At 41.5% G+C, this 237,500-nt stretch overlaps 2 protein-coding genes, 1 non-coding gene and 1 pseudogene across 6 annotated transcripts; 2 read left to right on the top strand and 2 right to left on the bottom strand.

Moving 5' to 3' along the window:
* Positions 1-19,709: 19,709 nt before the first annotated feature.
* Positions 19,710-19,782, top strand: TRNAA-GGC (transfer RNA alanine (anticodon GGC)). The gene has a single exon. It is a non-coding gene; the product is annotated as a tRNA-Ala (tRNA).
* Positions 19,783-56,712: 36,930 nt separating this feature from the next.
* On the bottom strand, positions 56,713-186,470 carry TERT (telomerase reverse transcriptase). 3 transcript variants are annotated; one of them, XM_087696518.1, is made up of 15 exons: positions 186,077-186,470; positions 138,165-138,242; positions 137,945-138,064; positions 88,164-88,338; positions 63,901-64,260; positions 63,696-63,814; positions 62,041-62,281; positions 61,399-61,492; positions 60,807-60,969; positions 60,516-60,588; positions 60,095-60,397; positions 58,957-59,936; positions 58,126-58,817; positions 57,748-58,020; positions 56,713-57,515 (listed from the first exon to the last, which is right to left on the bottom strand). In XM_087696518.1, the coding sequence occupies exons 1-15, from the start codon at positions 186,359-186,361 to the stop codon at positions 57,239-57,241; spliced, it is 4,233 nt and encodes a 1,410-aa protein (XP_087552644.1). In that variant the 5' UTR covers positions 186,362-186,470; the 3' UTR covers positions 56,713-57,238. The 3 variants fall into 3 exon arrangements, with proteins under 3 accessions (XP_087552644.1, XP_087552645.1, XP_087552646.1); XM_087696519.1 differs by lacking the exons at positions 138,165-138,242; positions 186,077-186,470 and having other exon boundaries at positions 56,714-57,515; positions 88,164-88,253; positions 137,945-138,066; XM_087696520.1 differs by lacking the exons at positions 88,164-88,338; positions 138,165-138,242; positions 186,077-186,470 and having other exon boundaries at positions 56,714-57,515; positions 137,945-138,061.
* Positions 65,834-66,664, bottom strand: LOC148023539 (uncharacterized; annotated as a pseudogene).
* A 33,466-nt stretch (positions 186,471-219,936) lies between the features above and the next one.
* LOC148023537 (BTB/POZ domain-containing protein At4g01160-like) lies at positions 219,937-236,729 on the top strand. 2 transcript variants are annotated; one of them, XM_087696516.1, is made up of 3 exons: positions 219,937-220,285; positions 233,910-234,106; positions 234,266-236,729. In XM_087696516.1, exons 1-3 carry the CDS (start codon positions 220,071-220,073, stop codon positions 235,471-235,473), a joined length of 1,620 nt encoding a protein of 539 aa, XP_087552642.1. In that variant the 5' UTR covers positions 219,937-220,070; the 3' UTR covers positions 235,474-236,729. The 2 variants fall into 2 exon arrangements, with proteins under 2 accessions (XP_087552642.1, XP_087552643.1); XM_087696517.1 differs by having other exon boundaries at positions 220,039-220,285; positions 233,929-234,106.
* The last annotated feature ends 771 nt before the right edge of the window (positions 236,730-237,500 follow it).

Raw genomic sequence — 237,500 nt, 5'->3', positions numbered from 1 at the left:
CTTGGGGTTTTACCCCCCTTTCGGAGCCAATGGAACCATCAGATTTATGATCTGAGCATCAGATCATTGATCTTTCCAAGATCCCCCTCCACAAAGAGCTCCACTTCTCAACCACAAGCCCTCTTATCTAATTCACTATAAATATGAGGCATGGGAGAGGCATAAGAAGCATAGGGAGACCTCGAGAGGCTGCGAGAGAGAGGTAGAGAGAAGGATACCCCTCCAAGAGATTGTGAGGAAGAGCTAGAAAGAGAGCTTGAGAGAGAGAGAGAGAGAGAGAGAGAGAGAGAGAGAGAGAGAGAGAGAGAGAGAGAGAGAGAGAGAGAGAGAGAGAGAGAGAGAGAGAGAGAGAGAGAGAAAGAGAAGAGTCACCTCGAGAGGCTGTAAGGAAGAGAATTAGCTCAATTCCCTCTATCTCGACCCTCGACTTAACCATCTTCTCTTATGCTCTCCCATCTCGAATCTATTCTACCTTCTTAATCTCTTGAGTCTACCTGCAGTCGATGGCCTCCAAGCGAAGAATGTCGCGTGCGGATGACAATCCTGCAACTAGCAACAAGGCTTCGAGCAAAGGCATCACTGTCTATCCAACTGCGGTTTCGGTCATAAGTAATGTATTTTCAAATTGATAGATGCTTGCTTTGATTTTCGTATGAGATACGTTAGGCCCCATACTATTGTACGAGTATAGGTCATGGGAAAGGATAAATTTCATCTTACCTACTCGAAAGATGGAGTTTGTGAAGTGCATATATCAAGGGAAGATAATTGCACCTAGTTACATATGATTTATTTACTAGTAGAGTAATTACAAGGAAGAATTAGTCAAGCGTTATGAATGGCATAGCCGTCAAAAGAACGACATTAAAAGATTGTGCATACAAGTGCTAGATTAAAGTATAGTCAAGGGTTACAAATAGCATAATTACTAAAAGAATATGACATTGAGAATCATGAATAGAAAGTACTAGTTTAAAGTTTAGATACTTCAAAAGTACTTAGGCTAAGAGCCCAAATATTAAGAAAAACTAGATTCTAGCTCAATGCAAGGCCTATTAGAGTCTAATTACTTGAGATCACCTCGCACTTATCTTATCAAGTATTTACACGTTATGCCTATAACGTGTTTGATATATGAGGATAATTTTCTAGTTGCCTCATGACTTGACTAAGAGCTAGTACAAGAAATTAATCATAAGGGCTAAAACTAAGATATCTTGAGATCCGCCGGATAACAATGACTTTTGCCAATCCAAACTCAGGGTTAGGTTATCAATCAAGGTAAGTGACCTACAGAACTTACATCATGAATAGTGTTTGAACCCTTAACATATGCCCTAGCCGAAGGGAGGAAGTGTTAAGAACATTTTTGCATAATATTGCTCTTAGATCCCAAGGGGGAGAGCAAATATGCAATGGGTAATATTATATCATCTACTCTTGCATTGTTTTGGAAAGAATGCAATTGGTTTTGTTGATTGATCGAACAACATCCTAAATGTTTTTACATTCAACTGGTTGTTAGTTGTTGTTTGGGATGATTATTCCAAGTGCTTGTGATTTATGGTAAATGCATGGCAAGGGTCTATGATGACAAGTCGCCATGGGAATAAAGGAATGTTTTCTTGGAAAATGATATTAGGCTAAATGCCTTGTTTGTGCTTAATTCTTAAAGGATTTAATTAAGGAAGGATATATTGTACGGGTGGATCACCTCCATGATCGCACCGCGTATTAACCTGAGAGGGCACTGCTCGATTCATGGGCCGAAGGTCGAGTGGTGAAAAGGCCAACCACGGGAATGATGTTTCGCTCCTAAACAGCTTGCGGGTCAGTTGGAGCTTTGGACACCCCTTGCTAGGTCTAGAATGGAGTTGAAGACCTCCGTGGCCCCCAACATCTGGGCATGTTTGGAGATCCTATTCTAGATAAAGGATTGAGTTTGTGGTGCTATGTGAATTGGACCAGTTACTTCTGTAGGGCAGAAGGGATACTTCTATTGGACAGAAGCGAAACATAATTTCTCCTGTATGGACGGGAGACAAAGATTAACTTGAAGATAAGTTAAGGGACTTGTTTGAACTTGTTTATCAATAGATTGCTTTGCTCTGTTTTTGTGTCTATGCTATAAGTTATGCGAACGAACCCTGTTCCCTAAAAGGCTTAATTAATGAAGCTGACTTTAAGTGTCACACATAAATGTGGTAGGACCTAATTAGAAAACTAAAGCTATTAAGGGAAGCAGGTGGGCGAAACCCCCGACGGGTATGTCCTACGGCAGGGTGGTCCCAGAGAACTGGGAGGCTTCTCACAAGTTTTTATCGTTATTCGATCTTTAGGTATTGTTAGGTTAGAACCTGATTCATGCCGTTTTAGGGGACCAGAATGGGACTATGCCCTATGGACAGAGAGGTTAAGCAGTGCATCCCTCTCGTTTCCCATTCTCTTTGAACCAAGTGCGGCATGGGTCTGCTTCGGGTTGGGTATCTCTGCGTAAAGTAGGATGTCCAAAACCCGACGCTAGAATGCTAACAGGAGACCTTGACAACTAGGAACCCGAATTTCAGGTCGATCCTAGTTGGTTCGGTCGTGAACGTTCCGTTGCGAGGCGGATTCGGGAAATCCTAGGCGACAAAACTCGGAACATTCCCTGGCAGTGCCGGGCAGCGATGCTTAGATTTGTTTCTCGATAGACCGCTAAAAGAGTGCCTGGGAAGCCGATGGGCGGGCACCTCACAGTTGGTATCAGAGCGAAATTTTATAATGATACGTGATTGATTAATATATGGTTTGTAGACATATCCTAAACAAAATAATCTAAGCAGTATGGCTTGATTATTAGGCACCTTCTGCACCCACGAATGTTGACATGCAAGAGAAGAAATTCCTTCTCAAGCAAATTAAGGCACTCGAGTTTGATGGAGAAGGGATAGACATTGCAGCAGAGGCAGAGATATGGATTGAGTCGTTGGATGACTATTTCTTTGCTTCAGGAACTGCCTCTACCAATCAAGAAACGATAGCCAAACTTAAGTTAGTTGGCCAGGCTCGATTATGGTGGAAGCAATGGTGCAAAGATCAAGGTATTTCTGAAGCCACTGTTACTTGGGTTCAGCTAAAAGATGCTGTATGCGGACGATACCTTCCGCCAACCTACCAGACTTTGAAGATGAATGAATTCTTCAAGCTAAAGCAACTAGAATTAACTTTGGAAACTTACTACTCAAAGTTTGTAACCCTACTAAAATACGCACCACTTATGGATATTGCACAGCAAATATCCAAGTTTTGCCATGGCCTAAACACTCCTTTGAACCATTGTCTTGAAGCAATGCGTCCAACAAACTTGCAAGACGCATTACTCCGAGCGAATCCAATCGTCCTAGAATTTAAATTGGAAAATTGTAGTAAAGATGTTTCCCGAGATTTGGGTAAGAGATGCCATACATGTGGAGAGATAGGGCACATCCGTAGGAGATGTCCCTACCGCCAATGTTTCCATTGCAATGAACTAGGACATGTCCAATCAGATTGCCCTGACTTAAGTCCAGAAGATACGGAGCCTCCAGGAAAACAAAGCTACACAAGTGTAGTCTTCGTTTAAACATCCACTTAACAATTAAAAACAAACAACCAAACAAACACCAACCAACCTTCCCCCCTCCCCCTTTCTCCATTTTCTCTCTCCTCACCTCCTCTCTCCCCTTCCCTCCTTCATTGCCTTCCCCTTCCTCCCCCTCCTCCACCTCTTCTCCCTCCACTTCTCCTCCTCTCCTCCTTCTCCCCTCCCCCTCCCCCTCCCCCTCCCCCTCCCCCTCCCCCTCTTCCTCCTTCCTCCCCTTTCCCTCTTCCTCCTGCCTCTTTCCTTCTTCCCCCTCCTTCGCCCCATTGCAGAACCCACCATCGACCACCATGACAGTCGCCCTACGCCCAATAACCCGCCGCCGCCTATGGACTTGCTCGACGCTGCTGCCGCTTGAGGAGCACCCTGCCTCGCCGAGGAGCCGCTCTGTACCGCTCCATGTGCACTTGTCGCTGTACTTGTGGACTTGCCCGATGCTATCACCACTCGAGGAGCCTTGTCGATCCCTCCCCCGCTCCCAAAGAAAAAAAAAACTACAACACAAAAGAAAAATGTGCTTTGAATTTTCATTTAACAATTACACCCACCTTTAAAAATGACAATTTAACCCCCAAAAAAAACAAAAAAAATTAATAATACAACCCTCGTACCCTCATAAATATACCAATATATCTATAGATTTTTTTTTAAAACTTTCTTTCATAAAACACAAAAGAAAAGAAAAACATAGAAGGAAAACTATACAACTCTAAGGCCCTCACACCCCCACCTTTATATATATATACTGTCTCACTTTCATTTAAAAAACAAACAAACAAACCAAACCAATACACCACACAACACACCAATTCATACCAGCACCCATAACCATTTTCTCATTCCCCTATTTTTTCTTTTCCTCCTTTTGCACGTGACCGTCCCCTTTTTCGTTGTCTTTGTGCGTGTTGATATTTCTTAAGGTCTTGTTCGCATGCGAGGTTTTGAACCTCGTGAGCACATTCATGATCGCTCGTGGTCGTTCACGCACGAGCATGCACGTGTGGTTTTTTCAATGGGGTGGAGAGCTTGTTGTTGTTCACACGCAGTTGATACGCAACCCATTTTCAGGTACAATTTTCTTGAATTTTTACTTATCAAAATTGAAAAACCCTAAAAATACGTAAAAATTTATATAAACACCCATAAAAAACTATAAAATATGCATAAAAAGTTTAAATAAATATGGAAAATTTCTTAAAAAATTCATGATACAAAGTAACACTTTTTAAAAATTTAAGATTTTTTCTCAGTTTGCCAACAAAAAATAAAAGAAAGTTAAAAACCTTTAATTTCATGAAAATTTACTTAATTTTCTTAAATAATTATTAAAAAATCAAGAAAACTCCCAAAAATTCCAAAAAATCATACTAACTTTCTTTTATATTTTTTGGATCATTTCAATATACTGAAATTGTCAAAATTAATTGGGAACCAATTTTTTGAATGACAAAATCTTATTAAATGTGTAAATTCTTAAAAAAATTCTTTTTCAAATCCAAAAAATGACTTTTTTTTTTTGAAAAAAGTTGAAAAATCTATGGGACCTTTGTGCTTAGCTTTCAATCTACATTTTGCTGTAGAAACAAAAGAGAAAGATACTAATCACACATCCATATCAAAATCGATAAGAAGAAAGACAAAAACTCACAGAAAAATCCCAAATTGACAAACAAACCAAAACACACATAGTAAAACCAAATTCAATATATCTCATGGACATAATTGAATGAAAACATGGTAGAGAAAAACACATCAAAATTTATTGAAAAATATTCACTATGGTGTTTGGTTTATTTAGCTTATATTGGCAAAAAAATTTCTAGCTTGTTGGATTTTCTTTTTGGATTCCCTTGTGGCTGCATCACATTAGTTATTACTGATTGCACATTTAGACTTGCTTGCATACACACCCTCCTCTAAGTACTTCGTTACTTTCCTTATTTTCTTGTTTTGTACCAAACATCACAAATAATTATTAAAAAAAACTAGTTGACTACATTTTCCACATGCATTCGTGTTAAACACACATTCTAATTAATTGAAAAGAACCACTCATTCACGTAAGCATGCACTTCGTGCGCCAAACACACATTATTAATTTGTAATAAAATAAACCTACTGTCAGAAGCGCACGCACTAAAGAAAAAAGTGCACACACACATTAATATGTAAAAAGGAACTTGCATTTAGAGACCCAAATTCGGGAGTAGTCCGAGAATGTTAAAAAGCACCGTCAACTTAATAGGTTTTTAATGGATAAAATAAACTGTCATTTTCTTATTAAGGTTTATCACCTAATAAAAATACACCCTTTGATAATTAATTTGTAAAATGAACGTATAACTAAATCCCCCTTTCCTTCACATTGCACATTCCCTTTTTTTAATAAAGCATTACGTGGGGTGGGTGACATTGAAGTCAATTCAAGTTCTTATCGGTCATCTTGGTCAAGTGCAGTAGTTTGTTCAATAGTCAATTTTGGATTTTGGTTTGATACTTTTATTGGTTATTTGATTGGAGTCGGGGATACAAAGTGTATTTCTTTTTCTTTTCTGTATGATACCAGGATATTGGATGCTTGTATATATGCATCGCATGAAGATTTTGGTCGCATAAGTGTAGAGGTGATGCCGAAATTTTTCTAGGATATGGATTGCTTGGGGTGGTCAATGAGTCGATCAAGTGTGTGTGAGTTTTTGTGGTTGATATCTTATCTCTTGTTATTTTGATTGTTTTGCAGGCATTCCTTGTGATTGGTTTGTGTTTGAGTGTGGTGTGTGTAAACTATCTGAATGGTGCCTCGTACTCCTCCCCAAGTCCAGTATATTCTTTTAGTGTCTCATGACTAAAGTTGAAAAGTGAATGAGAAGCTCATTCTTGTGTGTGGCCAAAAGTAGCTCTCTTCTTCTTCTTCTTGCTTGCTTGCTTGAGCTTGTGCTTGAAAGAGGGAGTGTGAGAGGGTGAGAGAGTGAGTGTGTGAGGGTGAGGGACAGTGGTGGAGAAGCTCTCCATCTTCTCCTCTCTTCTTTTCTTCTCTTCTCTTTTCTTGTCTTGCTTGTGGCAATGGAGCTTGGAGTGTGGAGCTTGAGGATGGAGCTCACTTGAAGCTTGCAGTTGGATCGTGGAGCTACCTTAGTGCTCGGGAGAGGAGGCAACTCAATCGGGCATGGAGGTAAGCTCACTACACTCGTAGAGATGGATAGCGTGTTGGCTATGTGAGAGGTAGCCATTAGTGCTCGGCTTGGAATGCTTGAACAATAAGTGGTCCGTGGGACTTGGTGGTTGAGCTTGAGCTCGCCCCTACACGAAGTTATTGTAGAAGCAGACCCATGATGTTTTGGATCCTAAGAGGGTTATTACCACTTCAGGCATTAGTGTTTCCATGATCTCCAATCCTATCTAGAAGCAATTGTGCAAATTCCTTCAAGATAGGTTTATGCCTTGCCAAAACACCTTCTGACTACCTTTCAAAGGAGTTATTTATAGCTTCCTAAATGGTACTAAAAGGAAATACTATTAATTGGAGTTCCTATCTCTTGGAAAAGATGGATCAACATTTTGTTAGAGCCACAAGGGGTAATGTGACCAATGTCACATTTGGTTCCTATCTTTCTGTTTTCTTGGTGTATATTGCCCTTGTAAAGGAAGTTCCTACATTACCAGTTGATCCTCCAAAGGTTCCTCCTACTCCTATTGAAAGCACTGATATTTTCATTGAGGATATTGATCCCCTCTCTCCCGTGGTGGTTCAGAGAAAGTGACTTAAACGACTGGTTGAATCAGCCCCAGCTCCTCCTCCTCTAATTTGCATTTCTGTTCAATCTAGTAGTCAACTACTTGCTTTTCTCACAATGCCGAATCTTTTCAGAGCACATCGAGATGGTACTCTAGAGATTTCCATTCCCTCTATGCAATGCTTCGTGACAAGAGGCAAAATTCCTTTCTTATGCAAAGACATCTAGAGTTCTATTGAACTCTCGATACTGCATGTATCTAGTAGCTTTATTCTTCTTGTTATATGAAGAAGTTCAATAGCCTAAAGAGAGTTGAATAAAGCAAATAATGAGCTAGCTTCTTGTTAAGAAATATTATTTGACCTTTCTACACCTAGATAGAGTAGTAGACTAAGATCATTGATGCTCAGAAAGTGGAGACTTCCAGTTTGCAAACTCAGTTGGCTAAATTTAAATCCCAAGTGGTTACTATGACCGAGGAGAGAGAAAGATTATTGAAGGAGTCTCAAGAGCTCAAAGCTTTGATAGTTGGCTAGAAAGAAGAGCTTAAATAAGCTAATACCATTTTAGAATAGAGCAACACTCAGATTCAACAGCTTAAGGAACAACTAGCTCAGTCTCATTCTACTTTATAGAGTCCTATCGTGCAGCCAGTTCCATCCTTATCCCCTATGGATTTAGCAATCCTCCAAAGGAATGCTACCTTATGCCCCTTATTTCAAGCTAACGTGAAAAGGCTTTAGTCCTCTAGAATGGATTTATTGTGGTCTTCATTGAGAAGTTTTAGGAGTTTGTTCCTTTAGACCACTCTTTCTTTGTTCATTATCAGCAACACAAGCTGGCATTCTATATCAAGCTTTCAACGATGGATTTGCCTCTTCTAGAGGATGGTTGGAGTGGATCTTGGTCTGTCGATTTGTTGTGAGACACTGAAGTTGCTAGAGTGGTTTTTGAAGGCTTTGTGACTATAGACACTATGCTGATATCTTATATATACTTGCGAGGTGATTTGTAAATCCCAGATGATGAAGACTTGGCTTGGTATGTGGGAGATGTGGTATTATAAGCTACATTGTATGTCAGATATTTGAAGTTGCAGATAGATCAAATGTTCGAGGCCTAATCCTCCAAAGTGGCTGATTTCCCTAAAACTTCTTGCCATACAATGATTGACTCTATGATCGTGAATCAATGTCAAAACAAAGCCTTTGTTCATGTGTAGAGCACTAATCAACTGAGGGTGGATTTCTTAGCTCACCTTTCAAAACAACCCCCTCTTGATTCATCTTTCTTTGATGCCTACCATCGTCGATCCATCTTAGGTCCATCAATCCCTGATTTAACCTATTATCAGTAGATGGCCCATAGATACGATGCTTATCTTTCCCTTTATAAGTCTAACTCACTAGTTCTTTTACCTCTTTTATTTCAACCCCAAGGTGCTCCTCAAATTTCTATTTTCACTCAATGTTCTTTTATTGAGGATCAAGTATTTTCCCCTCCTCAGTTTTGTCCATCCCCATCCATAACTATTCCTTCCACTTTTTCAGCCTATTTATTAACACTTTTTTTAACTAATTCTCCTAAGTTCTCAGCTAATTCCTCTTTAGCTCATTCTTCCTTTTATGATTTTGCTTATCCATCCCTTCATCCTCTTTCACTTGTTTCTCTTCCCTCTCCTACCACTTCTATCCCTCTCCCCCTCAATTGGTTAGTGGCTTTCAGGTTTTGATTAGAAGATTCCTAGACAACGAGGATGGAGTTCAAGAGATTCACTTACAGGAACATAGATCAATTGGCTGTTGATTCAAGGAGAATGGACGACTAGTAGCCAAGCTTTTTAGAACTATCTTTATTTTGCACAGCAACATTCATAGTCTTCGGATCCTTCAGTGAGATTGATTGCTCACTATCTGGCGTATATGCACCGACATTCACATAATTATCAGAAGTCGATACCAAAGCTGTGCATGAATGTGAATGTGACTATTGATCCCTAACAACTAGATATCTTGTACTTTAATGCCCTTTTTTTGCCTAGTAGATATCTTGTCTAGGTGGAGAGGATTTTTTTTTTTTGCAAATTTTCCAAAACCCTCCAAGACTTTTGTAGATGAATCTTTATCTATGGATCACTTTCGTAATTGCCAAGCCTTCAAGAGGGATCATCTTCATTGATACCCATGAATGTAATTTTTGATGATTCATAATGATATCTCTCTTTTGGAGGTGCCATTTAGATGGTTGTTTTGTGTTAAGTGTGTGAATGATGGGGTTGTGGTGGTTGGAGATTCAACATTGTCTTAGAAGATATCTTTTTGAATATTCATGGTGGTCATAAAGCTAGATGGATAGCTGAAGATGCAAACTATGTAGAACCTCTTATATCCTTTAAAAGTTTGTCATGCTTATATATTTCAAAGTTGTGATAATGGATAAATGTATTTTCCTTTCATTGCAATTACTTATTAGATACAAGTTATAAGTTGAGGTCGTGTTTGGATGGTATTTCTTACAGATGTTGAAGAAGATCATGTTGAGCTATATTTTGAACTTCTTTTCTCTTTTTCCACGATCATGAGGACACTCCCTAATTAAGTGTGGGGATATGTTAAGGGTTGAAATGACTTGATTTTTGGCTAATTTTTGCTATTTTTGTGAACTAAATGGTTGTTTTTAAATGGATTTTGTATGATTATTAGTTATTTTGGAAGTGTTTTGGATGAGGTTGAATAGGTCTAAGAAGCTCATGATGTTTTATAGTGGAGATATGATGTTCTGACATGTTCTGTTGATGATTTGTTAGTGTCTAATTGGTTCTGATGATTGAGTTTGTTGAGCTTCTGTTTTGCTCTGTTTTCCTTCTACATGAGAGATTGGAATAATGATTGATGGAGTTTGAGAGTTTTTGGAAGCTTATTGATTGATTATTGGTTTTTGAATGATTCAAATTGAGCTCAAGGCTTTCTAATAACCTTCTGTATGGTACCGTAGACCCTCTATTGAGCTTTTGTAGAGCATTTGTCTATGTTCTGTTCTATTATGTATGCCTCTGTAAGTGTGATATGGATGAATGTGAAGCTTGGGGAAGTTTTTCAACATTGATAAGAGATGAATACAAGTTCAAAATAGCTCGAAGAAGTGGAAGAAGTAGTTGCTAAAGACTCAAAGTAAAGGCTGAAGTGGCAGTGACATTAGTGAGCTCTCAAGGGACATTGTAGTGGCTCTAGTGACCTTTCATATCAAACATACCTCTTGGGAGGGGTATCCACAAACAAAGAGGGGTTATAAATGATTATTCTTGATTATTCCACTGTACTATTAAGAGAAAGCATGTATGAGAGAGAGAGAGAGAGAGAGAGAGAGAGAGAGAGAGAGAGAGAGAGAGAGAGAGAGAGAGAGAGAGAGAGAGAGAGAGAGAGAGAGAGAGAGAGAGAGAGAGTGTGTGTGTGTGTGTGTGCGTGCGCGCGTGTGTGTGATAGCAAAATCTATGCAAAACAATATATCTATGTGTGAGAGATTGTGAGAGAAAGATATGGAAACTTTAAAGAAGAATACTATGTGATGATTTTCATTCAAAGTGGTATATTCTCTTGTGTTTTTTGGTCTCTTGATGAATTCTATGAAGAATATGAAGAGTATAATCAATTTTGTTCAAGTTAAAGCCATGGGAGAATTGTTTCTATGAAGTTGCATAAAGATTGAGAAGATTGGTGTTCTTTTCCTTATTGTGGTCACATAAAATATGAAAAAGATGTTTGTTGATGATACAAGATAGATTTTCTTGTAGTAGATTCCTCGTTTTCTTAATGTTCCCCTTGGGGCTCCGCTTAGTAACACCATTCTAGGGTAGATTATAAGGAGCAAGCAATTAATGCTTAATACCCCAATTATCACAAAACTACTTGAAAGCACATGATAGATACTCACCCATTATTTGATCTTATGGATTTCAGTCCATGCCTAGGCTGGTCCTCAATCAAAGCAACAAAGTGCTAAAAAGTAGCTAAAACATCTAATTTTTTCTTTATGGGATAGGCCTAGACTTTATGTGAAAAATCATTAATGAATGTAACAAAATACAACACCACCCAAAGATTGATAGGGCATGAGATCAAAAATATCAAAATGAACAATAGTCAATGGCTCACCTATGCACATAGAGCAACTGACTCCTTATGAGCATTATGAGTCTACCTGCCATATAAGCAATGATCATTAGAGTCAAGAAAGCATAAGAGATAATGCAAATGAGTCAAAACTTTCATTCCTTTAAGTAACATGTAACCAAGGTGATGATGCCACAAAGATACATGAGGAAGATAAGTAACAACCAATACATGATCCGTAGATCCATAAATAAGCAAGGGACAAAGACTGTCAAGCTTGGTACCTCTACCAAAAATAAGGTTTTCATGAGTAATCTTCTAAGTAGAATCCAAAAACAAGCAAGGGACAAAGACTACCAAGCTTGGTACCTCTACCAAAAATGAGGATTTCACGAGTAATCTTCCAGGAAAAATCACCAAAAAGAGACATGATAATCAATGATAAGACTCTTTTTCAAAGTCAAGATATAATGGAGATCATGCAAAATAAAGAAGTACATGTAAGAAATTACAAATGAACATCATTGATACCGATAATATCACATACACAATCACGTTCTAGTTATAGGAACATGAAATGGTATGGTAGATATAAAACCAACTGCCATGTAATATCACATACACAATCACCTTCCAGTCATAAAGAACATGAAATGGTATGGTAGATATAAAACCAACTACCATGTAGGGTCACATGAAAGGAAGCCCCTAAATCAAGTAGCCAACATTAAGAGAATGAGGATTGACCATCAGTTAACTATGTGGCACCAAGTAAAGAAGCAACCAATGTGTAAACATTTGAACTATACTCCAATGCATTCATCTCTTCAATCTTGACAATGGATTTAGTGATGTGCTAATCATATGATGCTTTAGCATTATCCTACATTTTCCATTTCTTTTGTCACACCTATCCTAGCATATCTTGTGGCATTGGGACTATATATGTCCTTACTGCCCACAATAATGACATGTAAGGGAAGACTTAGGAATGAGGCTTTACTACAAGCCTACCTATAAGATCTAGACTTAGATCTATTCTGGTGTGGATCATAACTACCTCTAGAATCATTATTGCCTAAAACTATGAGAGAATGAGAGGCACGTGCTACATCAACATTCTTTCTATTAGGGCTACATCAACATTATTTATATTAGCCTCTTCGATGAGTAATGCTCCTTCTACATCTCAGTATGTAAAACCATTGTTAGGAGCATTATTGTTAATGGTAGTACAAAATCCCATGACTCCAAGAGAGTGACAAACAAGAACATAGACTTAACATTGTCATCAAAGACAATATTTTGCGATATAAGTAGGCTACAAATAGAATGGAACTTATCCAAATGAGTAGACATAAGAGTGCCTTCCTTCGTACGAAGGTCCACAAGATTCTTAATTTTTGTACAACTACAAAGCTAGGATTTTCTTATCATAAAGAGCACATATATTTTCCTATGACTATCATGCACCATTAGTAGTCGCAATGACAGTAAAATACTTAGATAAAGACAAAATAATCATGGATTTGTATAGCTCATGAAGCTCCTCCCAAGTGTCAATATTAGGTCTTTTGGCTTTATCTCTTTGTATTTCAATGGCTTAGCTTGCTTCTTTTGGACCAAGACTTGCCAAATCTGTGTGTCTAGTAGTTAAAATTGTTGCCATCCAACTTGTCAATGTTAAAGATCACTATCCGTAGAAGCACTAAGAGCATCTACCATATTGTATAGAATAAAGAGAATATGGGATATTGTCATTTTAGTAAAACAATCCCAAAACTAAGCCAAAATTGTATACAAAGGAGAAGTATTAAGTAATATGCTACTGTCCACAAAATAGAAGCATTGAAGTGCTCGAAACAAGTGTTTGTCCCCTCAATAAAATAGCTCAAAGATGAAGTACGATAGTATTATACATAAAACTACAATAAATGAGAAAACCAATTAGTAGTAGCAATGATGAGCATATAACTCCAAGTTTTGAATATGTTAGAGAACCAAAGAGTGTCAATTACATAGATGCATTCGGAACCAAGGGGTAACCAAGTTTATAAGGTAATTGTGCATAGGAGATCTTCAAGAAATAGTGAGATCTACCAAGTGACAACCAACTCACTCTTCATGAATAGTGAAGCTTAGTACATAACAAAGGCACCTATCCAAAATTGACAAGTCACTTGATACGACAAAGTACTAGATATTCCAAAACCAAATCAAGATTAGCCCACAATGATTAATAATTACAAAGACAATGTTTGCATAAACCAATGGGCATAGATGAGAGACTCATTTAGTTTCTAGAAGCCAAGTTTTGCAACAAAAGATGAAAGTACTCCTGGTGGAAGCAAGCAAACTAGAGTATCCAAGAGCAAAGCAAGCTTAATACATGTATGTTATAACATCCAAAAGCCCAAATATACTAAATAATACATATAGGAGCATGTAAATAGAATAAGCATCCAAGCTCATAAATAGGAGATCATTGAACCATGAAGCACTGCAAATATAGATGTAAGAGAGCTTAGAATCAAAGCTCAAGGCTCAAAAGAGAGGATATCCATACATGACCAACAGTGTCAAGCATACATATGATCAAAGAGCATTTCTAAATGGCATGCAAGTGTAGTTTGCTATGATATTCAAAGATATGCTTGTACTGCTTATGATAACAAAGATCCTTTTAATGGTGGTTGAGAAAAATGAGCTCTAATAAATCTATAGACTACCCCCAAGCATCAATACATCATTATAACATTAAAACATTAGTGAATAAGCATTAACAAAGCATAAATATTCAAATGCTTGCTGTTCGAAATTGTGAACAATACATCTATCCACAAATAACAATCAATGGTTGATAATCTCTCCCCTGAATGATGCTCAAGATGGAGTCAAGAGTGCTAGGAGAAGTACTTGATGTCAGATCAAGAAGCAAGAGAAGTGCTAGAGTCAAATGCCTGAAGAAGACTAAGTAGAGCAACCCCCTAAAAATATACCACAAATTATGTGAGTTTTTATCTTGGGGCTTCTCCTACTATACCTTCCCCTCTGGGGTCACTTGGCAATGATTAAAGGTTCTCCTAGAGCTAGGAAACAAGCTAGGGAAGTTGATGAGTGAATGCTTATATCAAATGGTTGAAGATAGGGTTGTCGTGGAAGCTGGGTTGAAGCTCTCTTTCTTGGGTTGAAGCAAAATGACTGAAGCTCCTCGAATGCCCACTCTAATACCAATTGAGAGAGAGAGAGAGAGAGAGAGAGAGAGAGAGAGAGAGAGAGAGAGAGAGAGAGAGAGAGAGAGAGAGAGAGAGAGAGAGAGAGAGAGAGAGAGAGAGAGAGAGAGAGAGAGAGAGAGAGAGAGAGAGAGAGAGAGAGAGAGAGAGAGAGAGAGAGAGAGAGAGAGAGAGAGAGAGAGAGAGAGAGAGAGAGAGAGAGAGAGAGAGAGAGAGAATAGCATATGCAGAAGCAAGAGAAATGGCTATGGAGGTTTGAACTCAAGAGAGCAAGACTAGTGTGCGGAAACTCCAATAGTCACAATATGTGACCTGCCTTCTCTTTATTATTCGATCGTAGTAAAGAATAAGAAATAAGGAGGACATGATAGGTGACCATGACTTGTAATGTACACATGTGTGGGCAGTGAGCATAAGGTAAATATAGGTAGCTAGGCATAGGTGGTCTTTAGTCTCCAATATTCAATAATTAGTTTTTTATTAGACTTGTAGAAAAAACTTTGCTTTTGTGATTGTGTATTGTTGTGGAAGACCCTCGATTACATTTTTGTTTGCATATCAAATAAATTTCTAAAATTGTTCCAATCTTTTCATGTTTCAAATGAACAATATTTTGCATGTGAAAGGAGGCAATGTGATTATAGTAGAATTTGAGTGAGAAAATCTTCAAGTTCCAATGCGATAAGGCTGAAACTATAAAGTGTAAACCAAGTTTGTAATTCTAAAAGAGAGGACATGAAAAGATAAACTAGGATAACATGTACGCCCATACATAAATTACCTAAGATAGAATGTCTAGAACACAAAGCAATATGAATGCATGTGAACTACATCATCTCCCATTTATTGCCCAACCTTCATTCATAGGTCAAGGGTATCGCATGAGGAATTACTCCATGAATCTTGTCATTTGTTCCAATGCCCTCTGCAAATCTTGGACTTGCTCCCTAGTGGTCTCACTGAAGCATCCTTGCACGATAATGAGCTCTCGCATCCATACTCAACTGAACTTGGGACCGCTTTGCTATGATATCCTTGATCAATGGACTTGATGATCTCATGGAAGTCCTTTGTCAAGTTAGTCCTAGTCTCCTGGTAAGCCCTTTTCTTTGTGATGGAATTCACATCCTTCAATGCACTGCCATTAACAACATTTACATTTGAATTGGCCAGTAGTGAAGCTTCCTTTTCCTTTCCATTACCATTGAGGGTGTCTGCAAACGAACACATAATACTCACATCTATAAGATCAACTATACAAAAATGATAGTGTCAAATAATCCGAAATAAAATATCATTAGAAAAAAATACCAATCTTTGATGAAGAAGAATCTAAGACTATTGGACCAAGGTCTACTAAGACATCCTTAGCAAACCCTTTGTGGATGATATTGAAGAGGTCCTTGCTGGATGTCTTTGGAAGACTTCTCCTTCCTTTCCTACAGTGTCCATTTGAGCCCATTTAGTACACCTAGATGGTACCCGCTTGTCCTAATTGTGGATCTTCTTATACTTTGAGAAGTCGTTTTTTTTCACTTATCATGGCATTGTAATGCAGTCTTTCAGATGCCACCTTCCTTGCACCAATCCACAATTCACTTCCACTTACCCTTAAGTGAGAGAATTTTTTTCATCCCTTCATAGCCACCATCTCATCATCTAGCCTTCTCTTTGCATAAGCAAGCACAATAGACTACTCTACCATCCAAAGATCCCTACTCCCATTGGAAGATTCTAATCTTACCTACTTCTTTGATCTTGCTTTGCTAGTCACTTGCTTTTTGAGTGTGGTTAGTATTAGGGAAAGTGGAGACTTTGATGCTTGCACTATGCATAGTTGAAGGAGTAACGATGGGTAGTATCACCTATAAAGCATCAACGAGAGGGGGTGCAAGATCTGTGGGGGGTGGTGCATGCTATGGTTGTCATTGTGGGGTGATTGACCTAGTTGGTGGTGCTTGCAATTGTTCATGAATGGGGCCATGCCTACAAGGAGAGGACACGAAAAATGATGGATACATAGTAGGAATCAACAGAGGCAAAGGAACCATGACAAAAGATCTAGAAGGTGGGGATATAAAGGATGGCGTGACACCAAATTGCATTGAAGCATGCAACAAAATAATGGTCTAAAGGAGGAGTGGGTGCAATATGTTATAGGCAATTTGTGAGGAGGTGTCTACTTCTTCATGTTGGTCCTAGTCCTTGTTAATTGAGTTAGTGAGCAGATCATAGTACAAATATATTATGACCTACAAGAAATCATAACATATCTCAAATAGCATCCATATCACAAGGATTATGACCCTCAAAACTAGAAGTAGAAGTAAAGCAATATCTAATGACTTAAATTATAACCTAAATACCAATTTCACAAATTAATATTAAATAGGAAAAAAATATGATGAAGGTAGTGGAGAAATTCCAAACAAAAGAAAGGAAAGGAAAGGAAAAAGCTTTAATAAGTATGCTTTTCTGCAAATGAAAGAGTAGTTAATCATCTAGCAAAGACATTCCTATCTATGAGACCTTCCACAATGATAAAACACCATATGATTGTGAATAATGCTTATCAAATAATATAGCATTTAATGCAAAAGAGGGATATGCGACATAATAGCAGAGAACCCAAGGGATTTGCAAAGTAAAGAATACAAGTTTTACAAACACACACAACAATGGTGTGGAAAGAAGAACCTTTACCAAACATCTATGAGAGACTACTAAAAGATGTGAGAGATGATGGTGCATGTGTCTCCTAATTGTCACTTGTTTGCAAAAGACTAAGTCCACCAAATTCCAAGCAAATAACTTCAAGGAGAGTACATTACCATGCACAATGCAAAGACGTCATTTAGCGGAGACATCTTACTACTATATTATTTTCGCTACAGGTTCAAAAATCCCCCAACCTCTAGAGGGCTTCCCGAACCTACCCCTTTTCCAAACTTCCATTTTTCAATCAAAACCCCCTCCCCTCCCCTCTTTCTCACGTGTAATCTCTCATTTTCTCTTCCCCTCCCTTTTTTCATTAAAGCCTCCCCCTCCTCCCATTTTAAAACCCCCTCCCTTCTCTCTCGCATATAATCTCTCTCTTTATTTTCCCCACTCCCCTTTTCAATTAAATTCCTCCCCCCTCCCCTCCCCCCTCTCTCTCATGTGTAGAGCCTAGGTTCTCTCTCTCTCTCAGATTGAACTTTTTAATTTAAACAGTTTAAAAGATTTTTTTAATTTAAAGTTTTTGGAACATAGTTTTTCATGCACTTTGAGAGAGAGAGAGAGAGAGAGAGAGAGAGAGAGAGAGAGAGAGAGAGAGAGAGAGAGAGAGAGAGAGAGAGAGAGAGAGAGAGAGAAGAAGAAGAAGAAGAAGAAGAAGAGGAGGGGGGAAAGAGAAAATAGAATAGTCTTTTTTAAAAAAAATTAAACATTTTTCTTCTCCCCATCCCCCCTCTCTCTCATGTGTAGGGCCTAGGTTCTCTCTCTCTCTCTCTCTCTCTCAGTTAGATTAAACTTTTTAATTTATTTTTTTAAATTAAAAAAAATATATATACAAAGAGCAGAAAAGAAAGAAGAGGAGAGGGAGGGAGGGAGAGGGGGAACACAAAGAAAGAGAATTATAGAGAGAGAAAATATAAAATTTAAGAGAGAGAGATGAAAAGAAAAAAGAAAAAGAAAGGAGAGAGGGGGGAGAGAGAGAGAAAAGAAAAAATTTAAAAAGAGAATGAAGAGAGAGAGAGAGAGAGAGAGAATAAGAATAACAAAAAGAAAAAAGAGAGGAAGAGAGAAGGAAAAGAGAGGAGAGACGGCAGAGAATAAAAAGAGAGAAAGAGAGAGAGAAGAGAAAAGCGGGGAGAGAAAAAAAGGAGAGAGAGAGAACTAGGAGCGGAGAAAAAATAAACTAAAATAGACGGCAAAGAGAGAGAGAGAGAGAGAGAGAGAGAGAGAGAGAGAGAGAGAGAGAGAGAGAGAGAGAGAGAGAGAGAGAGAGGGAATTTGGGGGGGGAGAGAGAGATAGAGAGTAAATTAAAAAATTAAAAATAGAGAGAAAAAAGAGGAGAGAGAAAGATGAGAAATTGATTGTTGAGAGAAGTTGTATCGCACGCTAGCATTCTGTGTGCGCGGAACGCTAGTTGCTATTATGCAAAATGCCTTGAATGACAAAACTCATTATGATTATGAGTAACATTGTCAAATAAAAATAAGTGTAAACTTCAAAATTGTATGAGTGAGAAAAAGCTATTTCCATTAATTCCAATGATTAAAATACAATAACAAAAAGACATTACATCACTAAGATTTTTGATCTAATAGGAGAAGAGGTCGTGATCTCCATCAAACCTAAAGAGGGAGGTTGAAATGGATGGTCTATGGAACCCACAAAAACAAACAAACTAAACAAATGCATCCAACAAAGACAACACCCATTATGATTATGATTAATGCATATCACATAAAAGTAACTCTAATCTTTAAAGTCATATGAACGAGGAAAAACAAATTTCAATAAATTCAATGATTGAAAGACAATAACAAAAGGCATAACATCACTAAATCTTTTGATGTAACAGAAGAAGAGGTTGTAATCTCCATCAGACCTAAAGAGGGCAGTTGAAATGGACATGTATACGCACCAAAAGAAGAGACGTAAAGCGAATGCATCCAATGAATACATCTTCTAGGATTAGTCTATCATCTAGCAAAGACATTGTTGTATTAAAGGCTTTGGTAAATGATAGAACTCCTTATGATTGTGGAGATAAATTTCAGAGTGCTACATATACATTGATTGACCCATAGATACATGTGATGAGTAGTAGTATCGCAGGTCTTAAAGGACATTTAATCTTCATTTCTGGTGCTCTATCTAAAAGTCACTTTTGAAGAGCAATGTGTTTAATAAACACCTTTTGTCTAGCAGATTAGCCAATCAACTGGCTAATAAATTAAATAGGCAGTTACACATAAAATACTATTTAAATGTTTATGAGCATTCGACTGTAGCGTAAGTGGCGGGGGTGTGGCTCATTCGGTAGAGCACTTGCATGGCATGCAAGAGGTACGGGGTTCGAAACCCCGCATCTCCAGTTATGCGCCGCGCGTCAGATTTGGAACTCAAGTTTCTGTAATGCGGTTCATAAGCCATCCATTCCTTGTGGAAGCTCTATTGCTCCTTATCTTTTGCAATGGCCGTGTATACCTTTGAAGGTCGCTAAGATTGCAAAGCTCACTGGGCTACTCGAAGCTATGACAAATTCTTAAATACTAAATGTAGGCTTCATGAAACATTCGAACTATCTACCCTTTGGTGTTATTCTATTGCCGTCTCGTTCTGTCAAGTAAGCTTTGTGCAAAAATGTGCCATTGCAAAGCTGATGATGTGCCTTGGCAACTTCACTTTTTTTAAGTAGTATGGATTCTTGACATGAAGGGAGATTACACCTTGTATCATAGTCTCATGCATACTTAAGTTGGATGTATAAAGATTCTTACACTCCTATCATGTGGAATAATAGGAGGCTTTTTTGCTTTAGTGTTTGGATGGGATCGATCATCCACATTCATGACTTGCATACTCTAAAACACATGTGGCTTGTTTAGGAAGGCCGAATCGGAAGGAGCTAGTTCCTTAGATTGAGATTGGAAATATTGGAATTTGTTAGAGTAGGAGAAAGCACAAAACTCAAGATCAATGACATAATAAAAATTGATAAAAGTAACACAAAGACACAAAATTCAAAACTCAAAACTCAAAACTCAAACTCTTCTTGCTTAAACAAGCCATGTGACATTATTGTGGATTAAGTATATACCATGCTTGTTTGGTTGTCTGTGCATTGAAGCAAAAACAACACAAAAATGCAAAACTCAAAATTAACTATTCTTACTACTTGAAAAAGTTATGCATCGATATTGTAGATGTATCTTGCCCATTATGAGTGATTGATTGTGTGTGCATTGAAAGAAGAAAATTGACAAACTAAAAGAATGCAAAATTAAAAATGCAAAGATACAAAACTTAAAACTTAAACTCATCTTACTTGAACAATTTGTGTGCCACTATTGGCGATTGAAAACGTTAACTCATCTTACTTGAACAATTTGCGTGACACTATTTCGGATTGAAAATATATCGTGCTTGTCATAGTTATTTCATTGTACATGCATTGAAGGAAGGAAAGTGATCAAAACTCAAAAAACACAAAACTCAACATGCAAGAATCAAATGAACGGCCATTGTTTTCATTGTTTGGTTGGTTGTCACTTTTGCCATATCTTGAGTCAATTGATAGCTTTTGGCTCTCATTATTTGCTTTGATCTTGATTGACACCCCTCTTATAGCACTCTTGTACACACCTTAGTAGTCTTGCACATGTACCCACTTCCACACACACACACACATCACTTCCACACATGTACCAATATCTATACACACACTTTGTTGTCATTGCACAAAATTAGAGATTTCCCATTGCACTCCCACACTACCCCTACTCCCATGCTTGCACTCTAACACTATACCTATTCCCACACTAAACTGCCATACTAACACTACTCCCACACTCTACTCACACACACACACAAACACTACTTCCATACTCTACTCTGACACAACCCTTACTCCACAATTGTTACAGACATATTATGGACCATCCAGCCCAAAAAGAGGTAGAGGAAGACCAAGTCAAAAAGTGAATAGAGAAGCTCATTCTGCCCAGGCGAGAAAAGTGGAGGAGAAGGCAAGCTCAGAAAAAACATGAGAGAGCACCGAATATTCTAGCAAGGTGCTCGGAAAAAACGTGGGAGAGCATTGAATATTCTAGCAAGGTGCTCCAAACATCCTAGCAAGGAAAGCGTAGGGCGCAATATAATTCATTTTATAAAAGAGTGCCAAGCTCCCTCCTGTGCAAATTGTAAAGTCTAAACGAGCATAGGTGAAGGGATAAGGCATCTAGAGAGGGTAGGGGAAGATGACCTTGGTAAGATACCCGATTATGTAAAAAAGGAGGATGGATGCCCAAGGGATTGAAGGCTTGCATATAAACTCAAAAAGTGAATGAGAAGTTGATTCTTTTGGTGTGTGGCAAAAGTGGTCTCTTCTTCTTCTCTTCTTCTCTCCTTCTTGCTTGCTTGTGTGTGCTTGAGAGAGGGAGTGTGAAAGTGTGAGGGAGTGAGTGTGTGTGTGAGGGTAAGGGATCTTGGAGAAGAAGCTCTCCATCATCTCCTCTCTTCTTCTTCTATTCTCTTCTCTTCTCTTGTCTCGCACACGATTATGGAGGATGGAGCTTAGAGGTGGAGGCTTGAGGTTGCTTGAGCTCGTATCTCGAATCATATGGAGCTATTGGTTTGCTTGAGGGAGAAGGCTACTCATTTGGGCATCAAGGTAAGCTCACTACACCCTCATAGGATCGAAGGTGCATCGGCTAGGTGAGAGATGGCCATTTGTGCTCACTTGAAATGCTTGAAGTAATAAGCAGTTCGTGGGTCTTGGCAGATGAGCGTGAGCTCCCATTACATTTTGGTTCTGTTGCCAGGACCAATGGATTCAGGCTTGAGTACTTGCGTGCCTCAAATTGAGCGTCAAAGTAGGGTTTCATCCCCGAATCAATGCTTGATATAGGTAGGAGACTGGAGGTTTTTAGTCTTCAAATATGTAAGTATTTTGGGTTTTTGATGAGTAGGCAAGTATGATAAATCATTTAGTATTTGGGTTTTGATTTTTGTTGCATTTAGAGTAGGATAGGATGGAGAGATCGAAGTGAAAAGCTTTAGGGTTTTCATTGTAAAACATGGCCAAACAAGGGAGAAATGGGAAAAAAGAGCGCTTAAACGTGTTAATACCATAAGAGGAGCGATCGGAGAGGTCAAGGCTAAGCGGAACAAGTGTTTAAGACCCTAGAGAGCAAGGGGGAAGCTCATTTTCACCTTCAGTACAGTGAGAGAGAGAGCTTGAGAGAGAGAGAGAGAGAGAGAGAGAGAGAGAGAGAGAGAGAGAGAGAGAGAGAGAGAGAGAGAGAGAGAGAGAGAGAGAGAGAGAGAGAGAGAGAGAGAGAGAGAGAGAGAGCTTTGGGTGAATCGATTAGTGTCCACGGGAAATTTTTGAGCATAACAGGTAATCGTTACCTCGAGCCGATTTTTCTTCTTCACTATTTTTGTGCCGCTAGAATCGGACAGGGCTTGCAGGGCCGGATTCCTAGAATTGGACACTCAAACGTCCAATTTCGGGAAATTAGACGCTCGGACTACCTTGACCTATCTAATCAAATGCTACTTGATCAATCCAAAAAATCACACCACCCCTTGTCTATCCGATCAGATATTCGCCCTATCCAATTTGGATGATTGGACGGCCCACAATCAGACACCTCCAAAATTAAACTCAAACTCTCGGCCATCGGCCACTTGGACAAGCGGACCATCAAAATCGGATGCATCACAATCAGACTCCAGAATCGAGCAAATTTGAATTGGACGCACTGAAATCGAACGATTGAAAATCAGATGTCCGATTTTGGGGATTTGACATTGAAGAATTGGGCCAAAAATCAAACAAGAGAAATCAACAAATTTAGCGCTAGGAAAAAGTAGAATACCTCCCACAATCGGGGAAGGCTCTGAAAGCCTTACAGGCGCAATTGATCGTAGAAATCGCATCCGAATAGCTAGGCATGACTGTTGACAATCACGTTAGCTTTTAGCCCCTTTTAGAGCTGTAAACTGACCTATAGACCCCAATTGATCTTGATCGAGCTGAATAACATAGCATAGACACTAGAGACCAATGAGAGAGGCCAGTGATGATTGAGCCTAAAGCCCTATTTGTCTAAGAATATAGATAGGAGTGCGGAAGCGTATTCATTATCTCATGTTCGCACCCACATTATTTTCAACACTTGAAATGCACTTGAAAAAATTGAAAGTCTGATTTCGTACAGTGCACGGAAAAGAGCACCAGGCACACACTAAGTGAACGTTAATTGAGGATTGTTTGTAAATAAGAATGAATATTATTAGCCTCAATGAATAGAATGAACCCACCAACAGGAGATGACCCTCAAACCTAAACGGGTGATTAAGAACCCCAATTGGTAAAACCAAGTGAGAGACGTGACACGAAAAGCTAGATACAAAGAAGGATTGGCACCATTGGGAGCGCAACACTGCCCGACTTGATCAACCTCATTGATAACTTGGTGGAGTAAAAGACCGCAGATATGGCAGAAACCAGTACAAACTGCACAAATGCAGAGCTTGACCTCGGGGATTTCCCAGTCGAAATCCAATAGATGGTGAATGAATACAATGCACAAACTAGCCTAGACCACCATGGCAGACTATTAGAAGACATCATAGTGGACCTCGAGGAGGAAATAAAGCTAGCGTGGAAAGCTTTGCAAAGCATAGCGGCATACAAGGAGCAACAAAAAACTAGGAGATTGTGGCATAAGCCATAGAAATGCAAGAAGTCGTGTGTGCTAGCCCTAGCAAATAGAAATCGAACACGATCAAACGCAGAGAGGGAAAGAGTACTAGAGGCAGATTTAATGGTGAGCGAGCTTCTCACAAAGCGAGGACTTGAAGTCTTGCTAAACATCTAGACAAGTACCAACTGAGCAACAACCTGTATAGTTTTGTTGAGCAATTCAAGCACGTTTGTGAGGTTAATGGCCACACCGATCTCGTTCAGTGCTCACGAGATTTTGGCCTATGCTTGGGTGATAAAGGTAGGACGTGGTACACAAGCTTAGATGCTATAGAGCACAACAATTTCAATGACCTCAAGAGTCTCTTCATTAAGAGATTCTCGGAGGCTGGGTACTCAGATAATCTTATAGTGCGGCTGATGAATGTCAAGCAAGGGGACAAAGAGGAGCAAGGGGACCAACTCAAGGAGAGAAGCTCCAAGAGCTCGAATCAAGATGAAGCCAACTCTAGAACCTCAAAGAGGGCAACAACTTCTAGCAAACGATCAGGCCCAAGCAACCAAGAAAAAGGGAAGGGCATTGACCCAAGCCAGGATCTAGCAGAAATGAAAATGGAGCTAGCAAGTCTACAAGAGATGATGATGAGAAGACCTATGCACCCACATGTCCAATGTGTGCATTGTGGTAGAAACCACCTTCTAGCTGAGTGTCAGGACCCGAGGTCCCGACTACAGTAGGTTCAGTCATGATGCCATGCGCTGCGAATTGCTGAGGAGACTCCCATACTCACATCCTTACAACTAGCCTTACCTAGGGAATAGGCCTATGAATGTCTTTGGGAGAGGAGCCCAATTAGCCCTTCCAGAACCTAACAATCCAAAGCTAGTCCTAAGCTAGTCCTTAGGATGGAGATCAATCCCACAAGCAAACCTAGGCCATCTGGACCTTACATAACCCATCACTCGAGTCCACTACGTGGAGGAGCCAAACGATGAGGAGCCTTATGTGAACCCTTACGTCTCGTACGAGATGAAGAGGGTAATCCAGTTCTCATGGACTATCAACCAGTGCTGGTGATGGTGTTAGGAAGAGGGAGAGATAGAGGCTTAGGAGGGAAGACCCAAGAGCCGATTTCTTGTTGGCGGTCACCCAGGACACATCTCTTCGCGCTGCCCCGAGAGGGAGCAAGCCAATCGAGATAAGGTTGATCTCAGATGTGTTGAGTGTGGAATCACCCACCTCTTTGCCAATTGCCCTAGGCAAAAACCATCCTTTAGTTTGGCAACTGTACCATCAGTTCCATTGGGGTTTTTCGGTGTCGAGACACTTGACGGGGAGGCCACGCCAATCCCGCTGCATGTTATGACCTGCGCACAGACGAAGCATGCCGACATATCATTACCAGGGCCTAGTAACTTGGACGTAGCCTCAATTGAAAATAAAAGTTGTAGGTGAAGAAAGAAGAAAAGTGAGGCAAAGGTCACGTTGAAGACCGAGAGTGCAATGATACTACCTGTTGGAAAGAAAGTCATGAATGTTGAGGTAGAGACATCCGCTCCAAAGACTATTGAGAGAAAGGGAGTGCTAAGGTAAGGGAGTACCCCAATCCGAAGCACCAACTTGAAGCCATAGAAAAGGTCAAGAAGTGGGTGAAAGGAGCCCAAGAACACCTAAAGGACACAGAGCCCATATTAGAAGACGAGATTGATGATCTCTCTAGTGTAAGCACGCTAGTCTCACCCATACAACCGAGGGACACATCTGCACCACACATTGTGTCACCTAGATGGAGCTTGAAAACTACGGGCCAACAAACTAGTCGAAGCCATTGGCTAAGGAGCACATAATTAGGAGAAAAGAAAGTGACTAGACAATCTTCTCACAATGCTAGTGACCACCCCTGTAAGTTTGAGCTTAGGAGACCTACTTAGACATCATCCGATGCTATGGTAGGAGCTAAAGCAATGTGTGGAAGGATCGATAGAGTAAGCTACCATTGACTTGCAAGACCACAACGTAGTGACACAAATATTGAGCCTAACTTTGCACTCAATGCCCAAGTCCTTACATGTTAATGATTTCTGGGAAGGCACGGAGATGTACGGAGTGCCAGTCCTAGATCTAGGTGATACCACGAGAGGAAAGAGATTGTAGACATGGGAGTAGGAGTCAGTGTGCTTAGCCATGTAGTACTCTAGGCTTGGGGTAAACCACTTGTCAGGATGATAGGCTCAACATCACATTGGCTAACAGAATGAAAGTAAAGCCATCCAGAGTGTTGAAAATTTGGCCATTGAAGATCTTCATAGTCATAAAAAGAGTGGACTACGATATCCTGTTAGGTTGACCCTAGATGCACAATGCATGAGTCATAGAAGACTGGGGGAATGGTCTAATCCTTTTAGGCAATCGGAAAAAAGTGGTAAGAGTGGAGATGGATACTTGGAAGACTACCCCAATTGACCTAGACACCAGCTCAGCTATACTGAAGGGCGATGCTTAGATTAGGAAATCTTATAGGCCGCTGACCAAGTATATTCCTTGCCCCGAGAATGAGGGAGATTGGATGCATGTGCTAGCCACAATCAATCTGCCATTCTCGGATAATGAGGTATACAAGCAAGCTGCTAAGGCAGTTGGTGAGCCCATAGACATGCCCTCAGTAATAGTCTATATGCTAGCTAGAGCTCACATGGGCAGCCCACCTTTGTCACATTCCGCGTCCCGTGAACAACAAATGAGACCTCCATGAGATCTTAGAGCACGTAATGGGCAAATTAGTTGGTAACCCAGCCGTAAATCTTAAACCACTCAAGGATCTCTTGGATGAACCCAAATGGCAATGGACCAAGGTGCATGACCTAAACTTGATGTACAATTGGGCCTTAGTCATTGATGACAAGGAAACACAGTATCAAGACTTAGAAGATGACAAGCAATCGGATGAGGACGGTTTAGATGATGAGTACAAAAGCTAATGTTCCTCCAGTGACAAGAGTGAAGAAGAGATCAACATGATAGAGTACGACACTGAGAGGCATGTGATTAAACAAATATGGGCAGACTCCAAAATACAGAAGAAGAACATCTTTAGAATCAAGAAAGGAGTCATGCGAATGGATTGCGATCGCACTTGATTGGAGCACGTAGGAGCGATTGATTATGAACAAGAGGGTCTTGCCCAACCAAGTGCCGCACCAGTACTCAAAATGGAATCACCATCAGAGCTACGACCTCCAGGAGAGACCCCCCCTCTTCTAGCAAAGACTGAGAGTTTGATTCCGAGTCGGAAGTAAGCTCAGACAATGATCCTGAGAGATACTTTGACCACCTAAGACCAAATGCACCAAAGGAGACCTACCAGTCCACCTAAGGCATCAAAGTTTGAAGGAGGAAAGAAGGAAACAACCTAGGGATCCACAAGCTTAGGAGCAGAGGACGCCGAAAGACCTACTGAAATGATTCACAAGATTTAAGAAAGGTGATAGAGTGGTAGTCTGGCTAGGAGCCAAGAGACAAGGGGAAGTGAGTGAGCCCATAGAAGGACCCGCCAAAGTCAAGGAGGTAAATCTACCTAAGGAAGGGGAGACATCCCGACTTGTTTTCATGGTCAACCACTTGACTGAGGAAGAGGAGGAAACTCTTATTGCACTCTTGCGAGAGCACATAGATGTATTCACTTGGTCCCTCGATAAGTTAAAAGGGGTAGATCCAAGTGTAGTGACTCATAACATCGTGATGACACTCGATGCAACGTTGGTCAAGGAATGACTATGTTCGATGAATCTCAAACATGCTACATTGTCAAAGAGGAAATTGATAAGCTGTTAAGAGCAAGATTCATTTGTGAAATCGAGCATACGGATTGGGTTTCGCCCATCATGATCATACTAAAGAAGAATGGAAAGATCAGACTGTGGGTCAATTATAAGAAGGTGAACACTGCTATGAAGAGAGACAATTATCCGCTGCTGTACACTGAGCATATGCTCGAGAGGGTGGTGGGTAAAGAGGCCTAAAATTTCTTGGATGACTTCTTGAGATACAATTAGGTGCAACTGTATCCGGATGATAGGCACAAGATTGCATTCACTACCAAGTGGGGCATCTTTGCCTACATAGTCATGCCCTTTGGGTTGACAAACACACCAGCCACATTCTAGAGGCTTATGCATGCCATTTTCAAAGACATGCTTAAGCGAGAGTTAGAGGTATTTGTTGACGATTTATGTGTCTAATCTAATTGGAAGGAACACCTAGACAAGCTTCGAGCAGTCTTTGAAAGATGTAGAATGTATAAACCCCTTGAAGTGCTAGTTCTGGGTAAAGCATGGATGCATCCTAATGCACGTTGTGTCAAAGAATGGCATTGCCATTGACTTCTTGAAAGTTAGGGTTATCGTTGATCTTCCACCATCGATAGATTACAAAGGAGTTCAGTGCTTCCTAGGCCATACATGGTACTATCGATGATTTGTATTGAACTATGCATTAATTGCTAGATCTCTATACAAATTGTTGGTGATATTTGAAGGAACACCTAGACAAGCTCCAAGCAGTCTTTGAAAGATGTAGAATGTATAAACCCCTTGAAGTGCTAGTTCTGGGTAAAGCATGGATGCATCCTAATGCACGTTGTGTCAAAGAATGGCATTGCCATTGACTTCTTGAAAGTTAGGGTTATCGTTGATCTTCCACCATCGATAGATTACAAAGGAGTTCAGTGCTTCCTAGGCCATACAGGGTACTATCGATGATTTGTATTGAACTATGCATTAATTGCTAGATCTCTATACAAATTGCTGGTGATATTTGAATGGACCGAGGAATGCCAATGCACATACAAAGAGTTGAATAAGGCTCTAACCACAACACCAATCCTAAGAGCCCCAGATTGGACCATAACCTTCCATGTTCACATTGATGCCTCAAAGTTTACTGTGGGAGTTGTGTTGTGCCAGCTTGGTGAACACAATTTGGACTATCCAGTGAGCTCTGCTAGTAGACAACTCACGCATATTTAAATGAACTACTCCACTATGGAGAGGGAAGGGTTAACCATGGTGTTTGCTATAAGGAAATTTGGGCATTACCTTTTGGCTACACCTTTCATCTTCTTTGTTGACCAACAAGCCTTGCTTTATCTTGTTAACAAACCACGTGCTACGGGATGCATTGCTCAATGGTTACTTTTACTTCTAGAGTTCGACTTCTCTATGGTTGTACACAAAGGGAAGCATCACTACATGGCCAACCATATGTTTCGCATACCCACAGGAGAAGCCATTGGATAGGGCATCATCGACGACTTGCCTGATGCACATATGTTTAACATGTCTAGCAAAAGGGACTTGTTTAGAGCTGACTTGATGCCGTACTGGGGTAAACGACATAGTCCAAGTGCTTGAGCACGAACTACCTAAAAGACCCATCGAGAAGGCCCAACTTAGGCGACTCAACCATAGCATGACAACTCTATATTTTAGGGCAAGACGTCTTGCTACGTAGATGCATGTGCGAACATGAGATGCATGACATACTTGCAGAAGCACATAATGGAATTATAGGAGGGCACTTTAGCGGAGACATGATCTCCTGTATAGTAAGAAGGTGCTAAAGTCTCAATTGTGGTGGCCTACTCTTTTTCGAGATGCAACACAATTTGTAAAGCATTGTGATGAGTGCCAACAGACCAAGAAACCCATTCGCAAGGGAAAAATGGAGGTGAGTCTAATTGCAAGACAACCATTCGAGAAATGGGGAATTGACTTCATTAGGCCGATTAGCCCTATGGCATAGTATTCACAGGCCAAGTACATCATCATTGCTACAAACTATCTCACAAAATGGGGAAAAGCATGAGCCACGAGGAAAAATGATGCTAGAACTGCTGCTAAGTTCCTTTGGAAGTAGGCGATCTCACACTTTCACTGCCCCATTGAGCTAGTTAGTGATCAAGGCACACACTTCATTAATGAAGTGATCGCTCACCTCATGTCAACCTTTCTGATCATCCATCGAAAATCCTCACCCTACTACCCTCAAGCAAATGGCCAGGTTGAGTCTACTAATAAGGTCTTAGTGAACATCTTGACCAAAGTCGTCTCTGCCTTGTGCAGTGACTAGGACAACAAACTGATGGCAGCCTTATGGGCCTATCTAATAGCCTATAAAATAGTGTTAGGAAAAACTCCCTTCAAGTTAACCTATACGGGACTGAAGCCATTCTACTTGTAGAGTTCTTTGTCCCGAGCTTGAGAGTGGCCATCCAAGAGAGATGGGATGGAAAGGAGGCATGGACAAAGCACCTAATCAAGCTAGAATACTTATCATAGACTCGACTTCTAGTTACCCATGCACTGATTTGCAAAAAGGTATGCCAGAAAAAATGGTTTGACAAGCATGTCAAGCAGCAAGAATTCAAACAGGGTGACTTACTGTTGTTGTACTCAATAAAAGGCCATAAAAAGAAGATGAAGTTCAATGGATTAGGGCCATTCTGAGTCCATACTATCAGTCGAACCGACAATGTAGAGCTCGAGGCCCTAGATGGAGAGGGCATATGCTTCTTCAATAGTAGCCACCTAAAGAAGTACCACCCTCCCACACATCCATTGCACGAACCTCCCATGCTAGAGTCCCTTGTGAAGGTCAGAGTTGCCACAATAATGGAAATTGATGAGGAGGAGGAAGAGGCAGTAATAGTTGCTTACCTGCGCGTAATGGTCACTGCCCAACAAACACACACTTTCCATGTATTGATAAATGAGGGAGTTGATTTTAATATCTTAATTCACGATCATTGGACTTAAATTGGCAGACCACAACTACAATCCACCAATGCCAAACTTAGCCCATTTGGAGGCCAATCGTATGCCCTTTTAGGAAGGTGCAAAGTCATAGCCTCTATCAAGTCTCAAAGTATACCCATAATCTTTTATGTGCTGCTGTCGAACACAAAAGATGTCGGTAAGGAATCACTGTTAGGACACTCACTTAAAAAGCAAGCACATTGTAACGTCGACTATGAGTCATAGTGTATTCACCTTGCTATCGACAATGCATGAATAGTCATGGATTTCAGCAACAAGGGCAACGCGGCTCCATCAAAGCTCGTAAGGCCACTGATAGAGAAACCCACCACCAAGTCTAAGGAGGGGGGTCGATACTTGTCACAACCCACCATGCCACACCATCAGCACACCACTAAGGTCAAAGCTAAGGCCCCCAAACCATAGTTCAAGTGGGTGCCTAAACATCAGGGACTGCCACCTAGGAGCATGCAACCATGACCTCGCAAGCCTAGGAACTCATACTCAAAACCTAGGAGGCAACGGAGAAACTATAGACTCCAATGAACGGTCAAGCCAAGACGGGTCCCCAAAACCTTATTGCAAGCACAGGGCTATTAAGAGGGCAATGCCTAGATATGGGTGCCGAAAACCAAGAGCACCATCGACACTATTCAAATGCCACCCTTAGACTCGACCATATAAAGACACACGATAGATCAGGCACTAAAGCCACAAAAAGCTCAAGCTAGGAATCCCATAGAGCCCAATACCGTTCAGCTTGCACAACCTCAACGAGTCCATTGACTGAAATTGTAGCTTGTTGACTCGAAACCGATCCAACCCAGTACTGCTAGTGCTACTCAAGCCTCACAAACATCTGACATCACAATATTAGAATCTCACACCATGCTTAGCGTATGAGAAGGTAAACCACATACTCAAGAGTAGCCACAACCGCAGATGTCAACCACTGCTAAGATGTCGAGTCTAGTCAAAACCCCAGGCTCTAGCAGGTCTTAAACCCTCTTACAAACAACGATCGATCCTTACCTTAGCCACCACAGACTTAGCTGAAAATACAGGGGATGACTTGTTGGTTGCCTTCGGCATTTGGATGCCACCTTTACCACACTTGCTAAAAGCTATGACCAATTAGGCCTAGGTCTTTTAGACGAGCCTTTAGCAACGTAGGTACGCACACTGCCTTGCTCATGGGAAGAATCGGAATTTGTATTCATTAAGGCTCCCCAGGCAGCTAAGGAACTCATTGTCATCGAGATTTCCTACGAACAAGCATGCAAGAAGCAACGCCTCATTATGTCTTATGACAAGGGCACGGTCCTTGCCACCGACCAAGAAATTGCAAAGATGAAACAATTGACTACCAATGATTCCTCTTTCTTGCGACAATGGTATGCTTTCCGACTTCAATGGGAGCAAGAGGGCTACCAAATCATGAGACCTAGCGACGTGCAATTAAGACCTCGGAATATGGTCCAACTTACGTAGCCCCAACCTCCTATAGGGTATTGACCATCATTCACATCCGGCCCCTTGAAGAGCACATCATGACTCACCCTTGCATGGATCGCATTTTGACAGAGGAGGAGTTACACATTGCCAACAGAATAGGCTCTGGTGATTTCCTAATGGATGTCCTCACCTACATCGCTAATGTAAGCATTCGACCTGTCGACATGGACCACTACGCTAAGATGGAGTACAACCCAAACTTCTATGCTTGGCTCATGAAAAATTGAAACACCATGAGCATGCAATGAATGGTCTTAACCCTTCAACCTCTAATCCTAGGAAGGATTTTTCTCATTTCTAAAGGGGGAGGGGGTAAGGTGGAAAAACATACTTTAAGGAAAAACATACTTTAAGAAAATTCTCATGGACCTTCATTGGATTGTGAAAATCATTTTACGGAATTGTGTGAATTGTGAAGAAAAATTCCCTTTCTGCAATTAAGCTTTTCATTTTCTATAAGCACACAATCACTCTCTACTCGTTATCTTAAGAAAACTAATGGTGAGTTGTGGTATTATGATAGGAACCCACAATGGCAAGAGAGGAGAAGAGCAACAAACTTATGTTCTCGAAAGAGGAATAAGCTAAATATGGCCTCTTAGTGGAGACGAGGGCTTTCAACCAGTTTAGGTTTAGGCATGTCCTGAACTTGAAGGATGTGGCCATGGAGGAACATGCCATAAAATAGATTGTGAAGCAATGCAATCTATAGAAGTACTTGGAGAAAGTCAGCCAAGCTGTGGACTATGAGAAGTGTGCAAAATTCCTTTGAGCTTTCAATAGGAACTGTAGCATCGTAACGATGCATCAAGAAAATGAAACTGACCAGGTGGAGATTGAGATGAGCCCCGAGCCCAACAAGGTCGAGAGATGACCCAAAAGAGACGTATGGGATATGCTAGGGATGGAAAATATCCTAGTCCACACCAATGATGGCATCACTTGCCGACATCTTGGATCTAGAAGTCCAGCTGCAAGTGAAGATGGTCCATAGGTATAATGCACTGATGAGCCGGATCAACATGTCTATGTTGGAGAGCATTGCAACCAAATCCCTGGACAAAGTAAACCTGAATAGCTTCGTGCAGAAGACAATAGAAACTTCAGCAAAAGCACTAGCCACATATGGAAGACCCACGAATGGAGAATCCTTGGCCTCCAAAGCAAGGAAGAAGTCATTGTCTAAGGCCTCAATCATTGGGTTTGGAGGGGTATTGACAGCTGTCATCAGAGAGGCATTGGGGCAAGCACAAGAAGACGAAGGAGTTGGTGAGAAACCAAACATGTCCCCTCCCCACCAAGAACAGGAACAATCCAGTGAGAGGACGGAGAGCCACGAACAAGAGAGCACGAAGAAAGAGAAAATAGACCTACAATGAGCTCGAAGAGATTCCAAAAATGCCAAAGATAAAAGAAAGAAAAAAGAAAAGGAGGCAAAAATGATAAAAGAGGAATCCAAGAGGGATAAAGAGGAGAGGAGGAGACAAGCAGAGAAAGAAGCCTAGGAGTTAAGGAGGAAAGAAGAAGAAGACATAGCCCTAGCCATCTGCCTATCATTGGAGCAGCCCTCAAAGAAAAAAGAGTTGCCTGCCATGAGCCCACCTAGATACAAAGGCCGCAGTTCTAGCACCCAAGTGCTAGAAGCTACAACACCGCTAGAGTTACAGAGGATAAGGGTAAAGGCCTCATGCACCCACTTCGAGCCATCCTAGCGCCGAGAGACCACCCTAACAACCACGACCACCCAGGATTGTACACCTAAAGTCGGTTGAAAAGGAGACTATGGTAGCCTTGCAACTAGAAAGAACCCACCAAGTGGCCATGTGCCAAAGAGAAATAAATGAGGCAAAGGAGGAGCTCAAGGCCAAGGAATGAGGAGAAGAAAGGTGGCAAGCAAAGCTCACTGAAGAAACACAGGCTCTCATGAGCATGGAACGACTGACTGAAGAGCTAGTAAGAGAGGAGAAAGCACGAAGGTATCAAAAAGATATAGAGATTTTGAAAAAGAAGGTCGCGTTAGAGCTAGAGGAGCAGAAGAGATTGAAGAGGGAGATTGAGGCACAAGAGTAGAGGCTGATGATCCTATCTCAAAGGCAGGGAGAAAGCTTCAAAGAAATGAAAAAGAAGGCAGAAGAATGGACAACCATAAGTGAAAGATGAGTACAAGACTTAGCGCACTGTATTACTTGTGTAGAAGGGGACAAGGTGCTCGCAAAGAGTAGAGGCTGCACAATTGAGCTTAGAGACCCAACAACGCACATTCCTCATCAACACTAACATGGACATCACCCAAATGGAAGAAGGGGAGGCCATTGATTCATTGAAAAGAAAACTAGGGATTGTCCACATGGCCTTGAGATAGGGGATGCTGCATATGCCACCACAACCAATGGGAATCAGCCTAAGCCTACAAAAACCAGAGGAACTATCTGTTGAGGACAAGCTTGGCAATGCAAGAAGTGGATGCCTTGGGATTCACTAAAGGAGCACCATAGGAACACAAGGAGGAGGAAGAGGCAAAACACTTTGAAATGGGACAACAAGAGGAGGAGCTAGTTCCACAACCTCCTTCCCCATGATCTGAAGAGCAATAGCAAATGGTGGACACCCCTATTTCCAAGAAAGCTGAGCTAAAAAAAAAGAGGAAGCAAATGCTAGAGCGAGCATGAAGAAGGCTGAATGCTTAATCGGCAGTAATGCCAGCAACGCCCACCTCGTCATCGAGAGGAGACTGCTTCCTAGTAAACTATAACACTAAATTCATTTTGGGAGCAGAGAGAGAATAATCGTGAATCATTCGACTTTGATTTCTGATTTCCCACCACATTGAGCATGGTATGATCAACCAAAGTGGTGGAAGAGGTGATCAATGTGAGAAGGAGGTTGGGAGATAGGTGGACCTCTAAGAGAGAGAGAAATCCTACCCAATGGGGAATAGAGGCTCCAAACTACTGGGAGAACAAAGTTTATGAAAAGTGCCAACCAAAGTGGGGGAGGCGAATCTGGAAAGGCAACATGGATGCCTGGATGTCATTTTGTAACACCCTACCCTTTGAAAGAAATAACCCTACTTTTATGCCATATCCAAGAAGGATAGGGGTAGATTACAATCTAGGTATCCACGGTCGATATGACTTCCCCAGAATATACAATGTGAATGCCACCAAGCATGAGGAAGCCCTCGCTTTCACACTACAAGATCTAAACAACTCAATAACCCACTTCCTTAATGAATTTACTTCATGCCCATACCCAGCCTTCCTAACTACATGTAATTATCTTAGATTACTTAGGGCACTATTAATGTAAGAGCCTACATCACAAGAGTATTGCCTACTGCCACTGTTTTTTAATCCAAATGGCATAGACACCCGCGGTATGACTAGGTCAATGATGCGGGCTACCCTCCTTCCCTCTTTTGGCTTAGCTCTCTTAGAAGATATAAATGATAGCTGCTTCACTCGCTGTAATCATCCATTTCTTTCCACTACTACTCTTCAGGCACGAATGAACATCAAAGAATACATACAAAGCTCGAGATTCCTTAACAAATCCCTTAAGCCCCCAACTCCTCCCTCTCATGAATTCGATGACGAAGACTAGATTTTTGTCTATTAAGAAAAAAAGAAAAGAAAAGAAGAGAAGAGGAAAGACAAAGAAAAGAGAAAATAAAATGAAAGAATAAGATATCACGAGAAGAAAATCACAAGAGAAAGCAACTGAATCATCTCACTACATGTAGGCCACGTTCACTGCACCTAGGGGTCCTCAAGCTAGGTGCGTCCGGTGGCTTTGGCCGGCCAACTCCATCCCTAAACCCCTAGCCCATTTTGATTCCCCACATCACGCTTAGGGCACGCCAAGGAGGGGAGGACATACGTAGGGAGGTCACCCTCGCCTATGGTTAGACCTATCTCCCTAAGTCACACTCACCGTACTCCCTTAGGCAAGAATTGGGTCCTCAAGTGTGGGACAACACCCAACCCAGCTCCTAGTTCCACTAGCACGAGCACAATGCACCACACAGTAAGATAGACACACCACTAGGTAGTGCACCTTTTTTATTTATAGGTAAATACAAATAATGCAAACCACAAACTTTAGAGGCCCCATCATCCACTTGATCCCCTCTCCGCCTCCACCACCTTAATCATGTGATCAACTTTTCCCTGGGACCAATCCCCATGAGGTCCCATCATCATCGACTCACATAACCACCCTTCAAATCACCAAACCCTCATCATCTCAAACCTACAAGTGCCATGGGACTCGCACTCGTTAAGGAGGGGGGTAATGTTACAGACATGTTACGGACCATGCAGCCCAAAAACAAGCAGAGGAAGACCAAGGAAGCCCAAGTCAAAAAGTGAATAGAGAAGCTCATTCTGACCAGGTAATAAAAGTGGAGGAGAAAGCAAGCTCAGAAAAAATGTGAGAGAGCACTGAATATCCTAGCAAGTGCTCAGAAAAAACGTGGGAGAGCACTGAATATTCTAGCTAGGTGCTCCAAACATCTTAGCAAGGAAAGCATAGGGTGCAATATAATTCATTTTATAAAAGAGAGGCTCCCTCTTGTGCAAATTGTGATGTCTAAACAGGCATAGGTGAAGGGATAAGGAAACTAGAAGGGAGTAGGGAAAGAGGACCTTGGAAAGATGCCGAGTCATGTAAAAAAGGGGATGGGTGCCCAAGGGATTGAGGGCTTGCATATAAACTCAAAAAGTGAATGAGAATTTGATTCTTTTGGTGTGTGGCAAAAGTAATCTCTTCTTCTTCTTATCTTCTTCTCTCCTTCTTGCTTGCTTGTGTGTGCTTGAGAGAGGGAGTGTGAGAGTGTGAGTGCAAGGGATCTTGGAGAAGAAGCTCTCCATCATCTCCTCTCTTCTTCTTCTCTTCTCTTCTCTTCTCTTCTCTTCTCTTCTCTTGTCTCGTACACGGTTATGGAGGATGGAGCTTGGAGGTGGACGCTTGAGGTTGCTTGAGCTTGCATCTCGAATCATGGAGCTTGAGGGAGGAGACTACTCATTTGGGCATCAAGGTAAGCTCGCTACAACCCTATAGGATCGAAGGTGTGTCAGTTAGGTGAGAGATGGCCATTTGTGCTCACTTAAAACACTTCAAGCATTAAGCAGTCTGTGGGTCTTGGTGGATGAGCGTGAGCTCCCACTACAACAATAGATATTGTGTGCACCATTTCTAGTATTTGGACATGGCTAACAAGGTATGAGATGACCACCAGAACATATATAGTAAAAAAATCCTTTGTGGTATAAGAGAACCCCCATATATTGAAGCAAAGAACAAGAATATATTCAACAAAAAAAAACTTTGAAAAATATCCAAGTAGTGATGCACTAATAGATGTGTACCCGTTCCCTTCTCTACAATAGGCAACAATTGCTTTCATATATGCACAAATAGGGCTTAGAGGAGATGTGGGGTTGGATCTCACCATGTCCAAGGACTCCCCAAAGGCCTCCTTTTCTCATTTTTCCCTCTTGACTTGCTTTTGGACACTTTTTCCTTCACCACTCCTTCAACTTGCCCTTGCACTACTCATTGTAGCTCTGACCTCACTAGGTATACATAGGCAAGATCATCCACCAATGGATACAATACTAGGTATTTGATGCCCTCTTGTTCCTATCTCAATGGCCAATACTTGATCAAAGTGCTAGCGCTTGTAGTCCCTCCCATGGATGCTTAGACTCTATCAAAGAGGCTCCACTTTACCTTGATCAACGAAAAAAGCACCAATGCACTTGAGTTTATAGTAGGTGCTCTACTTTTGTACTTGAGCTTTGAATCAAATATCTAAAGCCTAAAATTTCTCTCTTTTAGGAGTGATGCCTCTGTTCGAGTCCTCTCTCTAAGTTTTGAGTCAAAGGAGTTAACGGTAACAGAGAAGGAGCTCTAGGAATATTTTCAGCTTACTGATAGAAGCTTGTCTTTACAATCCACTGTGAAAGATTGTCTAGATTCTGATAAGAAAATGGTGATTTTTCATTTGCCTCTTCCATGCAAAGGTACTATATTCTCTCCATCCCTACTAACAACACACTAAGCATAGACCTAGATAACATTGTAGCTAACTCGCCCTTAATAACTATATCCACCTTTTGACTTTCATTTGTAAAATCTTCCATACAATCCACTATGAAGGGAAAGAAAAATAGTATCCTTGGTCTCCTCTCATCAGAAGGTTTCCTTTGAATGACTATTTGCTTGTTGCACAGAATGAATGCCTCCACTATTATCCAAGTTGATGAATTTCCTTCTCAATATGATGGAGACATTGTATTTGAGCTAAGTGCATCTACAAAGGGCAAGAAATGGAGCAAAGGCATGATGGTCATGTTTGGGTTGAGTACAAAACTTGCACCAAAGATAATTTTGAAAGCATGGTTAAATGTAGCCCTTGTGCAAGACACTTGAGATGTTTTAATTTAGAGTGCATGTATTATGGATGCACCAAGTAATACAATCAAATACAATGGGAAGGTAAGTTATGCCAAGTGCCCTTTATCGGTACTTTGACACAAGAAAACATGACATTTGTATGATGTCACTATTCCACCACCCCAAAGTGTTTGGCTATTTGTGAGTGCTGCATATACTACTACTATCCTTCCAATAGAGTCAATACCACTAGATGTGCCATACACCTAGGGTATCGTAATCACCCCATCTCTCATGGGGTCTGCAAGAAGAATATAGCAACTATAGAAGCCTTGCTGAAGGGAAAAGCTATTCGAGATCTTAATGCAAAGGAAAAAAAGGTGGAAATGAGTGTTGTAAGGGAATTGATGATGGATTTTTTTTTTGGGGGGGGGGGGGGGGGGGAGACAAGGATGCCAAGAGTGAGCATAATGTTGAGATTCTATTGTAGAGAGTCACTCCTCTTTCCAACATAAAAGGTGAGGATTTTTTGCAGGCATTGTCATTCATCACGGAATTGAATGTTGGGATAACCTTTTGTTTTTTCATAGGATTCAAAGGACCATGGATATTGCCAGGTAGAATATAAAAGGCTCATCATTAGGCTTTGAGGCACTGTTAGAGTTGAAGGATAGAACAAACAAGTAGAACCCTTGCTTTCACAACATCTTGTTTGCAAATCAATTGGCCCATGTATTGAAGCCACATGTTTTTAAAATGTCTACTATTGGTCTTGGAAGTGGAGTAGGCCTTGTTAATCAAACGAGACTTGGAGACCCATTAGAATTGGGATTTGTGCATTCCGATAATGTCCACCGCACTTATGGAGGGACCACAATGATTGCTCATGTGTATCACCTATGTGTTAGAGAGTTGCTTCATATTGCTATTGGCGAGTTCAAGGTGGAAAACACAAAAGCTCAAGTGGTATTTTTCGGGACTTTGCTGAATGAATGAATGGTTGAATGTGGGTTTCTAGGAGCATAGTTTGCTGGGTTCATGGCCAATGAGGCTTAGGAAAATTGGTTGGTAGTAGTGCATTTGTTTTCAACAAAGGAAAGAGGAATGTGATGCACTAGAAGGAGAGGTCTTTCTCATTGGTAAAATAGCATGTTGGAGCATACAAGAAAACGGTATCAACCACAATTCCAAGAGGAACACAAGGAGCTATGCTATCAACGAAGGGATTCCCCAAGTGAGGTGTGTGCTAAGGCAACAAAGGACAAAATCCTTGGACACTTGGCTTTCTCGGTGGGGTGAGAGGGTTCCACTCGGGAAGGTGGATTCTAAAATAGGGGGATGGAGGTGATTTTCTACCTAGATCTAGTCTTTCCAAATGCAAGCATATGTCGATGAGGGCAGCTCTTAGATATGCTTAGCAAGTTAGCTTGTACTCTGCTTGTGCTATAGACCTTGCTATGTCATCACTTCAAAGCACTCATTTAAAGCTTATTTGGTAGAAAGCTATGAGGGCTATGGGCCAAGCCTTAGAAAAATGCATAATAGATTTGTGGTGGGGAACAAAGGAGCACTAGAAAGAAAGAATTTGGTGGATCTAACACCAATTGTGTTGGAGGAGTAGCAAATAACAACCGATCTAGGAGAGTGGTATTTAGAAGCAAAATTTTGTTGGAGAGAGGAGAAATATGCATGCATGCATTGTATTGGACACCAATAGTCATAAGCTAGAGTATGAGAATGTCACTATTCATCGTCCAAGAATAAGGGAAGGGCCAACACTCACTAGAGGTATCCCTAAAGAGATTGATGTGGATGCAAAAGAGTAGGCAATTCATTGAACACCAACAAGTTGTTAGCCCACATGTTAGGGAGTGTTGCAGGGAAAAGTAAAGCAATGTGTAGCCTTTGTTCATTATGATAGAGGTGGAGGAATCAAGGGCATCCTTGCACCATGCTTCAAGGGCTAGAGATAATAAGGAGAGTTTGTAAATGTCCTTATTATCCTTGCATTATGCTTTAAGGGCTAGAGACACTAAGGAGAGTTTGTAAATGTCCTGGCACCATGCCCTGATAAGCAAGTTCAAAGTTTTTATGCAGTAGCACCATCAGTGTGGAAGATAGCCAATGGGACATGTTTAACTACACATGAGACGTCTAAATTGGTTTCCATAGGATTTCTTTTGGAGGGTATGGAGCATGGGGTGCCAAATGTGCAAATAACTCCGAGCAATGTGTGCCCTTGAGTAGAGAAGATGATTGTATTATTAGATGGAGAGAAAATTTAGGCAAGGCTAATAATGAGTGCATTGACCATACTCGTCTATTGCAAGAGAAATTTATTCACAAGAATGCCATTGTCCTCAGTGAGTCCCACATTTTTTAGGTTTCAATAGTGGAATCAAAGAAGACATGGATTGCCTATGTAGAGAACCTATGTTAGTTTTCAAGGTGCTCATGCCCTAATTTTGATGTATGAGAATCAAAGGAGCCCTATATGCCTTGTGTTCATCTATATTTTGCGTTCATTAGGCTTCTTGGATTGGAGCCCTTGATTCACAAATTTATGCATCAAGTATCTCTAACTAAGTTGGAGATTACCGAAGTGCTATTAGGGCATCATAGTGTTCCTTCTATGGGTAGTGTGTAGGAAATCGTTTGTATTTGAAAGTGAAACTTGGATTTGATGGTAAGCATGCAATGTATTCCACATTTTGGTCTAGTTGGGCCTATATATGTTCTCTTAATTTTGGCCTATATATGTGTTATCATAGGTTGACAAGCTTGGTTATGTAAAGTTAGAAATGCATTGCTCTTAATGAAAGTACCTAGAACTATAAATATTCTTACGTCATACATATATGCTTCTTGGATTAGATCCCTTGATTCACAAATTTATTTATCAAGAAGCTATGATAAAGTTGGAGATCACCCAATCGATATCAGGGTGTCATAATGTTCCTTATGTGGATAGTGTGTAGGCAATGGTTTGTATTTGAAAGTGAAACTTGGGTTTGGTGGTAAGCATGCAATGTATTCCACATTTTGGTCTAGTTGAACTTGTTGATGGATGTTGAAGGGAATGCGTACACTAAACTTTTTTGTGTCCTCCTAATTCTGGCCTATATATGTATTGGTCATCATAGGTTGACATATTTGGTTATGTAAGGTTAAGAATGCATTGCTCTTAATGAAACTATGTAGAACTATAAATATTCTTCTAGCATACATGTATGCTTTTGGTATGTATAGAAGAGTAAATGTGCTATTCTTAAATAAGTATGGTGTAAGGATATCTATTTTGCATCAATTCATGTGCATGATTGCTCAATTCATGCTCAGTTTCTTAAGTTGCTCACTCTAGGTTTGCTCAATTTACAATAATCCTCACTACAATGAGACATAGCTTTTGACTTGTATACTTGTTACCCAAAAAGTTATTTTGAAGGTATAATAGTGTTGCAATTATAGTGGCTCACCTCCATGAAGCTTCTTTCAATGATAATCCTCCCCATTTGACATGATAGAATAAGATCTAAGCTTCTTTTTCCATTGACCAATAATACCTTCTAATAGGTATTGACTTAAGCCTTTTTCATCAATAACTAGAAGCTCATCTAAATAATCAACATGAGAAACAAAAGGCTTTAATTAACTCACATGCCAAAGGTGTTCATTAATCGAAAAGGAACCACCAAGAAATTATAAAGGCCTTAAAGGTTGTTTTAACTTCATCACCCTCTCATTCTTATTTGATGGTAGCCCACCTTAAATCAATCTTTGTAAATTACTTTACTCCCTTAAGCTCATCAAGTAAGTCATCAACTCTTGGTATGGTATATCAAATTTTTATGGTGATTCTATTGAGATCACAATAATCAATGCACATGCAAAAAGTATCATCTTTATTCTTCATGAGTTAGACTAGTGAAGCATAGGGTTAAGAGCTAGAATCAATGAATCCCATATCCAATAATTCTCTAATTTGATTTGCAACTTATTCTCGTCCACACTTGGAAAGACAATAGGGATGCTTATTGATCAATTTAGAGTGAGATTTTCAACTCTATAGGGTGATCAACTACTCTTTTGGAAAGTTATGGTGTAGGTACTTGGAAAGTATCAATGCACTCTTCAAATAGAGCTTTGAAGGTTGAATCCTTTGTTGAACTAGTAGGCTATTATAAAGTTTTCTTGTTCATATGTAATGCAAACAATTAAGACCTCTTTTTGAACTCTTTTTTAAATTGCTTCATAGTAGTAAGTCGAAGATTTTTCCTCTTTTGTATTCCATCAAGATGTATAAGAGTTTCATTCCAAAAAAACTCAGGTTAAGAAAAGTCCATCATAGTCTTACCAAATTTCCTTAATTGATCACATCCCAATACTATATCAATGGGACCCATATTCCAAAGTCATCAGATTAGCCAAAGTGGTATAAGCTTCATGCAATTAAAAAGGTGCATTTAAGCAAACTTGGCTATTGATTTATTCATCTTCATTGGCTACTTGAGCCTTATTGGCTAAGATAACTTAATAGGATGCATTGAATTCAACATGTTTATTCTTTGTTTTGGAACCATTTTAAGGTCTGAAATTTGCTCCTCGTATGGTATTATAGGGAGGGTATGTAGGGATCCTTGGAGCACTTGTATATCCCCCTAAAGAACCATAAATTTGCTCATAGTTTATAGGAATTATTTACTATCCAAAACCTTGTTGAGTGGCAAGTTTCCCTCTTGCACTCCCTCACATACCACTTTTCTAGCTCAATGGCTTTAAAAAGAGTGGTAGAGAATTACAACACGACATGAACTAAAAGGTTCGATACTTGTGGAGCTTGGTATCATCACTTATGCTTTTCACATACATGGTTAGATTGACAAATTGAATTGTGTACTCATGCATACACATTCTTTCCTACCAAAATCCCTCATTAGATGTCCTAGAGCCTCTTGCTAGTAGCAACACCATACCTTTGGCATAAGTACTATGCGAATAGCACTCATCTAGAGGGGGGGGGGGGGTAAATGGTAATTGCAAAGAGAAAAGAGACCCACAAATTTTTGAAAAATAAACCATTTTGTGACAAATTATACTATTATTTTAATGAGAGTTGGGCTCCTACCCATACAAGTTGTAACAATCAATGATACTTTGAAGTTGTCAATTGTCTTAGTTAATTTCTAGTGAAGGACTTAGGTCTAGAAGCATGAAGAGAAACCATGACCACTCACAAATTCCACTAAAGGGGAAAGATGCCGAAGGGACATGGGGAAACCCTAACCCTAAATTTCTTGTATAAAGGGATGAGATCTAATTGAAAAGACTATTTATGCGTCTGCGAAAATTGTGTACTTGCTTCCTTGCTTTCCATTGCGAGAGAGAGTGAGGGAGAGAGTGAGAGATTGAGAGATTGTGTGTGCGAGAGTGAGGGACAAAGTGATTGAAGCTCTTTCATCTTCTCTCCAAGTTGTCTCTTCCCATTTCTATGCTTTCTCTTAGGCATGTGGAGGTTGTAGAGGGTTGAGAACAAAAGGTCACTTATCTTTCCATGTGCATCTATCATGCTTGATAGAATGCCTAGCAAGCTCACTACAAGTGAATCATCATATTCATAGCTCGTGCAAGTGGTTAGTTGAGAGCTAGCCGAAGTACTTTATAGGTCGAAACTTTTGAAATAATAGGACTGTGTCCATTGGTCACAAACATTGAGCTCATGTTACACAACACTTATGTTCAATCTCGTGTAAGGTTGGGAGCATGAATGCATCCATAGCGTTCTTTGCTTAGATTGAGGAATCTATTGACATATCTTCATTTTAGACCATGAAAAAAGATTTATACAATGTCTACATGTGGTAAAGTGTGATTTTTGAGGTGTGCAACAAGTTAGTTGAGGATAAATTGCATTTTTTCCTCATCGCGTCTATTGCTACATCACAACACCTTGGCAACTAAATTTTCACTAAAAATTATTTAATTTTTAGGCTCAATTTTTATTAATATCGTGGACAACATTTAGGGAGAACACGATATGAACCATCGATTGTTGACCCCAAATATTATTCTTAGTCCATATATTGGGAGAATTTTCATAGCACCACCTCAACTATTACCACCTTGACTATTGATATTCTCAACATCGTAATTTTCACCTAGGAAGTCCATTGTATGCACCATTGTTTTTCCCATTATTAAACATTGTTTTTAGACTACCTCCAAAAGTGCCCACATTGTAACCTTGACCAGAGCTTCCATCGCTTTGTTGGAAGTTTCCAGGGTTGGAAAAATTTATGCTTGAGCACCTTCTAGGTAGCAAAAATATCAACAAGCATCGCTAAGTTGTAAACTAGATGTTGGATGCACTACGAATCACTAGTTGAGAGGTTTGACCAAATGTAAAGATCACTCAACTAAAGGTAGTACCTTGACTGTTGTATTTAAAGGGAAGAGGGTTGCTTGAATTCAGCATTATTTACATTCTCTATACAAGATACCTTTGAGGAAATATATTATTAAATGCCTCTCAAATGAGAGTCTTTTGGGGCAAACCAAACATGTCTAGGTGTAAACTGATCATCTTGATTGACTTTCAACATCATCTTGATTTTCCATCAACTTAACAAACTCACCCCCTTGATAGAGATTCATCACTTCTAGTAGACCACCTCCATACACCACAAGGACTATTCGTATACTACACTCAAGGTGATCCTTCACATTGATTGGCATAAAACCACTCAAGATGTTTTTCACCTTGATTAAAACTTATCACCTTGAGCAAGATGGTCACCTCCTCTATTGATTCTTCAAAATGACAAAAGCTAATCCTTCCCCTTGACGAAAGCATTCCACTCAACGTGATCTTCACCTTGTTTACATAGCACCCATCACCTCCACTAAAGGTGGTCATCACCTCAAGTGACTTTCACCTCCATCGCCCATACAATAACTTGAATCCTTTTCTTTCTATCAAGAAAGAGCATTTAATATTATCACTTTTCGGGAAAGTGTCAAGTTAATGTCTACTTGGAACTACTAGTCAACGATCTCAAAGAAGCTTCAAGGTATAGAGATTTGTCATCTTCTCAATCCTATGCACATGCTCAAGAACGTTGGTGAGTATCTATGGAAAAACCTAGTTGGATTAAAGGATACAGAGGTAACAAGAGATGACCTAAAGGAGCAAAATTACAAGCGAAAACTATGGTCTCAAGTGTATACAGAGAAAGGGAAAAAATTGTGTGCACCTACTCCATGTGTACTCATGCAAAGATAGGTCAGAACATTGAATCATAGGATACAATCTATACGTACACCTAAAGGATATGTGTCATTGTTGATATGGATGAGTCAAGCTTCTCTAGAAAACACATGATTGTTGTCCCCAAAGTGATGGCCTAGTAGTAAAGCTTGTGCTTCATCACCTAGAGATTGTGGATTCATGCCCCATAAGGTGCATCATGGACATACGTGTTCTTGTGAGATCAAGGCTCTTGTCCCTTGAATGCTTGGGTGGGCCCTTGTTGGCGGGATGGTGGCTCAAGAGGAGGATCTTATTATTTTTGTCAAGCTCAATCATTCATTTGGCTTGGAAATCATCATTGGTGTCCATAAGAGATGCTTATGTTGTTTCATGGCTATTTTAGAGAAGAAGGCATCCCCCCTTCTAGGCATCTAGGTGTGTGGGTCTAACAAAAAAAGAAACACAGCATTGGCATAAGGTTATCAAGGTAAGATACTTCTTAACCCCATAATCACATTATTGTTCTCTCACATTCTTTATAGATAACAAAATATTGATGTGATTTTTGTAGCATGTTCTACCACTTATCTATCAATATTTGACAAATGACGTTAGAGATATTCTTTACCATCTACGATCACTCACAACCTAATTTCCTAGTGCTTATTTATCAGATCTAAGTGATTCAATATGTTTTTTGTGTATATTGTTTGTTTTACAAGTGGATCACTTCCAAGGAAATAGACCCTTGTCAATACCACAAAAGAAGCTTAAGTGTATCAAGCTTATTACTTGATGGAATGAGCTATTGAGATCTTTTTGACATTCTACTTCTTATCCTTATCCATTTAGTAGAGGAGATAGAGCTAGCAAGGATAATAAGTACTAAATCCATGTTTTTGGTTGACAAATTCTTAGGAACCACTACAAGGGATTAGGCTTATAGATGGCCAAATTGATGTATTTGACAAATTTTTAAAAAACCATTGATATGTCTATAGACAAGCTTATGTGCATGTCAAGTGACCCACATCTAAATTAGTGTGTATTTATGATTAGTAAGCATGATTTTATGTGCTTTTACATGCAATTAGATTATCGTTTTCACACAATATTGAAGGCAAGTTTAAACGTGCTTCAATTGTAATTTTTGTAATTTTAATGCACTAATAAATATAAATATAAACATGCAAATAGACAAACGGTATGTAAGTAAGAAAAAGCAAGGAGCTACTGCTTGGCTCAATTGTGGCTAGAGCCATAAATTAACAATAAAAAATGCAGTGGTTATCTTTTGCCTCCTTATGTGCTTGTTGGCCTTTTAAATGTAAATCAAACCCTGATATTATTAAAATGGCATGCAATAATATAGCTTGGCACAAAAAAAATTCAATGCTAATATAAAATAAGAATGAGAATGACATTGCATTCTAATATGTACATAGTGTAGATAAAGCTTTTGGAAGCCAAACTTGGGTTTACATGCAATATAGGAATTAAAGCTCAAATTTTCAACTTCAACTACAAAGTACAAGTACTACAATATAAATGTGTCTCATCCCTCATGAAAAACCATTAAACTTATTGGTTCTTGCTTCCTTCTCCCCCTCTTCATTGCCTTGTGCCTACAAAATGAGATATCTTAGATATTCGCAATAAGAAAAAGACTACAATGCTTAAAATTAGAAGAGCACAAGCTTGATGGATCACTTTCCAACTTAACTAAAATAATTCAACACTCGAATTAAAATCTAGATTACCACTCAAAAGAAAGCTCTTATATACCAATCAAAAGAATTAAAAATCACATTACACTAGAACTAAGAGCATCATTATATATATATCTTTCTAGATTTGTCCAAACCATGGCCAATGTTCTAGCTCTACGAAGAATAATGTTATCTTATATAGCACTAATCTATTGGTACTCTTCATCAGATAGAGACTAGTCACTTGTCAATATATTCTTGTATCTTGATATCCAAGGGGGCAAGGACTTAACAATGTAGATGAATATTGAAGGTGAGATGCAACATTGACTTAAACCTATATAATGGTAGGCCTCAATAAAGTAAAGCAAACTTGAGTCACCATGTCCAAGCATTTGAAAATGTGCTAAATCATCTAATATGTTGACACAACTAAATTATAGGAGCTCACAAGATCATTATTTGAAACTCGACTAAGAATATTAGTTTTTAAAAAGGTAGTAAGCTTGCATACACCTTTCAACCTATACCTCATAAGGCATAGCATGGTATATTGACTCATGGATTGACAAGGATAAGCAATAGACCTTAGAGACAACATCCACCAAAGGCATATTAAACTTGATTGCACCAATAAGGTGGAAGTACACATGGTTGACATATTCTCAAGCAGGATATAGTGTTGGGGAGTCCTTAGATTCAACTTTGATTGTGTTACAACCTTGGATTGTAGGTGAGGAATACTCCAAAACCACACAAGGGGCTAAACATATCCTATGGTGCTATCTTCATTTTGTTCATAATCGTACCTTCTAGCCACATAAGTTCCTCTTGCAAGTTTTCCCCTAATATTGATTACCTACCACGTATATGTAAAGTTGTCTAATGAATGGCCTCATTTTTAAAAGAAGCTTCATAAATTCACTAGCAATTAAATGCTAAATTGACATATTTTGTTTCCTAATTTTACCATTTTTTAAATTCAAACTTAAACATCTTTAAACACTTGACTACACTTTTTTCAATTTTCTCCTATTGCTCATATTGATAAATATGAAATACTTTGTACACATTTGTCACATTGGTCCATAAGATATTCATACCTATGAAACAGTAAATCCTGTTACTTTGCACATATACAACTCCCAAGGTTTTGTTATCCTAGATAATTACTACTTTGAAGCCACACACTTGCTATTCATAGTAATTATTTGCAAATGTTACAAAGCATGAGCCCATGAAAACCAATAGTATTATAATGAGGTGATTGCATACATCCTTCAAGGACAACATTCATAGATAGTATACACAACATGTGTTCAGATGTTTTAGCTTTCTTATAAACCATGGTTTGAGCTTGTTAAGAAGCAACATTCATATATAGCATACACAATACAAGTTTTGATATTTAGCTTCCTTATAAACCACAACTCGAACTTCTCAATATCATTACCTAGTCTATGCATTTGGTTCTCTTTGAACTCGAGGACAGACTCCTATCAATAGGGAAAAATCATTAGAACCTCAAAATAAGTAGTTGTGTAGGACACAAACCTATGAAGGCCTTGTATGCCACATAGTGGTAGCCAATAGCATAAATTTTGTACAATGACAAAGCATTGCTTCTACTATGCACCTAATATAGGACATTGTAGAAACAAATTATAAAACCTCATTTCAATGTTACACAAAGGCAAGCAAGCAATAGCACATTTCATTACATAGCACACAATAGCAATATCCTCATCCATGCCACATAGCCTAAGGTAGCACTTGATAGCAAGATGCAAGTGCTATACAATTGCCATTAGTATCTTCATGCCTATATTGCACACACCAACCACCAATGGCAAACAACATATAGCATAGATGCTCATCTAATAGATACCAAAGAATAATAACCAATAGTATAGCTACAACTACTATAAAAATCTCTAGATTGCTATAGTCTACAATATCAATAAGTAATACACATGAGAATGCACTCCATTACATAGTATACAATAGTGGACAATAGGATATATGCTAATTGATGCTATATCACATAAAATAGCACTTCATAACACACATCCAAATACTATACAATTACTAAAATTATTTTACCTCATATATCATTCCATTGCACACAATAGTAGACCAAGGAAACCATGCTGTATGTAACATGCAAGGAATCTATAATAGAAAGTTACATAGCACACAATAACAAGTATTTAACCCATGTTAAAGAAATGTGAGATATAGTATACTGGAGGACCACTGTAATGATAATAAGGCTATACATTATTCCACACAAACCATTTAGACAATAGCAAACAAAAGTCTATTGTTACTAACCACAAATGCTTACAGGTTTGCATGCAATAGTTGTGATGCGATTGGGATACATTGTATCATACATACTAACTAAAAATAGTTGCTTCTCAGACAACTTTATCTGAGTGAAAAAATAGCTCAATATGGCTGAGGATTTTAACGACAAAATATGAATCTAGTAGGTAGTGCTTCCACACAGGAGGAGCCTTCAAATCAGTGTGCCTAAGATTTGCACATCTTTCCAACCAGTGAAGTATATCATCCATCCTTGGAATAGGAAAACAATTCTTGATTGTAATCTTGCTCAAGGTACAATAATCAACGCAAGTGTCATGAACCATCTTTCTGGACCAAGAGAAACGGAACATTCGCGGTCGAACCCACTAGGATCGACCTGAAATCAGGGTTCCTAGGGCCAAGGTCTCCTAATAGCACTCTAGCGTTGGGTTTTGGATATCCTACTTTATGCAGAGATACCCAATCCAAAGTAGATCCATACCGCACTTGGTTCATAGAGAATGGAAAACGATAGGGATGCGCGCTCAACCTCTCTGCCCATAGGGCATAGTCCCCTTCCGGTCCCCTAAAACGGCATGAATTGAGTTCTAACTTAACAACACCTAAAGTCAAACGACGATAAATCCTTGTGGGAAGCCTCCCAGTTCTCTGGGACTACCCTGCCGTAGAACGACCCGTCAGGGATTTTGTCCACCCGCTTCCCTTGATAGCTTTAGTTTCCTAATTAGGTTCTGCCACATTTATGTGCGACATTTAAAATCAACTTCATTAATCAAGCCTTTTAGGAAACATGGTTCATTCCGTAATTTATAGCACAGAAACGAAAACAAAACAAGCAATCCTTTTGACAAACAAGTTCCTTAACTTATCTTCAAGTTAATCTTTGTCTCCTGCCCATACAGGAGAATTATGTATCCCTTCTGTCCAATAGAAGCACTTGGTGCAAATCACATGGCACCAAAATTTCCATCCTTTATCTAGAATAGGATCTTCCAACGCCACAAACGTTGGGCTCACGGTAGTCTACAACTCCGTTCCGGATTGACAAGGGGTGTCCAGAGCTCCATTGACCCTAAGCGACTTAAGAGTGAGACACACTTTTCGTAGTTGGCCTTTTCACCACTCAACCATTGATATGTGAATCGACCAATGCACTCTCGGGGTAATCCACGGTGCGATCTTGGAGATGATACACGCATGCAAAATATCCTTCCTTATTAATCCAATTAAGAATCAAGCACAATCAAGGCAACCGGTCTAATATCATCTTCTAGTGAAACATTACTTTATTTCCCATGGCTATTTGTCATTTCTGACCCTTGCCATGCTTTTACCATCAAACACAAGCACTTGGAATATTTATCCAAATCACAATGCAATAATTAATTGATTGAAAGAAAAACATTTAGAGTGTTGTTCAATCAACCAACAAAACTAATTATATTTTTCCCAAACAATACAAGAATAGACGCGATAATAATTTTATCGTATATTCGCTCTCCCCCTTGAGACCAAAGAGTGAAATTTACTTAACATTTTCTCCTTTCGACTAAGGCATAAGCTAAAGGTTCAAATACTATACACGATGTAAGTCCTATCATTCCAATGCGAATTAATCAATCTAGCAAGAGCATTTATACCTCTTCTCTAAGTGACATTTATCTTTTAGCCTTTCTCTACTATGCAGCATTTTATCTTGGCTTTATCTTCCTTTCTCATGAGGCAAGGAGTCACATGTCATTGATGTAAAGTTCACATAATCTCTCCCATGTATGTATCGTCTATATGCATTTGCGACCCTTAAACAATATTTTTCTTGGTAAAGATTAATCAAAGACTCATCGATGCTCAATACTTTAGAGTTTCATATGCTCCTTATGTTATGCATGGATTCATCGCATAGCAAATAGGCGCAATTTAACTCCCCCTGACACAAGCAAATCAAAAACTTCATATTTGAATATTTAAGATGCAATTTATCATTTTCAATTACCTATTCTAGCACAACAAAGTACGGAGTCTAACGTATCGCATGTGAGAATCAAAGCAAGCATCTATCAATTTAAAAATACATTACTTACGATCGGAACTGTAGTTGTATTAACAGTTATGCCTTCACCTGAAGCTTCGTTGCGGGTTGTAAGATTGCCATCCGCACGAAACATTCTTCGCTTGGAGGCCATCATCCACAAATAGACTCAAGAGGTTAAGAAGACGGAATAGATTCGAGATGGGAGAGCGTAAGAGAAGATGACTAAGTCGAGGATCGAGATAGAGGGAATTGTGCAGCCTCTCGAGATAACTTCTCTCTCTCTCTCTCTCTCTCTCTCTCTCTCTCTCTCTCTCTCTCTCTCTCTCTCTCTCTCTCTCTCTCTCTCTCTCTCTCTCTCTCAAGCTCTCTCTTACAATCTCTTAGAGGGATATCCTTCTCTCTACCTCTTTCTCGCAATCTCTCAGGGTCTTTTTATGCCCCCTTGTGCCTCCCCATGCCTCATATTTATAATAAATTAGAGAGGAGGGGATAAGGCTGAGAACAAGAGTAGAGGAACTCTTGGAAGACTCAGTGATCTAATGCTCAGATTGCAAATCTGACGATTGCATTGACTCCAAAAGAGTAGAAAAACCTCAAGACACTTTATTAGAAAGCTCTCAGTTCACTCCTTTTCTCTGTTTGAAGTGTTGTCTACTGCTTGTAGACTGCAATTGCGATGCGCGCGATTTCGCCAATTACTTTTCTTTATTTTTTTCATTTTTATAAAATATCCAAAACTAACTAAAACATCACTTGTCTTTTCTTTTAAATGACTTTCAATTCTATCTTTTTAAGATAATACCTAAAATATACTAGTTTTTTTTTTGCCCAAAAATCTAATATTTTTGGACCATCCAAACTATACACATTAATACTAGTGATTAATATAGCTCATAAGTCTCGTTCACTTTGCAACTTCTGTGAAGGGTAGCTACGATCCTTGTCACTCCAAGAAAAATATCGGATTTATAACTCTCGATTTTTTAAACATATATTTTTAATTAGATAAAAATCCTTAATTATTAACGTTAATTTTTTTCTTAGTTAGTAATCTTACTAACTTATTGACTAACTAACTTTCAAACTAACCAACTAACTTTTATTATGTGGAAATATTACATTCTCCTCTCCTTAGAGAAGTCGAGATATTCTCATCTCGAGAGAAACTAGGGGTATCATTTTGGAACCTGTGGGTTATAGGCCCACCATACTTTCGCTGCGCTACTTTGATAACTCATAAGCATTCAATCTTTTGAAACAAAGAACATATTGTATTTTATATATCCGAGTCTGGTCAACTAACTTAAGTTTGGCTATTATTACTTGATTCGTAGAGCCAGTTCTCGAAACAGAGAAATAGTCAACTAACTTAAGTTTGACTATTATTACTTGATTCGTGGAGGCAGTTCCCGAAGCAAAGAAATAGTCATCCATCAACTCAATTCATATCTCCGCTTCTGCTGCGACATCTATCCATTTTCCATCAAACTCAGGTGCCTTGAAATTTCTTCTCTTGCATGTCAGCATTCGTAGGTGCAAAAGGTGCATGGCAGTCAAACCATACCACTCAGGTTATTTTTGTTTAAGATATATCTATGAACCAAATATTAATCAATCATGCATGATCATGAAGTTTTGTTGTGATACCAACTGTAACTTGCTCGCCTATTAGCTATCCTGGCACGCTTTTAGTGGTCCATCAGAAGACGAGTCTAAGCGATGCCGCCCGGCACTCCTATGAAATGCCATAGGGTTTGTTGCCTAGGGTTTTCCAAGTCCGCTTCGCAACGGAACGTCCGTGGCCGAACCCACTAGGATCGACCTGAAATCTGGGTTCTTAGGGCCAAGGTCTCCTAAGAGCATTCTAGTGTCAGGTTTTGGACATCCTACTTTATACAGAGATAACCAATTCGAAGTAGATCCATACCGCACTTGGTTTAAAAAGAATGCGAAACAAGGATGCGCGCTCAACCTCTCTACCCGTAGGGCATAGTCCCCTTCCGGTCTCCTTAAAAGGCATGAATCGGGTTCTAACTTAACACCTGAAGTCGAATGGCGATAAATTCTTGTGGAAAGCCTCCCAATTCTTTGGGACCACCCTGTCGTAGGACGAACCCGTCGAGATTCCGTCCACCTGCTTCCCTTGATAGCTTAAGTTTCCTTATTAGGTCCTATCACATTTATGTGCGACATTTAAAATCACCTTCATTAATTAAGCCTTTTAGGAAACATATTTCGTTCATGTAATTTACATCACAGACACAAAAACAAAACAAGTAGTCATTTTGATAAATAAGTTCCTTAACTTATCTTCAAGTTAATCTTTGTCTCTTGCCCATACAAGAGAATTCTGTATCCCTTCTGTCCAACAAAAGTACATGGTCCAAATCACATGGCACTAAAATTTTCATTCTTTATTTAGAATAGGATTTTCCAATGCCACAAACGTTGGGCTTATGGCAGTCTACAACTCTGTTCCGGAGTCGGCAAGGGGTGTCCATAGCTCCATTGACCCAAGCGACCTAGGAGTGAGACATACTTTCCGTGGTTGGCGTTTTTACCACTCAACCATCGACCTGTGAATCAAGCAATGCACTCTCGCGGTAATCCGCGGTGCGATCTTGGAGATGATCCATGTATGCAAAATATCATTTTTTATTAATCTAATTAAAAATCAAGCACAATCAAGGCCATCATCCTAAAATCATCTTTCAATGAAACATTCATTTATTCTCCATGAATGCTTGTCATTTTTAACCCTTGCCATGCTTTTGCCAATCAAACACAAGCACTTAAAATATTTATCCAAATCACAATGCAACAATCAATTGATTGAAAGAAAAATATTTAGAGTGTTGTTCAATCAACCAACAAAACTAATTATATTTTTCCCAAACAATACAAGAATAGACGCGATAAATATTTTATCGTATATTCGCTCTCCCCCTTGGTATCAAAGAGTGAAATTTACTTAACATTCCCTCCTTTCGACTAAGACATATGCTAAAGGTTCAAATACTATACGCGATGTAAGTCCTATCATTCCAATGAGAATTAATCAATCTAGCAAGAGCATTTATGCCTATTTTCTAAGTGACATTTATCTTTTAGTCTTTCTCTACTATGCAACATTTTATCTTGGCTTTATCTGCCTTTCTCCTGAGGCAAGGAGTCGCATGTCATTGATGTAAAGTTCACATAATCTCTCCTATATATGTACCATCTATATGCATTTGCGACCCTTAAAACAATATTTTCCTTGGTAAAGATTAATCAAAGACTCATCCATGCTCAATACTTTAGAGTTTCATATGCTCCTTATGCTATGCATGGATTCATCGCATAGTAACTAGGTGTAATTTAGCTCTCCTTGATACAAACACTTCACAAACTTCATATTTGAATATTTGAGATGTGATTTATCATTTTCAATGATCTATTCTAACACAATAAAGTACAAAGTCTAACATATTTTATGCGAGAATCAAAGCAAGCATCTATCAATTTAAAAATACATCACTTTCAATCGGAACCGCAGTTGGATTGATAGTGATGCCTTCGCTTGAAGCTTCGTTGCCGGTTGTAGGATTGTCATTCATACGCGACATTCTTTGCTTGGAGACCATCATTTACAAATAAACTCAAAAGATTAAGAAGACGGAATAGATTTGAGATAAAAGAGCGTAAGAGAAGATGACTAAGTCGAGGATCAAGATAGAGGAAATTAAGCAGCCACTCGAGATAACTCTTCTCTCTCACTCTCACTCACTCTCACTCACTCACTCACTCACTCACACACACTCTCTCTCAAGCTCTCTCTCACAATCTCTTGGAGGGGTATCCTTCTCTCTACCTCTCTCTCGCAACCTCTCGAGGTCTCCTTATGCCCCCTTGTGTCTCCCATGCCTCATATTTATAATAAATTAGAGAGGAAGGGACAAGGCTGAGAATAAGAGTGGAGGGACTCTTGGAAGACTCAGTGATTTGATGCTTAGATCATAAATCTGATGATTGCATTTGCTCCAAAAGGGGAGTAAAATCCCAAGATACTTACTTAGAAAGCTCTCAGTTTACTCATTTTCTCTGTTCGAAGTGTTGTCTACTGCATGTAGACTGCGATCGCAGCACGCACAATTATACCAATCACTTTTCTTTATTTTTTTCATTTTTATAAAATCTCCAAAACTAACTAAAACATCACTTGTCTTTTCTTTTAAATGACTTTCAGTTCTATCTTTTTAGGATAATATCTAAAATATACTAGTTTTTTTTTTTTGCCCAAAAATCTAATATTTTTGGACCATCCAAACTATACACATTAATACTAGTGATTGATATAGCTCATAAGTCTCGTTTACGTTGCAACTTCCGTGAAGGGTGGCTACGGTCCTTGTCACTCCGAGAAAAATATCAGATTTACAACTCTTGATTTTTTAACATATATTTTTAATTAAATACAAATCCTTAATTATTAACGTTAGTTAGAATTTTCCTTAGTAATCTTACTAACTTATTAATTGACTAACTAACTTTCAAACTAACCAACTAACTTTTATTGTGTGGAAATATTACACTTCCAGTTGCTTAACCAGCATTCCCAATTGTAGGTGCTGACTTTACATCGCACACTGGTACAAGATAGTGAATGGGTCATATACCAGCCTGAAACCTGGCTGAGTGTCCACATTCCTATATAAAACATTGGGAATATTAGCTCGCATACCCACAAACACATTCCCTGCAAATCTGGTGGTACACCATAACGAAGGCCTTGACTAGCTTTAACGTTGGCCACCATAGCCTGAAACACTTATAAGGAAAAAGGGCGTAAAACAATTTTTGAATCTTGAATTTTCATCATTCAAAGGGGAGTTAATTATCTGAAGAGTCTATCTAATCACGTTAAAAGCATGTGAGCTCTTGTGGTAATGAAGGAATCAAAGTCTCCTGGTTACAATGTATAGTCATCACATATCTATTTCACTTTACTGCTATGAAATCATTTACCTTGTCCTATGATGTCCAAAGATTTCTTGTGTATTCCGCATCACCAGGTCTGAATTTCACCTCTAGCTAGTATATGATGTGTTTGAACATAGAAGAGCGCAGGTCATCCATAGCAGATATCAAAATGGGTGAGGTGCTAAGACCACAATACCTCTGAGATTGGAGCTCAATTTTGATGAGATTTATAAGTTTTGCATATCTTGATTGCTTCCTCAATAGTACTTTATAAAATGCACATAAAGCAAGCCATTCCATTTGATTTACATGCAGTGACAGTAATGGTTTGACCTGGGATGTTCTCCATAATTTATTTGCTCTGTGAGCTAACAGAGAGTGCATGTACCTGTAATGATGTGATAGTCAGCCTATAGATCCCAGCTGAAAAAAGAAGTGAATACTCTTCAAACCAAGACAAAAATAGACGGGATTGAATGCATCAATAGCCTTGCTTATATTAGCTGATTTATTTTTCTCCTCCCTCTTATGATCTGTCCCAAAAATACAAATCACAGACATGACAAGCTTACACAGAACATGGCTCCTATGTCCTTTCAAAGGAGAACTTTTGAGAATACCTTGCAGTTTTTTGGATAGACTTCAAACAAAAATGTGGATCACTGCTGCCATCAGAACAAAGTGATCGATTGTACGCATGAAACTTCATAGCACACAACAGAAACGCTTGGTATGCATTAAGAAATGCTGTCGCTGGTGAGTTGATATTCAAATCATAGAAGATAGGATGACACTTTGGTCGAACAAAGTGTGCAAGTTTTATCACCAAATAGTTTTTTTCCTTGTTTTCTCTGTGAACTGTCAGAGTTGAGCATATATCCAACCCACAGTACCTATGTTTCACATGCATGCATCAGTGAACTGGAATCACAGCAAAAGACGAGGTTCTAGTATAAGGATTAAAATACATACTTAGAATACTTATGACTGAGAATCACCTGGTATAATCTGCTTGGATCTCAAGAGTACTGCAGTTGATAAGAAGGCCACTCCACCTCATGTAATAAGCACCATCTTCTGTGCGGTATACATTCATTCTTTTGAAAGATCCACAAACATTAGCATCGAAGCTTAGAGCTGTTTTAGATTTGTTTGCAACAGAATTATAATCCACAAATCCTCTGTGCATTTGGCTGGCAAATTCTGACGCCTTCTCCTGAGAGGTAGAGATGAACAACCAGTCATCCACCAGCCTCAGCAAGATGTTTTTTGGCTCTGAGGTGTTCATTGGGAGAGCATAATTTTTTGGGGTTTCTCTGGAAGTCACATCACTAGCCAATTCTTCAGTACCTGAACCTTGGAAAGAGTGCATCCATCTATAATTGTTCTTGTTACCATAGCTGACTGTCGGCTGTGTAAGAGAAGCTGTATATGATTGATTTGTGCTGTGCGTGTTATTGCCAAATGTTCTTCGAGCCTCAACCACATTACCCATTCCAAAATTTGATAACAGCCTGTGTTTTTCAAGATGGCCAAAATATAGAGAGCACAACAGAGAGGAAAGAATGCTTCCTTGTGGAATACCAACCACCTGGAGGTAGAAATGTGGACCAATTTGCAAGATATTTCTTGTGATATGCTCTTCAAGTAGTTTAATGACATCATCTCGTTTTAATCTCGTTGCATAAGCCTGAAAGATCATAAAGCAAGTGACCCTTGGATTATGTGTAGCACATGATGTACTGATTGACAAAACTTTTATTTCTACTATCTGGCCAAATCAAGAAACAATATAAAAATAGTGCCATCAAGATACTGGTTATATGCACCTGATCAATGCAAACCGTGTTTATCCGTTTCTCAGATAAATGTGTTAAAAATTTCTTCAGGTTGGTATCTTCATTCCAATGCTCAGGTACAGTGCTATCCATAGCTGCTGCAAATCTATCATGTATGACTTTGAGAGACTTTGCAGTCACTGCAACATAGCTATAGCGTTTCACTAAATACTCTCTTTCATGTATAAAATCTTGTAGAACTTCCATTAGCTTTTCTTGTTTGATGGTGTCAAAAGCTTGCGAAACATCACAGACAACCAAATGAGGGATAGCTTTTAGATTCCCTTTAAAATCAGTGATAAATGGCAGCAACTTGATATATATATCATTGTAATCAAATACTGAACATCCCAGATCCTCGCTGTGGCTTTCCTGTTCAAGCTTGAGGCAATAGTGTAGATCACGCAGAGTATTATTGATTGGCTTAAATTTTGTAATACAGTTATCCACCATCCTGCCCAAGTTAACAGTTCCTTTTCTAAAACATGGTTTCATCCATCTCCTGCTACTGTTATGGTTGCCTTTTTTGGCAGTTCCAATCTCTGTTTCAGAACACTTTGTATGTTTGTTATTTTGGATAAGTTTCCTACTAGGTAAAGAGGAAGAACACCCTAAATTTGCTATCAGCCTCATTCCTGTTTTCTTTTTTAGCAGTCGGATATGAGAAAATCCTAGTGTTCCTTGCTTGAGCAAATGAACAGCAGACGATGTACCCAACTTTTGAAAGTTGGACTCAATTATGTGCCTCATAGCATCAGCTTTCATCTTAGCCCATACAGGCTTCCTAAAATAGAGAACATCTTGCCTCTGATTCTCACTTTCAGAAACGTAGAAATTGCCTTCAATCAATGGCACAACCAAGTTCGTAAAAAACCAGTAAATCCACCTTTCCAGTATGTCAATGCTAATCTTGTCCTTTGTGTGGGTAATTTTAGAGCTGGGCATTTTCAGTACCTTGATTGCCTGAGCTCCTGTGGAAAATAAACATTGCAATTTATAACTAGGAGCTTCTGAAGTTCACGTCCTCTTCTTAGGTCTTACAAGAACTTAAATCTAAGCACTTACAGGTAAATCATCCAAATTCATTACAGATCATAAATTCATCAGCTAAACTAATTTATCTCCTAACCTGAATGACAGTGAGACACAGTCTTCTCTTGACACCAAGAATATCCTGAAAGTTGCAAATTGTGCATGCACTGGTACAAACTGAAGTGTTCATTCCTGCGAAGACTGACAAAAGAATGTATATTTTTCCGTAAGGCCCTCCAGTTACACCTGGTGCCCAGTAACTCCACAGGCACAATTCTACGACATGCAGACCAAATGAATGCAACAACTTGACTGTGACTGGAATTCCTAATGTGATCTCCAGCTTTGTCATGTCCTGCTTTAGATCCTTCATTCTTTTCTTCCTTAGAAATAAGTTCATCTGTAACAAAGCACTAGCCAAATTTCACTTCCTTGTCACATAGTATGCCTACAATAATCCACCATATATACTCTTATTTCATTTACACAGCTATTAAACACAATTCAATTGAGACTACCTTGCATCCAAGTGGTGTCACTTGAAGACGTTTCACTCCTTACATTGAACTCAAAAGCCTTCATTAAATTATCCTGTTGACACAGCATTCTCAAATCATTGCATTTCTAGACACATGTGAAGGAGGATAAAACCGTTACAACACAGCCACAAAGATGTCAAATTAGTGCTGGAGAAACAAGAATAATCAGAGTTCAAACACAAGATTAAGAAGTAAAATCTAAGCAGGAGAATACAAGAATAATCAATACAAAATTATGGCGTAAAATGTAAGCATAATGACACACAATACCTGCACATGAAGCTTTGATTTCTTTATTGATCCACCAACTGGCATTGCCATTGAAAGCTCTTCATTTGAACAAGGGCAATGCCGCTTCAGCAGGCGAGCAAACTGGCAGCGTTTTGCATTTAAGATCAGCCTTTTGAGGAGACGACATACACAGATTGAGCATCTGAAATACATTGATTGGATAGTTAAATGCTAAAAGCTTCTTATCTAGTGCACCAAGGAAGCATGTTAAGCTCACAAAAGGTAATACTGTCGGCACCATGTAAACTCAACAAAAGTGTTGCCTATTTCAGCATGACATACAGTTCCATGCAAGTGAGATTATATTTTTCAGATCATTTGTTCCAAACATCTTGATAGGCACTTGGTCAAGAGTTTAAATCCTAGGGTTGTACTATAGAGTGTGCTAATCATAACACACTTTACATAGCAGCTGTGATATCTAATACAGTTCAGGTAAGAGAACAATGCAGTTGCTAAATTAGCTATGAGAAATTATCACCCTCAAAGATGGTATTAAGAGGATAAAGATGTTTACAAAATAACTAAAGAATGGTAATAGCTGATTAAGCCAGCAAATGCCATGACTTACTTTTTTGCACAATGAAGACTTCTTTGGTTGCCAAAAATTGCTTTGTGAAGGAAAGCAGAATCACTATCTACAGGTCTCAGCTTCTGCAGTATATCTGCCTTCTGTTTAAGGAAAGATAAGGCTTCCCACACTAATGCACATTAATCACTTTCCCAGTAAGACAGACATGCAGGCATGATTGCAAAGAGACATACAAAAAGAATGCAAGTGCTGGATCTGTAATCTTACTTGCAATCCAAGTTAATGCATTTAGAAACACTTCCTTTATTGGGAAAAGCAAATATCAAATTGCCCTCTTTTTAACAGTCCTTGTATTTATGAGATCCTGAATGGGCCCCCTGTATTAGTAAACCTCCTAAATGAATGCTAAATCTGCCCGCTAAAAACTTGAAGAAATCCAGATTCCTCATGTTTGTGCCAGTCATTATGCAGCTTGCCTGAACAAATGCAGGGATTATTTAAACATGGGGATCATTATAGTAAGCTGTGAAAATGGCAGTTCAATTGATAAATTCAGAGGTACAAATAAAGATGGTTTGGGAACTTCAGAGGTAAAAATGAAGATGGTCAAGGAACTTTCAAAATCTGGGGTCAGTTTGAAGATTTTAAAGCACTTAATGATTATTGATTGCAGAAGGATACGATTTTTGGGAAGCCCAGCATGTCTAGAAAACTGGCTTCTATAAAATAATATTCTTCGATTGATAAATCTGTTCGGCATTTTGTGGCCACCATCACAACCATCGGCTAACATTTTCTGAGGATTCGTTTCTTGCACATTGATTGTAGATGCCTTAGAGGACAACTTGCAAGGAGTTGGGACTGTGGTTGAAATTTTATGAAAATTCTCATTCGAAATGCAAATAGTTCCTGGTGTTCTCATCTATAAAATGACAGCCGAACAGCATATGGAGGCAAACATGAGCATCATGTTTCGTCATTCAGTTTCTAAACTCTAAGTGCCTAAATTTGTAGTTTTCTCAAAATTTATTCAGATTGAATCTAGATGTTTGTTTTCTTAGAACAAAAGGCATTTTCAAATCAAGAAAAATACAATATCCAACCTCATCTTTGTTTCCCAGGCATTTTTAATACTGAAATTTCAAATAATATCTCCAAAAACAAAAGCAACCCAGCACAGATGCAAATTAACCTAACCGTTTGACAGAAGCTTGTGGTTATTCCAAGCAAAAAGAATATGGCAGACAGCCTAATTTCTGATACAAAAGTAATTCAACTGTGTGATAGGTACTAGTGGCTATTCCAAGCAAAACAAGTATTTGATGGCAGACAACCTAATGTTTCCAACCAAGCCAGAACACATTTCGAAATATGGTTTACCTTTTATTAAGAGAACTTGGGGGACTCTGGCAATAGTCCAGGAGGCAGCTTTGAGTCGCAACAAAAGATTGCCCTTCAGTTTATAGAGTAGTGTCTACCTGTTGATGCAACGAGTGGTCATCCCACTGGATCTAGCCCTTAACTAACAAAGGACCTGGCAGGACCTCCTCAGATGAGCATGACTATAGACATGCAGTTGGAAAATTGATTTGGCTCACCAATATTAGCCTGACCTTGCCTATGCTACATCTATTTTGTCACAATGTTTTAATGCCCTAGGGCATCCCAATAGAACGCTGGTAGGAGAACCCTAAGGTACCTTTTTGAAACTGATAAGTTTGGTACTGGGATGGCGATTTGGATACCCAAAGATTACAGTGGATATACGTTGTTGCTTTGTTCGAGTCCTCCCTGGTGGTCCAACAGGAAGCAGAAGAATGTGATTGCCTCCACAAAAGAGGCAGAGTATAGGGCTTTTCATCTTATGCTACCGCAGAGGCAGTATATCTTCACAAGTTCCCTAGTCAACATGAACTTTTCCCATGAGTTCCCCAATAACTTCACATCAACAACCCAAGTGCCATTACATTGACTGCTTTGCCAAGAATGGGGGAGCACTGGAGGATTGAAACCTGGCCAAGGTTCTTTCCTTTTATTTGAAGTAGACAGCATTACAGGCCACCTATGTGGCTCTTCTACACTTCCCCAAATGATGTGAAAACAGAATTATGAGACAATGCCCTATGTCAGCTTCAAGCTAACGAAAAAGTCTAATGATCCAGGAACTCAACCTACAATGTGGAGTGTCCAAGCTGAAGCTCACCTATGTAAAGGAAGAACTCTCAGCTGTTAAACAATTGTTTTGCAACTTAAAACTAATTAAATTCTCTGGTAACGGCCTCCGTGCAAATTACATGGATGAATGCATGATTTTGAAACATCATCCAGTACAACACCTGCATGCCGGGCTCTTGCTGAGTTCCATAAGCTCGCTCCATCATTTGGAGGCTATCTCCTAGAACTGATGGTCGAATGGCTGTGAAGTGATTGCAATGATCAACTGGTAGCATGCTAACTGCAAAACATAATACAGTATCTGTAAGCAGGATGTCAATTGTGACAGCCTAAGGCGTCATTCCTCTGGGAAACAATACATTTTACCTTTGAAAGCACTGTTGCTCTCATGAACTTCATATTGAATGGAAGTATTTGTCTGTGTGACTGGCATGTTTTCGGTTGATTTATGACTAACTGCAGTAGTGGTCGCCCTGAAGGAGTTCCACTCCTTTACTGAACTCGCATCGTTATTGTTCATCTCCAATTCACCTAATTTACTGCTAAGTCTCTGAGCCTTGCGCCGTTGCCAACTAAAAGGTCTCTTGCGCTTGTTGGTTTTATCACACACATTCACGGACATTTTCATATTGCTTGTAACCTCTGTACAAACATCTTTCAGTTCCCTGATTTGCTCATCATCCAAGGCACCATCACTTTCAAAAACATGTTTTGTGTCAAAGATTCCTGTACTCACGGACATTTTACAATATGTTAGGCATGCATGCCCATTGAGTTTTGGAAAATTTGAAACTTGATAAGACACCCAAAGAAAGCCTAAAACATACAAAGCAAAACAAGGCAATGTGTCATGTCAATACAAAGGTGATGATATATATATGTATCATGCGTTCATCTAGCAAGTGCCAGTATTCTTTGTGCATGTGCATCAAATCAGTTCCTAAACCTTGCTGAGTAGTTCATTCATATGGTGATTAATGCTGCCAATGCTGGTGAAGAAAACAAAAACATGTTTTGTGTCAAAGATTTCTGTACTCACATACGTTTTACAATATGTTAGCCATGCATGCCAATTGAGTTTTGGAAAACTTGAAACTCGTTAAGACACCCATACAAAGCAAGACAAGGCTACATGTCATGTCAATGCAAAGGTGATGATATATATGTACCATGCGTCCATCTGGCAAGCACCAGTATTCTTTGTGCATATGCATCAAATCAATTCCTAAACCTTGCTGACCAGTTCATTCATATGGTCATTAATGATGCCAATGCTGGTGAAGAAAAGTGTATATTATGCACAGTTCACTCATATGGCCATAAATGCTGACAATGCTGGTCAGAAAATGTGCATAATATACTAAGCTTTGAAGGAAATCTTCAGTTCCGAAGCAGAACCAGAGCAGATGAAATCCATATACGACATTGGCTCATTGTACATGAGTACAGTCTCATCATATAAATGGAGGCAGTATCTGTCACTCTTAGCATGCACATCTAAACGAAGGCCATGGCACTGATTTTTTCCGTTTCAAAAACTTAGAACATCTTGAAGAAAAAGCATCAAATGCTATGCAGCTTCTTCATAGCAATAGAGAATGGAAGGAAGAGGGCATTGGAATGGGAGAACGGCGTTTCAAGGTAGGCCGAACATGGACCATCATTCAGAGCAAGTAAAATGTTAGTCCCTATTCTTGACAGTCATTCCAATTTTGGAACATCCTACTCCATTGTCTCCCTACTCTAGAGCAGGATGATCAAAGGCAGATTGACAACAAGCAAGTTTTGACATGAATTTATTAAGCCATTGTGATCATGCAAACAGCCATCCCGAGAGAGAGAGAGAGAGAGAGAGAAGAAATGAAATGAAATGATATATTAATGTCTACAAAAGGCCAAAATGACCTATGAGACCATAAGTTACAATCATGTGTATGATGGTACAACTGTTTGTGCAAAATATGTAGCACTAAGCAAAATAAGAAAGGAAACTAACTATGGCTATGTGTAAAACATAGAGCTCTATCTAGTAACAATGAGCTCCAAATGGTACAATCTCATGTGGGTATGGAGGGCTAGCAATAATCCCTTGTATCCGCCCATGAAGGTGTCATTGGTGTCTATGTCGAGGCCTAAGACGTCTGGATCGGCTAAGCTGAACGGCTCGATCAATCAGTACTCCTTGTCTGTGTGTGGACTGTGGCGGTGAGAGAGGCTCTCGTGTGGACTGTGGCTGTAACTGTATTGAAATCTTCTAAGTCTCCTTTGCAAAGAAGTTTGTGAGCTGCCTCTGTGGAGGGTCTCAGTGTCCTGGAGCAGCTGGACTCTTGAGGCGCATGCCATTAAGCCGTCGTATCTCAAGAAGAAAGAGGCCAAGGCATCGCTGATCGGTAAAATCCATGATTCTAGATAGTGGTTCAAATCCGTCTCTAAAGAGACAATGGAAACGACAACGGACCTCATAATACACTGGGCAGCAGCAGATATAATGCTCCTCTGTCTCTGGCTCTAATTGGCATATCTGGCATATGCGCTTCTCTGATGGGATGGATCTATATCTACCAGTCTCAATCTCTAGTTGATGTGAGGAGGTGCGCAATTGGCCAATAGTACATCTAATCCCATGGGAAAGGTGGGTGTCCATGTATCTCAGGCAAGCAATAAATCCATCATCTGTAGTATGAAGGAAATGCTCACGGTAGAAAGCCATCTTTGTCCCTAGCTCCAGCCCTGGCATCAACCATGTCTGCCCGATATCCAACTCAGTAAGATCCATTCTGATGATCTTCTAAATCTCTAACCTACTCAAATCAAGAGATGGTGCATCAAGGGAGTACTGGAAGGGGGGTAACTTGTCCATGCTAAAGCCATGCAGCTCAAACCAGGCCGACATCTGTGCATACCAACATGAAGTATCACCCTCTTTGGCAAGCTGCCTGGAGGACTCAAGGGCCAACCGTGCATACCTGTGTCTGGGTAAGTCCCATAGGCTATGTATGTATGTAACTGATCGGGTGAGGGCCTCTACCACAATCGATGTAGCTGCTAGCTGGGCTCTGATGATCTCATGTGGCATTGAGGCCTTACATCTGATCATCCTCAATATCATGGACACTAGGGGTTTCTCCATCAACCTCCATCCGTCATAAGTGCGCTCTGATCTGCTACGGTGGTCAAGACTGGGGCCCCATGGAGGGGGGGGGGGGAGGGGGGGGGGGGGGTTCTTCTTCTATTGCAGATGCCACTTTGATGAGCCGTGGGGTCCTGATGTCTTTCCGTATGGCAAGGAGACTTTTCCGGATTCCTCATGGATACAACAACTTATGGGGCCAGATTGAAAAGTTGATGCAGCCTAGAACTTAACTCGGATTGCCCTTGGCAAGATTGGGATCTTGCTAGTCATCTTTGTCGGCTTTCACTAACCAAGTGTATCATCCCTTGCTTAAGGACAAGGATTGGGTGGTTACTAAAGCCATTGCAATCTGGGGCATGCATAAATCCAAGGCTTGGTGGAAAATGACAATGATGGAAGGATGGTTGAACAAGACCCCATTCAACTGCAAGGCCTTTCTTTGGAGTGTGATCATTGGTGGGCTTCCCCTTGCTTCGGCCCTCTCTAAGCACCAAATCTCAAATGGCAACTACTTTTTTTGTACAACTAGCGTGGAATCTTCGCATCATAGATTTATTTCTTGCCCTTCGGCTAGGAAAATTTGGACTCTTCTAACAAATATTTGGCAAGCAATTATTGGTCTATCACTACATCCTTTTGATTGGGTTTTTGCTAGGGCCAAATATCCCATCCCAATGCAACCACATATGAAGGTCTTGTTCCATTTTTCCACATTTTGGGGCTGTTGGCATAACTGGATCACCCAAGATGCTTTTGTGTTTGACTCTGCCATGGGCATCTAGGGGCACATAGCCAAACTCAAGGGTCTTCTATACTAGCAGTTAGATCTTGTGCAACATGCTGATCTTCTACACTAGGGAGGATATAGCTCCTTGGCATACAGCAATCTCTGTTGCTTCTTTGTCATGGCTCTTGTACTCCTTTAGTTTTGATCTTTTGTAAAGCGAGTTCATAATTGGATCACCCGGAATGCTTTCTTCTTTGACGATGCCATGGGCATACAAGGACACATAGCAAAACCCAAGAGTCTTCTACACAAGCAGTTAGATCTTATGCAACATGCTGATCTTCTCCATAGGGAGGATTTAGCTCCTTGGCATACAACAATCTATGTTGCTTCTTTGTCGTGACTCTTGTACTCCTTTAGTTTTGATCTTCTGTAAAGCGAGTTCATAATTGGATCACCCGGAATGCTTTGGTCTTTGACTGTGCCATGAGCATACAAGGACACATAGCCAAACCCAAGAGTCTTCTACACTGGCAATTAGATCTTGTGCAACATGTTGATCTTCTCCATAGGGAGGATTTAGCTCCTTGGCAAATGGCAATCTATGTTGCTTCTTTGTCGTGGCTCTTGTAATCCTTTAGTTTTCATCTTCTGTAAAGCGAGAAAAAAAGAGAGGAAGGGCCATTATTCTTTTCATTGGTAAGATTCTTGTGCTTTCCTGGATCCAACCACCAATGGTTGTATGTCATTTTGCAAGGGGATTGAGTGGAAGAAATGTTTGTTGGCACACGCAGCTTCTATGGAGGTAATGCTCAAATTGACAAGCACTCAAGGTGATCTTTTGGCCAGAGTTCAGCTGTTTTTCAATAGACAATTGGTTCACAAGACAAAATCAGCCTCAACATTGAACCCTTTTGTCATGATACATGAGGCTTGGAACTTAGAATGTGCATGGTATTTGTTCACGCAATAAGCAGCATGACATGTGATGCGTCTTGCATAATAATCGATGGGATATGTTGTGTGCTCCTGAGCATAAAAGTCATGGTGAAGTAAGTAAAATTGTGGGTTTCCATGGGTTCCATTTGTTCTATTCAAGGGGCTCAGCATGACACTATTCAAATATGCTTATGGTCATGCATGAGAAATCTCAGCCGGTTCTTGTCAAGAATAACACCCATGGCCACTTTCTAGTTATTCCAATTCTATTTGAAGGGGAGGTTCTATGGCTCATAGGTCTCTATGCACAAATAATCCTTCATCTAAGTGAGATCTATAGGGCCCTCTCGAACCTTGTTGGTCACTCGGCAACCTAGGAGTGCCAACGGGAGATTTCAATATGTGTATTTATCATTCCTAACCTACCTTTGAGCACTCCGTGATGGATGCACATAAGAGCCGTGCATGGCATAATTTTGAGTTGCCTATTTTGAACCAGGATATTTGGTCTTAGCTCCGTCCATCAAATTCAAGCTTTACTTTTCAGTCACCACAATATTCTACTGCATGGTCTCGCTTGGACCACATGTATGCTATGCAAGATGATGCCTTTCTACTAGAGGTTTTGGACGTGCAAGTGTTGCAACAATATGCCTAGTCCGATCATTTCGCTTTGTAGCTTAACATGGTTGCACACCCCGATGCCCCTGTTGCGCAATTTTTGGGACAGCTCCCCTTGCATTTCAATTCATCTTATCTGAGGCATCCACTTTTTAATGGTTATATGGGGCAGCTAGTTGATAGGTCTTTACTTGATTTTACCTTTGGGAGCAATGACTCTTTTGAGCAATTGCTCCATAACATGCAACAACTTGCCAAGTATTATGGTATTTTCCCTGAATGATCCGTTTCTGCTACCATTAGCTACAAGACTGGTAAATCTCATTCAACAATTCCGGTTGAGATCCTATCACCAAGCCAAATTGCAAAGCTTGTGTTGACTGAGAGCTTGCAAGATGCTTCATGTCGGTCTCATAAAATTTTTTGAGGATTACATACCTCTCCTTACGGATCAACAGCCCATTGTGCATATGTGTAGAGATTACTTTCTCAACCTTCTTGGCTCTTTGTCTCCTTCTACTCAGCAAACCAACCAAGCCCGCTTAGCTTTCTAGGCTTTGGTCAAGGATCAGTTGTCGCCATATATTCATGACAATTTGGGGAAAGATCTATGTGAGGAAGAGATCATGGATCTTTTGTTGCATTTACCCAAGGACAAAAATCCAGGATGGGATGGCTTGACTACTAAATTCTTTGGGGCTTATACTACTAGTTTGGTGAACCGCTTAAAGGCCATGTGTCAATAGGTTTTGGAGATTGAGATCATGTCTGCTACCTCATGGAAGGTGGAAGTTATTAAGCTCATTCTGAAAGTACAGTCAACCTCAATGTTGAAACTTTGGCGATCCATTTCTTTGATCACATCTATGTATAAAATTTTCTCTAAAGTGATGGCTAATGGCCTCCATAAGCCTCCATATTTAGCAAGGGATTGCAATAATAGATTTCCCAGAAATCAGAGATCGAGTTTTTTTTAAAAAAACTAGAAATTGCAAGCTTGGTCTTTCCATGCCCGCCTTAAAGTGGCACAATCCATGATGCTCCCTACACTCACTCATTTTTTTCCACCCTTGCCTTGGACTGTCTCTACCTTGAATATTCTTACGAGACACATTCATTTTATGCTATGGAAAAAGGATACTTTGCATGCTAATATCTTGTGGATCTCTTGGAGCCATGTTTGCACTCCTAAAAGTATAGGTGGTGCAGCTATTCTAGATGCACACACTCACATGGTTGCTCTTCGATGGTCTCCCTTTCATGCCATATACACTTATCGACACCCTTGGTTTTTTGTTTGACCATTTCTATTTGGAACAACGGGTTCTGGTTCATGATAATACAATCATTCGGAGTTCTTGTACACTTATCGACACCCTTGGTTCTTTGTTTGACCATTTCTTTTTGGAACAACGGGTTCTGGTTCATGATAATACAATCATTCGGAGTTCTTGGTGGCATGTCTTAATGTTGATGGCCCTTACTCTTCATCTTCCACTTTCTTGGTGACTCAGCTAGTCTACTCGAGGAACTTGGTCACTAATTATTTTCAGATTTAATTGTTAACAATGTCCAAGATGTTTTTGTGCGATGGGAAACAAGAGAACCATCCTAAATTTAATTGTATGGGACGCTTGGTCTTATCTTTTACTTCTAATGCCACTTTGGTGAGTCGCAAGGAGGTAATGTCTTTCCATACTACCAAGGCTTTTTCGGATCCCTCCAAGACTTGTGGGACTAGCTTTTGATGGCACTACAGCCTAGGGAGTCCTTCCCTGCCCTTGATTTTGATCATCCATGGCAGGATCAGGATCTTGCAAGTGGACTCCATCTTGAAAAGGTCTTGACTAATTAAGTGCATCACCTTATGATTAAAAGCCACCATTGGTTGGCCACCAATGCCAATATTATTTGGGGCTTGCATAAATCTCATGCTTAGTGAAAAATGACTATCATGGAGAGTTGGTTTAACATGACACAACATAAAGATATGTAAAGTCTTCCTTTGGGCATGTGATGGTTGGTGGGCTTCTCCTTGCCACGATACTTACAAAACGCCGAATTTTCGATGGTATGATTGATATGATATTGATGATGGTGCTATATCGTGCCCCCGCCATCCGTCATATTCTCCGCAGACGTTGAACTGTCGGATTTCATATCGTCGAAGGAGCCCAACATTGCATAGATGCCTAGCCCAACACTGCACAGGTGTTGGTTGAAGGGGGGGGAAGCGCTGGTGGGAGGGGACGACGGAGTGCATTCCAGCTAATAGTTAAGGAAGAAGTAAAGGATGAAGAAGAAGGAGAAGAAGGTGGAGCTACGCAAGGACTTTCAAGTTTCACTGCAGGAAACAAGACATGCAATGATCATATGATGATGATGATAAGTGATGATATTGTCTCACTATTGCAAAATCTTCTCACCATTGTTTTCTTTCTTGCCCTTTGGCTAAAAAAATCTTGACCCTTTTGTCTAATATTTAGAGGGCTGTAGTTGGCATGTCGTTGTGCCCCTTTGATTAGGTCTTTGCATTGCCCAAATACCCCACTTAGGCACACCCATATATGAAGTTTCTCGTTTCTTTTCTCCATTTCCAGGGCTGCTGGAATAATTGGAATACTCAAAATGATTTTGTTTTTGATTTCGCACCTGGTGTTCAGAGACACCTTGCTAAGCTAAAAGATCTTCTACATTGACAATTGGATCTTATTTACCAGACTGATCTTCTGACTTGGTCCCTTGGCATACGGTAATTTCTGTTGCTCCTTTGCCATGACGTTTGTACTCTTTTAGTTATGTGACTTTCTATAATCTTGTAAATGGTCATGTTGAATGCTAGGGTCACTGACCCATTCATTCTTGCATACTCAATCAAACAGGGCTGCCCTTTGAGCCCCTTGATTTTTGCCTTGGAGAGGTATTTGTTTCTCTTTATGCTATCTCATTTGGTGGACACAACACAACTGGTTGGTCTTTCTCTTCCTTTTCGTCAACATTATGTTGGCCAATCATTAGCCAATGACACTTTCATGATTCTCAAAGCGGAAGTAGATAGCCTCCAGAAGGCATAGGATGTTGGAAATCTTTTCAGTCATGCTTCTCGTCTCCATATTAATGTTGCCAAATCTTCCCTAATTAGCTATACTAAATCGGATTTGAGTCTTAACAATGGCAAGATACAGTGATGCCCTATGGTAATGTTGAAAGGTATTTGGGTTATCCTTTGGGAGTTGGCCTTTCCATATGCATCTTAAAGTGGCATAGTCCATCATGTTAATTTTGAAAGAAATAATTTTGTTTCTTCTTGTATCTTTTTCTTTTAAATTTAAGACAATCATTAGTTATTGCTATGCATTAAAAACTCCTTTAATTATTGAACTATCCGAGTGAATATCATATCTATGTAAAAACTCATAACTTTCAATTTTCAACTTAACTTTTTAAAAACTATTCATCATCAATATTTTCTTTTGTAGCCAGAATATCTTTATTTTTATAAAGTGTATCATGTTTTTTTACAAAGTGATATAAATTACGAAGAAAATTACCAACATTATTATAAGTATCAACAAATCAATTAATATTATCTTTTGATACGAGAGAAAATTTCTTGGTAACCTTTACTCATGGACACTTGTAATGAGACTTTTTAAGGCATAATCTCTATGTTTTTAATTAAGAATGTCTTTTTGTCAAATTTTAAATTCTCTTTAGAATACCAAGTAAACATAAGTCTAAGGACACATATATGATAAGCTAAACTAGCTTTTAAAATTTTGTAAGGGAGCAAGACTTATAAATCGAACTCAAGATCTAGCTTTAAAAGCAATAGAAAAAGTTATATTAAGACTTAGAAAATGACCCTCTTACCTATTTTTAATTAGAAGACTCAATTTAAAGATTAAGTCTCGTAGTATATAATCCTTTACTTGCTCTCTTATTAGGATACTTAATTTCAAAATTAGATCTCCATAATGAGGTATTCTTAGACAAAAAGTTTGAAGTGAGCATGTTAGACGTCTCCTCTTTTATTAAGATTCTCAATTTTGAAACTTCATGATACGCGATTCTCCATTTTCTCTATTCTTAGTATAGCATATTCCTTCGTATTAGGAGTATTGATTCTAAAATTGGGTCTCCTACATTACGAAACTTGATCTCTTTTTATATTAGAAGATCGAGTTTTCACATTAAGATTTCAAATTCTCTCCTAGTATTTAATTTTTAAGTTTTAACACAACTTTTCTATTGCTTTTAGAGCTAGATTTTTAAAGTTCTACTTTTTTGTAAAGGTTTAAAGTTTATTTAGATATATGACTTTAAGACTTATGTTTACTCGATACTCTAGAGAGAATGTGAAAAGTAAAAATAAGATGTTCTCGATTAAAAACATTAAGTTTAGGTTCAAAAAGTCTCATTATAATCGTCCATGGATGAAGATCATAAATGGATTTTCTTTTACATCAAAAGATGATATTAATGGATTTGTTGATACTCGTAACAATGCCAATGATTTTTTCAGTGATTCATATCTCTTTGTGAAAGAAAAAGATACATTTTACAGAGACATAGATGATGTTTTGGGTGCAAAACAAGATGCTAATAAATTTTTAACACCTTGTATCTGATATACATTTTTGTCTAATAATGAAGACAAAAATAATACATGTACGATACCACTATTGTTTGATCATTAGCAAATTTAGGATATGATATATAACTAAAAGAAAAATGAGATCGTGTACTTTTACCTAATGATGAAATAATAATAATGCATGGACAATGTTACTATTGTTTGATCATTGGCAAGTGTATGATATGATAAGTAGCAAAGAGAAAAAAAAAGGAATAGTTTTAGAGAAGTTCGATTAAAATTTGAAAACTAAAAGTCCTTACAAAGATATGGTATTCACTCATGCAATCAAATAGTTAAGGGAGTTTCTGACACAAAGTAATAACTAATGATTGTCTCAAATCTAAAAGCAAAAGATCTTATTTAATATACAAAAAGGCAAGGAAAAACAAAATTGTTTACTTCAAAATCAAAAAGAAAAGCACTCCTATTACTCAAGGAGATGAACAACTCCTAGAGTCTCATGTGGATGAGCAACCATATAAACAAAGAAGTATAAAATAATTTCTAAAAAAAGTAATGATGCATGTAAAACAAGCACAAAGAAACAAATGATAACAAGGAGGACAATGTACAACAAGATATATCAATGGCTGAAGCTAACACGTTTGAGGACCTTTCCCTAATAGCTAATAAGGCTTCTTAACAATTGGCTATTGCAGTCAAGGAAGATGAAGATACAAATGTGTATAAGTGGTTTCAAATAATGATCAAAGGTCTAGCAAAGCTAATGAATCCTTTGGAAAGAAATGTAGATGAGACATTTAGTATTAAAGTTACTAAATGCTTTTTGACACTAAGTATGTATGTATATAAGCTATTTAATAAAGAATGGGTAAGCCATTTCCCAAGTGATTATATTGAATAGTCAATTGTGAAGCAGATCATGAGTATTTTGATGCTAATCTGAATATAAACTTACCATGAGATCTACTCGTACAGATATGCATAGTGCAAACTATCGAATAATTTTCAATGGGCATTTAATTAGTGTTACAAAGCATTTGCAATTATCTTACCTTTCAAAAGCGGTTACATAAAAGCAAGCATACAAGTATTCAAGGAAAAAAATAATTGTTAATTATCCCTCAATCACAACTAAAGAAACATCAAGGGATACAAATCTTACCCTCACCAAATCTGATAGGAATTGTTAATTTTTTTAACAATGCCCAATGTAGTTTGTGTAGTGTGGAGACTTATTAAAGTGTCAAATCTGTTAGAATTTGCCAATTCTGAACAATATCCAATGTAATTTATGTAGTATGGACACTTATTAAAGTGTCAAAGTATGGTGTGTCTAGGACTTAAAATGTACTGATACTAGACTCTAGAGTTAAGTTAATCCAACTCTAATTAGGCTGCAAGAGTGTAGTTAGGCTAATCTTAGACGTTTGTTCTACTTTGTACTTTCATTGTGTCGTGTAATCTTGAGCTAATATAGCCTCTTAAGCTCACATTATCTATTATTCATTGTCTTTCATTTCTCTTTTCTCCGTAGACAATTGATGGTTCATACTGCCACTAGCTCGACTCATCCCTCACAGAGAAGAAGACTAGCTATTAAAGTTCGAGGAGCTCTTGCCAAATGGCTCCACCTGCTACGCACTTCCCCAACCTAGTCCGTCTACATTGTACAGTAGCAACATCACCCTCATCAGCAAGAGTGCCACCCTTGCCAATATCTACGTTCCTAGCAACAGCCAATTACTCCCACACCGTACTACGCACCTCTATTGCCAATGCCACCCTCGTCCAATCTAGTGCCGCTAGCACTCCCTTAGTCTCTAGCGCTAGCAGCAACATCGACTTACTACTCCAACTCTGCCTAGTCCACCTTTTGCTCAACAAAAGTGCCGACCCAGCCGTCCTCTGCCACCACAATACCACCACTATTTGCTTCGCCACCTATGCTAGCACTTTGTAGCTCTTGGATCGACCAATACACTTCCCGAGAAGATCAAGACACCCGAAAGGACTTTTGTCCAATTTGAAGTTCTGTATACATATCTCTACGAATTTACTAACATTGAGCAAATCTTCAACATTTGTGCGAGATATTTTAGGCTTTTACAAATTTAGTTCGCCACACATTTTGAGAAGCAATGCAATTACTAATTACTCTGAAGGTGCATCTCAAGGAAACATTTCATCAAATCCTAAGACCATAAGTATAAAATTTATTCAATTTATTGAAATTTCTTCGAGGAAATTTGAGACTTTTGCATTTCATGCATCCCAAAGCAGCAAACAAGTACATCTACAACATTTAGTTGTTGTTTGATATACATTTGGCACACAAATAGGTGAAAATTTGGAGATTTACAACATTGAATTGCTAAGCTTGACTTTTTTTGGGCACGCATTTCAACGCACAACAGTTTTGAACCATTTTGGCATGCTTTTCAAGGCATTTACAAGCAAATCTTTCTTTGAGAAAATTTTCGACATTTTGTGATTACACAATTAATCCCATCTTCAAATTTCGGAACTTGTGTGAATACTTTTTGTACTTCAGGTTGAAAGCATGTGGTTGCAATTTGTGCACTTCATTGCAACAATGGCTCAGCAAGGTCACAGTGACCATAGCAACAATTTGAGTGTCCCCATTTACGGGAAAAAATTGAATAGCATTGACTAGTCCTATGGATTTTCATGGTGTGCAATCTCCTTGCTGCCAAGGGTCTTTGGGATTTTGTGACCAATGATTTAGGTAGACAAGGATGGTTGCACCTTAGATGCCGCAAAGAGGGGCTAGAGGACATGAAGTTTCCCCTACAATTGCCCACATTGCTCCAATAGAAGAACAAAGGAAATGGGACTCTAAAGAAAAACAAGTCTTATCTTTAATTGCTCTTTTGATTAAGAGGGCAATAATACCTCATATTCGGTCTTGTAAGACCTCAAAAGCAGCTTGGGATATCTCTTACTTGAGAAGAGAATTGAGAAGACAACAGATGTTTGTAGTGTGAAATGAGGCTAGAATCTCTTGCTTGACAAGAGAATTAGCAAAAGCACACATAAATGAGGATGATGCTATGACATACTACCTATCTCTTACTTGAGAAGAGAATTGAGAAGACAACAGATGTTTGTAGTGTGAAATGAGGCTAGAATCTCTTGCTTGACAAGAGAATTAGCAAAAGCACACATAAATGAGGATGATGCTATGACATTCAGGATTTGAGAGAGCAATTGTTGAATATTGATGAGGTGATTACTGATGAGGAGATGGTTAACATCACCCTGAACTCTCTTCCATAGTATTATCTTGATATTAACACTCCATTGAATTTGTCTTTCAGGGGGCACAACAGCCCCTCACATTCTGAGTTAACCGGCCTCTTGTTGCAAGAGGGATAGACTCCAAAGAACGTGGCTATGACATGAAGTGACATAGCTATGCTTCCTAAGTGAAAAAGCAAGGGCAAAGGCACTATGCAGATGAGAGCACTTAATAGTCATTTGTATTTAGTTACATTTATAGATGACTATTCTCATTACACATGGGTATATGGTCTCAAAGCAAAGTCAGATGTATTTATGCACTTCAAACACAAATTTGAAGGTGCAAACCCTATGCACGGATCAAGGGGAGAATATATATCTTGTGCATTTGAGACATTCTTGCTTACATTGGCATTACACATCATGCCACTGTGAGGATGACATTTCAACATAATGGAGTGGCTGAAGGAAAAAATTGCACACTCATGGAGATGACCAAATGAATACTCAAAAGCAAAGGGCTGCCACATAAGTATTGGTTTGAGGGCCTACAATTTCTAAATTATGTACTTAATAGGACTTTGGCAAACGCACTTAAGACAATCACTTCTTTTGAGACATGGCATGATCGGAAACCAAAGGTTGTTTACTTTCAAGTATTTGGATGTATAGCATATGATCACATGCCTAACAAGCTTCGTGGGAAGCTAGATAATATGGCTCTTAAATGTATTTTTGTTGGATATAGTGTAGAGAGCAAAGGCTATCATTTGTATGATCCTCGCACTTGAAAGGTTCTTGTCAGCAAATGTCATTTTTGCTGAAAATGCAGCCTATTTTCATGATCAATTTGAAATGCCATCCACCTATCAGAATGGTGATGTCTTTGACGGCGGTCTTTTGCCACTTGCATTGGGATCTGTGCTTGATGAATTGCAGAAGCACATGTATTGCAATATGTTGTTGCTACTCCACCCGCCCTTGGTCGATGATCCTGTCTTGCCTCCAATAGTGAAACAAGCAGTTGAGCAAGAAAGGGCTGCTATAAATGCAGCAAAAATAGTCCCTAGATCATAGAAACATGGAACGCCCGTTCTAGGCCTTCGGAATGGATTAACGGGTTCCAGCATGTGTCTACCAGCGAAATGCCCATGGAACGTTCCTGCCCGTTCACAGCCCTGTTCCTGCCCGTTCTGGGCCGTTCCAACAGCCGTTCCTTGGAATCAAACTGTCCCGCCTCTGTCGCCTGCTCCCGCCTACCTCGCCTGGGCCCTACCTACTCCCACCTCTCCTGCCCGCCTCGCCTATAGCCCCCCACCTGAGTGAGTGAGTGGGTGAGACACACACACACTAGATAGATACACATACACACACAAATATACAAACATGTGTGCATGTGTGGGTGTGTGTGACATATGATTACTAATCATGTTGCTACTAATTGTGTTGTTGGTCCCCCCTTGAAAAGCGTGATCCATTAGGTCACTAAATTGGCACGTCAAACATGACCTTTTCAATGACTACCATACTACTACCCATAATCTAGTTGTCCCATATTGTACCTAGCATATCGTGCCACCCTTCTCACTTCCACCATGCTACTAGATAAACCAATTTGCAATCTTCCAACTAACTTAATCTCTCTCTCTCTCTCTCTCTCTCTCTCTCTCTCTCTTTATATATATATATATATATGAAGTTCCCTCCCTTCCCGTTCCCTAACTTTAGGCGTTCCCCCCATTCCGAGGGGATCCCATTCCCCGTTCCTGGTAACTATGCCCTAGATGGCTGTTACACACTCTCTAGGAGAGTAAAATCGATGCTTCTTTGCCTCAACGCACTAGAAAGACTACTAGATAGGCTAAGGCTAAGTAATATGGCAGCCTTCACAACAACAATTGAATGTGTATGGTTGCATAGATTGCTAGTTGATCTACAAGTTTTATTGGAGGATCCTACACCCATTCTCTCAAACGGTCAAAGTGCTATTGCAATAGCACGAAATCTTGTGTTTTATGAGACACATTGAGATTCACTACCACTATGTTAGGACAGAGGTTACTCTCCCACATACTGCAAGGACTTGGTTGGCACCTACAAAGAATTTGGAGACAAAGATAGCTTTCTATAATTCAAGAGAGTATATTAGCTCAAGATTGCACGACACAATGAAAGTATGGAGTACAACTAAGGTCTAAGGTTGACCTAACCACACTCCCACATTCTAACTAGTGTTAGATTAACTTAACTCTAGAGTCTAGTAGCACTAGATTTAAAGTCCTAGGCACACCACACTTTGACACTTTAATAAGTTTCCACACCACATAAATTACATTGGACACTGCCGAGAATTAGCAAATTCTAACACCCCCTGTAGTGCCAATGTGTTGAAGTACAAGGATCATCAATCACCAAGGGTAATAAGTTCAAGGACTTATGGAAAGCCTCAAACTTCTCACATGGCAAAGCGTTGGTAAAAATGTTTGCAACATTTTCTTGTGTAGAACATGCATCAAGCTCATCTCTCGTGCATAAGATCTCTCTTTGATAAAAACCACTATCTCGAAGAGGACATCTACCACAATAGATGGTGCTCCCATCTCTACTCTAACTATCTCATGTCGCACTCAGAACTTACTCTCACTCATCCGAGAGATGATCATCACTAGGAGCCTCTCTACTCTGCTCCCATCCATCATAAGCCTGCCCTCCATCTAGTAGTGACTACCCTGTTATAGTTCTCCTATGATAGAGGCTCAATCCCCAAATAGAAGCTCCAGATATGAGTGTTAGTGTAATCAATGTGTAGAAGAGCTAGAGCTTTGTCCGGGGTGCTTGGAATCCAAGAACTGTATATGTGTGCATTGGTTCTTCATGGTTCCTAATGCCACATTACTCTCATAGTGAGTCTCAGCCCTATGAAACTTATCCCCATGTAGACATATTTCTAAACCTACTCCATCGTCTCCCCACCATATTTAAATTGATGCATCTGATCCACTAGGTGGAGGTGTTAAACACTATAATCTTGGTTTTTCCAAGGCTCACTATGAGGTCTTCATGTCTCCAGGTGGTGCATCTCCTCCCAATCTTTCAATGTAGTTTGATATCTCATCAATGTATAGCCCGAAGAGAGTGGGTGAAAGGGAAGAACCTTGCTTTACTCCAATAGTGGTGACAATCTTCTCCAACATCTCTACTAGAGTTCGGATCTATCCGGTGATTGACTCATACAATGCCAAGACACCCCATTGCACCTCAGCAAGGACCTCCAACTCTTGTAGTCTTTGCATGAGCTTGACTCATGGCACTATATCAAAAGCTTTGTGAAAGTCCACAAAGCAACAATAGATCCATCTCCCTTGTGCTCTACCTTGTTAGAGGTTTTTGCCTTGCCCAATCGCTAACCACATATAATAGATTTTTGGAAAATCCAAATTTACAAGTCTTGCGCAACCACATGTGATGGTAACTTTCCACTTTCTATGCTTTTGGGGATCTTGGCATAATTGAACCATCCATAATGCTTACATTTCTGATTCCTATTCCAACGTGCATGGCCATATCCATCGCTTGCAAGGCCTCCTTTGGTGGCGGCTTAGCCCCATTGAGTATGCAGGTCTTCTTATTAGGGATGATTTGGCTCCCTTATTTGGAATGATCTAGCTCCCTTGCATTCTAACATCTCATTAGTCACTTTATGTGATACTTACTAGTCATATGATTCTTGTGTATTCTTTGTAATTAATATAATTACCCACTATCGAGAGAGAGAGAGAGAGAGAGAGAGAGAGAGAGAGAGAGAGAGAGAGAGAGTAGGAAAGGAAGGGAAGGAGGCTCTGATACATCCTTGGATAACCAAGTGGGAACTAGTAGCATTCGTCATAGTGGCCATGAAGTGCCCTTAGTGCGATTCACACTAAGTCACTTGATGGCGTGTGTTATAGGATAGGGACAAAGGATATCTTCACTGCTTCAGTGAGAGGTCAACTGCTTTGGGACCTTATCTCCCTTTTGGAGCTATTAGCATTGTTAGAATTGCCATCAAAGGAGTTACAAATTGAGAGGCCAATCACAAGGGTAGCCTTTTTGGAGCGGTATCTAGGGTGGGTTACAAGTTAAGTCAAATAGTCTACTTAAAAGCATAAATTCAGTGGTAGTAATATGGAGTTTCTCAACTAGCACATTGATGCTAGTATAGAGAAAGACTGTGGATTTAGATATGAAATCTCAAGCTGAGAATTTTTAGGGTGATGCAAAAGGAGAAATACGCAAGTGCCATACGCATTCAACTATGGTAGTGAAAGCTGCCTTGTATTCAGCTTCACATGACAATATGGCAACAATGGATTGTTTCGTGCTAAGCCAAGATATGCAAGATGAGCCAAGAAAGAAACAATTGCCACTAGTGGAGTGACGTGAATCATAATCGCCAGCCCAACAAAATCATTGTAAGCATGTAACTACAGTGGTCCCCCCTTAGCATAAAGCAATCCAAGAGATCTAGTACCCTACAGGTAACGAAAGACACTCTTAACAACTTGCCAATGTGACATGCGTGGCTGATACATATATCTGCTCAGGGCCGAAACTGCAAACTGTATGTCTGACCTAGTGTTGCATAGGTAAATACGGCATCCAAATGCTTGAGCATATGTGTGTATATCAAACAAATCACTGTCATCATGTAATGACACCTTTAGTCCCGGTTCCATTGGTGTACAGACTAGCTTGCAATCCTATAAGTCAAACTTCTCAAGAAGTTTACGAATGTATCTTAATTGTGATAAACCAATACCTCTAGCATCATGTATGGGGCTGCCTGCCTACATCACGAAAAACAAGTCCTGGCCTCCCCAAGTGCGCACGAAATGACATCGGAGCTCCTGACGAGCCGTGGATTCGCCTTGCACCTGATCCCATCGGCCGCGGAGGGAGTGGATGGTGGAAGTCCAAAGCTCTGCTAAAGTCGTCTATATTGAAAGTCTCTCTCCACCGAAAACCTCTTGACACCGCGCCTTCTAGATATACCAACCAGTAAGACTCCCTATGATCTCCCATACCTCAAAGCGGTCTGCTGTGGGCTCCAGTACCTAGCGGATCCTCATACAGAAGGTGGTGGCCCTAGCTAACTACCTGCCAGCAGAAAGCTCCCCATGAGATACATCCAAGGCTGGGTGCTATACGGCGAAGGATGTGGCATGCACCTCTCCACACGAGCTGCGCCGCCTCACACGACCAAAGGCTGTGCTTTGGTGTTTCTAGAGGCTGCTATGTGCAACGCATACAACCTCCCTCCTGCATCTGGACAAGCTAACTTCCCACCGCCAAGCCTCCATGTGCCATCAACCATAAGAAATACGATACCCTCCTCGGCCTCCAACTATCCCATAGGCGGCATCAGAAGGTCCGTCGGAAAGGCTCCGTGATGCCATACTCCACCCAGTGCCTGCTACGTGACAACGCTCAATCCATATCCTCCAGCATCAATACGTGTCTACCAATCCTGACAGTGTACTCCAGGAACCTCGGTGGCTTCTTCACGGCCGTTGTGGCCGGCCATAGCCACTCTCCCGGGTTCCACTCTAGCTCATCAAGTGGCTTGCCCTCCCAAATCCAAAGGCGCCACTCCCTGAGCTCCTGCCAAAAGACAAAAGAGTCCAACCGCCATGTCTTCCCCTGAAGGCCAATCACCCGAATTCTCCTCCATGAGAGAGCAGCTAACCCCTCATTCTGTTGCCCTCTCTCAAGGGCCAGACGCCCTTCCTCATGTACAGTGAAGAGAGTCCCAGGTGAAGCGCCGCCCACTCTACCTACCACCTGTAGGGAGATGCCTGTTGGTGAGAACCTAGAGGCCCATACCTCCCCGGGCTCTATCGGCTCTCATCTCGGGGTAGCAAGCCACTCCTGAGGTATTGTTGCGTCTATCTCCCTTCTCCTCAGCTCCACTCCTCTCTAGCAGCCTAATACTCGTTGCAGCACCTCCTCGCCCACCATCCTATACACCTCCCTACATATCTTGATGGTACAGGCCGGGCCGGCCTCCCAGCTATGGCCCACTGGATGTGGCGGCACTCGGAAAGCCGTGCTCCTTCCCAATCTTTGACTTGGGGGTTCCAGATTACCAGCTAACGATCTATCTCCTCCTCGCAACCTAGGGGACTATGGATTAGGGCCTTACGGAGGCCATGCCACACGCAGATAAAGCTGCGCAAGAAAGGTAATTTGGGCGGGGTGATCTGAGCTAACGTGAAGATCCATCTCAGGGACGGCCTCCACTCACCGCCAAGCCTCGGTCTACACACCTGAAGACCCTTCTGCAATAGGACATTCCATGTCTGCCTTCCTGGTGTGAGGCCGCGGACAACTAGCTTGCCCAGTCCACTACATGCTACTATTACAAATGCTACCATTGTATCAGCTCCAACAAACTATCCACGAGGCAGAGGGGTCACAGCCAACCAAGCAGCCACAATCCGTAGGGCACGATGCCCACCGCCCCATCGCCATGACCAACATCTTATCTCTGGCAGATTCGAGCCATCATCACTCACCATCAGAGATAAGTACCTCCCATTTTAGGACTCAATATCTTGGACCACCCCATGATAGATATTCTTGCCTCAAGGAGGGTACATTGTTTCTAAAGAGTCCTATTGATTAGGGTATGATCCTAAAGATTAGCTGAAGGATCATCGTAATATCATTCTGTACATGATGGTAGCCTATACAATTAATCATTTTTATTTTCATTGTTGTTCTCCAAACAAAAAACACGGACATTTCTTTGTCTCATAGGCCGTTTTGGCCTTCTAGAGACAAACACCTCTCTCTCTCTCTCTCTCTCTCTCTCTCTCTCTCTCTCTCTCTCTCTCTCTCTCTCTCTCTCTCTCTCTCTCTCTCTCTCTTCGTGAAGATAATTGAATTAAGTAGTAAATATTTACATCAGACCATCAGGTCAGCAATCTCGCTGTATCTTTTACTTTCTATTACATCAGAACATCAGGTCATCCGAGAATCTCTCTCTCTCTCTCTCTCTCTCTCTCTCTCTCTCTCTCTCTCTCTCTCTCTCTCTCTCTCTCTCTCTCTCTCTCTCTCTCTCTCTCTCTCTCTCTCTCTCTCTCTCTCTCTCTCTCTCTCTCTCTCTCTCTCTCTCTCTCTCTCTCTCTCTCTCTCTCTCTCTCTCTCTCTCTCTCTCTCTCTCTCTCTCTCTCTCTCTCTCTCTCTCTCTCTCTCTCTCTCTCTCTCTCTCTCTCTCTCTCTCTCTCTCTCTCTCTCTCTCTCTCTCTCTCTCTCTCTCTCTCTCTCTCTCTCTCTCTCTCTCTCTCTCTCTCTGTTAATATGCCATAATTTATTCACCTTTGTAGTGACCCATCTCTTGGCCTCCACCATCTGATGGTATATCTGGTTAGTAGACCTCTTCTCAAAATCATCTAGAATCACAAATTTGCAGTCACGCCATGGATACAATGGCTGTAGCACTGGTAAAGGAGAGAACCTCTGAAGTGTGACCTGTATGGATGACCAGATATCACAATATCCACGGGGTAACCGAAAGTGTTGACGAATACACCGAAAAGAGTAAAGACGGGACTCCCCAGGAATAACACCATCATAAACTGTCTGCAATCCCAAACGAGCCATCCGATTAAACTTGAGTCTATGCAAATCTTTGTCCGGCCAATCCAACAACCTGAAGGAGGCTAAGACCTCTCCTTGCAGTGAATTCGCCTCCTTGCGAGCCTCAGGAGGGCGCCAAACTGAAAAACGTAAGATCTCCTACCAGGATGCAATCAAATGAGAAAGGAGAAAAGACTGGGTGGTCTTAATTGCTCTCGAGGAGTTGACCATTTGCCACCACGAGGCACAAATAACTGTATTACCATGAGAGATACCAATCTTTTCAATGAAAAATTTTGCAATGTCCGACCAAGGATGACTCTGTACACATAACGCCTGCAAAAGGGCCAACCTCAAGGCTTTCATATGCAAATTAACATCCAACAGGGCTGCTCCCCAAATTGGTTTAGGCGTAGTCACATGCTGCCACGAAATCCAAACCTGACCCAACCGATTCCCCTTCTTTTTCCACAACATAAACCTAATAGGCTGAACAAGATCCAAAAGGGACTTCTTAGTCCAGGGAAGGAGTGGCAAGAAGTACGATATCATACTGATCATAATACTTTGAGCAACTTTCAGTCTGACATGTAAAGGCCAGCCTTGAGATTTCCAGTACATGAACCTGTTTGAGATTTCCAGTACATGAACCTGTCATGAATCCAAGAGGCCATCCAATCCAGTAAGGCCCGGGGTGCTACCTCCATCCCAATAGGATATCCCAAGTTTCTGGTTATATTTCCCTTTGGGATCACAATTCCATGCCAGCCCAAGGCCTGCAGATCAGTCTCCGTACAGGAGAGAAGTGTAGATTTCTGCGTATTAATATGAAGACCAGATGCCAAAGCAAAAAGATTTCATGCCACCATTTCCCGATTAACATTAATGCAATCAGCCTTAAGGAACATGAAAGAATCATCTGCCAAAGATTGACCCACAAGTTGAGTACCATTGGGAAGAGTCAAGCCAACTATCTCGCCTTGATCAACCAACTTGTCCAACAATGAGAGCATAGGGTGAGTGACCAAAGCAAACAACAAAGGGCTGAGGGGGCAGCCTTGCCTAAGAGATCGAGATAAGGCAATTTCTTCTGTGATCCCTCCATTAAGAGCAATACGAGCTACAGCTCCTTGACCAATAGTGTCAACAAGAGAAACCATGCAAGGGCCAAATCCCATTGTGGACAATAACTGCCGCAAAAAAGGCCAGCTAACATGATCAAATGCCTCCTCAATATCGAGCTGAAGCATTACCACTTGCTGTCTTGAAGCTTTAGCATAGTCAATTCCCACTTTAACATTCAAGATGTTATGTATGATATTCCGACCTTTAATGAAACCATATTGACGTGGATGAACCAGGTGCGGAAAAAAAATTTGCAATCTGTTCGCAATGATTTTGGAGAAGATTTTATATAACGAACCCATAACGAAAATAGGACTCCATTGTTTCAAAGAGATAGGGGAGGGAACTTTGGGCAACAACCGAATGACAGCAATCTTCCAATCGAATGGCATGGTACCAGAGTTCCACACTTGCTGGCACAGGCGAGACAATGGGTCTTTAAGCTACTACACATTAGCTGAAAACAGCTCATTAGGAAGACCATCCCAGCCAGGGCTTTTCCTATGGGATAGATAGGATAGCACTTCTTCCACTTCATCTTTTGAAATATCTGCCTCCATTAAGTCCACCCATTAGTTGAACATTCAAGATGTTATGTATGATATTCCGACCTTTAATGAAACCATATTGACGTGGATGAACCAGGTGCGGAAAAAAATTTTGCAATCTGTTCGCAATGATTTTGGAGAAGATTTTATATAACGAATCCATAACAAAAATAGGTCTCCATTGTTTCAAAGAGATAGGGGAGGGAACTTTGGGCAACAACCGAATGACAGCAATCTTCCAATCGAATGGCATGGTACCAGAGTTCCACACTTGCTGGCACACGCGAGACAATGGGTCTTTAAGCTACTGCACATTAGCTGAAAACAACTCATTAGGAAGCCCATCCCAGCCAGGGCTTTTCCTATGGGATAGATGGGATAGCACTTCTTCGACTTCATCTTTTGAAATATCTGCCTCCATTAAGTCCATCCATTCTGGTTTGACCTGGTTGCTTACCAACTCACAAATATAGCGGCAAGCGGAGAGGACAGCATCAGAAGAATTCTCTTGCGGTCCCAACAAGGACTTATAAAAGTCGACACATATACGAATGATGGCGGCCAAATCTGTCATCATAAAACCCTGTTCATCCATTAAGCGCACAATATTTTCCCTAGCATATTTCTAGTGCACGCGAGCAAAGAATTGATGGGATTGGCAATTATTATCGTATAAAGCTTCTGCTCTGGCCAATAGTTTGTATTTTGCATATTCCTGTTCTTGAAGAGAATGAACCTTGCCTTTCAACCATTCAATGCATGTGATCAATTCATCATTAGAATCCCCTAATTGACTTAAAGACAAGGAGTGGGCCAATAAAGATTGGGCATTCCGCAATTCAGCTCGTAAAGAGAAAGCCTGTTGAATACCATACTGACGGGATAATTGTTGGGCATTGTCCCTAAAAACGGCCCATGCATCCCTCCCTCCAGATACTCTCTCTCTCTCTCTCTCTCTCTCTCTCTCTCTCTCTCTCTCTCTCTCACACACACACACACTATATATATATATATATATGTATGTATGTATGTATGTATGGATGGATGGTGCTCCCCCACTACAACTTAGACATATGCTCATAGCATAGTTTCAATCATGAATTTAACCATGATGTATATGCAAAGCCCATACTATTGAGCCTCTCTTGAGACTAAGAAGGATGGATTTTTTCTATAGCTCTCTGTGCCAAATGACCCAAGAAGTAAGAGGAGTTGAAATATCTCCTTGCAAAGAGTTTGCAATCTGTATAGCAGAAATGATAATGAGCGGAAGCTATGAGGAGCGTGCCTTCAAACTTTGTTTGATGATTGCACTAGTGATTCATCCTATTTCTCTACTTTGTCACATGGGATGTCCCTTGGCAAAGAGTTTGCAACATATCAAGCTGAAATAACGAAGAGGGAAAGCAATGAGAAATTTGCTTGCAAACTTTGTCTATGATTGCACCTGTCATTCATCCTAGTCCTCTACTTTCTCACATGGGGCTCAAAGATTTTGAAGGCCCAGCAGCATGAAATCTGAAAATATGACTGTCACGTTCAGATTCAGTTTACATGACTTCAGCAACCCCTTAAGAGCTACAGATCAATTGCAGATATTTTTGCATGCTGGATTTGGTCAATCTAACAATGAATCCAAAATGCCTCAAAACCGTATAAAGGACTCCATCTGCTGAATTCTAAGTTTGGACAAGAGAGCAAGGAGAATTTGTGGATGCAGTTTCTCCACTCTTGTGCATATGAGAAGCTGCACATATGCATGCTCATACAGAGGATTGTAATGCATGTATGAATGAAGCAACACTAATATATTTGGTAAGGGAGCACATAAACACAAGTCTTCATGAGTACTAATCAACAAATCAAGAACATCCTGGCCAATGCTTCATGATGCCTGCTAGGTTTAAGCTATATCACATCATAACCTCCCAAGACTATGTTTCAATGCCCTGCTAACACATTTCTGAATCAGTTAGAAAACAAAAAAAGGACTTTTGAAAAACTATGGTAGTCACATATACATAACATTTCTATTGGTGGGACATGCTTTACCATCAGTTCTTGTGATTTCCAGACGATTCTGTTGTCCTACAAAGCATGAAACTTTGTTTGGGTTGAGAGCAAATGCAAGGACTGAACTGCCTGAAATTTGGACAAAGCATTCATTTGGAAGAGGGTGGAAAATCTCGGCATACATTAGAAGATAGAGCATTAGGTGATCACCAACCTGCAGACAGTGAACATTGAATCCACATTTTGCTAGTCTTTCAACTCACAAAGATTGGTTTACAGTTACATTGGAGTGCAAATTGGAAAGTTAATCAGTCCTTGATGCTGCTATTCTGAAATTTGACTTCCACACTTTACCAAGCCATGGAAACAGTCCAACCACAGTCAACCTATTTGAGATGAACCAAGACTACGAGTTTCATACAAGAACATGCCCGTCCCCCCCTTCCCCCACAGCCCCCCTCCGTTTTCCTCCACCTCCTCCCTCCCCCTAGTACTTCATGTCCATGAAAGAGTGGGAATGACGGAAGGGCATGTATTGAGCAAGTAAAATTAAAGATCTCAATTACTAGAAAATTACCGTGCATTTCAACCTAATTTAATTCCACAAAAAAAGGTCCCAAAAAGAATTGTTTCCAAAAAATGATATTTTCTTTGATAGTAGGACAAATGCCCGAAAGTCTCCTATAAAAGGATACGTCGTGGGCATTCCTCGAATCCCTTATCATTATCATCTTATGCCCTTTCCATCATTCATGGTGGACTGCTGCTGCTGCATTTTGAGGACCCTCTCAGATTTGACATTCTCAGAGTTGTTTCACTGTCTCCCATACCTCTCTCAGCTCACCTCTGCCCCTTTCCCTATGACAGGGAGGTTTGAGGCTGCCTTGTACAATTCACCATTTCTATACACCATCTTCAATGAGCATTCAGATTTTCTGTTTCTCTTGATTTGCCCTAGCATTTCCTTACAGCATGTGGGGATAACAGGTTGGAGGAGGGGTAGAGAGACAACCGAGATTGTAACATCCTATGTTTACTTCAACATAACTTTTACTAGTCCATGCTTCAAAGATAACCCATGCAACACACACCACGAGGATGAAAAATAAAGCAGCATTAGCTTTTCTAGAGGAACGCTATTAGTTATTATTCGTCTCCTTGTGTGTGCACACATTATTGTGCGTAGAAGTGTGCGTTTAGGTGTGAACACCTTTTACACCACTTAGCATTAAATAAGGGTCAAAGGGTTAGGTGCACACCTTCGCCTATATATTCAAGACCTATTAGTTGTATTTTCATCCGACTTATTATCATAACATACATGCAGTCGAGGTGGGACCATGTGGTAGAGTACTGTGCTGATTGAAAAGTAAAACACAAATCCGATGGGTGGAGCCATATCCTACTTTAAAGCAACCATCTCAAAATCATGCCATGCACGGCTCTCCAGTGCATCCATCATCGAGTGCTGCAAGGTAGACTGTGAATGATGAACACAAACATTGAAATCTCCCATCAATATTCCCGGTCTACCAAGAGACAAGCAAGCTGCCAGCCAATCCCACAGATCTCATCGATACAAAGAGTCGTTTGGAGAATAGAGACCTACAAGCCATAGTACCTCCCCTTCAAATAGAATTTCAACAACCAAAAAGCAGCCATGGACGTCATTCTTGACAAGGACCAGCCAAAACTTACCATTCACAACCATAAGCACACCTGAATAGCATTGAGCTGAGCCCCCTGCATAGAACAACCAGAACTCATGGCAATCCACACTTTTGCCAACTTCACTATGATTTTATGCTCAACATCACATAACACATCCCATTGATTGTCATGCAAAACACGCCACATAGCATGATGCTTGCTACATGAACAAATGCCATGGACATTCCAAGTGTTGAGCCTCATATGTCATGACAAAAGGGTGTTAGTGTCGAGGCTGATTTTGCCTAAACTACACTTTCGCAACCAAATATCAAGAGTACCCTCATCCAAAAAGTTAGCCAATATTGCAAATAAGTTTAAGTCCCTACACTCCACTTTGGAAGTGAAGGGATCACATCCTTGTTTTGAAGTGGCCCTTAAGTATCAAGGATTCCAAGGGGTGATCACTTTACCACGGGGATCAAAAGCAAGCCATGCAAGGGGGTCCTGCAAATGGTCAATAAAGGGGCTTTGGAGTAGAGGATTTTCAAGGGCATATCAAGACTAAGGCATTAGCAGTAGATACGGACGATGTCTTACCTTTGCGACACACGTAAGTGCGCAAGGGGTCTTGTGAAGTGCTGAACATAGCTACTGCCAAGTGCACATCAAACTTTTTTCCTGTTTTGGCATGGACATCCACCCAATCCTAGTCAGGGGAATCCAAAGGCTGCATAGGTTGTTTCCCTTTATCCACAACAAGGTGCACTCGGCCTCATTTGCTTCAAGGCCATCGACCATAGGAGCATCATGAACTAGTGAAGCCAAAAACCCCTCAATAGCAATGGTCTTTTCCGTACATTTGACCATGAAATACTCCAATTGTCCACATGAAAAACAATGCCTTACAAAGGTTCCTGCTTCAAACAATAGTGCAACAAAGGCATTCCAAGACAATTCAAGTGCAGCCAGCTAGGCCTTATACACATGGTATCCCATAGCATGCACAGATGGTTGTGATTGGCAGCCCATAAGCTAGGGGGACCAATGCCAATCGCTCTCATAGCATCCTTAAGGAACGGCCAGTAGAATGCGGGACAACATTCAACTTCAACCCATACCAAACATTCCTGCTGTGACAAGCATTGGAAGTTTGCAAACGGTCCAAGCCACTACATGCACCACATGTTTGTCAAAGAACAATGGGACTCTTGCTAGAAGATCATCCCAAGCACTTTCCTCCACACAATCACCCTGCAAAATGGAGTTTAACCATAGGCAAAAAAAGAAAAGCATTGCAATCCCCACAATGAAAAAGAGGATGATCCCTCTTTCACAGAAGGCCGAAAAAGAGCACAATATAGTCTTGGTATCCACACTAGCATCCAAAACATCCTCTTTATCCTAGACTCGAAAGGATACACGGTTGTTTTGAATATATTCACCCAACAGCGTATTGGCAAACTCCAAGAGATGTTCCCACTCCAAGTCCTGGGACTCCTCAACCACGGAAATCACCTATGCGCAAGAACGAGTACCATGCTCGCATTGTGGAGGGGCTTGAGAATCAACCATAACATCATCAAGGGTATGCTCGCTGCATCGGAGACGTGTTTATTCGATTTACAGGGAGTAACACATCCACACCAGGTTGGACATTGGAACAGGGGGCGAGTCGCAACCATCTTCATAAAAGGAACCATTTCTTCCCATGCTTCATCGTCCAAATCAAGTGTCAAGGCATCCACCCCCTAATCTATGAAGACCGTGTTGAGCTCTAGCATGGTGTGAGGCCTCGATGTTCAGCTACTATCCACCGTACCTCTTTAACCTACTAGAACTCTTTGTCTATCTCTTTCTCTCTCTACCACAAGTTGCCTTCTTTAAGTCATGTTGTCTTGTGGTTCAATGCACACTAGTCCAAGCTTCCACTAAGGACAACAACCTCAGGGGCAGCACGTCAAATGGGGGGCGCTAGACAGGGCAGCATCTTAGCTTTGTTCCCTTCCCTTCCCTTCCCTTCCCTTCTCTCTCTCTCTCTCTCTCTCTCTTTCTGTGTGGAGTTCTATACATGAGATCATTCAATGCTGTTGGGGGACTATGTGGATGAGATTTTTGTGCAACCATGTGGCTTTTATGAGCTGATGCTAAAATCAGCAATGTATCATGATCGGCAAATTCTGAACACTCGGTGTTGGATGCACCTAAGAGTTGTACTTTGCATGATTTTTCTTTGGATGCTCTTAAACAAGACCTTTGGTCTCAACTATGTCCATCAGCCTCGGGATTTACATTTCATTTAGCACAACATACAGCTACATGATCTTGATTGGATCGTATGCTTGACCATCTAAGCACAATCACCTATCAAGATGAGATCGTCGACATTGAGCACAAACACCACGCGACCTCAAGCTGGCGTGTGGATGTACAAATTCACACTGGATGTAGACCTGTGATACCCCAATTTTTCTCAAAGAAATGAGTCTATCTTCTCATTCCAAGCACGAGGAGCCTATTTGAGGGCATAGAGGACCTTCTTTAACCTATATACCTTGCCATCTGAGAAAGAAAAGCCAAGAGGCTACTTAACATAGATCTCCTCCTTTGAGTTACATGGCTTTAGCACGAACACATTACCTCCCTTTCAATATTCCCTTGATGCACCATTCCTTCCTTTGAGCAAATCAAAGGTTCACAAGGTCCTAAGGATGGATCTCACCAAGTTGAATACCAAACGGAAATGATTGGCACAAGTCCACAAGCTCGGGTCAAAGATGACTTTCTACCAATAGTATTTTCTCCATACTACAAAGGATGGATTTATTGTCCGTCCCAGAGATATGGATACCCACCTCTCACATGGGATCAGATGTACTATTCGTTAGCTATACACCTCTTCACATCAGCCAGAGATTGAGATTAGCAAATATAGATCCATTCCACTAGAGGAGTACATATGCCAAATATGTCAACTAAAGCTAGAGATAAAAGAGCACTACATTTGCCGTTGTCCAACATACTATGAGATCTAGGGCCAATTCCACTATCTATTTAGAGAGGGATTTGGACCATTGTCTAGAGGCATGGATTTCACTCATCAACAATGTCTTGGCCTCCTTCTCCTTGAGATACGATGGCTCAGTGACAATACTCCTTAGGAATACAACTACTCTAGTACACTGTGGCCCCAATTAGAGGCAGCTCACAAACTTCTTTGTGGAGACCCAAGAGGCCTCAATGCAACCATAGCCCTAGTCCACACAAGAGACCCTAACACAATCCACACTAAGACAGGGGGTATTGATTGGTAGAGTTGTCCAACTTGGTCCATCCAAGTCGCAATTGTTTCTTTCTTGGCTCATCCTGTATTTCTTAGCTTAGCAAGAAACAATCCACTATTGCCACATTATCATCTGAAGCTGAATACAAGGCAGCTTTCACTACCACAGTTAAATGCGTATGGCTTAGGCGCTTGTTAGCCGATTTGGATATGTCTATCACCGAGCCTACTTCTTTGTTCACTGACAATCAGAGTGTCATTGCAATGGCATGGAACCCAATGTTTCACGCATGAAACACATTGAGGTCCATTATCACTTTGTCAGAGAGAGGCCACATGCAGGTGGAATGAGCCTTGTCTATTGTCCTACCACCAATAATGTCACAGACATCTTCGCCAAAGCTCTTCCTCATGACAAATTTGAAGCATTTTGCAATGCTTTAAATTTGATCTCCTTTCATGAATGACCCATGTATCTTGATGACTCTTCACTCCAAGGGGATTTGTTGGGTTGGACCCACACCTACGCTCACAAAGAAGTGTTGGTGATCTTCAGTAGGACACTAGGGCATTTATACTCTCCGTACGATAGGTGTTTTCCCCTAGATTTATTTCTTTTATTTTATGTGATTATATTACACAATTTTAGACACTTATCAGTTTCACACTCTTTGAGTGTGAACACCCTCTTACAACCCTAAAGTTTAAGATTTGTACTTTGTACTTGCATCTTACACTTCAAATTATTGCATTGGGTATTGTGCTCTTACACTCTACATTGTCTACTATACTCTCAACTAAGCTTCGATCTTTTCTACCTCTCATAATAACCGAGCACCCAAGCATTTCTTTGTGGCATAACCGATTAGGACACATGAGACAAACTGGAATGAAACTACTTTCTTGCTTGGATTAATTGCCGTCTTTGAGGTATGCCAATTTTGAACAGTGTGATCATTGTATTTATGGTAAGCATGCTCAAATGTCACATAAAAAATCTCTTTCTCTAAAGTCTTCACCCTTCGAGTTGGTACATTCAAATGTATGACAAATGCCAAGGTTATCTCTAGGGGAAAAGAAGTATTTCATTACCTTTGTTGATGATGTCACACGCAAAGTGTGGGTTTATCCAATCCGTTGTAAAGATGAGACCTTGGATAAATTTATAAAATTCCAAACAATTGCTGAAAATCAAACCAAGAAGACATTAAAGTGTCTTCCCTTTGACAATGGTGGAAAATATGTGTCCAAAGCCTTTCAGGACTTTTGTGACAGCAAAGGGATTAAAAGGGAGCTCACCGCCCCTCACAATCCACCCCAAAATGGTATTGCAAAGCATATAAATAGGACCATTCAAGACAAGTTTCGTACAATACTGTCACATGCTACTTTACCTCATGGATTTTGGGCAGAGGCTGTTATGATAGCCGTACACTTGATTAATTGATCACCAAATAGGTCTTTAGGGGGAGGAGTGGCTGGCCACCTTCATATGCTCACTTGAGAGTGTTTGGCTACGAGGCATTTGTGCCCATTCGCAAGGAAGGACACAGCAAACTTGAGCCAAAGTCCTGTAAATGTATTTTCCTAGGATATGGTGATGAAGGTGAAATGGGATATCAATTATGGAATCCCGAGAAAAGAATAGTACACAGCAATAATGCTATCTTTCGGGAAGATTGCATACACAAACAGCCCAAAAAGAGAGAGGAGGTGAAGAAGGATGTACTAATTGGACAGCTGCTAGACAATAGCTAATACCCGTTGTAAATGTCCTTGAAAACGCAAGGAATAATGCTGAAAATGATCAGCACAATATTACCCATGATGTACCATAAATTCAGCAAGAATAGATGCATTTGAAACAACCTTGGATGAATAGATTGAATTCCTTTGAGAGGGCCAAGCTTTCACCCAAGCTCAAGATTCTATCTTGGAATGTGAGGGGAATGGATTCCAACCTCAGAAAACAAATCTGCTAGTTGACCAACAAGTATAAAATCCATGTCATTTCTCTACAAGAACTGAAGCTCAATTGGGTAGCTTGTGACAATTGCCATCCCAAACTATATATTTTAACATGATGTGATTAGTAGAGGATGACGTGGCACCCTACTACTGACCCAAGAATCACCCAAGCCCTTTGGAGAGTGGGATAGAAATTACATTGCAGCCTTGATTCAAGTGGGAGATAAAGAACTTGTTGTGACCTCAATCTATGCCTCCAATGTTTTAGTAACAAGGAAAAGGCAATGGGAAGCTTGACCATTGGGTCCGTAGGTCAACCAAAGCGCAAAGACAGCCAGACAAATTTGTTACTAGTGTCAATTATGTGGTTGATTATGTCATATTGACCGATTATGATGAGTTGTCATGCCTCCACGAAACAATGGACAGAAAAGACAACAAAAAATGACATAAGGCTATGCTGTCAGAGATGGAATCTCTTATGAAAAATGACACTTGGGATTTGGTGCATTTGCCTAAAGGAAAGAAAGTGCTACCATGCAAATGGGTTTACAAAATGAAAGTCATTTCTAGTTCTTTGCCAAAGTACAAGGCACAACTAGTTGCTAAAGGATACAAGCAAGAACATGGAATTGATTTTGATGAAATCTTTTCTCCTGTGGTCAAAATGACTACTTTGTGACCCATCTTGGGCTTGGCTGCATCTAAAGATATGGAACTCAAACAAATGGATGTCAAGACAACCTTCTTACATGGTGATCTGCATGAGGAGATCTATATGCAGCAGCCTCAAGGTTTTGTTGCAAAGGGGAAAGAGCACATGGGCGCAAGTCGATGAGTGGCAAGGTCCATTTACTGGCACCATTGGATGGACCAAACTACGCCTTCTTCCTTCAGATCTCTCACACAGGAGACTCGACGACGACACAGATAGAGGAGGAGGTGAAGAGCCAAGTGGCAAACCACATCTCCCAATGGAAGGGAGAAGATGGACTGGTATTTTTCTCCCAACAGCGGCCAGGCTGCATGATGGACATTAATTGGTGGGTTGGGGCTGAGGTCCCATATATGAGCATTATCTTTCGAGCGCCTCCGAAGTGGAGAGCTCCGATTGATATGATCAAGTGGCCCCTAGCTCAAGCGGCCTGCTTCTACTAATGTACAGAGTCTAGCCTCTCAGCCTGGCTGACAGATGCCTTGGTGGTACCACCAGGTGCATCAATCACCCCCATGGTCTGCCCGAGGGCTACTATGGGGGAATGGAGTTCACCGTCCAAGCCGGCAGCGAAGCGTATCCACATGCCTCATAGCTCCTCTCCTTCGTTAGCAACTTCCACACTGAACAGATGTTTGTCCGGTCAGTCACAGGTTTCCCCATGAGTCTACATCTTGCATCCTCGAATGTGAATAGTCTCCACTATAGTGGAGCACGTGGTTCCACGAAGTTGATTGTTCGGCAAGAGTTGCAGCCTACCCTTGCCGAACGGATCGACATCTGACTTCTACAGGAGCATAAGCTCACTCCCACATAGGCCCAGCGGGTAGGGAAGGTACTCTCGAGCAATTGACACACTTACTGGGAGCACACCATCGGTGCCCACGGCAAGAGTAGAGGCGTATGTACCTCGATTGGCTCGAGCCTTACCGCTTGTGTACAAGACCACGGAACAATCGTGGCATGGAGGGTTCTATGGATTAGATTGGATATTGGGGACTCGTGCCTTGCAGTCCTGAATATCTATGCCCCTACTTAGGTTAGAACACGCAGCACGTTCTGGGTGGAGATCGCAGCAGGACTCTCAGAGGTGGACTCCTCGATTGATAGAGGAGACTTCAACAACCTAGAGACCTTAGAGGACCTGCAAGGCAGAGGCAGAAACTACAGAGCATGGCGGGGGAGGAGCAGGAGGCATGGGAGGACTTTATAATTGCAGTAAAAGTAAACAATGCTTGGAGAGACCTAGCTTTCCACAGGAGGGAGAGGTCGCTGGATTTTTCTTAGGGATACAGGCGGCTAGGCGGAGTTTTGCTGGAGTGTCTGGACAAGTTCTATGTGGGAGAGTGGGAATGCTCTCGCGGAGGCCAAGTAGGGCAGTAGGAAGGCACCACTTTGTCCGATCACTGCTCGATTCTCTTGTCACTCGACCCCCCAGCATCTGCATGTGACCTTCCATGACAAACTATTCCCTTTATCTTCAAAAGCTACAAAGACTTGAATCTTGGTGTTAGATTGTTTAGGAGAAAACTGAAGAATCAAAATCAAAAGATGGTAGATTTGGCTTTTGTTGAAGAGTTTCTCGACAATATCAAATGGGAAATAGTGCAAAACCTTCAAAAGTCCTAGTCAATGGAAATCCACCACAACAAGAAGAAAAAAAGTGTACTAACAACCTTATGTATGTTCCATTAGCAACCCACTAGAAGTTGGTGGATCATGACTTCCTCACCACATACACCATAGCTAATACTATCAAAATAATGCCACTGAAACCAGCCTTCCTTCTATGGATAGGTGGTAAATCCCTGATTACAACTTAATTCCAGCAGCAAAACAATGAATGCAAATCTGAAAAATACAAAATTTACCTATTGATCTTGGATAATGCACACCCAATTGGCCCCAAAATTCGCGCCCCTTTCGGTATTTTAAAAGATTTATTGAAAAAGTTAATTTACAATTGGATTCTCCCGATCCCCTTCGCAATCCAAACTCCCCTTGCTATGCAAAGTGACCAACAAGTCTTCAATCTGATTTGCCCCTTGATTCAGCCACTTAATTGGCCTTCACCCACTTCATAGACGATGGAAATGCCCCAAATTCAATGGTTGGCTAGTCCTCCACCTGAATTTAGCTGAAATTTACCTTCAGACCTGAAAAGTCCAACACTTGGAGCTTCCAATTTCTGGCGCGCTTCCCGAGGTTGCTGCTAAACCCCAATTTTTGCTGTCAATTAGAGTTTACAGCAAAGAAATTTGCAATTTCTCAACCTCCAAGGGTCCAAATGCTGAGATCTTCGGAGCAAGGCTATGAAATGGCTGGGAGATGAGAGAGAAAGTTATAGAGAGAGAAAATTCAGAGTTTTGTTGCGAAGAGAGAAAGCTCTCACCTTGTGCCTGGATGCAATCCGCCAGCTGTAAAGGGTCCAAATCTGCAATCACCTCCTCAAAACTCACTCGTGGCTAGCTGCAATGGCTGAGAATAGGTTGGCCATAGCTGCTCACAGCTCTCCTACATTTGTTACCACATGAATGATCTCGTTTTTCCTCCTCTTCAGCCTTTTACCAGCCTGGATGGGCAACTTTGCCAAGTGGCCACCTTCCCAAATGGTTTTTTCAACATTATCCATCATTAAATATTAATTTTCAGCCTTTAATTACTGAAAATAAATCTAATAATTATTTCGGTGCCCATAAAAATAATCTGACTCGCCAATAATTAAATAGGCTAGGCATCTTCCACTCCCCAATCTCTCTATGCCATCTTTGACCATTAGATCGGCGTTAGGTACCATTAAATGCCACATCTCTAGTGTCACCAACTGACACTTATGGCCAAATGAATGACCTAGGACAACAATTGACACCAAGTACCACCAAGTACTTGTGCAACATAACTTATAGCAACTTTTGCCTTTGACATCTCATGAATTTCTTGGGTTTCAAGCTCGTAAATTTACTCTAAACCCAGTTGCACCTCACATGTGCAACATTTACTTAATCACGTGATTAAAAATTAATCCACATGTTAAGTGAGGTTCCAAAAATACATGCCCTCATGACAACCCTCCCCTTGAAATCCTTGCAATCGTCCTCGATTGCACTGCCAAATGCATCAAAAGCAAAGTACTACACTAGAATTTTCATAGGGTATCATAGTCAACACAAAATTGCGCACTGTTGTGTAACAATTCCATATGCCCTACACATGCTGAAAATTACCAGTCAACATAACATAACATAAGACTCACAAAGAGTCTCAAAAACATTGCCAAATTATCATTGACATGTCCATTTCTCATGGGCTCAACTCGTCTGGCAAAACCAAACCATTGTATAGCGAAAACCAAGTATAAACCATGGCTGAAACATCAATGGCATCATAAGACATGTTGTTGTCTACAAAACTAGCTGAATACCACTGAATATTAATGACCATACGCTGAAAACCAACATTCGATAATCAGCCCTTGGTGATCATTAACCTACACCATGCATAACTAATACCCTAAATGTATGCTGAATACATTCGAGATCCACTACTTCTAGAGCTGTCCATTATTGAGGAGCAAAGGTACTAGCTCCTATAAAGAAATACCCTAACACAGAAACACAAATAACAATCGTACGACAAAGCACAAACTGATAAAAGAACACAGTTAGGGTTTGGGTGACTCAGAGATAATGAACACAGTGAATAAATGAAATGATATGACTATTGAATATACAATGCTCATGCAATAAACACACTATGCAATGAATGAATACCGAACCTCAAACTCCTGTATCTCAAGGATCAGGGCAGGGATAATGAGTTGGAGAGTGTGTCATACTCCGAACGGATCCCGAATCGTAGCAAGGCAGCCTCTGAATGTCAAACACCAACAAATGCAACCACGGAAGGCTGGATCTGATGCAAACACTGTAGAAGAGAGAAATACTAAAAACGCAGGTCAGGAGAGAGAAAGACTAAAAACGCAGGCTGCAGGAGAGAGAAAATACCAAACGCAAACAGTGAAGAGAGAAAATCTGTTGCAACAGACTGAGAAGAGAGAAAACTGTCAAATGTAGCTATGAGGAGAGAAAATGATGGCGACATGAGACAGAAGAGAGAAAACTGTAGCGACAGCAGTCAGGAGAGAGAAAACTGTGCAACAGCACAAGGCCTGCAAACGCAGCAATATGCTGGCATGGCAGGCTATACCACAACCATGCAAGTGGTCAACAGCAGTCACCTGGCTGGAAACAACAGCAAACGGGAGGTGGAGGGCTGGAAACAGGTGCCAGACTGTAGATAACAAAAGGGACAGTTGAGACCACCATGTCCTCTGTGAGAGGGGTATGGGCAACAAGCTAAAAACACTTGAAACCTGCAAAAATGACATTGAGGGCTGAATGGAGGGCAACATACTTATTTATAGAAAGTTTGGGCCCTCCCAAGTGGGTTTGTGCTTATGGGACACAAACACCCTCTACGAACATATTTCTTTTAAATAAACAAGGTTTCTTCATTAATTAGACATCTTTTGGGGCTGTTTTAGTAAAGCTAATGCATTTTTAACTCAACACCCCCTCTCAAGCCCAACAACGGTGCCACGAGAAGGAAGGCCAGCCAAGCCCTTTTTCGTTATATTTTACCCCAAGGCGTCCCACCCCAAAGCAGCCAGAGCATCAGACAAAGGGTGCACGTCGGCTACCCAGTGGCCTACTAAGAGTACAGAGGCGATGGTTATCTTACCAAGCGAGCCCAAGTGATCACCCCAGAGAGGACAAGGCATTGGACAAAGGGTGCTGTCAGCTGCCCAGGGCCTACCAAGCCTTATAGAGGCGGATGGAATCAGCTATGGAACTTTTTTTTAAAGGGCTTTTTAGATTTGATAGATTTAGCATTAAATGAGGGTTGCAAATTAGTTTTCGTCCTATTGAGTATTCGTGCCCCAATACGTGGTTAAACCCAAGACCTTCACAAAACAAGCATACTATCTATATCATTACTAGGTATCAGTGAAGAAGGAAAATGGCTAAGGTGTGGATATAGCAAATATGTGAAGCAAGCAAAACAAGCTAGGGAAAAACTGCCTTGGAGACTGCCATGTGCTATGCCACGAATATGATGGATCCAAAGTCAACCACTCCAAAAGACCGAAAAGGGATAAATACGCACAGATGCATATTTACATAAACAGAATACCAATGCATGGGGTAATGCAAAGGGAGATGCAAGATGTCATGCTCACGCAAAATGCAATGCAACTATGCCACTTGCACAATGCCCTCGTAGGGGAATTATTCACTTGCCCAAGTGCCCTTTTACAATCATATCATCTTGACAGTGCGGATGAAGTTACAAATGTTCATAATACAATACAAAAGAATAAATGAATGTCTAAAAAATTTGTAAGCATCATCACTATCATTATCAAGAGAAGAAGCCACCCCCTCTTAAACTTGAAGGAAAAGCAAGAGGGAAGCACCCTGTCCCCATCAATCTAAAGAAGTATGGAAGGGTGTATCCAAGCTGATCTTTGGTAGCAGGTACTGAAGAACCAGCCGGTTCACCGCTTTCATCAAGATATCTATAAAATTATCTGATGAAAGGCAAAAACTCTATGCGGATAGTGTCTAGCTCAACCTGCTCTCTAGAAAAGTGGAAGTGGACTTCCACATGCCGCGTTCGTGGGGTGATGATCCGATTGCGCGCAAAAGCAATAGCACTCTAGTTGTCGCAGTAGACAACAGTGGGAGAGTCACAAGAAAAATGAAGTGCCGCCAGTAAGCTCCTCAAGTAGATGGCCTCAGTGGTGCCATCGAAGAGATCCCTATACTCAGCCTCGGCCATGGAAGCCACCATCATCTCTTGCTTACGGCTAGACCACGAAATCGAAGCCGTGTCGAAGGTAAAGAAGTAGCTATCATATGGGAACGCGGAGTGTCAAGATTGTTAAGCTAAAATATGCATTACTTGCTGGTTAGTCTCTTAAACAGCCCCAAAACACACTAAAAATGCTCTTTTAGAGTAAAACCCTAAAACGGGGAGCGGTTTGAGAGAGTTCAGTGGAAACCCTAAAACGGGGAGCGGTTCGAGAAAGTTTAGTGGAAACCCTAATTTTTGGGGCACCCTTCCACATCTATAAATAGATAGGCTGCCCCCATTCAGCAATCATCCTTGTTTGCAAGTTACACCAGCCCACACACCCTCTACTGCTATTGGCGCCCAGTTTCCAGCCTGCTGCCCGCCTCCATCTGCTGTCCAGCCATCATCAACTGCAGCCACATCATCTTCAGCCTGTCTATTGCTGTAGGCGACAGCTCTCAGCTGCTGGCGACTACTCCAAACTGTCCCAGACTGCTGTTCAGCCTGCTGTCCATCATCTCCACGGTCAGCCAGCCTGCGTTTTCAGCATTGCAGGCCCTGACACTCTCAGACACTGTTTCAGACTGCTGTTTACAGCAGACTGTGCACAGTTTCCAACCCCCGATCGGTGGTACATTGCTGCGTTTACCAGTTTCCAGCCTCCAGACTGCTGCGTTTTGGTGACCAGCCTGCTGCCATTCACTATTCAGCACTCCTACACTCCAACTGGTGGTCACAGACTTGGGATCCATCTTCGGTGGACGTCACACTCCGACATTGCTCTGCCCTTGAGCACACTGTACACTCTTACATTCATTTACAGCATTCATTCACTTCAGAGTTATGTTCTCTCTCTCCCTTCTTCTGTTTGTGTTTGAGTTTTTGTGTTTGAGTTTTGAGTTTTTCCCTCTGTGTCTGTGTCTGTGTCTTTGTGTTTTTGTCGTGGTCGTACACTCTGTGTGTCCTCAATGCAAACCCTAGCAGTCTCCTTAACAAAGATCTACTGCCCAATTAGAATCAATGTACCCCTGCAAACATAAAACAAAAACCATATGTCAAGCCATAAGAATAAATACACCGTAAATAATGCAACACACAAAGACATGCAATCCAATGTGGCATCCTAGGTGCTGTGAAATACTGACTGAGTATGCTAACTGAGTAAGATAAACTGGCCTAGTGTTAATTAACCAAAGAAGTTTCCCTACAACAGATCGATAGGTATGTGCATCAAAGGGCAAACCTAGGGTATCCTTCGACAAGTGGACAGTAGGATTAAGAGACGTGGCCACTGCCCGTGTCTGATCCGAAGTGTGTTGTTCCACGAGCTAAAGTGTGTACTTCTGCTGTGACACAAAAATATAACCCCCAGATCAAACTACCTCCATCCCCAAGAAATAAGACAACAAACCAAGGTCTATCATCTCGAAGGTAGCACTAAGCTTAGCCTTAATTTCTGCTATGGCAACAGAATCTGAGCCTGTGATAAGTAGGTCATCAACGTATATCAGGATATAGCTAAACCCCTCTGCAGTTGATCAAACATATAAGTTCGGATCATAAGGGGTAGAATGGTATCCGTGAGTCTATAAGAACTCATCCATCCTGTGGAACCAAGACCGCGGAGCTTGCTTCAGCCCATAAAGAGCTTTTTGCAAGTGGAATACCTTATCCCTCGGGTTCCCTAAAGGAAAACCTGGTGGTTGCTCCACATAGACTTTCTCCTCCAAATAACCATTCAAGAAGGCACTCTTGACATCCATCTAATATATCAGCCAACCGTGGTGAGCGGCTAGCACGAGAAGCAACCAAAAAGATGTCAACCGCGCAGTAGGGGCAAAGGTCTCTTCATAATCAATGCCATGCTTCTGTTGAAACCCTTGCACTACAAGGCGAGCCTTCCACTTGTCTAAAGTCCCATTAGCTTTTAGCTTGGTCCTAAAAATCCACTTTGTCCCGATGACTTTCTTATGGCTCGGACAATCGACCATTGTCCAAGTCTCATTACGGTCAATACTCTCTAGCTCCTTGTCCATGGCCTCTCGCCATTGGGGGTGCTCAAGAGCCTCTTGCCATGTATCCCGCTCAAAATGCACTATGTAATCAGCTGTAAAAAACAACGCAAATCATGCCTAAGGAGCAAAACGGGCAGATTTTCTGGGTCCCTCCGGAGTGGAATCCAGTGACAAGATCCCCAAATCCTACATGGTCTGCTGGTACCAATGAGATAGCGGGTCTCGCAGAGGGGGCCTAGGAGCTGAAGAATCTACAAGAATGTAAGGAGAGGAAGTAGACCGGGCTCAATAGGCACGATCTCTGATGATGTGGAAAGAGAAATCGGATCAGAATCCGATACAAAGCACTGCACGATATCCCTTTCGTAAAAAACGACGTCTCTCCAAATAATCACCTTATTTGTCCGAGCATCAAACAAACAATAGGCTTTCGCTTCAAAGGAATATCCGACAAAAAAATAAGATCAACTCGGAGAGTGAGCTTTCCTATCTTACTATCAGGCATATGTGTGTATGTAGACATAACCCCCGAAGACTCTGGCGTGGAAATAACAAGCTCAGAGCCAAAGAATGCCTCATACGAGGTCTTCTGAGGAACAACCGCGGTCAAGCACCGGTTGAGGATGTACACTGCAATGTTAATAGCCTTGACTCAAAGGCACTTAGGGAGCTTTGCTGCGAATAGCATAGAGCGTGCCATTTCCATGACTATCTGCTTTCTACGCTCTACAACTCCATTCTGAGAGGGGGAGTTAGTAGAGGTGAGTTAGCGAGTGATGCCATGTTGATGTAGAAACTTGGAAAACTCGTGGGAGATAAACTCACCGTCGCTATCACTCCCCATGCAACCAACACGACGTCCAATCTAGTTATAAACCAGCAGCACCCAAGCAAAAAAATGTGAAAGCATCTGACTTATGCTTGAGAAAGTACACCCATATGTATCTGGAATGATCATCCACTATCAAAAAGAAGTACAACGCATCGTTTAAGGCAGGAGTAGATGTCGGCCCGCAAAGATCAACATGAATCAATCTAAGAGGCACCTCAGCACAATGTGTGGACTACTGAGGAAATGAGATACGGTGTTGCTTCCCGAGCTGACATGCTGTACTGACATCTTGAGCTAGCTTCAGGCATGGAAGGCCCTCAACCAGCACACGGCGTGACAATTCATAAAGAGACTTATAACCAAGATACCGTAAGCGAAAATGCCAAAGACTCTCATTGTTTGTAGCCTCCCAAGATGTGGCTAATGCCTGAAAGCTATAGAACACGAAGCCCTCGGTTGTTGGCTCAATCAAAGAGAGTGTCATGTGGTATAGGCCATTAGGCTGTGCCTCACTGCAAGCAATCACTAAACCAATCTGAGAGTCAAGGACCTCGACAGTGGTCGCTGTAAAGAAAACTGCTCTCCCCGACCGGCAAAGCTGCTGAACAGATAACAAGTTCACCCCAAGTTGAGGAACATCGTATACATTGTCTAGCAAAGCCAGATTCAAACCCTTCTCAATGGCAAAACTAATGCTACCTTGAGCCTGAATCTTGACCAAGGAGTTGTTTTCTATGCAGACCCGCCCGCCTGCAGGGGCTCGAGTACGGCAAATATCCTCTATAGGAGTTATGTGATGGGTAGCTCCACTATCCACAATCCAAACAAGAGCTGAAGTGCTCAGCTATGACGAGTGCGTCTCTGCCATAACCTCAACGGGAGGCAACTCACAAATATAAACCAGACTCGCAGAACATTGTCGACTGAGACGGCTAAGCGGTGGCAGTATGAGTCTGACCTTTAAACTGCCCCTTGCCATCACCATGCCTCCCCTGCTGGGGGGTTGCCCGACTGAGGGGCGGCGGTCCGAGACTTAGATTTGGGTGTTGTGCCTCTTGTCTTTGATCGATACTCGTGGTCAAAATGACCAGCCTTTTGACAATGTTGACAATACCTATTTCTTTTAGGTACATTCTATCACCGTAGTTTGAGTTGTGACTAGGAGTTTCCTTGTGGTTTCCCAATTTGATTTTGTCTAATTTTGTTTGCCCTTCCTGTGTTGCCCCTTCTGAGAATGAGCAACAAGAGCCCCTTGTGAGGTAGTATTCATATGAAATTGATCGAACCACCATGCATAACACAACAATTGACATTCAAATTCATAGAAAGTAGGCATGGTGAGCTTGGAAACTATACTTTCCACAAAATTGAAGAATTTCTTGGAGAGTTTGTTCAGAAACAGTGTAACCTAATCGTCAAAGAACTTGTAAGCCCCTGTAGTGGAGAATTCGGCAAGAAGACGCCGATACTCAGCCAACTTGACTTTTGAGTCATCTCGATCAGAGATTTTGAAACTTTGAAACTCATGGTCAAGATTTATACGACGAGTCCTATCCTAAGCCACATAGCAATCAGTAAAGTGTACCCATCGCTCTGACGCTAGGTCAAAATGTTGAAGCTGGGAATGAAACTCAGGCAATAAGCCCTGTATCAGCTCGATAATAGTGGAGGCATTCCTAGACTTCCATGAGCACACGACCTCATATGGAACAAATGCGAGATCGGGTTGGGGTTCCAACCCCTATACAAGATCCCATAGGCTCTGTGAGTCAATAACATGTCTCATCAGATTTGACCAAGTGGTAAAGTTTGACCCGTTGAAACAAGTCTTGTCATTGAATGCATACTTGGTTGAAGATGAGATAGAAACGTGAGATGTCGAGAAAGTTGGGTAAGATGGATGGGGAGGATAAGAGAGTGGTAGTGGAGTTGGCTGATAGGAAGAAGGAAGAAAAAGAGGTGAATAGGCAGAAGCAAGCTGTGAGTGTCCAATGAGTGCCGATTGAGACAGAGACACTGGAACATGAATGTTTCCATAAGGTGCCGATGGAGGTGGAGGCACTGGGACATGGAAACCCCAACTGGGACACAGCAGAATGACCAAAAGGTCCACTAGATAATGTCATAGAGGCAAGCTGTGGTACCAACAGATCCACACTTAGGAGAGACTGGGGGGGATACCGAGGCTGCAATGATCCCAAAAGTGTGTGAGAAGAAGGTGAAACACCACCCGACTGAGGAAAGGATGAGGTTCTAAAGGCGGTGCCTATGTTTCCATAATCCCTCGATGTGATGTACGGTGCAACATAAGGTGTTTAAAAAGGGAATGTAAATAGTGTAAATGGAAATGCAGAACCAGCGGAAGAATGTGGTGGGATGGGTGGGTTTTGAATTTGTGGTGTGAAAGGTGCACATGCATTTTGTTCATTTTTACCATTTAATGATTGAATATGAAATGATGATGATGATAATGATGATGATGATGATGATGATGATGATGATGATGATGATGATGCACCATGCAATGTAGAAATAGGAACACCAAATTCATTCTGATTTTGAGAAGTAAACTGAAAAGAAGGAAGGATAGAAGAAGAAGTACCTGGCTTTTTCTTATAATCCCCACAACGTGTGTTAACATTCAAGAATTGGTCCTCAAGAGAACCTTTTCCGTAGTCAACGCACTGTACTCTATTCTCCTCATGACTTCTACCAGTATATTGCAAAGCAAAAGAAGTAAAAGAAGAAGAAACAAAGTACCTTGCACTGGGCTTCGATGGAGCTCCTCAATCTTCTTTCGTCTAAAAGCCATGATCACATGATATTCTTCAATGGACAGCTTGTATAGCTTTTATTCTGTGTGGTCCTCAGAAGTGTCTTCCATCGTGTCGAAACTTTATGGAGCAAGCTGATCTTCCCACTCTCGCTCAGTTTTCGGCATGGTTGGTTCTGGACACTGAATTGGTATTGTTGTATTCGAAGTCATTTGAACCAACCTACTGTTGTTATTGCTTCTGCAAAGAGCTTTCAGATCAAAGGCCTAGGTTTCTCAAAGAGTACCAGGCTCTGATACCATGTAAAGAAATACCCTAACATAAAAACACAAATAGCAATCGTATGACAAAGCACAAACTGATAAAAGAACACAGTTAGGGTTTGGGTGACTCAAAGACAATGAACACGGTGAATAAATGAAATGATATGACTATTAAATATACAATGCTCATGCAGTAAACACGCTATGCAGTGAATGAATACTGAATCTCAAACTCCTGTATCTCAAGGATCAGGGAAGGGGTAATGAGCTGGAGAGTGTGCTGTACTCCGAACGGATCTCAATCGAAGCAAGGCAACCTCCGAATGTTGAACACCAACAAAGGCAACCAAGGAAGGCTGGATCTGATGCAGACAAAAGTGCAATTTTAAAAAAAACCAAAAAAGTGCAATGGAGAAGCAATTTCAACAAAGTTCCGTACATACTTCTTATAGTACGAACATAGATCCATAAAGCTACGGATCTCATGAACATTTCAAAGATGTGGCCATGAGCAAATTGCCTCAACTTCAGTAGGATCCATACAAATGCCATCAGCTCATACAATGTGGCCCAAAAAGTGAATTTCATACAAAAAGAATTCACTTTTCTTGTCATTAATCAACAACTAATGCCTATGCATCTCATTGAATACTATGGCCAAATACTTGCGATCCTTGGCCTCATTCTTCGAAAAGACAACCATGTCATCAAAGAAAGTGTCCGCAAATTCCCTATGCTGCCGAAAGATGCAATCCATCATTCTATTAAACGTAGCAAGAGCATTCATAAGTCCAAATGGCATGACAAGAAACTCATACAAACCAAAAGATGTTCACAAGGCTATCTTGGATACATTCTCGGGCCTAATCCAAATTTTATGGTAACCACTTTTCAAATCTATACAGCTGAAAATGGCTGCCCCCTGCAATCTATCCAAAATATCATCAATCCTAAGGATAGGAAATCTATTCTTTATCGTGATTTTGTTCAAAACATGATAGTCAATGCACATACACCATGGCCCATCCTTCTTCTTCACTAGAAGCACTGGAGAGCAAAACCGAGATGAACTAGGCTGAATCAGCCCCTTTCTCTAACAGCTCATTTACTTGGCTCATAATCTCCTCTTGTTAGGCTGCACTAACCCTGTAAGGTGGCTTATTAGGTGGGCTATTGCCAAGGATCAAATCTATGTTATGATCCTTAGGCCTTTCAGGTGGCAAGTGTCCCGGAAGTGACTGAGAAAAGCAATCATCATACATTTGCAAAAATGACATGCGATCTTTATTCAAAGTAGTCACATTCCCAACATTTCCATTATCACTTTTATCCTTAGTGAAAACTAACTAAGCTGAAATATGATTTTTCATTACTTTGGAAATAGCAGAAGCAGATGCAACAGGGACAGATTCCCCTTTCAATTTTACATCTAAAGTATGAACTTTGCCTCTATGGAAGAGGGTCACAATCTTATCATGAGTATCATTCACTACATGCACACAATGACCCCAAGGCATACCAAGCAAGACATCATATCTTTCCAATGGAGCAATAAAGAACTCTTCGCTGTCCACATAACTTTTAATGTGCAAACAAAGCTTTCCAATGATAGAAGTGACCAGCTTTGCATGTCCCTTGCATGTCATACCAATCTCACCCACGGACCCCATCTCATCCTCTCTGATGCCTAAACAGGCTGCCATATCAAGACTCAACAGAGATGAAATTTGACCCTGCCCCTAGATCAGGAAAAATCAATGCATGCTAATCTCTGATTTTGCCCCATGTCCTGCAAAGTTCAATACTATCTTGATTAGCCTGATATGCCACTACATCAAGCACTAAACCAGTAGTGGTTTTACCTTACTTTCCCTTATTATCATCCTTATTATCATTCTTTTCAGCTTGCTATTTATTAGGAGAGCTACGCACCATGTGCCCTTCCTGTTCACAAATATAGCATTTGTTTGCAGCCATCAGCTCCTTACATCGTGGATCACTTTTCCCACTCTTTCTCTGCGATCTGTTCCTCTTTCCAGCCTTGTTCTCAGATCTGCCCTGATTTTCAGCTTTATTTTCAGATTTACCCTTTTTCTCAGCCATTGCCTCTTTGACATGTGACTTGGCATCATCATCGTGAAATCCTGCATCCTTTCCATGCAGCAATGTGTCAGTTGCAGTAGCAATTTCTATAAGTTGAGACATGCTAGAAACAGTGGACTTAATGCAAAAATCCCGAATACCCTTTGGCAAACCACAAAAATATACTTCTCCACCTGCTCATGGAGGGGTACTATGCGATAAGAAGTAATTGGCAGCAATGCATCCCAAAACTTCTTATTATACTGATCCAAATTCTTGTAGTCTTTGGAATTCAACTGATTCCAAGCTATCATAATGTCTACTTCAAAGGTACTTGTCAACCAATTTGAAGCAAACATTTGCTTGAACTCGACCCAAGTGGTAGATGACTTCCCTTGAATAAGAAGTATAGACCACCACTGCAATGCATTTCCCTTCAAAAATGTGTTTGCCGTACGTATCTTAGATGCCTCTGTGAAGTTGCCTTCAGAATAGGCTGCATCAAACTATTGAATAAAAACAAGTGCTTTCAGCCTATCTTGTGCACCACTGAAAGGCTCAAAAAGCTCAAAACTTCACGCTTTTGCCACCTTTATCATAGTCCTTCGGCGGACCTATAAAAGTCAAGTTATCATAAATGGGCCGCTGCAAAAAGGGTGCATTGGCTGTATTTGCATAAAAACCAGCACTATCTGAAGCACCTACATAACCAGCGCCAAATCCTTGTGCTCCAACACTCCCTGGGGGTGCCAATACATATCCATATGGCCCGCTTTGTGCCCCATGCATCATGCATGTGCTGCCATACATGGGGTTAGGCATTCCACTTGCATCACCCGAATACATTGGGTGTTGTCATCCATGCATCGATTGTTGCATACCATAGGGATTTGTGCCATATATTCCCATATGCGGTGCCTGTCCAACCATAGCATGAAAAATGGTACCACCACTAAAGTATCCTTGTTGTTCCATGCTTGCATGTGCATAATTGCCTTGATGCCCATGATCCCATGGATTGGCACTACCAAGTTGGCTATGCATTTGCACTTGTTGCCCCATGGATACCAACTATTTGTGCTCATCAAGAATTTTGGGCTCTTCTAAAGAAGGCTTAGGCATTTCCTTCAGTTCTTGTGGCTGTCCCGAAGTTGTAGAAGGTGTCTTCTTCTCTTTGCCTTTGTTGTCCTTCTTTGGGGCATTCAAGAATCAAGTAAACTGGGAATCCTTTGCCAATTTAGCAAAAAGGTTTGCTGCTATACGCATTCCATCCTTGAAGCTATCATCAAATTCTTCAGCCCCATGCTGGTCATCAGCCTCTTTATGCATTGAAGTGCCAACATTTGGGTCATTTCCGATATTTTCAGCATGCTAAGAACCATGCCCAACATCAGTCATTGCATTTCCCCCTTCACCACGTGATTATACAAGGAGTAATGCATCCTCTCCACTTGATCCCGTATCACCATGTGAAGACATGCTTGCTGTAATTCACTACTGAGAACAATTTCAGCAATAATGCAATAGTCCCAAGTTGCAATCAAGTACCACAGGATTTGATGGTATCCCGGCAATGGAACCATGAAACCAGCCTTCCTTCCATGGATGGGGGTAAATTGTTAGCAGTCATGTTTGTCATGCCTTGTCATCTCCTGCCTGTGAGCCTCAGTCTGAGTCAGACGAGGACATTAGGAGCTCTGACACGTCTGTCATGTGTTATGATGGGGGAGGCTAGTCACTCTTGATTGGCTGTCTTAGGATGTGTATTTCTTTTTGGCCTCTTTTAGTGGGCAGCCACTGGCTGCCCGGCCACCTTTTTGGTCACTGTTGTGGGGCACCCATTTTAGGGCACTTTTAGGGTTTGCACCCATTTTAGGGTTTGCGCCCATTTTAGGTTAGGGTTAGGGTTTGTCCGTTGCCTATATATTGCCAGCCCCCCTCCCCACTTGGTCAGTTGTCTTCTTGCAGATTCCGACACTCCTTCTCCCCCGTGGTGGTGCTGCCATCGTCATCAGCCTGATCTGGTGCCCTCACTGACGCTGTGGGCTGCGTGCAGGGACTGATCAGTCCATTTCAGTGTATTCAGCATTCATTTCAGTCAGTGCAGATTTCTCTTCCTTATTTTCTGCTTTCTCTCTCTCTCTCCCTCCGTGTTCGTATTTCCTCTTCCGTTGCGCACTCTCACATGGTATCATCGCCAAACTGAGAGTACACGGAGCTGAGTTTTTACGCGGGAGAACACCCACAACTCTGCGTTTGCTGGTCAAGACGTCTCCAACAGCTGAGACGTCATCCTCTGCACCATCTCCTTGATCAGGGCGGCCTGTTTTGGTATCAACAAATTTGCGTTTGCTGCTGGCGCCTTCTCCAGTGGCTGCCACGTCATCACCACCCTCTTCCTGCCTGCGTTTTCAGCCTCGGCGGCCTTCCTCCACCTGGGCGACACCCTTCCAGCCTGCGCCTTGCTGTTCTGGCTGTTGTTCCATCGTCTGGCGGCTCTTTTCTTGCTGGTGACTTCTTCCCAGGCTGCGTTTTCAGGCAGGCGGCTGTTTTTCTGTGGTGATTGCATCATCAGCATTTGCGTTTGACATCATCCTTGCGTTCTGTGCAAGGCGGCCAGCTCAGGAGCTTCTGGTGTTTGTGTTTCGGCACCAGCAACCTTCCCTTGTTGTGTTTTGGTGTTTGCAGATTGGAAGATGTCTTCTCATCAGTTTACAGGTTTTGATGACTCAGATGATGAGCTTTTGTCTCAACATTCATCTGAACGGAGGCGTGATTTCTATCGCGCGGATCGTCATATGGAGTCTATTCCTCGTTCTTGTCCCCCTTCTATTCATGTATCTCGGCGAGCTCCTTCCAGAGGGCCGAAGATGCAGCCTTTGGTACCCCCTGTACAGGTACCCGTACTTCCTCAGCTGCCCAAAGAGGACCGGTTGGATGGCTCCAACTTTTCTCTATGGTCCTGCAAGGTGGAGTGTATCTTGGACTCCTTCGATCTTTGGGAGCTTGTTTCTGTTCCTATTCCCCGGCCTCAGGTGGATCCCGCGGATGGGACATCTATGGATCGTGCAGCCTTATGGGATCGGCTCAATTCTAGAGCCAGATCTTTCCTCTTTCTGAGTTTGCAGGATTCTGTCCTTGTTCATGTTCACAGGTTGAAGACTGGAGCCGACGTGTGGCAGAAGCTAGCGTCTCTCTATCAGCAGAAGACGTTTGCCCACCGGATATCTCTCGAAAAGAAGTTGCGGATGCTCGCTATTGATGATAGTCCTTCCATGAAGGACCACATCAACAGATTACAGGATATGAGGGATGAGCTTGCATCTCTCGGTCGGACGATATCTTCTGAAGACATGGCTATGATTCTCTTGACTCAGCTGCCATCGCCTCGGTTTGATGTCTTCTACACCAGCCTTCTTACATCGAGGACCCGTGAGAAGCTTCTATGGGAGGAGCTATCCCCGCTTGTCTTGGAGCATGATGAGCGACTCAGAGAGGTCAGTGCTAGTGGATCCGACTCCACTAGAGCCTTTGTTGCAGGTTCGGGAGGATAGAAGAAGAAGGAGAAGTCAAAGGCTAAGAAGAAGGACAGTTCTTCAGGCTCTGACTCAGATTCAGAGAGACCGAAGTGCCCACACTGTGGGAAAGGGACACATCCCGAGGAGAAATGCTGGAAGAAGTACCCTCACCTTCGTCCGGGAGCGAAGGGTGGATCTACATCGGAGCCTTCTTCTACCTCTACACCAGCTGTTACCCATGAGTCAGTGTTCCTTCATATCCATGCTTTGGAGGAGGATCCTTCTTCTTTCGTGGCTGCAGTGTCTTCTGCGCAGCCTTGGTTAGTGGACAGTGGTGCTTCGAGTCATATGACTCCCCGAGGTGATTTGTTACAGGATCTCCATCCATCAGAGGGTTCAGTCACTGTTGGTGACATTTTATCGGTGCCTATTAGTGGTGTTGGCACATTGCCTTTGTTTACCGACCGACCTTTGAGCTCCTTTTCACAGGCCCTACATGTTCCGGATTTGGGCCTTCCCCTCCTCTCAGTTTATGGTCTTACGAGGCTTGGCACACGAGTGATCTTCACCGAGCATGCCGTTGTTATTGAGGATTCTTTTACAGGAGCTGTCTTATCTACAGGTTGGCAGGAGAGCGGGCTTTACAGGCTCCATTCCCCTTCTTTGATGCAGGGTCCTCCGAGGCAGTCTATTGCTACACCCGTTCCCGCTTGTGCACCTTCTATTCCACAGGTTCCTTCCCATCCCCCACCTTCTCCTCCGGTGGTTCCCTCGTACCCCCCATCCCTTTCAGAGGGGGACGATCTCGGTGATGCGGCTGTGGATTCCCTGGCCCCTAGTGTTTTAGAGGGGGCTTTCCAGGATCGTGAGGAGCTCCTTCAGCGGCAGTCTACATCGACGGACTTCATCGACATTGGCATTCCTCTTGCCACCCCAGGATCTATTTCCTCTTCGGCCTTCAGCCACATCCAGGATTTGAGAGGGGGTGTTAGCAGTCATGTTTGTCATGCCTTGTCATCTCCTGCCTGTGAGCCTCAGTCTGAGTCAGACGAGGACATTAGGAGCTCTGACATGTCTGTCATGTGTTATGATGGGGGAGGCTAGTCACTCTTGATTGGCTGTCTTAGGATGTGTATTTCTTTTTGGCCTCTTTTAGTGGGCAGCCACTGGCTGCCCGGCCACCTTTTTGGTCACTGTTGTGGGGCACCCATTTTAGGGCACTTTTAGGGTTTGCGCCCATTTTAGGGTTAGGGTTAGGGTTTGTCCGTTGCCTATATATTGGCAGCCCCCCTCCCCACTTGGTCAGTTGTCTTCTTGCAGATTCCGACACTCCTTCTCCCCCGTGGTGGTACTGCCATCGTCATCAGCCTGATCTGGTGCCCTCACTGACGCTGTGGGCTGCGTGCAGGGACTGATCAGTCCATTTCAGTGTATTCAGCATTCATTTCAGTCAGTGCAGATTTCTCTTCCTTATTTTCTGCTTTCTCTCTCTCTCTCTCCCTCCGTGTTCGTATTTCCTCTTCCGTTGCGCACTCTCACATAAATCCCTAATTACAACTCAATTACAGCAGCAAACAAAAAATGCAAATCTGAAAAACTACAAATTTACCTACCGATCTTGATCAATGCATACCCGATTGGCCCCAAAATTGGCGCCCCTTTCAGTATTTCTTTAGTTTTATTGAAGAAGAAGTTGATTTACAATGGGATTCTCCCGATCCCCTTCGCAATGCAAACTCCCCTTGCTGTCCAAAGTGACTAGCAAGTCTTCAATCTAATTCGCCCCTTAATTCGGCCACTTAATTGGCCTTCACCCACTTCATAGACGATGGAAATGCCCCAAATTCAATGGCTGGCTAGCCCTCCACCTGAATTTAGCTGAAATTCACCTTCAGCCCTGAAAAATTCAAGTCTTGGAGCTTCAAGTTTCTAGCACACTTCTCGAGGCTGCTACTGCTAAACCCTGCTTTCTGCTGTAAATTAGGGTTTACAGCAGAGAAATTTCAAAGAAATTTCTCTGCCTCCAAGGGTCCAAATGTTGAGTTCTTCGGAGCAAGGCTGTGAAATGGTTGGGAGATGAGAGAGAAAGCTATAGAGAGAGAAAATTCAAAGTTTTGTTACGAAGAATGACTGAAAATCAGTCAAATGCAGCTGCTGCCCTACCACAGCAGCATTAAATGTTGTTGCCTACAGCTGAGACATCCAAATCAGTTATCACCTTGTACCTAGATGCAATCGCCCAGCTGTCGAGGGTCCGAATCTGCAATCGCCTCCTCGAAACTCACTCGTAGCTGACTGCAATGGCTGAAAATAGGCTGGCCATGGCTGCTCACAGCTCTCCCACATTTGCTACTGTAAGAATGATCTTGCTTTTCCTCTTCTTCAGCCTTTTACCAGCCTATATGGGCAACTTTGCCAAGTGGCCGCCTTCCCAAGTGGTTTTTCCAACATTATCCATCATTAAATATTAATTTTCAGCCTTTAATTACTGAAAATTAATCTAATAATTATTTCGGTGCCCATAAAAATAAATTGATTGGCCAATAATTAAATAGACTAGGCATCTTCCACTCCCCAGTCTCTCTATGCCATCTTTGACCATTAGATCGGCATTAGGTACCATTAAACGCCACATCTCTAGTGTCACCAACTGACACTTATGGCCAAATGAATGACCTAGGACAACAATTGACACCAGATACCACCAAGTACCTGTGCAACATAACTTATAGCAACTTTTGCCTCTGACATCTCGTGATTTTCTCGGGTCTTAGGCTCGTAAATTTACTCTAACCCGAGTTGCGCCTCACATGTGTAACATTTACTTAATCATGTGATTAAAAATTAATCCACATGTTAAGTGAGGTTTCTAAAATACATATCCTCATAACATGCACCATGGTTATCCTTAGACGAATAAACTTGAGACCTTCACAACCAAATTCCTTCCCCTCTACAGTGGCATGAAAGCAATATTCAAAGATTGTGAGAAAGAAGAAGAGAAAGAAATGCTAGCCAAAGAGTCTTCAAAATACTAAAACAAACAAAATGCACTCTATTCCCCTCTATGAAGCACTAGAAGCTTGGTATAGCTGCTAACTCTCTAATGAATGGATCAATAAAAAGACAAGTATTGGAGCGTGTCCAGAGATATATAACAAGGCAAAAAGTGAAGACTGATCGAAGAACGACAAAGCTGAAGAAGAATCCTTAGATGCCCTTGCGGCACTCTTTACAAAAATTCTGAAAATAAGGCCAAAACAACAAAGAAAAGCACTCACACTTAATGTAAGGTTTAAAGGTGAATCTTTCCTTGTTATATCTGCAGCTACCATTTCTAAAGTAATGAAAAATCATCTTTCAGCGTACTTGGTTTTTACCAAGGATAAGATCCGTTATGTGGAAAACTTGAATACAGTCTATGCAAAGATAAAGTACGCACTTTAGAGATCACACGAAAAGCAAAAGAGGGTAGTTGATCATTACAAACGTGCTTTGCAATTTGCAGAGGGCAATTATATATTGCTGCGTTCTGAAAAGGCAAGGCTGAAAAAGATGAAAGAAAGTGAAAGGCTATATCGGAAGTTGAGCATGAGATACTGTGCAACCTTCATAGTGTTGGAGAAGATCAGCAATGTGGCATATCGGCTGAAATTACTCCACAATGGCAGATACACAATGCCTTTTATGACATAGTGATGTACCAAAGGATATGAAATTCAGCCTGAGGTTGAGGAGCTAGATGAGATTTTGGTACCCGAGCAGATTTTGGCACATAAGAAAAGAAAGGTCAAAGGTAAAGTTTCCAAGAGATACTCGGTGAAATTTTGGAATTATTCACCAATGGATGCCAAATGGATGCAAGAGGATGACTTGGCAGACCATCCTCACTTGTTGCAGCCTTACCTAGATGCCTTTCAATTAGAGCTGAATTTAGTTTGGGCTTTGTCAAGTTCAACAAAGCAGGGGTCCAAAGTATTGCCTAATGCTCAAGGGGGAGGTAGCACTTCCACTCCTCCAATTGTGGACAGCTCTTATATGTACTGAATCTCGGATGTACTCAGCATGCATCCAAGAGACTATGCTGACAGTATGTCTGCCATGAGATTACTACTCAATGTATTAGTCACTGTGAGATGTATGCAAATGAGTATGAGTTTCACCTGGACACTCGAACTATACTTTTGCATCAGTTTATGATCAGTTTGGTATGAGTTTTTGCATTAGTTTTGAGACAAAATTCTGATCGCTTTCAGCTTAGTTGATCATCACTTCGAGAACCGTTTATGGTCACTTTTGAGATCAATTTTTGCATTAGTTACTAATCAGTTTTTACAATCAATTTGTGATCAAGATTCAATTCTTAGATCAAAAAGTGATGAGTTTATGATCAGTTAATAGTCTACTTTCAATGGTTTACATTTGGTTCCATGGACAGCAACATGTTAGTAAATGTCATTGACAGTTTCAACCATGGTTTATGCTGAAAATATGTTTTATTATGGTTCTAAAGTCAGAACAGTTGAGAAACATGAGTTATGGATGCATCCAATGGGTTTTTAGCAGTAGTTCTAGGCTAATTCTCACCATAATCTAATGTGTATGCTGAATTGATGCTTTTCTATGGTTGATAGTTAGAACAATTGAGAAACATGAGTTCTGAATGCATCCAACGAGTTTCTGGCAACAGTTCTAGACTGATTTTCAGTTTTATGTTATGTATATGCTGGCTGAAAATAGTCAACAGGTTTGGGGCATCTAGCATGGTTGGACAACATTGCACAATGTTGTGACTATGATGCCTTATGGAAATTCCAGTGCAGTATGATGTTCCTTTGGCACAATGCAATGTAATCAAGAACCATTGCAGGGATTTCAAGGGGGAGGTCTATCATAAGGACGTGAAATTTTGAGATGATTTAATCTTGCTCATAACATTTGATTAAGTTATTAATCGAACATGCAATGTTATTTAGCACATGTGATGCACATGGCAGTTATTCCATAGTAACAAGTCAAGGACCCTAAGGATGTAGTGGGTGTCAAAGATAAAAGTTGTGATAAGTTATGTCGGCTGAGCTTTCGGGGTCATTTGGTATTAGTTTTGACCCTAGGACAATTATTTGGCCAATAAGTACTAGTGGTCACCTTAGGGACTTGCATTAATTAATAATTAATGCCAGTCTAAGAATCAACAGAGGTTGGGAACCAATCTAGGTTGTAAATGGCCTAGCCAATTTAATTATGGATAGCCACATTTAATTTTGGGTAGGGTCATAAGGGCTGAAATTAATTTTTAGGATTATTTAATTCTGAAAATTAATTAAATGGTTGGATAATGCTGAAAAATCGGTTTAGAAGGCTACCAATGCCCATGCAAACTGAGAAAACGTTTTGGGGGCTGGGTCTTAGCCATTCAATTAGTCTGCAGCTTTTTGGGGGGGGGGGGGGGGGGGGGGGAGAGAGAGAGAGAGAGAGAGCTGCTGGTCCATTTTCTAATCAGAGAGAGAGCAATTTGATGTAGAAGATAGCCATCTAGGAACCTCAGTAGGCAAGGGACAGCAAGGAGTCACCTTCCAAGGGCTGGCAATAGCATTGCTGATCAGATGACAACATTTTGACGATGTCTAGCAGTAGGTAACAACGAGCATGTAGCAAGCAAAATTTAGGATTTTCTTGCAAAGAAAATCAGACTTCTCTCTCATCTTGGCTTTCTCTCACCTTCTCCAATCCATTCTCAGGCGATCTCAACATTTTTGAACCATTTTGAGCAAATCTCAATCAAATTTGGTGGACAGCAAAGAGAGATCCGTTGTAAACCCTAAATCTCTAAAGAAAGTAGGATTTCACAGCAACCCCGGGACCCATGCCGATTGGTGAAGGCATTGTATATTGAATTCACCACCTAAAATTTGTGTAATTGTTAGATATTTCAAATGCCAGCCAATTCATTGTAATTAGGGGCAACATTTGGCTAGTTGGAGGTTCCATTCGTGCAAGTCCTAGGTGAAAAATCAAGGGGCAATTGGCCCAAATAAATTGCTGATTGTTGTTACAGCAAAGAGGCTTTTGGAACAGCAAAGGAGATTGTAAATCTCAGCTTGTACTCATTCCATTCACAATCAAGTTAAAGAAATAATAACAGGGACGCCAATTTTTGGGTGTCCAATGTCTGAGATCATTAAGGTAATTTGTGCATTTTAAGTTATGTTCATTTGCTTATTGCTGTAATTAAGTGCTTGATCAAGGAATTACCACCCTTTCCAAGAGAAAGGCTAGTTTCATGGTTCCATTGCCAAGATACCACTCAATCCCTTGATTTGGTGGGCCTGAGAAAATAATACTTCTTCTAGAACTGTGAAATTAAAGCTCTCAACAAAACCCCAAAGCAATACAATATAGAAAAGTATAGTATGAAGCATGCCAAAGCCACTCGAGGAAACAGAGATAATCCATGAAGCAGAACCAAAGGTCCAAGGGACAAAAGAGATGGATGTACCTCGAGTGGGAGAGGAAGGTGTAATGCAACCACTTCTTGAAAAAAGAGGGAAATATCAAAGTGAGTGTTGCCACATTCTCTGGTTGGTTGGAGAAGCCAGTGGACCCCATAAAAGAGTATGATTTGGTCAAGGACCTTGATACCTTTCGTCCTAATCTAACATTCTGACTACAACTAATATTGTCTCCCAACTGCCACAAAAGATTCAAAGGCATACCGACACGAAGATGTAGTCTAAGAAATGTCAACCTAGGCTTTGTACCAAAGACCAACAAAGCTCCAAAGCTTGTGAAAGAAGTGGATGTGGCCAATGCCTTCCTAGATCCTGGCACTCCAGAGACTAGCATATGAATAAAACGCTACTTTATAGCAAATGCATTGATAGATGGAGGTTCCTCAGTAAATATAATGGCTGATGTGATGATGAAAAACCTGGGAGTACAAGATATACAGCCTACTCAATGGCTCATCAAGCTAGCATATCAAAGTAGAATCAAGCCTCTAGGCATTCTTCCCTATGTCAAGACTACCGTGGCTAGAAGAGATTACCGGTTAACTTATTGGTGGTGAAGACAAACTCTTATTGGACCTCCTACCCCTTGCTATTGGGAAGACCATGGCTATTTGAAGCAAGAGCAAGGATAAACTGGTTCAAAGGAGCCCTAACCAGGCAAAGGACCCAACAAAGTGATGTTAAAGCTATATAGTTTGCAAAAAGGAAATGGATCCACTTCCATTGAGGCCTCGCCTAACTCAACATCGGTGGACGAAGATGCCATTGAATAATTTTTTCCAAAGACAAAGGCACAGTCCCTTACAATACGCATTGTAAGCCACCTCTCGAAGGAAGCACAATCACTAAAAATGGGTGAATACCTCTTGCCTACACCCGAGATAACTTCTGAAATCAATTCTAACATTGAGATAGAGGCATGGATGTGCTACTCTCCTTCATATATGGCCACACTAGAGCCGAAAACAAAGCAAAGCAAAGAGTCTATTCTTTTTACACAAAGCCCCTCCAAAAGCCAAAACTAAGTCTGAAGAGAAAGATGATAAAAGTAAAGAGCAAGATTATGAAACTACACATGAAGAATCTCTCCCCATAGTTGTCTCCATACATCGTATGGCAAGGTTCATACTATACAATCCGTATGGTACCGTACAGTACGTATCTGTACAGATTTGCATGAAAATTAGCAATCACACTCGAGGTGCTTACATGTGGTTGTTGCTCGAGCACCTTTATGAGGTGAATTCTGCCCTAGACAATGGTGTCCACTCTATGGAATGAGTGGGGTGAGCGTGAAACAGAGAAGGCCAAAGCCATATAACACTTGTGCCAGTTCCTCAACTAAGCTCTCTTGCCCGTCACATCGCGTGAGCTAACCCACCCTCCCCGTCTAATCGTCGTGCCCCACCAAAACAGCGCCATCGCCAGCGTTACCCCCCCTCGCCATTGACAGGACCATCACCACTCCTCTCGTCATCGCCTATGCCCCACCCCCCTCGACTTCGCCAAGGCCCCCATCACTAGCTCCCTACGCCACCGCCTGTGCCCTTGCGCCACCTGCGCTTGCCCGCCTTGCCCCCCCCTTGCACTTGTCCCGCCCGTCCCAACCCCCCCCCCCCCCCCCCCCGCCTATCTTTTCCTCCCCTCCAACCCCCCGCGTATTGTCCTGTCGAGAGGCCTGGCCCGACTGTCACACCACCGCCATCGAAAACAGAAATCTCCCCCTTCGCCATCAACACCCCCCCCCCCTCCAGTTGCTCCCTCCCCCTGCAGCAACTCCCCATCTAGTAGCACAGCAGCGTGATAGATAGGTTCTCCCAGAAGGGACGCACAATGGAAACCTATGGTTAGGCGCCGGCGCACTCAGCGAGTGCCCCCAAGTCAAACACCTTGCACCTAGTCCTCTCTGAGGAGCAGCTCTTAGCCGTCCAAGCTAAAGAGCTGGAGCTAATGGAAACACCGATTTATGGTCAGGTAGTAGGACATTCCCCAGCCAAGGCCCAGCTTCGAGACTGGCTTCACTCCACACTACGCATCGGCACAGAGCAGATCATGGAGGCGGCCCTATTGGGCCAAGGGATCTTCATGGTCCGGCTCAGCTCGGCAGACGCAGCTCGTGAGCTACTCGCCAGTTCACCATATGCATCCACGAAGGGGGTCATATACATGGTCCCTTGGTACAGTGGCTTTACTGTGGAGGCGTTTGCACTCCACAAAAGGTTTCTTCGGCACCCGGTCACCCTTCTTTTCCCCGGCCTGGCAATTGAGTATCGCCAGTTGGTGGAAGACTTTGGACGGCTCTTCGGCACTATCCTTCCCGCGTCTTTCATGGATGCAGTGACAACAAGCAGGAGTCCCAAAGGTACGGGTAGCAGTGAAAGAGGTCAAGAATATCCCACAGTTCCTAGAGATCGAGGCAGGCGGGCACTCCTTTAAGCAGCAGGTCATTGTGACTGGGCAACCAGGGCAGTGGCTGTGCTGCCACGACTTTGGCATCACGCAACAGTTTGTACGCGTTTCGGAGCCAAGGCGGCTCCGCCCACAGGTCCGCAGGTGGACGATGACGGTTTCAAACGGATCTAAAGACAACAGAGAGGGAGACGGCAAGGGGGAGCGCAGCTAGATCCTCGGACCCAGCCTTGTCAGCAGGGTGTTGGCGGGCGAGCGACCCCCTCTCGGCAGAGCACTCCACAACCCCCCCTATCCGCCCTACTCGACAGGACCACAGCCCCCCACATTCTCCACCCGCGCCACAGACTGCCTCACCTAAGTTCCCACAGGCCCCTCACCCCCCCCCCCCCCCCAACATTCCATGCCCCCTCCTCCCCCCACTGACCTTGGCCCACAGCCCCCCCTTGCCAGGGCCACAACCCCTCCCCCACATCCGCCATGCATCTCCAACCATCCCACCATCCCTCGATCCTCTTCCCCCCCATCACCCCCCCCTACCGAGCACCCCCCCTGATCTGCACTCTAGTCAGGTAAGCCCCCCCCCCAGACCCACCCCCCCTCCTCCCACAGAAGGTGATGAGCCACACACACCTACCTCCTCCGTGCACCTGCACTCTTCCCCCTCCCACACAACCACCAACTCATTCGCCCCTGGCACCCGCCACACCTTCCCGAGACATGCACAGCTGTTTCCATAAGAGTTCTTCTACAGTGGCCCATGGTCCTACTTGCGAGTTGCGGAGTGCGGAGAGTTCCCACTACCTCTAGAGGTGGGGATCTTCGTGGTTCGTAAGTCAAGGAGGGGTAAGGTCCACCTACTAGCACCACCAAATGGACCAAACTACGCCTTTTTTTCTTCAGTCATCTTACTTAGAGGAGTGGACGACTACACAGATTGAGGAGGAGTTGAAGAGTCAGGTGGCAAATCACATCTCCCAGTGGATGGGAGATGAAGGATTAGCATTGTTTGCACAACAATGGCCAGGTTGCATGATGGACATCAACCGGTGGGCTCGCGCCGAGGTCACACACTTGAGCATTATCTTTCGAGCCCCTCCACAGGAGAGCTCCGAGTGACGTGATCGAGTGGCCCCCGGCACAAGCGGCCCGCTTCTACCAATGTACAGAGTCGTGATTTTCAGCATGGCTAATAGATGCATTGATAGTACCACCTGGAGCATCTATCACCCCTATGGTCCGGCTGAGGGCCACCATGGGGGACTGGAGTTCACCATCCAGACCGGTGGCAAAGCGCACTTGCATGCCTCACAATCTTTCCTCCTCATCTGCAGCATCCACACCAAACTGATGCATGTTTGGTCAGTCACAGGTTTCCCCATGAGCTTACATCTTGCATCCTGGAATGTGAACAGTCTCCACTACAGTGGGGCATGTGGCTCCAAGAAGTTGATTGTTCGGCAGGAGTTGCAGCCTGCCCTTGTCGGACGGATCGACAAATTGCTTCTGTAGGAGCACAAGCTCACCTCCCCCCCAGGCTCAGCGGGTTGGGAAGGTACTTCCGAGCAGCTCGCACACTTACTGGGAGCACGCCATAGGTGCCCACGGCAGGAGTGGAGGCGTATGCACCTCTATTGACTCGAGTCTCACCACTTGTGTACGAGACCACGGGACGATAGTGGCAGGAAGGGTTCTATGGATCAGACTGGATATTTGGGACTCGTGTATTGGAGTCCTCAATGTCTATGCCCCAATGGAGGTTAGGGCACGCAGCAGGTTCTGGGTGGAGATTGCAACTGGACTCCCAGAGGTGGACTCTTGGATTGTTGGAGGAGACTTCAACAACTTGGAGGCTTTGGAGGACCAGCAAGGCAGAGGAAGAAACTACCAGGGCATGGCTGGGAAGGAGTAGGAGGCATGGGAGGTCTTTTTGCTTGCAGTCGGAGCACATGATGCCTGGAAAGACCCTGCCTTCCACAGGAGGGAGAGGTCGTTGGACTTTTCCTAGGGATACAGGCAGCTAGGTGAAGCCCTGCTGGAGCGGTTGGATAGGTTTTATGTGGGAGAGTGGAGAGGCTCTCGTGGAGGCCAGATTGAGCAGTTGGTAGGCACCACGTTATCCAATCATTGCCTGGTTCTCCTAACACTTGACCCCCGAGCATCCGCCCTAGATACACAATCCTGTTGGATCCCTGACTCAATCTATAGGGGGGAGGAGGTGTCGAGATAGATAGAGCAGATTTGGACCAGAGAGTGGGACAGGAGGGACCAGATAGCAGAGGAAGTTGCAGAGGTCCTAGCTGAGTCAAGCAGAATCTGCCAAGAGGCAGCCATACAAGCCAGGCAACAATGTTGGGAGGAGGAGAGAGTACTCCGGCGGGACCTTGCAGCAACGCAGAGATTATTCCAGGAGGCACCAGGGGATCCCACCCTCCACGCACAGGAGGTGCGCGTGCGTGCAGCTGGCCTAGAGGACACACGCTCGGAGTTCTCCTTCCGCACCTTAGCAGCCTTTTGGGCGTGGAAGGGGGACACGATGTGCAGGGAATTCTTCCAGGTGCACCAACCTCGCACCACGGGAGAGCAAATACGCAGCCTTCAGGATCAGTAATGGGAGGACCCGTTCTAGCCCAGATGAGGTGATGGAGATTGCCACCGACTACTACAAGCAGCTTTTCCAGTAGGAGACAGCTTCAGCTAGAGGACAGAGATGCAAACAGCGGGTATGGAATCACATCCCGTCCCTCGTCACAAAGGAGATGGAACACTCCCTCCTAGCCCCCTTCACAGAGAAGGAACCAAAGGAGGCTTTCCATACACAGAATGGGCAGAAATGCTCGGGGGAGGATGGCCTCTCTAAGGCCTTCTTCACTACCTACTGGGAAGTGGTGAAGGATCCCCTACTGAGGGCTTTCCAGGAGATCTTCACCTCAGGACAGATGCCAGGGAGTCTCTCAGCAGGCCTTATCAGTCTTCTCCCCAAAGGGGGAGACCGGTTGGAGCTATCCCAGTGGAGACCGATCGCCTTACTGTCAGTGGCCTATAAGGCACTGGCAAAGATGATTGGTAGGCGACTACGCCCCGTGCTTCCAGATATCATTCATGACACACAGACAAGCTTTGTCTAGGATAGGAGCATCCTAGACAATGTATTTACCTTCTTTGAGGTGACAGAGTGGGCTCAGCACAGTGGGCAGAAACTGGCATTGCTACTCTTGGATTTCGAGAAAGCTTATGACAAGGTGGACTGGGATTTCCTAAAGGGCACCATGGTGAAATTGGGATTCCCCCACGCTTGGATTCGTGGGGTCTCCGGCCTGTACAGATCGGCCACCAGCAGGATTCTCATAGGCAGAAGGCGAGGAGAGGAGTTTCAGCTAGAGAGATCGGTTCGACACGGTTGCCCCCTGTCCCCATACTTGTTCTTACTCTTCGCAGAGGTGATGTCTTACTTCCTCAGGTCACGTGTGAGCGGATTACGCGGCCTCCAACTTCCAGTGAGAGAGGAGACAGAGTTGTTAGACTCAGATTACGCAAATGATACAGGCCTCTATATAGAGGACGATCAGTTGATGCTGGAAAGAGTGAGGCTGGCTCTTGACGTTTTTTGCTTTGCAACGGGAGCGAAAATCAATTGGCAAACGTCAGTTGGTTTCCTCACAGACCCAGACTCCAGCACGGAGTGGGGCGTCCACCTGGGATTTAGATGGGTGAGCAGAGGACAGACCGTCCGATACCTAGGGTTCAAGGTGGGACTCGACACCACTCCTGCCCAGCAATTCCTTCATGTCCTTGATTCTATTCGGAGGAAATTGACCTACTAGAGCACGGTTCGCCTCTCACTAGCCAGTCGAGCCCTGGTGGTTAACCAGGTCCTCCTGGCGACGGCCTGGTACATCGCCTCGTGTTGGTGCTTCTCCTCATCATGCGTAGGGCAACTTCGCCACCTAGTGCGGAATTTCCTTTGGTCTGGGTCTGAAAGCTCCGAGGACTCCAGGGCCAAGGTGGTGTGGGCGACCATCATACGACATCGATCAAAGGGAGGGCTTGGGATCATAGACCCGGAGTATCAGAGTATGGCCCTGAGGCTTGGCGGTAAGTGGGGGCCGTCCCTAAGATGGATCTTCACGTCAGCCCAGATCACCCCCCTCCCACCAGATCATCTTTCCTTCGCAGCCTACTCCGCGTGTGGCAGGGCCTTCGTAAGGCCCTAATCTAGAGCCCTGCAGGTTGCCAGGAGGAAATAGACTGTCAGCCGGTGATCTAGAACCTCCAGGTCAAAGATCAGGAAGGGCCACAAATAGGTGAGCGCCCCCACATCCAGTGGGCTGGGTGGGAGGCCGGCCCGGCTCGTTCCATCAAGACATGGCGAGAGGTGTACAGGATGGCGGACGAGGTGTTGCAGCGAGTATCAGGTTGCCCGAGAGGAGTGGAGTTGAGAAGAAGAGAGATAGACGCAGTAATACCTCGAGAGTGGCTTGCCCCCCCAATACGAGAGCCGATAGAGCCCGCGGAGGTATGGGCAGCTAGGTTCTCACCAGCAGGTATCGCTCTTCAGGTGGCAGGTAGAGTGGGTGGCGCCCCACAGGGAACCTTCTTCGCCGTTCAGGAGGGGGGGCGTCTGGCCCTTGACAGAGGGCATCAGGATGAGGGGATTGCCACCCTTTCGTGGAGAAGGATTCGGGTGGTAGGTCTTCAAGGGAAGACTTGGCAATTGGACCCCTATGTTTTCTGGAAGGAGCTCAAGGAGTGGCGCCTTTGGATCTGGGAGGGCATACCACTTGATGAGCTGGAGTGGGATCTAGGAGAGTGGCTATGGCCGGCCTCTGCGGTCACCAAAAAGCCACCCAGGTTCCTAGAGTACACTGCCAGGATTGGCAAACATGTACTGATGCAGGAGGATATGGACTGGGCGCCGTCACGCAGCAGGCACTGGGCGGAGCACAGCATCATAGAGCCCTTCCGACGGACCTTCTGGCGCCGCCTATGGGATAGCTGGAGGCCGAGGAGGGTGTCGTATTTTTTATGGCTAGTGGCACATGGAGGCTTAGCGGTGGGAAGCTAGCTTGCCCAGATGCACGAGGAGGGAGGTTGTAAGCGCTGCACACAACAGCCTCTGGAAACCCCAAAGCACTACCTTTGGTCTTGTGAGGAGGCGCAGCTCGTGTGGAAAGGAGCATGCCGTATCCTTCGACGTATAGCGCCCAGCCTTGGGTGTATCTCATGGGGAGCTTTCTGTTGGCAGGCAGTCAACCAGGGCCGTCACCTTTTATATGAGGCCAAGATGCAGGACACGATATTCATGATCAAGGCAGGGTCATACGCAGTGGTCGGTTTGGAGGCTCTACCCATTCGCCAGGTACTGGAGCCCACAGCAGACCGCTCGGAGGTATAGGGAGTCTTACTGGATGGCATATTTGGAAGGCGTGATACCAGGTGGCCTTCGGCAGAGAGAGACTTTCAGCACATGCGACCTCCATCATCCATTCCCTCCGCGGCCGATGGGATCAGGTGCAAGGCGAGTCCAGGGCTCGTCGAGAGCTCCGTAGTCACTTCATGTATACCTAGGGGGGCCAGGGTCTATTCTTTGTGATATACGCAAGCAGCCCCATTTGACGATATATCCCCCCCCCCCAATGGCTTCTTGCCCCTATCCCCCCTAGACCGCCTTGAGAGGCTTGTATACATGATGTACTAGTGACTTTGCTTCAGCTCCAGCTAGTCTATTGAGCATGAGCACTTTGTTGTAATCAGCTTTTTGAGTAATATAATCAGCCACATTTTACTTGCAAAAAAAAAATACAGCACTTGTGCCTCTGAGCAATTTTGGTAAAAAGTATGTGGCATTGTCATTGTCATGGCTCCCTTTTATAGGATGTTACATTGAGCCTTCTTGTTTACCTCTTGAGAGTAGCATTGGTAGAGGCATGTGCATACACAATGATTAAAAAGACAGTGTACCATGTTCTAGAGATAGCAAAGAGGAGATAGGCATGGATGCATAAGCCCATCCATGGTTTTGTAGCATTGTTACATCCGGCCTAGAAGTCACCTATGATCATGGACGATAGAGACCTCTATTCGAACCAGCTTGCATATTTGACTCGTGTGGTCCCTTGGATGGCTACAATGCAATGCTAGAGGAGCTAGGATGCCATACAAATTAAAGAGAGCATGTGGCTTTTGCTTCTCCCACTTGTTGGAGAAAACAGTCACTTGCAAAGCCTCTATTTTGGTGGCAAAACTTTGGATACCTAGTGTTTTTCAGGGAGAAATTTCAGCATTACCTTTTGTCAACATATTTCGAGTTATATATAGACAATGAGGCTCTGTCCTTCCTAATGAACAAAGCCGATGTGAAAGGAAAAATGATTAGGTGGCTACTCCTATTCTAGGAGTTTAACTTTGAAGCGGTAACAAAGCCCACTTGCTCTGATGTATTGGTCGATAATCTATTGCAGTTCCCTCAATGCAAAGAGGAGAAGCAAGATGATCCTGATCTCCTTAATGCTTCTTTGTTTCTAGTGGAGACTATAACCCCATGGTATTCAGACATTGCCAATCTCTTAACTACACAACAATACCCTCCTGACATCTCTAGCAGAGAAAAGAATAAGCTTCTATTAGAATCACCCCCTACACCCTACTAGGTGGTGCACTATACCAAGAAAGGCAAGGATGAAATGTTACAAAGATGTGTTGCAAGAGACAAAATCGGGATCGTCCATAAATCTTGCCATAACAAGCCATGTAGCAAACACTTCGCAAGAGAAACAACAGTCAAGAAAGCTCTACTTGCAAGATACTAGTGGCCGACCTTACATAAGGATGCCTATGACTATTGCAAGCACTGTGACACATCTCAATGAATGGAAAAGCCTACCAAAACCAATGACATGCCGTGTTACAACCGATCCTTTCTTTTAAGCCGTTTGAGAAATGGGATATCAACATCATTAAATCTATCGACCCTCCCACCAGAAGGAAACAAAACTGCTACATCCTAGTCTATGCGGACTATGTGACATAGTGGTACGAAGCCAAAGCCTGAAGCGAGATGGTAGAAATAGTGTGGCCCGGTTCCTATATGATAATATCATTACTCGCTTTGGTAGTCCCTTGGAGCTAGTAAGTGATCGAGACATCCACTTCCTAAATAAGATCATGAAAGAGCTGACAGAGATCAACAAGATCAGGCATTGCAAGTCCACACCTTACTACCCTAGAGCCAATGGCCAATTAAAAACGATATTTGAGGGAAATGGGGAAACGGAAACAAAAACGAAAACGGCAATTTTCGAGGAGGGGGAAACGGAAACACCACATCATTAGGGGAGAGAGAGAGAATGATCTTAGAGCCCGGGTGCTTAGATGTTATAGCATAGATTACAAGTTTCATACTCAAAATCAAGGCTTTCTAATTTTCAAGTTTTGAAAGAGTTCTACAAAGGCATAAGCTCAAACATAATTCATATGCTAATTGCAAAGAAGAAACAATTCTGAATACCAATAATGCAAACAAGAAGTGATTGATCGAGTTGTAGACATCTTCCAATCTGATCTCACCGTGTGAAGTTTGGTCGTGCCATGCAGCCCACGAAGTCCCATGGAAAGTTTAAACACAACACTATTTAAAATGGAACATTTAAAATGTTTCTCTATTAAAAACAAAACATAAAAAATGGTTACTATTCAAAACATCTAGACAAGTTGAGAGACACTTAAACAAAACATTTAGATGAAACATAAAAACAATCACATTTAGGACCGCAAAAAATGGAAAACATCACATTAACAAGACCTTTAAATGTTTAATAAAAACATTTCAGCTATGTTGCGAAATCAGTCAGCCTGAAATGTTTCCCTCGGGAAAATGCCACATGGCAACAATTTCCCCAGAGGGGAAACCTTTCACTAGCGGAAACGCCTTTCCGGCTTGTCTCCTCACGTTTCGGGTCCTCCCAAGGGGCGTTTCGGGGAATTCCCTGCTTCTATGACGCAAACTCCCTCCCTCCCTCCCTCTTTTTTTTTTCGTAAAAGGTAATTGTATTAATTACGAAAAAAATGTACAAGTTTACTTGATTACAAGATACACGATGACACTAAGCCATCATGTGTAAAGGCCCAGTACTAAACTACAAAAGAGTTACAAAAGTCATGGCAAAGACGCAGAGGAAATTGCCATATGCCAGGGAAGTAAGTCCTCCCGAGGGAGTAAGCCAGAGTGCCGAATCAGATCTATCTGCCAATGCAAGAGACCTTTAAGCCTCACAATATGTGCCGGGACATTAGAGGCCGAATCAAAAAGAAAGGCATTCCGAGTGGTCCAATTGCTTCACCGTGACTCTTGTGCTCAACAGCACACAAGACATCCCACTGATTCTCATGCAATACAGTCCACGTGGCATGTTGCTTATGGCGAGAACAAATGCCTCGCACATTCCACGTGGCTATCTTCATGTGTATTCAAAAGAAAATCAGGAACGAGGCACAGCTTACCTCGATTTACCCTTTTGTGCTAGAATGTCAAGGACTCCCTCATCCAAAAAATCAGCTATCACGGCAAAAGAGTTTTGACAGCCGGCTTTAGAGGTAGACAGAATATCCACTGTCTTGGGGGTGGAGCGGGGATAACAACGATTCCATGGGGTAATCACATTACCTCTAGTATCAAAAGCCAACTTAGCAGGTGGGCCCTTTGGACCGTCCGAATATACTTTCCTAGTAGATTGATTACGAGGTGCAGAAGAAACCATAGGATGAGCAAGATGCTCTGAAGACAACATCTCTTTCCAGCGCATATAAGTGCGCATGGAATCTTATGAAGCATTAGGCCCAGTATCCGCCAGGCCAGCATCAAACCTTTTACCTTTTTTTGCACGTACATCCACCCAGCCATTGCCACGGCAATCCAAACCCGAAACATGTTGTTTACCTTTATCCAAAACTTTAGGTGGCTGGGTGACATCCTACGACGGAGCATCACACACCATATCTTCCATGGCAATGCAACATGCTCAACATCTGAAGTCTGTTGCTTCTCTGGGCATTCGGCCATAAAATGCCCCAATTTTCCACACGAAAAGCAATGTCCTGCAAAGTTGCCCCATTTCAAACGAAAGTGCAAAGGATGCATGCCAGAGCAATTAAGGCATAACCAAGCAAGCCTTTTCCTAGCAGTGTCCCATAACATACACAAACGGTTACGATTCATGGCCCTTAGGCTCGGGGGGACCAGAATAGTGCCCACAGCGGCCATGGCATCCTTTAACAATGGCCAATAGACAGCCAGACAATTTTCCACTTCAACCCACACAAGGCATTCACGTTGAAGCAGGCGCTGAAAATCTGCCATTGAGCACCATGGCACAACATGGACCAAACGGCGATCAAAGAACAATGGCAGTTTAGACAAGAGATCAGCACGGTGCTTCTCAAATTTCAACAGCACCTCATAGAAGCCTTGGGGCCCAACAAAAATCTCCTCAACACACTCCCCTTGTAGTAGATTGTGTAGCCACTGGCGAATATCGAAAAGCACAGGGATCCTGCCAGTGAAGAAGAGCATACCAGCAAGGTCATAAAACACCGAAAATAAGCACAATACATTTTTCGGGTCCACCGTGGCTTCCAGCACATCTTCAATTCCAGAGTTAGAAAAAGCTTCATGATTATGTTGGACATAATCGCCAAGCAGAGTGTTGGCAAATTCCAGCAAATGCTCCCAATCAACATCCTGAGAATCCACAGAATCAGAGGCAACCTAAGCATAAGAACGTTCCTGATGATCCATTGTCACTTCCGAAGTATGCTTTGTGCATTTGCCCGCAAGCTGGAAATCAGGACCAAGGGGCATCTCCTCTGTGCAATGAACCATATCCTCTGGTTCCTCTGTATCAGAATCCGAACCAAGGGCTGCCACCGTTTGGTCGATAAAAGCCATATCCAGACCAGCCATGTTGAATCACCACTTGTGCAGGTCAGAGGCAGAACCAGGAGCTCAGGCGGCAGGCAGCTGAGATGCAAACGGGTGGCTCACAGATCGCAGTCCCACAGGAGCACAGCGTTACGCACGCAGGCCTTCATCACACGAGCAGCACACGCGCAGGCGCAAACTCGCACTCTCTCTCTCTCGCTCGCGAACCAAGGCAACCCCAGAAGGAAGGTCGCAACCAGTAAGCAGTAGGGGTCGACGCGTAGTCACAGGACGACCAGCGCGTGGAAAATGGACAGAACGGGACCCGGCAGACGCCTGAGGGGAGAACTCAGGCAGGGCGCAGCTCTCTCTGACAGGCGACGGCAGGGTTAGGGGGATTAACAGGCGACAGCAGGGTTAGGGTTAACAGGCGATGCAAGGCGGACAGGCGACGGCCCACAGGGCCCAGATCTGACGGCGGCAGGGACCCTGACACACAGGGCTGACGAGCGACGACCACATGCAGGACGCGCAGGTCAGACGACCGGCGGAATCCACCATCGTGTGCTCTCTCTCCATCACACTTCTCTCTCTCTCTCTCTCTCTCTCTCTCTCTCTCTCTCTCTCTCTCTCTCTCTCTCTCTCTCTCTCTCTCTCTCTCTCTCTCTCTCTCTCTCTCTCTCTCTCTCTCTCTATATATATATATATATATATATATATATATATATATATATATATATATATATATATATATATATATATATATATATATATATATATATATATATATATATAAAACAAGTAATTTATATTATATCAAATGACCAAAAGAGTACAAAGCCACGTGACTAAAAAAGTACAAAAGTCATGACAATGAAGCAACTGAGATTGCCATATGCCAAGGAACCAAGTCCTCCCTGGAAAGAAGATCGGTCTGTTGAATAAGATCCAATCACCAATGTAGGAGACCCTTCAACCTAGCAAGATGCCTCTAAACGCCAACAGCAAAATCAAAAAAAAAAAAGCATTCCAAGTGACACAATTGTGCCAACGGCCCCAAAATCAAAGAAAAGAAAAGAAAATCTTCATATGTGGTTGTGCCAAAATGAGACATTTGGGCCTTGCAAAGACCCAATCAAAAGGGCACAATAGCGTGTCGACCACAACCCTCCAAATATTAGACAAAAGGATCCAAATTTTCCAAGTCAAAGGGCAGGAAAGAAATTGGTGGCAAGAAGATTCCATACTGGTGAGACAAAAGAAGTAATTGCCATTGGAGATTCAGCATTTTGAAAGCACTGAAGCAACGGGAAGCCCACCAACCACCACACCCCAATGGAAAACTTTATCTATGTGCGCATTGTTAAGGACAGTTTAGACAAAACACACCTATTGATCATAGATGCAGCTTGTGCCTTTGGCTTGCCATCTTTGAGTATTACTAAGGCCTTGCCAATTGGGCATTGGCTCTTTCATGATATAAGACCTTTACTTTAAGCTTCCCATATTTTTGGCTCTTGAGACATTACCCTTTAGAATTTTTTGGGAGTAAATACTTATTTTTGCAGTATCAGCTCTGCTCTTACTATATAATGCACCTAGGAAGTGGGGCAGCAAGGACCAGATCGTAGAGGAAGTGGCACAGGTCCTAGTTGAGTCGAGCAGTATCTGCCAAGAGGCAGCCCTATAGGCCAGACAGCAAGGCTGGGAGGAGGAGAGAGCACTCCCGCGGGACGTAGTTGCCACGCAGAGATTACTACAGGAGGCACCAGGTGACCCCATCCTCCACGCACAGGAGGTGGCACAGGTCCTAGCTGAGTCGAGCAGTATCTGCCAAGAGGCAGCCCTATAGGCCAGACAGCAAGGCTGGGAGGAGGAGAGAGCACTCCCGCGGGACGTAGTAGCCACGCAGAGATTACTACAAGAGGCACCAGGTGACCCCATCCTCCACGCACAGGAGGTGTGTACACGAGGTGACCCCATCCTCCACGCACAGGAGGTGTGTACACGAGCAGCCATCGCCGGCCTAGACAGCAGGCACTCGGAGTTCTCATTCTACACCTTAACAGCCTTTTGGGCGTGGAAGGAGGACACAATGTGCAAGGAGTTTTTCTAGGTACATCAGTCCTGCACCTCACGAGAGCAAATACGCATCCTTCAAGATCAGTATGGGAGGATTCACTCTAGCGCAGACAAGGTGATGGAGATTGCCACTAACTACTACAGATGCCTTTTCCAGTAGGAGATAGCCTCAGCCAGAGGACAACGATGCAGACAGCACGTCTGGGATCACATCCCGTCCCTCGTCACAGAGGAGTAGGACACTCCCTCCTAGACCCCTTCATAGAGAAGGAATTAGAGGAGGCTTTCCACACAGGATGGGCAGAAATGCCCGCGAGAGGATGGCCTCTCTAAGGCCTTCTTCACCACCTACTGGGAGGTAGTGAAGAACCTCTTATTGCTAGCTTTCTAGGAGATTTTCAGCTCAGGACAGATGCCAGGGAGTCTATCGGCAGGTCTTATCACTCTCCTCCCCAAAGGGGGAGACCGGTAGGAGCTATCCCAATGGAGACCAATCACCCTGTTGTCAGTAGCCTATAAGGCACTGGCAAAGATGATTGGTAGGCGACTCCGACCCATGCTTCCAAACATCATTCATGACACACATACAAGCTTTATCTGGGATAGGAGCATCCTAGACAATGTTTTTATACCTTCTTTGAGGCAACAGAGTGGGCCCAACACAATGGTCAGGGATTGACTGTACTACTCCTGGACTTCGAGCAAGCCTATGATAGGGTGGACTGGGACTTCTTGGACAGCACCATGGTGAGGTTGGGCTTCCCCCAAGCATGGATCCGCGAGGTCTCCACACTTTACAAATCGGCTACCAGCAAGGTTCTCATAGGTGGCAAGCGAGGGGAGGAGTTTCGACTAGAGAGATTAGTACAGCAGGGCTGCCCACTGGCCCCATATCTATTCCTACTCTTTGCAGAGGCAATGTCTCACTTCCTCAGATCACGTGTGAGCGGGTTATGCAGCCTCCGACTACCGGTGAGAGAGGAGACAGAGCTATTAAACTCAGAGTATGCAGATGATACAGCACTTAACATAGAGGACGATGAGTTGATACTAGAGAGAGAGAGACTAGCTCTCGAGGTATTCTGTACTGCAGCGGGAGCGAAAATCAACTAGCGAAATTGGTTTCCTTTCAGACCCGGACTCTAGCAGGGAGTGGGGCGTCCATTTGGGATTTAGATTGGTGAGCAGAGGACAAACCATATGTTACCTAGGGTTCCAAGTGGGACTCGACATCACTCCCACCTAGCAATTTCTTCCAGTCCTCGACTCTATTCAAAGGAAACTAACCTACTAGAGTACTACTCGCCTTTCCCTAGCGAGCCAAGCCCTGGTGGTTAACCAAGTCCTCCTAGCGACAGCTTGGTACATCGCCTCATGTTGATGCTTTTCCTCATCCTGTGTAGTTCAGCTTCGTCGCCTAGTGTGGAATTTCCTCTGGGCTAGATCAAATAATTCCAGGGACTCTCGGGCCAAGGTGGCATGGCGACCATCATCCGGCATCGGTCAAAGGGAGGGCTTGGGATCATAGACCCAGAGTATCAGAGTCTGGCCCTTTTGGGCAAGCTAGTACTCTGCGATCTCACACCAAGAGGGAAAACCTGGAAGGTCCTACTACAAGAGGGTCTCCGGGAGTGTAAACCAAGGATTGGCGACAATTGGAGACCAACCTTGAGATGGATCTTCACGACGGCCCAGATCACGCCCCCCAGATCCCCCTTCCCGCAGCTTACTTCATGTGTGGCAGGGTCTCCATAAGGCCCTAGTTCAGAGTCCCCCGGGCTGCTAGGAGGAGATAGACCGCCAGCCGGTGATTTGGAACCCCCAGGTCAAAGATCAAGAGGGGGTACTGATTGGCGAGCGCCCCCACATCTAGTGGGCTGGTTGGGAGGCCGGCCTGGCTCGCACCATCAAGACCTGGCGGGAGGTGTACACGATGATGGACACAAAGGTGTTGCAGCGGGTATCAAGTTGCCAGAGAGGAGTTGAGTTGAGAAGAAGAGAGATTGACGTAGCAATACCTCAAGAGTGGCTTGGCCACCCGATACAAGAGCCGGTAGAGCCCGCGGAGGTATGGGCTACTAAGTTTTCACCAATAGGTATCCCCCTACAGCTGGCAGGTAGAGTGGGCGGCGCCCCACATGGGACCTTCACTATACAGGAGGGGGGGGGCATCTGGCCCTTGACAGAGGGCAACAAGATGAGGGGATAGTTGTCCTTTCGTGGAGGAGGATTTGGGTGCTTGGCCTTCAGGGGAAGACATGGCGGCTGGACCCCTATGTTTTCAACTTTTCTGGGAGGAGCTCTGAGAGTGACACTTCTAGATTTGGGAGGACAAGTCACTTGATGAGCTGGAGTGGGATCCAGGAGAGTGGCTATGGCCGGCCACTGCGGTCGCCAAGAAGCCACCGAGGTTCCTGGAGTACACTGCCAGGATTGGCAGACACGTACTCATGAAGGAGGACATGGACTAGGCGCCGCCGCGTCGCAGGTATTGGGCAGAGCACAGCATCCCAGATGCTTTCCGACGGACTTTCTAGCACCGCCTATGGGACAACTAGAGGTCAAGGAGGGTATCGTATTTCTTATGGCTAGTGACACATGGAGGCCTGGTGGTGGGGAGTTGGTTAGCCTAGATGCAGCAGGATGGAGGGTGTAAACGCTGAACATAACAACTTCTAGAAACTCCAAAGCACTGCCTTTAGTCGTGTGAGGCGGCGCAACTTGTGTGAAGAGGAGCATGCCACATCCTTCATCGTATAGCACCCAGCCTTGGATGTATCTCATGGGGAGCTTTCTGCTCGTAGGTAATCACGCAGGACAGTCACCTTCTATATGAGGTTGGGATGCAGGACACGATATTCTTTATTGAGGCGTGCGCAATGGTTGTCTTAGAAGCCCTACCCATCCGCCAAGTACTAGAGCCCACAGTAGACCACTCTGAGGTACGGGAGATCGCAGGGAGCCTCACTGGATGGTATATTAGGAAGGCGCAATGTCAGGAGGTTTTTGGCAAGGAGAGACTTTGTGTACAGGCAACTTTAGCAAAGCTCTGGACCTCCACCATCCACTCCCTTCGCGACTAATGGGACTGATGAAATGAAAACGGAGCTCCTGACAAGCTCGAGACTCACCCTACACCTGGTCCCATCGGTTGCGAGCTCATCAGGAGCTCCGTTTTCATTTCATGCGCAGTTGGGGCGGCCAGGACCTGTTTTTCGTGATGCAGGTAGGCAGCCCAAATGGCGATTACCCCCCCCCCCCCCTCCATGGCTACTTGCCCCCTTCCCCCCTAGACCACCCTGAAAGGCTTGTATACTTGATATATCTGTGACTCTGCATCAGGTCCCGCTATCTGTTGAGCATGATCACTTCTTTGTATTCATGGGTTTTTTCTTAAGTAATATAATTAGCCACACTTTATTTGCAAAAAATATATATAATGCACCATTCATTTTGTTTTTAATAGTGCAATATAATGTTTAGAGTGCGCATGTAGAGTGTCATCAAATAATTGGGAAGTTGTTATTTGGAAAATTCCTAAATTTACCTATTTTGAAATGTCCCCTTTCCTCACCATTCCCAAGATGAGGCCTCCCATTCCTAGTAGCTATGGTCATCTGTCATTTCTCCTTGAGGTGTTGCCTCCTAGTCTGGAATTACTACTGCATTCATCTTAGTCTGGCATCTAGTCTCTGCTCCCAAAGTTGAAGTTTCATCCATCCCTGTATGCATAGTATAGTGCCCTCCCCTTTTTTGTCTTCATTCAAACAACAGTGTTGTCACTTCTTATCCCTCAACATCCATTTCCAAATTTGAGGATTAAGGTATGCTTTCAAAATCTAAATCCTGTCTGAAACCTTGTACTGTTCTGACAAAGAAAATGGGAACAGCATAGACAGTCTGTGTAAACAGAGAGCTCTGAGCAAATGATTTAATAGTGCGTACCCTAGAGTGAAATATTTTCCATGGTTGCAGATTTAATAATGCAACAGCTGTGTTGTCAAAGGCACAATCTAAGCCTGTAGGTCCAGTCCTCCCAGTCTCCATAGCAGACCTTGGTCGGGGCTACACCACTTACAAGTAATAAAAATTAGAAGTTCCCTGATCCAAGACCAGATAGAGCTTTACATTATGATAGTTTCTTACATAGAACTGAGAAGTGCACCTGCTGAAAGCCGAAGCACAGCACGCTTGAACCATTCCTTTCTTGACGGAATTGAAGTTGTATAACCCTCTCAATAACCTGCAGAAATAAATGTAATTTCTCATAACCTTCCCAATACCTTGTATACAAACAAATACTATCAATAGAAGTCCACCAAAAGGTTGTTAACTCACATCTTGAAAATAAATACCAAGAATTGGCACATTCAAGTGAAATATAATGAACAAATAAGAGCTTGAGATCTAGAACATCCAGTACTCTCTGTGCTAATTGTTGACAATGCGCGCACACAGATCAAAGAGAATTGTCGAGATGGCCTCGCACAAGATCCAATTACACCTTCCTCACTTGTCCCTCAAACAGTCCGCAGGCACTCATTAGATTGCCTACTTGAGCATCAGGCAACAGTACTCTTGACAATCTGTTCTGTCAAGCCTGATTGAGACCAATCCAATGTCAGCTCAAACTAAAATGCATCCAGGTAAAGCAATAACACTGGAGGATAATCTGCCATGTCACCTTCCATCCATTTCGCATCTATAAATGAGTAATTCTGAGACTTCACCAAGTAGCATCTGGAAACTTTACCTCTCACTTTCCTTTCCTTATGTGCCAATATTTGCACTAGAACCAAGACTTCATCATGTTCCACAACCTCAGGTTGAACCTCATCAAATACATCCTTTGGCACATCCCCATGGGAAGGTCTTGACAGCTTGACATGAAAGGTATTATGTATCTTCCAATATTCAAGCAATTTCAGCCTACAAGCCAAATCATTGATCTTTTTCAACATTTGAAATGGCCCATGATAGAAATATTCAGCTTGTGATACAAATGCTCCTTGCCTTTCATCTTTTTCAGCCTTGCTTTTCTCAAAGTGTAGAAGCATCCGATCACCCTCTACAAATTCATGTCTATGGTGATCAGCCACCCTCTTTTTGCTTACCTTGAGATCTTTGAAGTGCCTATTTCACCTTCTAATAAGTACCATCCATGCTTCACACATATCAGCCTCACAGATATTATGCTTAGTCTAGAAGCTAGTTCAAACCTTCTACCACCTTCCACAATCTCAAGCAAAGCTTTGCCAATAGAGTTATAAACTGCACTGTTGTATGCAAATTTATCGCAAATTCTGTTCCCATTGTGCTTTATGCTCCAGTACATAATATCTCAAAAGATCCAAGATTGTGGAATCTACTTCGTCTGACTATCCATCTATCTACGGATGGAAAGAAGATGAGAATTTTCTATAGTGCCAATATTCTCAAACAAGCCCTTCCAACACAAAGTTGACATGCATGGATTCATGTCACTTACTATGGACTCTAGTATACCCTAATACTTGAATATCTACTGCATAAATACACATACTAGATTATCAACCTTGATTTTCTTTCAAACAAGGATAAAATACGCATGTTTGCTAAACATGCAAATGAAAGTCCGAAGCATCATGTCAATAGGTGTCCTCAGAGATCAAAGATGAGAATCCATAGCAATACTATGCCAAGACCTATCGAGAATAAGCAAAGAATGGTAACTATCACAAAGACGTGAAATTTGAATGCTTTGCTTAGCGTTTGATTAATTTAATAATCAAATGTGCAAATGTGAGATGCACATGTGATGTGTGAGCAAGTTATTTCACAGTAGTGGGCCAATAAAATACGCATGTTTGCTAAACATGCAAATGAAAGCCCGAATGCATCATGTCAATAGGTGTCCTTAGAGATCAAAGATGAGAATCCATAGCAATACTATGCCAAGACCTATCGAGAATAAGCAAAGAATGGTAACTATCACAAAGACGTGAAATTTGAATGCTTTGCTTAGCGTTTGATTAATTTAATAATCAAATGTGCAAATGTGAGATGCACATGTGATGTGCAAGCAACTTATTTCACGGTAGTTGGCCAAGGACCCCAAAATATAAGCCACTGCCAAAGGCAAAAGTTGTAACAAGTTATGTTTCGTAGGTCCTAGGTGGTTTTTGGTGTCAGATATTGACCTAGAATACTTTAATTAGCCATAAGTGTCCGTTGGCAACACTAGAGACTTGGCATCAATTAACTAATTCGTGCCAATCTAAGGTTAATCAGTGCTCCGAGATACTAGGGGGGAAATTCGTAGCCAGTTTAATTGTTGGCTAGTTAGATTATTTTTCTTTGCACAGAAATAATTATTAAATTAATTTTCAAAATTTATGTTTTAAAAATTAATTCAATGGGCCAGATAATGCCCGAAATTTTGTTTAGAAGGCTGCCACTTAGCAAAACTTGGCCATGCAAGTTTGGAAAAGCTACATTGGGACTGAAGACAAAAGAAAGTCTCATTTTTTCATTTTGCAGCTGTTGGGAAGAGTTGTTGGACTGTTGTTGCTTGCTTTTGGGGCCATTTCCCTGCCATTGGAGACCATTTTGGTAAAGGCGATTGCATATTCTTGGCTAAAGGAAGCTAGCGATTGTGGCTAATGCATCTCCCCCAAAGACTACAACGTCTGATGCTCCCTTCCCTATAGGTGAATCCATTTGGGGCTTGAAAAACGGGTTAACAACTCAATTTCACCGAATTCTCAAAATCTCTGATTTTTCTCTCTTTACAGCATTCTCCAACCATTTTCCAGCTTACAACAATCCAACCGACCATTGGGGGTAGAGATTTTGGTGAATCTTTGCTGTAAACCCTAATTTAGAGTGAAAATTTAGGATTTGACAACTACCTCGAGAAGTGTACCCAAATTTGAAGGCTTTGGATATGAATTTTCAGAGCTGAAATCAATGTATTTCAGGAGGATTTAAGAGGCCAACCAATTAGCATTGAATTAGGGGCTAATTTATTTCCAAGGAGCATGAGTAAAAGCCAATCCCCTACCAAATCAAGGGGCAATTTGATTTCAAGGCTTGCTCATCATTTATGACAATAAGAGACACTTGGATTAGTGGAGGTTGAAGAATCCCAATTGTACTCCATCCATTTGTAATGAAAGTTAAAGAAATACCACAAGGGACACCAAGGTTTGGGGCAATCAAGTGTCGATTGTCCAACATTAAGTGGTAAAGTGTGTATTTTCATTTTATGTGATTTTGCTTCTTGCTGTAATTAAGTGTTAATCAGGTCATTGCCACCCTTTCGAAGAAGGAAGGCTGATTTCAAGGTTCCATTGCCAAGATATCATCAAATCCTTTGAACTGGTGGGTCCAAGGCACCTGGTTGAAAGTCAAAAGCTTTACTCAACTGTTGAAATTGTTCTCAGCTAGCTACTGAGCATTTACAACAAGATGTCTTCATACAATGAAATGGGATCAAGCAGTGATAATGTCTATGTCTCTCGGTCTCTTAGAGGACCTATCTTAGAGGCTCTTAAGATCCAATTTTGAAATTGAGTCTCTCGGTCTTTTAAAGGCTCAACTTTAAAATATATGCCAAGAAAGAGAGTCAAGACCCATCCTAAGGACCAATTTTAAAATTAAGCCTCCTGGTCTCTTAGAGGTTCAATTTCAAAATGGATCCTAAGAAAAGGGACGTAAGAGACATCTTAAAGTCCACCTTTGAAATTGAACCACCCAATCTCTTAGAGACTCTATGTTAAAATAATTTTGAAGAAAAGAGGGGCAAGAGCCATCTTAAGGCCCAATTTTGAAATCGAATCTCTCAGTCTCTTAAAGGCTCAATGTTTGAAATTGAGTCTCTCAATCACTTAAAGGCTCTTTATTAAAATGAATCCTAAAAAAAGAGGGAAAAGGGCCATCTTAAGGTCCAATCTTAAAATTTAGCCTCCCTATCTCTTAGAGGCTCAATATTAAAATGGACCCTACGAAAAGTGAGATAAGAGCCATCTTAAAGCTCAATTTTAAAATTGAGCCTCCTAGTCTCTTAGAGGATCAATTTTAAAGTGGATCCTAAGAAAGAAGTGGTAAGACTAAGAAAAGAGAAGAAGAGCCATCTTAAGACCCAATTTTGAAATAAACTCTCTTGGTCTGTTAAAGGCTCAATTTTAAAATAGACCCTACGAAAAGTGAGATAAGAGGCATGTTAAAGCTCAATTTTGAAATTGAACCTCCCCGTCTCTTAGAGGATGGGTAGACCCTATAAACGTGCTCCACATCGTAAGAAACTCATAGCGGCAAATAAATGTTTAATTTGTGAGCAAAAGGAACACATGGCAAGGAGCTGTCGGATGTCCTAATAAACGACAAGTAGATAGGGCTAAAAACAAGGAAGATACAAAAGGGAAGAGACCCATAACTTCAACAAAATAGGGTGCTTAATGTGGTCAGTGATCAGCCCAATGATGATGCTACACTCGCAAGGTTATTACTAAAGCTTGGGCAAGAAAGAAAGTCTCACATACACTAATGACAATGGAAGTGGCTAACATTGTATTGGGAGCAAGATTTTTGGAATGATCCCAAGATTATTCTAAGGATTTGCACACCCATACTTAAGATCCTTTGTCTTGTTGATAGAGAAGGAGCCATGTTGGGGCTTTGATGTGAGATGACAAATAGAATGATTGACAAAAACGAATTCCACAGAAAGAGGGGATGCTACTAGGTTGCAAGAGATTGAAGGTCTTTATGTAGACAAATGGGATACGATGCATTCACACTTACATGTTGCAACCTTAGTGTTGCATCCTATATGGAGATATATGGAGAGCAAAGAATCTCAATGATGACTGTCATGAGGACATGAAGCTTTATCGCTTTGCTTAGCACTTGACTAAAAGTTAATCAAATGTGCAAATGTGACTTGAACCAAAGAGACGCAAGTTAATAATTTCACAATGTGGAACCCAAGACCTCGAAATATCAATTGATACCTAAGGCAAAAGTTGTAACAGGTTACGTCTAAGAGGTACTAGGTGGTACCTCGTGTCAGATTTTAGCCTAGACCAATTTATTAGCCACTAATATCAATAGCGACATTAGAAACTAGGCCTTAACTAATTAATTAATACTGGTCTAAGGGCTAATAACTACTTAGGGATCCTCGAAAGACAAATTGCCCTAGCCAATTTACTTATTGACTGGTGAAATAAATTTTCCAAACACTAGAAATTTAATAAAGATTTGCAACCACCAGGGGCCGTCCCTAAAGCAAGTGACAACAGTTTGGGGCCCTTCAAGAGCAGGTGAAAGCAACCCAAGGTCCTTCTAGTGCATGTAACAACATGCAAGAGGGCGCAACAGTCTTTCTTGTGGTCATAAGCTATAGATGACAATTTCAATGGCTGTTTAAGCAAGGCACCACCAATTTTTCAACATTTCTCACGATAAAACTCTCAAATTTCTCTCTCTATACATTCTCCCTCATCCCCCAACCATCTCTCAAGTTATCTCAACAAAATCCAGCCATTAGAGTTATCAGATGTGAAAATATTGAAAAATCTCTACTGTAAAATCTAATTTACAGTAAAAATTAGGCTTTGACAACCACCTCGGGATGCATACTCAAAATTGAGGGCTTAGAACTTGAATTCCAACAATTAAAATTGAGGAATTTCGGGGAGATGCAAGAGGCCAACCAACCAATATTAATTTTTGGGGCCGAATTTGTCTTTCAAGGAGCAAGGTAAAGGCCGATCCCCAAGTAACCAAGAGGCAAATTGGTTTGGAGGCTTGTTGGTCAATTTTAACAGCAAGTGGCACTTAAGTTAGTGGAGGAGGTCAGAGGATCTCAGTTGGACTCCATCCATTTGTAATAAAAGTTAAAGGAATACCGCAAGGAACGCTAATTTTTGGGCCAACAGGTTGTCCATTGTGTTGTGCTAAGAATTGCTCTTAGCCACTTAAACAACCCCAAAACATGCTTATTTTAGGCTTATTTTAGCCAAAACCCTAAAACGGGGAGCGGATCAAGAGAGTTAAGTGGGAGAGGATAGATCTAGAACCCTAATTTTCTATAAATTGGCAGCCAACCCTCCACTCTTCCCCCAATCTCATTTTTGCAAGTTTCAGGTGTTATCAACTTGCTGCCCACACCCCGTTCGCAGAGGACATCTCAACCCTTGCTGTCCATCACTGTTCCCTACAGTCTAGCGCCTATTTCCAGCCCCTCCACACGCTGATTGCTGCTGTTTCTGCCTGGCAACTTATTGTTGATCATTTGCACTGCTGTCGTACAACCTGCCACGTCAGCAAACTGCTGCGTTTGCAGGCCCCAGCTGCCGCCCTGATAGTTTTCTCTCCTACTGCAATCGCTGCAGTTTTTCTCTCTCCTACAAGCTGTCATGCCTACATTTTTTGTCTTTCTCTCTCCTACAAGCTGTCCTGCCGGCATTTTTAGTCTTTCTCTCTCCTCACTGTTGTCTGCATCAGATCCAGCTTCTCACTGCTGCGTTTTCTAGTGTTCGACATCCAGAGGTTGCCTTGCTGCGATTCGGGATCCATTTGGAGTACGACACACTCTCTTACACATTACCCCTGCCCTGATCCTTTAGATACAGGAGTTCGAGGTATAGTATTCATTCACTGCATAGTGTGTTTGCTGCATGAGCATCGTATTATTAATAGTCATATCATTTCATTATTCACTGTGTTCGTTGTCTCTGAGTTACCCTAACCCTAACCCTAACTGTGTTCTTTCATCAGTCTGTGCTTTGTCGTACGGTTTTTGTTTATGCTTCTGTGTTAGGGTATTTTCTTTACATGGTATCAGAGCTTGGTGTCAGTTGAGAAGTAGACGATTGATTGTTAAGCTAAAAAGATGGATTACAAACTTAAAACCTTCAATAGCTTTTTAAACAACCCTAAAACTCAAAAATTGCCCAGCTTTATTAAAAATTACTTAAGTATCTATGTTCCATAAGCAAATAGCCAAACTTTCGAAGGATCTACATTTAAAAATAGAAGGCTGCCCAACCACTTGAGTTCAAGCCTATTTTGCAAATTCTCCTATACTTGGTGCCTTGTTCCACTATTGTGTACACCCCTCCACAAACGAATATCTCCATTTGCAGAGCAATCAATCAACAGAGCGCCCTATTCAACCTCCATCCACTGCTGTGTTTACTGTTCATGCCAGCAGATATGCCAGTTCATGTGTGAGTCTATGGATGTTTCCCTAGACTGGGCACAATTAGATATTTTAGGTATTTTATATTTGTCATTTCCATGGTGATTTTAGGCATTTATTGCTGGCCAACCAGCATTTAACGTTGGTCGACCTGATCATATTGATTGCACATTTCTGGCCTATTTTTTCAAGCACTCCCTCCTCTTGTGTCATTGTAGGATTGTCACGAACATGATTGTAGTGATTTTTTTTCATGTAATCTTCTAGTATGTCCTTGTTTTATTTTTTCGTGATTTCTTTTGCTGCAGATCTGCCTTTTGAGTTTTCTGATGCTAATTGGACTGTTGAGACTATTTTTCCAGCCTGGGCGACCATCTACTAAGCCAAAACAGCTTCAGGTTGGGCTTTGCTCCTGTCTGGTGATCAGCCATCTGAGGTGTGCTGGAGCTGATTTCTTTTGCTGCAGATCTGCCTTTTGAGTTTTCTGATGCTAATTGGACTGTTGAGACTATGTTTCCAGCCTGGGCGACCATCTACTGAGCCAAAACGGCCTGTTTCTGCCCTGCTCAACCTACATTTTGCCTGCAACAATCTGAGTTTACTGTTCTTGACCTGTTACGGGGTTGAGCCAGCCTGTTTAACCTGCTGTACAGATGCATTTACTGCTTACTTTGTCTATGTTTTTGCTTCAAATGTCTCTGTTTCCAAGTTTCTGACCCTTTGAAGGCTAGGCAACAGTATTTTCAGGCCTCTTGCTGCTACCAACTCTTTGTTTGATTTTTGCCTAGCTCCGTTTGGTCTAATTTCTCCTAATCTCTCTGATCAGCCTCTGTGATTTACTGCTCACCTTTAGAGAGGGTTCTTGTGTATCCAATTGTTGTGTTTCTCTACACCACACTTTGTGTACTGTGGGTTCTTGTGTATCTGATTTTTGTGTTTCTCTACACCACACTTTGTGTACTGTAGACCCATTGTCTGTGTGTTTCTTTACTACTTGAACTCTTGAAACTCTTGTGAGTTTGTATTTTTTGGCACACATCTATCGCTCAAGATCTCTTGCCTCTACTCGTCTTCTCTCTATCTCCCTTATCATGGCTCGTCCGCCTTCTCATACTAATGCTCAGCATGCAGCCATTGTTTCCTCATCTATGAGTGTTATGTTGGATACTTCTTGTATTGAGATTCAAGCCTCGGTGAGGATGTTCTCTCTTGGTACTCCAAATGTTCCAGTTTCAAAGAGGGGTGATATATAAAAGAAAAAGAAGTCTCAATTGCATTATTGTTGCAAGAAGGGACATCTTTGGAAGGACTGCAGGACATTAGCAGCTTTACAGATGGAGAAGACACGGATGGTGACAACGGGTGATGACTCTCTCGATGAGTCTCCCTCCTCTACAGATCTAGGTTTAGTCTCCTGCCATGTGGCCCTGGCAATGGCTGCAAGGGCCTCCCTTCCAGCTTGCTAATACAGGTGATGCAAGACATCCCTCACAAGTCTCTAGTGCCAGAGAGGGAGCGTAAGAGGGTGGTGAGATGGGGCACTTGTGCCTCATCCATACACATGTACAAGTGCACAAGATCCAAAGAGGGTTTTCCCTAACACATCGCCCACTTTGGCGGTCTATCCAAAGGCAAACACTTTGGCAACGTGGCCAAAAGGCGAGGAATCCATGGTCATTTATGCGCTATGGCATTGGTGGCAAGATGGTCACGTGCAATTTTAGAGGCATTATTGACAGACATAGAGAATCGTTAAGATTCTTCACTATTTCAGGCATTGGTATGATCGACACAAATATCGGGTTCTCTCCAAGGCACCTTGGTAGTGGCTTGCACACCCACTCCTTAGGTATCCATAGTTCTATCTGATAGACATTGTTGGATGTACTACAATGGCTTATTATCATTGTATATTTTATTGTACTAGATCACCCATGATCCGAGAGAGGGTGTTAGCGGATATATCAATTCATGTGTGAGTTTGTGCAAGTTCCACTGGGTTGGGCATAGTTAGATATTTTAGGTATTTTATATTTGTCATTTTCATGGTGATTTAGGCATGTATTGCTGACTGATCAGCATTTAATGCTGGCTGACCTAATCATATCCATGGCATATTTCTAACCTATTTATTTAGGCACTCTCTCCTCCTGTGTCATTCATTGTGTCACTTACATACTTCCATAGCAAGCACCGGTGGAGAGAGGGAGCCAGTACAGCTGGTGACTCACGATGTTTCTGTCTTGTCTCATGTCTTGGTATATGGATTCCATTTCCCGAGCATCTTTTTCTTTCTAAGTTTTTGTATAGTGTTCTTCTTTCCTTTGCAGTGTTTCTTCTTTTCTCTTCAGTCTTGTGTTACAGTTTTCTATGCTTCCATTGTTGCATCCACTTCTCACAGTTCACGCCTTGTTTCAGCCTGTCTAGACCTACCGCACACTTGGAAAATGCCAGATATCTTGTGTTTACTACACAGACTATCTGTACAGCTGCTGATGTCAGCAGCCATTGCCTAGCCTCCAGGACCTGGTGTTTTCAGCCTACCACCCTACTTCTAGTCTGCCTCCAAGAGTTGTTTCTTGTATCATAGCTGCTATGTACTTTACCAAAATCAATCTATATCAATTTAGTCTTGCATTTTTGGGACAATGTAGCCTGCACTGTTGTCTACTGCCATTTACAGCAGCTGATCGCTGCACTAAGGCTACATGTTGTGATTCAAGATCTGCTCATCTCTAACCCAGTCCATTTTGAGACAACGGTTCACTCTTGCATAGAGTGTTACTATATCTATTCTTCTCTTACTCCAAGTTACTCTTTATCTTTGAGTCCTACTATTCATTGTGTTTTGTCGTACACATTGTGTTATATCCCATGCTCAAATATTTCTTTACATGGTATTAGAGCCAAGTACTCGCTAAAGAAACCTAAACCTTGATCTCAAAGCTCTATAGCAGAGACGAGAAAGAACTCTAAAGGAGGGAAGATGGCTTCCAACACATCCACACCACTTTAATCTCCTAAACAACCTTCGCCAAGAGCCGAACAAGAGTGGTTGGTACCCACAACTAGCTCCCAAAGATTTCGACATAGGAGGAGAATCATCTTACTACTATGGACAATTATATCCATATGAGATCTCACACACCAAACACGATTTGATCCTCATGCATCAAGCCCAACAACTTATTGAAGGTAACACATTGATTATCTCCGTTGACATTCTATATACAAATCTGAAGATCTTGCAAGGTTGTCGAAGCCTCCAATTGAGATGGGGCCCCTAATTGGAGATAGAGACACTAAGTACATACCATCCTCCATAACTCCTCCTCCTACTCTAATGCCAAATACACAAGTTCATACTTATGTTTCCACTTCTATTGCTAGTACTTCTATACAAGATTTTGGAAATAATCAAGAAGAAGGTAACATCCACTCTGTCCACACTAGTCTAAGTCCTGAAGAGGACAGATCCTTGTATGTAAATACAAGAAGAGGTGCTTATAAGGAAAAATCAGATAACTCTTCTTCAATTTTTCCTTCATCAAGTTTTGCATCATCTAGTCGTTTTGATTTTGGTGTTTCATCTGCATATATTCCATCTTGTACATTCCAATGTCCTTCACAATCTCAATCTACTCCATCACTTCAATCCCTTCTACAACACATTTTCGAATCCCACACATCCCACCCTTCTCTTCCACTGCTTCTATACCTTTGTTCACACCCTCATTCACAGCAACATTCACAATTCCACTTGTTCAACCACACACCACACTAGGGGAATCTTCAAACATAGGCACATCCTTTCCCTTTAGGTTCTCTGCTTTTGCACAACCAGGTGGCCAAGGTGCACTAATGGCAGTGGTCTATCCCCCAAAAGAAGCATCCATGCGAACCTACACACAAAGGTATCCCACCCATGTGTCTCAAGCCCCACTGTACTTTCCCATCTCCCAGGTGGCCACACAATTTGCCAACATGTCATTACCAAGTGGCCCAACTTATACATTTTCTGCATTTGGACCACACACGAGTTAGTCACCTCCTTTGGGACACATACCTACAATCACCATGCTAGTTGTATCCCATACCACCCACTTATCCCCCACCTCATACAGCTATCCATCCATCTACATCACCCAAACATGTGTTTACAAATAGGACTCATTTCAACGGGTCTAGCTTTAGAACTTGCTCTAATTTGATGCAACATGTCTTGGATTCCAAAGGCTTGTGGGAACTTGTTCATGGGCAAAAATCCCAGCTTGACCCATGTTGGTTCTCATACGAGGTAATTCGCTCTCCTTGAGTTGAAGTAGGGCCATGTGCACGAGTTTCATTCACAACTTTAACAATTTGGCCTTGCATTTGAGCGTTGGGCACATCTAGTCGACGACTACATGGCCACGAACTCCAAGAGTTTAAAATCACTAAGAGGGATGATTTGATTGATAAGAGGATGAATATCAGCAATTACTCGCTCAGTTCGCTACAACTAGCTTACCCAAGTCAGCCACCAACGATCAAGTCAATTTGTTCATGAACAAATTACCCAAAAATATTTCAATTTTATCCAACAAGTTATTTGACAATCCCAATTACCAACTTTCTATAAGTTCGAATGCCAACTTATACGTTTTGCAAGGTTGTTCCATCAATTTCATAAACTGATTTTCCATATTCAAAGGGAGCCTTGGCTTCCCAAAACGTGAAGCAAGGAGATGGAAAGTCCAACACCAAGATTGAGGCAAGTAATGAGGAGCAAAGTAACTCCCCTCTAGGAATGGTAGGGGGTTGGCAAACTATCCCTAAGAGAGATAGGTACATTCAACATTGCCAAAACACCAGTCATTTTGATAATATGTGTCGCTCAAAGGCCACAAGTAATCTACCCAAGGCTTGACCCTCTTTTACACCAGAAACTCAAGCACATCGAGCAAGGGTACTTTTGCCCCCTCTCACCCCCCAAAAAAGAACAAGGAGAGGGGTTCATTCTCCACCCCAACACGGTACCCCCATAAATCAAAGGAGATCCATTGGACACATGGCTTCTGGACCAACCCCCCAGGCGACCACCATTATACCAAAGGAGTTATCCAATTGATCCACCAATACTACTACTTTGGACTTTGGTCCTCAAGCACTCCTTGTCTACCTTGAGGATAGACTGGATGTATCCTCTACTCTTTCTAGTTGCTATCTACATCTTGTGTGCAACCAGAAGCAGCTCAGTCCACTTTTCTCAGAGACCCTTCAATCCAACTAATCGTCAAGCCTTGCTCCAGTTTAGATGCCATTGATACTGATTGCAGTCCTACCATTCTTTCCACCTACATATTTTCATTGCATATGTACTCTTACTTTCCTACATCTTTAGCTTACATACCTATTGATAGTGAGAATCCCTCCAAACCCAACGCAAATCACACACACCTTTCAAAACACCTAAAAGCACTTTTCATTGAAGTTGAGGTATGTATGTCTTATGGCCCCATGTGGGTTTTTTTTTTTTTTTTTGGCTCCTTACATGTATTTTCAATTTGGCACTAACCCTCTCAAAACCTATCGATTTAATCGAAGCAAAGACTTGGATCACCCTCTAGACCAACGTGGAGTCTTCTTCTCCATAGGCCAAGTTATTGCCTTCCTTCAGGCTCCCTTCGAGACCATCAATTTCACTCATAGGCCAATATTCTTCTCTTGGTGCTTACAAGAGTTGACCACCATTCTTTCAATGACATTTGCACTTTGTACCATCATCCACTTGCACCTTGATGTCATGATTGTAAAAGGTCACTGATGTAAGTGAACGATTCCCCTATAAGGGCGCTACCCGAGTGGCACTCTTGCATAGCATTTTGTTTGAGCATGACATTTTGCATTACTCCATGCATTGGTACTCTATTTTTGGGAATGCAACACTTTGGATGAGGGGAAAACCTGTCTTTTTGCAAGCACCCATCCAAGGCTCTTTTCCTTCATCACAAAGTGTCTTGGGTCCACCATATTTGTGGCAACTCATATGGCAATCTCTGTGGTAGGACCTCTATGGCAGCTCTCATCACGCACTTCTATATATTTCCTCATCACTGACACCCTAGACGAGTGGTTGGGATAGCTTTCTATTTTGTGATGTTGGATCCAACCGTCCTTCTTTCCCCCATGGGCACAGTAATAAATTACCCAAAGAAAAAAAAAAGATAGTCCAAAAGCAATTTCATCACCTTTGCAATTCTTGGTAAGCCACTCGCCGACCGATGAGCGCCTAGCTTTGCGCCTCAAAGGCAATGTTAAGCTAAACACATGCATTACAAACTTAAAACCTCAATTAGCTCTTTAAACAGTCGGAAAACTCAAACATTACCAAACTTTATTTAAAATTACCAAAAGTGTATGTGTCCCTTAAGCAAACACCTAAACTTTGGGAGGATCAACATCTATAAATATGAGACTGCCCAGCCACTTGAGTAACGAGTTCAACCCTATTTTGCTATTTCTCCTATAGTTGGCACCCTGTTCCACTGCTGTCTACACCCCTCCTCTAGCAGATATCTCACCTCATGGTGCTGTCCATCAGGCATATGCTCTGTTCAACCTCTATCCACTGCTGCATGTGGCAGAGTAGAAGCAGGGTGGAAGCTGCTGGCAGAAAACACAGGTCTTGGAAGCTGGGCGACAGGGTTGCCGATGTCAACAGCTGTCTATACAGCTGTTGACATCGGCAACCCTGTCGCCCAGCTTCCAAGACCTGTGTTTTCTGCCAGCAGCTTCCACCCTGCTTCTACTCTGCCTCTGGGAGTCGTTTCCTATATCATAGTTGCTATATACTTCACCAGATTAGTTTACATCAGATTCAGCCCTTCATTTTTGGTACAGTGCAGCCTGCACTGCTGTCTACTGCCATTTACAGCAGCTGATCACTGCAGTAAGGCGGTCTACTGTGATTTGCAATGCATCCAAAGTATGGCACACTCTAGTTCTCACCAGTCCATTCAGAGAGATGGAGGTTCGAGGTTTTGTATTCAAACTTGCATAGTGTGTTTATTGCATTCATTCTCCAAGTTGCACTTCACCATTCTACCATTCTATCATTGTGTTTTCTTGTACGGTTTGTGTTGTCTCCTACGCTTCAAGTATTTCTTTACAGTGATTAGTTGGTAGTCACCAATGTCAAGTGTCCACCAACTGCAGTCTATATAGCCATGTTGCTTTTTGATGTTTGAGTTTTCAGTCTCCACTTTTGAGTACCCAATATCTACCATGTAGTTGGCATGCCTCTAGTATATATGATTGTCTTGTTGGCTTGATATTAGTTGCTTCTACATTGACTCAGGCATCAATATTGTAATTTGTACATTGTGCACTTTGGTTCTCTGCACATATCCTTTGGTTTGCAAATTGGCACATGGTATCTATCATCTAAAAGTTGACCCCCTCTAAATTCCCCTCCGAGAGAGAGGGAATCAAAAAACTCGTGAATGGCAATCCCTAGTAATTTAAGGAAGTGTCCACCGAGGGTGCCAAAGAAGGTATAGGCTGTCTGCTGTGATTTGGAATCCGTTCAAAGTATGACACGCTCTCCAATTCATCTCTGCCCCAATCCAATCTGAGACACGGAGATTAGAGGTTTTGTATTCACTCTTGCATAGCATGTTTACTTCATTCATTCCTTTCTTACTCTTGAGTTTCTCTTCACCTATGAGTTCTATTGTTCTATCATTGTGTTTTCTCATACAATTTGTGTTATCTCCTGTGCTCGAGTACTACTTTACAGTGACCAGTTGGTAGTCACTAATGCCTGGCATCCACTAACTGTAGCCTATATAGGCATGTTACTTTTGGATGTTAAGAGTTTTCAATCTTCGCTTTTAAGTACCCAATATCTACTATGTAGTTGGCATGCCTCTAGTATCTATGACTGTCTTGTTGGCTTGATATTAGTGGCTTTTATATTGACTCGAACATCATAATTGTAATTTGTACAATGCACTTTTGTTCTCTACACATATCCTTTCGTTTGGAAATTGACACATGGTATCTGTCATCTGAAAGTTGTTTTCGAGATCCTTATAAGTTAATACTCATTTATTTTATTTCTCGTAATTTGGTTGAAATACGTTCAAAAAATAGAGTCACATATGATTCTGTGAGAGTGCACAACAGAAAGAGAAAAGTAAACACGGAGAGAAGGAGACAAAAGAGAGAATGCAAGAGAGAGAAGGAACAACATGACTGCAATGGCTGAAAGTACAAGGCTACGAGACAACCAACCCCAACACATAGCTCTACACGTCAATGTGGGTGTCAAATGATAGGAGGGGGATGAGAGAATGAGGAGGGTTGGCTGATCACGAAGGGTCAATGGGCTACCTATATATAGGTTAAAAAGTGGCAAAACCCTAAATATAGTCAAACCCCTAAAAATGGCCAAAAGTGCCCAAAAAGAAATGCACTAATGTGCCCTCCATCTAAAGTGCCTAAAACACATAAAATAACAAACAAATACAATGTCAAAGCTCCTAATATCCTTGCCTGACTCAAACTGAGGCTCACAAGCAAGAGATGACTACACAAGACACACATGATTGCTAACACCCCCTCTCAAATCCTAGATGTGGCAAAAGGCCAAAGGAGAAATGGATCCAAGGGTGGCAAGAAGAGTACCAACGCAATGTAGTCCGTCGATGAAGAAAAGCCAACCAAGGAGTAAAACCCCCACTCCATAGAAAAATCTAATCAAATGAAAGGCCACCAAAGAGCAAAGGAAACAAAGAGGCCTCGAATGGATCACTTCTAAAAACTCCAATCGGCGACGGGTAAGCCAAGCCTCTAATTCAACTAGAGAACAATAGTGAGAAACTATCTAAGGTGCCATAAGCAGCATAGAAACATTGACTTGGTGGTAATATCAAGTGACAAAGTAAAGATGGAGAAAGACTCCAACATAGATCCACCCTTCGCTCTCAAATGCAAGTGAGGGTATTTCCTTCAACAATTCTCCTCACGCTGCAAGGTCTTCCCCACAATGAATACACATGGGATATCCTCTACTCTTCACCACAGAATCTGTATCAGAGTCGAAAGATGACTATAACTTCTTCCTCTTCACTTTCTTTTGCTTGGCTTGTCTTGTAGATAAAGCCACATAAGAACGGCCATACACATGGGCTCCACAAGAATCTATCACACTGTGACGCACATCTTGCTCAAGCACCAATAGAGCTAGCTCCTCCCAAGTGAGTCTCCCAACTACGAGAAGTGAGAAGACTAGAGTAGAACACATCATATATTGGTGACGAAAGATATGAGAGTAGGGTTACAGCTAAGTCCTCCAAAGAAATATCTATATCGAGGGATACAAGCTCATCTTGAATCTCCTCCAACCTGTGGATGTGATTCCTCATCGTAGGGGAATTTGAAATTTGCGCGACAAAAAGCTATCATAGCTTTTGTTGAGCTAAAAATGCATTAGCTTCACTTAAACAACCCCAAAACATGCTTAATTAAGGAAGAAACCTTGTTTATTTAAAAAGAAATGCATTCGTAGAGAGTGTCTGTATCCCATAAGCACAAATCCACTTGGGAGGGCCCAAACTTTCTATAAATAGGTATGCTACCCTCCATTCAGCCTTAATCTCGTTTTTGCAGATTTCAAGTATTTCAGCTTGCTGCCCACACCCCGGATGCGGAGAACATCGCGGTCCAAGCTGTGTCTACAACAATCTAGCACCTATTTCTAGCCTACCACACACTGTTTGGAGCTGCTTTTAGCATGTTGACTGCTACTGCTGGTTTTTCCTACGTTTTTAGTCTTTCCCTCTCTTGCAACCTGCGATTGCTGTTTTCTCTCTCCTGCAGCCAACGTTTTTAGTCTTTCTCTCTCCTCACCTACGTTTTTAGTATTTCTCTTTCATGCACTGCCGTTTGCATCAAATCCAACCTTCCTTGGCTGCTTTTGCTAGTATTCGACATCCGGAGGCTGCCTCGCTACGATTCTGGATCCATTTGGAGTACGACACACTTTCTAGCTCATTACCCCTACCCTAATCCTTGAGATACAAGAGTTCAAGGTATAGTATTCATTCACTGCACAATGTATTTGCTACATGAGTATTGTATATTCAATAGTCATATCACTTCATTCATTCTCTATGTTCATTGTCTCTGAGTTACCCTAACCCTAACTATATTCTTCACTCAATTTGCGCTTTGTTGTACAGCGTTATTTGTGTTTCTATATTAGGGTATTTCTTCACATGGTATTGGAGGCAAGTTCTTTGAGAGAAACCTAGGCCTTGATCTGAAATCTCTACACAAGAAGCAGAAACAACAGAAGGGCAAATGACTTTGAACACTACTTCTGCATCACTTCTCGCATCCGAGCTAAATCCATCAAGGAACAAGTAGGAGTGGGCCTCACAGCTGGCTTCACAAGCTCCTGATATGGCCGAACAAACATTGGACTACCATGGAGTTCCACGACCTTATAAGATCACTGCAGCTGAGTACAATCTCATTTTGTTGCATAGAGCCCAACAACAAATAGGAGGTAAGTCTGAATTTCACCCTTTAGATTCAATGCATCGATCTACTAACCATGCAGGAAGAGTGAAATCTCCACTTGGGACTGGCCATCCGCAATTGGAAACTAGCATAGAGTACACTCCATTGCCTTTATACTTAATTTCTCTAGTGCCAGGTATGTCTGCCATTTCAGATTCTGATAATGATGATTCCCCTTCTCCTCTTGGTATGGATGATTTTCATGATGACAGATGTATGCAAAACAATTTCTGGTTTATAAGTAATGAGAAAAATAAATTTTCTTTATGAACTTAAGACTAGGTAAGCACTTGAAACGAGAAACTATGAGTAATCCTTCCCCTCCTTTTCCTTTAAATAATTTTGTTTTCAAAGGTCAAAAGAAAGTAGATACATCTTCATCATCATTATTTCAATTCAATGCATTTAATGGACAAAAGAAAACCACATTATTTCCCACATCTATATCTATCACAAATCCATTTAATCTCCCTCCTATACCACCCTCTTATTCCGTTGCCATATCCTTTTAGCCTCCATTAAGTGCACTGCATGTTGTCTCTCATATAGGATGACATGTGTTTTCATTCACTACACCGAGGGGTTCTTCAAACTTAGGCACAACCATTAGGACCTCATCTCTTCCTCAACCAGGTGGTGTTCCACCTTTTCCTCACACACTTTCACGATCATTGCAACCTAGGTATTTTCCTCAGTCTCTTCTGAGTGTGGATCATTTTTTGGTGCCACTGTTTGCCTCCATGGCATTACCTAGTGGACCCTCTGGTCATTATGTTGTGTCCCAGTCGACATTTGAACAAGGCTTACATATCCCAGTGCCTCCACCTCCACCGGCACCTTATGGAAACATTCGTGTTCCAGTGCCTCCGCATCAATCGACACTCATTAGACACTCACAACATATTTTTGCCTACCCACCTCCTCCTCCTTATCAAACACCTTCACTACCACCACCACCACCACCACCATCTTACCCCACATTCCGACACCTCATGGTTCTACCTTATCTTCCGCCAAGCATGCATTCAATGACAAGACTCGTTTTAACAGGTCAAACTTTACAACTTGGTCGAACTTGATGAAACACGTCCTTGACTCACAGAACCTATGGGATCTTGTACAAGAGTTGGAACCCCAACCCGATCCCGCACTTGTTCCATACGAGGTCATCTGCTCATGGAAGACTAGAAATCCCTCTGCTATTGTCGAGCTGATGCAGGGCTTATTGCCTGAGTTTTATTCTTAGCTTCAGCATTTTGACTTAGCGTTAGAGCAATGGCACACTTGATGCTATGCAGTTCGGGATAAGACTCGTCAAATAAATCTTAACCATGAGCTTTAGAACTCCAAAATCTCTAACCGAGATGACTTGAAAGTCAAGTTGGTTGAGTATCGGCATCTTCTTGCTGAATTCTCCACTACAGGGACTCCTAAGTCCTCTGACGATTAGATCACATTGTTTCTTAAGAAGTTGACACATAAATACTTCAATTTTATGCAGCAAGTGGTTTCTTTGCCAATTTACCACATTCTATGAATTTGAATGTCAGCTATTGCATTATGCATGGCTATTCGATCAATTTCATATGAATAATCCCTCAAAGGGAGCTCTTATTGCTCATTCTCAAAAGGGACAACAAGAGAAGGGTAAACCAAATCAAACTTCAAATCAAAATCACAATCAAAATCAAAATCAAGCAAGGGAATCGCAAGGAAACTCCCAGTCTCAACTCAAACCTGGGTAGTAAAATGTACCTAAGAAGAATAGGTATTGTCAGCATTGTCAAAAGGTTGGCCATTTTGACGATGAGTGTCGATCAAAGACAAGAGACACAACACCAAAACCCAAGTCACAGATCCCCACCCCTCAATCAGGCAATCCCCATCAAGGGAGACAGGGTAGGGTGATAGTAAGGGGCAATGAAAATGTCAAATTCACACTACCATGGATCAACCATCTCAATTGACAACATTCTCAACTCCAAAGGGCTTGTCTAGCTGGTCTGCAAAGGCCCACATCTCCGTAGAGACATCTAATGCGAGTCTCATCCACATATGTGAGTTCCCTCCCGATGAGGTTACCGTAGAGACCCACTCATCACAGCCAAGCACATCAGCACCTGTTTGGATTGTGAACAATGGAGCTACGCATCACATGACTTCAATAACGGACATCTTCCGTACCCTAGCCCTTGCAACCGAGCGGATCCACGTAGAAAACAACTCCTCAATCAAGATCTAGGCTCAAGGTTGCATCAGTTTTGCCATTGACAAGGATTCGGATCTGACTTCGTTGGACAATGTATACTATATTCCTCAGCTTGGGGCAAACTTGTTATCTATTCAATAGCTTTGCCAGTTGGGGTGAGTAGTTTTCTTTACAGCAACCATAGTCAAGATCCTTGACTCTCGAACCGATTTAGTGATTGCTCGCGATGAGGCACAGTCTAATGGCCTATACTACATGATCCATTTTCTTACCGAGCCGACAGCTAAGAGCTCCGTGTTCCATAGCTTCCAAGCATTAGCCACATCTCGAGAGTCTATGAACAATGAGCGTCTTTGGCATTTCTAACTAGGGCGTCTTGGCTATGACTCTCTTTATGAGTTGTCTCACCGTGAGATGGTTGAGGACCTTCCTCGCTTGAAGCTAGCTTGAGATGCCTGTAGAGCATCAACTCAAGAAGCAGCATCGTACCCCATTTGCTCAGCAGTCTACACATAGAGCTAAGACACCTCTTAGATTGATTCACGTTGATCTTTGTAGACCCACATCCACTGCTGCCTTAAACAGCATGTTGTACTTCTTTTTAATAGTGGATGATCATTCAAGATACATGTGGGTATATTTCCTCAAGCATAAGTCCGATACTTTCACATATTTCTCTGCTTGGGTACTGCTCTTTCATAACCAAACAAGTTGTCGTGTTGGTTGCATGAGGAGTGATAGCAATGGTGAGTTTATCTCTCACGAGTTTTTCAAGTTTCTACAGTAGCATGGCATCTCTCACCAACTCACCTACCAACTCCCCCTCTCAAACTGGAGTCGTAGAGCATTGAAACCGAACAGTCATGGAAATGGCATGCTCTATATTGTTCGCAGCAAAGCTCCCTGAACACCTTTGGGTTGAGATTGTTAACACTACGGTATACATCCTCAACCGGTGCCGAACTCTGCAGCTCTTACTCAAAAGACCCCGTACAAGGCATTCTTTAGCTCTCGGCCTATCATATCCCACTTCCGAGTCTTGGAGTATTGTACATACATACACATGCCTGATGATAAAATAGGAAAATTTCTTTGGCTAATTTATACTAGGCCGGACTTAGCTTACTCAATTAGCATTCGTAGTTAGTATTTCACAGTACCTAGGATGTCACATTGGATTATATGTCTTCGTGTGTTGCATTATTTACGGTGTACTTATTCTTATAGCCTCACTTATGGTTCTAGTTTATCTTTGCACCGATACACTGATTCTAATTGGGCAAAAGATCCTGATACCCGATTTTCCCATAGTGGCTACCTCTTCACCTTGGGCACGGCTTCCATTTCTTAGTCCAACTGTAAGTAAAAGACAATGGCGATTTTCAAGCCCGAGCCTAAGTATAGGGCTCTCTTCGATCACATCACAAAGCCATCTACCTGAGTAGCTAACTGGTGGTGCTTCACTTCCCTTGTGACTACTCCAACAACCAGAGTACCATTGCCCTTATGAACAATCCAATCATCACACCATGAACGCGGCATGTGGGAGTCCACTTTCACTTTTTCAGAGAGCAGGTTGAGCTAGGCACTATCTTCCTAGAGTTTGTGCCTTCATCAAACAATTTTGCAAACATTTTGACCAAAGCAATCAACCGGCTGGTTCTTTAGTATCTTTTATCTAGGATCGGCTTGGATACACCCTCCCCTACTTCTTCAGATTGACGGGGAGAGGGTGCTTCCCTCTTGTTTTCCCTTCCACCTTGAGAGGGGACAGCTACGTTTGATAGTGATAGTGATGACACTTATAGTTTTTAGACATTCATTTATTCTTCTATAATGTACTTATGGACATTTGTGACTTCATCCGCACTTAGAATGACATGGTTATAAAAGGGCACTTGGGCAAGTGAACAATTCCCCTGCGAGCGCACTGTCCAAGTGGCACCATTGCATTGCGTTTTACGTGAGCATGACATCTTACGTCTCCCTTTGCATTATCCCATGCATTGGTATTCTGTTCATATAAACATGCATCTGTGCACATTTATCCCTTTTCGGTCTTTTGGAGTAGCCGACTTTGGATCCACCATATTCGTGGCATTGCACATGGCAGTTTCCAAGGCAGTTCTCCCTAGCTTGCTTGCTTGCTTGCTTTGCTTGTCTTGCTTGCTTCATATCTTTGCTTGGGTCTACTAACCATCCCTTATTACTCTCTCGTTTGGGGCATAGATATTGAACATCCCTTATCACTCTCTCGTTTGGGGCATAGATATTCAATAGGACGAAAACTGATTTGAAACCCTCGCTCAATGTTAAATCTATTAAAACTACAAAGCCCTCCAAAAAAAGCCAAAAAAAAAATCCCAAAAACAAAAAGAAAAAGATCCATAGCTAATTCCATCCGTCTTTGCAAGACTTGGTAGGCCACTAGGCAGCCGACGTGCACCCTTTGTCCAATACTCTAGTCTCTCTGGGGTGATCACTTGGACTCCCTTGGTCTGTGCTTTGTCATAGGGTGTTATTTGTGTTTCTGTGTTAGGGTATTTCTTCACAGCTTCAACTCAAGAGATAATCGATGCCCCAAAATCTGAATCCAGAAGAGAGATGCCAATCTCCTCCAAATCTCTACAACAATGTAGATACGTCTACCATGCATGAGCACAAAATCTATACAACACAAAAGAAGAAATGAGTGGGCTCTAGCATACATTCAATCCCATAAAGCTACCGAACCTATGGTAACATCAGCATGAGAATCCATGATAGGTCGGGTTGTAGGGACAGTAACAAAATCCCAATGGTCACAATCGCCGAGAAGACACTCCATATGGCACAACCATAGATGATAGTTCATCCCATCCAACTTGTTGGATGCAAAGAGAGAGAGTAGAACTCGCACCAGCTCAAGAGATACCATCAATGCCAATCAGGGACTAGAAGACCCGGAGAATATAATGGGAAAGAGTGATAGAATGGTGGTCAGTTTGAATGATCCCAAACCACATGATCCCCCACAGCATACACATCAGCCATAGATGTCCTTCAATGAGTACCTACAAGAAAACAAAGAACAGGCTACTTGATGGGCTGATCAGAAAAGGATTGATATACAGCAATGGAGATGGGGAGTATCCGAGGTTGAAAGCAGTGACTTGATGCTGGCAAAGTATGCAGACTGAAAATGCAGGACGTACGCTCTGCAAGGGATGATGTTAGCACCCGAACGCAGTTCCCAGCCCAAAACAAAGACGGATAAAGTATACGCAGCAAGAAAGGTGAGTCTGTCCGCCTGATAAACAGACCCTCCAGCCTGCAAAAGGGGCTGTCCAGAGTGCTGACGTGCCGCCCAGGGAAAACCAATTGCACTGACCAGAAAATACTGCCAACTATTCTGAAGATGACACCCAGCTCAGAGAGAAAGACCTGTCAGCCAAAAAACGCAGGCAGAAGATGTCCAACACCTAGGAATCTGGCTGTCCAGGTTAGATGAAGACTCTCAGCAGTAACACACAGGGAGAAAGCACGTCTAGCCACCTAGAAAATGGACCACCTCACCTAGAATGACCCACCAATAGATAGGAGCTACCACCCAGCAGCAGGAGTGTGTTGCCTGCCTGAAACGCAGGCTAAACCTGCTGCTGTGCTGGAGTGGAGGGGCTGCCTACAAAACACAAAAGGGCAGACCAGAAAATTGGCTGCCCACCCTGTCAGAAGTCTGCCCAGCACTGTATAAAGCAAATCGTAGATATGCTTGAAAACTGGCGATGAAGATGGCTAGAACCGCAAATAGAGTGCTCCTCTTCAAGATCTCCAGCTCCCACATGTGGCTTTGATACCATTTGAGAGTACGCAATAGAAAGAGGAAAGTGAATACAAAGAGAAGGAGACAAAGAAAGAACACACGAGAGAGAAGGGACAATGTGACTGCAATGGCTAAAGGTACAAGGCTGCAACAGTCAATCCCAACATACAGCTCTACACATCAATGTGGGCAAACAGTAGTAGGGGGATGAGAAAATAAGGATGGCTAGTTGATCACAAAGGATCAATGATGGATAATGAGAGTGGGAAGCCACGCCACCTATATATGGGCAAAAAAGTGGCAAAACCCTAAATATGGTCAAACCTCTAAAAATGGCCAAAGTGCCCAAAAAGAAATGCACTAATGTGCCCTCCATCTAAAGTGCCTAAAACACATACAATGGCAGACAAATACAATGTCAGAGCTCTTAATGTCCTCGTTTGACTCAAACTGCGGCTCACATATAGGAGATGACCACACAAGTCACACATGACTACTAACAGATTCATATCAAGGATTCAAATCATACTTTATACACATTTGTGCTTGACATTTTGATTGACATATGGAAAAACTATGGATACAGCTACCAAGGCATGGCTGAAAATTCAAGGTTTCAACCTTAGTGGAACCTGTAAACCCTACATGTCCATGCCGAAAAGGAGAGATGAAGAAGGCCAAGGCTTGTCGTCAAGGCATGCAAATGTCCGCATGTGAAGGGAGTCAATAGTAGTCCTTCAATGAATGATCACAATGGATCATGACCCCAATTCCCCTCCGAGGAAATAGAGAATCCAAAAACTCACAAATCACAATCCCCAGTAGTTTGAAACAATGTCCACCAAGGGTACCAAAGAAGTTATTTGAGATTGGGGCTACCATGGAGGAAGACAAATACAATTCTCCAAGCAAGCACCAAAGGTGGCCTTCCGATGCTACATAGAAGAGGGATGGAAAAGAGGTGTATCACAAATAATCTCCTCAATGATTGTGGTAAAATCTAGATTCTTGAATTGTATGAGGGAGTAGAAATGTGCAGCTCGACTACCTCCATCTTTCCATTCAGAGGACAGCAGAGCCGATGGTGGCAATTTCAATGGAGTGGACAATGAAGCTAATGGTCGTTAAAGCAACTAAACCCAAAAATAGATCAAACAAACCTTTGTAGCTCATTACAGCAGCATCTAGGATGCTATGCAATAAATGAAATGCAATGCTCTATAGCCCATGATGATGAAAAAGTGACCTCCAAGGGAAAGCAGCATCAATGGCAAAACACAGATGTAAACCGGCTGCGAAACCCTCTAAGGTGGGCAATTGCTCCAAAGTTAAAAACTAGTTGCAACAAGAGCAACAATAGAAAATGAAGATGATCACTTTCACGAGGACATGAAATTTTATTGCTTTGCTTAGCATTTGATTAAAAGTTATTCAAATGTGCAAATGTGACTTGCATATGTGAGGTGCAACTTAATTATTTTACAACATAGAGCCCAAGACCCCGAGATATCAGTTGATGCCAAAGGCAAAAGTTGTATAATAAGTTATGTATGAAAGATACTAGGTGATACTTGGAGTCAGATTTTGGTCTAGACCAATTTATTAGCTACTAATGTCAGTAGGCATGAATTAATTAATTAATCAATCAATTAATTAATGTCAGTAGTGACATTAGAGACTAGGCATTAATTAATTAATTAATACTAATCTAAGGGCTAATCACTGCTCATGGATACTTGGAAGACAAATTGGCCTAGTCAATTTAATTATTAGCTAATGAAATTAATTTTTTGAGCACTAGAATAATTATTAAAATAATTTCCATAAGTTGGATAATGCTAGAAATGGGATTAGAAGGCTGCCACTTGGCAAAACTTGCCCATACAAGTGGGAAAAACGTTTTTGGGCAGTGGTGAAAGTCTATTCTAACCATTGTGTGAGAGAAAGAGACTGTTAGAGAGCAAGGAGATGCTGCTAATATGATTTACAACCGCCAAGGACCAATCTTACAGTAAGTGACAGCAATTTGGAGCCCTCCAAGTGCAGGTGACAACAACTCAAAGTCCTTCTGGTACAATGACAACATATAGGAGAAGGCAGTACGCTTTATGGTGGTCCTAAGCTGTAGGTGAGAGTTTCCACGGCTGTTTAAGCAGGGCAACATCTATTTTTCAGCCTTTCTCATCACAAGGAAACTTTGAAATTTCTCTCTACAACATTCTCTCTCATCCTACAGCTATCTCTCAAGTTATCTTAGCAAAATCCAACCATTTGAGTCATCGAAGGTGGAGATTTCAGTCAATCTCTGCTATTTGACAACCACCGTAAGATGCATGCTCAGAATTGAAGGCCTAAGACTTGAATTCCAGTAGCTGAAATTGAAGAATTTTAGGGACATTCAAGAGGCCAGCCAGTCAATTTCAATTTGGGGCTAAGTTGGTCTGGCAAGGATCAAGGTGAAGGGTAATTCCCCAAGCAAACCAAGGGGAAAATTGGTTTGAAAGGTTGCTAGTTATTAATTATAGCAAGTAGCACTTGGATTAGCAGAGGAGATTAGTGAATCTCAGTTATACTCCATCCATTTGCAATAGAATATAAATACCAAAAAGGGTGCCAAAACTAGCGCCAGCAAGTTGTCCATTCTCCAAGATTAAAGTGGTAAAGTGTGCATTTTCAATTTATGTGAATTAATTACTTGTTGTGATTATTGTTAAATCAGATTTACCACCCTATCCAAGGAGAAAAACTAGTTTCATGGATGATGTGGTGAATGCAACTGTCACGAGGACGTGAAAATTTAATGCTTTGCTTATGTTTAATTGACATTTGATTAAAGGATTAATCAAATGTGCAATTAAAAGATGCAAATGTGTTGCACATGTGAGGTGCAAGCTACTTTTTCACAGTTGAAGGCTGAAGGACCCTGTGAAAAAAATGGGTGTCAAAGGCAAAAGTTGTAACAAGTTACACTTGGTTGATTCTAGATGAATTTTGGTGTCAATTTGCCCCTAGGATCATTAATTGGCCATTAAGTGTCAGTGGTGACACTAGGGACTAGGCATTAATTAATGGATTAATGCTTGTCCAAGGGTCAATTAATGCATGGAACCACTTTGCGTTGCAAATGGCCTATCCAATTAATTTTTGAATGGGCAAGGTCAATTTTCTGGGCATGGATTAAGGGCTGAATTAATTTTCAGAATTAATTAAATGGCTGAAAATTGCTAAAAATGGATTAAGAAAGCTACCACTTGGCAAAACTTTCCCATGCAAGTGGAGGAAAGGCTAAATAGGGCTGAAGGGAGAGAGAAATCTCATTTTTTCATTTTGGAGCTGTTGGAAAGAGGTGTTGGACTGTTGCTGCCAGCTTCTGGGGCCATTTCCCAGCCATTGGAGACCATTTTGGTGATGGAGATTGCATATTCTTGACCTTGGGAAGCTGGCAATTGCTGCTAATGCACTTTCTCCTAAAGATCATAGTCTCTGATGTTCCTATTATTGTTGGTGCATCCGTTTGGGGCTGGTACAGCAAGACTGCAACTGATTTTGATCAGTTCTTCGCAACAAATCTCAAAATTCTCTCTCTGCAGCATTCTCTCATCTCCTTCAGCCTATGCTCAGCCATTCTCAGTAATTCTTAGCCATTTGGAGGAGATCTCAGCCATTTTTGGTGGGCTGATCTGTAATTTCTGCAGTAAACCCTAATTTACAGCACAAATTAAGGTTTAGCAACCACCTTGGGATCCGTGCCAAAGATTGAAAGCTCAAGGGACTGAAATCAGCAGCTGATAATTGAAGATTATCAAGGGATTTCAAGAGCTAGCCCATCCCAAATTGATTTGGAGTAGCATTTGGCCAGCCAAGGGTCAAATTGGAGAAGAAGTCCAGGGTGAATCAAGGGGCGAATGACCCAAAAGGCTTGCTTGTCATTTATGACAGCAAGAGCAATTGGTTAGCAAGAGGAGATTGAAGAATCTCGAGTTGTACTCCTTCCAATTGTAAAGTGTGTATTTCATTTTATGTGCATTTATTTATTGCTGTAATTAACTCTTAAATCAGGTTATCACCACCCATTCCAAAAAGGAAGGCTGGTTTCAACAACAACTGATGGTGGGCGATAGCCTTCAAAAGGTGCAAAACCTAAAAATGAAGGGGGGGCAATAGGCCCTATGCACTAGGCCGCAACTAGACACTGGACACTAGCTAGCAAACATGGGCAGCAACTCTAGCAATGTGGGCAGCAGCTCCAAAAAGGCAGCATCCACTATGCACCAGGAGAGAGCACATGGTGAAGGAGAGTAAACAATTAAGAATGATCTAAGAGTGAAAATTGAAAATTGGGATGCCCAACACATGCTCTTTCATAGGGGATTTTAGGCATTTGTCCTACTATGCACAAGTAAGTCTTTTAACATAAATAAAACTTTTTGGGGTGTTTTTAAGGAGCAAAAATTAGGCATTAATACATGACAACAAAATGTAATGCAAGTCTTGATTTTGGATGGCCATACCACGCTTGGACTTGAGACCCTAGGCAACCCTATCCACACACCCATATTGGTGTGTGTTGGTGGTATTGCACACCAACTCTTGTGATAGGGGCTTCGCCCTTTTCTTATTCACTCTTAGGCTTAGGGATGCACCTGCATACGGCTTTGTGGTTATGAGGAGAGCATAACATTCATTTTCTTACGCTTATTCTATGTGCTTATATAGCTTGTGTCTTATCATATAATAAACACAAGATTGATCATAGATAGGCCTTACATTCGTGAGCCTTGGGTGTTATTTTATAATACTTAACTATCCTAACCCTAAAATGCCCGCTGAGCGCATTCATATTATGAATCCCTTTAGCCAAAGCCCAATTCTAGATATCCAAGGATGTTACAGGAGAGTTGAGCCAAATAATAACTAGGCAGGAAACAAGGCACTCCCAAGGTAATGAAGAAGAAAAAGTGCTTTCCTCCATGTCAAACAACAGGTGCAACACCAACCCAAAACAAGAACCAAGAATGATGGACGAGCCCAACTCTCCTTATCACATAGTCACATGCAATAGAAATGGCAGCCACAATAGCCAACTCTGTTGCAATAGAAATGGCTAAAGACTAGGATACAAAAATGACTAGTTAAACCGCTGAAAAGCAACTATAAAATGTTAAACATGTACTTTTCTCTCTTCAAATGTGATCGGAGAACTTTAAGCACACTAATATAATTTCCAAATGTAGTGAGAAAATCCACAAAGCACTAGATGAAAGAAGCCTTTGGGTGATCCTTAAGCTAAACACTAGGAAAAGAGGTGAAACAAAAACCGCAATGGAAACTCACAATGTTTCCTAGTCAAAAGGCTAGAAACAGTCGTTTCCCATAGTTATGCCCCTCTATTTCTTTTCTTGTTCTTTTGTCACCCAAAAGGTCCCACTCCAAAGAGAAGGTATCACACCATGGGTGCCGCAATATGTTGCTAGAGGGCCTAGCAAGGCAAAAGGACACCAGATATCTTTTTTCAATCGCTACAAACCTAGCTTTCGCAACAATTCCGAATACTCTTTCCAAGAGTACTAGCTTAACACAATAAACTTAGACAAGGAGGCAAATGAAGAAGGAGATGAACAAATGCTAAATGAAAACCCAATCAACAAACTGAACATGCGAAGTGTGATATAGTAGAGGCTTAAGGAATGGACAGCTATCCAACAACCACCGTCCATAGGAGTGGGCTATGGGGGAGTGTCAGAGAGTGTCATCCTTTCAAATGGATCCCAAGTGTTATTGAGTTAAAAAATGCATTACAAACTGATTAGCTCTTTATCACAGCCCCAAAACTCAATTATTACCAAAGTTTCATTAGACAATGCATGTTCCTAGAGAGTGTCTATATCCCATAAGCCAAACCCTAATTTGGGAGGATCCACACTTCTATAAAAAGATAGGCTTCCCACCACTCAGCGCAATCCTGTTTTGTTAATTGTTGGCACCTATCTCTATTGTCTAGAGCCTGATCGTGGAGGATATATCAGTTCGAGATGCTGTTTACTGCGGTCCTATATCTGGCGTCTGCTGTTCAGCCCTTTGTACCTGCTCGGGGTTGTTCGCAGCCTGTCTACATCACGCTGCAGGCTGCATTTACTGCTGTAGACCACTTTCCAGCCTGCATTAGACACAGATCTGCTGCCGTCAGCTGCTGATGTCTTCTGCACCTGCATTTACTTCCCAACCTGGTCATATTGTCTGCCACATCATCATTGCAGCTGTGTTCGCTGCAACAGTTGTCGCCTGGCCATTCTCGACTGTTTGCTACCTGCTGCTCATTGTTCCTACTGTCTAATTTCTTCCAGCACTAATCCAAACACTCCCAAATCTGCATTTACTGCTGCTGATGTAGTTTCGGAGGTTGTTTGCTGTGTTTCAAGATCCATCAGAGTACAACACTCTCTCCAGCTCATACTCTCTACCCCAATCCTAGAGACACAAGAGTTCGAGGGTTAGTATTCTTCTACATAGTGCGTTTGCTGCATTGAGCATTGTATCTATTCATTATGAATTCATTCATCTTCAATGTTCATTGTCTCTGAGTTACCCTTGTCAAAAGATGGCGTACCAACGAGACAGTAGGGTTTGCAGGGAGGAACACGAAGTGAACTCAACAAACATGGAGAAGAGAAGAGAAGAGAGAAGAAACTCTGATGAATGGAAGGATGAAATTCTGAATCATGGAGTGAATGTGATACAAGGGAACAAGGGTGCCGTAGCACAAGGAAGATGATGAAAACAGCCACAAACCACGAACCGCAATGTCCTCCTTAAGGGGTGTGAGGATAGTGGAGAGGCTGGAGAGAAGAGATGACGGACTGAATGAATCAGCTGTGAGGAATGAATGAGAGAGTGGCCTATAAATAGGCACAGTCAGTCTAGGATGGCGCCCCTTGTTGGGGCTGCAAACCCTAAATGCAAAACGCAAAAACGCAACCTGCGGGTAAAGGGTGAAGGGTTTCTCAACACCTCCTCTCAGGCCCAAAAAGGCGAACAAAAGAGGTGGAGATGCAATGCTACATGCTGAAGAATGCTCATGCAGCAGGTGCCACTTGGACAGTGTCCCTCGTGGGGAAACTGTTTACTTGCCCAAGAGCCCTAGTACAAAGATTATGAAAACATGCAATACATAAGAGGAATATCGGACTTTGTGTGGTGCTGAGAACCATAAGGATATGCCCGTACTCAATCTCGAGAGGTGGCTCCTGTCAGAAGTGGAGCAGCAGTGGAAGCATAAACATGTGCTGAAATAAACTGCTGAAACACAAGACAAAAAGAGAAAAGAAAGAACACGATACAGATGAGAACTCAGATGTATGCACGGGAAATGGAATCCATATATCTGAACACGAGACAGTCGCATACAACAGTGAGTCACTCGCTACGTGGGCACTGGCACTGGCTCTGGCTCTCTCTCCACAGAGTCTGCAGATGGTGAAGATGATGATGATGATGATGATATTGACTGAGGAGGAGCCACTGAGTATAAATAGGTTGAAAAAGTGGGGAGCAATAATGCTGGTCGACAGGCATTAATGCTCGCCGACTAGTGCATAAAATGCTCCACTGGCATAAAATGCCACACCAGAAAAATACCTAAAATACCTAATAAAAATGCCCAGCCCAGATCAAGCTGAGACTCACACATGAGCTGACAAATACTCTGCTAACACCCTCTCTCAGATCATGGGTGATCTGATACAATACAATAGTACAATGAAAAGGGATCAGAAACTATACAACATAGAACCACCAAGTAGAACCATGGATACCCAAGCAGTGGGTGATCAAGCCACCACCAAGGTGCCTCGGAGAGAACCTAATGTCAATGTCAATTGTACCAAACACTTGAAAATAGAGGAGATCATAGCATGTCTCTGTGTCCATCACCAATATCTCGCAGTAGCATACAAGACCAGCCTGTCAAAAATGCTGCTGAACATAGGTGACCATGGATTCCCCGCCTTTAGCCAGCCGCCTTTGGTCAGACCGCCAAAGTGTCCCCTCATGTGAGCTCCAGACGAAAGCCTCCCGCTCTCTGTCAGATAACCAGCTCATCATGAACCTGGATGTCAATCCCAGCTCCAGGATTTGATTCCACCAGACTGAAGTCGATGCGTCAGGGACATCCCTCTCTGGAACCTGTGCACCTGTATAAAAGTATAGATGAGGCGCGGCTGCCCCATCTGAACACCCGCTCACACTCCCTCTCTGGCACAAGAGAGTCGTGAGGGATAACCTCATCGCCACCACTAAAAAGCAGCCGAGGAAGGGGCCACCAAGCCCTTCCCGCGATCCGAAGAAGAGGATCCCTTCCGCGCCTTGGACTTCACCTTGGTCGGAGGATCTGAGTCAGAGTCTGATAAAGGAGAGAACTCATCGGTAGAGTCAACATCCCGCTTGGTCTTCTGCTCCTTCTTCCTGGAAGCCGCTAACGTCTTGCAGTCCTTCCGCAAATGTCCCTTCTTGCCACAGTGTCAATATTCATTCACTGCATAGTGTGTTTGCTACATGAGCATTGTATATTCAGCAATTATATCACTTCATTTATTTTCTGTGTTCATTGTCTCTGGGTTACCCTGACCCTAATTGTGTTCTTTTATCAGTCTATGCTGTGTCATACAATTTTTATTTGTGTTTTTGTGTTAGGATATTTCTTTACATGGTATCAAAGCTCGGTACTCTCTGAGAAACCTAGGCCTTTGGTCTGAAAATCAAAAAGAATTTGGTGTTTTCAAAATCAAAATGAATTTGGTGTTCTCAAAATCAGAATGATTTTGGTGTTCCTATTTCTACATTGCATGGTGCATCATCATCATCATCATTTCATTTTCAATCATTAAATGGTAAAAATGAACAAAATACATCTGCACCTTTCACACCACAAATTCAAAACCCACCCATCCCACCACATTCTTCCGTTGCTTCTCCACTTCCTTTTACACCATTTACATTCTCCTTTTAAACACCTCATGTTGCACATCACACCGCACCAGGGAGGTTATGGAAACATAGACACCGCCTTTAGGTTCTCATCCTTTCCTCAGTCGGGTGGTGTTCCACCTTCTTCTCACGCACTTTCGGGATCATTGCAGCCTAGGTATCCCCCCTAGTCTCTCCCAAGTATAGATCAATTGGCACCACAGCTTGCCTCTATAGCATTACCAAGTGGACCTTCTGGTCATTCAGTTGTGCCCTAGCCGAGCTTTCATAAGGCTTTCGTATCCCAGTGCTCCACCTCCATTGGCACCTTATGGAAACCTTCATGTTCCAGTGCCTACGCATCAATTTGCACTCATTGTACACTCCCGACCTATTTTTACCTACCTACCTTTTTCCCCTCATTCTTCCTATCAGATACACCCACCACCACCATCTTACCCTCCACCTTCATCTTATCCCACTTTCTCGACACCTCATGGTTCCACCTCAACTTCTACCAAGCATGCTTTTAATGATAAGACTCGTTTTAACGGGTCAAACTTTACCACTTGGTCAGACTTGATGAGACATGTCCTTCACTCCCAAAACCTATGGGATCTTGTGCAGAGATTGGAACCCCAACCTGATCCCGCATTTGTTCCATACGAGATTGTCTGCTCATGGAAGGCTAGGAATGCCTCCGCTATTGTCGAGCTAATGCAAGGCTTATTGCCTGAGTTTCATTCTCAGCTTCAGCATTTTGACTTAGTCTCAAAACGATAGGCACACTTGACTGACAGCTATGCGGCTCGGGATAGGACCCGTCGTATAAATCTTGACCATGAGCTCCAACTCTTTAAAATCAGTGACCTGACTTGAAAGTCAAGTTGGCTGAGTATCGGCGACTTCTTGCCAAATTGTCCACTACAAGGACTCTCAAGTCCTCTGACAATCAAGTCACATTGTTTCTTAATAAACTCCCTAGGAAATACTTTAATTTTGTGGAAGGTATAGTTTCAAAGTCTACCATGCCTACTTTCTATGAATTTAAGTGTCAGCTGTTGCGTTACACACGGTTGTTCAATCAATTTCATATGAACTCTTCCTCAAAGGGGGCTCTTGTTGCTTATTCTCAGAAGGGGCAACACGGGAAGGGCAAACAAAATCAAACCTCCACTCAAAGCCAAAAACAAAATCAATCCGAGGAACCACAAGAAAACTCCTAGTTACAACTCAAACCAGGGTGGTAGAATATACCTAAAAAGAATAGGTATTGTCAACATTGTCAAAAGGCTGGTCATTTTGACGACGAGTGTCGATCAAAGGTAAGAGACACAGCACCCAAATCTAAGTCTCAGACCCCCACCCCTCAGTCGAGCAACCCCCAGCAGGGGAGGCACGGTGATACCAAGGGACAGTTTAAAGGTCAGACTCATACTGCCACCACTTAGCCATCTCAGTCAACGACATTCTCAACTCCAGAGGGCTTGTCTAAATGGTCTGCAGAGGCTCACATTGTCTCCATAAAGACAACCGATGCGAGTCTCATCCACATTTATGAGTTGCCTCTCGATAAGGTTACCGCCGCAGAGGCCTACTCGTCACAACCGAGCACTTCAACTCCTACTTGGATTATGGACAGTGGAGCTACCTCCCGACAAGGTTACCGCAGAGGCCCACTCGTCACAACCGAGCACTTCAACTCCTACTTGGATTGTGAACAGTGAAGCTACACATCACATGACTCCTATAGAGGACATTTTCAGTACCCGAGCCCCTGCAGCCAAGCGGGTCCACATAGGAAACAACTCCTCGGTCAAGATTCAGGCTCAAGGTAGCGTCAGTTTTGCCACTGACAAGGGTCCGAATGTGGCTTCGTTGGACAACGTATACCATGTCCCCCAGCTTGGAGTGAACTTGTTATCTGTTTAGCAGCTTTGCCAGTTAGGGCAAGCAGTTTTCTTTACAGCGACCACAGTCGAGATCCTTGACTCTCAAACAAGTTTAATGATTGCTCATGATGAGACACAGCCTCATGGCCTGTACCACATGACTCACTTTCTAACCGAGCCGACAGTCAAGGTCTCCATGTTCCATAGCTTTCAAGCATTAGCCACATCTCAGGAGCATACAAACAATGAGCGTCTTTGACACTCTCGCTTAGGGCATCTTGGTTATGACTCTCTTTATGAGTTATCCCATCGTGAGCTGGTTGAGGGCCTTCCCCACCTAAAACTAGCTCGCGACGTCTGTAAAGCTTATCAACTCGGAAAGCAATATCGTACCCCATTCCCTCAAGAGTCCACACATCGTACTAAGGAGCTTCTTAGATTGATCCATGTTTACCTTTGTGGGCCGACATCCACTGCCGCCTTGAATGGCGCACTGTACTTTTTTTTTTGTAGTGGATGATCATTCTAGATACATGTGGTTGTACTTCCTCAAGTATAAGTCTGATGCTTTTATATTTTTTTTTGCTTGGGTACTGCTGATTCATAACCAGACTGGTCGTCGTATTGGTTGCATGACGAGTGATAGAGGTGGTGAGTTTATCTCCCATGAGTTTTTTGAGTTTCTACTACAACATGGCATCTCTCGCCAGCTCACCTCTACTAACTCCCCCTCTCAAAATGGAGTCCTAGAGCATAGGAACCGGACAATCATGGAAATGGCACGCTCAATGCTGTTCGCAACAAAGCTTCTTGAGCGCCTTTGGGTCGAGACTATTAACACTTCGATATACATCCTCAACCGGTGCCTGACTGCGGCTCTTCCTAAAAAGACCCTATATGAGGCATTTTTTGGCTCTCGGCCTGTCATTTCCCACTTCAGAGTCTTCGGGTGTCACGCCTACACACATGCCTGATGATAAGATTGGAAAGCTCACTCCCCAAGCTGATCTCCTTATTTTTGTCAGATATTCCTCTAAAGCGAAAGCCTATCGTTTGTTCAATCCTCGGACAAACAAAGTGATCATTAGGAGAGACGTTGTTTTTTACGAGAGGGATATTGTGCAATCCTCTGCACCGGATTCCAAACCTCTTTCTCCTTCCACATTATGGGAGATCGTGCCTCGTGAGCCTAGTCCACTACCCGCTCATGACATTCCTGCAGATTCTTCATCTCCGATGTCCCCCTCCACGAGACCCGTTATCTCGCTAGTACCAACAGACCATGAGGGATTCAGGGATTCTACCACCGGATTCCACTCCGTAGGGACCTAGAAGATTTGCCCAATTCGCTCCTCAAGCTTCATTTGCATTGCTGTTTACAGCCGATTACATAGCGCATTTTGAGCCGGATACATGGTAGGAGGCTCTTCAACACCCTCAATGGCGAGAGACTGTGGAGAAGAAGCTAGAGAGTATTGACCGAAATGAGACTTGGACATTGGTGGATCGTCCACGCCACAAGAAAGTCATCGAGACAAAGTGGATTTTCAAGACCAAGCGAAAAGTTGATGGAACTTTAGATAAGTATAAGGCTCGCCTTGTCATGCAAGGGTTTCGACAGAAACATGGCATTGATAATGAAGAGACCTTTGCTCCTACTACGCGGTTGACATCTTTCCACTTACTTCTCGCACTAGCCGCTCACCACGGTTGGCCGATATATCAGATGGATGTCAAGAGTGCTTCTTGAATGGTTATTTGGAGGAGGAAGTCTATGTGAAGCAGCCACTGGGTTTTCCTTCAAGGAACCCAAGGGATATGGTATTCCACTTGCAGAAAGCTCTTTATGGGTTAAAGCAAGCACCGCAATCTTGGTTCCATTGGATGGATGAGTTCTTATGGACTCATGGATACCATTCTATCCCTTCTAAACCGAACTTATATGTTCGATCTACTGTAGTGAAGGTCAGCTATATCTTGCTATACGTTGACGACTTACTCATCACAAGCTCAGATTCTGCTACCATAGCAGACATCAAGCAAAGCTTAGTGCTACTTTTGAGATGACAGACCTCGGTTTGTTGTCTTATTTTTTGGGGATGGAAGTAGTTCATTCTAAGGGATGCATTTTTGTGTCACAGCAGAAGTACGCACTTCAACTAGTGGAACAACACACTTCGGATCAAACACGGCCAGTGGCCACACCTCTTGATCCTACTGTCCACTTGTCGAAGGATACCCTAAGATAGCCCTTTGATACACATACCTATCGCTCTGTTGTAGGAAAACTTCTTTGGTTAATTCACACTAGATCAGATTTAGCTTACTTAGTTAACATACTCAATCGGTATTTCACAACACCTAGGATGTCACATTGGCTTGCATGTCTTCGTGTGTTGCGTTATTTACAGTGTACTTATTCTTAAGGCCTGATATATGGATTTGGTTTATGTTTGCAGGGGTACACTGATTCTGATTGGGCAAGAGATCCCGACACCCGACGTTCCCATGGCGGCTACCTCTTTACCTTGGGCACAGCTTCCATTTCTTGGTCTAGCCATAAGCAAGAGACGGTGGCAGCTTCCACAGCCGAGGCTGAGTACCGCGCTCTCACTTCGATGGCACCACCGAGGCCATCTACCAAAGGAGTTTACTGGCGATACTTCATTTTCCATGCGACTCTCCCACCGTTGTCTACTGCGACAACCAAAGTACCATTGCCCTTGCGAGCAATCCGATTACCACACCACGGACACGGCATGTAGGAGTCCACTTTCACTTTTCCAAAGAGCAAGTTAAGCTAGGCACTATCTGCCTAGAGTTTGTGCCTTCATCTGACGATTTTGCAAATATTTTGACCAAAGCAGTCAACCGGCCGATTCTTCAATACCTGTTACCTAGGATCGGTTTGGGTACACCCTCCCCTACTTCTTCAGCTTGACAGGGAGAGGGTGCTTCCCTCTTGCTTTCCCTTCCAATTTAAGAGGGGGTGGCTTCTACTCTTGCTAGTGACAGTGATGATGCTTACAGTTTTTTTAGACATTCATTCATTTATTCTTCTGTATTGTATTATGGACATTTGTAACTTCATCCCCACTATCAGGGTGACATGATTATAAAATGTGAGATGGAAGGATCGAGGTGCAGCTGAGATTCACTAGACAGTGTGAGAGTGAGAGACAAAGTGAAGCACGACACCCAAGAGAAATAGACTGAAAGAGTATAATCAGAAAGTACAAAGTACAACCCTTAAACCTTAGGGTTGTAGGAGGTGTTCACACACGACACACACTAAGTGCCCATAAGTGTGTAACATAAGCACTTAAGCACATACTACAATAAGACTATAAGTCTGGGGGAAAAAACCTCTCCTACCGAGAGTAAAAAGTGCCCCAGTGTCCTACTGATCACATCGACACTCGCATATGAGCGAAGGCGTAAATGAGGCGTGAGTCAAATACCCAACAAACCCCCTTGGAGTGAAGAGTGATCAAGAGTACAAGGATCATCCGCCACCAAAGGATATCAAATTTAAAGCATCGCGAAATGCTTCAAATTTGTCACGAGGATGAGCTTTGGTGAAGATGTCTGTCACATTACTGGTAGGACAATAGACAAGGCTGATGTCACCTGCATGTAGCCTCTCTCTAACAAAGTGATAATGGATCTCAATGTGTTTCGTGCGGGTATGAAACACTGGGTTCCGTGCCACTACAATGGCACTCTGACTGTCAGTGAACAAAGGAGTAGGCTCCGTAACAGATACATCCAAATCAGCTAGCAAGCGTCTAAGCCATACGCATTCAACTGTGGTAGTGAAAGCTGCCTTGTATTCAGCTTCACATGACGATGTGGCAACAGTGGATTGTTTCTTGCTAAGCCAAGAAATGCAAGAAGAGCCAAGAAAGAAACAATTGCCACTAGTGGAGTGACGTGTATCATAATCACCAGCCCAATCAGAATCACTGTAAGCATGTAACTGCAGTGGTCCCCCCTTGGCATAAAGCAACCCAAGAGATCGAGTACCCTGCAAGTAGCGAAAAACACGCTTGACAGCTTGCCAATGTGACATACGTGGCTGATGCATATACATGCTCAAAGCTGAAACTGCAAACTGTATGTCCGGCCTAGTGTTGCATAGATAGATAAGACATCCAACTGCAGGAGCATATGTATGTATATCAAACAAATCGCTGTCATCATGTAATGACAGTTTCAGTCCAGGTTCCATGGGAGTACAAACTGGCTTGCAATCCTGTAAGACAAACTTCTCAAGAAGCTGCCCAATATACCTTGACTGTGATAGCCCAATACCTCGAGCATTATGTATGAGCTGGATGCCCAAGTAGTAATGCAAAACTCCGAAGTCAGACATGTCAAAAGTTTGCTGCAAATTTTGTTTGAATGCTGAAATCTGATCAGCATGCGTTCCAATGAGCAAAAGGTCATCAACATAGAGACATATAATCAGCATAGATCCCCCTTCTTTACATACGTAAAGGGTAGACTCAGATGAGCTGTTTAGAAACCCCTGACCAAGCAAGAAAGCATCTATTTTTGCATACCAAGCTCTAGGAGCTTGTTTCAAACCATATAGTGCCTTTTTGAGCTTGCATACCAAATGTTCTGAGCCTTCAACTGCAAAACCAATGGGCTGCTGTACATAAACTTCCTCCTGAAGTTCTCCATGTAAAAATGCAGTCTTGATATCTAGCTGATGCACTGTCCAACCATAATGTGCAGTCAAAGCAATCATAGACCTGATGGTCGTCATACGGGAAGTAGGAGCAAATGTCTCCTCATAATCAATGCCCTTTTTCTGTGCGTAGCCTTTAGCTACAAGCCGTGCTTTGTATTTATCAATGGATCCATCTGCTTTCCTTTTCAGTTTGTAGACCCATTTCGTTCCAATGGCTTTCTTCCCAAATGGCAAGGATACCAAATCCCAAGTTTGATTCTTAGTAATAGAATCTAATTCAGCTTGCATAGCTGCCATCCAATGCACACTGTGTTGTGCATCCTCATAACATTCAGGCTCTTCATTATCAAAAGTACTTGCTGCCATAACAAACTCCATGGTATGTGTTGAATCATGCAAACGAGTTTGCCTTCTAGTACGACCAGCCATGGGTGCATCCAAAGGACTATCTTGCATAGTCTGCAAATACCATCTAGGTAACTGTCTAGCATCTTGACTGTGTGCAAGCTCTTGCTGAATTTCAGTTTCAGTATGATGCTGAATATTCCGATCAGCCAATGGCTGAATTTCTGCACTTTCCATAGGAGCAGCTGGCTGAACATTAGGTTCATTTTCTGAAGCTCCAACTGAATCACCAAAAGTAATGGGCAGCAGCCCTTCAAAAACATCACGGGCAGCCTGATATATGTTCAAACCAGCCAAGGATAATTCTGATTTTTCATCAAAAACAACATCCCTGCTGACAAAAACCTTCTTTGTAACGGGATCATAGAGTCTGTAGCCTTTGCTCTCATTGCTATATCCCATAAAAATGCACTTAACAGCCTTGTTGTCCAACTTTTTTCTAAGTACCTGTGGAATATGGGCATAGGCAAGACACCCAAAGGTACGAAAGTGACCAACAGAAGGTTTACGGCTGTTCCAAGCCTCAAAAGGTGTGATGGTCTTCAAGGCTTTGGTAAGGCATCTGTTCAAAATATGGCAAGCACACATGACTGCTTCCATCCAAAAACTATGAGGCAAGCTTTTTGCCTTCAGCATACATCTGGCCATCTCCATGAGTGACCTATTCTTTCTCTTTGCTACCCCATTCTGCTGTGGAGTATAGGCAGTAGTATACTGATGGACTATGCCCTTCTGCTGCAAAAAAGAATTCAGCATAGAGGACATGTATTCCCCCCCTCGGTCCGAACGGAGAGTCTTAATCTTGCATCCAGATTGATTTTCAACAAGTGCACTGAAAGCCAAAAATGCATCATACACTTCTGACTTCTTTTTCAAACAGTAGACCCAGCAAAAACGTGTAAAGTCATCAATGAATGTCACAAAATAATAACAACCGCCCAATGACATGGTTTGCATAGGCCCACAAACATCTGAATGCACCAACTGCAATCTGGTTGTTGCTCTGAAAGCAACATCACGAGGAAATGAGAAACGATGCATTTTTCCTAAAATGCATCCCTCGCATAAGTGCTCAGGAGGTCTCTCCAAGAGAGGTAAGCCATCCAGCATCTGAGTACGCTGCAAAAGCATCAAGCTGCCAAAGTTTACATGCCCCAAACGAGCATGCCATAACTCCGCCTGTATCATAGCAGGAGTAAGAGTGGATGTCAACTGATCTACTGAAAGAGCATCCAACTCATATAAACCATGACACAAAGATCCTGTCAAGACCAAAGTCATGCGTTCTTTATCTCTAACCATGCAATGGTCATCATCAAATGTGACCTGCAAACCACAACGTGCCAAAGAAGAAATAGAAAGCAAATTCTTCTTGATTCCAGACACAAACAAAGCATCCTGCAGGCGGAGAATAGAGCCATCAATGGCTGTGAGCTGAATCTCCCCAACACCACGAACAGGGTATGATGCATTATTGGCATACTGTACCGATTTCCCAACGGGAGGTGCATTAACTGAAGCAAACAAATCTCTGCGAGATGTAATATGTCTAGAAGCAGCACTGTCAAAGAACCAAGTGTCAGCATCCTCTGTAGAGCTAAGTGCTCTATCGGCCCAAGAGATGTCATAACTGCAAGTGTAAAAACAATAGTCCTTGTCCACAACAAAGGACGCGGACTCACTAGCAATGGAAGGAGTAGTAGAAACAGACATTCCTGACTCCTCCTTCTCTTTGGCAATACGCTTCCTGCACTCAATGATATAGTGGCCGGGCTTCTTACAATAGTGACATTTTCCTTTTTTAGCTTGCGTCCCCCCTTGTGTCTGATTCTGCGATGTGCCCGAAGTGCCAGAACTCTGTGGAGCATTTTTCACCTTGCTGTTTTTGCATTTCTATCTTGCCACAAAAGCCTGCTCAGAGACTATAGCATCCACACCACTATTTTTCCTTGTTTGCTCCTCCTCTAGAAGCAAACTAACTAGCTGAATAAAAGTGAGTGGGAGCTCAGCAATCCTCATGGTGAGGTTCAATGCAATATGAAAGGACAAGTACGAAGGAGGTAAGGAATTCAAGGTGGTGGATATCAACTGTGCATCCGAAAAATACTCATCTATATTCATGAGCTGCTCCCTCAAGTCCTGAATCTTATTTAAGTGATCCTGCATAGAATCACCCTCATGCATCTTCAAAGTTTCCAACTCTTTCTTCAAGAAAGAGATTCTAGTCTCATTCGTTCCTGCAAACATATGCTCCAAAGTCAACCATGCATCTCATGAAGAAGATGCCGAACGAATGTGAGGGATGATGGACCGCTGAACTGCCAGAGCAATCAGCGACAAGGCCTGTGCATCACGTGTATCCCAAGCTTTTTGAGCTGCAGTTCTTGGAGGAAGTGGCTGAGGTGGAGCGGGCTGAGGTCCCCGTTGTCCACGTGCGCCATGGGGAGGAGGAGTAACGGGAGCTACAACTCCCGGTCGAGTTTCCTCTCCACTGACATAATCCCATAAATTCTTGGCCACTAATACATTCTTCATCATGAATGACCATAGCAAATAATTGTTTCCGTCCAATCTGTCTTCCTTGGATACATACGTAAAGACATCACCTCCCTGATTTGCCATGATGACAAATTTCCAAAGACAAATGAGCAATGTCAAAGCAGTATTGATTGGAAATCTGCAAATTTTCAGAAATTGCAGCAAACACACTTCTGCAATTAATGTGCAATGGCATACTCTGTCAAAAAATTGTCTTTTAATGCACGCTTCCCAAGGTGCAAACAGTGCTCAACAACACTGTTATATCAAAATCCCCAAAATTTTTGCCAAAATTTCTGTCACAAATACCCCAGAATGTGCATTCAATGTGTCGCTGTCACAAACACAGGCACGTGTCCCAATGCAGAAAACTGACCCTGCTTCTGTACGAACTCCTGTGTTTGAATTAAAAAATGTAAAATTTTACCTCTGCAGAATGATTGCAGCTGACTGACGACGGGCACAAATCCCGAGGCAATGTCTGCGCACAGGAACAAACTGGCGGACCTGGTGGCGGACAGCTGCCGGTTCAGGAAGCAGCACCTTCAGACAGAAGTCTCGTGCAGGCCAGTGGCGCCCTGGGCAGGATTGGCGCGAGCTGGGCAGATGCCGCGCTCTGCAGAACTGGCGGCGCCTCCAGCTGACAGGTGGCACGCTAGGCAAGGCATGCGTAGGTACAAGTGGCGCGCTCGGCAGGGCGCGCGCAGGTACAGGTGGCGCGCTGGCGACTGGAGCTGCGCGCTGGCGGGTGGAGCTGACAGCGCTGCAGACTTGATGACTGGAGCTGGTGACCTGGGCTGAACTGGCGGCTAGGGTAGGACTGGCGGGGGCTGCAGACTGCAGACAGCAGACCGCTCTAATACCAAATGTGAGATGGAAGGATCGAGGTGCAGCTGAGATTCAGTAGACAGTGTGAGAATGAGAGACAGAGTGAAGCACGACACCCAAGAGAAATAGACTGAAAGAGTGTAATCAGAAAGTACAAAGTACAACCCTTAAACCTTAGGGTTGTAGGGGGTGTTCACACCCGACATACACTAAGTGCCCATAAGTGTGTAACATAAGCACTTAAGCACATACTACAATAAGACTAAGTCTGGGGGGAAAAACCTCTCCTACCGAGAGTAAAAAGTGCCCCAGTGTCCTACTAATCACCGACACTCCCATATGAGCGTAGGCGTAAGTGAGGCGTGAGTCAAATACCCAACATAAAAGGCCACTTGGACAAGTGAACAATTTCCTTGCGAGGGCACTGTCCAAGTGGCACCATTGCATTGCATCTTGCATGAGCATGAGATCTTGCATCACCCTTTGCATTACCCCATGCATTGGCATTCTGTTCATGTAAACATGCATATGTACGTATTTATCTTGTTCGGTCTTTTGGAGTGGTCGACTCTAGATCCACCATATTCATGGCATTGTCCATGGCAATCTCCGAGTCAGTTTTTCCTACGCTTGCTTGCTTGTTTTGCTTGCCTTGCTTCACATATTTGCTATATCCACACCTTCGCCTTATTCTTCTTCAACGATACCCGGTAATGGTAGGGATAGTATTCTTATTTTATGAAAGTCTTGGATCTGACCATCCTTTATCATTCTCTCGTTTGGGGCACGGATACTCAATAGGACGAAAACTAATTTGAACCCCACACTTAATGCTACATCTATCAAATCCAAAAACAAAAATAAAAATAAAAATAACACAAAGAGAAGTCCATAGCTGATTCCATCTGCCTTTGTAGGGCTTGGTAGGCCATTGGGCAAAGCCGACGTGCACCCTTTGTCCGATACCCTATCCTCTCTGGGGTGATCACTTGGGCTCCCTTGGTAAGATAACCATCACCTCTGTAGTCTTAGTAGGCCACTGGGCAACCACGCGCACCCTTTGTCCGATGCTCTGGCTACTTTAGGGTGGAACGCCTCGGGGTAAAAGATAAAGAAAATGGGCTTGGCTGGCCGTCCTTCTCGTGGCACCATTGTTGGACCTGAGAGGGGGTGTTGAGCTAAAAATGCATTAGCTTTAGCCCCAAAACTTGGTTAATTAGTGAAGAAACCTTGTTTATTTAAAAGAAACACGATCCTAGAGAGTGTTTGTGTCCCATAAGCACAAACCCACTTGGGAGGGCCCAAAATTTCTATAAATAAGTATGCTGCCCTCCATTTAGTTCTCAATCTCGTTTTTGCAAATTTCAAGTGTTTCAGCTTGCTGCCCACACCCCCTTCGCGGAGGACATCTTAGCCAAAGCTGTTCATTACTGTCTACATCAGTTGGCGACTCTTTTCCAGCCTTCTTTACGCAGTTTGGAGCTGATTCCAACTAGGCAATTGATGTTTCTGCACCGACCTGCTGTCGTACAGCCTATCACATCATCACAGCACCTACATTTGCTGCTGCAGCTGTTGTACAGACAGTTCTCTCTCCTCCAACTACCGCCATCTCCTGTAGGCTGTCCCCTAGCTATCCTCAGCTGCGTTTGACAGTTTTTCTCCTCAACTGTCGCCCGCCATTTGATGCCTGCGTTTGGCTGTTTTCTCTCTCCTCAACCTGTGTTTATTGAACATTTTCTCTCCTCACTGCCGTCTACATCAGATCCAACTTCTCACTGCTACGTTTGCTCGTGTTCGACATCCGGAGCTTGCCTTGCTGCGATTCGGAATCCGTTTAGAGTACGACACACTCTCTAGCTCATTATCCCTGCCCTAATCCTTGAGATACAGAAGTTCGAGATTCAGTATTCATTCACTCCATAGTGTGTTTGCCACATGAGCATTGTATATTCAGCAATTATATCACTTCATTTATTTTCTGTGTTCATTGTCTTTGAGTTACCCTAACCCTACCTGTGTTCTTTTATCAGTCTGTGCTTTGTCGTACGATTGTTATTTGTGTTTTTGTGTTAGGGTATTTCTTTACAACAACCACTCCTTCGTCTCTAGCATACATAACAGCATTCTAATAGAAATTTCAACATCTAAGATAAACATACAGCCAACCTACTTCCTTTTACAACCAACCTGCACTTATTATTAAAATATTCCACAAAGTAGCCTTTTGCATTAAATTAAATGCAACCCTTGCTCTACCATCTAACCAACAGACACTAAATTCTTTGTGATGGATGGCACATGTAATACATTAGACAAATTCTTTATTTGACCATCATGCAAGGACAAGGAAACCTTTACAATGTGTAAAATTGGGTGACATGAATCATCACCATCTATACACAACCTTGATTTTGTAAATCTTACATCTCTCCAAACCATTTAGCATGGCTGGTCATATGATTAAATGCACCTGAATCAATATATCATACATCATTATGTCTCCTTTTCTATAACAGCATTCATTATATGTTGCATAACAAACAGACACTCGTTTTTTTCTTCACTCTGTCGTAAAGACGATGCATAGTTTCCTTGCTACAATTTACAACTGCCAATATCGTCCTTCTTAGCATCACAGTGGACTACAATATGACTTGTTTTGCCATAATAATAACAAACAATACCAGAAATGTCAGAACCTTTGTTTTGCCATCCACCTCTTTCTCTAGAGCTTCCCCTAAGTGATAAGTCAGTGGCCATGTGAGGATCATGATAACCACCGACGTGCTAAGTATAGACGTACAAACCTATCTAACCAAGCAATCCATCATCAATGTCCACACGTGTTGAGCTTGCCATCTCAACATTCCCATGCCAGATTTCTCACAAACATTGTGGACCCATGGCACTCTCACATATGGGAGCTCATAGCTAGCATTATTGGATATATCTACTGTAGAGACTCTCTCCAAGATATGGATAGAGATTGTCTGTACTCTCCACAAAAGATGGAAGGATACAACGTGGTTCGGAGACTATGAGGAGAAGGAGAGATGCTTTTTTTAGAGACTTAGGATTCTAGAACTTATTTCCATTAGCTGATCCTATAGATTCCCCAACTCACTATTCATTTAAGCCTTGTAATAGACTTTCTTTTCATGTATATATTTCTTGGTATATGGAAGCCTTCAACATGGCTACTTTATACTTTGTATTTTACCTTGGGATACTTTGTCTCGAGGGGATTTATTAATAGAAATGTTTCTATTATAACTTTGGAAAACTTGGGGTTTAGAATGTTGATGAAACCTAGCTAGCTACAAGATATCCTACTATGATGATGATAATTATATCCTACAACAACTATGATGGTGACAACTATATCCTACAGCTACTATGATATTATAATCAGTTACTTACTCCAGCTTGCGTAATTGTCACCAAGCTTTAGGCTACTATTACCTTTACTTTGCTCCCAACTCCAAGACAATGACCCTAGGACCTGTTACAATGAAACTAGGAATCTTTAATTGTTACAGATCACAAAATTCACACTTGTGCAATTGTCACCAAGTTTTAGTATACTATCACCTTCACTTTGGTCCTAACTCCAAGATAATGACCCTAGGACCTATTACAATGGGACTAGGAATCTTCACCTATTGTAGATAATCTAAGATACATTGTCACAATAGTTGCATAATTTACATCCCATCGAAATCAAAGAGAAAGAGAAAGAGACTTGAACACAAATCTAGATCAAGGAGCAAGATACTTGAGGAGACAAAAGTAAACAAGTCAGCAACTAAAAAGCTAGTTCTTATGACACCTGAGTCCATAATTCTGAAAGAGCAACTACTTGAGGCAACTGCTAATCCACAAGAGGAACATGTGGCGTTTAAGAAGTTACCAACCCAAGAGGAGGAAACAAAGAAGCCACATCCATGTGATATTGTACAAACTAAAAGAGAAATTCCAAGAAAGGACATGATAGAGCCATCAAATGTTGATAAGCAACAATCCAAGGTAGTTGCTAGTTTGTCCAAATGGTCAAAGTCTCCCAAAAACAAAGAATCTTTGTCATCTAAATTAAAACACAAAATCCAGAGCAGCCTTGTGCAACTGCCTTGCATTTTCTTATAACATTAACTTGCATTTTCTTATAACATTAACTTGCATTTTGCAATAAAAATTAACAAAAATCAATTCACATGCCACATACAATAGTTAAATTACATTGCTACCATAAAGTTTTATGATCCAAGCCTCACACTCCTCTTGTCACATACCTTTTGACTAATACCTTTGACTTGGGTCCACAACATGGGATCATAACGGTAATTTCAGCTAAGACCCATTCAAAAAGCTCATATTTCATGCAGTAATGGGGCCTAATGTAGAATCTTAAAGGTAACTTTGCCTAAGACCAATTTAGAAGACTCCTATTTCATAGGGTAAGGGGGTCAATTGTGAAACACATACATACATACATACATACATACATGTGTGTGTGTGTGTGTAAAATGAGAATCTTACTTAGGTCTCACTCATTGCTCATTGATTTGCTAAAAGTGTCACATTACTAGCTCACATTCTATCATATTACTAACTCACAAGTGTGCCTCTACCTTGAGATTGCTCATTGATTTGCTAAAAAGTGTCACATTACTAGCTCACAATCTATCATATTACTAACTCACAAGTGTTACACTTCCTTGAGAGACCCTCAAAATTGCACTTGTTTAAATCGTGTAAAAGATTCTAAAAGCAAAATATTTAAAATGTTAGACTCGTTCTATTTCTTTTGACGTCTCCTCTTATAGTCATACATTCAAACCTCCTACAACACAAACAAACAAGCCCACCCACCCAAATAAAAAGAAAACGACGACAACAACAACTCAGAAACACATCTTTATCATTGGATGTTTTTATCGTTAGGTATTCTTTAGCCTACTGAACAAGGAAGTTTGTAAATATTGCCTGCTGGAGGGTCCAACGCTGCTCCAAGGTGATACTTCCTTCAACGGGAGGAGCCGAAGGAGGGAGAGCAGCGTAGGCCCGATGGATCAAGGACACGTACTCGGCGGAGTCCCCCTCTCGAACCAGTACAAGCGGGCGCGCCGCAACCAGCTGACCTTCTACGGGCGCCGACGTAGAGGCGTACAATTCGAGGGTGAGGTCATGGAGAGATGTCCCGGAACGCGAGTAGAGCTTCGAAAGAACGCCATTTTTCTGCATCAGCCTTCTCCTCTTCCTCGGCCTCATCTCTCTCTCTCTCTCTCTCTCTCTCTCTCTCTCTCTCTCTCATCGGTGGTTGTGTGTGTGGAGGTGGGGGCGTCCTAGATCTGCATGCATTGCTCGAAAAAGAACGTTTACTGTAATCCCAACGTTACATTTTGAAAATTAAGAGCTACGAAAACCTTGAAATTTGAAGAATATTACTAGACAAATCTTCAACTATATATGTCATACCTCTTAATTTCTTTATTGAAAGGTTTCTCATCGTTACGAAACTAGGTCTTGCTTTTCACTAAATAAAGAAGTATGAAGTTTCATATATAAAGAAAGAAGAAGAAAGAGAAAAAGATAGAGAGAGGGACGAAAGAGAAAAGAGAATAGTCTTTTTTTAATTAAACTTTTTTTATATAGTTTTTTACTTAGACAGAGAGACAGAGAGGAAATATATAATTTGAAAGAGAGAGAAAGGAAAAGAGAGAAATGAGAAAAATAGAGAGAACTTGAAAGAGAATGAGAGAGGAAAAGAAAAATAAGGATATATATATATATATATATAAAGCAAAAAAGAAAGAAGATGAGAGGGAGGGAGGGAGAAAGGGGGAAAACAGAGAGAGAATTATAGAGAGAGGAAATAAAATTTAAAAGAAAGAGAAAAGAAAAACAATTAAAGAGAGATATCATTGAAGCAAAGGTTGTATGATACATGACATGGGAATCGAAGTATCTATGATTATGTTATGGAGATCAAGCAAATTGTAAAAGGCCTAGCTTTGATTAATGCACCAATTAGGATGATGACTTGGTTGTCATCAACCTAAATAGACTTGGGCCTACATACAAGTCCTTGGATACCTTCATTTCAATAAGAGATGGCTCCATCCTGACTTTGAGGAGTCAATTGCTCTCTTTCTTATGGAAGAGATAAATATTAGCCTTAATACATCTAATAGGACCAAAAAAACTAGTGGTGACAATGTGTTTTATCGTAGAGAAGATGTGGTAGTTCTTCGAGAGGTAAAGAATATTCTTACAGTTGAGGAGATGATTTTACTCATTGATGTAGCTCTTATGGATGTAGATATTTTATGCTTAGAGATAGGGAGAGATCTTTAACTAGAGGGAAAGGATGATCTAGTCTGCATAGAGATGGTGCATGTTACTATTGCGGATAATTTGGTCACTATGAGAAGGACTACTATCAAAAGTCAAATGCTATGGCTAAAGGAAGAGGCAAGACTTAGTATGGAAACTATGTAGGTGGTTATGGAGGTGCAAGTTATGTCTCTAGAGGAGGATCAGTTAGAGGACACTTGTTTGTTATGAAGCATGTACTAGGCAACATGACTCATCCACCTAACGATGATGATTAGTTCTTAGATTCATGTGCCATTAATCACATGACACATCATGAGGACCGGTTTGACATGAATCAAGAGATGCATAGTGAGGAGTATGTAGCCACTTGGAATTATAAATTTAACATAAAATTGCCCATATTGGAAGTGTTACATTGGTCATTAGACTACTTAGCAATGTATTATATGTGCTACAATAACTAAAAAGCTTGCTTCCATTGGACAAATGGCTGACCAAGGCTTGTAATTCAAGTTTGACAAGTTTGATTATTTCAATGGGGAGTTTAGAAATGGTAACTTAGTAATCTAATTGCAAGAGGAAAAAAGAAAGGAAGGTTATTTTCATTGGATGTTGGTACTCTTATTGTAGAGAATTCTATATATGTAGAGATAAGACATTGACAAGATGGAGATGTGAAATTGTGGCATAGACAAAGTGGACATATAAATTTGCAATGGTCGAAGCAAATGCAATCTAAACATATGTATGGTCTTTTACATTTTGGATATGTGAATTATAATCATGTATGTGAGGTATGTTAGTTTGAAAAACAATCTAGAATCCATTTCCAAAGGGGGAAAGTCATTGAGTATCCTAGTTCATACTAATATATGTGATCAATATCAAAACATATCATTGAGTGGAAAATGCAAAATTTACATCACTTTCATTAATGATTTAGACCAAATGACTTGGGGTTTATTTCTTATAGTACAAAAATGAAGCATTTGAGAAGTTATTGGATTTTAAAGTAATGGCAGAAAAGCAATTTGGGTCATACATAAAGTGTCTAAGATTAGATAATGGGGATGAGTATATGCCTAATGATTTTTCTGATTACTCAAGAGATCATAGGATCAAAAGGTAAGTTACATGTCAATATATATTGCAATAGAATGATGTAGTAGAAAGAAAGAATCAAATTATTGTAGAAGTTGCTAGAGCCATGATGAATCAAATGAATATACCATTGTGATATTGCATTGAAAGAATGCATACTGTAGTTCACATTGTGAATAGGACACCTACAACACCTATGCATTATATGTCACCCTATGAAAAAATGTATGGGAGGAGACCTATAATTGCTTACTTCAAGATGTTTGGTTTGTTATTTGCATGTCCTTAATAATTTGAGAAGGAAGATGGTACCAAAGGCAGTTAAACACATCTTTGTTAGTTATCCTAATGAAAAGAAAGAATATAAGTGTTATGTTATTGTCACTAGAGAGGTTTACATAAGCAAGGATGTGAGATTCAATGAGCTAACATGGATGTTTGTGATAGTAATGATGAGGACATCTATGTGAAGAAAATTGTAGCAAATAACACTCATGGAAATCAACTTGTTGAGGATGTATATGGGCCATAGGATAAATATAGTGGAAGTGTTAGCCCATGGAGTGTAGGTTGAGGAACACACAAAAGAGGGCTGAAATTTCAAAACGAAAAAGGCCAATTGGTAAAAGTGCAAGAAGAAAAATCTTGGCAATACATGTCCAATATGCACATTGTGGATCCAGCTTTTATATCTAGTTAAAAAGTAAAGGAAAAACTACTTTTTTGACTAGTAAGTAGAACCTAAAAATGTTATTTCAACAAAGGAGGTTAAGGATGATAAAAAAATTAGAATAAAATCTTTTGTAGGTATTGTAAAGACGAGTCATTGGACGATGAGTTTGGGATACCTCGTGTTAAAACTCCACATATATGAAGTGAAAGTCAGATGGCTTGCTTGAAAGGTATAATACAAGGTTAGTTGTGTTAGAATATCAAGCTCTCATTACTCTTTAGTCAATCTATCTTTATGTGTGTAACTGACATTAGCTGGATACAACTGTACACGTGTGTGTCATTCAATAAGTTGGTGTAGTCAGTGACTTAATCACAGATAGTCTTGGTTAGTCAAACTTATGTGTGTAAGTCTCTTTTAGTTAGTACGATGGAAGAATAATGGAAGAAGAACAACAATGAGCTAAGGCTCATCTTCCGCTCCACTCTGTCTCTCTCCCTCTCTTCCAACATGGTATCAGAGCTTGAATGCCTAAAGCCTGAAGGCTTGGTAGTGGCCATTTGACATCAAGATATCAAATCTGAAGAAAATGTCATCAAAGGAGACTGTGCGTGCAGGCCGTTTTTTGCAGAAGCTATATCTTGCTACAGAAATGGTTTTTGGAGAAACGGCTTGGGTTCTAGACCGTTTCGACGTGGTCTAAAACTTTACAGAAGAAAGTTTTTTCAAATTCCTCATAGATTTTGAGATATTCAACACAGACCTATGTAGACTGGCTGTTTACTGCAATAAATAGCAAGTGATTCCAGGGCACTGGTGGCTTTCATCCTAAAAATGTATATGCCCTTATTATCATGCATTTGACCATGATATTGGAGTATTAAATGCTCAATTTTGGAGCTTATATGCAGGGTGGAAATAGTGAGCTAGTTGCTATCCTGAATTTGGAAACAATATATCTACAAGGTTGAAGTATCTGTGATGCTTATTTGCTAATGACAAATGCTTGGATCATACCACTTGAGTGATAGATGCTTTTTGGGATATTGTGAGTGCTGAAAGTCCAAAGTTTGGACTAATTTGTTGCTGGTTATACCAGGGTATTGACTGGTTATTGTCTATAGGAAGGATACCTATCATCTTCACTTGACATACATGCAATATATTCTGACCGGTTGGACATGTATCAACTCTTGCATAGAGTGGCAACTGAATGAGATGTTTCGGGGCTGTTTTGAGGTCTGAATAATGTTATTTTAACATAGAAAATACTGATGGTTATAGTAGTGGGCTGGCTGTATTTGGTATTGCTACTTGCATACATTACAAACATTGATACTTGTATGGACATAGTTTGTTGCTGGGATGTTTGGCCACTACCATAGAATGTTTTGAACTAATTTGAGCTTGGTTTATGCTCAGTTGACTGTGTTTTTTCATTGTTGGAATACATTTTACAGCAAGCAAGTTGTCATGAAAACTATCCTGAATTACAGGAAATTGTCTTGAATAGCAAGAAACTGGTCTTGAACTGTAGGAAAAGGAGTCACATACTTACAGGTTGTATACATCAGTACTTAAGCTGCAACTATGGCAAATGCTCAAGGCACTGACAATATCACTCAAATTGTGGGAGACAAGCTAGACCACAAAAATGTTGCTTTATGGAAGTTCCGTATGGACAAATTTTTGGTTGATAGAGGTTATTGGGACTTATGTATAGGTGATGAGATTGAACGTGAAATGCATAAAAATAATCTAACAAATGATCAAAAAAGGGCTCATAAGTTATGGATTGGGAGAGCATGCAAGGTGTTACATTGGTTTTCCTTATGTATATCAGATGCTATGGTTATATAGATTATTGGATGTAGTTCTCCAAAGGATGCATGGGACATACTCATGAAGAATTATGGAAATGTAACACATGCAAGAAAGATTCAGCTAAAGCAATAGTTCAATAACATGTCTAGGAATGGCATAAGCATTCAGGCCTACACTACAGAGATCAAGAACATAGCGGATCAGCTTGCCACCATTGGATCTTCGATGTCTGAGGATGATATGATTGTAGTGATATTGAATGGACTTGGCAAAGAGTATAAAGCATTTGATGTGTCTATTTCTGTGAGAGTTGAATCCCCTGATTGGGATGAGCTGATTGATTTGCTGTTGCATGATGAAGTTAAGCTTGTGCTAAATACAGGTTCTAGTACATCTCAAAGAGCAGAGACATTGTTCTTTACTCTAGCTAGCGTGATAGAGGCGGTAGAGGCCGTGGCTCCTTTCGAGGTCGAGGAGACACTTGAAATACTTATGGACAGCATCAGCAGAATGCCTGGCATGGCACAAATACACATGGTCAACGTGGATCTGGTGGCTTTAGAGGCAGGGGGAGATCACCCCATGGTAGATGTGGTGGATCTGGTTCATGGTAGTCAAATGATCAGTCAAAGAGAGATAAGGGCTGTCATTACTGCGACAGATATGGACACATTGCAAAGGATTGTTACAAAAAACAGGAGATATGAAGGCAAAGGGCAAACAGCATGGGCACTATGCATCTTCTAGCAGTGCTCATGATGAGCAGGTTGACAGATTGCTTGCCATACAACATGTGTCTAAGAATGCATCTAGGCGGAATAGAGATGAGAGATGATACATTGATTCAGGGGCTTTAAATCATATGACACCCCCATGGAGAATGGTTTGATGAGATGGTTGTAGGTTCACATGAGTATGTGTGTATTGGGGATGACACCCAACATGACATTCAGCACACAGAAATTGTTCCATTGTTGATGTGCCTGATGGCAAGAAAAAGATCATGCATGATGTACTACATGTACCTATAATAACCAATAACCTTTTGTCAATTGGATAGATGGCAAAATAGAATCTGTAGGTGAGATTTAATAAAGATGGATGCTTTGTTGAAAAATATGGTAATGACTGAAAATTAATTGCTAGAGGTCAAAGAGATGGTAGAATGTTTACTCTTGATGCATCAATTCCATAATTGAAAGCAGCCATGTTTACACATGATGATGGTGATATACGGGATGTTGAGATTAATAAATTTATTACTAATAGAGAAGTTTATAAAAATATAAAAGTATAATATATTAGGATTTACATACATACATACATACATACATACATACATACATATATAAATTATCATATTTTGTGTGTACACATACATATATGCTCCATCAAATTTTAAAGAAGTTCTTAACCATTACCTTTTAATAGAATACAATATAAATGTTATTTCATTTGAGGCTTGAATATAAAATTTAGTGAAATTAATCATAATAATTAAAGTTATTAAATCATTTACATTGTAGAGAGCTATTTATTTAGCATTAAATACATTATCTATAGATAAATATAATTGGATCAGATAATAGTTAGATTAAACAATTGTTAACCCTCAGATGAATAAGGTGGAAAATCCAAAAAAATCTAAAGTAAGAAGACAAGGCCAAGGCGAACGTGAAACAAAAGACAAAGGTGCGCCAATAAAAATCTAAAAACACAAGAAGTGCAAAAAGTCCTAAATCAAGGAGAGAGGCGTTTAAAAAAAAGCGTAAATCAATACTTTTGTAAAAGAGCACAAGGCGCACCATGATATATTTTTTAAAAGAGCGCCGCCAATAGGGAATATGAGGAGAAAGGTTGGAGGAATGGGCCAAGCTGCCCAGACTAAAAAGGGAATGATTGCCCGAAGAGAATTAGGGTTGGGGTTTTGTATATAAAGTTGAAAAGTGAATGAGAAGCTCATTCTTGTGTGTGGCCAAAAGTAGCTCTCCTCCTCCTCCTCCTCCTCTTCTTCTTCTTCTTCTCTCTTGCTCATGGCAATGGAGCTTGGATCATGGAGCTTGAGGATCAATCTCGCTTGAAGCTTGCACTTAGATTGTGGAGCGATCGGAGTGCTCGGGAGAGGAGACAACTTGATCGGGCATGGAGGTAAGCTCACTACACTTGTAGAGAGAGATAGTGTGCCGGCTATGTGAGAGGTAGCCATTAGTGCTCGGCTTGGAATGCTTAAACAATAAGTGGTCCGTGGGTCTTTGTGGTTGCACCTCTACATGTTGGTTCCATTTTGTTGGGACAACGGATTGAAGCTTTGAGTGCTTGCGTGCTCCGAATCTAGCATTGAAGTAGGGTTTCCCCGAACCGGTGCTTGAGGTAGATATGTAGGATGCAAGGGAGTTTAAACAGGTATTTGATGTCCTTAGCAAGTAAGTTTTTGGTTTTTTGGATTTGGAAAAGTAAGTTGGAGTAGTGTAGGTGTTTGCTTTGTGATTTGGATGCATTAGGGTAGGAAAAAATGAAGAATAAAAAAGAGGAAAGCAAGCATTAGGGTTTATGTTGTCATAACAACGCAAGAGGGTTTGATTTGTAGTTTGGTGTTTACTTGCTATTCCAGGTATATGCAACTCTTCTCGTCTATCCATAGCTTTGATTTGGAGGTGTGTGCTATATGTCGGGACCTAAATTGTACGATTTGATTGATTATTCGTCGCACATGCCAAAACCATGCTGTGTTTGGCCCGTCCAAGTGACGACAATTCTGGGCCGAACCCCAAAATCGGCCCTCGGCCCTCTTGTGTTTGGCCATTTGGCCCACCATCATTTGGACGCTTAGGACTCGGCCCAACTAAATCAACCATTCAGGCCATCTTACTCGGACACTTGAAAATTTTCCCCTCGGCCCTGCTAACTCAGCCCAACCCCACTTGGACAAGCTGACATTCGGCTCGTCGGCCGAATTCGCCTTTTGGACCAACTTTGCATTCGGCCCACGTGACTCAACCCTCGGCCTAGTCAATTCGCCCCACCATTCGGCCATTTGGCCCTCAGTCAACCACATTTGGACTGGCCAAATTTGACATTCGGACCAGTTGCATTCGACCCTTTCTCATTCGGCACTCAGCCATTCGGATGGGCCGAATTAGACATTTGGCCGGACCTACTGCGCTAAATTTTTATTTTTTCAAATTTTTAACATGTAGACCCTGAAATCGACCTAGAGACCATGTAGAGCCAAAAGCACATCATAGATCTATCATTGGGCTAAAATCTAGAGCAAGTAGTTCAAAGCTTGGTGGTCCTTCAAATCCACATGGTAGTTAGCATAACGGCCCTACGGGCTGGGGAAGAGGGGATTGTCCCCTTTGCACCTCGCCTGAGTAGGCTAGGGAGAAAACACATGCCATGACAAGTCCTTCAAATTAGATCCTAATGTAGTAATGGCTCTACACAAGTATAGATTCTCACTTGCAAAACAACAACCAAAAGCCCATACCCTAACAAAGACAAACAGAGGCCCTAGAACCTCAATGGGCCAATCTAGCCAACAAGGGCAAAAAGGCCACACCACAAAAATATGTATATGTTACGTTTGGACTGTATCTAGTCAAAGTGGAATGCAACAATATCAAGCTACAATTGCGAGGATGACTAGTCATGACAGTCATGTGATTATAGATGCACCTTGAACGGCACTGCACAAATGACCCAAGACATCAGTAGAGAATCCACATCTGGTTGTGTAGTTGGGGACCCAAAGGCATGTATCAGAAGGCTCAAACTTATAAGCCAAGACCTGAAAGATGAAGACATAGTACTGCTTGCTTATCTTAGGGTCAAACTCACCGCAAAAAGAGAGCACTGTGTCGATGCTCTCATCGATGAAGGAGTTGATTTTTATATCTTGACCTATGAAGCATGGACCCTACTAGGCCAACACTGACTAATGAAACTCTTAGTCCTTACAGGGGACACCCACAAGCACTTATAGGGAAGTGCAAAATCCTTGTAACTACTGAAATAGAAAGCTTGCCTATCCTATTCCATGTTTCTCTAAATAGTGCCAATTGTGGAAAGGAAACCCTCCTAGGAAGACCCTTCAGAAGGGTGATGAAGTGTGAGTTCGATTATGTAGCACAGAGGATACACTTGACACTACCAGGTGTGAGGATAATCACAACCTTTAGTAAGGGTGACCTCATCAAACCTTGAGGGAAAGATAAGGAACATTCTGACGTACTAGGCAAGCTTTGTAATGAGCGCAAGGACTTGTTATCAATCAAAGAATTATCTTAGCTAGTTCCAGCTAAGTCCATACCCCAATTGATAGTCAATACTCAAAAGGAAGTTAGTGCCACATAGGTCATGTCTCTTTGAGACCGCCATTGGGCCAGTCGCTCCTTTGAGGGTGTCATAATCTGGGCTCCAAGAGCCCTCAGCCATTGTAGCATGGTTTTCAAACCAACGTTTTTCAAATTGACTTCGATCCTCTAATTGTTGCTTTAGTTGCTCTATCTCTAAGAGATTTGGTTGGCTAAGCGCTTTGTTGAAAGTCGCAGTTAAATGTGTTGGGGCAAAGGCGCCTCTGTCGTGCCGCCCCGTGTATTACTACACTGATAGTACCCGCCACTGTACACTACAGGTGGCGGGCGCCCGTCACGTCACTTTATTCTTTACATTCATTTTAGTGACTAGTAAATAAAGGAAGGCCCGGTCACACATTGTGACTGTTGGAGTTCCCATTTCTTATCTCTCTCTTTCTTGCTCTTGCTCTCCCACCATAGCTCGCGTGCAAGCTTCGATCCTTCTCACCTTTCAATTGGTATCAGAGCTTGGCTTCCTCTTGCTCGAGCTCAACTCGGTGCTTCTCTACCTTCGCATCGACTCCCTTCACGCATTGGGTCTCCATCCCAGCATCCATAGCCGATCTCTCGAGCTTCCGACACTCCCCGGCTTCCCGAGCTCCCTCTCGACATTGTTGGGCTTCTTCAGGGCCTTGCCCTTGAGGTATTGCATCAGAGTTTGAAGGGTTTTACTTCAGTTCTCAGTTTTAAACAGGTGGAAGAAGAGGGGCAGCCATCATTTGAAGCTTCCTCGGGCAGCCCGTCAGCAATTCCCCCTTGTGCTCCATGTGGTTTGAGCCCACTCAAGGCTTCTTGGAGCACTACTAGTGCCTACCTACCCTCCCTATTTGTCTTCTCTAGCACATGTGGCAATCCAGGCCTGCTCAGAGATCACGCAGGCTGCGCCCTGCTGTGGCAACACTTTATACACGTGGCATTCCTCTTCCTCTAGCTCCCACTTCCTCCTGGAGCTCATTGGGCATTCAATAACCACCTTGGCCTTGCTCTATGCCCTTTGGTACTGATCTATAGCACTTAACCTTGAGCTTTGAGCTCCACATTTTCAGATAGGCTAAAAATCACAGGTCTACATGCTGTAATACAAGGCAGTCCCCTGCTTCTCATGCCTGAGATCAATGGTGACGGTCCGATGACGCCCCTTTTGTGCTCGGTAAATGCCTATATGGTTGGGGATGATGTGCCATTGTTTGGATAGGCTTTTGGAGCTAGATTGAGCCCTTGTTTGCTCAGATTTTTACTGTTATACAGTGCTGGAAACAGGGCAGCCACACTTGGCATTGGCATTTGATGCCTTCGTTAGCCTGTTGTGACAGTGTTATATCCACTATTAGATTGGTCAATATAAGTTTTGTTGTCAATGAATTGAGTGTTGCAAGCAACCGTTGATGGTAATGGTTGCTTTGATTTTCAGAATACACAGATGTATCTGAGGTTTCACCTCTCCTAGGAGAGATGGCAATGGGTTCATTCGTGGGTAGACTCGATGCTTTATTCCTAAGCTCTTCATCACTCTTGGTCTCGATCTTCTTGGCGTCTATAGCCACTTGCAACTGTTGTTTTTTTGTTGTTTTCTCCTATTTTTCTTGGGCAATTGAGGTGTATCCTTTAAAGACTTAGGACCCTGAACTAGGTCAACCGTTGATGTGCTTGGTTGGGCTTCATTATTCTCTTAATCTAGTGTGTCCTCATGGGATATAGTTGCGGCCTGCTGAATAGCCTCACTAGGTTGTGAGGGTACAACTGCCTCTTTTTTGGGAGTGTCTAGCTCTTCAGATAATTCCCCTCCATTTAGCTCCTCATCCGATTGCATTCATAGTTGCTCCTAGTCAAGGCCTTTGCTCTGGGCTCTTATCCATACCCATTGGAACATGCCTCCATTGCTTCTTATCAGAGCAGGTGTTGTGTTTGGAGCTGTTTTTCTCTTGCTCTAGAGGTTCGGGTGACCCTAGTGTAGAACCAAGAGATGGCTTAGGATTCCTGTCATGTAAGCTTGGAAGAAACCAACTAAAGAATTCAGGGTTTCATTGATGGGAAGCATAGATATCTAGGATTCTAGGGTTTTGGAGTGAGGCAAAAGACATATTCGCTAACATCAAGTACCATGCTCCCTACTCCTAGCCTGCTAGCCACGTGTAGATTTTCTTCTAGAAGCAATTTTTTGTACAAGGGATATTTTTGGACAGTGGTAGAAAGTTGGACCTCATGGACCATTGCGCAACACTCATAATGAGGTTGGGGCAACATACATGGGATCATGTATTGATGCCCAAAGGGCTTTCCTTTGCTCAGCGAGTGTCATTAGTCGATGGCAAATTTTGGCTGCCAATGGAGCACTATTTCTACAAAAAGTTGCATTGTCCTTTCCCTTTTGTTTGATTGCTTCAAGCTTTTCCTTGTTTGTCTCACATTAAGTAGTATAGAGTGAGGGTATCAAGTGCAATTTTTAAGCTGTGGCTTTTGGGATGTTCTTTATGACTTCTTCAGCGACAACTACATAGCAGAAGCAAACATGTTGTTGCTCGTTCCAAGTCAGGGGTTCAACTATGAGCTTTGTATGCTCTAGTGTTGGCCTTCCAATGTCCACATGGATGTACGCATGCGTGATGGCTGTTAGCTTGTGATCAAGCTTCATCATGCACTTCATCTCTCGTTCATTGATCAGATGCGCTATCTCTTGGCCAAATCTTCAAGAGATTTCTCCTCAAGCCTATCTCTGATGAAGAGCTTTAGGTGCTTTGGAAGTTCTGAAGGTGTCAAGGATATTCATTGCGATATCTCTTCTGTAGGTGTATTGCTAATGACACATTCCACAAGGGACATCATCAAGCCAAAGGCTGTGACCGCTGTGATTCATGATTGGAAGCAGTAACGGCTAGTTTACTGGACTGGCTATTGTTGGTATAATGTGATGTCAAGTCCTTAGGCAGATCAGAAGTGGTTATATATTTTATTTCCCTTTGCGCATTCACTTGTGCAAATCGAGCATCAATTGGGCTAGTCACGGTGGATTGCACATGCATATCCTTAGGCTGAGAATTAGGGGTGGTGTCATGTCCTGCACCTTAGTCATTTGGAAGCTCACATGGAGATAGAGATTGGGATTGAGCAGCTGCACTTGATGACTGTTGTTGTGCTTCTTGTGTCCATTTAGGGAAAGAGAGTGTAGGAGATTTGGGACTCCTAGGTGGACTTGGCATTGGCTGGAAGATTTGCTCATAGATGTCAAACGATTTTACTATTTGCTTTGTTGAGTAATCAGCCTTATCATGAGCAATGTTGCACGTGTAATGCTCATTATTCTCTTGGGAATTCAAAGGTTCCTTACGTACTAGTAGTCTTTGTGCACACTCAATGATGACATGTGATACTCGCTTATTAAGCACGCTAGGTTGAGGATCTACCTTTGGAATAGTCATGTTTGCTTTTTTGATTTCAATCGTGAGGGGCTCAGTCATTCCAATGTTTTTGACTCAAGACTTGGATTTTTGTTTAGATTTCCTCTTGCACTTCTTCGCTTTTGATACTATCTGGTCTTCAACTGACAGGGGTGGTTTAGTAGGGGGCTTTGGTATCCAAATCCATCAATTACCTGTGTAATACCCTTGAGCACGTAGCAACGCTTTGGATATTCAATGTGGCATTGTGTTGGCTCTCCATTGACACATTCATCTATAAGGCTTGGGCTTCTTTTGTGGTCTTCTACAATATTTGTAAGTCCAAAGTCTATCCTTGGCATTGTCTCCTCACCTTCTTGTTTCAAGCATGGCCTCACTCATTGGTTCTCTCTGTTCAACATGTGCTTATATAAACTCTTTCAACTCTCACTGGGGAGGATTTGCCAGTGACTCGGACAAGGCACCATGCTACTCGATTTTGTAAAATATCTGTTGTTACTGAGTAGGTTGCCACAATTACTAGATATGTATGCCCCACTCCAATACAATCATGAGTTCTACAAGTGGTTTTTATCATCATGAAGTGACATGGATTCATAAATGTATACATAAATAAACAATGTGTTTTGTGACTGTGTATAAATAATATCAAAAGAAGTAAAGCCAGCACACACACAAGCAATGATAATCAAGCGCATGTGATATGCATCAAAGTTAACACTATGGGATTTAGATAAGTGCTATTTTTGAGTTGCACCTATTCATTATGGTTGAAGCATTTGACTTGCATGTACTCTCATGAGTTGCCAAGTGAATGCAGGATGACACAGGTCTCTGTATGAAAGCGTTCAATGTCCAAGTCACCACAAGACCACCAACCCCACAAAGAACCATTATGTACTCTCACGAGTTGCCAAGTGAATGAAGGATGACACATGTCTCTGTACGAAAGCATTCAATGTCCAAGTCACCACAAGACCACCAACCCCACAAAGAACCATTATGGAGAAAGCGAGAGAAATACCAAGAGCAAAGAGCCATGACGGAAGTCCCCTTGGAAGAGAAAATCAACCTTGCAGAAAGCACACAGTGCATTTGAGCATGGCCCAAAGCATAGTCATTGGCTACTCTTTCTTTCTTGGCCAAATTCTACATCCGGATAAGAGCCATGCTTTGAACAACAATGTATTGTATTGATTGTATTCATTTTGTCCAAAAAAAAGAAAAAAAAAGAAAAAAAAAGCACCCACGATCACGGCACAACTCCTAGGGGTCCTCAAACTAGAAACATCTAGTGACCTTGGTCGGCTGGTTCTGTCCCTAGTCCACTAGCCCTTTATACACCCCCCACAATTGTTCAGGGCACATCAAGGGTAGGACATACCTAGGGAGTTTGTCTCACCTAGTCATGTCACCTTGAACCATTTGCACGATTCTTTTTCACACTCCATCTCAGTACCATCACAATCAATAGTTGTGAGCAAGGCACAAAAGACCATGGAAAGTACACCGTATTCTTCAAACACTACAAGTAGCCACCAATTATACCAAAAGCTAAGGTGTCAATGAGCTCAATTATGGTACATCGTGTTGTCAAAATCATAAATGATGTCTCAAGAAGCCTTCAAGTGTACTTCTCCTCAACATTAACAAATTTTTCCACCCCATTGAATCCTTGCTTCATCGACACATTGCTATGAGGAACCAGACTTGCATTCTTCTAACTACGAAATATTTAAGTGTGCACGTGCACTCACATAATATATGCACCACAATCTATCCACAGTTTGGGTCCTCAAGTGCAAAACAATACTCTCGGCTTGCTTAGAGTTACATGTCTTCCAAACTCATCAAACTACGTCTCGTGCACAATGAAGACTAGCACTGACCCCTAGGGAGAGACCATATGAGAGGTTTTCAATTCCAAGTAGACTCTAACGAAAGTATCGTCAGCTCTTCATCAACACTCAATTATGAACTCTTGTTCTTTATCATCATGCAAGTCCACCAAAGAATCGTCATGCACAGAATCCCCAGAACACCAACACTTGTCCTAGCCAGGACTGCGACTCCCAACAAAGAATAGCCCTATCACCAACTACAACAACCCTATCACCAACCAATCAGGCCAACAAAGTGCCACCAATGACCTTCATCTATACCACCACCAAAACTCCTCTAAGGCAAACCACACCAGTCCCTTCCACTCATGTCTTCAGTGCATGCCAAAGCCTGCTACCTTTGACGAAGAGTGCCATGGGACCGGCACTCGTATAGGAGGGGGGTAATATTAATCCTCAGACGAACAAGGTGGAAAATCTGAAAAATCTAAAGCAAGAAGACAAGGCCAAGGCAAAAGTAAAATGGAAGACGAAGGCGCACCAAGAAAAATCTAGAAACATAAGAAATGCAAAAAGTCCTAAATCAAGGAGAGAGGCGCATAAGAAAAGCTCAAATTAATACTTTTGTAAAAGAGCACAAGGCGCACCATGATTTATTTTGTGAAAGAGCATTGGGCTCTCACCTGTGCAAATTGTAAATGGTTAGAGGTACGGGTTGAGGCCGTGCCAATAGGGAAGATGACGAGAAGGGTTGGAGAAATGGGCCAAGCCACTCGAACCAAAAAGGGGATGACCACCCAAAGGGAATTAGGGTTAGGGTTTTGTATATAAAGTTGAAAAGTGAATGAGGAGCTCATTCTTATGTGTGGCCAAAAGTAGCTCTCTTCTTCTTCTTCTTCTTCTTCTTCTTCTTCTTGGTTGCTTGAGCTTGTGCTTGAGAGAGGGAGTGTGAGAGTGTGAGAGTAAGGGATCATGGTGGAGAAGCTCTCCATCTTCTCCTCTCTTCTCCTCTTCTCTTCTCGTCTCTTGCTCATGGCAATGGATCTTGGAGCGTGGAGCTTGAGGATTGAGCTCACTTGAAGCTTGCACTTGGATCGTGGAGCTATCGGAGTGCTTGGGAGAGAAGGCAACTTGATTGGCCATAGAGGTAAGCTCACTACACTCATAGAGAGAGAGAGAGTGTCGACTATCTAAGAGGTAGCCATTAGTGCTCGGCTTGAAATGCTTGAACAATAAGCGGTCCGTGGGTCTTAGCAATTGAGCTCGCCTCTACAACAATCATAACTATTAATTAACATGACTAAATACATTTTTATTTGAAAAAGTCATATGCCTTTAAAGAGAAAATGAATTCAAACTGATTTAAATGTATATGTAATATTTTTAGTGACATTAATGCAAGTTTTTACAATAATTTCTTTACAATAAAAGTTTTTGTTTGTGATTGTTATATTGAGTTATCTTAGATTACCTTTAAAATGTAGGAAACAATACAAACATGTGGAGGAAAAGACTCATGATATATTGAATGCATCACGATTCAAAAAGTTAAATTGTATATATTTGTATTTATAAAGAATCAAACTCTTTTAACTATATGCTTAACATTTCAAAATCCTATGATAGGTAATCTATAAGTACTTTTACATTTAAAAGACACAAGTTTTTATAATTAGTTCTTATGAGAAAGAAATGTTTGCTTATGATTATTATATTAAATTATTTCAAACTTCCTTTTACATGAAATAGAAACATGAAGAGGAAAAGATTCCTGATAAATTTGAAGTGATCAAATTCGTAGTTGCTTTGAAAAGTAATGGAATCATTTTGCTAATTATCTATACAACAATAAATCCAAACACTATTTTATTGAGCTATTTGAAATCTTCTTATATGCATACAACAATGTTATGAACTTTACAAAACGAAATGCTTGTGATGAGATTAAAGAAATAAAATTTTTATTGTGTAAAAAAGTGATGGAATGACGTAGCAATTATATACATGATCAACTCAAAGTGGTTGCTTTATTTTTTATTATACTAAGATTCATAATTATGTAAGTACAAGTGAAATAGTCATATATATAACATGACTTCAAAGTACTTGTTTTGTTTATCATTATATTAAGATCCATAGTGATGTAAATAAAAGTGAATACTACTAATTGTTTTTCTTAATCTCCAAAATGCAATAGTGATTCACTCTTTTAAAAGATTGGGTTTTGTCGTGACATTCAAATTGTACAGATAATTACAACTCATATAGTCTGGTTAACATACAAGTAGGACCCTAACATTATTAGATATATTTGCAAAAAAAAGATTGAAAATCAAGTTTGCTAAATACAATCTAATGATAGTTTTTTCTTCATTGAAAAAGAACCTCATACTTGATCATCCTCAAGGCAAAAGCCCTAAGTAAACCCCAAATTTGCATTGACTCTTCATTTATATTTCCCCTATCTTCTAAAATAATTTTCCATCCAACTCACCACACTATGAAGACCAAGCCTCTTCATCATTTTCATAAGCTTGGTCTATAGAGGTCTCATCTCTAGCCTTGGACTACCACAAAACATGTAAAATATATTTCTATTCTCTATGAAAAAAACATAGCCTAGTGAAATAAATTTTGTTTCATAAATAGGTCCTTGGTAGTTAGCTTCCTTGTGTCACTCTCCATAAAAAGACGTTGAGCATGAAAGAGTAAGTGGATTTCCAAATATGCTTGAGTCTCTTCTTTCACACCTATGATGCACCTTTAGGTCCCATCTCTTTCTAACTCTTAAGGGTCATGAAAACCACCTTCTAGTTTCTTCTTCAAAAATTGACTTCTTTTTAAGCTATCAAATAGATTTATTTCTTCAAATTAGAATTATTTCAAGGGTCTTGAAAACCACCTTGTAGTTTCTTCTTCAAAATTTAACCTCTTTTTAAGTAGTCCAATCGGCTTATTTCTTCAATATACTCCATTGTTTTGAGAAAACCTTGCCTTTGTTATTGAAAGTAGTTGACCGAACATGTTTCTTCTCATCAAGAATACAAGCTAACTAGAGTACTTCAAAAGGAGAGAGACCATGTCAAATCTCTATTAGCAGTACAAGATCCAATGATTTAGATATCCAACCACTATTGAGTTTCCCCATTTTCATGAATTAATTAAAGCTTGAGAGAGTAGTACTTGATTTCTTAATCTTCAACTTGATTTGAGCTCATAGCATTACAACCTTCAATAATATTAGCAAACCTATATGTACACTTTAAAACTAATTTTTATTTTGGTATTTTTAGAAATAAATAAAAATATCAATTAATACAAAATAAACCTTATACATGTTTATAATGAGATTTGTTAGTAGAATAATATAGATAACTATAAACTTGCACTTAATCAAGGTACCTTAACTTTGAATAGTACTAGCTCTCCTCGATTGCACAATTGGGGTGCACTTTTCTTACTTTTCTCTTATTTCATTATGTAGTTACATGTGGACTTTACATTTTTCAATTGCAATAGGCAATTGATCAAAGGTCTAATCAATGGTTGCTATAGTTGAGAAATGTGAAGTGGAAAGAAAAGTGCATGTTACAATATTTAGACATTTGATTAATGGTTGCTATAGCTAAGAAATATGAAGTGGAAAGATAAGCACATAGTAAAACATGAGAAATGTAAGAAAGCCACACCTCAAGCATGCAATCAAGGAGAGGTAGTGTTATTCAAAGTCAAGGATACATTGGTTAAGGGAGAGATAATAGTTCTCTATAATAGACTACTAACAAATATAATTCACTTAAAAATATTTCAAAATTCTTTACTTAAAATGAAAAATAAATATTAATTTAAAGTTTATTTTACTTGAAGCTATTTAATTAAATTTTAACTAACTAGATATATTTTATTCAATTATTTAATGATAAGTTATTTTTTAATATTTAAATCTTATTTATATTTAATATTTTATTTATTTATTTATCTAAAGTATGTATTAGTATAATATTTAATTATTTAAATTCATTTCATAAGAGGCCCTTAAACTAAATTTCATACTTAAATTAATATAAATCAATTTCATAAGAGGCCTTTAAGCTAAATTTCATACATAAATAGTTTATTGCAATGTTTATTTTTTATTTTTTTGCCTTTGTCATTACATCCCTTGGTTACAAAGATTAGTCAGGCATGGATGTATAATATAACCCCTATTTTTATATGGAAATATTCTTTCATACAAAATAATGTTTGAAAGATTCTTTACATTAATCATTTTTAAATCCAATATGGTAACGATCATACTTGTTGACATGTCCCCATATTATTCCTCGTATTTTTGGGGGTTATCATATAATAGTCCCATATTTTTCATATCATATAAATATTGTATTTGTATTAATGCAATCTAGCATAGGAGTTAAGATACCTTTGACCACCCATAAGATGCCCAATAAGACCTGATAAACATTTTTTTTTGGCATAAATATAAGCATAAGTTTATTGAAATAACATTTGAGTCTTTCATATAATAACTCCCAAACCTAGTAGGAAACCCAAATACCAAAATTGATATCCTTGTTGAAGTTCCTTGAAGATAAATTGAGATTGTTGTTCAAAAGATTCATCCCAACAAATATAAAGAACCTCAACTTTTGGGCACTTAAGTATATTCAAGGTGTAATCTTAAATCTTCCTATTATGAATCAATCTGTAATATTTTCCATGTTTCAAGATAAGTTTTATTCTCAAAGCAAGTGTCTTTTCCATGATCTTGTAATAAGGAACATTTAGCATGATGATATGACATGAATGATTGGGCTTAGTTCTCTCTTAGCTCTTTAGGATCAGTTTTACAATTCCTTTATTGGCATTAAAACCTACGAATTTAGTAGCTCACATAAGTCTTTACAAATACATCCCATAATCAGACATAAAATTCACATGGAAAACCATTAGATCTAGAATCCTTTCTTCAAGAAAATTTAACTTCTTTCAATCTAAAAAGCCACTCTAGAGACAATAACATATATTTAACCACACTATTACAAGCCTATTTAAGAACATCCACAAGTCTTGTGTAATAATTCCCATAATATAGAAAAACTTTTGCAATATTTTCTTTATCAATGACCATCCTACCATTAGTAACCTCCACCATAACCAAAGATCCATTTTGCTCTACAAAACATGCAATGCGGCATAATACAACTTATTCTAGGCTTCATCTTCAAGATCACATATGAAATTCTGTGATCTTCCCAAAGGTAACCTTTATTATCCTAGCAATATAATGGCATCATGAGGATGGAGAAGAACTACATTCGAGATCTAATTCTCAATTCTAAACCAATAACATGCCACCATTTCCCCATACGAGCTTTATGGTGCCTATAACATTTAGTTATAGTTCTCACACTATGCGTGCACAATTCCCACCTTTTAATTGGGTAAAATTTGACTTGGCATGCAACTATCATGCATCTTTAAAGTGCCTTAAATAGTTACTTTGGTTGAAAAAGAAACATCGAGCTTGAAGGGTGAAGGTCTTGCATAGTTTTCTTTGTGCCAAGGAATCCTAATTATAATCATCGTTGGAATATGAACAATATATAGTTGTACCTCGAGCACTATGTACTTTGGATTTGGGAGAATTTACCATTCACTACCAAAAAAACCAATTTCATCAAGCTACCTTCCAAGTGTAGCATACATGCTTGTTGTGCCATGTAGATATCCCACTTGATCCACAATATGTGAGACTAGTCACATTAGAAAGTTGATATTGCTCACACAAGATCTCCATGCATCTCTCTCTTTGTGAATCATACACCTGAATCTATGAGATATATCCTTCACATCTTTGGCCATACTCCAATCCTTATGAACATAGTTTCAACTGGCTTAATATGATAATCAATCCACTTCTTTTTTTTTTCTTTCCCCTTGAAATGTATGGGGCATATGTGGATACATGTATGTTCTGTCCAACCACACCAATCTCGACTCTTATCAAAGAACCATAAAAACCTTGTAGATGACTCATGGGTTGAGCTCCTTGACAAAAAGCATCATGCCACCATGAACTTTGGTTTTTAGCTATATGAAGCACTTGTATCCCTCGAATAAGAAACCCTTATTCTTCTCATAAGTCTTCACTTCTTGCAAGGCTAAAGTTATAGGTTTTCTCTAGTTCAACGACCTACCATGTGCTTTTTTTTCTTTGTAGAATATAAGTGTCCCAAGATATGATGATGACGATTTTATTTGACACTCTATCCAATGTAGGTTATTCTCTTGTACATTAGCAACAAAATCACCAAGTAGGGCATATGACTTTTTGCTTGCTTCTAGCCAAGGAAGCTCAAGGAATCATGATACTACTTTAGGCATTACTTGTTTAGCCAACAAACCAAGTAAGCTAACCATGTAGTGCCTATAGTTTCTACAAGCTAAGGAATCATGATAGCAACTACATAAAGGCTCAATTAGAAGAAACCAGCAAGAACCTTGGACTTATTTATTACCTTCTACATAATAGATTACAAATTAGCAATGATAGCCTAAAACATATCTTATGGGTCGAATTTGCTACCTTTCACTAAGTTCACATAAGATTCTAATTCCATATCTCCATTTGAAGACTTTGTACCTTGAGATTTCCACTCCCTTCAAGCTGTACACCGTATCCAACCTTTTTCATTGCATGCAAGTAGCAAGGCCAAGTGTGAGACCAAGAAAGGAAGTTCTTGCCAAAATTGTTAAACACATATGAGTTTCCAAAAACACTCCTTGCTCTCTCCATCTCCTTTCAACAAATTGGGGATCTATAAAAGCATGTCTTCTCATCTCCTAGACACACAAAAAAACATTCTTTTTCATTCTCTTTTTTGAAATATTACTAATTTACCAAAAATCATGTCTTATTTACGTATCCAATAAGAATATGATGTTGCAAATAGAATTATTAATGTGAAAAAAAATTATTATTAATTTGAGGAAATCAAGACCCGTGACATTTCATTGTTGTACCTTTGAGCTTCATTATCTTGACCTCCATTTTTGAACTATCATACTTGTGACCTTTACTTTCTATTGTTTGTAACTAAGGTGAGGCTTTAATTATATGATAAGAATTCCCACTTGCGACAAATGTATTTATTCACTTTTTCTAACAATTGGTTCTTAATATTTTTTAACAGCATAACTTATCACATGAAACATTATTTTATTGCATAACTTATCATATATGGCATTGACATATATAAAAACTTTTGGATTTTAAGCAATTGTTTGATGTTGATTTTAACTCTTTGAACTTTCATAGTCATGACCTTTAATTTCAATTGTTTGTAAATCAAGTGAGGTTTCATTTATCTGATAATAATTTCCACTTGTAACAAAGGTAAGTATTTTGGTTTTTCTAACAATTGGTTCTTAATTATGTTCTATAGCGTAACTTGTCATATGAAACATTCTTTTATAGCATAACTTATCATATGTAATGAAGATACATGAAAGCTGTTGGATTTTCAGCAACTGTTATGGGTTGATTTTATCTCCACTCATATTGCTTTTATGAAATCTTAATTATCATATTCTTTTTGGGTGAGATGTTACAAATTTTCCTATATCTTCTAGCAACATGGAGGTCATACAATGTTAATTGATTGAGATAATATTTGAGCCCTCAAACCATTTTTGAGAATATCATACTTGGGACGATCCCCACCAAACGAGCTCTTAAAAGAGGAGCTAACAATTTCAAAGATGATCTTGTATGGTCATCACTCATAGGCTTGCAATAGGGTCATTTTGAGCATAAGGAGAGTTCTTGAAGCCACAATTTGTGAACGAGGATGGGTTTACATCTCTATAGAACTCCCTTTATCTATAAGATACAAGTTTCTTAATCACCCATATCCTCTTGATGGCACTAAAGATTTTGAAATCCACTACTTGTACCTCTTGATGGCATTGAATGTTTTGAAATTCACTACCTTGGCCTTCCTAGTGCTTCCACCTCTCTTCTTCTCAGTACTTTCTCCTATTTTACTAAAGTCTAGTTAATTTTGTTGTGCTCTATGAGCTCAATGTTAGGACCATTGGACACACCCTTATTCTTTCAACACATGAAGTCTATGATAGCTATCTCTCACCTAACTTACTCATATGCACACATGAATCTAATGACTCAATACAATGTAGTGAGCAAACTTATCAATACTTACACATTGTCATTGTTTGCATTGATAAGCTATACTCCACGATCCATGCATGCACTTGCTTGCCCACCTTGCTTCCATTGTTGTCCATGTGCTTGATAGGAGTCATCCCTATGAATGAGAGGATATGAAGAGATGGAGAAGAGGTTCACATTATGCATCCCTCCCTCCCTCACACTCTCAATGCCACACACTCTTGCTTAAGCACTTAGCTCGCCTTCTTTCTCCCATTGGCATCCATGTGCTTGAGAGGAGTTGTCCCTATGAATGAGAGGAGATGAAGAGATGGACAAGAGCTTCACATCATGTGTCCCTCCCTCCCACACACTCTTGCTTACACACTCAGTTCACCATGAAGGAATGGAGATGAAGAGAAGAGACTAGATGAAGCGTTTTTTACAAGTCACCTCACTCCGCACACTCTCCCACACTCCCTCTCCTTCACTCTCATACACTTGGACAATAGAGTAGCAAGAGGCATAGAAAGAAAAAATAGTAGACACATAAATAACCTCTTTTGTTCTTCTTCATCCTTCATCCTTTTTATACATGCTTGTTAGGGTTAGGGTTAAGGTTTCCACCTTTCCCTTTGGCATCTAGCCCACCTTGTGGGACCATATGACCAGTCTTCCCTCCCTTTGTATGAACTTAGTCACATCTTAGCCTTATGCCACTCAAATTTGTATACAATTTGCGTGGTCATCTCTTAACAAAATTTCCAAGATGATTAATACAACATTTTCAATTTTTTTTGAAAGATTTGTGGAGGCCTTTTGCACTTTGTGGTTAACCTTATGTCCCCACCCTAGACAAGTGCTAGTCCCATGGCACTCATCAAAGGTAGCTTGTTGTAGCAAGTGTCATAGACAACGATTACTAGGGTGGTTGGTGAGAAAGTTTTGGTAGAGGGGTGGTGGTTGTTACTGAGAAATTAGGTGAAGATGGATGGATTTTGCTAGGCTTGAAGATTGCTTGTACTCAGAGAGGACTAGATTGAAGAGTGGGAGGGTGATAGCTATGGGTGGTCGAAAGGGTGATGGATCATCATTGCGATGGGTCATTGAGGTGATGTGACTAATACACATACCTATGCAATTGAGAGGTGGATCAAAGTCCCAGTAAACTTGGAATGTTGTCCCATAGTTAAGTTGGCATGAAGTTTTTATATTATGTAGGTCTAAGGGGAGGTTGTGTAAGCAAGCTCGGGATGTCTTGTCCTTGATGTGACTTGAGATTGTGATTGGAGGTGAGAGCTAGGGGTTTAGAGATAGACTTAGCTTGACCAAGGCCATCTGATGCTTCTAAACCATGTTTGTAGTCTTTTTTCCCCCCTTTTTCTATTTGAATATAAAATACAATTGAGTGCACAAAAGATAGAATACTACTCAAAAAGTAGGCAAAGAGTTTGTTGGAGGCATCCTTTGCTTGAGGAGCTATTTCTTTAGAAATTCACAAAGCCGTAAGGACGACTTGGGGAAGAAGGGATGTGCCTACTTGGAGATCCTAATATCCACTATATCCTTTTGAAATTCACATAGTAAGTAGATAACATAGTAGCTCGAAGATGGTTGGATCATCCTCACGTGATCAATACCTACAATTGTATCCAAAAATAGTTGCAAGAGCCCATCTTTGTAAGTTGTAATTGATTATTATAGTTTCTTTATTAGGAGCTCGAGGTAATTACATATTATGCTAGAGGGGTCTAGGAAATTGGTAAAATCTCTCAGAAAATAGTTGAATGATGGCATTAAGTCTCACGGTTTGAATAGGTAGACCTTATCTCTATGTGTAACCTTTATATTTGAAATCTTGGGAGACTTGTGACTACCATGCTTGCTTTCTTCATACTCTTTACCATGCCTATTTGATGGATAGGGCCAATAGAGTGGACATGCCCTCTCATCTTCATATGAGTAGCAAAAAGCTTCTCATGCCTTTTTGTTATTTTCAAGGTTGGGATATCATCACTATGGTTGACATGGCCATATTTCCCTTGGTTTCTTCTTAAGATCTTTGCCCCTAGTGACTTGTGCATGGCAAGACTTGTGGTAGGCTATGAGATCCAACATGTCGAGACACTTGCTTGCTATATTCTCTCGGTTGCTTGTATGAGCAACCATGTTGTGTGTAGGTGTAATGGATTGTTGAACCTACTTTTCTCACTCATTTTGAAGTCAAATATTGCCAATGCATATGTCTATGTTTTTCTTGGTAGCTTTGCACTGCCTCTTCTAGATTTTCATTTTCTCTTGTAGTAGGAGCTTAGGGAAAATAGGATATTCAATCACCTTCTAAGATTGTGCTCTCAATGTCAGCACAGTGGTAGCACATGCCTCTTTCTACTCTTGATCCTCTTCCTCTACTGATTTCTCTTTAGATTCACCTACATCAAAATCCAGTGGTTCCAATAGGTCTACTAGGCATCATGATCGTGGGTGGATCTACAGCCATAAGAGATCTTGGATGGCATATTTCTAGTTGCCATAGATGCACTATCTTTAACTCTTGACCTTGATATCATTTCTTCCTCAAATGATGGACCATGTTTTTGAGTTCCAAAAATCAACCCTATTTGAGCTTTGACTTCCTCGACAACTTCCATATGTGGAGTGCACACCAATAAAGTAACCATCTTGAAGATTTCCTACTACTTCGTCCTTACATACTTATATGACCTTTTGTTGACTCTCACTATACAATGACAACCTAAGTTAGTGGATATCTTCATTAGGGTTCCTTTATATAACCTTTAAGTCTTATCCTCTAATAGGCCTATAGCTTCTATCAGGCTAGAAGCTATAGTCTTCTACAAGCACCTATATGTAGCCTCCCATTGGCCATGTACCTATTGATAATCTTGTCTTTGTCTCTCATGGAAAGCTATTTTTGCTTTCCCTCGAGGAAGATGAAATGTGATGTTGGTCAACTGATGATTTGCTTCTAGCAGTTGTTTTCACAACACCTCCACTTATTCCTCTGTAGTCTTGAGTATGAAATCAATTTCTTTAAGTTGGGCCTTGAGCTCTTATACTTGCTCATAATATTTTACAAGAAACTTCACTTCTTGTAGGTGTCTTGAGTCTCATCTAGTCTTTCTTGAAGTTCCTATTTAGCTTTGATAAACTTTGCATTGTCCATTTTGAGCTCTTCACACAACTACTCCAGAGCTTCGAATCTACCTATTGTGCCATGTTCTATAGGAGACTCATGTGTACTCTTGGAGGATTTGTCAGGGTGTTGCCTTCTCTTGGTTTATTGTGATGACTTCTAGTGTAGGTTTTGTTGCATGTTCCCCATTTATGTCATTAGTTCATGGAGGGTTGGCAAGTTAGATGACTATGATTTATTTGCCACTTTCTCTTTCCATTCTTAGAGTTCTCCCCTCTTTTTGCTAGAATTTCAACTACTTGTTGTGAAATAGTTTTCAAGCTCACATTCACATCTTGCAAACACATATTCAAACAAACTTTGAAGGACAAGTGAAAGTGGCTAGATGCCTTTCGAGATAAGTTGCATGATACTTACTACTATCTAAGTCTGCTCCTCCATCACACCTCAAATCTAGCTAGCAAGTGTAGGTCCTAAATAAAGCTCTTATAGCCATTGGAGAGAGAGAGAGAGAGAGAGAGAGAGAGAGAGAGAGCCCACTAGGCCTCCTTGGCACATGTCCCTTCTATTTAATAATATGAGGTGCTTGGTGCCTCTTGTGCGCCTTGTGCTTCATGTTGGGATTGCGTGAGCGGCCATGTGGACATGCCCCTTTGTGAGTGCATGCGCAATGGGTGAGGTCCCTTTGCAAGTGCGTGGGTGGTAGGCCCTTGAAAGGTTTTGCAGGGAGGCTTTGCGTGTGCCACATGGCCCCTTTGCAAAACCTTTCCTTAATAGATAGTAGATGAGGTTTGGGGGGGATTTTAACGAGTTGGTTACTTTCCATGTTCGTTTATGAGTTTGGAAAGAAAGTGCTTGTATGAGGTGGTTCTTATACATGTCCCATCTATAATTCTTTTTTTGCTTTTGTTTTGTGAAAAAGAAAAATAATGGTTTGGGAAGCATCATACACTTGCCACTTAGGATAGGGTTTGGATTTGGCTTAGTACATGTCTCAATTATAATATAACAACACACACACACACACACACACACACACACACACACACACACACACACACACACACACACACACACACACACACACACACACACACACACACACACACACACACACACACACACACACACACACACACACACACACACACACACACACACACACACACACACACACACACACACACACACACACACACACACACACACACACACACACACACACACACACACACACACACACACACACACACACACACACACACACACACACACACACACACACACACACACACACACACACACACACACACACACACACACACACACACACACACACACACACACACACACAGGTTTAGAGTCACGCAGCGCGCGTCATAGCTATACGAAAACAATAGAAGGAACACAGGCAAACAGGAAGAGGACAACGGAACATATAGAAATTCTTGAGAGTGGAGAAAGGATGTTTTCTATATTGCATATTGTTGAATGCTGAAGACTCATAATGTGTAGAACAACATGTTGAGGACTTTCCCCAAGCCCATATTTATAGGGATTGCAAAGTGTGGTATGAGCTGGCTTCCACTTGCATTGAGTGGGTATCAAATTTTTCTTTGTACAAGATCGATGCATGCGCATCGAAAAAAAGGCAAGTGGCCGACACAGGATAGTGGCTACAATGTACAGTCTACATTATACAATACAATAGAATACATAGTGAAGTGCCATGTGTCAAGGTGGATGAGAGCGAGACAATAAGTACACAACAAGGACATTATCTTTTCCAAGTACATGTTCAAAGTGGATGTCCAACTCATCAAAAAAGAGTGGCCACCGAAGAAGTATTTTATTCTCAATTTCTGTAGGTGCCTTTTTTGGCAAGTATCTCCGCACATGCTGTGGATCTGTGCAGAAAGTGAAAGATTCGAACTCCACAAAGAGACAGAAGGCTTTGATAGCTTTCATGATGGCTAAGATTTCTCTTTGATTATTATTTTGGGTAGTCGAGAAGACTCTTGATGCTTAGCGGCACATTTGTAGGTGTTGAATTTGGGTTGGTAGAGTTGATAGAGAAGTATGTTCACAGAGGATAGCACCCCAACCAAGAGCAGAGGCGTTAGTGTAAATTACCAAGGGATGTCCATAGGGTAAATGGAGAGGTGACAATTTTTGGATAATAGCCTTGATTTGCTGCACAACAGTAGTATGTAGATCTTTCCAAATAAAGTGGTTTTTCCGCAGCAATGGGTAGAGATCTTGAGTATATAAAGCTAGGTTGGGTGTAGAGAAATTTATCCAATTCAAGCATCCTAAGAGCTGTTGAAGCACTAGAAACTCAACCTTTGTTACAAAAAAAAAAAAGATTTTGTAAGGGAGAGCACCATGCCAGCTTGTTCAACAGCAAGCATGAATTGAGTGAGATGATCTCAGTGTTCCTTTATTGTTTCAGAAAACACTAAGATATCATCTATATACACTAAGCAAAATGGGAACTTTGAAAACACCATATCTATCCAACCCTAGAAATAGGTTGGAGCGGTCTTAATACCAAAGGGAAGAACAGTCCATTGGTAGTGACCATGTGATACATAGAAGGCAGTTTTGTACTGATCAACAGGCTTGATGGGTAGTTGCCAGAAACCAGATTTTAGATCAAACTTACTAAACACTTTGGCTTTTTTAATCCTCTTGATTAAGAGGTCCTTGAGAGGAATCAGATGTCCATGTCCGATGAGATATTTGTTTAAAGGCTTGTAGTTAATTACTAGACTTTTTTTACATATTTTTTGTTTAGAATGTTTGTTTACATAAAATGCTTGGCATGCCCATTCTGAAGTGCTTGTTTCAATCAATTTCTTTTTGAGGAGGTCTTTAATCTCAGTTTTGCAAAGAGCTAAATCTTCCCCCTTCATACCTTTATGAACAGCTTTAGAGGGAACAACATTCTCTTTGAGTGGGAGTCCAATATCATAGCCTTGTTGTTTCTCTTGAAACACTAAAAGGTCATCATGCATAAATTGGCATAGCTTAGAGGTTATCTCTTGAGTCTCTTTTTGATATTTCACCATCTCCTATTGAAGCCAAGCTTCAATTTGTTGTATTTTTTGTTCTGGAGCAGAGGGAGCAAGAGAATAAATACTACAGCCAAATTTTGCCAAAAGAGGAACCTGAGAGGTTTAATCCTTGTAGAAAAACACAATATGATCTTTCCAGAAGGTATAGGGAGTGAAATGTTGAAGAATATTATCCCAATTAAACGATCATAGTCCATATGGCACATGAGCTGAATCTCAATAGGGAGCTTAATTTCACCCAAATAGAGAAATGCTTTGACTATTTTAGTCGGAGTTAGCTACTTGTTGTTTGATAATTCCGCAGTGATAAGGCTACTCTCTTGCATGAGAGATGGATCAAACAATTCATAGGGAGTGAGAGTCAAGCTCGAACCAGTATCAATGAGGGCATCAACGTAAAATTAGAATTTACTAGATGAGCGGAGTCTAACACTTACAGAAGGGATAGGTCCACCACCTTCAAGTTGGTTCAGAATATATGCATGCATAGAATGTTTAGAAGAAGTCACTCGGATAGGATTGATGGGATTTACTTCTGAAGGAGAAGAAGTGGCGAGTTCCCTCAATACCTCAGTTGTGGCTTGTGCAATATGTTTCTGTGCTCTGACAGACTTTTTCAAACTTTTACACAAAGATTAGAGTTGTACCTGCATTGCTTGAAACATATTCACCATTTCAGTGATTTCACCAAAAGTAGAAGTAGTGGTCTTTGTAAGTTCATCAACAAATTGTTGCACAATCCTAGGGTTATGTATCTTTTTCAATTTGTGAGGAATGAATAGACTAGCCTTCTTGAGAGTATCTTTGCTGAGAATCCCATGACTTGGGAAGTATTGTGGATTGGATAATAGTTCAGCTTTAATTTTTCATTTTGTTTCTTCTTGTTTTTTGAGGAAAAAGCATTGTTTGTTGTCTTCACCAGGCGAATAATCTTTGCAGTGCTCATGTCTTTTAGATTTATGGGCTTTAGTTGTGGAAGGAGTAGAAAAGAATTTTTCTTTTCCTTTGGAGGAAAAGGATGACATATGATGAGCATTAATTGTCTGCATCTGTGAGATAGATTCATTCGAATGACTAGGGCTTGTTGGAGTAGTTTCCTGTTCATCATTTGAAGTCAAATCATCATAAGAGGAAATAGAGTTATGCCATTCATGGCATGAAGCACTACTAGAATCATTCGATAGGGTAGATTTAATGTCATCATAAGAGGATTCAGTATCAGTAACAGAATCATAGGAATCCTCATAGTAGCTTGAGGAAGAATTGGAAGAAGTAGACGAGTCTGCTAACAAATAATGGTGCAAATTGGCCACTTTGGGTCGTTTATCATCCTTCTTGGTTGCTTTGGTATCGTCTTTGTCCTTTTCTGGACATTTGTTGGCCAAGTGATTTTTGCTTCCACATATATAACATTTCAAAACCTTTTTGTTTTTGTGAGACCGAGAGCTTTTATACTTGTATTTGGCTTGGACTGATTAAAATATCTATTTCGACGGTGATGTCGATGTGATCTGGAAGATCTGGAATGAGATCTATAGGGAGCCCTTGAAGAGGATTTCCAAGAAGAGTTGTTCCATGGGAAACAATTGCATTTATCATCACAACCAAAATCTTTATAGAATTTCTTACTATGTTTGCATACCTTTGAGGGGGAATTTTTGTTGAAGAGTAATGAGTTTTTGTTGGTGGCACACTTCTTTGATAGTTTGCTCCTTTGACCTTCACTATCATTGAAGTCTCTTTTCTCCTTTTGCATCTTTTGTTTGCAAAAGAAAGGGATAGGCTTTGGGAAAAAACACACAAGATGTTATTTCATAGGGGCATCATGTACACCCATGCCTTCATACAATAAATCACACATATAAATAAGATAATCCTTATATTGTCTTGGGTCACATAATTTCGCTTTGAAAAAAGCCTCACGGGCCTCTACAACTTCATCTAACTTGTTCCCAACGAGTTCACCAAGTAATACCTCAAAGAATAAACTAATTGGATCCAGTTGTTGAGCAATGGCCAGTTTTATCTGGGGATGTATAGACATCCACCACTATCTTAAATCACCGACAAATCCCTTGTCATGGCGTTGAGCACATCCACAAGGTTAGTATTGGGCTTATCCAATAACTTTTGTCCTACATATGCATACATCATGTAGATCAAAGCTTAATTTCCTCAAGTATCTTACCATCTATTGATCAAATAGGAAAGTTTCCAACTTTCTTTGGAACACCGAGTTTCTCACACTTTTTATCCGAGTCTTTGGAAGACTTGGAGGAGGAAGTATAAGCAGTAAGTGCTTCATTATGATTTCCTTGATGGGGATCGATGGATTGGAAGGAATCATCCACCACATCATCATCTATGATACTATCACCATCTTCATCTGAGGAGGAGATAGTGTGGATGCAATGATTGTATGCATTGGCATCTATATAGTACCATGCATGCAAGCTTTCTGTAGTTGTGAATTCCACGAACTCACCCATAATTTTAGAATCCATTTTGTTGTCAATATAGTGGCTAACATCATCCATGTAAGCTCTTTCGGGATCCACCTTAAGGGACATTGCTCTAAGTAGAGCATCTTCCTTCTGTTGTTGAGCTTGAAGAAGGAGTTCCTGCAGCTTAGCTTCAGCTTTATAATCATACCAATCAGTAGAATACATTTGATCTAAAAATTCATGCAATGCCTTGTCAGGTGGTTTTGTAAACCGATCAGAGAGACATAACCCAGAAGCATATCCAATATAGTTAGAATGTACAGGCCTTCGAGAAGTTGAAGGACCAATTTATTAGAATGGATAGGGACAACTTGATCTTGGTCAGAAGCCAAGAGAGGTACATAGATTTGCTAGATCTGTGACAATAGATTCTCTACATTTGCATCATCATTTTCTTGCATAGGGGCTTTACCTTTGTTTGTAGAAAGTACAGTATGCACATTCAGAGAACCAGATTGTGGGGAATCAAAGAGAGAATTCCATCCTTTTTTGAGACGTTTTTCAGAGAACACATCCCAAGTAATATCAAGAGGAGTCATGAAAGAAGCAGCACTAGTAGCTGATAGGGTAGTCGAAATAGTAGTAGGAGTAGGAGAGGGATGTACAAAATCCAATTTCCTTTGAACCTTTTGTAATATATCTTACAATGTTTCATATATTAACACAAGCTTATCAATCCATTCTATTAAGCCAGTTAATGCAAGATGTGTCCAGTTGGTAGTTTGTAGCTCTGCAGACCAATTTACATAATCTTGAGGATGGAGAAAGGGAGTAGCTTTATAGACATGTCCTTCACAATCGAATTCGGTGACAACATTTACTATATGTACAACAGCCTTTTCAATCAACTTTTTACAATGAGCACACACACCATTTGTGATTTGAGAATGTGAACATTACTGTGTCAAGAGCTTTAAGGAGTTAGCCCATTGTGAAGGGGAAACCTTTAGAGTAGGCTGGGCCGAAGAAGCTGTAACATGTTATATTATTTGATAGGTTCAACATCTGCAATAGGGAGCATCAAAGTTTTACCCTTGATGTTTCTTACTGAAATTTGCTTTGGAGGCACAAGCTCTTTCTTCTGAATGGAGGAAATATCTAACTGCCATTGAGTGGGAAGTTGAATCTCAGACCGATTAGTACATTCCAGCAAAAACCTTTGGGTTGTTCCATCAGCTTTCATTATAATAGTTTGGCCCTTATCCTTATAACTATTCACACCTTCTAAAACTCTAGGTATGGCTAAAGACATAGCTCTGAAAACCATTATGTATTGTATGCAAGATGGGCTGAAGAAGCCTTCATGTTCAAACCAGAAGTACGGATATGGAGAAGTAATAGATCAGGAAGATAAGGATCATCAACTGAGATGACATAATTAGGACGTAGTTCGAAGAAGATTGGTCCATTATTGGATAGTGGAGATATTGCAGCTCCAACTATCATGTCCATCACTTCCTGATGTCTAGTATCCAGTACTGCAGCCACGCAACTTACAATAAACCTTTATGGAATAGGGGAATGATACTTATAGCTATGTATCCAAGATGAAGATAGGGGTATTTCTGATTTTATACCTTGATCTTCAATATACAACATTGAAGCCTTGAACTTGAAAATGCTATTTTCACCGTATATGTTTGCAGCACCAATTTGCGACAAGATCCACTTAGCACTTGGATTCGCTTCATCCATGAAGATTGTTGAGTATTCGATGGACTTATAGCGATTCGCCAGAGACTTGAAAGTAGCAAAGAAACCTCCTTGTGAAGCCATAGGATTTATTGGACTAGTTGAGGATTTAATGCACTCACAGAACAACCTCACACCTCAAAGCCTCACCACTTACAACAACATGGAAAAACGGTTAATGAGTATGCAACCTCTTGTCACTTACAACCTATTGTTAGCTTAAACACAAGAACAAGGCTTTGATACCACAGGTTTAGAGTCCTGCAATGCGCAGCGTAGATATACAAAAACAACGGAAGGAACACAGACAAATAGGAAGAAGACAACGGAACACAGAGAAGTGCTTGAGAGTGGAGAAAGGATGTTTTCTATATTGCATATTGCTAAATGCCGAAGATTCACAATGTTGAAGAATGTCAGTCCCAATTAAAAGATCATAGCGCATATAGCGGATGAGCTGAATCTCAATAGGGAGCTCATATATATATATATATATATATATATATATATATATATATATATATATATATATATATGCACACACATAGGCTAATAATTAATAGTAGTATAATAATAATTATATATATGCGCACACATATAGTGTAGGAATTAATAATAATATAAAAAGATGATTAAATTTGTCATTTAAAATTTGACGGCAAATTCTTTTAAGTTCTGCCCCATTTGCACTTGGGCAAGGGTCCAAAAAAAAAAAGACAGACCTGCTTGGTCTCCGGACTTGTTTGTACGACAGGTGACACAAGGGGAGGAAGAAGAAAGATGTATCTCTTCAAGCCTCCAGGCTCCAGCGCTTAGGTGTTGGTACAAATTTTTTAGAACAGTCGCATGAACAGGAAGAAGGACGTGCACGTCACATCATTGCAAGGGGGAATTCGATTTCACAGCGTCAGCTTCAGTTTTCAGGCGATTCTTTGTCCTCTTTTTCCCTGCTACTGTGTACGACCATGCCAAATTTCGGCTTTGCCTTCAACAATCCGCACTTCTCGGATCGATTGTTGCAGTTTGAGCTGCTGCCATCTTCCAACTTATCAGAAACTGAGGTACCATAATTCCCCCTCTCCTGGACAATATTTATCTGTAAACAGACGTTTTACTTACGATTTTCGACCATGAGATAAGGCTATGTTGCCATTTTCTCTGGTAAACCTGCGGTTTTTGCATACACAAAGACAAATTCTTTCTGTAAGCAGACGTTTTCCTTAAGAACTTCCACCATTTGATCAGGCTATACAAATGTTTTCTGTAAACCGACGTTTTCCTTAAGATACTGTCATTTGCTCCAGTAAAGCTTTCCGTGCATCATGCAAAATCTATGCACGGGTCAATCTGCCTTGAAGAGTCGTTTGATCGGTGGAGGATTGCAGAAAAACGTAAAGAAACTGTTTCTCGAACCTCTTTTAAAGTTACTGGTTTGAGCTTCTAGCACCAGCCTGATTTCATTCATTTTCCTGGACATACACATTAATCACAACAGGGGGCTGCTGTTATTTTACAGGCTATATTAGCCGCCAGTAGCAAAAGCAGATGCGCAAACACAAATAAGTTGGTCAGTGTTTTGGTGGCGGCACTTCAAGGAAGTGCTGTGACCAAGGACATCAAAAAAGGACGAGGAGGAAGAGTTTGGAACATGGAAGGTTAGATGAGTCACTTGGCACCACGAACCATACATAGCACAAGGAAGGAGGCTCAAAACATTTAAAGGGAATAAAGTTATCCTGTTGTTCAAATGCCTGCAATCCCAAAGCTGGACACAATTCAAAACACCAAATTCAAGAAGTGATGAGCTAGCTTTGAAGGGCGTTAAATTTATTTCATTGCACAAAATCTGTGCAACAGACTATAAACCTCAAAATGTGAAGTTAATGAGAGAGCAGACTGTAGAGAAAGAGCAATATAGAACAGGATGTTGGTTCCTTTCTCGGTACCTACATTAAGGTTTTCTGCAATTGTGCCTCATTTCTGTGAACGTATAAGCGCATCATCACTTGGTTGGCAAGCACAGAGTTTCTGTTGAAGATGAGTCAATTCTGCAGGAGGCCAGAGGACTGTAGTTACTAATAAAACATAACTTGACTGTTTCATCTTAGGCTGCTGGCTCATGTTCTTGGAAGGGGAAAACTCCTATGCTGATGCAGTTCTGATGGACAAGATGGAGCTGCCAAGTTTGCTTGCAGAGCCATAACAGGCTGTTATGCACTAAATATTGAAGTCTGAGAAATTGTGTACATGCAGTTCAATGCATCAGACTGAGTCTATCAATAATTCAGGTTGGACTGATAAATTTGGAAAATTGGAAAAATAGTGCCACATGGCATGTGTGCTCCTCTCTCCTTCATTTGTCAATAAACTGCAAATCATCTTTACTGGAAGGCACTGAGGACTGTTACCACTGCAAATATTTGCTTCTCTGATTACACAGACATGTTTGCTGGTGAGCTTGGATCTGGACTTGTGATATTGGAAGCAGATGAAAAAACATTTCCCCCATTTTTTAGAGGACGAGTTTGTATTTTTAGGCGTTTCATGGTTCAAACTGATTTTTTACTGCTTGTCTTGGAGCATGACGAGTGCCTCAGTGAGGTTGGAGCCCATGGTTCTGGCTTCACCAAGGCATTTACTGCAGGTACAGGTGGAGAGAAGAAGAAGAAGGCACATGCTAAGGACAAGAAATAGGAGGACAAGAAGGATGAGAAGTAGAAGAAGCCCAAGTGCGCACACTGTGGGAAGGGCACTCATCCAGAGGAGAAGTGTTGGCAATAGTACCCCCATTTGAAGCCTAGAAGAAGGATTTGAAGGCTGCCCTAGCAACGACAAAGTCTGTTTTTGTGCATGTATTTGCCGAGGAGGATACAACTCTTACTTCTTCCACTCAGGAGAAGCCTTGGTTGGTAGACAGTGGGGCCTCTTCTCACATGACCTATAGATAGGATTGGCTTTAGGACCTGAGTGCGAGAGGGCACAATCACCATCGGTGACAACTCTATTGTTCCCGTTCAAGGAGTAGGGACTATTCCTTTCTTGCCAGACAAGCAGTCTTCTTCGGCCAAAGTTTTCTATGTACCAGATTTAGATTTTAACCTATTGTTTGTTCATGGTCTCGCACGGCTTGGGACCTGTGTGGTCTTTACACAGGATGTAGTGACAATGAAGGATGCTTCTACAGGTACTGTTCTTTGGATAGGATCCTAGGAGGTTGGGCTTTACACACTCATAGCCTTAGCCACGTAATCTTTCCACGAGCTTGGGCTGCTTTGGCATGCTCATTATGGTCATCTTTGTTTTGATGTGATCTGACAGGCTTCTCGGAAGAAGATGGTGGAGGGACTTTTCGAGTTTTCTCCTATTCACACTTTGTGCCCTAGCTGTTTGAGGGGCAATCTGCATAGGTAGCTACATCCCCAGGTTGCCACTAGGAAGGCTTTTATACTGCTTGAGTTCATAGCAGCCAGAAACATCAGAAATGTTTAGAAACGAAATGTCAAAAACGTGTTTCGTAAGTTTCTTTTAAGAGGGGGTAAAATAAAAAACGCGGGTTTTTTTATATAGGGATTTTTAATAGTTTTGACTAGGGAAAGAGGTTCTAAACCTCTATGGAACTCTCTCTTAAACAAAGAATAACCAATTGAGCTTGAGTGATAATAGAGTCAATTGAGAATAATGCGTTACATATCCATGATACATTATTGACTTGTCACTTATGTCAAAGTTAGTCTTTGGACAAGCTATACTATGGTTTAGAACTCAAACATTATGATTCATATATATCATACAAAGAAAATTGAAATTAACATGTAAATAGCCTATCTACAATATGGACCAAGTCAAGTTGCAACATCATGATTCTCATTTTAAAACAAACTGACAAAATGTCAAAATCGAGAATGAATCATAATATATCATAAATAACTCATAGATGAGACTAAAGTCGTATAATATTCAACCCTCAAGACAAGAATAGATACTAGATTGACCAAGTCCAATAGCTAAATAAAATCACAAAAAAATCAATCTCTTGTCCAAAATCTTGAGCCCTCACGAGTCATTACACATCATCATCATCATGTTTAACATTGACCAATAGTTTTTGTCAAAAAAACCATGTTTTGGGTTTCAAAAAAAAAAAAGCCCACGTTTTTTACTCTCAGAAAGGTTTCGTACTTTTAAGAAATGTTTCGTAAGTTTCAAATTCATAGAAACACATTTCTTAGTTGCTATGCTTGAGTTGGTTCATATCGACCTTTGCAGACCTATGGGCATGGCCTTCCTTGGAAAGGCCAAGCATTTGATGATGATTATCCACGACTTTAGTCGCTATGCATTGCCTTACTTTTGGGAGTACAAAAACGAGATGTACTTCTATTTTTGCAAGTGGAAGGTGTTTGTGGAGACAGAAACTACTTCCAAAGTTTGTAGCGTATAAGCAGATCATGATGGCGAGTTTACTTCTACCATCTTTTCTTAGTTTTGTAGGGGCCCTGGCATTTAGATGGAGTATACACATTCGAACACACCTTCAGAGAATGGTATTGTGGAGCATGCGAATCGAATGATGCTAGAGATGACCTGATTAATGTTGGAGCATTGGGGTCTACATCATACCCTTTGAAGTGAGGCGGTGGCTATTGCAATTCATATCCGCAGTTGCTTCCCTACTTCTGTGTTATAGGACATGACTCCTTATGAGACTTTCTTTGGTCGAAAGTGAGACGTAATTAACCAGTCTGACGAGCAGCAATCCAACCCTTGATGACGGACTAAGTGATCGTGAAACAATGGCACGAGTGATTCATTTCTCCTCCCAACCTCGCCTAGATATGTGCTGACATCTCTCTCTCCGTTTCCTCTGCCAGCCATCCGCTTCAGGTGAGTCCTATTATTCTTTGACTCTCTTACTCTCTAGGCTCCCCTTGACCCCGTTCGAGTGCCCAAGGCCCCCGGACGGTCATCCCTCGCGCCTGTCTCTCATAATTTACCTTATTAATGTAACATTTCCTTCCCCTTAAGAATCGGTTTCGTCCTTGAAAACGATACTTGGAAGGTCCAAATTGGGAAACCTTTTTCTTAGGGTACTTACTCGCTCCCATGTTGAGCTTTCTTCTGAACAATCTTTCCACTTAACCAAACATTCTTGATAAATAGTATTCCTTGTTCGTCTGTTACGAACATTTAATATTCTTTCTGGTTCATGTGGATTAGATTGGTCATCTAATAGCTCCTCAATGTTATCATTTAAGATCAATTTATCCAAATCACCCAGCTTCCTCCTTAGCTTACTTACATGGAAAACTGGATGTGTTTACTACCAGCAGGTAGTTGGAGCTTGTAAGCCTGTTCTCCCACTCTTTTAAGTATTGTGAAAGGACCACAATACATAGGTGAAAGCTTTGGACATCGTCCCGTTTTCATGGTTTTAGTTTGTTCAGGCACCTTAAGATAGACCAATTCTCCTTCTTCAAAGGAGATGTCTCTTCGGTGAGGATCTGCATAAGCTCTAGCTTGATTTTGAGCTTTCTTAATATTTTCTTGAGCAAATTTTAACATGCTATTCATATCCTCCAAAAAGTCCTTGGCTGCCTGAACCTTTTCCTTATGCAGTCCTACTGCATGAGGAGCTCTGGGCTGAAACCCATACATTAACATAAATTGACTATATCCAGTGGAAGAGTACTTGGCACTATTATATGCAAACTCTGCTATCGGTAGATACTCTTCCCAATTAGTTTGCCTTTTACTTACATATGCCTTGAGCATATCTTCAAGGATTTGGTTAACCCTTTTAGTTTGCCCATCAGTTTGCGGATGGTCCGCCGTACTCATGCTAAGTTTAGTATCCAACTTCCTAAATACGGCACGTCAAAATTGACTATCAAATTTTCTATCCCGATCAGAAACTATATTTTCCGGAAGGCCATACAATCGGTATATGTTCTCTACGAACAATCTAGCCAATTCTGGTGTTTTAACATGAGTTGAAGTTGGAATAAACGTAGCCATTTTGGTTAACCTATCCACAATCACCCACACAGAGTAGTGCCCCCTCTGTGTTTTGGGTAATGCAACAATAAAGTCCATGGAGATACTCTCCCATTTTCCCGAAGGAATCTCTAATGGGTGGAGAAGTCCTCCCATTTTCAATCTTTCGGCTTTATTAACCTGGCATTTATTACATTTGACCACATAGTCAAGGACGTTCTTATTCATTCCAGGCCAATAGAACTGCCTTTTAATAAGACTATGAGTCTTATTAACTCCTGGATGTCCCACGCTAGGGGTATCATGACACTCAATGTCACAACTCTATAGAAACAGAATTTGTATCCTTTTTCATTAATTTGTCTATATAATGATTTATTAAATTTGTTTCCTTTGCACTAATTAGATATAAAGAAAAGTGTATTAGAGCTGGCCACTGATGAGTGGTCACAGGTTATGGTGGACCCACGCGGTGGGTTAGAGAAAAGATAGTTCACACTTCCACCTATATGGCCGATTGGGCGCCTGTGACCAGAACTCATGCATATTAGGGTTAGACTCGCACACAGAAAGGATTGATGCCTTGAAGTGTGGGCTAGATCCACCAAAAGAGACAGTTACAATCAACAAGATGGCATGATTATGAAATGCTTGTACAATGTGCATGTGTGGGTTAAAAGCTTGAAATGCACATTTCTTTGCATAGGAAAGTCACATGAAGATTCTGATATTGTTTTTTGCGATGTACACGGAAAAAGCTTTCATATGACACCCATATTGGGGGGTCCCTAAATTTTAGGAGCCTTGAATTAGCCTAAAAATGCTAGTCCGAAAAAATAGGGATGTCATTCTAAAAATAGTAAATTGTGTACTCTGACTGTGCTTACTAAATTTGGTTGTCTCTATTCTTGACAATATTCAGCCCAAAAAGGAAGGCCATAGAGAAGAGACAAGTGTCAAGACACTTGTCACACAAGTTTCCAAGTGTCCCACCACTTGTCACATCTCATGACATGTGGCTGGACACTTGTCTTGTGCTACTCCACTTTCCCCTTTTGCAGCTCTTCCCTCTCCTATAAATAAGAGCTCGTTTTTCTTCATTCAGCATCATTTTTCTTTGCTGTAAACTCATGTACAACACCCACAGATAGCCAGAAACTGGCCCCATCCATCCCCATCATCATCCCCCTCTTCTCCATTATCAAATTCCTCCATATACCCTCTTCTATCACTGCTGTTTTACAGGACAGCAAGCCTGTAAATTCATTATAGTACCTCCTTCTCGAGCCCTTTCTTTCATTTTAGCAACAAGAAGTAAGCCTTATCCATGTATTGCTGATCAATGATGAAGAAAGGCTGATTTCCTCTCTTTCTTCTCTCATACTGTAAAGAAATCAGTTCTTATTATTGCATACTTGATAATGCATGTGTGTTTGTACATCTTTGCATGATCTTGTGAGAGTGAGAATTACTTCTCACTCTCAGGTTGATTGTAACGGAGCTCTTCCCTAAGGGACTTGGGTTGAGCAGAAATACATTCCTTCGGGGGGGGGGGAGGGGGTTGCCCATCTTCAACCCTCAATCTTGTTTCCATTACTTTTACATTTTCATGGCTGTAATTTTGTGAGTAATTTTCATTTTTAGCTTTAAGTGTTCATTCTCTTTTATATTAAATCTCGAAAACAAGCGAATATCATAATTGTTAAGCATACTACATTGTTCGGGGCGTTTACACTCAAAGAGTATCTGGCGCCTTATTTCTTCATCTTTCGAGACACATACCCTACCCTTGTAGAGCAAATAACTATTATCAATGGTAAAATTCTTCCACTTGAATCCTATTTGAGCAATCCCTGATGCTCCATTTCCTTCTTGAACATCCTCAGATATTCCTTCCTCAGTGGAGGCCCTTCCATTTGGATCCCCATTTTCAATTGCTTCCCATATGTTGGAATATGCCGGATCAACCTGGCATTTTCCTTTTAAGGATTCAAGCAAATCGGAAGTGAACTAAGTAAAACTCAATTCATTTATGATGGGCATTCTGCTGAGTGCATCAGCCACTATATTATACTTTCCTTTTCTATACCTTATCTCATAGTCGAACTCTTGGAGGAGTTTGGCCCATCTGGCTTTACGCCCTTGTAGATCCGGTTGGTCATTAAGCCACTTAATGCTTTCATGTTCAGACAAGATCAAAAGTTTGGCATCGTACAGATAGTGCCTCCATTTCTTCATTGCATGTACTATTGCATATAACTCCCTCTCATAAATGGAATAATTTTGTTTTGCACGGTCTAATTTCTTGCTTTCAAAAGCAATTGGTCGATCTTCTTGTAATAAGACTGCGGCTATCGCCTTATCACTGGCATCGGCTTCAATCACAAATGGTTTATTGGGATCCACAATTAATAGTACTGGAGCTTTAGCAATAGCTACCTTAAGTTTTTGAAAACTTTCGTTTTGGTTTGTTCCCCAATTAAAGCTCATCCCTTTCCCTTTAAGTTGGTCTGTCATTGGAACAGCTATTTTGGCATAATCTCGAATGAATCTACGACAAAATCCAGATAATCCTAGGAAGATCTGCAACTCCTCTAGGTTCTTTGGAGACGGCCATTCAATAATTGCCCTTACTTTTTTTGGATCCATCTTGATTCCCTCTTTCGAGATAATATGTTCCAAATATTTGACCTCTTGTGCGAAAAATTCACATTTAGCTTTCTTTGCATAAAGGGAATGCGTTCTTAACAATTGGAATACTAATCGTAAGTGTTCCAAATGTTCTTATTTTGATCTACTAAAGATCAAGATATCATCCAAGAAGACTACTACAAAATGTCCTAGATAGGGCTGTAACACACTATTCATCAGCTTCATAAAGGTAGCTGGTGCATTAGTGAGGCCAAAAGGCATCACCAAAAAATCATAATGCCCGTATCTAGTACGAAATGCTGTCTTAGGAACATCCTGTGCCTTAATTCTTACTTGGTGATAGCTTGATCTTAAGTCTGTCTTTGTGAAGAATTTTGCCCCTTGTAATTGATCAAAAAGATCATTCATTCTGGGCATGGGAAATTTATTCTTCACTGTTATCTTGTTAAGTACTCTATAATCAACACAAAGTCGCATAGAACCATCTTTTTTTTTTACCAATAAAATTGGCGAAGCCCAAGGTGAATTGCTAGGTTGTATAAACCCTTTATCAAGGTAATCCTTAATTTGTCTTTGAACTTCTTGGTGCTGTGTTTCACTTAACTTATAAGGTGGTTTAGAAATAGCGTGTGTATCCCTATCTGTGTCAATTGGGTGATTTATATCACCTCTATCTGGTGGAAGGCCACTTGGTAAATTAGAAGGAAATACATCTTTAAATTCATCTAACAAACCACTTAATTCATTACTTATATTCAACTCACAAACATAAGAAAATTGTTGCTTTGTATTATAGAAAGTAAAAGTGTTTTGTACAGGAAGAGACCATAATATATATACCTCACAAGCTTCCTTCTTTATCAGCTTCTGAACTTCAGTGGAACACAACAAAGGATTACCAGATACTTCATGTTCACCGTGAATCACAAAAGTCTTACCATCCCTTTCAAATTCCAGTGTATTATGATGATAACTACGTTTTAAGGATGGTTCAAATCCTCATAGTCACTCCCTCCCTAAAGCAATATCGGCTCTTTCCATATTCATAATTTGGAAATCAAGTTTATCTTTATATCCTTGAATCTCAATTTCCAAATTGGATACCATTGTATCCCATATTTTATTATCTTGACCTTGCATCATACGAACAACATATTGATGCACACTCTTTTGTTGGGGAAGTTTCAATTTTTTGACAAGTGCATAATTTATGAAATTGTGGGTAGCAGAGTCATCAATCATGACTCTAACCCTTTTTCCAGCTAACGATCCATATACTCTAACTAAATCATGTGGCCCAAAAGTAGGCTGCCACATAGAAGTTGACATACAACACTTGTGTTGTACATCCTTGTGCAAAATCTCTAAAGATTTATACTTTTCATACCCCTTTAATTCCAGAGTCTGCACTACATGGATTTGTTTTTCTTTTCCCTTGCCCTTGTTCTTATCCTTTCCTTTATCTTCCCCCTTTTTCCTTTGAGGGCAATTCCAAGCAGCATGGTTAGGGGATAGGCAATTGAAACATAGCCTTTCTTTTTTGGCCTTATAAAAGTTATCTTGACTTAACTTTGGCCTTACATATTGTTTCTTTTCAAAAGGTTGTTTCTTACCCTTACGAAATGGCATTTTCCTTTTAAATTTTTCTACAAATTTTGAGGTTTCCAATTCCTTAGTCTTGGGCTCTGTATCAGTGAGACTAGTGAGTATACCTGGACACGTACTATCTTCATTGATTAATGCAAATTTAATTGCCTCTTCAAGCGTCTTAGGTGAACTCCTTTTCACTTCCTTTTTACAAGCCTTATCTAGTTCCCGAATGAATCCTCTTGTCTTTTGAAATTCATCTATTCCTTCCAATTTGAGGATTATCTCACGATATTCCTCTAGATATGTCAGCAGGCGTCTTTCCTTTTGTCTGATATAATCTCTTTCTTCCCAATTTCTTTCCATTTCATTTTCAGGAAGGAATTCTTTCAAAAAGACCGATTCAAATTGAGCCCAAGTTTCAAGTATTTTATTTGCATCCTTTAAAGTTCGCCACTATTTATATGCCTTTAGTCCCAAAGTTAAACTGGCCTCCATTGCTTGGAGATGTAGTGGAGTATTTTTAAGTTTGTGCAAATCCTCCCATTTTTGGAGAAAATGAAAGATAGTGTCTTTATTTCTATCTTTTTCCTCCCCGCGAAACTGAGGGGGTTTCATATCTTTTAACACTGGATTATCCCTTAGCTTTTGGTGGGGTTCCCTAGGATCTCGTATGGTCACATCTAAATCTTTTGATGAAGATGGAATATCCGAGGTTTCTAGCTTATTTTTATCTCTTTCTAGTAATAAGGTTAATTGAAATTTTATTTCGGTGAGTGTTTGAGTTAGAAATTTCATTTGAACCCCCTGTGCTTGCACACGAGCAGTTAGATCATCAAATTGTTCTCGTGTGGCAAAAAATTCTTCCCATTGTTCTTCTTGTATCTCCGTTTCATGGGGATCTACCATAAGGTGGTCCCCAGAATTAAAACCCTTAATTACTCCCTCTCTCCCTTTTCCCTCCATTAATACATTGGAATTGGAAAGCAAATATAAGAAATTTGTGTACAAAGTGAAGTACTTTCTTGATTATAGTGATAGGGCAGCTGTTGATGGCTTTAATAGTTTAGTAATAACCCCAAAGAGTGAGGAATAGTTCGTCTTTCCCCAAACTGAGCCAGTCACGTTGAAATGAAGCCTGTTTGGCAGGAACACAGAATAAGGAGGGGATTAAACACACCCCTTCCCTAACAGGTCACGTTTGACACACAGTTGTATCACGGGACTTCGCCCGACTGGCTTAATATTGCCGTCCAGTTCCGTTACACGGACTCAATTGCGTATGATGAGGTACGGGCCAATCCTGTCAGGCGTCGGCTAATCAGTATTGACGTAATCCGTCAAGTACTCGGACTTGGTTCGTGTGACGTGTGGGCGCCGTCTTCTGGAGTCTTGTTTTGCATCCGGATGGGAGAAAACATTCACGTGAGAATAGTCGAAAGCTTTAGCAGGAGACGGGCGAAAGCATTTGTGGGAGATAGGCGAAAGCAGGACCCGATAGTTCTTCGTGAAGACCCGGCAGCTTTTTGTGAGGACCCGGCAGCTCTGATACCAGTGAGACGTAATTAACCAGTCTGACGAGCAGCAGTCCCCGAGCAGCAGTCCAACCCTCGATGACGAACTAAGTGATCGTGAAACAATGGCACGAGTGATTCGTTTCTCCTCCCAACCTCGCCTAGATATGTGCTGGCACCTCTCTCCCCGTTTTCTCTGCCAGCCGTCTACTTTAGGTGAGTCCTACTATTCTTGGACTCTCTTACTCTCTAGGCTCCCCTTGATCCCGTTCGGGTGCCGAAGGCCCCCGGACGGTCATCCCTGGTGCCTGTCTCCTATAATTTACCTTATTAATGTAACAGAAAGCCTTCTGTGTCTCATTGTTGCATCTTTGGTTGTGATGCTTTTGTCCATGTCGGCAACAAGAAGAGAAAGACGAAGCTTGACTCGAAGTTAGGAAAACTCATCTTTGTGAGCTACAACACTACCATGAAGGGATATTGACTCTATGACCCGACGATACAAAAGCTTGAGGTGACCACGAATGTGAACTTGGATGAGGCTTCGGCCTCTGAAGTTCCTGTTGATGGTGCTATGGCAAGTGATTTTTGTCATCAATTGACCCAACTCCCCCTCCCAGTTTCTCCCTTCTCTAGGTTATCTCTTCTCACCCCTTCTTCGTCTTTAGCTCCTTCCCCTTCTTCTCCTGCCTCTACTTTGGTTTCCCTACCTCCATTGACGGATGCAACTCCTACTTCATCGTACACTTCCAACCCTTTTGCCTCTCCTCCGAAGTCTTCTAGGGGTACTTAGTGGTTCGAGGGGGAGCCTTTAGATGAGGAGGATTTACCTTCCTATGGTGAGGGGGAGTCCCTACCCTAGACAGGTGCATTGCAGGTAGTAGAGGCTCATCATCCTCCCTCGCAATAGAATGAGCCTATCCGGAATCTCCATTGGTACCGACAACTCATGCAGGATTTAGGTATTTCTCACTTTCTTGCTTCTCCTCCATATCCATGCAGAGTGACCAAGCAGAATAGTTCACTTTGTGTGAATTGTGCTCTTATGTTACAGATTCTTCATGATAGTGAGCCTACTACAGTTGAGGAGGCTCTTGCACATGATATTTGGTGTGAGCCATACAGGAGGAGCTCGATTCCATTGAGTGTAATCAGACTTGAGAGTTGGTTTTGCGTCCCCCGAAGCGGAAGGTGATAGGTGTGAAATGGGTCTATAAGACTAAGTACCTTGCAAATGGTTTCTTGGATAAGTACAAAGGTAGGCTTGTTGTCAAGGGTTTTGCTTAGCAGGCAAGGTTGGACTATTTTGAAACTTTTGCGCCTATGGCTTGGATGTCTACTATTTGGGTTATTTTGGCTCTTGCAGCCCACCATTTTTGGCTTGTTTATCGGATGGACGTAAAGGTTGCCTTCTTGAATGATGTCCTTCTTGAATGATGCCTAGGGTAATGATTGAGAGTCATGCTTTTTCTTATGTAGGGCAGAGGGATTGATGCCATAGTCAAGGCATTGGAGCATTTCTTTTATTGACGAGCTTTGAGGTGTGACGTAGAGTAGTTTGTCAGGACATGCATCGTATGTCAGAAAGTGAAGCATGATAGGCAAAAGATGTTGGGTTTGCTGTAGCCCTTGCCTATTCCAGGCAGGCCTTGGTAGATTATTGCTATTGACTTTATCCTTGAGCTTCCTAGAACACCTATAGGAAATGATGTGATATGGACTATGATTTGCAGGTTTAGCAGACAAGCCCATTTCTTTGTGGTGAGGAAGAAGATAAAGGTTGATCATATAACATGTTTATTTTTGCAGCATATATTTAAGTATCATGGTATGCCAGAGTTGATCATCAATGATCAAGATTCTTGAATGACCAATTTATTTTGGAAGGGATTGTTTGAGAATATGGGTACCATGCTGAAATTCTCGGCATCCTTCCATATGTAGACAAATGGTCAGTCTCAAGAGGCAAATTCCATAATGCTAGATCTTTTGAGGTGCTATGTATTTGAGCATAAGATACAATGGGAGCAGTATTTGCCTATGGTAGAGTTTGCACACAACAATATGGTGCATAGTTCCATTGGCAAAGCTCCATTTGAGGTTACTGAGAGTGGCAAAAAGGTACCGTGTAAGGATAAAATCTTTGAGGCTGATCAATATGTGGAAAGCTTGGATGCAGTCTATACAAAGATAAAGTATGCACTTCAGAGATCTTTGGAAAAGCAAAAGAAGGCAGCTGATCGCCATAGATGTGCTTTGCACTTTGATGAGGGTGATAATATATTGTTGTGTTTTACTATCTTCAATTTTTGCAAATTTCACAAAATGTGGTTTGTTTGGGAGTCAAGTATTTGATTTGAAAAAGTGATTAAATGCGCAGCAGGCATATATTAAATAGCTGAAAATGTTGACATATCTCAGGTTTGTTGTGTCACTCATGGCCTGTTTCCCCTGGTTATCAATGCATTGCACATTCATTGAATGGGAGATGGTTGATTTTGTTTTCTTTGTTTGTTGTCTTTGAGATACAGATATTGTAAAAAATTTTCTTGCCTTTCCATTATCATGCTTTCTAGTTGATTTTCCCTTCAGCGTCTTAGTTCTTCTTCAAGTGCAACGTGAATAATGTATGTAAGTCCACACTTGAAAGGACTTTCAAGGATCCTTTGCATCATGCATCTTCTGCAATGGACTGTCTTAAACAACCACAATCCATGGTAATCAACTAGGGTTCATGCCCATGTCTTCAAAACACACACGCCCACACACACGCGGAGAGAGAGAGAGAGAGAGAGAGAGAGAGAGAGAGAGAGAGAGTCACGTACAATGTTGATTGTCACTAGACATCAGAGTGTGATGTGCTAAAAGATGGTCCATGATTTACTCTGAGAGAGAGAGAGAGAGAGAGAGAGAGGTTTCCATTACCAAAAAAAGATAGAGAGATTTCTTGCCTACAGGCTGCGTCTGGAGGCATCGAACTTTTGGATAGTGACAAGGAAGAAAGGGAGGAGACACAACAATTACATGTGAATTCTGTTATACTGGCTGCACATTCAGACTATTTCATGAGGCTATTTTCAAATGGAATGAGTGAGTCCAGATCAGATGTTGCTGTTGCCAGAGTTACCAAAGAAGGTGAGGTTATTTGAAAAGAAATATATACAGCTGTCTTATGCGTAAGAGCCTCCTGAACATCTGTTTGGTTGGTGGAATATCTCTTTCTGGATTTTGACTGCTGCAGGAAATCATGTAACTGTAGTAAACTTACTGTCTTTGAACTGGTTGCTTTTGTAGAAAGACAGGGCTTGTACAATCTGATTGAGTACATGTACACGGGGCACTTGCGAGAGCCTTCGAATGCCGAAACTGCCATCATGCTTTTGTGCTTGGCAGATCGGTTTGCAATCTCATCATGCATGGAGCCTCTTGTGAACATCTTTAGAATGTTTCCAAGTACCATCAGTGACTGCCTGCTGGTGTTAGGACTTCCAGAGACACTGAAGTCCAATACGAATGTGCAGCCCATAGTGGAGCACTGTCGATGTTATCTTTCTCAGCAGTTTCCCGACGTGGCCGCCAGAAAATCTGAATTTCTATCTCTGAGCCTTGAAGGTGTAAAGGTTGTGCTTGACAGTGAGTTGTTGAGTGTGCAGTATGAGGAAGAGATTTTCTACTTTGTGCTTGATTGGATTGAAAGTAACTGCCATGATATGGAGAGTCGGGTGCAGGCTGCAGAACAGATACTACCTGTTGTTAGATTTCCCTGGACAACAGGGGACTTTTTGGAGGATGTGGTTGCCAACAACAGTATATTAATGAGAAGCCAGGCATGCCAAGCTCTCATGATGGAGGCGATCAAATTCAAGAGCTTCACGCATGCGAGACAGCAGCAAATGATGTGGAAGAAAACCAGTCACAACCGCTTTCGGCCACGAAATAACCTCATACTTGAGAATTTCTGGGGTGATTCCAAGACCTACGTCCTGCATCATCACCGAGCCACCAGCTGCCAGGTCTACTTTGAATTTCCCTTGGAGCTGGTTATCTGCACAGGGGACAACTTCCTGTCTCGGAACTTCTCTCTAGGTAAATACACCTTCTACATCGAGGCAAGGTCTGTACCCGTCAAGGCTTCCTACAACTCGCAATTAACGTGCTGTATCCTCCTCATGCTGGCACCATCGTCACACAACAACATCAGCAACAACAATAATAACAAAACAGCCTCTCCTTCAACCTCTTCCTCGTCATCACCACCTTCTTCCCTCTCATATCTTCATTACACCATTGCCATGAAGAGAGATTACTCTCAGAACTATGAGACCATGGCCAATGATCACTGTGATTTGCGATGCGCAGAAGTATCTGGTGCCTGTGTGCAGTTCAATGATTTCTTCTCCGGTTGGTTCATTGAGAGAGGTTTCAGTTACCCAAGATGGAACCTCACAATTAATGGTCCAGTCTTCTTTAGGCTGGATCTTGAGCTCAAGGACTCTCCTTGAACTTGGACGCACATCTCACGTAAGGGTCTATTTGAAGAAAGTCGAGTGATATTTCTGAATAATTATCACCTAGTTTTGGTACCTAAGAAAAAACCCTTCTATATAAGCCCCCCTAAAAAAAAAAAGAAAAAGAAAAAACACACACCAGATACACAAATGACCTTCATGACAAAAGTAGTGATAGTATATCTCATGGAGAGGCTTGAAAAGTAAGGTGATGCCATTTTTGTATAGAAGAGAGCTTGTTGCTTCTACTATCTTGAAAGACCTAACATAGGGTTATGGTGGAACTAGACACAGGATGAGATACGAGAGCCAACTATGGCATGATGTGATAATTAGAACATAATGAAGTAGATATCTTCGCCAAGGCACCTACAAAGTATCTACTTCGAGTTCATCTTCAAAGACTAAAGGTTGGACCAAGGAGGCAATTCACATGTGTGTTGACATAGAAGGGGGGGATGGTTGTTAGATATGCTTAATGCCCCACCCTTGTCGAGTGCCACCAATGATTCATCGTTCTCAATGTTGTGAGTCTCCAATGATGAGGAGAAGCCATGTCTGACGAGATAACGCATAAGTCTCAACTTTTAAGTCAAATAAGTTCTAGATAACCAAATGATAAAAAAGCTAACCAATGTGGGTCTAGCTTACAAGTTAGATGAAGCAATTAAGTTATATGGGTTTAGTTTACAAGTCTTAGGGCAAGGGTTTTGGGGCCTCCTCCCAACAATAAAGGGAATATTCCATGGCCAACTAACAAAGGTTGATAGTATGGTATGTCAATCAAGCTAGCTTACCACCTTTGCAAGCTATAGAAAGGATACCCTCCCAAAAACATTATCATTCACCTGTCAAAGATCATCTGACAAGCCTTTAGCTCTTCACATGTCTATCTATGACAATATTTGTGGGAGTGGAGTGTCAAAGAAGTTTATTATTGCTTGCTCTCATGTCTTGTGCAACAAATCCTTGAGGTTGGGACAATGAATTTGGGGTGTGTGGATATTTAGAATGTGGAATCTTTAGTCAATGGATGCCATAAACCAATGCAAGGCCCAAGTGCAATCTAATAATGGTAATGTTGGTATGCTTGTATCTTATAGTAAGCCGAGCATTTGCTTATGTAGTACTCCTTTATATTTACATCCCCATCTTGCATCTGCAATATATCTTGTATTTTTTATTTCTCCCTTATATATGTAGTGCTTCTCTATCTTGTCTTCCACATTTGGCATCACTAATCTCTCATAATAAATTGGAGTCTACACTTCACATATTGCAACCTTGAAGTAGTTTACTTGTTTGCTTGCATGCCAAGCGCAATAAGTGCTCCTTGAAGTCGTTTTGGTATCTGTGGACCTCTAATATATGTAGTGCTCATCTATTGCCACCTCCCCATTTGGCATTTTTTAGTCTTATTATAAAGTGGAGTCTATGCTTGTGGTAGTGTAGTCTTGAAGAAGCCTCTTATTGTTTATCCCCATGCCATGTGCAAAAAGTACTACTTGATGTTGTGTTGGTAAATTTAGATTTCTAGAATGTAAAGTTTTTAGTAAGAGGATGCCATAATTCAACATAGGGGCCAAGTTCCTTTTTTAACAAGGCAAGGGTAGAAACCTCACATCTCATTGTAAGTCAAACATTTGCTTATGCAATGCTTTCTCTTCACCCCCCCATTTAGCATCTCTAATACACCCATATTGTGTCTCTCTGTAGTATCTCCTTGAGGCTATAGCACATCTCATATTCAATGAGACACACATACTTGTGTAGAATAGAAGATTAGATTAGTAAAAGAAAATATTAATTTGTTAGTACATACTTGCTCTTTATGCTCAACCCTTCTTAATGATGGGATGTAACATGAATATGTGGTCAAGGATGGGGTATCTTGTTTGAAGCTAGCTTGTCTAAGTGCTTTATGCCTTTAGCTCTCAATCCATTTTCTCAACTCATAATCAAGGATAGAACCAAAAACCTTACCTAGTGGCACTACCAATCATCACCTTCCTTATTATGTT

Source organism: Lygodium microphyllum, chromosome 16 (genome assembly GCF_053477565.2).
Source record: "Lygodium microphyllum isolate KBCC chromosome 16, Lygodium_microphyllum_v1.1.10, whole genome shotgun sequence".
In the NCBI taxonomy this organism is placed as follows: domain Eukaryota; kingdom Viridiplantae; phylum Streptophyta; class Polypodiopsida; order Schizaeales; family Lygodiaceae; genus Lygodium; species Lygodium microphyllum.
This window is presented reverse-complemented; position numbering and strand designations above follow the sequence as displayed.

Bases quoted from the DNA above. Each gene is read 5' to 3' on its own strand.
- LOC148023537 (XM_087696516.1), top strand. From the start codon at position 220,071: ATGAACAGGAAGAAGGACGTGCACGTCACATCATTGCAAGGGGGAATT. The intron at 220,286-233,909 runs GTACCATAATTC...AAAAAAAGATAG, and splicing joins CCAACTTATCAGAAACTGAG to AGAGATTTCTTGCCTACAGG. The intron at 234,107-234,265 runs GTGAGGTTATTT...TTGCTTTTGTAG, and splicing joins TGCCAGAGTTACCAAAGAAG to AAAGACAGGGCTTGTACAAT.
- TERT (XM_087696518.1), bottom strand. From the start codon at position 186,361: ATGAGGCCGAGGAAGAGGAGAAGGCTGATGCAGAAAAATGGCGTTCTT. The intron at 138,065-138,164 runs GTGCACTTCTCA...TAAGTGGTGTAG, and splicing joins TGTGCTTCGGCTTTCAGCAG to CCCCGACCAAGGTCTGCTAT. The intron at 59,937-60,094 runs GTTAGGAGATAA...TATTTTCCACAG, and splicing joins TGTGTCTCACTGTCATTCAG to GAGCTCAGGCAATCAAGGTA.